The sequence below is a fragment of the Crocodylus siamensis genome, chromosome 3, assembly GCF_052110815.1.
Source record: "Crocodylus siamensis isolate JL-2025a chromosome 3, ASM5211081v1, whole genome shotgun sequence".
NCBI lineage: Eukaryota > Metazoa > Chordata > Crocodylia > Crocodylidae > Crocodylus > Crocodylus siamensis.
The window spans coordinates 38727516-39015873 of NC_143397.1; the positions used below are offsets into that span (position 1 = coordinate 38727516).

General features: G+C 43.8%; 5 protein-coding genes across 7 annotated transcripts; 2 read left to right on the plus strand and 3 right to left on the minus strand.

Moving 5' to 3' along the window:
- Nucleotides 1–3578: 3578 nt before the first annotated feature.
- On the minus strand, nucleotides 3579–41779 carry LOC149868213 (uncharacterized). Its single transcript, XM_090037633.1, has 2 exons — nucleotides 41627–41779; nucleotides 3579–4133 (listed from the first exon to the last, which is right to left on the minus strand). Exons 1-2 carry the CDS (start codon nucleotides 41777–41779, stop codon nucleotides 3579–3581), a joined length of 708 nt encoding a protein of 235 aa, XP_089893759.1.
- On the plus strand, nucleotides 40992–189509 carry ATG10 (autophagy related 10). 3 transcript variants are annotated; one of them, XM_090038195.1, is made up of 8 exons: nucleotides 40992–41095; nucleotides 44305–44430; nucleotides 53333–53452; nucleotides 128726–128852; nucleotides 149286–149383; nucleotides 187512–187609; nucleotides 187894–188013; nucleotides 188405–189509. In XM_090038195.1, exons 2-7 carry the CDS (start codon nucleotides 44305–44307, stop codon nucleotides 188003–188005), a joined length of 681 nt encoding a protein of 226 aa, XP_089894321.1. In that variant the 5' UTR covers nucleotides 40992–41095; the 3' UTR covers nucleotides 188006–188013; nucleotides 188405–189509. The 3 variants fall into 3 exon arrangements, with proteins under 3 accessions (XP_089894321.1, XP_089894323.1, XP_089894322.1); XM_090038196.1 differs by lacking the exon at nucleotides 40992–41095 and adding an exon at nucleotides 41113–41167; XM_090038197.1 differs by lacking the exon at nucleotides 187894–188013.
- Nucleotides 189510–209114: 19605 nt separating this feature from the next.
- LOC149868215 (small ribosomal subunit protein uS12-like) lies at nucleotides 209115–214228 on the minus strand. Its single transcript, XM_090038198.1, has 4 exons — nucleotides 214092–214228; nucleotides 213758–213917; nucleotides 212156–212276; nucleotides 209115–211640 (listed from the first exon to the last, which is right to left on the minus strand). The coding sequence occupies exons 1-4, from the start codon at nucleotides 214093–214095 to the stop codon at nucleotides 211494–211496; spliced, it is 432 nt and encodes a 143-aa protein (XP_089894324.1). The 5' UTR covers nucleotides 214096–214228; the 3' UTR covers nucleotides 209115–211493.
- Nucleotides 214229–218286: 4058 nt separating this feature from the next.
- Nucleotides 218287–222133, minus strand: RPS23 (ribosomal protein S23). The gene is made up of 4 exons (XM_090038201.1): nucleotides 222000–222133; nucleotides 219817–219976; nucleotides 218785–218905; nucleotides 218287–218483 (listed from the first exon to the last, which is right to left on the minus strand). The coding sequence occupies exons 1-4, from the start codon at nucleotides 222001–222003 to the stop codon at nucleotides 218337–218339; spliced, it is 432 nt and encodes a 143-aa protein (XP_089894327.1). The 5' UTR covers nucleotides 222004–222133; the 3' UTR covers nucleotides 218287–218336.
- Nucleotides 222134–234099: 11966 nt separating this feature from the next.
- On the plus strand, nucleotides 234100–256689 carry LOC149868217 (V-type proton ATPase subunit S1-like protein). The gene is made up of 7 exons (XM_090038200.1): nucleotides 234100–234879; nucleotides 246829–246869; nucleotides 247709–247770; nucleotides 250636–250877; nucleotides 253267–253317; nucleotides 254736–254979; nucleotides 256253–256689. The coding sequence occupies exons 1-7, from the start codon at nucleotides 234785–234787 to the stop codon at nucleotides 256553–256555; spliced, it is 1038 nt and encodes a 345-aa protein (XP_089894326.1). The 5' UTR covers nucleotides 234100–234784; the 3' UTR covers nucleotides 256556–256689.
- Nucleotides 256690–288358: the final 31669 nt, after the last annotated feature.

Genomic DNA, 288358 nt, shown 5'->3' on the forward strand with positions numbered 1-288358 from the left:
ACTGCCTCAACTCTAGCAGGACAGCCCAAACTGCTTCTAGATGTTGATCCCATGTTTTGGTATACACCCTGATGTCATCAATATATGTGGCTGCATATCGGTGGTGGGGCACCAGTACCAAATCCATCAACCTCTGAAAGGTTGCTGCTGCCCCGCTGAGGCCAAAGGGCATCCTACAAAACTCATACAGGCCCCACAGCATTACAAACGCAGTCTTGGCTTAGTCTTCCCGCTCTGGACTCCTGAATAACTTCTTTTTCCAACATTTTCCTTATTTCTTCCTTTACCACTGGATATCTGTAGTATGGTATGCGTCTCCATTTTTCCCTTACTAATAGCTCACAATCTTGTGGACCGTGCCCTGAGCCTTTCCAGGGACCTCACTGAACACATCTGAAAAATCTTGCACTATCTTCATCATTTGCTGCCTCTGCTCCATGGCATATAGAGACTCCCTTTCCTGCCATATCCCCTAAGGACCTCCCCAGCTCTTCCTCCTTGGGAATTGGCATAGCCAGCAGCCCCTCCGGTTCCAGCCACCACTTAAGTAGGTTAATGTGAAAAATCTGTTTCTCTCTTCTGTGTCCAGGCCACAGAACCTCATAATCCACGGGACCAACCCTCCAGATAATTTGGAAAGGGCTCTGCCAGCAGGTAAGAAACTTACTCGTAGAGCTAGGCAGTAGCACTAGAACTCTCTGCCCCACCTGCAATTCGTGTTCTCCTGTGTTCTTGTCATAGTTCTGCTTTTAGTGTCTCTGAGCCTCCTTAAGATTACCTCTGGACACCTGGTTTACCTTTTGCAGCCGCTTCTTCAGTGCCTGCACGTACTGGGATGGGGAATTTCCTCCTCCTCCTGGGTTTTCCCATCCTTCCCTCACAATGTCTAATAGGCCCCTCGGGGTATGTCTGAAAACCAATTCAGCTGTATTTCCTAATGGCCATGGGGCTAGGAGAGCTCTGCCCACTGCAGGGGCAGCAGCTGCCTGGCTTGGTGCACATCAGTTTCCCTCCCAATGTGCACAGGACCAGAAGACAGTTGCCACTGTAGCTGGCAGGACTCTCCTGGCCCTGTACACATTAGGACTGGCTCCATGCCCCTTGCCACCCCAGACTAGCACCCAAGGGAGCATGGAGTTCCCCCGGGCTGCTGCAGGGGGGAGTAGCATGGTGGACGCAAATCTCCTCCAACAGGGAGCACATGTAGACATGCTCCAGCCTAATGTGAATTAATTGCATGTGTAGATACACCCAATGTATGCTATTTAAATGCTTAGCTTCTGTACTGAAACAAAGGCCATGCACTTACCAGGAGTATGCACTTAGGTCTCAATGTGGCCATGAACAACAAAAGAAGCCTGCACAAAACTTTTTCCACCTCATTCCGGCTCATTATCTTGTTCCTCCAAATACCTTTTGACTCAACTAATGGCTTTGAAACTGACAGGATTCTGTCATTCAGGGCCTTTTTGAAAGCATTTAAATTGAAATTGATGGATCTTAGTCAGTTTAATTAAATATGAAGTTAAACAGTGTGCAGTTAGGCTTGATAGAATCATAGAAAATCAGGTTTGGAAGGGACCTCAGGAGATTATCTAGTTCAACCCCTTGTGCAAAGCAGGACTGGCCCCAACTAGATCATACCTCCCAAAGCTTTGTCTAGCCAAATCTTAAAAATCTCCAAGGATGGAGATTGCACAACCTCTCTGGGTAACCTGTTCCAGTGTTCTACTCTCCTTCTAGTGATAATGTTTTTCCTAATATCCAAACTAACTTTCTGTAGCAGGGGCCCTGCCAAGCCACCTAACCACTGGGATAGGGACAGCTGGCACATGCCACAGACAGCAGATCCCTGGCTGGGAGTGTGGCAGAACAACAAGCCTGTGCTCCTAGGGCAGGCCCCACTCTACTGCTAAACAGGCAGCTGGCATGCAGCAGATGTTCTCCAGGCCCTGCATCTAGATCATGGCAGGGAGCAGAAGCCCAGCCCCACATGGATTTGGGCTGCAGCCCCGAGAGGGAGCTGGCAACCGGACACAGAGCACCACCTGCGCATCAGAGGTGACAGCTGCAGAGGTTAATAAGTCCCTTAGGGACTCCTAGCACCTGTCAGCATGTGTCAGCCATGTAGGGGTGAGCAAGGAACCTGATTGGCCCAGGCCAACCCAGAAAACCCCACATGAGGATGCAGCAATTGCAGGACTGGGGGAATGCACAGACAGATGAAGGCACTCACCATGTTTTCCCCAGAGGCAGGAGATCAGGAGCCTGAGAACTGGAACTCCAAAGCCCCACGAACTGAGGCTGGATCATGGCACTGCACAGAGTGACCAGGTACCACTAGGGGCTAAGCCAGGGTTTGTGACACCCTGGCCCCATATTACCCCAGGAGTCTGCCAGGGACTGGGAGACCCACATGAACTGAGCCAGCACAGGGCAACCCTGTGTGACTGGAACTACCTGAAGCAAGGCAGCCAGCATGCCAATAGGGCCAGAGAAGAGCCTGTGGCTCGGCCATTTCAGTTATTATTAATTTATTTGCCTTCTATGAGTGCCATGCCCAAAGGACCTCAGAACTCAAGCAATCGAGGCTAAGACCACACCAGCTCCAGATAATCTGGTGGCTTCATTTTCCACCTACCCAGCAAGGCAGTCATGCATGGCAACTGAATACTCTTACCCAGCATCAATGAGCATCCTGAGTGGAAAGGGGTGAGGTGAAGGGGAGGAAGGAACCCCACAGAAGACCCCAGCATTGATGTATGATGATTTCAGCACACTCTTGTGCTAGGCAGATATTACCTCCCTTCAATTACACCAAATCGTGTAAGGCAAGATTTGAGAGCAGGAGAGCAAGGCATGTGCTGAGTGTACAGCACATGGGCCCCATCCCAGTGCAGTCGCTCGGCCAGCTACCTCTACAACCTCCCTTGCTGCAACTTGAAACTATTGTTCCTTATTCTGTTATCTGCCATCACTGAGGACAGTCTAGCTCCATCCTGTTAGAACCACCCTTCAGGTAGTTAAAAGCTGCTATTAAATCGTCTCTCAGTCTTCTCTTCACAGATAAAATAAGACCAGGTTCCTCCGCCTCTTCTCATAAGTCATGTTCCCCAGCCCCTTAACCATTTTGTAGCCCTCCATAACATTTTGTATCTTTCAGTGGTCTGAAAGATATGATGATGCTCTTAAGTGGTTTATTCACTTAAGTGATATAAAAATAACTAATATTTGTTACATCTAAGCAAAGGATGTACAAAATGTCCTATATCTGAGTAAATATAAGCAGACAAGGTTCTTTGGGTGAATCTGATATCTTTTATTACACTGACTTAAATAGTTGGATAACAATTTTTAAGCAAGCTTTTGGGTTCAAAAACCCTTTGTCAGGCTAAGGAAATTTCAGCAGTTGGTGTGTGCTCTTCCTGGATGGAATGAAAAATAAAGAAGCCAGAGGCTGGGCTGGCATGCATACAAGACATGCAGTCAGTGAAAATGTAGATTGAGTCAATGGGTGAGAGACAGGCTGGGTGCGGGGGGGGGGGAAGGGGATGAGTAGTGGAGAAGTACCTGGAAAGTCAGCTGTAAGGCAGGTTATAATGTGTCATAAATCCAAAGTCTAAATTTAGTCCATGATTTTTAGTGTCCAGCAGGTTGATGAAGTGGAGTTCATAGGCTTGTCTCTGGGAAGTGTTTTGTAAGTTTCCTTTGAGGATCATAACTGAGAGATTGGCGAGAGAGTGGTTTTCCTGTGAGAAATGTGCCCCCACAGGTAAATGGATATTCCTGTCTTTGATAGATTTCCGGTGTGTGTTTGTTCTGGTGTGCGGTTGTTGTCTGGTCTCTCCTGCGTACTTTCCATCTGGGCATTTGTTGCATTGGATGAGATATATTACATTTCTAGAGGTGCAGATGTAGAATGCAGGAATGCTGATGGCTCTGTTGTGGGCTGTAGTAATTGTAGGGGTGATGGAGATGTGTTGGCAGGTTTTGCATTTCTTGTCATGGCATGGTCTGGATCCATTAGGTGTGTTCTGGATCTGAGGAAGTTTGCTTCTGGTGATGAGGTTGGTGAGGTTCTCTGCTTGTTTGAAAGCTAGGATGGGTGGCTTCTTTAAGAATAGGGTCTCTTTCTAGTATGGGTTGCAATTGTTTGAGGATTTTCCATACGGGTTTGAAGGAGGGGTGATATGTCATAACCAGCGGTGTATGATTTGTGGGGGGGTTTCTTCTGTACTGCAGCAGTTGTTCATGTGGTATCCAGGTAGCTCTTTCAAAAGTGCGATTTATCTCTCTGGAGGTGTGTCTTGTATAACATGTCTGTAATTTATCATTCTGGATACTGATCATCGTGTCTAAAAAGGAGATGTTGGTGCTGGAGTATTTTAGAGAAGGTTGGATGGAGGAATGGTGATTGCTGAATTTCTGATTGAACTCAATCAGATATTGCAGGTTTTCAGTCCAAATGATGAAGATGTCATCGATATATCTTAAGTGTAGCAAGGGTTTGATGGTGCAGTTCTTAAGGAAGTCTTCTTCCAGGTGGCTCATAAAAAGGTTGGCATACTGTGGGGCCATTTTGGTGCCAAAGCTGTTCCCATTGTCTGGAGGACGTGTTGGTGATTAAAAGTGAAATTGTTGTGTGTGAGGATGAAGTGTATAAGGTCAGTAATATCTTTGGGTCTGTATTCTGAGTTGTAATCTTGTTCCTGTAGATATGTAAGGCAGGCTTGGTGTGGGATGTTGGTATATAGGTTGGTAATGTCCATGGTGGCTAGGAGAGTGTTGCTGGGAAGGTGGTCTATGTTTTTAAGTTTCCATAGGAAGTCTGTAGTGTCTTGGACAAAACTTGCTCTGTGGGTGATGAGCGGTTTTAGGATTGATTCACTGGAACCTGATATTTCCTCAGTTAGGGTCCCATGGTTGGATATGCTAGGTCCTGTTTGTGGATTTTAGGTAGCATGTAAAAAGTCCCCAGGTTAGGTAGTGCAGGGATCAAGGTCTGTAGTTTTTCTTGTAGTCCTGTTGGAAATGATTTGATGGTTGTTGAGTTTCTTGGTGAAAAGGGGAGTAGGATCTTCTTGTAGTTCTTTGTAGTAGGTGGTATCAGAGAGTTGTCTATTGGCTTCCTTTATGTAGTCTTCACAGTTTAGGATGACTAAACAAGGAAACCCTGGCAGACCCAATGATCAGTATCCAGAATGATAAATTACAGACCATGTTATACAAGAAACCCACACACCAACATACACATCTGCACAGAACCAGCAATCACCCTAAACACACCATAAAACCTGTGATATATAGCCAAGCCCTCAGATACTACCGAATTTGCACTGAACAGAACAGCTGGGATTGCCACCTCACCAATCTTAAAAAGACTTTCACCTAAGAATGACACTTCTCCAGAGAGATAGATCGCAGGTTTGAAAGAGCCACTTGGATACCACGTGAACAATTGCTGCAGTACAGAAGAACCCCCCCACAAATCGTACACCACTGGTTATGACAAGAAATGCAAAACCTGCCAACACATCTCCACCACCTGCATAATCGCTACACCCCACAACAGAGCCATCAGCCTTCCTGGATCCTACAGCTGCACCTCTAGAAATGTATTATACCTCATCCAATGCAACAAATGCCCAGATGGAAAATACATAGGATAGACCAGACAACAACTGTGCACCAGAACAAACACACACCGGAAATCTATCATAGACAGGAATACCCAATTCCCTGTGGGGGCACATTTCTCACAAGAAAAACACTCTCTCTCCAATCTCTCAGTTATGATCCTCAAAGGAAACTTGCAAAACACTTCCTAAAGATGAGCGTATGAACCTACTGGACACTAAAAATCTAGAATAAATTTAGACTTTGGATTTATGACACATTATAACCTGCCTTACAGCTGACTTTCCAGGTACTTCTCCACTATCACCCCCCTTTCTCCCCCTGCACCCAATCTGTCTCTCACCCATTGACTCCTCAATCTACATTTTCACTGACTGCCTGTATTGTATGCATACCAGCCCAGCCTCTGGCTTTTTTACTTTTCATTCCATCCAGGAAGAGCCCACATCAACTGCTGGAACTTCCTTAGCCTGATGAAGGGTTTTTGAACCCAAAAGCTTGCTTAAAAATTGTTGGTGTAATAAAAGATATCACCCAAAGAACCTTGTCTGCCTATGTTCTTAAACCAACACAGCTACAACCTACACCCCTGAGTAAATATAAGACATTTCTTTTCCCAATCAACATGGGGAGAAAAAAAATCTCCTTATCTTACATTAACTTACAAGAAAACTTAATTCAACACATTGCCTGTCATTAAATTGCTGTCAAAAGCAGCATGTGCTCAGTAATGGAAACCAAGTATGAAGTTGATTAAATGTAGCCAGCACTGAGCATGACTATAAAACACATGGCCTATATTGGGCAAATGTATTGATGGACACCTAGCAGAAAACTAGATTAGTGTAGCCCATCTGAAAAAGATACATAGTAATGTCCATTGCATATGGGTCTCCTCAGCGCTGACTGTTTTTCAAGTCATGGTGAGCCACTACATTGAAGACATTTCAACTTCCTCTTCACTCCCACACTTGGCAGGGAACAGAACTTGACCTGGAGAACAAAAGGCAACCCTCTGAGGTATGCCTTTCTTTCCCATTTCCAATCATCCCGGCTTCTTCACCAGCTTTCAACATCTGGCAAACATCAAATATCATCCCAAACTGTTTACCCAGAATCCCTTTATTGCCCCCTCTCTTGTCCTGGCACATATGATTAGTGCCATGAGATGGAGCCGGATCAGTTTTCCCTGCATGCCCAGGACTCATGACAAGAACACCCAGTTCCAGTCATAAATAGGGGGTTAATTAGGACATGGATCTTTTGTGGGTGTGGGCATGGGTGGTATCTGGAGTACACAGACATACTGAGCAACTGCTCAACTGTGGGGTCCTGATGGCTTGGAACACTGTTGACTCTTCTGAGGCCCAGCCCAGTGAGTTTTTTGGTAAATCATGAGTCTTTTGGCTTTGGACTAATATGCGTTTTGGCTAAGGTCAAGTGGGACTGGGGGCATCTGAACTCTAAGGCCTCTGGGCCTGGGGCTTCCACATAGAATGCCTTCCTGGATTTTGGGAGAACCCAAAGCCCCAAACAGACAGGCTTTGTGGGGAGGCTACTTGCCCAGTGGTAGAGCCACACAGACTTGGTAATTGAATTCAGCTCAGTCAAATGTGGGACTAATAGCTTGACTATTGGGTTTTGCCAACAGAATTCGGAATTTATTCAGCCTTGAATAAGATTAATGAAAAAAAGTTTGTACTATATATAAGTAGGTGCGTCTACATGTGTGCTTTAATGTACAGTAGCTTATTTTACTGCTCATTAAAGGGTCATGGAAAAAACAGTGAAGTTAAGCTAATGCACAGTAAAATAGGCTACTGCACATTACTTATCACTTATGTAGCTCGGGTGTACATGGGTTTGTACTTCCCTCTCCAACTGAGGGAATTATTGTCAGGGCAGTGTGCTGTAGAGGGACACAACAGCCCAGCGGCTGCCTCCGTCCCCTGTAGAGTCAGGTCCAGTCAATCAATTACCTAACTATGTACAGATTTATTATTACAACAAAACCATTGAAGGGTAATGGCATAGATTATATATATGTGTACAAATTTACAAAACAATAATCCTATAGTATATATATATATACAGATATACACACACCCAGTTATCATTTAAAATACAGATGAACAATGGAACAAACCAGACCAAAGGATATTGATTGGGCAGCCTTATAACTCTCCTCATATACAAACTATTACTTCAAATTATTTACATAAACTGTAAGGCACAGTCCACAAATATAACCAGGAGTCCTTAGACTACCTGGGTGCCCTCCAGGGCAGGGACCCACTTCCAAGGTACCACTATAGGAAAGGAGGTGGAGGAGAAAGAAAAAGGAGAGGAAGACCCCAAAGACTCCTAAGATCTCCTGCTATCACCCAGGAGTGGCCCATGTGGTGCCCCTTCGCAACCCTTGGTGGGTTCCTCCCCTGTGAGGACCCTCTCTCCAGGGTAACCTACTACTCCACAATCCCAGAGGGTTGCCTTTTGTTCTCCAGGTCAAGTTCTGTTCCCTGCCAAGTTTTCCTGTCGCCTGACTCTGCTGCCACTGTCCTGGCTTAGGGCCATATGCACCACTCTGTGTAGCGGGCGCTTTGCCTTGTGCTAGGGGTTGGAGGCCTGGACAGCCTTGTGCAGCACCAGGGCTCAGTCTGTTTCCAGACCTTCTGGGCAGTTTTGTCTGCACTGAGCTGCTACCTCATGTCATCAGCTGTAGGCCTGAGCCACCTCAAGTGGCTCCCAGGGTCTCTCACCCTCCTGCAGGGCCTGCTGCACTGACCTCCCAGCCACGTTCTGGGGGTTGAGGACCTGAGCCGCCTCAGGGGCTCCAAAGATCCTGCTCCATGCACTGGCCTGTGCACCGTGTCTCTGGCTACATGCCAGAGGTTGCAGACCCAAGCTGCCTCACGCAGCTCCCAGGGTCTGGATGCCATGCGCTGTGCTGTGCACCAAGAGCCTAACTGCTGGAGCCGTGCCATGCTCCCCACTGATAGAAGTCTTCAGGGGCTCTTCCTGGGCTACTGCTTCGCCCTGCTGAGCAGCTCTCCTCAGCTCTTCTAAAGCTTGCTCTTCTCTCTTCTCTGTTCCCGACGCATCTGCCCCTCGCGCTGGGCACGCAGCTCCTTTTATACGCTCCAGGGCTCCACCCCAGAAGTCTTCTGGACCTGACAGCTTGCAGTCTTCAGTCAGTTCCAGAGGAACTCTTCTCCCTGTCCCCTCAGGAAAGGGGCGTGATGTTATTTCTCTTGCTGCCTCCTGATTGGTGGATGGGCTCCACCAATCAAAACAGCAGGATCTCAGGCCTGGGGTTCAACCCAAGCTCGGTAGGTACAAAAGTTCTACTTAAAAATGTGTTTATAGAGGAACCGTGCTAAAACTTGTAGCAGTTTCAAAAAAGCTAAAATGCATCAATTCTGGATGAACTAAGCCTATGTTAGGTGTGGCTTAGTTTTAATCATATAGGGCCAAATTTATCTTCGGCATAACACACTGATATTAGTGGAGTTACACTGGGGATGAATTTAGCCTCGGGATTTCATTCTTATGTTAAGAAGCTGTCAGTGTTATGTGCAGGTTAGGGAGCTGACACTGATGGGCTGGGGAAGCTATAGCATGCTACTTCACAGCATTATTAAATAAATCATTCTAGATTCAATGACAGTCTGCTCTTCATCCCCTTGACTTCCCAACTACCTTTGACTCTTACTGTATTATTTACTATGTAAAAAATACTGCAAGTGAGAAAGGTAATAATGACTGAAACTGATCTCAAGAAATGGATAGGCTTGGGTAACCTCTGTACTTTTCAAGTGTAAATATTTTTGTCAAATTCAACAACAATGTATGCGCAACTTCCATTAAATAATTGCAGTTGCAACCACTTATGTCAGGGGTGAATTTGGTCAATTGGGTCTAAATAGATTTAATAGATAGAAGTAAAGAAAAAGCTTTAAAAAAATCACTAGCTTCACATAAAAGAGTTGGACTGAAACTTTCCAGTGGGTTAATTTGTTTTGAGGTTTCAGTGAAATTAATGGAATTACTCAGAGGAGTAAGAGTTTGCAGAATCAGGTCCCTGATATATCCTCTTCTGCACTGATTTCTTCCGTTGTAAAGGTTTCAGGATCAGGAAACTAATCTGGCATAGTTCATTGGCCAGAAAGATGAAAAGGCCTTCCAGAATATCTACCTGGTGCATTCAGTGATTTCTTGATTAGAAAACAGCATATGTTCAGTCATGCTGTAGGTAGAATTCCATCTGGATGAATGAACTGTTGTAATAGGGATATTTATACTTAGAAGCTAGATTGAAGAACAGTTGGACTTTTATTTAGCAGCTGGATTTGAATTTTCAATGTCTCACAAAATTTGAGGAGTGTAATTAAAATAGAAAAAATGTTATTAGCTTTGTCTAGATTAGGTTAAAAGTTGCATCATTATCATGAATTAGCTGATATGTAATAACTAACAAAGATCTGGTGAAGACATCATAGTTTGTGCTTTTAGAATATGCTAAACTGGGTAGAATAGAGACAAGGGAGGAACCTAGGCTTTCATTTGGCTACTTTAGCACATATTAAGGGCCTTGTTTACACTTGACCTTTATAAATGTTGAAATTAGTGTGTGTTAACCAACATCATTCTTCTTAAATGTTGGAATAGACAAACCAGCATTCTGGCTCAGGCAAACACCACAAGTATTGAAGCCATGTTTATACAGCACCAGCTCCCTTGGACAGGACATGTCATAAGGATGTCTGACTCCCAAAACAGGTTCTATACTCCTAACTTGCCAATGGATACTGCTCTAGAGTTGAGCAAAAGAAGAGATTCAAGGACACTTTGAAGGTCAGTCTGAAGAAATATGGCATTAACAACAGTATCTGGCAGACCTGAGTGTTCCAGTGGTGCTGTGATGTAACACAAGGCGTTGACCATTTTGAGCAAACCATGGAAGCAAATAGGTGAGAGAGGCAAGGAGAAAGAGCTTTGACACCGTGTCACCAGAATCCACTTCTTCCTTCTGGAACTGTATGCCATGTCTGCAGTTGAACATACAGATTTCCAGTTGGCATCTTCAGTCATCTCTGAACTCACTGATGCTTTCCCTATCTATTGGAAGTCTGCCATCCTGGTATCAAGAGACTGCCACCACGAGATAGGGTCCTTTGTTATCAATACAGTCAGCTGTAATCGAAGAAATAGATGTTTGCTCAGGTCTTCTGCCCTGCAGCAAGCTTTGCCTATACTCCAACATCTCTGCATCTGCATTTTGGTGTGCATACCTACCTGCACCCCATAACCTCTATAATTTATATGAATGCATGGAGGCAAGTTTAGCCTGAGTTTGCCTGTTCAGAGGAAAGATATGCTTCATACTGAGGCTAGATTGTGACCCATTTGTCTATCTGTCCACTTTGGTACATGTACATAGTACAGTGGAGAGTAACAGGGCTTGAATATAGCCTTCCAATAGCATTTCTACAATACCCCGTACCTTTATTTTCCAGCCTTTTTACCTGCTACTCATCCAGTTTCCCAGTGATCTTTCTTCACAGAAAGCAGTACCTAGTACTCAGCCCTTATTTTTCATAGAATCATAGAATGTTTAACCTCATGTTTTCCTTATGGACTGCTTTAGACTACCTAGACATAGCTAATCTTGCTCTGCTAAACTTTGGATATCCTTTTCTGGCTAGAAGAGTGTTCAAAGAATTGTAAATATATGGAGGGAATATTCCTGGGAGCATAATTTTAGCTGGAATATCAAGAAGCATACCATACTACTCAGGAGACTAGCGTAGCTGGAGATTCAGGAGAGCAGATTCCAATGCCGGCGGTGGAACAAGTACCTTACATAGCAAATACCTCAAACAATATCCCTGCCCAAAGGTCCAGTTATGAGCCCACTATGTACGCCTGCTGTGTGAAGCTCAGCAAGGAGTTCAGTGGGGTCTGGTGCCTCCCATGATCCCATTCTGATCTTGAAGACCTGATCTACAGAAAGCAAAGATTTCTTGAGAAAGAATCTCAAGATTCTTGAGATTTTTTATAGTACCCTTGATTGATTATGTGGCTGGGTGACCACATGAAGTGTGATTAACTTGTTGTCACGAATAATTTGTTAATCACACATTAAATGTAATGTATAGATGGGGCCACAGTCACCAAGCATGTGTGTTCTTCTTTCTTTGTCTGTTTAATAGGGCACCTGAGTGAAAAAGGGGTGGGTTTTGGGGTTTTTTTTGCAAAATTGCTATCACCTATTCAGTATAAACTAATAAACTGGGAATATAAACTGATAAAGCTGCTGATGGTAAACACTGCAGAACTTTGGTCCTAATATTTTAGACGGTTGTTTACACTGGTAGCCAGCCTGTTAGGGAAAAGACTTCTCATCTAGGTTTTAAATTAAGCTTTAAAAGAGTGCTTATCTTAGCTCATCTGCAGATGGACTATTCAGCAAGAACCAGAGTTCAAGGCTGAAGGGCAAAGATTGAGATGACCCCAGATTTCTATACTCTATTGCCTGGCTAAAATATCAAAATGCTTAGTACGTAAAGTAAAAAAAAATGTTTTTTAAAAGTGTTCCTAATAGGTCTTACCCTAATTAATATTCATATACCTATTTTTATTCCATATCTAAGCTATGTCTTGTCTAAACTTAGCCTTGTCTAACCACTAAATGCACTTTAAGCAATGTGGAGAAAGACCTTTAACTTAGGTTTTTTTCCATGCCATTTTTCTTGATTTTTCTAAAATAGCTCATGCCTTGTGATGTCCTCTGGCCTGATCATTTCCTTTGTCTCTTTCTTTCCCAAATTTTAGTTCAGTATATGAAAACAAATGCTATACCATATCATATAATATCCAGCCACTCACCACCCCACCTGTGGGCGCCGCACAAGCTGATGTGCCCTGGGCCCCGCACACCCCTAGGGATGGCTCTGCTGGAGTTTACTGCTCTCAGATACTGCGTCTACACATGTTCCTGGGATTGTAGCACATAGGGCTGAGTCAAAGCAGTCCTGGCTGGCAGGGGGTCCCAGAGTATTTGCCTGCCATCCTGGGATTGCTCTGACCCAGTTTTTTTTTTTTTAATTTAATTTGTATCCATGGCCAAATTAGCCAAAACTAATGCCAATCCTAGTGTCCAGAACCGTAAGTGGCTGTACTACTGGCAAACATCCTCCACCCACACCTGGGGCTTCAGATTTTCCAAAACCTTTGGCAGACATCCTACTTGCAGGCGCAAGCCCAGAGGCTTGGGGGCCAAATGCCCCCTTTTTTTGCTTGCTCGTGGAACAAGCAAGGGAGGAGATTCCCATTTCCGTAAACTGGGGTTAAAGCTGCTGCACCTCAGCTGAACCATGCCAGAAGGACAATTTCCCCAGGTAGCACTTCAGGAACACTGCCTTTTTGGAGATAGATATATGGTATTTCCCCTGCCAGGTTAAGCAGCCACTATGCTTGTCCTGAGCCTTCAAGACTGCTCTAACCCAGTTCAACATGGTGCAGAGGGGCTGGCCAGGGCACGAGGGTGCTTCAGTGAGGGGCTACCCAGCGGGCAGCCCTGTACTGAAGCACCCTCATGCCCCAGCTAGCTACCTCAGTGTGTACATGTGCAGTGCTGTGGAGTAAAATACTCCACAGCAGGATAGTACTCATATTTACAGGTTTATTAGTTTACTCCAACATAATAGCCCTTCACGTGTAGATGCCAAGATGTTTACTATGGGAGCTAATTAGTGTACTCCGCAGTAAAGTTTCATGTAGACATGCCCACAGACTCCCAAAAGCTTATGAAATTCCCTCTTGCTCCAGTTTTTCCACTGTGCTATCACATGCTTCAAACTGTAGGATTTTGCAGTCTTAGGTGTTGTTAGGTAATGGATAACTCCAGAACTGGGGTGGAGATAGGGAATATTTTTGCACTTGACAGCACCACACAACATATACTAGATTAGGTGCTGGGGAAATGGTTGAGTCATGTTGTAGGCATTCTGGTCCAGGTGAAGAAAGGATTTTTTGGGGTGATTATTTTTTTATTGGACCAAGTGCATGGTGGTGATAAAGTGAGACAAGCTTTCGTATGTAAGGCATCTATAATGAAAAATGCATTATATTCAAAAGCTTGTCTCACTTTATCCCCACCATGCAATTAGTCCAATAAATTATAAAAATCCCCAAAAATCCATGCTGGAGAAAGGGAGACAAGAAGGACCTAGCCAGCAACAAACACAGGCCTACAAAGGATGGAGGACAGGATTCACTTCCAAGGAGGAATATTCTGCACTGGTCCACTTGTGCAAGGAGCAAACCAGGAAAGCCAAGGCTGCAACTGAACTCCAACTAGCTTCGAGCATTGTGGACAATAACAAGTCCTTTTTCACATATGTGGGGAGCCAGAGGAAAAGCAATAGCAACATTGGACCCCTGCTGAACCAGATGGGGCAACTGACAACTGATGCCCAGGAAAAAGCCAACCTATTAAATTGCGTCAGTCATCCATCAGTCCCATGGGACCTCCATGGCCACCGTGGGACAGAGAGGTCCGGGTGAGGGAGATCCCCTGCCCTCCATTAATGGTGACCTCATGAAGGAACACCTTGAGAAGCTGGATACCTTCAAGTCAGCCAGCCCTGATAATCTACACTCCAGGGTACTCAAGGAGCTAGCGAGCATCATAGCCCAGCCCCTGGCACAGATCTTTGAGATCTCCTCGTGCTCTGGTGTAGTGCCCGAAGACTGGAAGAAGGCCAATGTGGTGCCTGTCTTCAAGAAAGGGAGAAAAGTGGATCCGGCTAACTATAATCATCAGCCTGACCTCTATTCTGGGGAAGGTCTTAGAAAAGTTTATTAAAGAGGCTATCCTTAATGGACTGGCAGATGCCAACATCCTGAGGGATAGCCAGCACAGGTTTGTTGTGGGTACGTCTTGCTTGACCAATCTCATTTCCTTCTATGACCAGGCGACCTATCACCTGGACAAGGGAGAAGAGATTGATGTCATATATCTTGACTTCAAAAAAGCCTTCGATCTGGTATCCCATGATCACCTCTTGGTGAAACCGGCCAATTGTGGCCTTGGGACCACGATCCACTGACTGGAGAACTGGCTCCGTGGTCGCACCCAGAGAGTGGTAATTGACAGAAGTCAATCGTCATGGTGCTCTGTGACCAGTGAGGTCCCCCTAGGTTCTGTCCTTGGACCCATATTTTTCAACATCTTCAATAATGATGTGGACACTGGAGTCAGAAGCGGACTGCCCAAGTTTGCTGATGACACCAAACTTTGGGGCAAAGCATCCACACCAGAAGACAGGAGGGCGATCCAGGCTGACCTGGACAGGCTCAGCAAATGGGCGGATGAGAACCTGATGGTGTTTAACACTGAAAAATGAAACGTTCTCCACCTTGGGAGGAAAAACCTGCAGCATCCTTATAGGCTTAACAGTGGCTAGCACTACAGAAGAAAGAGACTTGGGGGTCATCATTGACCACAAGATGAACATGAGCCTGCAATGTGATGCTGCGGCTAGTAAAGTGACCAAAACGCTGGCTTGCATCCATAGATGCTTCTCAAGCAAATCCTGGAATGTCATTCTCCCCTTGTACTCAGCCTTGGTGAGGCCGCAGCTGGAGTACTGAGTCCAGTTTTGGGCTCCACAATTCAAAAAGGATGTGGAGAAGCTTGAGAGAGTCCAGAGAAGAGCCACGCGCATTATCAGGGGTCAGGAAAACAGACCTTACAACGACAGGCTGAGAGCCATGGGGCTCTTTAGCCTGGAAAAGTGCAGGCTCAGGGGTGATCTGATGGCCACCTAAAAGTTTATCAGGGGTGCCCACCAGTACCGGGGGGAATGTTTGTTCACCAGAGCGCACCAGGGGATGACAAAGTCGAATGGTTATAAACTCCTGCAAGACCGCTTCAGGCTGGACATAAGGAAGAATTTCTTTACTGTCCGAGCCCCCAAGGTCTGGAATAGTCTGCCATCGAAGGTGGTTCAAGCGCCTACATTGAACACCTTCAAAAGAAAACTGGATGCTTATCTTGCTGGGAACTTATGACCCCAGCTGACTTCCTGCCCTTTGAGCAGGGGGCTGGACTCTATCTTCCAAGGTCCCTTCCAGCCCTAATGTCTATGAAAATCTATGAAAACAATAATGTTACTAAAGCAGTTCTCTTCTCTCATTGTACCATAGTTTAGTTATTTTCAGGTTACTTGTTTGCACAGCATTACACTTTAAAATGTACACTTTGCAACTGGTAACAGGAAGCTGGATCCCTGTTATTACTTATACTTTCCCTTGAGATGCTTACTTGTTCAATAAATTCATTTTTTTTGTAGAACACTGGCTGTTGCCAAAGTATTCAGAGATAAATATCCATGTTCATACATAAAGGTATTACTGAAGTAACAAAAAAAGAAACCAAAATACAAGTCACTCAGAAACTAAAGTCACATGCAAATCCATGATATAAATTCCTTAAACACAGATTTTAACTAAAATTGATTACAATAGGCAAAACTGGAACCATATATCCTAGGGACAGACAATAAAAAAGCCTGAGCCTGAATAGATTCAATCTGCAAATTAATCTACGTGCCTAGGTTGAACTGGTTTGCAACCACACAGACATTCCCTCTGAACTGAAGAAATGCAGGCACATGCCTGCAGTGCCTCAGGCTGGAAGCCAGGGGGTGCTAGAGCAGCGTTCCCTTCCCTTTTACAGTGCTGAGCTGAGGGTGTGGTGAGACCCCGACAATATGCTGTGATTAGGGAGGGGTGTAAAACCCAACCCTGACCTGCACCATCTCAGACTTTTCCCCTGCTCGCTGCTCAAGGGTTGGGAGTGTTGCCAGACCCCAGCCCCTGGCTAGCACTCTGAGGCAAAGGGTGTGTGTGCAGTGCAAGCATCTGTTGATGATACTGAGTTTTTCAATCTCCTTCTCCCTGCTTCTTCATACTGTATGCAAATCTCACAGGGCTGCAAACCAGCAGGGGCTGAGAAAACCACAGTGTTTATCCGCCCATCAACAAAACAAAAGTTATTCTCATTAGTTCACCCTCTTCTTAAACAGCTTTTTCCAAGGAAAGAAGGGAGGGATATTATCAGCTGACCTGTTGATTAGCTCCAAAAAGCCCTAAGCAGTCACTGTTCTGTATGCCTGTTCCAGTGAAATTGGAGACACACACACACACAGACTCCTCTCAGCATTAGCTAGCATACCACATGCCTAGGGTCTGTGGGGCTGGGGTCCATGCTGTGGGAGATGGGAAGAAGGGAGGTGGGAAATCCTTGCTTGAACAACAAGCAGCAAGGGAAGCCAGGCAGATCCTGCTGTGCCTCCAGTCTCCCCCAGAGCTCTGGCTAGGGAGCAGAGGGGTGGGCCAGCCTGTTCCCTGGAGCAGAGAGCCCAGTCCAGCCCAGCCCAGCCCAGGGCTGCAAAGCATCTGGGATGCTGGGGGACTCTGGTTTAACTTAAACCAGGAAGGGGTGTAGGACAGACATTGCATAAACCTGTATGACCCAAATCAGTTAAGTCTGATATTGCATTCAACCAGGTTTATCTTAAACCAGTTTCAGTTATTTTGAAACTGGTTTATATGCACTGAACTTATGTTTGATTACAGGTTTAAACCAGTTTATGATCACTTAAACAGGTTTATGTGTACTACCTGTCCCTAGCCATAGAAATCAAGATAAAATCCTGCAGGGACCCATGGAGGAAGAATAAAATACATGACACCACACACACAAGTCTTTCAGGTAAACATAATCATAAGAAAGAATACCTGAATAATCAATTGCTCACAAACATTACACCGTGTGGCCTGGATATGGTGTATATCACAACCCTTATATCCCTTCCCTGCCTTGAACTCATGCCAGTATTGATAAATGCACTTCCTTTTTGCATGAATCAGTCCAACAAGCTATGAGCATACTGAGTTCATGTCCTAAGCGTCACAGTTGGTATACAGGATACAGCAGGCTGCTATCGTGTACACAGAATTTGCACTTCTTCATCTCAATGGTTTTGATGGCATCACCATCTTGTCTTTGGCCTGCCAACCCAAAATTCTACCACCATCTTGCAATGACTAAGCATGTAATTTAATCTTCTTTTCCTAAGACTTGTGTGACCAAAAGACATTTTATGAGCCATGGTAGAAGACAGCAAGTGAGATTTCTCTAAAAATATAGTAGGCATTGACCCTGTGGCAGTACTTTTGGTGCCTGCCACTTTAAGAGCCAGAGCAGGCATCAGGGCAGCTGCAGGTGTGTACCAGGGTAATGAGGAAGTCACATGACTGCAGGAGAGCCATGGGATTGGAGGACAGGGCTGAGCAGCCTCCATTTTAAATCCAGGCCCTGGCCGCTGGAAGAACAGCACCTGGCTGAGTGGCTGCTTGGAACACCTAGGAAGTAAGGGCAAGAACTATGGGGATGGCAGGATGCTCCTGGTCCTATGTATGACTGTATATTACACCCTGCTGGGGAAGGATGGCCTGGTGGGACTGCCCATGGCGGGGTAGTTCCCCAGAAATGCCAGGCCAGTTGCCTCCCCAGTGAAAGGTGGGTAGGGGTGTCTTATAACCTCAGCTCCCACAACAGAGTGGGAAGTAGAGCAGGCAGTGGGGCCAGGCATGCCTAGGGAGAGGCACCTGAGCCTATGGGGTGTAAGAACCTGAGACCCCAGCATCGGAGTGGAGTGTTGGCTCCAGTGAGGGGGCAGAGGAAGAGAATGGGCTGTGAGGGAGACCTGAAGGTTATGCAGTAGTAGGTGCAGAGTAGGGTTGTAAGGGGCCACCTGATGGACTGCGCTAAAGTAGTTTAGTGAGTGGGCCCCAGTGAGGTGAGTAAATTGTTGCCCCAGCAAATGGGTGCAGAAGAAGGTGGACCCACTGAGGCAGAGCTGGGCCTCAGTGGATGGCGTGCAGTGCATGTCTAAGGATACTTGGGGCAAGCAGAGCCAAAAGCCAGTGTGAGGCATTGTGCAATATGGATGCCATCTATGAGGCATGGGACACAGTATAGGGTAGGTCAGAGCTGTGTACAATGCCCTAGGCATCAGGGCATTTAATGGGCAGCCTCCTGTATTCAAAATCCAGTTTATTACATCAAGTTGTGGCAGGAGAGACAGGGCAGACTGCACTAGACAGGTGGGCGGGCTGATGTCGAGATCCAGCCCCAAGATGGACCTCTGTCACAGACCTCCTATTGATTATTCAGAGCACAGAAGTATTACTCGTCCGCATTACTTTGACATCATGCACTTTTCCTGTACACTCCATGTTGGCATCAACTTTCATGATTTACCCTTGTGGGTCTACCTTCTCATGATCCCCCAGGTGAGTCATCCTAGTAGGTAGAGCTGGGCTGAGAGGAGAGGGTTGAAGGGATAAGGCTCAGTAGCCACAAGGCCAAGCCAGGGTCAGGAGCCAGGAATCAGAAACTTTGTTAGCAAGTCTAAAGGGAAGCCTATAGGGCAAAATTCAAAAGTAAGCCAAACAGGGTCAGGAATCAGGAAGCAGATCTGCAGGGAGAATCCAGAGGCCAAAATACAGGAGCAAACTGAAGTCTGGGTCAGGAATCAGGGAAGTCAGAGATGAGATCTGCAGGGAGATTACAGAAGCTAAAATCTAGGAGCAAGCTGAAGGCAGGGTCAGGAACCAAAGAAATCAGAAATATTGCTGGAGCAGGAGCGTCTCAGAAACTGAAGACTAGTGTGTTCTATAGCAAGACTTGAGTGCAAGAGCAGGGGTGGGCAAAATACAGGTTGCAGCCCAAATTTGGCTGATTGAGGGACTTTGTCTGGCCCATAGTGGGTCCCTTGGTCCTGCCTGGCCCAGGTGCTATTCAGCCCATAGCAGCAGGGAGGAGCCACAGGGCAGCCCCAGTGCAGGCTCTGGGCAGCAGCAGTGAGGGGGAGCTGGCTGTGCTTGCCACCAGGTCCAGCTTTTCCCCATGCTCAGCAGCAGCTTCTGCCTTGCTGCCACTGCTGCTTATGGCTGCAGCAGGCAGGTCTGGAGCAGACACTGAAGGGACCCTGATCCTGCATGCAGGCCAGGGCTGAGGCCATGGGGCTGGGTCCCAGCCCATGGCTGGAAAGAAGCTGCTTCTGGGCACCAGGAAAATGTGTGGCCACCTTTCCCTTGCTACTGCTGGGGCCTTCTTGCTGCAGCCACCTGGAGCCAACACTAGGACTACCCTACAGCTCCTTCCTGCCAGGCATGGGGGCCTGGGGCAGCCCCAAGGCAATGCTGGTGGCGGTGGTGTTGGGGAGGAGCCACAGGGCAGCTCTGTGGGAGCTCCAGGCAGCCACCGTGAGAAGGCCCTGGCAGCAGTTAGGGGGACCACTGCTAGGTCCTGCTTTTTCCCAGAGCCCAGCAGTAGCTTCTGCCCAGCCAGTACCACTGCCTCCACATCTGGGCTACCGACAAAGGAGCCAGGCAGCAGCTCCAACCCCTCCTTGGGGTAGAAGGGCAGCCAAGAGGCAGTGCTAGTAGTGGCGGTGGTCCCAGCTGAGATGCCCCTGCTGAAGCTGTTGCATGCCCCTGTCCACACCAGCTCCCTGCCTACCTGTGGCCCCATCCCACATAGGGATGTTTGGTGATTTGGTGCGGGGGAGTGTGGGGGGGGAGAGGGTGCTGACCCAGCCCACAACAGTTCCCCAGAACTCCCTATGTGACCCATGGGGCCAAAAATTGCCCACCCCTGTGCTAGAGGAATTCCTTAAATGCAGCTTCAGAACAGAGGGAAGGGACTTGGAGTTAACTGAGCCAGAGCATTTAACAAGGGCTGCAGGGCAGGAGCCTGCCTGAGCCTTATATAGGCTATAACTGACCCAGGATGCAGTAGAGGAGCCTTACATACCTATTCCCTGCAAAACCAGTGGCTACTAATCTTCTGGTTGATGCACTGTTTGCTTTTTTAGGAGAGCAAGCACTGGGTAGAAATATGCTATGAAAGGTTTTGTGCATCTTGGAACCCTATTTGTTGAAAGCCAGCTATTATTTCAGGACTATTCCTTCCCCCTCACTACCACTGAGAAACCCTTGTCACCAGCTGGAACCCCACATTGAACTGGTAAGCCTCTATCTTAGTAAGATCTGCATCTTAGCAGTCTGGAATCATAAACTTCCCAAAGGTGATTGCAACACACTTCTGTACCAGCAGGGCTCCTTCAGTTGTGCACTGGAAAATTTGCGGTAAGCTTCATATACCCTGTAAAAATCTATTTCTTTATATTGAAGTTCTGGAATCACTGCTGGTCATCACAGGTCTGCAAGATGATATGATCCAAATATGTTCTGCTAGTTCTGCTTTTCCAGAACTGCTAGAGTGTGCAGGGGGATGCAGTAATTTTAGCACTCATCACACTGACCAAGTCTGGCATGAGAACATCACTCTCATCTTCCAAAGTACACATCATTCCATGTTTCAGAAAGGTCCATTAAGTGTGTCTCACAGCATCCATCCCACACCATATACTAGTGATTCTCAGCCAGGAACCTGGGGGGCCTTGAGATCATTTCAGGGTGCCACACTGTGTTAGCATTGTTAGGTGTGCAAACATAATTTACAAGATAAACCCAGATATTTCAAATAGCAGTTCATAGCATTAAAAAACATTCTGACCTGTTGTGGTCTTTCTGAGTGCTCTGCAATAGAAGAACTGTGCCATTATTTTTCTGTAGTGAAAAATGAATGAAAACTGAGAGCTGGCATTTTCCAAGGGATGCCTTGAGAACCGCTGACATAAATGGTTGCCCCAGATCAAGAGAAGTTGATACAGTATAACCTCAATAATTCAACTTTCAAAATTCTGGAATTCTGAAAAATCCATCACTTTTTAAAAATGTATTATATTATTGCATTAAAAATATCTTCCCAATAATTCAGAAATTTCTCTGGAAGTTTGGTGCTCTCTGACTGCCAGTCACATGTTCACATCTGTAGCAGTTGCATGTGCTTTTCAGTATTATAATACAGTACTGTAGGTACTTTTGTTAAATTTTACCATGAAATGGCTTCAAAGAGATCAGCCAACACCACCTTGTGTAGTGCTATGAAGCATAAACATAAAACTCTCACAATTGGGGGAAAAAAAAAAGTCGACTTACTAAGAAACCTTGAAAAAGGCACTTCAGTGAAGAGGCTATGTGAAGCATATGACATAGGCAGTTCCACTGTGTATGACTTGAAGAAAAAGAAAAACAAATTATTGAATTTTTATGCAGACAGTGACATGCCTAAAGCTATGACTAGCTGTAAAACATTACATATGGCATGGGTAAATGATGTTGATCAGGTATTATTTGAGTAGTTTTGGCAACAAAGAAGTGAAAAGGTGTACCTATTTCAGGCCCCAATGCTGATACACCAAGCAAAAGCATTTCATGATGACTTGAAAATTACTAAAGCCTGTAATTATTCTCAAGGTTGGCTCCACTGATTCAAGCTGGCTCCATCGATTCAAGCTTCGTCACAGTATATGAAAATGAATCAGGGCTATTTTGGCGGTGTCTTCCTCGTAACACACTTGCAGCTGGAGATGAATGAAGATATGGCAAGTGGGCTGAAGGAGTCGATGGAGAGGCTGACGGTGCTTGGATGTGCACCACGCACTAATGGTGATTAGTGAAAGTGCATGCCCTTGTGCTTTTAAGGGAGCAAAGCAATTTCCCGTAAATTACCATGCAAATAAACATGCATGGATAACTTTGCAGATAACATTAGATTGGTCTGAGAATCACTTTGCACCAGAGGCGCGTGTGCATTGCAAGTCTAAGGGGCTAGTTGATAAGTGCAAAATAATTCTGATATTAGACAACTGCACTGCACACCCTGATGCTTCACTCTTGGTGTCAGACAATGTACGTGCTATTTTTTTACCCCTAAACTGTACTTCTATAATACAGCTGATGGACCAGGGAATTTTATGATCACTAAAATGTAATTACAGAAAACAATTTATGCAGAAATTGCTTGCTGCCAGCAATAGAGGTGAAGGTGTCGATGCATTTAAAAAGGAATTCAACCTTAAGGATGCTATTTGGATTCTAGCACATGTGTGGACTGACATAATAGCTGCAACACTGAAAAATGCTTGGCATAACTTCTGGCCTGCAAGTATATTTGAGGATGATGATGATGAACTGCCACTAGACTTTCAGGGTTTTCATATTAGTGGTCAAAAGAAAGTGGTTTCTGAACTTATGGAATTTGCTAAGGGAATGACAGGGACTGTTATTGCAGAAAGATTGGAAGAAGATGAAAAGTAGATGGAAATCAACCACGATGCACCTGTTGTACATCAGCTAACTGATAGCAAAATAGCTGAAATGATTTTGAAACCTGAGCATGAGAAAGATAGTGAAAGTGATGATGATCATGAGATAATAAAAGAGAAAGCTTCCATAAGACTGCTGTATACAATTGCTAACAGATACGAGTTCTGCTTTAGAACAATGATCGTGTGTTGATTTCCAAGAGATGATGTGTTTCTATAGAGTGCTAGATAAACTTATAAAGGAAAAGCCTAGATGTATGAAGCAAGCTAGTTTGCAGGATATGTTTAGTAATAGTTCTCAGAAAAATATACACAAAGCTTCCACCAATGAAAATCATGAGCCATCCACCTCCACCACACAAGATGCTCTTCAAGATTTGCAAGGTAGGTGATTTTATCACCTCTGGGGGGAGTTTATTCCACAGTCTAGATACCCTGACTATGAAGTTTTTCCTAGAGTTGAGCCTAAAGTGGTCTTCCAGGAGTTTGTGGCCATTACTCCTGGTTTTCCCCAAGGATGCCTTGGTGAACAGTTGTTCACTGAGCTCTTGATGTATTCCCCTGATGTAACAGTAAGCTGCTACCAAGTCCCCTCTTAGCCTTCTCTTTTTGAGGCTGAAGAGGCCCAAGTGCCACAGCCTCTCCTCATATGGTCTGCCTTGCAAGTCTCTGATCATATGCGTGGCTCTTCTCTGAACTCTCTCAAGTTTTTCCATGTCCTTGTTGAAGTGCGGTGCCCAGAACTGGCAGACAAGGTTCTTTGGGTGAATCTGATATCTTTTATTAGACCAACTAAAATAGTAGGAAAACAATTATTAAGCAAGCTTTTGGGTTCAAAAACCCTTCATCAGGCTAAGGAAGTTTCAGCAGTTGGTGTGTGCTCTTCCTGGATGGAATGAAAAGTAAAGAAGCCAGAGGCTGGGCTGGTATGCATACAAGACAGGTAGTCAGAGAAAACGTAGACTGAGGAGTCAATGGGTGAGAGACAGGCTGGAGAGGGGTGGGGGAAAGAAAGAGAAGGGGGAAGAATAGTGGAGAGATACCTGGGGAGTCAGATGTCAGGCAGGTTATAATGTGTCATAAATCAAATGTCTATATTTAGTCCATGATTTTTAGTATCCAGGCAGTGGATGAAGTGGAGTTCATAGGCTCGTCTCTGGGAAGTGTTTTGCAAGTTTCCTTTGAAGATCAGGACTGAGATTGGAGAGAGTGGTTTTCTTGTGAGAAATGTGTCCCCACAGGGAATTGGGTATTCCTGTCTTTGATAGATTTCCGGTGTGTGTTCATTCTGGTGCGCAGTTGTTGTCTGGTCTCTCCTATGTATTTTCCATCTGGGCATTTCATGCATTGGATGAGATATATTACATTTCTGGAGGTGCAGCTGTAGGATCCAGGAATGCTGATGGCTCTCTTGTGGGGTGTAATAATTGTGGGGGTGGTGGAGATGTGTTGGCAGGTTTTGCATTTCTTGTCATGGCATGGTCTGGATCCATTCAGTGTGTTCTGGGCTTGAGGAAGTTTGCTTCTGGTGATGAGGTTAGCAAGGTTCAGTACTTGTTTGAAGGCTAGGATGGATGGCTCTGGGAAGATCTTTTTAAGAATAGGGTCTTGTTTTAGTATGGGTTGCAATTGTTTGGGGATTTTCCGTACAGGTTCAAGGGAGGGGTGATATGTCATAACCAGCGGTGTGCAATTTGTGGGGGGGTTTTTTTCGTACTGCAGTTCTTCACATGGTATCCGGATGGCTCTTTCAAACGTGCGATCTCTCTCTCTGGAGGAGTGTCCTTGTTGGGTGAAAGCCTTTTTAAGATTGGTGAGGTGGCAATCCCGGGTGTTCTTTTCAGTGCAAATTTGGTGGTATCTGAGGGTTTGGCTGCATATCACAGTTTTTTGGTGCGTTTAGGGTGATTGCTGGTTCTGTCCAGATATGCGTGTTGGTCTGTGGGTTTCTTGTATAACGTGGTCTGTAATTTATCATTCTGGATACTGATCATTGTGTCTATAAAGGAGATGTTGGTGCTGGAGTATTCTAGAGGAAGTCGGATGGAAGGATGACGATTGTTGAATTTCTGGTGGAACTCAATCAGAGATTGTAGGTTTTCAGTCCAAATGATGAAGATGTCATTGATATACTTAAGTATAACAAGGGTTTGATGGTGCAGTTCTTGAGGAAGTCTTCTTCCAGGTGGCTCATAAAAAGGTTGGCATACTGCGGGGCCATTTTGGTGCCCATAGCTGTTCCCATTGTCTGGAGGAAGTGTTGATTATTAGAAGTAAAATTGTTGTGTGTGAGGATGAAGTGTATAAGGTCAGTAATATCTTTGGGTTTGTATTCTGAGTTGTAATCTTGTTCCTGTAGATATGTAAGGCAGGCTTGGATGCCATCTTTGTGTGGGATGTAGGTATATAGGCTGGTAATATCCATTGTGGCTAGGAGGGTGTTGCTGGGGAGGTGGTTTATGTTTTTAAGTTTCTGTAAAAAGTCTGTAGTGTCTTATACAAAACTTGCTCTGTGGGTGATGAGCCGTTTTAGGACTGATTCAACAAAACCTGATATTTCCTCAGTTAGGGTCCCATGATTGGATATGATAGGTCTGCTAGGGTTCTCTTGTTTGTGGATTTTAGGGAGCATGTAAAAAGTCCCTGGGTTAGGTAGTTGGGGGATCAAGGGCCAAATTTTTTTTGTAGTCTTGCTGGAAATGATTTGATGGTATTGTTGAGTTTCTTGGTGAAAAGGGGAGCAGGATCTTCTTGTAGTTCTGTGTAGTAGGTGGTGTCACAGAGTTGTCTGTTGGCTTCCTTTATGTAGTCTTCATGGTTTAGGATGACTATGGCTCCTCCTTTATCTGCTGGTTTTATTACTATTTGGTGATTAGATCTTAGAGATTCTATGGCCTTTTTCTCTGGTACAGAGAGGTTGTTATGGTGGCGTGTGTTGCTGATTATTTCATTGTTCATTCTTTTCCTGAAGGAGTCAATGTAGAGGTTGAGGTTAGGGTTTTATCCACTGAGGTGTCCAATCTAAATTTTTGGGGGATTTTTAGCATTGATCTTTTCCTGAATGTTGTCAGAGGATGAGTTGTTGTTGGGAGTGGGTACAGTTTGGTCATGGAAATATTCCTTGAGATGGAGGCATTGGAAGAATTCTTCTCAATCTACCCTTTCACTGACTACCTGTCTTGTATGCATACCAGCCCAGCCTCTGGCTTCTTTACTTTTCATTCCATCCAGGAACACCGACTGCAGAAACGTCCTAAGCCTGATGAAGGGTTTTTGAACCCGAAAGCTTGCTTAATAATTGTTTTCCAACTATTTTAGTTGGTCTAATAAAAGATATCAGCTTCACGCAAAGAACCTTGTCTGCCTATGTGCTTAAACCAACACGGCTACAACCTACACCCCTGTGCCCAGAATTGGACACAGTACTCCAGCTGCTGTCTCACCAGTGCTGAGTACAGTGGGAGAGTCACTTTCTTGGTTTTACATGACATGCATCGGTAGATGCATGCCAGAGTATTGTTTGCTCTGCTGGCTACAGCATTGCACTGAGGGCTCATGTTCATGCAATGGTCGACTATTACCCATAGGTCCCTTTTGGTTGTGGTCCTAGTCAAATTGGCGCCACCAAGCCTGTAAGTATGTTCGGGATTGTTTGCTCCCAGATGGAACACTTTACACGTCTCAGTGTTGAACTTCATCTGGTTCCAATTCACCCAGCTCTCCAGCTTGTCCAGGTCCGCCTGAATCTGCAGCCTATCTTCAGGTGTGACCATGCTCCCCCATAACTTGGTGTCATCTTTGAACTTGCCAGTGAGTTCTTCACTCCCACATCTAAATGATTGATAAAGATGTTGAAAAGCACTGCTCCAAGGCCGGACCCCTGAGGGATGCCATCGGCCACTTCTCGTCAGGATGACACAGGTCCATTCATAAGAAGTCTCTGGGTCTTACCTCATAGCCAGTTACCTACCTTCTTAACTGTTGAGCAGTTAAGCCCACGATCTTCCAATTTTCCTGTGAGGATATCATGGAATACTAGATTAAAGGCCTTTTGGAAATTTAGTATATAATGTCAACCTCCTCTCCCTTGTTGAGGTGATGAGATACCTGGTCGTAGAAGGAGATGAGATTAGTAAGACAAGACCTGCCTGCAATGAAACCATGCTGGCTGTCATGCAGAATCTACCCTCTGCAAGCATATTGCACATAGACTCCTTGATGAGTTTTTCCAGGATTTTCCCTGGGATAGAAGTTAGGCTAATTGGTCTATAGTTGCCCAGGTCCCACAATGACTTTGGTCAGCTCATTCAGTTCTTTTGGGTGGAGTTCATTCAGTCCTTCTGACTTATGTGTCTGGCTTTCTAGCTGGTCATGCACCATCTCAGTGTCAACAGTAGGAACACGGTCATTCCCACTGTGTCCCTGTAAGCCTTATCTAGCATGTTTTTCCCCTTTGTCCAGTGAAATACTGGAAGCAAAGTGGGCATTCAGGAGTTCAGTTTTTTCCTGAGTGTCAGTTACCAGCTGTCCTGAGGTGTTAAGCAGTCACTTTCATTTGTTTTCCTTCTGCTCCCTACATACCTAAAGGACTTATACTGCTCTGTTGGAAAGAGGAAGTAGTACTGCAAGATTTCAAAGATGGTCAGTTTGTACAGTTATACAAAAACAAAGGGGATAGAAGCTGTTGTGACAACTGTAGAGGTATCTCTCTGTTGAACATCACTGGAAAAATAGTTGGTCACATCATGCTCCCTAGATTGCAATCTCTACATGAAAGAGTCTATTTTGAAACTCAGTGTGGTTTATACTCCACCACTGATGTGACACTAATTTGACAAAGGCCTTCGATGCAGTCAACAGACAGGGCTTTTTGTACTGTTTTGAAGAAACTATGCTGTCCCATGAAACTATTAAACATAATTTGTTCATTACATCAAGGTCTGAAGGCAACTGTAGTGTGTGAAAACAAAGAACCAAACCCTTTTGACATCAACAATGGGATGAAAAGGGATGTGTTTTAGCCCCCATGCTTTTAACATCTAGTTTTCATTCCTTCTTTCTTCATGCGTTCAAGGACATTAATGATGGCATTTATTTTCAAACCAGACTAAATAGAGGCTTGTTCATCATCACAAGGTTTAGAGTAAAAACCAAGATGAAAGAACTGGTTCTGAGAGATTTCCTGTTTGTGGAGGACATGCCATTGATTGCCTACAGAGGATCTTCCCTGCAAAATCTCTTGGGTGATTTTCTGAGTCATACAAGAGCTTTGGGATGGCAATTAGTCTCAAGACTGTAATCATGTACCAAGGGGTAGAAAAAAGAATACCTGATGGATACACTGGAGGATAAATCTTTTGGTGTTGCTGACACTTTCTGCTACTTGGGTTCTATGACCAGAAGGAATCTTGGCCGTTAGACTGAACTGACTAACAGAATCAGAAAAGCAGCTAAGAATTTTGGGCTATTACAGAAACATTCATTGGATAACAGCAAACTATTAACTAAGGTGACAATGCAAACATACAAATCTTGTGTACTGTCATCCATGCTTTATGGTTCAGAAAATGTGGGCTACATAAGCTAACTGAACAGCCTCCACATGAGATGTCTGTATAAGATCCTGAAATTAAATTGGGAAGACAGAATACCAAAACAGAGGTACTGGAGCATACAGGACTGACACACTTACGAAACCACCATCAAGAAGAAAAGACTGTGGTGGATTGGCCATGTCAGGAGAATGGGAGCAGACCATATCCTCAATAATATTTTTATAGCGAGACTGGAGATGACTCTAGAAGGCAGGGTTGCCCTTTAGGGCAGTACCAACATGTATAAAATCATATGAAGTTATTTAATATCAATGTAGAAAGTTGGAAGGATTGCACAGAATTTTGTCTGATTTGGAGGGAATATCTGGCACTGGATGGAGCTCAACATGAAGCAGCTTTGATCCAGAGGTTGGAAGCAAAGCAATAAATAAGAAAGCAGTATGTTATAAACTTGGGCTCCAACTTAGACAACATATGGATCTGTGAAACTTATACCAAGCTGTGTTGCTCTTGAATTGGGCTTATTAGCCACAAGTAGATTAATCTGGCCTCTGACTAGACTTCTTACATGTACACCATGATTCAGAGGATTGATGGTTATCTACTCACCTAGTGGACTGGTTGTGGCTATAGGGGTGATTATGGAAACCACAGTGGGATGACAATGGGTGTGCACCAAGGCTTGGCATCCTGCTGGGGCTGGGAAGCCCAGGGACCATAATCCATGAGGGACAAAACCAGGTCAAGGACCTGGAATGTGAGATGGCTGGAGCTCATAAGCTGGGCCTGGGTGCGGTGGCCTTGGGCTGAGGAAGTCCAGTAGAAAAAGGGGGCAGAAATCTGGCAAAGCCAAAACCCTAAAAGGTGCTTGAAGGTCAAAGTAAGCCAGGCTATGTATTGAGGCAAGATGCCTCCAGAGAATGAGAGCTGATAATATCTGTGAAGCATGGTTGTGACTATGGGGACAGATGGATGTCATGGGTTATTGCCCCTAAGGCTTAGCTCCTCCCACGCTGGCTGTGTCTACATGAGATGACTGTGCAGTAGCCTGATACTACTGTGCAATAACGTTGTATGGCAACTGTGATGCTGTCGAGCCTGCTACAGTTGATTTCTGGTCAATCATTTTTTATTCACAAATGTATGTAGTTTGGTTGTAGAAATCTATCTGAAAACATTTTGGCCACTGAAGGTATGGCAAGTCAGTGGCACCACGTGTTGACAGTCAGGAGTTCTATTTTTTTTTCTTGACCACAGGTTTTTTAATTGGATAATTTACTCATACTTTTTTTTTTCCACATGGAGAGAGTAGAAGGTTCTATGCTGCTTTTGTTCACCTTTTTTTTTGCAGCTGATCTATGAGCAATTACAGCTTGATTAGGTAAGGGAAAAAATTTTGCTTTATAGTATGATGGCTAACAACAATGTTCAGGAAGAAATTGTTTAAGTTTGCACAGTTTTGTTCATTATTAAGTGTTTTCACCTTACCATGAAGCAGGAAGTATAGACTCAGATGAAAAGGATAACTGGCCTGCTTCAGCATCATGTTGTATGTAGTCAGTTTCATTCTTGACTTTTATATCCATAGTCTGTTGAGAAAAATCTCTAAACATCTCATTGTATGTTGCCCACTATCACCCTATCAATTTTTGGATAAAAAAATTACTAGGATTTGTGAATGAAATGAATGAGGGGGTTCCCAGCTATGGAAACTTGCTTCTTGCTGGTGTAGGGGGAGCCTGGGATCATATGCTATCATCATATGTGTTCATGGCTCTAGAAAAATACAAATATAGGGTGAATCCTCCCCTTGGGAAGTCAGTGGGAATTGTCCACACACTGGTACCAGGATTTGCACATAATTCTTACCCCAAATTACTTTTAATGCATATTAACTTAAATATGGAAAAATATGTAAAATAAGAAAGAAAACTGAAGGATATGAACAAAGTCTGAAACTTGAAAGAAAACATTATTACATTTTAAAATGCAGAACAAAGAAAGGTAGATGGTACCAGAGCATACATTGTCTGTGGAGAAATTACTTAAAAAAAATCAGAAAGCAAGAGTTGCTTTATTGTATCAGTGATCTATGTAGCCCATTTCAACACTAGTTATTAGAAGATGAAATAAACCTTGACTGGGTAGTCGTGGAATGAAATACCCATAAGAAATACTTTTTCCTAATCTCTTGGGTTCACTTCCTCTTGAATCTACTCTTTGAATTATTGAATACCCAAGGGCAAACATATGGTGGTACGTAAACAATGTAATATATGTACAGACTAGAGAAACAGAAACCTTGGTTCCCTGTCCTGACATTCATTCACCCTATAGCCTTTGGAACGCCACTTACTTTCACAATCCATAGCAGTGAGGACCAAGATATGGCCTGTGGAGCCATGTCATCTGGTCTGGAGAGTTCCTCACAAGTTCAGAAACTTAACAGTGGGGGAACAGCAACAACATTAATTGAGCACCACTGATCTATACATGGAGATAACAACACTTTAATTCATAAAAGCATTACAAGAATAAAGATTGCAGAGGTAAAGATAGAAAAGATAAAGACTGCAGCTCTTTTATCAATATTTGAAACTCTACCCTGGAATAACAACAGCTTTACCAATGGATGAATTCCAACTATGAAGTTTACTAATGCAAAGTAGCAGTAGTGTAAACATTATTTTTCCTTTGTTATATGACATTGGTGCAAACTCTTATCCTAAAAGAAATCAGTGGAGATATTTCAATTAAGCAACAAATCATGACAGGGTTTACAACACTGATTTCAGCTAGGACAGAATGTGGTCTTCGATTTCACTGCTGCTAAGGTTCACTACAGAAAGTCCTTCCTTTTTAATTTCAGATAAGGTACATTGACTTCAGTGAGTGTGTAAATTCCACAAATGAAGGAAGTTTTCTATAGCCCAAATGGTAGGCTGGTTTTAAGTGTGCCAGCTGACAGCCCCATGAGACTTACATAAGGGCATTCTGGTCTGGTTACAGCACTTATTTGAATTTGGCTTCTATAATTGCTCCTCTTTTTGTAACTTCACATACTGTCAGCTCTGGGCCCTGGAACTTAAGGAGTCACCTTTCCATCTTACCCTGCACTGCCTCTAGGTTCATGCCTGCCATGACTTTATGGTAACTGAGAATTCTTGAATTACAGACGTGCCTGTACAGAGTCTTTCCTTCTTTAAAGCTTCAGTGTGGCATCCACAAGTCTCTATCAATCTCCCTGTTACAACTATGGTCTGGGTTCAGGTTTCTGCCTTCAGGATCCAGCCCTTTCAATAGCAAAGGGAATTTTTACATGTGCTCCAGGGATGGGTGTTTTAATTACAGTGGCTCTCAGAGACACTTTAATTAAAGCGCCTGCAGTGTCTTGTGTATCAGCATCCCTGCACTTCAGAATGGGGTGGAGGTGCTTTAACTAAAGCTTGTTGAATGAGCCACCATTTTGAAGTGCAGGGTTGCTGATACATAAGATGTAGAGGCTGCTGGAGCACACTAATTAGATTAATTGAGTCTGCTCTGATGCACTGTAATTACAGTACATGGGAGCAGCCTCCATACACTTCTACAGTCACCAAAAGACACTATTCACAAATTTAACAACACAGGACATCAAATCAAACACAGGTGACTACCTCCTATATTTTGTTCTAACCCCTACCAGTTCATCATACTGGCTGAAAGGGAGCCCTATCCCTTTAACAGTCTTTCTCGCTATGTCTTGCTGTTTCTGTCTTGTGGGGTCTCCCCTATGCTGTGCTCACAGTGCTCTTACTGCACAGCAATGCCTCAGGGTCTACCTCAAGGATGGGCAAAATATGGCCTGTTGGCCAGATCCAGCCCACCAAGGGAATTCGTCCCTCAGTCCCACCCGGCCCAGGCATGGGGGATGGCTCAGGCTGTGGTACATGTGGCCAGTCCTGCTGCCCTTGGATGCACAGAGGGGCTAGGGCAGTGTGGTGGCCAGATTTGCTTCCCAGTAGCTCCAGTGGCAGCAACTCCTTCTGGCTGCCACTGCTGCAGCTGTCAGATCCATCCCCACTGCCCAGACACCCTAGCCCGTTTGCCTTATACCCACCACTGGATGTAAAACCCATGTGGGTATGGCATACGGCTGGGGTGGGGCTGCGGGCAGGCAGGGAGCAGCGTCTGAGAACAGGATGGGTGGATGGGGCTTTCATCATGGGGTGGGATTGAGGGGTGGTGACAGTGCAGGTCTGGGGCCTGGGGCAGAGCCATAATCTGCCCGCACATCCCTGCGATAGGCGCTAGTTCCACAGGAAGGGTGTACGGGGAGTGGGTCACAGCTCTGCCTCAGGCCCTGCCCCTCGCTGTCACCGTTCCAAGATCCCATCCATCCTGCTCCCTGACAGCTCCCCACCTGCCCACAGCCCCATCCCATCTGCCTGGCTATGTGCCCTGCCTGCATGAGTCCTGGCCAGTCTCCATGGAGACCCTGGGATTGTGGGGTGGGGAAAGTGTGGAGTCAGGATCCAGGGCAGAGCCTCAATGCACTCCCCACATACCCCTGCCTGTGGTACTGGTGCCCATCACAGGGGCATGCAGGGAGCAGATTGTAGCTCTGCCCTTGCCCCATGCTGTCATGGCTTTGCAAACCCAGGCCCCACTCGGCCCTGCCCGCCCATGAGTCCTGTTTCTGGATGCCAGGATGCTGCTCCCCACCTGCTCATAGTCCTATCCTGGCTGCCTGGCTGAGTGTGAAACAAAGCCACTTAGGGAGTTTTGGTGAGTTGTCGGGGCGGGGGGAGGGTGCTGACCTGGTCCATGGCAGCTCACCAAAAGTCCCTTAGTGGCCTTCAACCCTAAATAATTGCCCACCCCAGGTCTACTTGATGTGACCATGTCCTTTGACCAGTCACTGCTCTTTTCTCCCATATGGTGTGTTGTCCCTGTTGGCAAGGCCAGTCTTCTTAGGGTTTCAGGAACCTGGAATACATGGAGCTGCCTTGCCCCACGCCAATCTCCCAGGCTTCTTCCCTGAGCCAGTCAGCTCATACTCTCTCCCTTTACTGCTTCTGACTTCCCTTCTTAAATCTCAGCTGGCTGCCTTCTCTCTCCTACCAACTCCCGCTCCCACCAGAAGTGCTTCTCTTAATTAGCAACAGCCTGCTCCAACCTTCTCTGAAGTCTCCTGAAGAAGCCAATGCCCCCTCTCTCTTCTATCTCCTCTCTGCCTACTTTCCCTTTTTCCACAAAACAAAGCATTTCATTTTTTTACCTCAAACCATGGTGTTGTTTTAATCAACTTTGGGGAGAGGACCTCTCTGTTGTCCCGAGTCAGGTGTTCCCCAAAAGCATGCTTAAACCCCTCTTCTCTGGTTTGTTCTAGTTGGAAGTCTCCCTCTTCCAGGACTGTGCTCATGTCCATCTTCTCCAAGGGTGTCTCTGCCATGGGAGGTTCCAGGGTTTCTCTGATTAATATTCTTAGCTCATATTCCAATTGCTTGTGTTTTCAGCCAAAACTGAGCTTGAACTGAATGGGAGAACACAGGATATTTTGGCAAAAATCTAGTTCATCACATACTAATGAGGAGCTGGCTTAGTGGTGCTAGTTAGTATTTCACAACTGGTGCTAGTGCTGGTCTTACTCCATGTGTTTACTCAGGACACCTTTTGCTTCTGACATTCACAGAAATTTAGGTCTGGCAGGGACCTTGTGAGATCATCAGGTCCAGCCCCCCTGCTCTAAGCAGGAGAGACTGCTGAAGTCAAATAACCCCAGCAAGGTGTGTGTCCAGTGCCTTTCTGAAGATCTCCAGGATAGGTACCTGCATCACCACCACTGGGAGTCTATTCCAGAGTCTGGTCACACAAACCATGACGTTTTTCCTTGTATCCAGTCTGAAACCTTTTTCTAGGAGTTTATGACTGTTGCTTCTGGTTTTCCCCTGGGGCACTTTGGTGAATAATTGTTCACCTAGCTCCTGGTGTTCTCCCATGATATATTTTTAAGTTGCCACCAAATCCCCCTGCAGTCATCTCTTTTCTAGGGTGAATAGTCCCATATGTCATCCTTTCCTCGTATGGCTTGCTCTTCAGGCCTCTAATGATATGAGTGGCTCCTCTCTGGACTCTCTCAAGCTTTTCCACATCCTTCTTGAAGGGTGATGCCCAGCACTGGACGCAGTACTCCAGCTGTGGCCTCAGCAATGCTGAGCAGAATGGAAGAATAACTTCCTTAGTTTTGCTTGAGATGCATTGGTTGATGCATGCCAGTGTAGTTTGTTCTTCCAACTGGAGCATCACACTGGTGTCTCATATTTATTTTATAGTCAATTATGACCCCCAGGTCTCTTTCGGACATGGTGCTAGCTAGCGTAGCATCACCTAGCCTGTAAATGTGTTGTGGATTTTTCCACCCCAGATAGAACACTTTACACTTCTCAGTGTTGAAATGCATCTGGTTCTGGTCCGCCCATCTAACTAATCTCTCTAGGTCCATCTGAATCGTCAGCCTACCCTGATGCGTGGTCGCACTTCCCCAGAGCTTAGTGTCATCAGCGAACTTTGCCAGTGTTCTTTTCACCCCTACATTCAGATGAAGATGTTGTAAAGCAGTGGTTCAGGTATTGAACCCTGGGGGACTCCGCTGGCTATCTTCCACCAGGTCAACACAGATCCGTCTATTAGTACTCTCTGGGTCCAGTCCTGCAGCCAGTTTCCCATCCGTGTGACTGTTGAATTGTTGAGCCCATAGTCCCCTAGTTTCACCTTGAGAGCCTCATGGGACACCAAGTCAAAGGCCTTCCTAAAGTGCAAGTAAATGACGTCGACCTCATCTCCCTTATCCAGGTGGTGAGTAACCTGGTTGTAGAAGGAGATGGGGTTAGTCAGACATAACCTACCTGCAACAAAACTGTGGTGGCTGTTCAGAATTTTACCTTCTGCTAGCTTATCGCATGTGCACTTGAGAAATTTTTGGAGGATTTTTCCTGGGATTGTGGTCAGGCTGATGGGCCTGTAGTTCCCTGGGTCCTCTCGCCTCCCTTTCTTGAAGATGCTTTACCCTGGGTCACCCTTTGTATTACTTCTTAAAACTGGGGATGGTCACATCCTAAAATCATTGGGTATGTGAGTCTTTGAGCAACATAAGCTAAAATAATCATGTGACCATGGCTCCTTACTTTTAGGGTGATCCACACCCGAACATATGGAAATGTTTCCCCATTTAAACACATGAGGTTGTGTCTGTCTATTATCTTTAGGCCTGTTCCCCATAGTAGATGTGTTTCCACCACTGTCTGGGTAAATTCAGAGGCTACTACTGTTCTAGCCTTCTGCCCTTCCATCTCAATTTGATGATGGGCCTGACACTATTCTGCTTATGCTGGGTACATTTTCCCCTTTTTAGTTCCATGTAACTGCAGTACATTTTCTCTTCTTCTGAGTCTAATCCCCCTTCCCTTTACTGTAGCATAGTGCTTTCCCAGATGTGTGGTCTTTCCTCTTCTTGTTCTGGGCAGGAATGGGCATAGGCAGCCACACTGATAGCATCTATTCAAACTCCTCTTCGGGGTCCAGTCCTTTTTCTTAGCTTCCTCTATATTTTTGGGTGCCTGGGCCTTGCTTCTTTTTTCCCATTGCTACCTTTGTTTCTTAGCTAGGTCCCTAACCTCCTCAAAAGCCTCAACCTGCCACTTCCACTGTTGAGGGGCTGTGTTGGGATACCCAGTCCCATGCGTCTCGTTCCAGGTGCCGTATGAATTGCTCAAGTATGATTTCCTCTTTCGTGTTTTTCTGCGGACTCCAGATAGTATTACCTGTCCCCTCTGACAAGCCTAGAACATTGCTTTTCCCTTGCAGTCCTGAAACTTCTGTCTGTGGTACTCCAGCGATATGTCAAAGTAGTGTAAGACTGCCTCCTTTACCTTCTGATATTGCATGGCTTTTTTTTTGGAGTGCCCAGTATTTGTCACTCTCCTATCAACAGGGGGCCCAGTTGGGCAGCCCAGGTTGCCTTCTGTCATCCAGCTGTCTTAGCTGACCTCTCTAGAATCTCTAAGAATGTTTCTAAATCATCTTCTTTAGTCACTTTGGGAGGCACAAATCCTTGCAGGCTGGCTTTTACCTTCCTTCCCCCATCCGACTGTTGTTCGGTGGATACCGAATATTTTTCAAACATCATCTATTGTCATGTGAACAAGAGTCCCTGTTGTTCTGCCAGCTTCTGCTGAGTCTGTACCAATTATGCTACCAAGTTCTGTACTTGCTGGTTGGCCTCTTGTTGCTGGGTTGGCAATTTAAAAAACTTTTCCAAGTCCATTTTCTTTTTTGTCATCCCTAGGGTTCTTTTCTGGGTCTTTCGTTTGCTGTGATTTTCACAGTTGACCTCACTGATTCCTGGCACCACTGTAATTGCTCCCCTTTTTGTTACTTCTCATAATGTAGTATCTGGGCCCTGAAACTTAAGAGGAATCACCTTTTTGTCCACCCCGAATCCTGCACTGCCTTGAGGTTCACACCTGCCACGACTTGATGGCAATTGAGAATTCTTGAATTAGAGACGTGCCTGTACAGGGTCTTTCCACCTTTAAAGCTTCAGCGTGACACCCACAAGTCAGTTTCTGTGTTATAACTGTGCTGTGGGTTCAGGCTTCTGCCTTCAGGATCCAGCCTTTTCAGTCCCAAAGTCACTATTCACAAATTTAATAACCCAGGACGTCAACTGAAACACAGGCAACTGCCCCCCATATTTTGTCCTACCCCCACCCAGGGTTCAACAGTTAGTCAAACAGGCTAAAAGGGAGTCCCATCTCTTTAATAGTTTTTTTCATTCTGCCTTGCTATCTTCCCTGCTGCTCACAGAGCTCTCACTGCACAGCAGCACCCATCGGTGATGCGTAGGGGGGCATGTGCCCCCCCTGAGATTGGCTCTCACTGGCCAGGAAGTGGGGGCACTGTGAGAAGTGCTGGCTGGTGCCCCCTTGAGATTGGTGCTGGCTGGGGAGTGGGGGTGCTAAGTGAAGCACCGGTGGCACTTCTGGTTTTTGCTGCTGGCACTTCCGAGGTTGGTGATCGGCCACTGGAGACCCCCTATTCCCCAGCTGGTGATCTGCTGCTGGTGCCTGCCCAGACTCAGGAGGCACCAGTCACCCATGGCAATGCCTCAGGGTCTACCTGATGCAACTGCACCAGCCTGTCGCTGCTCTCTTCTCCCATGTGGTAGGTCATCCCCATTGGCAAGGCCAGGGCCAGTCCTCCTGGGGTTTTAGAAACCTGGAATACACAGAACCACCTTGTCCCATGCTTCCTACCTGAGCCAGGTGGCTTGTATCCTCTCCCTTTGCAGCTTTTGGCTTCCCTTTTGAAAGCTCAGCCACCTGCCTTCTATCTCCTAATCATGCCTCACCCCCAGGAGTGCTTCTTTTCTTAATTAGCAGCCTCCCCCCTCCACCCCCATACTTCTCTGAAGTCTTTTAAAGGGAGCTGCCACCTTCTTTCTCTGGCAGTTATCTACTCCCTCTATTCCTCCTTTCTTCTTCCTTCTCTGCCTGTTAACAGGGTTCAAGTTCCCTGTTACAGCTTCCCTGGAAATATTCCATTGTTGTATACAGCTCTTTTGAAATGCTGAAGCAGTTATTGAAGCAGTTACTGGCAATGGTAAATTGTCATTCATTTTCTTTAGCAACAGTTCTTAGCATAAGAAACCAAAAGTAACTAAAAACCCAAAGTGGCTAAAATAGCACTGGAAACCACTGTGAATTGCTCAGGGTTTGAATCATGTTAAAAGCAATTTGTGAAACTGAGTTTGTTAATGTTGATTCCATCAATTCTAAAACTGTAACATTATTGTATTGGAGAGCTTTACTGTGATACAGTTGCTTAGATTTACTAGATGGATTAGTATGTTCATGGAGGACATTTTTCTTTAGCTTGAATAATGAAACTCAGAGATGGAAGAGACCTCCTTAGATCATTCTGTTCATCTCTGTTGATGCAGGATTGTTCTTTGAAAGATTTGTCCAGTCTAATCTTAAAAGTCCTAACCAATGGAGCTTCCATTAATAATATATTTCACCGTCAGGAAATATCTGTATACAAAGGATAACACAAACCTAGGTAATGTGCTATTATTTATTTATTTTTTATTTCAGTGGCAGCTAAGTGCTCTAATTTAGATCAGTGCCCCATTTTGACAGGCACTGTAAAAATCTAGATACAGCTCTTCTTTGGAGAGTTTACAATCTATATGCAACGGGTGGAGGGAGGAACAGAGGCTTATAAGGGTAAAGTGCCAGTTTCAGAATTATCTTTAATAGGTCCTGGTACAGGGCCTATCTACAGAACCATATTGCATTTCATGTAGCATTTCCAAATATTGTTAGCCTGTTGTGTTAACGTTTTTTGTAAATTGTGACACATTACAGAGACCTCATTTTCATATATGACATAGGTGGTTAGGTAGGCTCACCATGAGTACAGAAGTAAGTCCGGAAGGAGGTTACAAAATAAATTGTGTAATACTTTTAGTGCTAATTATATAGCTTTGTGCATGTTCAGCACTGTACACAGCAGAAATGCTAACCAACTGATTCTCATACCAACTCTGTCAGGCAGTTACATTGTATTATCTTAGTTTTACAGACTGGGATACAGTGAAGCTGAAGCCTATATTTGCAAAAATGGTCTCAAATGTTGAATTCCCCAATATTAGAGGTTCTTGATCTTCAGAGGTGCTGCACATGAAGTCACCACCGTCTAGATATAAGAATGTTCCATTTTGTTTCTGGACTATGACTGCCAAAATTAAGGTTTGATGCTATGTTCACTGAAGTAATTGGTAAAACTTCTACTGCCTTAATGATGCCAGCCACTTTTTAAAGAAGGTATTTTTAGGTCTGTGTGTCTTGCCTAAGACAACCCAGCAAGACAGCGGCAGAGTTAGGATTAGAATTTAAGAGTTCTGGCTTTCAGGTTGGTGCTCACTCCACTTCACTATGTTATTTTTTAAAACAAAGTCATTTCTTCTTAGCAAAAATGGCTTTCGTAATATATTGCAGAAACTAGGAGCTTAATTTAAAGATCAGTTAATGTTGCTGAGTGATAACATTGTATTTATTTATCAATTTTTCAGAACCCAAGCACTTAAAAGCAAAGAAATCAATAATTAGGGACATTGTAAGCAAATAATTTTTACCATGAATAAAATATTGCATACTTTATTACAACCTAGCCTTAACTCTGACCTAGTAAGTAAACTCCCTTTTGAAAAGAAACAAATATTACATTTGGTCAACGTAATGATGTATTCAGAGCACATCTAGCAGGACACGTAGCCTTACTCGTTCTCCCAAAATAATAACTTTACTTTAATAAAACTTTATTTCTATAGAACTAATGGAGAAACTTCTGCAGAATCTTTCGTTTTTAGAAATACCTGGGAAATTTTATATTTGAATCTAAAGCAGTATATGTGAAGAGCTAGGCTGGCAAAAATTGAAGTTTAGAAAACAGAATCTTAAGAACAATGAAGTATTGCTGGTTGAATGCTTAAGGTCAAGACTATTTAACAGAATAGTTTTGCCTTGGTCAGGTTTCCACACCCAGGAAATTACAACCAAATCAGAAACAGCGCATTTGGAAAACTTTATAATATAACTAACTAGAGCAGAGCTTTATTTGCATATTTTAGACCTACAATGAGCAAAAGACTTTCCAGCGCTTATGAAACAACTCCTCACTCTGCATACTTAACTGTAATGGTCATAAAACTCCTTGAAATGATATTAGCCTAGGATACATTGATATATCTGACATTTTATATTCTTCTTAAACCTAATAAAATGTTGTATACACTACTTGTGTGGCTTAACCACCTTAGACAAGACCCTACTGTAAAGAAACATTTGGTTTTAATAGGCTTGTAGTTTCTAAAATGATTTTTCAAGGACCAAAGGGCCTGAAGCACACAGCAAAAAACCCCAGCTAAATCATTTCAAAATAGGCAATGCATCCAAGCAACAAGTCAGAGTTCTGCATTTATATTAAATGTGCTCCTTTAATACTCTCACCAGCCTGAAAATAACACTGACAGTTGGATCAAAAGACTACATCAGTCAATGGAAAGAGCACCCTGTGCTTTAGGGGACTCTGGCTCAGCCTTGCAGGGCTCTTTTCAGGACAGTGGGCTACCAAAAGAACAGATTTTATATATAGGCAGGTGCCCTTTTTGTGCTTCGGATGCTCTTCACCCTGACAGGAAACAAAAGATATCCTGAAAGATACAGAAATGATGAATGGCTCTTGGTATGATCACCTAACGAGGCCCTGCTACCACCGTCGCTGACTCCCCAGGGAAGGGTCCTGCCATGAGCGGGTGACTATCGAGGGAGGCCGGAGGCGATGCCACCACCCTCTCACTTGTCCCACTTCCAGCCGCAGCAGCGCGCTTGCTTGTCCGGATCCCAGCGGCGCATGCGCACGCGCCCCGCCCCGGTAGCGCTGGGGAGAACTGCCACTGCGGGCGCATGCGGACTGAGACAGCCGGCCGGGAAGGGGGTGGGGAGCAGGGTGGGGCCACAGCGTGTCACCAGTGGAGACTGACTGGAGGTGAGGGCAGAGGCAGGAAGGCGGCATGCGCTGCGTGAGGAAGAGCAATGGCTCTGCTGCGTCCTGGACCGGGTGGGCGGGGCGCGGGGCTGAGAGGCTGGTCCGGGAGACGCGGCTCCTGCTGCTGCGAGCACCCCGGGAGGCACCGGGGCCCCAGTCCGCCCCTCCCCCACGCGCTGCCCTGCCTGGGGGCGCGCTCAGCCCGCGGAAATAACGTCTTCTCCCTCCGCCTCTGCCGCGGGGGAGGGGAGCCTCCTGATCTGACTGAGGCTGTGTCTGCGGGGCCCGTGGGAGAGCCCCCACTCTCCCCCCGTTGGCATTTCCTGTGGCACCGCCCACCCCTGCCTCCCAAGCACACGTGTCCTGTGTCCTGGCCACCTGATTCTCAGCCCCCAAGCTGCCAGGTGCTGCTGGGTGGGCAGACGTGTGTCACAGGCCATAGACGACATAAGTGGGGCACAGGGGGCACATACCCCCCCCAGGATTGGTCACTGCTGCTGGCATCTGGGCAGTTGCCACTTGCCACCCCACCTTGCTGCCGACACCCGCTGCAGCCGCCTGGGTCTCTGCTTCATCCACCCTTGCCATCAATAGCACTACAGCCGCCTGCAGACGGTCCCCGCTTGCCTGTGCTGCTGACACTGCCTGCGGGTGGTCATTGTACCCCCCAGCTTCAGGGGGCATGTGTCGTTCATGTCACAGGCTACCCCCAGGGATGGAGTTAGGAAGCCATAAGGACCACCCCCAGCCTGCCCTGCTCTTGACTGCTGCCATCTTGCTGAGGGCTTCACAACAGGAGACTTACTCTGTTATTTTTCTCTTGTCAAAAAACAAGTGAAAATCCAGAACTGGCATTTTCCAAGGGACCCGGGGTGTCTCCAATCCTGGTGCAGGGGGAGGGGAGTGGGTGGTGACAGGCTCCAGGGGTCCAATCCCAGTACAGGGGGCAGGGAGCAAGTGGTGCAGGTTCTGTGGCTTGTAGGGCTCTGGCCCATAGGGCCCAAAGCTTGAGCACTGCCAGTGGTAGTATGTGTGATGCCTCCTTGGTTGCACTGGTGCCCATTTCTGCTCTCAAGTGGTGCCACAGAGGTCAGGGCAGGAGGGAGAGCCTCAGGTTGCTTGTTGTGGAGAGAGAAGGAGATTAAGGGAGGCTATAAAGCAAGGGTGGGTTAACTGGAGAGGTGGCAGCTTTAGGAGCTCAAGCTTTGCCATAATGTAGAGAAATAGTTCAGTACTTCCTTTGTATCCATACACACTCATCCATACACACTCATACTCTGCATCTGAATGTGCTTTGGGCCAGTTATTTTAGCTTGGTTGGTTTTAAATAAATAGAGAAGGGCTTGCTGTTACATTGCCAGTAGCTTTGTTATATCTTTACATCTGCAAATTTACTAAAATATATAGTTCTATTTAAAACGTATGTGAGAACTATAGAATATTTTTCTGTGCACAGTATGTACTTACTGCCACTTTGCAGTTGATCATCTGGACTGGGAAATTTGGGAATCGGTGGCCTGTTTATAGCATCTGTTCTTTCTCTCTTCACTATCCCCACATCCAAATAATATGTAGTCTAATAGAGGTTTGGTTCTGAGAAGGGAAGAATTAGTGATTTAGGATTGGATCCTGCAAAATGACAAGAGCTTTCTATGAGAAACTGTAGCCCTCTGTTCCCATTTCTTGTACAGACCCAAAATACTAAATGATTATTAAATATTTGTATGATGTCTATAGAAAGCATTAAAACAGGTGGCCACATTTCTAGCAGAACCTTTTTGTATCTTAGAGTGACTGTAAAGTGGGAGGTCTTCTCAGCTATCTTTTGTGTCTTTCCCCTAACACTCCTATTAGAGAGTTTTGGGAAATGGAGTGTGATTGAAGCATATTGTGTTCTGGCAGTACTGGGCTGGTGGATCCTGGCTGTATAGCTTTCTTTCACGGTTTGCATTAACCCTGTGATACTTCAGTTCTTTATAATTTTGTTCAAACATGCCTTATAGAAGTGATTCTCAACTAGGGTACAGTGGTACCTGGGCTGTCTTGAGAGCATTTCAGGGGTGCTGCAGGATGCTATTTAATGTTACTGCAGTTAGTTGTGCAAGCTTAATTCACAGGATTAAACCCAGACATTTCAAATGGAAATCCATAGGGTCAAAACCAGTCTAGCCTGTTTTGGTCTTTCCAAGTTCTTTGTAACAGAAAAATTGCTCTTGTGGGCATGTCTACACAAGACGTCTACTGAGGAGCTGCCCAATTAGCTCCTCAGTAAACGTTTCAGTGTCTACATGTGCAGCCCTATTACGCCTCAGGAAACTATAAACTCTACCACAGGTTAGTACTTTTAAATACAAATACAGTCCTGCAGTGTAGTTTTTTAGTGCGCAGCAACTCACGTGTAGATGATCCAGCAGTCTGGGGCATGATGGTGGTTCAGCTTGGGGGCTGCCTGTTGGGGATCCCTGAAGTGGATCACCCTTGTGTGCCAGCCTACCCCTATGCAACACATTGTGCTGGATCAGAGCAGCCCCAGGCTGACATGCCCCCTGTCCACCCCTCTTTTCCTCCCCCCCTGCCATGCGCTGGAGTTTATTGCTTCAAATTAATTGCACATGTATCTACCCGTTTTCCTGCACTCAAAAAATGAGTGCAAGCTCAGAGCTGACATTTTCTGAGGGGTACTTTGAGCCTAACAAGAGATGTTTTGAGCCTAAGAAGGTTGAGAACCATTTCCTACAGCAAAATCCTATTGGCATCATAGTAGTTTTAAAACTGATTTCAGTGAAATTAAATTTTGACCTTTCTGGCCTTGTCCTACAAAATGGAGTGCAACTTGGTGCAAATGAGAGTTCTGGGCATTTATTTACCTTATTTCCTGGGAAGTGCTTAGCATTTTGTAAGATTAGACCCTATTTGTATGGGGAGAAGCCCCTTCTTTAATAATTTATTGAATTTACATGGATTTATACAATTTAGTCTCACTGGAACCACTTTCATTTGTATTTGCAAGGTTGGGGTCATATTTGAAAACATAGTCCCTTCCCTAAAGAGCTTACACCTAAAGAATAAATATTTGTTATAGTTTAAGACTTTTTTCAGCATCATTGTAACACTGGTAATTTTACTCTTTGAGTTGTGCATATACCTCAAATAAATTATTTTTAGTGTTCATTTCATTTTCCAGTATTAACCTTTAGTTCTCCCTGCAGATGTCCCGTAACTTGGGTGCTGAAGATAACTTTTTTTTGGATGAAAATAGATTCAAGCAGTATTGTGAAGAATTTGTTAAACATTCGGAGGAAATAGGGGATGCTTGGGAGTGGAGAACTATACAGGTATGGGCAATAAAATGAAAAGTTCTTGTTGCGGAATTTTCTGTCAAATCCTACAGGATTGTAAATCATTATTCTTATTAATTATAGTTGTATTACAGTGTACTCTATAAGCATACCACGTAATTTGCTTAACTGCGTAATACATTGCCAGTTCCAATTCGTTGCCTATTGCTTACATTGTAATAAACTCCATTTATCACATGTTGGTTAAATGCTAGCCTCACTAAATGTTTTGTGCCTTAATTATACTCTGGTTAACTGCACAGTAACTGTAACCATGTCTACTAACTGCTTCATAACTAAGTACTCATTGATTTATTTTAAGGCTGTTAGTTAATTGCAGTTAACGTACGCAATTAACGCAAAACAAATTAACACATTACATTTTGTAATGATTATTAATTGCACACATCCATTTTGACTGGGGTGGGCAAAATACGGCCCGTCCTGTACCTTCTCCAGACTTGGCCTGATGGAGCGGACCAACTCTGGACTAGCCGGAACCCATGCACAGAGCCCCAACCCAGGCCCACCCTGCACCTGCCCTGGACTGTATACCCATGCTGAGCAGTAGAAGCAGCAGTGGCAACTGGGCAGAAGCTGCTGCTTAACAGGAGGGAAAAGTAGCTTCTTCTCCTCGCAGCTGCCAAGCCCTTGCTGCAGTTGCCCAGAGCCCATACCCAGGCTGCCCTGCAGCTCCTTTCTGCTGCTATCACTTCCACCTCTGGGCCCACGTGGTGGGGCAGTGGTGGTAGTGCAGAGGAGCGATATGACAGCCTGGGTGTGGACTGCAGCAAGAAGGGCTGGGCAACAGTGAGGGGAGAGGGGGTGCTCATTCCCTACAGCAGCAGCTTCTGTCACTACTCAGCATGGGCAGGTGTGTATGGAGCAGGTGCAGAGTGGGCTGGGGTCAGGGCTCTTCACACGGGTTCTGGCTGGTCTGCTGTGGCTGGCACAAGTCCAGAGCGGGTATGGCGCGGTCTGAGGTTGGGACTGGGGCTGTGTGCTGTTGGTAGTGGCAGAGTAGGAGCCCCAGAGCATGTGGGTTCTGGGCTGTTGCAGGGTGGGGTGCGGGGCTGCTGACTTTTGTTTAACTGTACGAGCAAGATTGCGATTAACTGCAATTATTTTTTAACAGAGTAAAGAGGAAGTAGCTGCCAAAGGGCTGCTACTAGAAGCCCTGAAAATGACAGAGACTCATCAGTAGCATGGCTGCTATCTTCCCTCATTTTCAATAATAGCAGCCCCAAAATTGACTAGCTCCCTTTCTCTTTTAATAAAAGCCCTGAAACCATTAGAATCCTTGAACATGAGAGAGGCTAGTCAGTTTTTGGATGCCTAATACCTTACATTTTCTCCTTGGCTGAAAACTTGCTCCTGGCACACCTTAATTTATTTTAAGATGGTATTCAAATAAACTGTTCAGCTTTATTTTGCCTTTTGTTTTTCCCCCTTCTAAATGTCTTTGCATCACCACAGCACATATAGCCCCAGATTTTCTTGTGTGATTTGATATTTTTTTTGCATACTACTGGGTACACCTAAATTTGGAGTAATCATAATTGGGCATAGGCAGCAAACATACTCCTAACGTATTCTCTTCTAAGCTTCTCTGTATCTTGGCTTCCCTGTTGACTCTCTGGGGATGATAGCAGCAAGCACAAGGTAGACCATCCCTCAGGCTGATCTAATGTACGGTGTTGAACCTGGCTGGCTAAGGACAGGAAAGTGCAAGAGGGCTGGGAGAATCTAGGCCAATGAGTTTGGTTCAGGGATTCATAGATTATAAATCTATTGTAATTGTCTAGTCTGACCTTCTGTATAAGGATAGGACAAAAGTTGTTTCTGAATGTATTTCTGTTTGAACTAGAACAGGGCTGTCCAACTTCTGGGTGTCAAGGGTCCACATGGCCTGCAGGACACAGACACCAAGGTCTGTGCAGCACGGGCCACACACAGCAGGGGGAGCCCTTCTGCAGTCCCCTTCCGCTGTGCAGACAGTTCAGCCCTCCTTTCATCACCCACACAGCTCCTTTCCCTGCTGCATGGGCTGCCTGGATCTTCTCTCAGCTGTGTGGACAGTCCGGACAGCCTGGCTTTTCTCCTTGGCCACGTATGCAGCCTAGGCAGCCTGGAACCCCGTCTGGGGACCTTCCACTGCACTGCTCTGCCCCTCGGACTGGGGTGGCAATCAGAAGCTGGAGGAGGGTTGGGAGCCTGGAGACCCTGGCAGCTGTAGCAGCAGGAGCAATGCAAGGAGCAGTGACCAGGCAGGAGCCTGGGGGTGGCATGTTAACCACTCAGAGGTAGCATGTTGTCTTTTAGAGAAACATCCATTCTTGACTTAAAAGTGCCATGAAGGAGAGAACCCATCACAACTCCTGGTAAATTGTGCTAACAGCTAACTTCAGTGTTAAAAAACTTCACATTACTTCTAGTTTGACTTGTCCTAACTTTCAGCTGTTGGACTTGGTTAAATCTTCATCTGATAGACTGAAGACCCTTTTACTATCAAATTTCTTCTCCTGATATGAGTACTTGCAGACTGCCATCAAATCACCTCATACCACTCTTATCATTAAGCTGAACAGATTGAGATACTTAACTATTGGGGATTTTTTCAATCTTTAAATCATTTTCATTGCTTTTTGTTGAACATTTTCTAATTTATGAACACTTTTCTTGAAGTATGTACCCCAGAACTATACCACATAATCCCACAGAAGTCGCACCAGTGTCAAATACAGAGATAATTTAATCTCCCAGTTGCTACTTACTGTTCCTCTGTTTAAATAATGAAGAACAGCATTAAGCCTTCTGACTAGAGGGTCAGATTGGGAGCTTGTCTTCAGCTGATTATCTACAGATCTTTTCAGAGTTTCTGCTCTACAGAATATAGTTCCCCATTCTATCAGCATGACTTACATCCTTTATTCCTAGATGTGTTATTACATTTTTGTTTTAAAATGCATATGGTTTTCTGTGCACAGTTTACTAAGCAATCCAGATCACTATGTATTAGGGATATTTCTTCTTCATCTTTTACTCCTCTAAGCTTTTTAGTCTTTTATTCTAGGCCTTTTAATTAGCATGGGATTAAGACCTGTTCTGCAAGACCCTCACATTTAAAATCACCAGTTTTTCATCCATTTAATATATGTCATATTATTTTTACGTTGTTCTAGTTTCTTAAAGTTTCTTGTGGTAACTAGTCAGTTTTTTACCGAGGTGTAAGAGTATTAGAACAGTATTGCTACCATTATCAACCAAACATGTAATCTCAAAAAATACCGAGTTAATTTGACAAGCTCTATTATCCATGATCCTGTGTTGATTGGCATTAATTATATTTCCTTCCTTTAACTGTCTATGAACCTCAGTTCTGTGTCACCCATTCCATTATTTTACTTAGGATCAGTGTCAGGCTAGCATGCATATAGTTACTCAAGTCATCCCATTTACCTTTTTAAAATGTTGGTACAATATCAGCTTTCTTTAGGTCTTCTGTAACTTCTACAGCATTCAAAGACTTACTGAAAAAGCAACATTATCAATCTTAGTAGTTCCTTGGTGAGCTCTTTTAAAACTCTTGGATGCCAGTTTCATAGATTTTATAGATTTCTTAGACATTAGAGCTGGAAGGCACCTTGGAAGATCATTGGGTCCAGCCCCCTGCCCAAAGGGCAGGAAGTCAGCTAGGGTCAAAGGATCCCAGCAAGATAGGCATCCAAATGTTTCGTAAAAGTGCCCAGAGTAGGTGCTTGCACCACCTCTGGGGGAGTCTATTTCAGGCCTTGGTGGCTCGGACAGTAAAGAAGTTTTTCCTTATGTCCAGCCTAAAACGGTCTTGCAGGAGTTTGTGACTGTTAGACCTTGTCATCCCTTGCGGTGCTCTGGTGAGCAGGCGTTCCCCCAGATTCTGATGCACACCCCTTATGTACTTACAGGCTGCCACCAAGTCACCCCTGAGCCTGCGCTTCTCCAGGCTGAAGTGTCCAATGGCTTGCAGCCTCTTTTCATAAGGCCTCTTCTCTTGCCCTTTGATCGTGCAGTATTCCAATCTTCAGGTACTTTGCCTGAGTGCCATGAGTTCTCGAATATCCTTGCTTGTGGCCATGCTATGATGTCTGCCAGTTCCTTTAGTACTTCTGGGTGCAGTCTGTCCAGACAAGCTGATTTATGGGTATCCAGCCTCTCGAGGTGCTCCCTCACAAGATCTGTACCAATGGTGGGCATATATGTACTCTCACCCTGGTCATCCTGCATCATGTTAGGTAGGGTGGTCCCTTTGCGCTGGTGAAAAACCAACACAAAGTAATCATTAAGCAGATTGGCTTTTTCCTGGATGTTGGTTGTCAGCTGTTCCGTTTGGTTTAGCAGACTTGTTTTTTTTAAAATGTCCCAAGTTTCATAGCTGCTGTTTAACGTTTTCCTTAATTACTGTTGAAGTAGAAAATTATATATAATGGTGAATTTCTATAGTACTTGGCCAATATCTCGATACAGAAAGGAAATGTATTTTGAACTCTTCTCCCTTTTCTATTTTAGACATTTTTTGCCATTTCTACCAGCAATGAATCAACTGTACTGGTAGGATTCCTTTTGTGCATAATGCACATAAAAGATCCTTCTAACTGATTTTAGGTCTACTGGCCATATATTTCTTCCATATATTTCCTTTCCTTATCAGTTGTTCTACAATTCCTAGTTTCTATTATATCTTCATTACTGTCATCTTACCTTTTCTTCCATATGCTGTATATTTTTATTTTTATATGGCTGCTTGCTTAAATCATCCTTATAACATTTTATAATACAAGAAAGCTCATAGGTAAATATATGTCAGCACTCATGCTCTAAATGGCAGTCAATTAGAATTTGCATTTCTTTCAATACACATTAGGCAAGGCTCCAGTGGAAAGGAAGATCATGGCCTCAAACACAAAATACCTCATTTTTTAAAAACATACTCAGGGTTTTAAAACAGTGAAAATATTAGCAAATGCATTACAATGTGCCCTTTCATATAGACAGCTATTTGAAACCTTAGACTTCAGTCCAGGGCTATATTTATAAACGGTTTATTCAGAAAAGAAAGATGCTCTGAGCTTCTATCAGGAATTCAATACTTGGGTCAAAGTTTGAACTTTCTGTGAAATAGGAAGCTTTGCTGGAAATAGCAAAATGAGACAGATTTTTGTTCTCACATAAAAAATGGTGCGATCTCTTTTAATGGGACAAGTTAGTGATTCTGATTCTAGAGCGTGATAAAAACCTGATCACTGAGAGGAACTTTTTATACCATATAATGTGGGAAAGAAATTTCCCCTTGAAAGAGATGAGTGTCTCGAAGTAGAATGGTTAGGAGAACGTTGGGTTTTTTTTAATGCCTAGCTTTTGAAAAGATTGGTATACTCTTGATTTTCCGGATGTAGTTTACTTAGAGCTCATTCCTCCATTTCATCGATTCCATACTCAAAGAAATTGTTCTATGCATGTCAGTGAGGCTTCACAAGTAAGTCAGAACTGTAAAACTATGCTCTTTTAAAATCAGTAGAAAATAAATGACAAAACATCTACATTTTATGTCAAATAGGCTGCCATGTCATAAATTCTTCTGGTTCTAACAAAATATTTTATTTATACGTGTAGAAAGAAACTCCCTATTGTTTTATTTTTATAATCCTGTCTTTTAAAAGGAAAGCTGTATTTAAGCCAGAAGTAAATCACTTATACACCTGCTGGTTGGAGCTGAATTGCAGAGTAATACTATATGTCACACACATTAGGTGTGATCTACCAAAGCCAGCCCTGCATTTGTGTTCATTTAATTTTTTCATATGCAGTTAAGTTACTGCAGTCTAAATAACCATGTCAGAGTCTACAGTCATTGTATCTATTTACGATATGCTGCTTGTGGTATGAAATAAGGTGAGTTGGTATGAAATAAGGTGAGTTGAGTAGGAGGCATATGGATTATTCCATTTTAAAGAGAGGCGTCCTTTCAGAATGATTGATTAACTGTTTATGCACAAATTATAAAAAATATACTGGTATAAAGTTGAAGTACCAGAACGACACTGAGACAGAGAAGATGCTTATTTTTCTTGGATATTCTACCCCTGGTGTTGTCAAGAGGCAACCCCCCCCCCCACTGGTGTAAAATACAAAGGTTACTAGATCAATGTATCTCTGGCTGTCTCAACGTCTTCCATGTAATTTGAACACTGGAGGCTGCAAGCATTCAGAGCTTGAGTTTCTTCACTTAGGAAAATTGGTATCTACCAGGTACCTACTCCTGCTCCCTCAAAGGCAATAGTGTCCCCAGAACAATTCACACCTATGATAGCAGGTGATGTTTTTTCTACTGCTCTGCCAGAGAAGTAGAAAGCCCTTGAAACTCTACAAACAGGATTTTCTTCAGAGAGCCTCTAACTAAGTGGACTTCTTGCCTATTACAGGCAGGCCTGATTTCTTAATTACTGCTCCTACTTTTGGGTTTGCACTTTAAAGTACTTCATAACTGAGGGTTTAACTGATCCTGCTACTAGGGACATCCGGCATGGTTTTGAGAGCTTATACTCTCAGTGAGTTTGGCCCACTGAGATTTAGTGAGATAAGAGACCTCTCTATAGATCTCTCTCTCTCTCACACGTGTGTGTGTGTGTGTGTGTGTGTGTGTGTGTGTGTGTGTGTGTGTGTGTGTGTGTGTGTAGCATGGCTGGAAGAGAAGTTGAGAGCAAGGTAATTTCTCATAAAGTGATTTGTGCTTATATGTATTTTTGTCAGTAAACTTTTAACTGGTGTTATCTTATTTCAGGTATGAAACTTGATAAGAACAAAGTACACAAATAGCTCATAACAGATGCTGTTGTTATATATAATCTAATTTTATTGAAAAGACTGAACTAATGTGTCAGAATGGAACACCCATTGATTTAAAGATCAGAATAAATGGAATAAACCATGTCAGAAATGATAGATTAACCAAAGAGTTAAATTATAGTTAAATTTGCAGCCTTGTCAAGCAATTTAATGCTACATTAATGAGTTTTGTACAGAGACTATTTTGAATAGAATCCTTTTACATCAGATGTTGCACATATGCTTTCTGTGTTTGTTTGTCTAAAATAAAACATAATAAAACAGCTAATAAAACCCCAATTTATTTGTTTCCTTCAAGAAATAAGTCTTCAGCATGCAGCTCTTGTTCATTGTTTTCCATGTAGCTCTGTTGCCTTTCTGCATATTTACATTCTCAAAAATACAATATTAAATTTTGTTTCCATCCCTTATTTGTAACTGAGAAAACCTTAACAATGTTGCCATATGTTTACTCTTAGCTCAGGGTGTGAAGAGGCTCACAAAAAGTGTCTCCCCATTCCTGTGCAAGGACCTTTTGCAATAGCAGACCACATGGAATGGGGAGGACTGTGATAAACAGTGTGGAGAATATGGAGAGGAAGGGTGCGTGCCCCTGTCTGTCTTCTCTCACACTAACCCTTAGATCGAGCTCAGAATTAAAGAATGCAGTAGAGGAATGCTCTCAACATCCAGTGGATGCATTCTGGGAGGAGATGCTTGTCTGGGTCACAGTCTTCTTTCCAGTGCCCCTTATGGGGCAGCTTTGAAGTATTTTCTGTACGAGGCAGTGGCATAAAAGCCCATGTACTGAAAATACTTAAGCTATGCTTTTGTTTAAAAAAAGGTATGCTTTTTTTTTAAATAAAAAAAGAATATGAAACTAGTTTTGATCATTTAGTTAGCAAACAAGTGACGTGTTTAATGTATATTTGATCTCTTTTATCCAGTACTGAACTCCTATGTGTGAGTTTATGAAACCTAGGAAGGAAAATGAGACCAAGTTAACTCCATAGGTTTGCCATGATTTGGGAAATTTGCCCTAGTCTAGCTACATTGACATTGGTATGTAGGTCCAAACCACTGCTACAGATACATGACAAAAGACTTATTTTGGTGTGGGTGACTAGCAAATTACTAGGATAAGTTGAACCTGTGAATGAATGATGTCTCATAGCATGTCTACTTGGTGGGCTTGCATGAAATCAGAGTATCAACATTGTGCAGAAACCTCCAGATGGTGTCAGCTAACAATCCTATTTAAGCTAGTGGCGACTCCTGTTCTGTTGTCACTGTTTTTCTATGGGTTATCTTCATACCATGAAACTGCCCTTTTCCTAGTTGTACTCTTTTACATATGGAAAGATTGGCATCAGATGTAGATTGAATTGGTTTCCAAGGGCTTTATTGCAAAATGGGCTTCAATCTTTCTTCTCTGCTTTTTCATCCTTACCAAGACAAGTGGAAGAGTCTTTTGATCTGTAAGTTGCCTTAAGAAGATTAATAGGTTATGTCATTATCAGCAATCTAATTCTGATTATATTTTCATCCAATACATTTAATTCCACCTACCATGTATATTAGTTCATAAAAAACTGAATTGTACAAAGCTCATACATGAAATTTTACTGTTATGATTCTGCTTCTGGAAAAAAAGTTGTATTTCGGATATTAAACATTATTCCTGCCATGTAATTCTTCCATTTGTGTCCTATTGCTTATTTCTGCCCCCTGTACATTGTACCTGTGGATTTGGCATTTTATCTCCCTCCAGACCTCAGCATAATGTCTTCCAAGAACTTCCTTTTGGTAGCCAAGTATCTACCACTGATTAAATAAGTCAGTTCATCAATAGCAGCTGTATCCCATATTATTTTCATTAAGGAGGTGTTTGACTTCCTCTAAAGCAGGGCACTTGGCACCCATCACAAGTAGGTTCTAAACTTGTGACTTAATATTTTATGCCATAGAATGATGATGGCATTTAGAAATGTATTTTAATTGGTTACAAAAATATTTTTCTTTTGTTTTCTGAGCACAGGACTTTCCCGATGGTTATATGAGTAAAACACACTTCCAAATAAAAAACAGAAACATCCCACCAGATCTCAGACAGCATGTTAATGAGATTGAGGAACAAATATCATTTACACATTTTGAGGTAAGAATAGCTTTCTGTATTTATAGCCTTTAATTTGTGTATATAAAATAGATTCTGAGCAAAAACATCTTTTAAAGTGTATTCTACAACACAAAGAAAACCTGTTTTGTTACCTTGCATACTAGTATGTCCTGAAAGATTTTGGGTGTTGAATGTATCAGTGGGTTTGAACAATTTTTCATATAATCCCTATCCCACTCTTTCTTGTGTACATCTTTATTGGCAATGGAAACTGGGGAGCAACTGGGAAAGAAAATGATAGACTACAAAGCTTTATAAAATATATGTATATTCTTATCATGGAAGGATGGTATTTATTTGAACCATACTCTAACAACATTCAAATAATACTGATTTTTGTAAAAAAAGGACTGAACATCAATATTTAACTCAGAGGTAAATATTACTCAAGGCAAAATCTGGAGTCAATATTTACCTTGAGGCACAATATATCTTGAAATTTACTGAAAAAATAAGTTAGTACATGAATTGTTATATTCATACTACATACTTACCTGAGGGATATCTAGAAATCATCTACTATGGGTTTGATTCATAATTATATGGTGCTGAGATTTGTGTAAACTAACTTTTATTAAGTTGAATTAGAGTTGGAGGTCTTGAGGGGAAAAGAACCCACTTTTCTTTCTTTTGTTAGGAAGTAAGGTTATATCACTCTTCTGTATTATCGACCAGTCAGTAGGAAACAATAGAAAGTTTTTGCCTTGTTGTGTGCCTGATTATGTACATGAGGAAAATCTTGATTTATGATTGGCTTAAAATAATCAGTGTTGAACTAGCAAAAATAACTTTTTCCTTTAAGAGTGTCAGTTTCTTCACAGTTTCTTCACTAGTATGTTTATCTTTACCAAGTACTCTCAATATCAAGATATCCAGTCTGAGATGAGTGTTTTTATATTCTATAGTTTAAACCAGTTTAATGAATTTTGTTTCCATTTCTGTAATATTTAAACTTGACATAAATTGGATTCTACAAAATTGTCAGTACCATCACATAATGTGTGTTTGATAGGTAACAGCCACCAGAATATTAAGAGTGATATTTAAATTACAACCAAAATGCTTTAAATTTACCTTTTGGCAAATTTTAATATTTTTGAAAAGTGATGGCTCACAGCATGTGCCATGAATGGTGGTTTTCTCTCACAACTCTGATGGCCTACTTTAATCCCATCAGATCTTATGTACTGAATCGTTGTTTAATAGAAACTGACAGTTTAGCCAAATATTGGTACTTTTGATTATACTGTATCGAGTTTCCTTTTCTCATGGAAAAGATGTTTTGAATCAGCATATTTCTAAATGATTTAATCCACCTCAAAACAATGCTACAGAAAGTCACAAGACAAGAAGAGCTGTACAAAGTTTTAAAGTTTCTAATATCCGAGAATATTGATGTATTACTTCAGGATCCCAGAATGTACTATTTAATATGTTTTAAGAGGTTTTTGCCTGTCTTATTATCTGTCATCAAACATACCTCATTAGTAACAGCACTTCTTAAATTTAAAAAAAATGGTCAAGAGTGTAAAACATTCTTAGGTAGACCCCATTTAGTTTGATTGGTTTAGGCTGATACAGTAAGAGTTGCAAAATAAGGTGATTGTTGACTTGGGATCCAGTAAACAGGCTACAGGGGAGATGCTCAGCTAAGGAATAGGTACGCTGCTTGAATCCTGTAAGAGCCATTGGGGAACTTGCCAGTTAAGTATAAAGGTGTCAGTTATTACAAGGCATGCAAATAATATTTTGATAAGCATTGGGAAGGAGTCTTTTATCTTGGTAGCATCAAAGACATAGAGGAGTTCAGGAAAAAAGGATCTAGATGCTGAAACCTAGGACATTAGGAGGAACACTTAAGTCCAAGGCCTCCATTGCATTTGAGTTCCATGGAGCAAGAAGTCCAACTGCATGGAAGATGTTGCTGAATTTTAATTTTTCTTATCAAGCATTAGATAGTGTTCTGACTAAGAGAGACTCTAGATCAAGTGGAAGCTCTTAGAATTAAAAGGGAACCAGGCTGCTATTTATTTATTTTTTGCTTTGTATTCTGCCCTTCCCAACAAAAGTTCCAGGGGGCTTGGATTAAGAGGATAGAATCATTTATGAAACAGGAAAAGGAACAAGAGAGGAGAGGAGAATGAACAGGAAAACAAAGCAATTTAAAAAATGAGTATCAACATAAAGCAGAACCCCTATAAGCAATATCCCAGCTTAGCTTTGTTTGCTGAATGCCCGAATAGGATGGTTTTATGGCACTTGTAAAAGATGTCCAGGCTCAGGCTCTGGTGGGCCTCAAGAGGCGGGGAGTTACAGAGCTGGGAATTATTTAAACTAGAATATGGTGGAGTGAGGGAGCCAATTAAGTGTTGAGAAACACTGTAATTGAATAGAGACACTTCCTATTAACAATTGATATGGTATAGGGTTAAGTAAAAAATAGCACTTTCCAAGTGAAAAAGGCAGGAGAAGAGCAAATCAGCTTAAGTAAACTAGTCCAGCCCTTTGAGGGGGGTGCTTTTAATTTTATGCTTAGAATATGGAAATCACCGATTGCTCCTGTTACAAAAGATTTTGATACGTCTTGACTACTTCCAGTATTTTCATTTTATCATCCCTAAGGTTAACTGTTGTGACCAAAATAATTGCTAAAATCATTGTGTTATTATGACAAAAATGAAAGAAGTCAGCGTGAAAGATAAGTCATGACCATATTTTTTAAAAATATAAAGTTTTAGCAGTATATTAAAATACGATATTCAAAGAGGAAAATTGATAGATTTTCAAATGGGTTTTATTTTGATAGTGTTTGATTTATAATTCATAAATCATAGGAAATCTATTACACCATATTACAGCCAAATGTTCTACAGAAGAACAGTTGTACGATAGGACTTAAGAAGGCAGCCTGGGATTGAGTTCTATGTGGTTTATGATTAAAATGTTATATTTACAACCATCAGGACTGGAAACATTTTCTTTGTATATTCAGAAAGTTAAAGATGCTCCACGAAGAACCATTGAGAAGTCGTGGCTTTTTTGTTTAAAGTACAGAATCCATGAAAATGTAGAATCCATGACAAATCATGAGAGTCTGATCATTGTATAGTCATAGCTATTGCTATTCAGATTTGGAACCAGCATTTCATTGCTACTATTACAGCAGTATTCTCATGATGTGAGATTTTTATGCTAATACCATTTTTATTCCTAAACGCACTCCATCATTTTTTTTTTCTCCTCCTGGGCAATAACTGTTCTCTACATACGAGTCTGCTCTACTTGGCTTCTTGTGTCCTTTATGTATGTGTTGCCAAACTAGAAAGCCCTTGAAACTCTACAACTAGATCATCCCAGCCAAGGCTTTGTCTAGCTGAGTCTTAAAAACCCCCAAGGATGGAGATTCTGCAACCTCTCTGGGGTTGCATCAACACAAGACGCTGATTGCCCAATAGCCCGTGGCTACTGCTCAGTACCACTGCTTGGCAGAAAGTGTGACATGATGCTTCTGCACAGTAGACTCAGGGTACTGCGTAGTCAGTGTCACAAAAAGCCATTCCTCAGTGCTACTGTGCAGTAACTCCAGTTACTGCACATTCATTTAGTACTTGTTTATATGAGTACTAAATAACTACATAGTAACGGTTGTGCTGTTAGTGTCTCATGTAGACGTGGTCTGGGTAACCTGTTCCAGTGTTTTACGACTCTCCTACTGAGAAAACTTTACCTAATATCTAATCTACACTTCCTTTTCTGCAACTTAAGACCATTGCTCCTTATTCTGTTATCTGTCACCACTGAGAAAAGTCTAGCTCCATCCTCTCTGAAATTGCCCTTCAGGTAGTTGAAGGCTGCCATTAAACGAGCCTTTTCTTCTGCAGACTAAATAAGCCCAGTTCCCTCAGCCTTTCCTCATAAGCAGAGATCCTGGTTTTCTCTGATAAAAAAAAATCCCCAATTTTCAGATTAAAAAAGTAACCCAAAATCCACATTTTCCCTGATTAAAATGAAACACTACTAATATATAGATATATTTGTATTGATATTAAAATAACTATATAGATATTAGTGGATTTTGGGTTATGTTTTTAAATCTGAAAATTGGGGATTTTTTTCATCAGAGAAAAACAGGATCTCTGCTTGTAAGTCACGTGCCCCAGCCCGCTAACCATTTCTGTTATCCTCTGCTGGGTTATCCAATTTGTCCACATTCTTTCTGTAGTGGGGGTCCCCAAAACTGGACACAGTACTCCAGATGTGGCCTCACCAGTGCTGAGTAAAGTGAGAGAATCACTTCCCTCAATCTCCTGGCAGCACTCGTACTAAGACAGCCCAATATGCCATTAGCCTTCTTTGCAACAAGACATACTTTTGGCTCATATTCAGCTTGTTGTCCACTGTAACCCCCAGGTTTTTTCTGGTTGCTGAAGAAGTAAGTGTAGTTGTGCCACTAAGTTACAGTGTCCATAATATAATTCAGTTAGATATTCTCATAGGAGAGTTCATACTAGGGTATGGTATTGTGATGCTGAACTTCATGAATTTCAAAGAAAAAAACAAAAAAAATGGAGGTAATTAATTAGAAACAGCCTGAAGGGAAGAGTTGGGAAATTAAAGTCCATAGAATCAGCAAGGAAGCTGCTTAAGAACACCTTATTAGAGAACGATGAGCTATGAATAGCCTGGAACAACAATAACAAACAGCATAAAAGGCAAAGAAGAAACCTTGTATGGTTACATGCCAGGGTACATGAGTATAAGCGGGCCACAAAGATATGAATAAATGGCTCTGGAGGCTAAGAGGACAGAACTTAAGTTTTGGCAGACAAGATGGAAATGAAAAGGAAATTTGAAAATTGTTAAAGATGGAAAGAAATAGAATAAAGCTGATTATTACATGAGTGTAATTTGCATTTAGGTCACTGAACCAAAAAAAATTAAAAGCACTTCAGAAATGAGATAGTATTGAATGAATCAGTTAGTGTTCTACAGTACAGCAAAATGCTGTAGAAGATACTGAGATTGCAAAGAAGCTAAATTATTTAATTTTTGTTTGTTTTTAGTTTGCTCTAATATGATATAGTATAACACTGTTATACATAAACAAGTATAAAATGCATGACTAGAAATCACTTAAAATACTGAAACAGTTACCAATTACTAACATTAGCAACAACAAATTTGTCAATTTTATATGAGTCTTCAAGCAAATAGATCAAATTAATTGATGAATTATTTTAGGTTGACCCTTGGATGTTACCAGTCTCAGTCCTTTACCAGTACCTGGCTGCATTTGAGGACCGAATAGGGTGAACTATTTAAAACTGGATCCAAACAAGGCAGAGGTGATGGTTTTGGTGAGCTGTAGAGGGCTGCACACAAAATATTTCAAGATACAGTTTTAACAAATTATAGATAAAAACAAATCATATACTAAAAATCAAACATCTACTATAAAGTATTTTAATTTTATTTTAAAAATACTTTTATCCTGCTTTGTTTTTTGAGAAGTGTATATAGATGCTTGCATAATAGCTCAAAATAAAGTCTTACTCTTGTATATGGTGTGTGTGGAGGGGGGCAGGGAGGGGGGATTGTGCACACGGGTATACACAGGGGGAGCTGCCTGCGTGCTAAGTCCCGGGTGACAGCTGGGGGTAGGGGAAAGGAGGTTGGGGTGTGTGCAACAGAGTTGGCCCATGCAGTGCAGTGCAGTGTGTTCTGGTCTATGGCTGTCCCTGTGGTGTCACCTGCTTCTGGGTGGGTAGAGTGGGTGGAAGGTGGCTGGACGTGGAGCCCTATACATTGGGGGAAGAACCACCCAGCTGCAGCTTCCCTCATGCCTGGAGTGGTGCAGCAGAGGCAAGAGGAGGAGGAGCGGCTGGAGGTGGGGAGAGCTGAGTAGTATCTGGGTGGCTACAGCAGCAGCAGGAGTAGTCCCACTGGGAAGCTGTGCATGCTAGCTGGTGCCAGGGCAGTGCCATCAGTAGGCATGGGGTGGGTGTGGGCAGGAGTGTAGGGTGGGGCTTGGCCCCATGCAGACCATACTTTGTCCACCACTGGTCTGGAACCTGCTGCTGGTGCAGAAGAGAGTGGCTTGCCTTCTGATGGCATGGGTCGTCAGGTGCATAGAACTCCAGTGTTCCAGAATCTACACTGCCTCCCAATAGCTTTCCTGCTGCAATTCAAGGAGTTGGTTTTGTCCTATAAGGCCCTAAATGGTCTGATCCCTAGTTGCCTAATTGACCACCTCTTTCCTTATACCCATTGCCATCCCTTAGGTCAGCCAGGAGCAACCTCCTGCAAGTACCGTGTCAAGTCTGCTTGATGAAAATGCTTGGGAGGTTGTTCTCAGCAGTTTCTCCTCAGCTCTGGAACTCTCTCCCTTCTGAGGCCTGCCAGAGCCAAACCCTGGACATCTGGAAGTGCTGAAGATCTTCTTATTCGGGCAGGTGTTTAGCAAACAAAGTTACGCTGAGATAGCATTTAAGGAGGTTTCTGTTTTATGTGGATATTCTAGTTCCCTTGTAAGTTGTTTTGTTCTCTTGTTGCTCTCCTGTTTTGCAGTTATTTTGCCCTCTTATTGTAAGATTCCTTGCACCTTTGTTAGGAAGGGTGGCATATAAATAAAATAGCAATAAATAAATAAATACAATATTGGAGGTGAAAGCAGGGAGTATGAAATGGAAATGGGAAGTAATTTTACTAGAGTATGTGGCTTTAGTTGGGGAGACCTCTGCTGGGAAAAAACAAACAAACAAAAAAACACATTCACTTTTGATATCCACACTTTAAAAACAAGTTGCCAAACTAGAAAAGGCTCAGAAAGAGTTACAAAAATGTTTTAGGTTTAACAAAAACCCATTTTACAGTGAAAGAGTGAAGAAGCTCAGTCTATTTTGTTAATCTATTAAGGGAATGGTAAGTGGTTGATCATAGTTTAATACTGAGAGAGGCATTCTTATGGTCATGAACCCTTTAATTTTTCAGAGGAAGGCAAAATATGGTCCAGATCCTGGAAGCAGAAGATAGATGGATTCAGACTAGAATTAAGACACACGTTTTCTTCAGTGATGTTGATTAACCACTGGAAAAAAATTTACCTGGGGGTGTGATGGATTCTCTTTCATTTGAAGTCTTTAAGACTAGTTGACCTAAATGTATGCCTTTCTTCAGCCAGCATTTGTAGCCTTGTTCATGATTTTTTTGGCAAAATTCTGTAGCCTCTGTAATGTAGAAAGTAACCTTAGAAAAGTGATTTTCAACTAGGGTGCTTAGGCACCCTATAGTGCCATGAGAACTTTTGAAGGGTGCTGCAAAGTGTGAGGAGTTAAGTGTAGGGTCAAGCTCACTTCTGCCTGTCTACTGTCTTACCCCCTCTGCCTGGCTGTTTGGCAAGGAGATAAGCACTGTAATAAATACATGAGGTTTTTGAAATGAGGTACTACTTAATTCACAAAAGTTGTGGAGGGGTGCCTCAACAAGGTGTGCTTCAAGTCAAGTGAGGTGTGCTTTGCATCTAAAAAGGTTGAAAACCGCTTGTCTAGATTATGGTAGTCTGTTCTGATACTACATCTGTGACTCTTGGCCTCTGCATTAGTTTCTTGATACCAGGTGAAGTCAGTAAGATGTACCACATGCTATCACATTGAAAAAGCAGGTGCATCATGGTTTGATTTATGATTTCCTTTGAAACCCTCTGGATGAATCCCAGTCTAGACAGCATATATTATTAATCTGTTATGGTGTGGGGATTCTTGTATTCCTAATGTTACAGTAAAATGACCAAAAAGATGAATAGGTAATGAAGAGCAGTAGAAAAATACATGAGTTTGGTTAATACTCTTCAGGTCATGGACATTGTCTCTGAGCTGCCATGTCATGCGCTTATTAGAGTCAATAAGAGCCCTGCCAATAAGAGACTGGGAGGGCGTAGGATTTTACTCATTTATGTGGTCATAAAACCTTGCCTCCTTGTTTAATCATTTATAATTCTGATTCTACATTTGTCAGTTTGAAAATGACACATTCCTATGTATGTAGCCAAGTTTAGGACTCAGTATTTAGATGTTGTGATTAAAGAAATTCTATCTTTTTATCCTACCTTTTCTAGTTACAATGATGGAATGAATTTTCTATCACAGCTGAAACCATTCAAATACTGCAAAATCATATTTTGCTTATGGTGTTGTAGATCAGAGCAGTCCTATGAATTTGAATGCTGGCCTTCATTAGAGGTTTCCTTATTTGCCATCAATTTAATTCAGCCCACACTTTTTGAAGGTTAAGGCAGAATTATTACTGTTATCTATTCTTATGTAAAGTGGTTATAACATGATAAACTCTGGACAAAACTCAAAATGTAGACAGTCCTCTCTCAAAGGGCTCACATTCTAAAGGACAAATAAAGTGAATCTAGATTTTCCTCTATAAATTCTTTGTTTATTTAAGTAGTCCAGAGGAAGCAGTAACTTAGAATAATAATACTTTGTGTGTGGTGTGTGTCCCAGTTCTAATGCGTATTGCTGAAAATGTGAGTCAGTGTGGAACCATTTCTAAGCTACAGTCATTGCTACTTTATGAAGGAATGGGCATGTTGGGAATGCTGAAGCATTATGAATACCTGGTTTTGCCTTCAGAAAATGGAGTATGAAGCTTTACAACTAGGCTGGTTAAAGTTATGTACTTATTTTGGCATGGGCCCCCATGTGTGCTGGCAGAATTCCTGTTACAATTAATGGGAATTTTGCCCGTTTGAGAATGTGGGATTGAGTCTCATATCACTCCCATAATTCAGAATGTCATGATCCTACAGTTGAGCCATGCCATTTCATATATAACAAAGAATAAAAAAATCCTGTTCTAAGGAATTAATCACTTTTTCTCCAAACAAAACCATTATTTTTGGAATAAAAGCAACTCTCTTTTTTGCAAAGTAAATAAAATGATAAAAATGTAAACATTTGCAAAACCGCAGTATTTGTTGGATGATAACAAACATGAAGGACGAACTAAACAAGTGGCACTAACTTATTTTCATTGTTTTAATTTTGCTTAATGGAATCCAGCATGGGTCAGCATCTAAAAAGAATATTAATTTAAAGAAAAACATCCAGGTATTTTATATTGACCAAAGACTCAGTGGTGGATTTACTATATGCCCAGAGTAAGAGGTAGTACAACTTCCAAAAGCAACCCATGGAGACAATCTCCCTCCCAGTTTCCTTGTTGCTATAGAGAAGAACTATGGTATATGCGTATTCAGGCCAGAGTATGTTCCTCAGAACAGCTATGCTGACTGGCATGTTAGTGGGAGGAAGAGGTCTGACTGGCCAATTCTTGTTCCATTCAGTCTCCTTGTACTCACCCACACATGGAGGACTCTGGTTGCACAGAGCCATCTTTTCCTTCAGCACAAGGCAGTCCTTTCTGCCTCTACAGCATTGAATTAGCTGGGTTGCTATCTGAAAGTTCATGCTCAAACTATATTGAAATGTATAAGCACAAAAGTAAAAGCCAAATTGAGGATGGAATCCTACATAAAATAAAATATTAAGAAAAAAATAGGATATTTTTCTTGTTGTATTTCTTAAAATTCTAAGACTGCAGAGGCTTAAATTTGTGTTACTTTGTGCCATGCTTAGCTCATGTAGAAGCCTGTGATTCTGTTAGTAATTGATAATCTAATCTGATGATTGTTAATCTGACAATTGTCTCATCTGATGTGAAGGGTAACAAGAACAGTTTCTACAAGTATGTCAGTAGCAAGAGGAGAATCGGGGAAATGGTGGGTCCTTTACTAAATGGGGGAAGCAATCTTGTGACACAGGATGCAGAAAAGGCTAAGGTGCTCAATGGCTTCTTCGTCTCAGTCTTTACAGGTAAGGTCAGCTCCCAGACTACTGCACCTGGCAGCACAGGTTGTGGGGAGTTGGTGATCAGCCAACAGTGATGAAAGAACAGATTAGGGACTATTTAGAAAAGCTGGACACACGCAAGTCCACGGGCCTGAACAGGATCCACCTTAGGGTGCTGACGTAATTAGCTGGTGAGATTGCAGAGCCATTGACCATCATCTTTGAAAACTCATGGTGATTAGGAGAGGTCCCAGATGATTGGAAAAGGGCAAATGTATTACGCATATTTAAGAACTACAGACCAGTCAGCCTCACTTCAGTCTTTGGAAAAATCATGGAGCAGATTCTCAAGGAATCCATTTCTAAGCACTTGGAGGAGAAGAAGGTGATCAGGAACAGTCATCATGGATTCACCAAGGATAAGTCATGGTTGACCAACCTGATTGCCTACTGTGATGAGATGACTGGCTCTGTGGATGTGGGGAGACCAGCGGATGTGGTATACTTTAATTTTAGCAAAGCTTTTGATATGGTCTGTGTCACAGGCCGGCTAGGCGCTGTGAGTGTATCAGCCATGAGGCTGCTGGGTTTGGGATTGAGGAGGCAAGTCGGGACTGAAGTAAAGGCAAATTTATTTATAGTTTAGCATACAACAGTTAACAGAAAGGTTAATGCGACAAACAAGATAGTACAGTAATATAGAGCTAATAGTGAATGATAACAACAGATAGAATGACAAAGAGTTCCCACATGGGGTTGGCAGCTTGTCAGCAGTCCCTCTATGCCAGGTGTGCGCCAAGTTGTTCCAGCGAAGTCAGGCATCCCTGATCAACACTCGTCCCTGATCAACACTCTCCAAGGGGTCACTGGGAAGGTCCCTTGGTCAGGATCCAGTCCTCACTCACACTGGGAGTCCGTGTTCCAGGCTTGGTACAGCGATGGTTCTTCCGTCCCGTCCTTCATGCTGATCACCTGACATATGTGCTTCTTTATATCTTCTCTTATGCTAATCTGTTGGTTTTAGAGCCACTCACAATCTTGCCCTATAGCTGTTACCCTATGGGATCAAAAGGTGTTAGAAATTATTGTGAAAGGTTACTGCCCGAACTCAGGTTCACCCAGTAAACAAATTACACCATATTACTTTGACGATGAAATTAGCATTACTTGCCTAAGCTCAACTCCTTAGTGTTTTATTCCTGGATTCCTTGGAATGTGCTGATTATATTAGGTGGTCAGATCTTGTTATGGCTTGACCTTTAAAAAAACCTGTTAGATCAGCTGACCTTGTAGCTCTGCTTATTTCTGGGTCTCACTGGTCCCATGATCAATGCAAACAGTTAGATTCAGTATTTTGGTTAAATTGTGACAGACAATTTCCACTTGCAGGTTGCAAACTTACAAGCTTTGCATTAGCTAATGTTAACTGCTTACCAGATGCTTCCAAGAACATATATTTTTTGATTTAACCCCTCTGGTTCTAGCTACCACAGGTCTCCCATAACTTTCGCTCAGGCAAGCTAAGGAAGTATGGGCTGGATGAATGGACTGATAGAAAACTGGCTGAAGCATTGGGCTCAGAGGGTGGTAATCAATGGCGTGATGTCTAGTTTGGAGCCAGTATGAAGTGGAGTACCCTAGGGGTCGGTCCTGGGGCTGGTTTTGTTCAATGTCTTCATCAGTGACTTGGAAGGTGGCATAGAGTGCAGCCTCAGCAAGTCTGCTGGGGGAAGTAGTAGATAAGGTGGAGAGTAGGGCTAGGATTCAGAGTGACCTAGACAGATTGGAGGATTGGGCCAAAAGAAGTTTCATGAGGTTCTACAAGAACAAGTACAAAGTCCTGCACTTAGGACAGAACAATCCCATGCATCAGTACAGGTTGAGGGCTGACTGGCTAGGCAGCAGCTCTGCAGAAAAGGACCTGGGGGTTACAGTAGGCAGTAAGCTGAATATGAGCCACCAGTGTGCCCTTGCTGCAAAGAAGGCTAACGGCATGCTAAGCTGTATTGCTAGCAGGTCAAGGAAAGTGATTATTCCCCTCTATTTGGCATTGGTGAGGCCACATCTGGAATACTGTGTTCAGTTTTTGGTCCCCCTTTACAGAAAGATTGCGGACAAATTGGAGAGAGTCCAGTGGAAGGCAACAAAAATGGTGAGGGGACTGGAGGACATGACTTATGAGGAAAGACTGAGGGAACTTGTTTTTTTTAGTCTAGAGAAGAGGAGATGGAGGGGATTTAATAGCAGCCTTTAACAACTGCCTGAAGGGTGATTCCACAGAGGATGGAGCTAGACTGTTCTCAGTGTTGGCAGATGCCAGAACAAGGAACAATGGTCTCAATTTACAGCAAGCAAAGTTTAGATTAGAAATTAGGAAAAATTTTCTCACTAGAAGGATACTAAAACACGGGAACAGGTTACCCAGAGAGGTGGTGGTGGTATCTCCATCCTTGGAAGTTTTAAGACCTGGCTAGCTGAAGCTTTGGTTGAGGTGATCTAGTTGGGGCTGGTCCTGCTTTGAGCAGGGGGTTGGATTAGATGATCTCCTGAGGCCCCTTCCAACCCTCATTTTCTATGATTCTATGATTCCTGGTAGTTCATAGAAGAACATTTCTAGTGTGGCTTTGTTGGCCAGTACTGCTATGAACTGTTTTGACAAAAGAATGACATTGTCTTAGAAATGTAAAGGCTAGAAGAAACTTCAGTATAATCATTATGTGCTTTCCTTGAGCTGGAAAAACATATTTAAAAAAATGAAATTTCTATAGCAGAGACCATTCACATCCCAAATGGACCCAGCCTCTGGATTCTTAAGTGTGTCTTTTTTGGTGAAATATCCTTTGAAGATCTATACACATGGGATGTTTCTTTTCCACCCTCAAACTCTCTATACCAGAACAGTGTCACTTTGGTATCCATGGCAAGTCTGATTAGCAGCAGTCACATTTAGTTGTCGGCAGCTTTGATGACATGCTACTGGCATGATTGTCATTGTGGGTGGTGGCGCTCTGATCTTGGTTTTCCTCTATCTTTAAGCATTCTTTGATTTTTCTTCAGTTTTACCCAGTAGAATATACTTAATAAGTTTTCACAAACCTTAGAAAGAATATCAAAGCAAATATATAAACTAGTTATGAAGCTTTGGGAGAACTGAAGAAGAACACTGTATGACCTCCAAAAGTGATCTCCCTATAGTTAGGATGTTAGCATAGAGTGAATTCAACTTTTTATCTGCTATCATAGCATTCATAGCTGTCACTTTAATATTAACAAATAAATTCTACATCAAACAAATGAAAAAAATGTTCTAATTCAGATTTTGTAACTGAGTATGACAGTTCAGTTAGAGTAATAGTGTTAAGATGAGGCATAATCCCAGCAGCATATCTCCCTTGACTTCCATCATAACAAAATTAATCTTTTCTATGAAGCAAGCATCATTAAGGTAGTGGTGAATGAAGACAATTTTCCCAGTACCTGAGATCAGAAAATCTAGTAATGCCCATGATTGGAGTCTCCCTAATTTGGCATAATGATCCTGTATTCGAGATACAAAAAAGAGAGGTTGTAACTTGATGTCTGTTTGCACTATTTTTTGCCATCAAGGTTGTTTACTGTATGAAATCAGTACTTTTAAGTTCTTAAAAAATGGGTGTTTGATGCTAATTGTGAACCCATTTGGCTGACATCAAACTGAGACAGACATGCCTGACAAGTTAACGTGAGATTTTAACATTGTTTTCTATTTTTAATTCTTCATGCTACTTCTTTTTCTTTAGGAACTTTCATAGTTTCATAGTTTCATAGTAGCTAGAGTCGGAAGGGACCTAGGTAGATCATCTAGTCCGACCCCCTGCCTTGGCAGGAAAGAGCACCGGGGTCAGATGACCCCGGCAAGGTGCTCATCTAACTTCCTTTTAAAAATCCCCAGGCTAGGAGCCTGCACCACTTCCCCTGGAAGTTGGTTCCAGGCCCTAGCCGCCCTGACTGTGAAGTAGTAGCGCCTCCTAATATCTAATCTAAACTTACCCTCCGCCAGCTTGTGACCGTTATTCCTGGTCACTCCTGGGAGCGCACGGGGGAACAGGGACTCCCCCAATACCTGCTGATCCCCCCTGACCAGTTTGTAGCAGGCCACAAGGTCCCCCCTTAACCTTCTCTTGTGGAGGCTAAACAGGTTCAGGTCCCGTAGCCTCTCCTCATAAGGCCTGCCCTGCTGACCCCTGATCATACGAGTGGCCCTCCTCTGAACTCTTTCCATATCGTCCACGTCCCTCTTGAAGTGTGGCGCCCAGAACTGGACGCAGTACTCCAGCTGCGGCCTGACCAGTGCCGCATAGAGGGGGAGGATCACCTCCCTGGACCTGCTCGAGATGCATCTGTGGATGCATGACAGGGTACGGTTGGCCTTCTTGACTGCCTCCCCACACTGCCGGCCCATGTTCATCGTGGAGTCAATGACGACTCCAAGATCCTTTTCCGTCTCCGTGCTGGCAAGAGGGGAGTTCCCCAACCTGTAAGTGTGGTGCCGGTTCTTCCTCCCCATGTGCAACACCTTGCACTTATCAGTGTTAAACCCCATCCTATTCTCATCCGCCCACCGTTGCAACCTGTCAAGGTCAGCTTGTAGCCTATTGCACCCTTCTAGTGCACCCACATCCCCCCACATCTTAGTGTCATCAGCAAACTTGAACAGGGTGCTTTCTACCCCCTCATCCAAGTCACTGATGAAGATGTTGAACAGTGCGGGCCTGAGGACCGAGCCCTGCGGAACCCCACTGCCCACGTCCTTCCAGGTCGAGAAGAACCCATCCACTACCACCCTCTGGGTGCGGCCCTCCAGCCAGCTGGCGACCCATTTGACTGTGTGGGCATCGACACCACAGTCTCCCAGCTTTTTGATGAGGACAGGGTGAGAGACAGTGTCGAAAGCCTTCCGGAAGTCCAGAAAGACTACATCCACAGCAACCCCTGCGTCTAATGATTTGGTGACCTGATCGTAAAAGGCCACCAGGTTGGTCTGACAAGACCTGCCACTGATGAACCCATGTTGGTTGCCCCTGAGCATGCATTCCCCCGCAAGGCCCTCCTGGATGTGTGCCAGGATAATTTTTTCAAAGAGCTTACCCGGGATTGAGGTAAGACTAACTGGCCTGTAATTTCCCGGGTCCTCTTTTTTTCCCTTTTTGAAGATAGGGACCACATTGGCCCTCTTCCAGTCCTCCGGCACCTCGCCAGAGCACCACGAGTGCTCATAGAGCCGCGCCAGGGGTCCCGCAATGACCTCGGCCAGTTCCTGTAGAACCCTAGGGTGAAGATCGTCCGGACCAGCAGACTTGAACACGTCCAGCCTCTCCAGAAGTACCCTAACTAACTCCTCGCTAACCCCTGGCACAGGCGTGTCTCTCCCGGGGCCCGAGGGGGGCCCAGCAGGGAGGTGGCTGAACTGGTCCCTACTTAGGAAGACAGAGGCAAAGAAATCATTAAATATGTTAGCTTTGTCATCTGGCGTGATGACTAAGTTGCCCATCGTGTCCTGCAGGGGCCCCACATTACCCGGGACCCTCTTTTTACCCCCTATGTATTTGAAGATGGACTTCTTATTGTCCTTAATCCGGGAAGCTAGTCCTATCTCCATCTCTGCCTTGGCCCTCCTGACTGCCCCCCTACATCCTCGGGCGACTGTAACATAGTCCTTCTTGGTGATGACCCCATCTCTCCATTGGGTATATTCCTCCCTTTTAGCAAGGAGACATTCCCGGATGCTCTTAGTGAGCCATGGGGGTTTATGTGCCCTCCTGCTCCCTTTGACCCTTGTTGGGATTACCTCCCTTTGGGCATGGAGGATCGTCTCCTTAAGGAGCAACCACTCACCTTCGACATCTGATTCCCTTCCCCTCTGGGTCCTCAGTGCTTCCCCAACGATCCTCCTTAGCTTGTTGAAGTCAGCCCTCCTAAAGTCTAGGGCTGTTGCCTTGCTGCAGCCCTTTGCCACCTTACGCTGGATGGTGAATTCCAGCAAGCGATGATCACTGTCTCCCAGGTGGCCCATCACCCGCAGCCCCCTCACCAGGTCATCACCCGTGGCCAGCACCAGGTCCAACAAGGCGTCTCCCCTGGTGGGACTGTGCACCTCCTGGGTTAGATGGAGGTCCTGCACTCTGGCTAAGAACCGACGTGAGCGATCAGACTTGGCTGACTGCTCCTCCCAGCAGATGTCTGGGAAGTTCAGGTCCCCCATGATGACCACATCCTTAGCCCTCACTGCCTCTGTGAGCTGACCTAAGAATTCTTGGTCGAGCTCTTCTCCCTGGTTGGGAGGTCTATAGTAGACTCCCACCGTTAAGTCTCTCTCCCCTGGACTGCCTTTTACTCTAACCCAGAGCACCTCAGAGTGCCCCCCCTCTACCCCCTTGCTAATTAACGAGGAAGTATATTCCTCCTTGATGTAGAGTGCTACTCCTCCACCTTTCCTTCCTATCCTGTCCCTCCTGTATAGCCTATAGCCCTTTGAAGCAGGCTGCTGCCTCAGGGCCTTTTGAGTCAGGCTTTTGTCCCTTCCTGGGGCATCTCTCAGCTAGTCTCAGTAGTATGTTGTCTTTAAACTCACTGACCTTTGCTGTCTGGAGCACCTCCCAGCCTACCCCAGTCATATGCAGTCTTTCATCACACAAAGTAAGCAAACAAAAACTGTGCTGGGCCTTTGGATGGGTTTGCTGTGGCATTAGTCTTCCTTTCTCCGGTTTGTCCTGCTCATAGCCCAGAGGTCTCCTACTTCTGGTGCTTCTCTTCCACCTCTCCCACTGGTTTTGCCTGCTGGGATTTTTGTTTCTCAGTGAGCCACACCCTCATTTACCTTCCCACAGCTGTAGCTCTTCAGTCTAACTAGGGTGCCTCCCCATAAGGGGACAGGCAACTGTTACAGACTTATTTTTCAAGAAAAAAATAGAACTATGATTTCTATCTCATTTCTGTATTAATGAATAAATATATATATAAAAATATATATATATTTTAAAGAATGGATTAATTTACTCTAAAATTGCATGTAATGACATAAAAACAGTCTTAGAGGTATGTCAGAAAAAGGTATGAAGACATCAATCTGAATGACTTTCATTCGAAAGCCTGTCTAACTCTATCCCAACTATGCAGTTGTTTGATAAAAGATATTACCCTGAGAAATCCTTGCCTCTTGCCTAATTCCTGGACCATCACAGCTATAGCATCACTCTAACTACCATAAATCTGACACCCAATAAATCCAGTTTGTTTGTTGTTTTTTTCCTTTCGGTTTAATTGGAGATGTGTCATTTATGCAATACTCAGATGTTCAGACTTAGATTTTTAAATTGGCACACAAAATCCTTTAAATGTAGACAAAAAGTGGTGATTCCAAGATTTGCATTTTTACCGATGGCGGAAAAAAATTGAGAGATTAGAATCTGTATTTAAATTTCCAATTTAAAAATATTTGTGTAGCGGGCTCTTCAAAAGCATGATCTGAAATCAGACATTTCTTGTCTGTTGGCAGTCAACATCCACTTATTAATTTTAAAAAAAGAAGATAAAAACTCAGTGATTTGTGTCTCCAGTATAGTTTCAGTTTTTTAATGAAAAGCGAAAGTCAAACTAGCTGCTGCAGATGAAAGAGGTGCTGACACTTCCTATGTTAAGTGCTGTGGCACCAGAGTCCCATTGTGTTGTTTCAAATATTACAACTGAGGTATTTTGTAGCATGTTACCAATGTTATGTTTCATAAGCCCTGATATACTAGGGAAAAATATGAGAGTGCAAGCAGTAGAATGCAATATAATTGGAGCTTTGGAATTTACACTCTGACCTTTGCATGTTGGTAAAACTCTAAAATATATGTAGGGTATGTGGTATATAATAAAACGATTTTTCATCTTGTATGAGGCAGATTGCTGCTGCTAAGCAGCCTCAAAAAAAATCTATGTTTGATTAAAACATTGTCCAGCTACTGCACCACACAGTTACCCAGCTAAACCTCCAGAATTGGATTGTTCAGGATTTGAAAGAGGCTGCACACTGAGGAAGCTGAGCAGCGTTTTTATTGAATACAGCTCTTAAATGGGGACACGCACATGGCTAAAAGCTCAATAAAATACATAAAAGAGCAATATCTGTTACTCTGAATTTTACTCTAACACTTTGCTTTATTTCTAAATTGTATAGGCTTGCATACTAAGGCTAAAATGCTTATTTCTTTTGAATTCTCACCACTGTATGTTCTCATTACTTTCTAGACTTTCATCATTGCTTTAGGTTATTACTAATAGCTTTGGTATTAGCAGCAAGCTTCAACAACATACTTTAGAATTCAGGAATACATGTGAAAATGATATTGGTGGCAATCTCTCAGAACTGATTAATGTTAATTTCACTGAGATTTAGACAGTATAAAGGGAGTGCCCTCTTAACACACAAATTAAAACTGACAGCAATGTCAAATATGATAAGAATGTGATTCATGTTAAAATATCATCTGTGTTTCTAAAAACAATTATGTGATATGTGCTTAGAGTGATCTGCCCTCTTTAAATAATGATCAAGAATTTTCTAAACTCTGTGGAACAATAGAAATAATTGGAAACAAATGATATAAGACTAAATTGTGGCTGGATTAGCAAAGGGCACCAGAGGTGTAAATGAGGTACTTGCATCATGATTGGCTGCCTGAGAATAGAAGCTGGCTGTGTAGAATGTGCTGCTTTTTCACATACACATAGATGGCATTTTGGCAGGCGATGGCAAGTAGGTGTGGAATAGGACTCTGCTCCTAACACTCCGGTTGGAAGATCTGCCGTGTACCAAGGATGCATTACATTGTTTACTCCGTTCCTGAAGCAGCAGAGGAACCCCGATGGGGATTGTAATACTAGTCACAAAGTTGCTCTGGGGATGCTCAAAGGGTAGCACAACAAGGCATTGCCCCTAACTCAGGGCAGATCATTATCTTATTGACCAGACCTATTTGTCAGATGTTTATATATCATGAGCTCACAACCCAGAAACACGATACTGTAGTATTTGCAAATACTGTTGTTCTCCTTGTGGTAAAACAGCATAAACTAATCAGAGTTAACATTTTATTGTTTATGGTGAGCCTCACAGTGCCTGTTTTTTCTCAGCCTTGCATATGCCTGCCTTTGACTGTCTTGAAAAAAGTTGTAGTAATGTAATATTTCCTTGTACCAATAATGTTATTTTTGTAAATTTCCTTGTTCTGTGGAACAGCACTATAAGAACCATTTTTAAGTCAGCATATTTGGTTTGTTCGCCTTTGATGTACAGGTAATGTTTGATTGAAGTTGAATATGTGGACCATTTTGTTAGCAACTTTTCTTTGATAAGTAGGCAAGATGGCCAAATCTTCACCCTTAGTTCTTTGTTAGGTTCAAATATGTAAAGATGATGATTTCATAGTCACGTTTGTAACCCAAAAAGGGTTACAAAACTTACTCTATATTACCTCTGAAAAATAATTTTAATTTAATATACACTGCCTTTTGCTCTTGCCCCATTATTTGTAGAAACACTAATTTAAATTGAATATGCAGAATTGTAAGAAGTAAAAAGACTGCAATGAAAGTTTAAACAAATATGCTGCCTAACTATAGAATGCTCCAAAGCTAGAACAAACTCTTGCAATCCCAGTTTTCTCTTAGTCTTCTCACTTTCAAGATCCCCAAATCATTGTTACTGTTCTTTTAGCTGAGGAAGGCTAGCTGTGCCTCCTTTTAGAGTTCATCATTGTTGCTCCTGAACTGTTGGGAAGAATCACTGCAAAGGCACTTGAAGCAATCCTTTGTCCTGTCTGCTACAGAGCTTTCTTATCTACTCAGACTTACTCTTTCCTACCAGCCTAGTAGGTAGGAGGGAGATGGAGGCTTGAACTCCTTTTCCTTATGTTAAATCTTTCTGTACTACTACTTTGCTCAGTTGGCATCACTAATTTCTAAAAATAAAAAATCATCCACTGCTGCTTTTATTTTAATGGTTACTACCATAGCTTTTAAACTGTTTTCAAGAGGTCAGAATATGAGGTCTCTCTCAGATGCACTGTCCAGCTTACTGCATAGCGTTTGCATGAAGTTTTGAAGTCTAATCTTTTCTAAATGTATCTAATTAGTGCTAGTGTTAAGTGAATGTTGGGGATGAGTACTGACAGGAAAAGAGTTGGCAACTTGTACTGACAGGAAAATATGCTCTACAGATACAACATATATTGGAATCAATAATTCCTGTAATTTACACTGCCTTGTATTCACGATCAATTGGGAGGAGATATTTCTTTGTTTCAGAAGAGGAATGTCTTGTCATGTGTACTCGCTCTGAATGTTCTAGCTATGGCAATCATAGGTCTGTATTCGTGGACTGGTATTGAATTTCATACTAACAGCAGAATGTTAAAATTCAGTAATCATCTAAGTGGGAACAACTGCACTGACTTCAAGATTGCGACTCCAGTTTAAACGAAGGATCAATTTGACATATGGTATGTGACATACAACTGTTCCTAGATGTATGAAACAATACGATACTAAATATACCAGGTCTCTCTTACTTGACTTCATCTTGTTGCTCTTGTGTGATTTTCCTGCTCTGGTTTACCTGGGGCTTGCTCAAATATGCCTTTGACAATGTAAATGTTCACTGTTTAAGTAGACTATGCATGAGGTACTAAATGTGAATTCCAGGTTAAGGCAGCACTGATTAAATGGTCATGCATGTTTGGGGAGAGAAAAATACAGTTTAGCATAAACTGAAATATGTAATGGAAGGTATCTCATATTGCTCAGTGAACAGATTCCCAATGATGATCTACAGTGGTCGCAAAGAGAACACGTCATTTTAATTGAATTCAAACAGCATTTACTATCCTGGTCTGAATTTTAGGGAATTAATTCATGCCATATGCTGGATAAGTTTTAAGTTGTTAGTCAAAAGAAGCCCATAAAACATAAAGACCCTCTCTGGGACAGGGGAAATGTACATTTCTTTGGGATCAGTGATAAACCAAGATACAGAAAACAGGCGGCCTTTAGTATAGGAGAGAGAGAGACAGCTGTAGGCTACGAAGGGAAAAGGACTTTTCTGTTATGCTGCAAGTAACATGTCCACACTTTATAGCAAAATCTATGACTTTTGTAGTATGATTAAATACATTTATTTCCATTTATATTTTAGACTTTTTCTGCATTTGGTAACTTGTCAATAAAATTTGTTTCTGAGGCAACTGAACCTGGTACACAAACTGACGGGGATGCAAAACACCTTCAAAGGAAAGCACATTAAAAAGCTTAGAAATCACCAGAAAGCTTTAAAAGCTCTGTTGGCTGTTGCACAATGGGATGCAGGAATTGCAATAATGTTCTTCTTCCATCTGGTGCCTGCAAACTTGCTGTTTTCAGAGGCATTCATTACTCTAAGCAAACTGTTCGCTTATTCATTCATGTGTAGCTACGCCTTATTCTTCAGGAAAATCTTCAGTTGAAACAATTTTTTAAATTCTGTTTCAGTTGAAACAAGCTGTTTTTCAGTCCACCATTGCTCAGCATCAAATATTTGAATTAATATTGGGATAAAAAGTCAGTCTAAATCCAGTTTTAGAACAATGGCATGTCTTGTCTGTGTATATTTGGATTGTGGTGTGAAGGTGTCATCCTAGGAGTCAGGCTCTCTACTGAAATTATGCAAAAGAAAATCTTGCAGTAGCAGGTCTATCTAAGGCTAAAACTTTTTGTCAGAAGGGAATTACCTCATCTTCCATTTGCTTCACCCTGTGTCCTTGGCATTCCTGTTGTCAGTTTTCACCTTACCTTACAGTGAAAATCAGCAAAGGCTAAGTTAATTTGGAGTGGAAGTTGTGGTTAGAATAGTGCCTAAAGCAAAACAGTAAAAGGAGGTAGTATGGAGAATGCTGTGAAGTAGGGAGGGAGCTTTGCATTTGGAGCAGTAAGATTTGCCTCTTAGCTAGAAATAGATGTTGCTGAATGAAGTGAATCAGCTGTACTGTGATGTGTCATGGCATGGCCCAGCCAATCCGCTTTATTGGGCAAAACACAGGCCATCCCTTATCTTGCTTCTTGATACTGAACAAAGGGCAATGTGTTCTCCCAGGGCTTGAGGAGACCAGTCCTGTGTGCCATGGGAATTCCTGGCCTGGATAGGGCCCTGCAAGCCCTAAGAGAATACCTGCCTGGGTTTTCCTGCTTACCCAGACCTGCTCCTAGAGATGCCAGGAGCAAGTCTGGGTGAACAGGGAAAGGCCTTCTTTTCTTGCTCACCTAGACCTGCCCCTGGAGATCCCAGGAGTGAATCTGGGTGGGTGGGACTCTCTGGGGGTGGGTCTGGGAAAACAGGGAAAGTGAGGCTTTTCCTGCTCACCCAGACTCGCTCCTTGGATTTCCTGGGGTGGGCCTGGCTGAGTTGGAAAAGTGAGGCTTTCCTTGCTCTCCTGGACCCACTCTTGGGATCTCTAGGGGTAGTGTCACGGGGGCACTGGGGTGCCCCGTGCCTTGAAGGAAATAAAGAGAGCTGCCAATCACCAGGGCAGCTCAGGTGCCCGTTGCTAGGGCAACCAGGCAGGTCATGTGACCTGAAGGGGGCAGGGCTGGGCCTTTATAAACAGCCCAGGCCAGAGCCTAGAGAGCAGTTCCCTCCAGACACCCGCAGGAGCAGGAGAACAGGAGCAGGAGCAGGAGCAGGAGCAGGAGCAGGAGCAGGAGCAGGAGCAGGAGCAGGAGCAGGAGCAGGAGCAGGAGCAGGAGCAGGAGCAGGAGCAGGAGCAGGAGCTGAGCAGGCTGAGTGGATGGTTGCTGCCTGACCACGCTGACTGGCTGCAATGATGCAGGGGTAGAGAGGATCTTGAGGGAGGTATGGTTGAGAGCCAGCATGGCACGGGATTTGTATGATAAGCTGGGGACTTATGTTATGTTGTAGCCGGCTGGCTAATAGTGTGGTTTAGTTACCATTATACCGGAGGACCGGGTGAGGCTGTAGGGGTGTGAGGAGGCGTCACGGGAGCTCCCCAATAATCTGGGGGTTCCTGGTGCCCAGCGGGGCACAGTGAGCAGTGCCAGTGGGGCACAGCTGTTTGCGCCAGTGAGGCGCGGTGTGTGGGGACAGAGACCCCAACCCTGAGGGCGGTGTTGGCCCCCTCGGGCAGACGATCCAGAAGAAGGGCAGGGAGCCAGGCACAGCTACGCACCACCTGAGCCCCAAGGCGCGTGAGACACGGCAGAGGCCCCATACAGGGGGCGCTGGCGGTGAAACCAGCTCGGGGGCGCCAGCCCCAGGTGGGGCGAGTTAGGGAGAAGCCCCAGTTGGGCAAGCGACCCAGACGGTGGTCTAGGGGGCCAGGCACGGCTGCAGCCACCTGAGCCCCAACCGGGTGCAGGACCTGGAAAGGGTCCCGGAGGGCTCCACACCTGTTGGAGATGCTAAAGAGGTGCCAGAGAAGGGCGCTGGCACGTGACAAGCACAGGGGCCCCAGGTAGGGCGCTAAAGGGTAAGGACTTGATAACGTCTGGGAATAGCTGCGAGGCTTGGGGCATGCTGAAGGGGAGGTAGGAGGCACGCATCGCCCATAAGGCGGGGTGCACTCGGGCATCCCAGTCTGAACGGGGCATAGAGCAGAGCGGTGTCCAAGGTGAGACAAGGCAGCCTCCCATACTGAACTTAGAACATCAAAGACGTGGCGGGTGAGTAGAGGGTGCTGAATCACCTAATTGGACACGGCAGGGGGAGCTAGGGAGCTTCATGGCCGCACCCAGCCCCCACTCCATGACAGTAGGTGTCCTCACCTATAATTGGGGTCTCACACGCGTAGGTTTCGTCTGCCATGACTTGATGTTAACGGAATTGGTTCAGATGTCTTCAGCATGTAGTCCAATTACGAGTCTCCCCGGCATCTCACGAGGTCCCGAGTTTCTGAGGGCTCCGCCTCCCCTACACCCGGGTGGTGACCAACCGGTTGGTCCGGCCACGTATCCTCAGTTCCATTCAGATAATCCACAAAAGAAATGTAAATCAAAACAAACACCACAACCAAGAAGGTTCCCTTGATCCGTGTAGCTGCTCCATCTGTCTGCAGCCGCCTTCCCACTCAAACTTGCCCTCCGAGGGGTCAAGCACCCCTTTGTTGGCTCTCGGAGAGCCCCCTTGTAGGGCTTGACAAGATTCCTTTTTAACAGCTTAAGTTCACTGTTGAACTGCGCCCCTATTACAGGGACTATGGTACCCAAAGTCAGAAGTGCCCTTCTATTAGGGTTTTTACGGTACCCTTCTCCTGCCGGGCTCAGCCAGCTCCCGGCCAGTAGACAGTTCTACTCCCCGCTGGGGCCAGTAAACTGGGTTCCAAAGCCCCGCTGGGGTTTTGCTCTCGGCCAGAGGCTCCTACCAGCGTTCCCTGCTGTCTGCTCCGGCGTGCTCCACCTCCTCCTCCTTCTCTTTCCGGTTTTGCATTGCTGCCGCTTTCCAGTCCCGGCCTCTCATTTATACCGGCGGGGGAAATGTCGGCCCCTCCTTTCCCAACCCACCTGGGTAAAGGGAATTTCTGCCAGGCTCCTTGGGGCTGCGGACCTGGGGCCGCTGACCCTCCGCTTAGCCCAGGAGCCTTGGAGCCTGCTGGCTCCTTCTCTGTCTCTCACACTAGGTCAGAAAAATGACCTTAGATCTAGAAGAGAGAATCTGATGGATCAAGAGAGAGTGAACATGTTTTTGGCGAAGTTCAGCTTCTGATGAAAATAGAAGCAATGAAAGCCTTGAGTATTGTTTGGCACTTCTCATAAAGAGGAGGGCTCAAGGACGAAGTTTACACATCTCTTTGGGCCAGTGAATTCCTTCTCTGAAAAAAATTGTGACTGGGAAGAAGTAGATCAAATTAACTTAATTCTTTCACTAGAAGAGTGATAATACATACCTTGAGTTTACTTTTCTGAACTAAGTAACAGGTTCATGCCTACTATACAATTATAGTACACTTTGATGTGGAATATGACTTTAACGTTGGTTGTTATAGCTGGTGTTCATTGAACCTAAAAAAAAAGCTTGACATTTCTATAAAATAGAATCAGTAGTGCTCCTTGGCTAGCTGTTGTTGTATCTGAAAAATAGGCTGTTGGTTAACAGACACTCTTTATATAGTAACAGCTACTAATTAGGAGCAACATAACACCAGGACACTGATATGTAGCTACTAACAAATATTGCTTGTTTTAATCTCTTAACACAGAATGCAGTTAAACATCTACCTCCCTGACTGACTGTACTATATTGAATAGGCTTAAGGACTCATATGCCCAAATGTGGGTCTTTCACAGTATCTCTAAAGTAACTCCGTTCATATGTTGGCAGCCTTTGATAGGTCATTCATACCAACATAGGTTTGCTTTTGTGAGAAACAACAAACTCTGATTTTCTTGTTTTAGTGAAGAAACTAACTCCTTTAATTCTCATAAACTATAATACAGCCATTAGCTGGCATACTGAATTGTATATGCTATCATAAAAAATGGCAGAAATTCTCAACATTATTTTATTAAAGCGTTAAGGATCAAACGTAATCATATTTGATTAATAAGAAAGTGTTTTGATGAAACACATTTTAATGTAATCAAATTTATAATCAATATAGTCATATAATCATAATGCCAAGGGGTCTGAATAAAGGTTTCATGGGCAGCCTTCATTTTGGTATTTCTAAATTCCCGACTGCTTAACTTTACAACCCTACCTTCACTTTAGTGTGCTTTTTGCAAATAAGTCTGTGTGGATATTATATTCTTATGGCACAGGTACGGGCTTATTTTTAGTTACTCATACCCCACAATGTACGAGCTTTTTATTGGTTTATACATGTGGTATGGCAGAAATTGGTTTATGTTATATATGTTAGACATCCTGTTCTTTAGATTTCAGTGTAGGACATTAGAGATCAGGTTTTTTTTTACGAACCTCATCAGTGTTCTTTTAAATATAGTTGCATTTACCAGTGGCATCTTATCCCTCAAAAATAAACAAACAGGCTAAAAACTAAGAAGAAAAATAATCAGTATTTCTAGTAAAGCAAGGGAGACTGATTTAGATGAAGCACATTTAGTCTTATAGATAACAAGAGATGTTTAAAAAAAGCTAGCTATAGATCTGATGGACTGGAAATGCTGCAAAGGAGCTTTGAAATTACACAGTCTGCATAAAGTACAGTACTTATACACTAAATGCCATTATAAAAACATCTTTAAAATGCACTGTATGCTTGTAGCTCAGGATTTTAAAACTTCAAAATCTTGGCCACTTTTTATGCTTTATTATTATGAAAGGCTAATAACCTGAACATTTTCACTTTTAAACCTATTGTATTATAAGATTTCAGAAGAATGTCATAGACTTGAAAAATCTGTTTTTTGGGTTTTTTTTCTTTTGTTTAGAGAGCAAAGAACAGGCTAAGTTCTCGTATGGTAAGTGTCAGCAGCAAGGAAATGCGTTTTGTAATATAAGACCAGATCCATATAGCCAATAAGTATCAGAGAACTGCAGTTGCCTTGCTCAGTAACCATTATTATTAAGTTTTTTATTTCCTTTAAGTATTATCCATATGGATCCTCACTTTTGGGATGTTCACAAGAGGTGGGAAGGGTCTGAAGTATAACAGTTAAGAGTGACTACAGGATTGTCATCCTACTATAGGTGTTTGGGCCAATACATCATTACATTTAGGTTTCAGAATAAATATGTGGATTTGCAAAAGTGGTGAGCATTATGGCTAAGTACAGAAGGTCAAAAAGCCGGAGGCTGAATCAGTTCAATCTTCGCAGGTTAGTCTAAGCCATAGATTGAACTGATAACCAAGAACTTCTGACTACTGAAATGCAGCCGCATGCCTCCAGTGGTTCAGGCCACAAGCTGGGGGGATTCTAGAGTATGCCTCCTTGCTTGGCTGGAGCAGACAGCTTGGGCAAAAGCTAGCCAACCCACCCTGTGAGGTGGGGGTTTGCAGGGGAGGTTTAAAGTATCCTGGGGTGCTGAGGGACTGTGAATTAACCTGAATCTGGAGGGGATCTGGGACAGAATTTCTATAAAGCATTTTAACCTAAATCAGTTAAGTCTGATCCTACATCCATCCGGGTTCATCTTAAACTGGTTTCAGCCATTTTAAAAGTGGTTTATGTGCATTGAACTGGTTTCTTATTGCTTATACTGGTTTATGTGTAACTTCTGTCCCTAGCTTATTTGGTGCCTTTAGGAGTAACTAATGGATGTGCAGGGCACTTAGTTGTGTACCTAAATATAAACCAAATAGCCAAAATTTTAATGAATAATTTTAAGAATCTTTGTATAGCTCTAGAAACCAAGTTGAAGAAATAACGCTGTATTTCTTGTTACCACATAAAACTAAAAAGCAGCACAAGAGAATAAGTAACTTTTAAAACGGTACACTAAGTATGGAATAGGTTTAAATATCTCGCCTGTAGAGTCTTTGTGGTCCAGTTGTCCTATAACATCAGTGTTATGGCTGGTTTAAGACATGGGTAAACAGTCAAAGAGCTATTAACCAATATATTTTTAAATCTTTGCCTTCTGGAGTTCAGAAATGTGGGTGAGATAGCCATCACTACAATACAAGAAATACCCTTATTCTCCTATGACTATTAATATTTTTTTCTAACAATTGTACACACAGTTTTATTATGGTTTCGTTGACTGATTTCAAAAGAGGTTTTGTCTTGTGAATTTACATGCATATAATAGAAACAAGAATTTAGACAGCACAAAGCTATGAACATTTTACATGTTGGGGCTTGACTACTGACTAAATAATTAGTAAGACGGGTTTAGTGAATCTCTTGCTCAGGCATATGCAGATCTTCCATTCAGATGGGTGGAATGATGCTTTTTTAAAGGTTTGTTGATTATTATTCTAAAATGTGTAATGTTGTAATGATAATATGTACAGCATATGTTGAGAGGGCCTCACAGATGCCTGTGAGGACATATGTTTTTTGATCATAAGTAGTTAAGTCTATTTTCTATTTAGGTGATTCAGGAAAGGGAAAAATAGACAGTAGAAGAAAGCAGGTGTTTATTTGGGTGTAGCTTGGAAAGCCTTCTATTGGTTTTGTTGCATCAAGTTCAAGCTCCTTGTTACCTTCAATCTATCATCAGTGTTGGTCTTGACTGCCTGCTTGCCATTTCTCCTGCTAACGTTTCCATGTTTTTCTATATCTTCCCTTTAATATATGGAATTTCCTCCCTGAATTAATTCTAATGACCACCTCTTTCAACTCTGTTTCAACTTCCTGTTTCTCTGTGACACTTGTAAGAAATCTGTCAATTGAGAAAGAATTGAATATAATAGGATTTTCATATGTTTATTTTAAAAATCTCAAATGGGTATACTGGTTGCACCCCTTTCACTTATAATTTGTATGTTACTTCTTGTCTTAGGTCAGGTGTTGGCAATTTACAGCCCATGGACTGGATCTAGCCTGTGGAACTCTGCTTCAGCAGCATTTGGCAGCAAGGGGCTCTGCCTGCACTGCACTGCAGAATAGTACTGGGAGTAGTTGGGCAGCACAGGCTCCAGCAGAGGAAAACTTGGCTTGTTCTGTGCTTCCCCTGGGTGGGAGGGAGAAATGGCAAAGGTAGCTGACTTGGACCCAAGCTGGATCACTCTGTCCCCTTTCTAGAAAACTTTTCCAACCCTTGTCTTAGATTAGTTTTCAACCTTTTTTTCATTTGTGGACCCCTAGAAAGTTTCTTATGGACATGTGGATCCCTTTGGAAATGTTAAGTGGAGTGACCCCTTTGAATTCTAAGTGTGAGTATGCAAATATTTTTGATTGATCATAGTCATATTTTGAGAACCCCTTGGACATAGTCTGTAGATCCTAAGGGATCTGCAAACCACAGGTTGTAAACTGCTGCCTTGGATTATAAACCCCTGGCATATGTTCATTTAATGGTATGATAGGATCTGATCCCCAATCCTAAAATCATGCTTTCCGCTGTGCCACACATGTGTGGCAGGAGGCATGATTTTGGGATTGGGGATCAGATCCCAATAGTGCCTTTATTGCTTGCCAGGGCAGGAGGAGCCTGGACAAACTGAAGCTGACAAATTGAAAGCCAGGTGCTTGCATGTGGGGCTGACAGATGATTGCTGGCCCTGCTGGATAGTTCTGGACCAACCCCAGACAGTGCTAAGTCTGGTTCACATAGGGTTGTGAGTGCAGACAGCTGACTGTCAGCCCTGGTTTGGACAGATCTAGGTTCAAGGCTGGACACTGGAACTGGCCTTTGCTACCCTGTGTGGGGGGTATAGCTGCCCTTTTTGATTTTTGACCCAGCTGGGGTGGAGGGGTAGAGAAGTTGAAGGGCTTCCCCTGCTGCAGACTTTAAATCCTATACTGGGAAGCTTGAAGGCTCTCCTCACCCAGGATCCTCTGCTCCTTCACATCAGGCAGCTCTGCCAGCACTGCCTGGAGCAGAGTTTAAAGTCCGGAGCGTGGTAACCCCTTTGTCTTCCCTACTCCTTCGGCCTCTGGCTGGGCCAACAGTCAACTGATTGCCGGTCTTGAGGCCCTTCCAGGCCCTGTACAGTCTGGGCCCTAGGACTGGCAATCAGCTGTGTGTGTATCCCTGGCCACACATTACATTTAAAGCACCATACAAATGAGCCATAAATGTGTTCTGCATTGTATGTGGAACATTTGTATGGCTTGTTCCCCATTTATGGTGTCTTAAACTGGGTGTACATGTAGCAACTTTCCTATGCTGCAATTTAACACGTTAATCATGGCATAAATATAACATGTAAAGGGGCCTGTGTATAAATTCTGATTCTGTTAGTCTATAATGTGCTTCTTTACCCAGCCTTCTCCCTGACTTCAGACTAACACAGCTAAGTGCTTCTGTCTATATATTGATTTACTACAGTAGGGATATGATTCTGACTAGGGCCTTGGAAGAGTATGGTAGTGTAAATATTAAATAATAATTGAGAAAATAGGTTGCCTACCAGAATAAAGATTATTAAACATATACTATTTTGATAGGGATAATGACCACATTTCAGCTATGATGCTCAACAAGGAAGGGTCCACAGTCATTCTGCATTGTCAGTGCTAGATAAGAAATTACAGGTTTCTGAAGAATTGCGGTATGAATAGAGATGAAGGAGACCAAATACCTTCTAAAGCAGAATACACCTGATAGTACTCCTTTTACTGTTACATATGAGAAAAATCTTAATGAAAGCATTTGTTTTCCTGCATAGGTATTTAGAACACACTTTTCATATGTTTTAAGTCTTCTTTTTGCTTGTCTTCATAATTATAAGGATACGTTACTGAGTGAAAATTACTAGCCATGGCAGGTTTCAAAACAAGTGGGTCTTCAGTTTTAGGTCTGGCTTTCATTGTAGTCATTAGAAAGGCGTGCTTTGACTTCACGTGTAGCTGATCTGTCCTTACCTGAGTTCTTTCTTAATAATAGCACACTTGGTTGTAGGTTCTGTAAAAATGTTGTGTTTTAAAGTGAAATTAGAGAATGGGTGTGTAAGGGTGTAAGGATTCTTCTGCTCCTTGTTTTCCAAATCCTATTGTTAGTCTAAATTTCTTGTATATAGAGCTTCCTAAGCATCTAGAATAGTCTTGATATCAGTTGGTACAGAGGTTTTTTTTTCTTTTGTCATCAGTAATCAAAGGGCTATATTTGGACATTTCAGTACATTCCCGAGTCCCTTTACAAGTCCCAGTTTTTCACTTGATATGGTGATTTCATGCATTTCTTATGCCATTAGATGAAGAGAAATGGTTGCAGGGTAAAGAGGGCACTCTGTTGCCACAGTTTATTCACAGAATTCACAGAATTTTAATGTATGCCCATTTCTAGAAACAACTCTGACAACACACTTTAATTTGCTGGTTCAGTTTCCTAATTCTGAAAGGTGCTCAGATACCATTGTGATGGACACATTCATAAAAGCCAATAGAATAGAAAATCAGTTAGGAGAAGGGGATTGTGATTGGTTTCTTTCAGTTTAATGTACTTGATTATCCTCTTGTCTTATGGCTAGCTTCATTTGAAAATCCTGTTGAAATCCCATGTGCTTAATTTCCTGGAAGCTGTCTATAGAGTTTCTTACTTAGCTAATAGACTTTTAGAGCCTGCTCTGTGGTATTATTTTAAACCAAATCCCTTGAGAAGAAACTTCCACCTGTTGGTTTTCAAAAGGAGTGAATTATATCATAGATCCCTTGAGTTTCTGTAATTCCATTGGTAAGAGGGACAGCAGCCTGCACTGTTGTTAACAGCTGATTATGCTATAGATATTCAGGTGAATAGAATCTTATTTTTTCAAGTACGGGAAACTGAAAATATTGGAATGGCTGGCTGTTTACTAGGTTGAGTGCAGTCCTTCAATAAAGAATAACGTTTTTAAAGACGTACATAATATGCCATTTAGAACACTGTAATCAGTTTTCTATAGTGACTGAAGCATATTTAAAAAATGTGTAGAACCTAGTGCAGCATGAGTACTGCAGGACAGTGCTTAAGCACATAAAATGAAAATCAACTGCTTTTAACTTTAAAATACTAATACTAATAATGAAGAATTGAGCATTTTCATTATTTACATTTCTTTATTACAATATTAAAGAACTGAGCTAGCTAGTAGTATGTAGATATATCTACAAAAAGTGATGGGTGAGCAAAGGCAAGTGTGATGAGTGGGAAGGCGCAGGTTAGAGCATGGCATCTCTACTGATCCTTGGCTGGACATGCTACCTAGTTGTAGACTAATTTTAGAGGGCTCTGAGAAGGCTTTAAATTATACTGACAATCACCCAGTGATAGGATCAGAGGAATGGGGATGTGGCTGAGAGCCATCATTTCTTCCTCTTTTGGGTCCTGCTCTGAATACAGCTCTAGCAAACTTAGAAAGTACCTTTTCTATCACCCAATGTTAAATTAATTGGGTTGTTGGCAATTGCTTCTCAACTAAAACATTTTTATTCAATATTTCAGGAGAGCAGTAACTCCTGAAAAGACAAGGGAGACCTCCAGTAAGTTAAAATCTTAACCAGTAACTGTTGATTCCAGTAATGGATTTCCAGTGTTTGGCAGTGGAAAAAGCCTTTTTGTAAGTAACTTTTCCCTCTAGATGAATATTTTTTATTAGTTGTACAAACACAAATACTGTATGATGCAAGAGAGAGAGGCATTAGACAAGTAGGCTGCATCCAGACAAGCAAGGGTGTATGCTTGCAGCAGCACAAATAGCAGCAGAAATTTGTATTACTACTTTGTGCCACAGTGTGTGCTTCTGCACGTGCTCTTTGTTGGGGGCTGTGCCCAGCTTCTGGCCAGTCTCCATGTTCTGCAGGGGGCAGGTGAAGGGAGGGAGGAAGCAGCTGGCTGGGGCAGAGGGTGCCTCAGTGCAGGGCTAGCTGGCAGGCAGCCCGCATGCTGAGGTACCCTGTGTCCCAGCCAGCTGGGGAACAGCACATGGAGAAGGAGGAGCCTAAGCCTAGAGCTGCCTGCTCTGCAGTCTCCACATGCTGTGGAGCCCCCACAATGAGGCACACTGAGACAGGGGAGCAGCTAGCCCAGGGCTGCCTGCTCCCCTATCTCAAGGCACCCTGTGTTCCTCAGCATGGAGTCTTCATGTTTGTCCCAGTGCACTCTATTGTTGCATGCTTTGTGCTGCTTTTCTTCCAGGTTGGGTTTTTTTTTTTTTTTTTTTGCTACTGGGAAATCCTGGTGGCAAATTTTGTCCCCACAGTACAAATTAGCAGCGCTGTGCATGGTTTAACATGCAATATGTGTGGCTTGTGGTGCTACCAAAAGTTTTGTGGTGTCACAGAGCACACATGCCTGTATGTCTGGATGTGCCCATAGTGTCTTTTGAGTTAAAAAGAGGATGTAACTTACAATTAAGTTGTGTGTTCAGGCTCCTCTCCCCACCCCCCGTGTGTGTGTGTTTATATAGTGTCTAATACAGTGGGATCCTAGTCCATGACAAGGGCTCTTGAACAAGATAATAATACAAATAACAACAATAACATGGTTTTGAATGACAACTATTAAACCAGTTAATAACAACATAGTAAAAACAGAGTCTGTCACCCTTTCTGTACTTTAACAGTACTTTACTTTTAGCCAAAATAATACCTCTATTTATGTTCAATAGTAGCTTACTCAATGGCTTGTCTTGCAGCAAAATTACAAGGAAGTAAAGTAATCCCCTCCTTGATGGTGATGAGTTTCAGACGAAATGGTAATCCTCCCTTTTTTCTTTTTCTCTGATGCATATTATTTCTATGGAGTATTTTTTGAGTATTTTTTTGGTTATGGGTAATAAATAATAACCATAACCACAATGATTTGGAAGAAGGCAGAAAACCTCTCCAAAGATAAGTTAGGAAATAGTACCATAATGGAATTAGAAATCACTTCTGGAGGATTCACTGTTTTTTTTAGCTTACAGTAATGGGAAATTTCTCTCATGCATAGTGGTAGTTTTTAAGGTAGCATTGTAAAATTCTATTCATTGTAAATACTTTTCTTGGTGGGTGAATAAAATATTTGTTTTCATTATTAATCCTTACTCTTTTATTTATTTGCTTATTATTCTGAGTCATGGTTGGGCACATTCATGGATGTGGCAGCTATATTATTTCTTTACCAAGTAGTTATTAAATCAGTGGGAGGTAATCCTATTTTAGATTTGGTTTCGTCCATGTTGACATGGTAAAATAGTTGGTCATAAGTGATTATGAGTTGATTCAATCTGAATTAAATGCAAAAATAAGTAATGTAGGTCTTTTAAGATTTTCAATTTCAAAAGGCAAATTTTAATGATTATGGGAGCAAGTTAATGAAGTCTCTGGGACTTAGGAACTTATCTGCAATTTGTATGTCAAGCAAGGGGCAGGGGAAAAAACCCTTACAGGGAGGATTCCCAACTTAAATGGATGAATAACTGCCTCCAGAATGGATATTAGCAATAAACAGAGGGCCTCTGTGGAATAGAAAAAGGATGGATCAGCAGAGAGAGCAATATTTTAAAGATCAGAAAGTAGAGAGAAAAAGTGAGAATTCCCAAAGTCAAACTGTTTCAGACCTTGAAAGGATATTAAATAGCAAAACGTTATTCAGCTGCATAAATAAAAAGAGAATAAGAAATGGGACAGCTATGCGGTGAGATTGGAGTAGAGATTAAAGATAAAGTAAGGCCCAAAATCTAAATGGATGCTTCATCTGAGTCTTCAGTAAGCGTGATGATGTTGATGGGTAAAAAGCAGGATGGCTAGTGGGAATGGGGGTGAGCTGGAACAAAACTCTGCTTTGTACTCTAAAGTCAGAGGTAGAGGGGATCGAGATAATCTGCGTTCCAGGATTTTAAGGGAGGAAACCTTGCACCTGTGTCTAGTAACAAGGTTTCTTAATAAATCTATTAAGTTTGAGTGGTACTGAATGAATGGAGAATAGCAAATGTATTCCTTTATTTAAGAAGTAAGGTTGTGGGGGCAGTGATCCAGGTAAATATGAGTCTGTTATTTTGTCCTTTCCAGTATGCACAAATTTAGAAAAAAAATTCAAAGGAAAAATAGTGAAAGACTGAAAACAGAAAGTAGAATAAAATTCAGCTTGGCGTCACGTAACATATACTGGGCTAGCCTAGAGAGAGAGAGTCTGGGAAACTAGGCAATCTTTAGCAAGAAGTGCTGCTCCCTTGTTTTGCTGTACATGTCTGTTTAAAGGATGTTGCACATTGCATCCTTTATTTCAGAGGTTGAATTAAAGACTTTGATAACACTCATTGTTTAGGCCTGACTTTACTCCTGCGCTCCAATTATTATTATAATTTATACTGCAATAGTTCCTACAGGCCTCAACCAAGTCAACATCCCTAAGTACCATGAAACATTGGCAGTCCTTTTCTCAAAATATGTACCAAATTATTAAATCCACTTTTTTACCCCCTCTAGTATACCATGCTATATTCTGGCTTTCAGCTTTACAACAGCACTTCTTATTTAAAACTAAAAATGATTGGTACACAAGAACAGTATTATGAGGTGAAGCATGTATGCTATTAAAAGATTTGTATTACCTGCCTTCTACTACCTGAAGGTGTAGTTATTTTGAAAAAGAACAACTTTTTTTTAACAAACATTTTTAGATATTAGTGCTTGAAAATGTGACCTACTGCTATGCGTATGAAATACATGAATTTGAAAATTAACATACCCCTTAATGTCTCTTGCCAAGGCTGCCACCCCATGCATCCACATAAACATTATTCAAAATTAATATTTTACTTTTATGTTGGAAAAATGAGCTGGTAGATTGTGAAGGATTTAAGGTGCATAAGATAAAATGAAGACTGAATAAAGACTATCTACAAATGTACTGAATTTCATTATCCTTTTTAAAACCAGAGCAGTCTCAATATTATTTTTTAGCTTTCAGCATTATTTCCTTTTCATTAGTCATGTTCCTTAGCACCCTTTACCATATGGCTAGTGAATCTAGAACTGTGTAGTCATTTGTCCTCACCAACCCTCTGTCTTCAGTACCCCTATTCTCAGGGTCTCTCTGATGAACAAACCTGTGGGGCACACAAGGATGATGGACATCTTCCACAAGCTCTTAGAAGCCTGTATGGATGTGCTTGTTCACTACATTAAATATTACCTACAGTCAAAAACAGGGGTGCACATGTATTCTTTGTTTTAGTAGAAATTTCTGTCACAAAGAAATCATAATCTTGATTATAGAATTATGGTTTTTTACTGGAAAAAATCTAATATTAATGTGCTCTTTTAGTTTAATTTTGTCTGAGTGACTCAGACAGTTCCCACTTGTGATTGGCAATCAATAGCAGTAATATGAACACTAAGTCATGTTTCTTCATCAAAATGACAAGCTTTAGTGAAGACGGTCTAATTGTTTGCTTTTCTGCACAGATATAGACATGATTGCAGTACTTTTTCCTAAAGATGTGAGTTTATGAGGGCTGTAAGGCTGCTTAAAATACCCAAGAGACTAGAAACTTATATAAGAAGGGCAAGTGTAAATATAAAATGCTGGACATTACAACAAGTCAGAATAAACATTTGGAGCAGTAGCTAACAAAAGACATTTTAAAATAACCTTTACAAACTTGAAGCAGCAAGGAGTGGTTTAATGTATTGTTTCTCAGGCTTGTTACATGGAAACAGAATAGAGTACAATGTATATATGTACATTCTCTTTTCCAGGAAGGGAAGTAGAGGTTTTAGAGAGATACATGTAGAATAAATACCATAACTGGTAATTGTCAGCAGATTCTACATCTTAAAATTTAAAACCAAATTATAATCTGTAATATGTTTTTAACTTCCCAGGGGGGAATATACATTTTCCTGTTTTCTTGGGTTTTACACTCAGTAGGCAGATAATAGTGTTTCCTTTTATCCTCAGCTGGCAGTAGCATATATTTTACATCTAGCCTGTGTGCCTTTCTTTCTGTTCCAGAGTAGCATGCAAAGGTTTGTTAAGATGTACACGTGTGTTAGGCAGACAAGGTTCTTTTGGTAAATGTGATATCTTTTATGAGACCAACTAAATAGTTGGAAAAATTGTTCTTTTGCAAGCTTTTGGGCATAAATACCCTTCTTCAGGCATAGGGAAAGTCTGATGTTGTTTTGTGTTCTCCTGGTTGGAATAGAAACCAATATGCAATATATATTTTACATATTGGCTAATACCACATTTACCCAAAGAACCTTGTCTGCCTATGTCCTTAGATCAACATGGCTACAGCCAACACCCCTGAAACATTGCAGAGTCCTTGGCATCATTATTGACTCCAAGATGAACATGAACCACCATTGCCAGACCGCAAGGCCAGCCATACCTTGTTGTGCATCCAAAGATGCATCTCAAGCTGGTCAAGAGTGATGATACTCCCCCTCTCTGTGACTTTGGTCAGGCTGCAGTTGGAGCTCTGCATCCAATACTGGGTGCTGCACTTCAAAAGGGATGTGGCCAGCCTGGAGAGGGTTCAGAGGAGGACCACCCGCTTGGTGAGGGGCACCAGGACAGGCCCTATGAGGAGAGACTGAGGGACCTGAACCTGTTCAGCCTCAGCAAGAGGAGGCTGAGTGGGGACCTGGTGGCTGCCTACAAACTCATCAGGTGAGATCAACAGCAAATAGCAAGAGCCCTTTTCTCCCCAGCACCACCTGGGGTGATGAGGAACAATGGTAATAAGCTGATGGAGAATAGGTTTAGGTTAGAGATCAGAAGGCAATTTTTTACAGTTAGGGTGGCCAAAATTTGGAACCAGCTTCCCAGGGAAGTGGTCCTCACCCCTACCTCGGGCAAATTCGAGAAGAGGTTGGATGATCTGGGGTCTTGTGAACCCAGCATTCATTCCTGCCTGTTGCAGGGGGTCAGGTTAGGTGATCTGTTCAGGTCCCTTCTGACCCTAGTTACTATGAAACATGTGTCTTAGGAGCATCTGTGGATCCCTTAATGCCAGTGTGCTTTAGGAGCAAGTTATTTTGTAGGCATTTCTAAGGGGATGAGGGCTACAGAACTAACAAAAATTTGGTCTAGAAATTAGAAGGAGGCTTCTGACCATCAAAAGTTGAATTTCTGAAAGATCCTTGTAGTAGGATTGATGGGGGAAGAAACCTTAATGTGTTCAAGATGTAACTAGGTAAGTTTGTGAAAGGGATTAGATGATATGGTTGTACTCAAATTCATACCTAGGAGGGTATTTTTTGGCAGTGTGAATAAGCAAATCCAAATCAAATGATTAAGTGTGTGGGTTTAAGTCTTCTAAAACTTGGGCCCAAGGCAACTCAAGTTTGGCAAATTAGGTTTTCTCCTCTGTTTTTCCTTTCCCTCATTTATGAAACTGGGTCCTAGTTCCTATATTCCTAATAACTTAAGGAGGTTTGAATTTTCAGATATGTTGAAGATTGGACTGGATGACCTTGTTAGGTCCTTCCCACCCCTACTTTCCTATGATCCTATACTGAGTAGGCATTGTTTTAAAATATTGCATAGTCCTTTGGAAGATCTAGACATAAAGTCTGAAATTTAATCTGCAAAACTAAGGTGGCACAAACACTTATTTTAATTTCCTTCCTTTTCTGCTCAAAAGTTTTAGTTCATTTCTTGTGAAAGAATTCCATGAGTTACCCTATTTTTCTACAGTGTAATAGTAATTCAGTCCATCCAGTTCAAATAGATCTGCATAATGCTATGTTGTGCCATAGTTAAGGTTGCTATAATACAATCACCATCAACACAATATATAAAAAATGAGGAAATAGACAGTTATGTTAGTCACATGCACAGTAAGCAGTTAACCTCAACTTTTTGAAAGCAGTCTTTTCTCTGGCTCTTTTTTATACATACACACCATCTACCACATTCATAAATAGACACACCTTATAAAATACCTTGAAGGAAAATTTGGGCTTGTATCATTTTTGGTTCTTTTAGTGTATAAAGAAGCCCCAAAGGGGCTTTCTACAAAAATTAGAATAAGAAATGGCTTTTTCTGTTTCCTTTTTACATTAGACATCCAAATGTCTAATTTATCAGAATATTTTAGCACCTATTTAACCTTGTTATTTTTCATAATTTTAAAAAGTTTGTGAATGTATCAGTAAATTACAGTTGTAAAAACTCACAAACATCTTGCAGCTCTAGCTGGTTCTCTAATATCAAGAAGCAAGATCAAATTCTACAGCCAGCATAATAGGATGGGTCAGAGGTGGGAAGGTATAATTCCTGATAATTATTCCTAAACAATTCTGTATCCTTGGGATTTTCACTCTTCAAGTATTTTCAGCTTCTTTTTTCCTTCATTGTTGAAGACTATGCTTTATTTTGGCTAAGTGTCACCCAGCTTTCAAGAGCACATTGCCTGATAGTTTATGTAACCATTTTACAGTCCTTTTTAAATTTTAAAATTAGATATCTAATACACAGAATAATTGTTTTTCTTATAGTGATTTGATTTACTTTTTTCAAAGCATAAATTCAACTGTGGTTCCAGTTGTGAAGTCTCTAAGATCTATTTTAAGGTCTTTTGAGACTTAGTTATGTAAATACAGTACCGTGATTAAAGATGGTTCAGGCCGTTTGATAAACCGTTAAGCATGGTTAGTAGTGATTTCAGTTTTAAATTTAAACAATTATGAAAAGGACTTTCTAAGGACATTGATATTTTACCACTGAATGATCACAGCTTGATAGTGTTTGATCTTCATTCTGCTATGTTTGGTTTTGAAAACAGTAATGTGTCTTTAAAGGCTATTTTACTAACATTCATTGGTTTAAATGTCACTGAGGTCTGTAAGTGCTTTATTTACTGAAACTTCAGAATCATTATTAAAGTTTCTTTATTAAATAACAAATTGAGTAATTGGACGGTTGGGTGTTATTTTGAATTTGTGGAGATATACTGCAGTCTACAGACTCGGCACAAAACGGTGAGTTAGAGGAATTAGATTATAATTCCTGCTCTGCCATGATTTTCTGTGTAGACTTGACAAAGTAAATTCACCACTCCATGTCAGTTTTCACAGACCAGTTTGAGTTTGCAAGGCTAGAACTTAATGAAGTAAAACCACCTCTTTCTGTCTAAAATAAATCTGAAAAAGCATAACAGCTTCTGTGACATTTTGCATAGAACACTTTCCTCATACTGTTCCACAAAATTGCTTAAGAAGGGAACCTCTGCAGTGGACTAATAATGCCTACCTGTTTTTCCTCTTGTTTACTATCTGCCTATTCCTGGATAAAACAGTTTATATCATATTGTTCCAATTATAAGTCACCAAAGATGAAGAAAGGTTGATCTATAATTAGTGCTATTTAGGAGTCTTTCTTTCCTTTTCCAGTTTTTTGTACATGTGTTGAATGAACATGGTGAAAGTCTTAAACTTGAGAGGACTGCTAGTGTAAATAAGGACTTCTTGGGAGGATGAGTCTTTCAGGATCAAGCGCTGTATGATAACTATATTACATACAATCTTTCTAAAGTTTAACTTAAGGTAAACTATAAACTGCATTTTATAGTAATAGTGGAGATTAGCCAAATGTTTGTTTTGAAACAAGAAGGCACATACTTCATGTAACTCAGCTGAGTCCAATGGAGTTACATAGGGGATATATTTGGCCCTGTCTTCTTTTATTGTCATCTGATTTCCAACTTTAAGATTTTCCCTGGAAGTGGGAAGGAAACATTAGGTTTGTGTAATGAAACACAATGCATGTTATGAGGAATTCTCACTGAATGTTTTTGAGTAGTGAGATCACATATATCATTATGGACTTCTTTCCTCAGGTTATTTGGCTTGAGTAGTAACAACATTTTCTATTTGAGCACTAAGATATACTGTAAGTAGTTGCACATTTCCCATGTTTCTAAGCGTTTGGAGGACACTGTCATAGACAGTAATAATAACAATAACTGATAGTAAGCTTATATTTGTACAGTATTAGAGGGCTGGTTTAAGAGTCACTATTCAGGGAATTTAGTTTGAAATATAACTTCCTGTTGGACCTTGAATTTCAGGGGTCTCTAATGAGAGATTTTTCCTTTCCAGATGTGTTGCACTTGCTGAGACCAATAGTATATGTAAGAATAGCTGTTTGTACTTGAGGGGAAAAATAAGGGGTTATTTTTTTAATTCCAGTGAACTATATCAGTTTTTTAAAAGCTTTTTGGAGGAACAAGATGAGAAACCAATATTTTGCTGTTTTAAAGCACCTCAAAAATAGGCTATGACTTCACTAAAAGAATATGACTAGTATACTATAATAGCAGAACACCCCTATTATACTATATTGTCAAAACTGCACTTTGTACCAGTGTATTAAAACTATCCTCACTACCAACCATCCTCACAACAAGCTATATTAGTTAAAGTATAATTTTTTCTGATACAAATGCAACTATAGTAGGTCATCTTCTATCCCATCTAGGTCCAGCGGAGATCACTAATTCATGCTCCTGACTGACAGAGCAATGTGGGATGTCGTCTGTAGATGTAGCCATAGGCATAGTTCTCAGCTGTGCTTTAACTATAGACTTTCTGAACTTTTGCTGCTTGAAGTTAGACCTTTGGATTTTATTTTAATGTTGTTATGTGCAGTCAGATGTTTTCAAAAGACAAAATAAAAATTTGGCATAAAAGCAGGCTTGTACATGATGGTTTTGTTTTTATAGTCAATTAGGTAAATGAATGTTTTGGCATACGGAGCATGCTTTCAGTATGTTCGGTTACTTCACGTAGTTAAAATCCTTATAAATTGACTTGAAAAGTACCTTCCATTAATGGTAGATAGACTAACTTCACCATGAAATAAGCAGGCTACTTTTTTATTTCATGTTTTAACTGCAGTCAGATTCATAAACCATACAGTGCAGCTTCAGCAAATGTTGCTGCACCTGCTGCAATGGCAGAAGTAGAGCTGGTTGGAAATTGTCCACTGGAAAGACGTTTTGTTGAAGGAGGGAGTAGAACTTACTGTGGCTTCTGAGATACTGGCAGGGAAGGGACTTTAGCTATAATATGCAAGTTAGAAGGGCTGGGCTATTGATGGAAGATATTGTCAGTATTGTCTAATGAGAGAAGTGAATTTTTACTCTCATTAAAGATGTTATTGTAAAATCTTGGTTCAGGAAACTTTTTTTCTGCTGGTAATTTGGTAAGTATGATTCTACATGTAAGCTCACTTTTCTGGAAAGGTTGATCAAAGTTCATGTCAGGACATACTGATGGCATTGGAAATCTCAACTTTTAAGTATGGCAGCTTGAGCTGAACATGTAATGATAAAATCCAGGAATGATAACCATCCTGGAGGTGTGTCCCTCCTTGGGCTTTGATCTGTCAGCCTTTGATACTGTTAACCTTTCTGTTACCAGCTGTGGGGGGAGGAGGGGGAATAATGGAATAACTTGAGTAGATGCATACTTTTCTTGGTGACATCTACTAGAGATGGGCAGTTGGGATCTCATGTGGGGAGAAAGTTCCATTCTGCCACCTCCTGTTTTTAATATACATATAAAACCATTAAGAGGACTGGTGAGGAGACAAGGTCTATATATTACCTTTACTGTATGCTGATGCTTTATGCTTTTTCCCTCGCATCCCATTCTGTGGCATTGAGAATAGGTTGGAGCTTGGGTAAGGGCCAGCTATTTGAGGTTCACACCAGTTTATGACTGAAGTAATGTTAGTCTGAAGAAATCAGTTGGAAAAAAAATGGTGAGGATTATAGTGTGGTATCTGAATTAGGGAAGAAGCCATCCATTTTGAAACACATTTAGTATAGTAGGCAACTGTCAATCCTCTGGATCATAGTGTCCATGTAAGATGTCTAGTCAGATGCCTGATGAATCCATTTGTGGCTGATAAGCCCCAATCAAGAGCAACACAGGAGATCTGTGCGAAAAGCTGTATTTCGATTCAGTTTAAGATTCGGCCGTTTTGGAAGACAGCGATTCATTTCAGTGTTTTGGATCACTGTCCTGTTTCGTTTCGGCTGAATCTGTTTCGAACAGGCTGCAAGGGAAGTTTCACACAATCCTACCCAGCCGGGGACTTAGGGCCCCAGCCTGCGGGGAGCAGGATGGGGCTGTGGGTGCCTCCAGGGGAAGGGGGTGGGCACTGCTTTCTGTGCAGGTGTGGAGACCCCCATACAGATCTCTGATCCCTGTCACACCAGGTTGCGGGGCATGGAAGCAGCGCAGAGTGGCAAGCAAGGCTGCTGGATCCTACCACATGACTTGGCTCTGCAGGGCACAGAGATCTGCATCAGGGGTCTCCTCGTCGCTGCTGCCTGCCCTGTGCTGCCCCAGCAGTGAGGAGACCCCAGTGCAGGTCTCTGCTCCCTGTGGAGCCAGGTTGTGTGGCAGGGACCAGCACTGCCCTGCTGTACGACCTGGCTCTGCAGGGAGCAGAGATCTGTGCCAGGGTCTCCTCGCTGCCACTACCCTCCCCATGCAGCCCCATGTTGCCAGGGCAGCACGGGGCGGGCAGTGGCGGTGTTGAGGAGACCCCCCCCCCCCATGCAGATCTTTGTTCCCTGTGGAGCTGAGTCGCGTGGCAAGGCAGCAGCATACAGCTGTTTCCCTGCAAGCCCAGCTCCGAAACTCCAAAAATTTCCAAAAAGTTTCCAAAATATTTTGGACGTCTCGTTTTGTTTTGGAGATCATTTTGGAGATGTTTCTGAGGCTTCCATTTTGATTCGAATTTGGTGTTTTGGGCACTTAAGTGGCCCCAAACACCTCTGAAACGAAACAGTTGCCACCATTTTGCACAGCCCTACAACACAGCTTGTTACAAGTTTCACAGATCCAGTTGTCTGCTTGTTACAAGTTTCACAAATCACAGTTGTCTGAGCTGGAGTCCAAGTTAACAGCATGCTGCTTTCTTCTTTCTCACTTTGCTTCTAACCTCTAGATCAAAGCTGTTTCATGTGGAGCTGCACCCAGTGTCAAATGTTCCCTGCAGATAGGATGGGATTCTGCACACTCCTCCTAGCTTTCTCGTTGATGTTCAATGACTTCATATCATTTTTGCATAAATCATGGTACTACCATAAAGGGCAACCCTGCTTTCTAGAGCCATCTCCAATCTTGCTATAAAAAATATTCTTGTGGATATGGTCTCCTCCCATTCTCCTGACATGGCTGATCCATTGCAACCTCGTATTTTTGAGAGAGGTTTCTAAGTGTGTCAGTCTTGCGCGCTTCAGTACCTCTGTGTTTGGTATTTTGTCTTCCCACTTTAATTTCAGGATCTTATGCAGACATCTCGTGGAGGCTGTTCAGTCTCGTCATGTGCCTAGCATATGTAGTACACACTTCTGAACCATAAAGCAGGGATGACAGCACAAAAGGCTCGTAGATTTGCGTCCCTTAGCTCGGGGCGGGTAAAATGCGGCCCACAGGCCAGATGCAGCCCATCGGGTCATTCTATTCAGCCTGTGGGGCCCCTAAAAATTTAGAAAATTTATATTTATCTGCCCCTGGCTGCCTGTTATGAGGCCCTTGATGGCTTGCCAAAACTTAATAAGTGGCCCTCCGCCTGAAGTAATTGCCCACCCCTGCCTCAGCTGATAGTTTGCTGCTATTCCATGCACATTTGTGTAATATCCTGAAATACTTAGCTGCTTTTCTGATTCTGTTAGTTCTCTCTGAAGGTCAAGATTCGATTCCTATTGGCTGTAGAACCAAAGTAAGAGAAAACTGTCAATGACACCAAAAATGTTGTCCTCCAGGGTGACATCAATCCCTTGGTACATGAACACAGTTTTCTTGAGACTACTTGCCATCCTGAAGCTCTTGAATGACTCAGAAAATCTGCCCAAGAGATTTTGCAGGGAAGAGTCACTGTGGGCAACGTAAGGCTGCGTCATTTACAAACAGGAAATCTCTTAGAACCAGTTCTTTCACCTTGGTTTACACTCTAAACCTCATGATATTGAACAAGCCTCCATCTAGTCTGGTTTGATGATAAATGCCATCACTGCTGTCCTTGAATGCATGAAGAAGCAGGAATGAAAAGTTGATGTTAAAAAGCTTGGGGGCTAAGATACTCCTGCTTCACCCTGTTGTTGATGTCAGAGGCATTTGAGTTGTTGTTTTTATATGCTACAGTTACTTTCATAATGAGTAAATGATGATCAGGAGTTTGTGGAGACAACCCAGTTTCTTCAGAACAGTAAAACGGCCCTGTCTGTTGACTGTATTGAGAAGAGATTGATGAAGGCTATTGACAATTGTATCCATTTTAGTTTAGTGTAGATGTTATAGTAAATCCTAAACTGCTATTGGATTAAATAGAAATTAAACTCAGAATTATTGGTGGTGGGGGGTTGTTTTTTTATTTTTGTTTGGTTTTTTTGTTTTATTCTGTACATAGCTAGCCTTTTTATGATGTGGAAAACTATCCTCTGTGTCTCCTCAGGATTAGATTTCTACAAAGCTCACTGGAAACTCAAATTAATGCAGAATGATCACTTCATATTGAAAGGATGTAAAAGTAGTGCTTTCTGTTCGCTGCTGGCTGCTACTTAGTTTTCAGGTAGAATTTAAGATGTTGTTAACTTATAAAGTCCTCAGGTGGTTGGAACTGATTATTTGAGAACCTTTCTCTCAGATATTACTGCAAGGGTCAATGGAGATGCTAGATTAGGAGTTATGTTAGTTTAAACAGGGAAAGTCTCCCAGCAGGTCATTTTTTTTTGAAAAGTTCTCAACTGGAATTATTTACTAGAGCCCAGATCTATACAACTTCTATGCAGCTGCAAAATATTCCTTTTTATTTACCCTGTCTTGAGTAATGTGATTTTCAGAGTTGTGTAGAAAAGATGTCATAGGGGAAGTCTCTTTTGTATCTGCCACATTTTACAGAGGTCTGTATTAGAAATAACTCAATGAGTTAAGTATTTTTAATTCTGTGATGACCACCTTTTTCAGGAATTGTATGCATTAAGATGGAGGGCATTGATCCGTTTGAAAGCTGTGTTAAAGGAAACCATGGTTTTTTTCTAAAGAGCAGCAGAAGGGCTTGCCCTTTCTGCATACATACTGCCTTGCCATTGTACCTCAGTCCTGATTGATGATGGAGAGAATTTCCTTTGAGTAGGGAACTTGAGATCCTCTGAATGTTGGTGGTCTTAGTATCTGATGTAGCCTCCCTCTCCTGGCTCTGTGCAGACACTAGGTGCTTTCTGGATTCCTCACCCTTCTACCTGCTGCTTCTGCTGCCTCCTCTTCATGGCTCAGGGGCTTTGCATAATATTTTCCTTTATTTGCACAAAGTCCTCTAAGGCTTGCAGGTGGAACTCATTGCAACTGTGTGCATGTGATATCAAGCAGTCTTTGCTGTTGGTTTGTTGTAGTTAATGGTACTCTAAAACAGGGGTTTTCAACCTTTTTGGGGTGGGATGGGGTGGGGTGGGAAAGGGAGGGTGGCATACGGCTGGATGCGGAGTGGCAGCAGCTGCTACGTGTAAGCTTTCCCCACCCACAGAATTCGACTAGGTGGGTGGTACCTGTGTGGCAGAGCAGGATAGTGCATGGCAGCACTCTGTCCCTGCCTGTCCACCCATATCTCCTGGGACTTTCTCAAGTTCCCCTGGGGGTACGTGTACTCCCACTTGATACCCCCTACTCTAAAAAATAGATGTTGGAGGATTGGAGAGGTGCTGGAGGAGCCAGCATCCATACTAAAGCAAAATAATATTTTGTATTTGTATTATGTACCCTGGGGTATATTATGGAGGTTGTAGTGGTGAGGTGTTTCTGAAGTGAGGAATACAAGGTATACACTGTTTGGTGCTTTAATGTTTCATTTCCTTGCTGTGATAATTTTATGGGAAGTATGTTACTTGTACAGCACAGTTATTAAACTGAAACAACTTAAATTATTAGTGTATTAATGATAGGTGGAGTCAGCAGCATTGCCTGTTGTTAGGGGTCCTCAGCACTTCTCATTATAGCACCTTGTTTTCAATTGCTTATAGTAATTCTGGTACTGGCTGAACACAGAGAAACTGGAACAGGGAACTAGGAAATGGATGAAGGAGAGGACTGGAATTGAATGAGAAGCCAGGAGTAGAAAACTGGAAGCAAGTAAAGAGAGGTAAAGAAAAACAAATTGCATGAGGAGCTGGGAAGAGGAGAAGCCAGGACCAGGCAAGCAAAGAGAAAGGGCAGGGGTGAAAATCCAGAGGAATGGAGCCTTGGAACAGGAGTCAGGGAGGAAAAGTGTACTGGGGCAGAATAGCATGGGGAAATGGGCAAAAATGTATGCCCACTAGGATGCAAACCCTACTTAAAGCCTGGAATGGGACCCAGTACTCCTCCGTTTTGTTATTCTTCTGCTCTTATGAGCAGATACCTGCAAAATTCACTGACAAAATGTGTATCTCTTCACCATATAGTGCTGGTTCATATCAAAGAGGAAAAGGCACTGTTACTATGATTAAAAGCCAGATAGCATCAACTCTGCTGAGGAACCATGTGGGTGTCAGTTTGGTGCCCCACCATAGAATTTTTGTTCCTTGAGTGTTTTTTTTTTTTAAGATCTAGGAAATTCCACAGATCTAAAAGAACACAAATATGTTGTAAAGTTGAACATTTGAATGCTAGGAATGCCAGCACTGTTTTTCTGTGCAATTATAATGCAACCTCCTTGTGTTTATGCCTTTTGATAAATTATCTAATTACAGAACCACATAATTTTTTTTCCAAGGGAATCTTGCCTCATTTTAGAGTTCCAGATGGAACTGTTTTGGGGTTAAATCGAGGTTACATAGTGAAAGATACTGCTTTCTTCATGAACCCTATGTATCTTGTTGCAGAAGTTTGAAGTTGTGGAGTGAATGAGGGAGGGAACTCCAGAGGAGAGGACAATTTCATACTAATGTAGCTGAAATTTGCACGGGACAATTAGATCCTATTCCTACTTTTGTAGACATTTTTGTAGTAAGTTCTTTAAACAAAAACCTACACAGGTGGTCACTAACTCTGTATTCCTTATAGTCTCAATGCCATCTTAAGGTTTTGGGGTCTGATTTGCAGAAATACAAAGCATGCTCAGATGTGACTGACATCAGCTAAAGCTGTATTTGAACATATACAGCAGCAGTATATGATAAGTATGTTGAAAAAAATCCTAGTCGTACCTCAACTTTCCATCTCAAAACTGAGAATAATACTGCCCCATTGCCTTGTAGAGATGTTGTGAAGCTAGATTAATGTTTATGAAGAACTTGGATATTACTGCAATTTATGCCACTGGAAAGCTGTAGGAATAGGTTTTGAATAATATTCACTAAGTAGGAACGTGAAATGGATGGACCCCCTGGATGATCAAGTCCAGTCTCCTGTGGGTCACCGTGGCATGTAATCCTTTTCATAAATATATCAACTCCATTTTAAAACTGTTCCAGCACCAGACTGATTTTACGTTAAAAACTTCTTCTGATTTCCAGCTCATATTTTCACAGCCAATCAATACTCATTTGTTTTTGGACCAATATTTTTTTAACTTAAATAGCTTCCCCCCCTCCATAATGTTCACCCTCCTGAAGTATGTATGGGAAATATCAGCTCTCCTTCTCAGTCTCTGTATTGCTATGTTAAGTAGGACAGCCTTTCCAGGGTATGTGTATTGCCTTTTTGTATCAGATTAAAAAATGAATAGTGGAGCTGTGCTAGGGACAGAGAGCATAAGCTGCCTAATTTCTAGGGTTGGTGTATGCAGATAGAAGATAGTGGGCAGGGCTGTGCTTCTTAACAGGGCTGTCAACAGTGTTGCAGACGTGCTATAGGCATACCAGTAGTTTGGATATGAAAAGGCTCCCGATTCCCGTGGTCATCCTATGAGCCTTTTTTTTCATACCTGTTTCAGTTTGGATTTGTCTTTTTGAACATGGTTGACCAGAATTTTACACAGTGTTCCCAGTGAGATCTCACCAGTGCCTTCTATAATGGCATTAATATTTCCTTATTTCACCAGGAAATATCTCATGTAGTAGATCCAGGAGTGGAGTGGCAGTGTGTGGTAATATGTGAGTAGTGAGCTATTTGGGCTCATTGGCTTGGCAACACAGCTGTTGCTGGAGTTGCTGCCTTGGCATGGTTCTGGAACCCATGGGGTGAATGCTTCCACTTCTTTCCCTAACCCTTTGCCCACCCCTGGCAGCAGAGAAAAGATTGTGGGGGGAGAGAGGGAGCAGAAAGGGGCCGCTGCAGCATTCGTTCCTTGAGTTCTGGAGCCACACCAAAGTGGTGATTCTGGCAGGAGCTGCACCAATGTGCCACATAAGTGAGGAGGGGGCTGAATTTACCCCTCTGCACCTCCACCCCAGATTCATCCCTGCCTGGTACTTCTTAAGATCTCATTTGCTTTATTTTTGGCTTTGGTGGTAAGAGTGTCCCTGTGACAGATTAATACTCCTGGGTGTTTTTCCTTCCCAGTTGCTTTCAAGGGAGAGCTCCCAGTTCATAGCAAGCATTCTTTTTGTTAATACTTAAGTGTATAAGCTTGAACCTGATACTATTTCATTTCCTCCCACATCTATTAGTCCAGTCCTCAGTGTCATACAATTTGTCATCTCTGCACTGTCAACTGTGTCTTCCATCTGTCATCAGCACATTTCATAATTCTTTTCCTTCTTTTTGTGCTAAGATCATTAATGAAAATATTAAATATGATTGGAAAAGGGTGATTCTTGGGGTACGCTGTAAGTAACTTGCTCCAGCTTGATGGTTCTCTTGTTTTAACAACCCATTAATATCTCACTTTATGCCAGGTCTTTACAGTTCCTGTCCCAATCCCCATCTTTCCCAGTTTAAATAATAATTTTCCATGTGACACTGAGTCCAGATAGATTATACCTCCTGCATATCTTTGGTGTAGTAAATCATTTATCTCATCAAAGAAATACAGCATGCTGTGCCTTTACTAAACCTTTGTAACATTTTATCCCATTTTTCATTTACCTCCACATCTTTAGTTATTCTTTCCTTCAAAATTTGTTCCAAAGCTACGCATACGATAGAGATCAGATTAATGGACCTGTAGTTGCATTGATAACTTGTTTCTCTTTCTTAAATGCGGAAACTACATTTGCTATTCTACATTTATATGGTATTATCCCATCTTGATAGACTTATTTAAAATCCTTGCTTTTAGACCTGAACTAAATTACCAAAAGTTTGACCCTAGATGAAGCAGGGTTGGAGCAGTTTTGCCACACTTGTATCACTATAGGTTCATGAAGATGTGAGAGTTAAAAAGTGTAACTGTTTCTTTTTTGAAGCTTTTATGTATGTATGTTTGTCCCTAATCATATAAATAATTTATAAGTCATGCTTTTACTTTCTTTCTCCAAGGATAGGAAGAATTCGCAGGAAGATCACTTGAACCTTAATTTCTCTGAACATTTTGCTCAACCTGGAGTAGTTGTCCTTAGTTCATTCCAGTGGGAAATGGCAATGTCATTTGTCCCAATGTGGATGGTACATACATGTATAGGCAGGCACTGATTTGCCATAGATGACCAAGCCAGAATTTATGTTACATTACACTGCAGAGATTTACACATTCAAAGAATATATAACAGGGGAACTACTGAAATTGCAATTCACAATATCCAGCATTGTCTGCAAAAGTGAAATCTGCAAAAATTGCTAAAAAAAAGAAAAGAAATCTTACTGAAAAGAAAATGTGTGCTCCCCAGAGTGAGCCAGTAGTCCTCAGCGTGCTATGGCAGCCCACTGGGAGGACAGGGGAACTGGTGGGGGGCTTCCTGCTTAAAGGGCTGGCATGATGGCTGCTGCCCCCCACCACTCAGCCCTCATTGGCTGCCTGTCATGTGGCCCTACCCCACTCCACCAGTCAGTGGCAAGGGACGGGGCTACACGATGGACAGCCCTTGGAGCCAGTCCACGGTGAGGGGCCAGGCAATATGACAGGCTTCCCTCACCCAATCAATGGTGAGGGGCAGGTCCATCAGGGCCCCTCAGCCAATCAGAGGCATGAGGGTCCCACCACATGCCGCCCATGATAGCTGTTGGGCCCCATGTTCAGCCCGTGAAATTGGTGGGCAGCTGCCTTGAATTCGGTAGGTCTACATTTGTAACCAGTTAGTAAGACCCAAATCCTTCTACATGTAGTATGTGGGTAGATTATTGTATTTAGTTCCAGTCTCATTGAAGTCAGATGGGCTCTGAATGGGTGTTGAGATCCACTTGCACTTTGTCTTGCAGGCTAAAAACCTAAATAATACACGTTTTAAATATTCCATATACACCAAAATTATACCTTGTTTGACAGCTAAGTTACATGTTCCTGTTTCCGGGGTTTTAGGCAGAAAAGTTACATTTTGTCTTTACCCCTGCAACAGTAGTATTGACAACCTTAGTAATAATGTTTTACTTGATGAATAGAGTAATCTAGGGATTGTTTGAAATGTCTGTTATTAAACTTGCACTGTTTTTGTTCCACCAAATTCTTTGATTAGTAAATGACTTGTAATGTATGGAAAATATAGAAGACAGAGAAAGACTGTTGATAGATAGTTCCAGATTGATCCCTTTATGTAACCAGGAGTAATTTAAATGGCAAATATGTTGCATTTTCTGTAGGACCCCACTTTCAGTACATGTAGTACAAGAAAAGGTTCTTTCAGCAAATGTTTAAGAAAATACTTTCCAAAAGATCTGTACAAGATTAGAATAACTGAGTGTTCTTCTCTTTGGCTTCCTGTTTTGGAATGAAATGCCTTTGGGATACTTAGAATTTCTCACTTTAGAAAAACAAGAGTAGTTTAACCAATTAACTATGTCATTCTTTAGATAGAATTCCAGTGACTTGGAAAAAGAAAGGAATATATAAAATAGTTTCAGGCACCTTAATTAACCAGAGAAGATAATTAATTCCTATAGGTCACCATTTAGATTTTGAAGGAAGTTATGTAAAATGTAACCAAATATACTACAGGCTAGATTCTGGCTGGTATGCAATGACCAGTTTTTTGGGGCTTGTGCCCCAAGATTCCAATCTTCTGAGATTGAATGAATCAACTTCCATAAAAGTCAAAGGAAATTGGGAGGACTTGGCACCTCACAGATTGTGCTGTCTAAACACAAGAGCTTTGTGCAAACATGAGAGTTGCTGATAGGTCATGGCTTGCGAACTGATGTGAGTGGTGTAGAATTGCTACTATTTCATGCCATCTCCTGTACTCCCAGAGACCTATTGCTTGTTTATGTTTTCAGCAGGAAGAATACTTCTAAGAACTGTTCTAGGTGTTCTTTGCACTTACTCTGTTTCTATGTTGGCCTTCAAATCCACAGTAAAGGTCTTTATATTCATTGAATGCTAGAAATTATTTAAGGTCACTGTCAAGAACTGTTAAAAAACAACAACAACAACAAACAAACACAGACTGAAGTAGTGCTTCTCAACCTTTTTAGGCTCAAGGAACCCTTGTAAAATGCCAACTCTTAGCTATCACTTGTTCTTTTGAGTATGGAAAAATAATAGAATAGTTCTGTTACAAAGATTTCAGAAAGCCTACAGCAGAGCAAAATATTTTTTACACTGTGGATTCCTATTTGAAATCTCTGGGTTTATCTTGTGAGTCATGTGTAGGTGATTGAACACTGAACAGTGCTAATATTGTGCTGCACCTTATGATTCCCATAAAGGATCTTGTGGCACTCTAGGGTGCTGCAACAGCCTGGTAGAGAATCACTATATTAAAGCCATAAGGGACCATTTAGATCATCTGGTTTTACCTTATGGCATAGCTGAGGCCATAAAATTTCATCCAGAGTTCCAATATCCAATCTAGAGCTTCCTCTTAAAGTAAAATACATATTTTTAGAGATTTTATTTTTTAAACTTAGTTTTATATACCATCTTCTAAGAGTCCAGGAAATCATTCTTCTTTTGAAATGACCTCTTTGTGAAATATGTTTTATTCATTTGCATTGCTAATGGCTTTTGAAATCACCAAAAAGAAAATAAAAATGGTTTACATCATTGAACACCAAAATTGATAACAGTTCAGGTCCAAAACTAAGTATTAATTGCCTGCTACTACAGAACCAGTTGAAGAAGGAGCTAACATTGCATTTGAATAGATTATAATTAGAGTGAAATGTACAATATTTTGGCTTTTTAAATTTGCTCAGACTTCAAATGTTTAATTTTTTTGGCTATTCAAAATTAATTTCCATATGAATACTAGTAAAGTGTTGCACTGAGAAGTTTTCAGTTTTATAGACCCCCCCCCAATTATTTAATGCTTTATAAGTAGGGCTGTATGACTAGCCGATTTTTGGTTTAGCAGCCAACCTAGGAAAAAAATGAGTTGTTTATGTATTATGAAATGAAAAGTTTTATATTCAGGTACTTAAAAAGTAAAATGAAGGACTACAGTCACAAAACTACTAGAGAAGGAGATGATAGTTGGTAGGGCTGTGTGAAACTTTGGTCGCTGATTTGATTCCAAGCCCTCCTAATTGATTTGGAAAGATTCGATGGTTTGGACATAGACGCAGCTTTAAATGTTTTTTCTACCTACCTCAATGTAGCAGGTGGCTTGTGAACACTGAGATGGTGGGGCAGATAGAGGGTTCCATGTGACAGGGAGGAGGGAGGTCCCTAACGTGCTCAGCAGCAGACCTGGAAGTGGGCCAGGAGAACTTCCAGTCCATTTCCAGGTCCGTCAGGGAGTGTGCTGGGGGCTCGGCTACTGGTGCCTCCTGGGTCTGAGCAAGCACCCGTATGAGTTTGGGGGGGCATTGGCCCCACCCCCTGTGCTCCTGTAGGACACTCCATCTGCCCCAGCATCGCAGCATTCATGAGCCGCGCCTGGTACCTCGAGGTATGTAGAAAAAACATTTAAAGCTGTGTCTATGGCCAAAAATCGCTGATGCTCTGAATCAACAACGAATCTTCAGATTCGGGTTCCGCTGAATCGAATTGGGGACAGTGATTCGGATCAACGAATTGAATCACTGTCCCCAATATCCCTAATAGTTGGTGGAGATGCTTTTGTTCCCTTTTTGCCAAATAGCTCTGGTTTTGATCACTTATAGATATGGGGCCACTTGGTTTAATTCTCTTTTCTGCCTGAAGGGATTTGAATCTACATCTTCTGTCTCCCAGGACATTACCCAAACCACATTACTAGTTTGTAGGGTATTCTGAAATAAGTCTTCTTCAGACTTTCCTGTTTGAAGCTGTTCTACTTTGTATAAAGACCTAAATGGTCATTGAGGGCCAGAGCAAGAGGGAAAAAGAATGATTCTGTAACCTGGTGGCTGAGGCCACATACAGACATTCAGTTTCTCCTGGAAGAGTTAGTGCTTTCCTAGTGTACAGATGTTCATGATTTTTTTCCTAGAGCAAAAGTGGCTGCTCCAGGAACAACCAGGGTTAAATCACTCACAGAAGAGTTTCTCTTGGGTGAGAACAAATCTTTGTAGACCTTTTCTTCTGAGAGAAGTCACAGCACAGTCCCCCAGCATCCCAGGATACTTTTCTCCCTCCTTCTCTCCTGCCACTTGCTGGACTCTACTACTTCAGCCAAGCAGGGAGCAGAATACATCCCCTTCATAATCCTTACATTATGCTGCAGGAAGACACAGGCTGATTGAGCAGACTGGGTTAGTCAGTCAAGGCTGTCCGGTACACCGCTGCCATTCTATCTCCAGAGATATGCACATAGCTGTCCCCCTCCCCACCCCCAAGTTGTACAACACTGCAGGCTCTCTAAATCATTAAGGGCTAAGCATTAAAATATCTGCTCATGCGTCTCAAGTTGAGTTTTCTTAACAGAAAAACAAACCTGAAATAATTCTCCAAGATCATTTGAACTTGCGTATTCAGCTCTCGTAGGGATACCAGTTAACCATTTCATCCAGAGGGTCGTTAATCCTCTGTGACCCACAGGTAGTCAGGTTCGGGGCATTAAAGTTAACTTCCCAGAGCATTAATCTACTGCCTGACCCCACTCAGAGCAGCTATACACTACAACACAGGTAGGTTGAGCAATACAAGCTGTATTACACAACAAAACCTGCATAACAAGTATCCAACACAATATTTTCATAAACACCTGAGCCGCAACACAATAAAATACACCTGATAGATCAATAACCTGATGCACATCCCACACCCAGTGTCCTTGGTTACACAACCAATCAACTACACATTACAGTGAGCTTCGGTCACTACACAGTTAGCTGCTATGCAACTTCAGACAACCCAGAAATAACAGATGGCAGGCAAGAACTGCTGAGTAGGTCCAGGGTGGAGAAACCTTCTGACAGTCCCTGAAGATTTTTAGCTTTTCCCTGCATAAGTACTCAGCACCTCAAATAGGGAAAGGGTGATGCTTTACCCAACTGCAGCTTCCCAATGACCAGGTCACAGCAAGGAACCTGCACTCAGTAAACTCCCACTCCTCGAGAGCCCGGGGTCAGAACTGTCCAGACAGAGTGAGAGCAAGGCTGAGCCCAAGCCCCTGCTGGCTGCTCCAGACAGGATTAATAGCCTTCTAATCACACCACCTGTCACTCATCCAATGGTCTAATCATCATCCTTTTCACAGTACCCAATCAAATTCAAGTCTGGGCAATATTTAAAAGGACCAGGCAATTCAAACTATTTCAACTCAATACAAGCAACATCATAATTGCCATATTAAATAACATATCTACATTGATAAACAGTTGCATTACCATTATACCCTGTGCATGCCCAGACCTTAAAAGTTGGTCGTGACTTCATCAAGGTTGAGAGTTCAAACAAAACTTCTTACCTCTAGTCATATGGCGCATGCATGGACTTTCACTGTTCTATGCTGTGGTTTGCAATCTTCACTCCAAGATTCATACAAAGTGGAGCAATGTCAAGAAGAGCAATTGAGAGCACCCTGTCCCACAATGCCAAGTAGCCTGCTGGTTGGGCCTGGAAGATGTGTATTCAGATCTCGTTAGGCAAGTAAAGGAACTGAACCTTGGTTTCCCATAATCTTGGTGAGTGCTTTTAAACAAAAAGCTATTGAATAGAAAAGGTGATTCTGGTGAGTTCATTTTTCTCAGAAGAAGAAAAAAATGCTGAGCTCTGGTTGGAAAACATACCGAGAGCTTTATGGATGTGCATATGTTATTCAAATGGCTTTAGATATAGTGAATATACTTTTAAGTCCCTCCACCTGAAACCATAAGGAAGTCACAAATTTAGAAAATTTAGATACTTAATGATTTAGAGACTGTTTTGATTTGGAATATCCATGGTAACACTGTTCCTAGTTCTCCCTAGGTATATTGTACTCTTGGTATCCCCTCTGATTTTCTTGACGTCGTTCTGTGTAGTGGTATTGGTAGACCACTGTTGTTTCTGATAATATTACATTTAGATAGTGTTGTCCATCATTACAGCTGCTTTAAGTCATACACACTTGTTGGACTCCTTAAACTTGTAATCTCTTTTCAAGTTTTCCTTTTTCATAAGAAAGAAAATTCTTCAAAAGAGCAATTCAGAATACATTTTGACTGGGAATTTTATAAAGTCTAAGTGTTTTTACATTTGATCTTGATTCATCAAAAAGTAAATCCCAGTCTTGAAGTGAATACAGCTGTACCTTATATTAACTGGATATTAACAAGATGGTATTGTTTTTAGCCTAAATGATTCAAGGATGTAAGACAAGGAACATTTCTGAGGTAAGGGAATATTATTTATTGGACACACTTTATAGTTGGAAGACAGAAAATAAGTTTTGGGCCTTCAAGCGTCAAGTCTGGGAAAGACGTAATCATGGAAGGAGTTAAATACAAGCTTGTTATAACAACCTTTCAGTTATGATACATACCTACCTACCTACCTGCCCTAACTATAGTATTATAGATGCATTATTATTATTACAGTTTAACAGTATTTTTAATTGTCAGAATATATTGCAGTTTCTTTCTTTAATTTTGTGACTATGAGCCAGATTGTCAAACTGCAGTTGCTTTTTTAAAAAGCTTGATTGCAGTTAAATTTGCATTGAGTTTATATGTAGCTGATTTATAAGATTATTAATAGTGCAACATAAAACAGCTTTTTGTGGTTGATCTTTTTTTGAGAGTATTTTAATAAAACTGCGTCATTCAGTATTTTCTTTACATTGTATTTTTCATGCTGTATGCCTGTTGTGCTCAGTATGATCTGATAGTATTTAGTTTGTTAATACATAGTAGCTATTTAAAGATTAAATGAAAAGCTTTTGACCTGATGAAATCTGAGTTCATTGTTGGCATTTCTTCTGCAACACTTGATGACCTAACAGAGAATAAAGAGAGATGCATAGTATCGAATGTTAGTAATGCAACAGAGTTTGTTTGCCCTGCAAGAATTGAACTCTAATAGTACAACCCTATCTGATGGCTTATTAACAACAAACAAACAAAACAACAGACACACACAACATAAATGTTGCTGTTAACTTCAGTGGAAATAGCATTGGAGCTTTAGTAAGATAGATATTTAATTAAATTTTTGTACATATTTAGATATCTGTTTGTATGTTTCCATTGGTAAATCTAATGGTATAGGACATGGAACCATACAGTATAGCTTAGTAACTTCATTGGCTGTAGTGATCCCTCATGATCGAGGTCAAGTAAAGCACCCACGGGGTCAAGTGAAGTGTTGTAAATGAGTCTATGGATGGCTAAGAAGGCTGATTCGAAGAGCCGCTTAGTAACTTACTGGAAGAAGAAAATAGGAAAAAAAATTATAGACTTCAATTTACTAATAAATTTCAGTCTAGAAAGAAATGAAACAATTATACCTTGTCTTTTCCTTCCCCAGAGAATGTATTGCCAGACTGTGATTCCTAAGTGGGTTTATGGCTTCCAAAATAGCTTATAGAAGCATATGATGGAATCATTGGTTGTGATGTGTCAGTTAAGGTTCAGCTCTATTTTGTGTTTAAGATTCTGATTCAATCACTTTATTATGTATTAAAATATAGCTCATCCTTCCTAAGCTTAGAACACAGAACTCAGTATAGAATGAATTATTCAGAATTCTAACCTCATTACTTTGAGTTAAAATTAAAAGTGTAGCCCTTTAAGAAATTAAGTACCTGTGTCTGTCTTTTCTTTGTCCCAAATGATCTTAATAAGAGAATATGAACTATCCATACAGTTACAATTATTTGAAGGATTGTGTACGTGGTTCATTTGAGTAAAGTAACCTGCAATTAACAATCCGTGGTTAACAATCGTTATGTCTAATTTTAGTGATTATATAGGCTCAGGTCAACAGCTCAGCTAACTTAAAAATGGAGCCATAGTGAAGGGGTAAATCAGTCCTCACCATTCTTATATAGCTAATTTGTATGCAACAATTCTGTTAGTTATAATGACTCAGTGGTATGAAGGGTCTGTTGCGATATCCTTGGTAGTTTGACTGGCTCAACTGTCACTGCTTTTTAAAGATTTAATTGTTGCATAGTAGCTTGGGCATCAGTAGCTGAAGAGCTCCATATGGCACTGCTGCCACTAAGGATTGGAGGAACAGTGCTGTGAGGACTGGATACAAGAGCAGAGCGGCAGCCTTCATAGCACAGAAATGTTAGTGTTGGGCTCTTCCTGCTTCCTCTTCACTTAGCATCAGTTTCTTTTAATTGTAACCTTAACTCTGAATTTCCTGGTTTAGTTTTGAAATAATTACACCATTCTTATAATACTTCTTTGCCTTAAATAATTGATATTGTACTCTCACGCTTAACTTAGTTTTTTGTGTGGAATTTAATGAGGATTTGAGTTGGTCTTCTATAAAATGAAGGATTTTAAGGGTCAGCCTTACTCCCATTGAATTCATTGGGAGATTTCCCCACTGAATTCAGTGGGATGAGAACTGTGTCACTGATTAAATTTGTGATCATAATCCTTGCTTTAAGATGTAATTGACCTAAACTACAATGTAGCTTTCACACGTTCTTTCAATAGAGAGCAAAGTGTTTGTGCTTATAAAAGCAAAATAAACCCCGAACAGATGGGCTTAATTAAGGGCCCAATCCTGTGAGCGTTTAATAGCTGGACCCAACTTGGCAAATTATGATAAAAATATAAGGCAGCAACAGGAAAATAATTAGTCTCTGGGAACTGTTACTTCCGTTTTTGCTTGGGTATCACACTTTGGAAATATTTAGTATATATCAGTTTGCTATCTGATGTATCTTTGTTCATGAGAAAAATTCAGTGATATTCTTGTATGTTTTGTATTATTTTATTTTAATTAAATCACTACTGGAACTAACTGCACTAAAGTGTACATTTATACATATGGGTATTTTTATGAACCTTGAGTAATTGTGTACATCTTTACTTTTAAATGTACAATTAGTCCTCAGATGTGAATAGATCTTTAGATGTTTAAATACTGTTGATGACTAGCACATTTGGTATATACCCTTTACAAAAAGATGAACACAACTTCAAAATATTAGTTGATTAATTGTCTTTCTAAAATGGGAAGGTTTACATACCTAGCACACTAGGGGTTTGATCTACAAGAAGGCATGTGGTACTTACATATCTCCTGTGTAGCACTTCTGCACCTGTAGGATTGGATCAAGTAGGTGTACGATTTGGCCAGAGGAGGTGGCCGGGCCCCTGTTTTATCTAAGTGGTTAGAATACTCAGTGCTTCAATTCCCTCCTCTGCATTAGGTAGGGTTATCATACATCCAGGTTTTCCTGGACATGCCTTCTTTTTGGATCCTCCCATCTCTGGGTGTTTTGTTTTTTTTTTTAAATCAGAAAATGTCTGGGATTTTGCTCTGCCTCTGCTTTCTCATACTTTCTGGCTTGCCTCAGTAAGGAACTGCTTGGGGCTGGGGAAGACAGTGGAAGCAGGAACATAATGTGCCTTTGTGTGTACCCTGGCAGTTGCAGGCAAATAGGTGTGAGTCTGTGTGTATTTCTGGGTTGACATGTAAGGGGGGTGGGTGCCTGTGGTTATCTGTGGACAGCGGGGAGCTGTGTGGGCAGCAGGGCTTGGTGGGGAAGGGGACTGTAGGTCAAGAGTGAGGGGCACCGGCAGGGCTGGAGGGGCAGGGGCTGCAGGTTGGGAAAGAGGCATTGGTGATACATAGTGGCTGCACGTGAGTGCACATGCACCCCCTGAGACTGGAGGTGCACCGCCCACAAAAAGCACTGCCAGTGCTAGGTAGCAGGTGGCTCGTCAGCGCTGCAATGCTGGGGCGCATCGAGCACTCCACAGAAGTGCAGGGAGGATCCCCAGCACACTCAGCAGCAGACCCAGAAGTGGATCAGAAGCACTTCCAGTCCACTTCTGGGTCCCCTGGAGAGCGCGCTGGGGGACAGCCCTGTGGCCCCCCCCCCCGGCTCAGTGACTGATGCCTCCTGGGTCTGGCAGAGCACCTGGGGTCCCCCTGTGGCCGGTTCACCGCTGAACGCACGGGGGGCCCTCCCGCACTCCTGTGAGATACTCCATCCTCCTCAGCATCACAATGTTTACTACCCACACTGGTACCTTGAGGTATGTAGAAAAAACATTTAAAGTTGGGTCCATGTCCAAGTCACTGATTCTCTGAATCAGCATCAAATCTTAAGATTCAGCTGAATCACATTAGGGACAGTGATCCAACCGATGAATTGAATCACTGTCCTCGATTTGGGCCAAATCTGAATTGAATAGGGCCTACTTTGCACACCCCTTGCAGTTGCTGTTCGCTACCTCCCTCCTCCACCCCCCTCCCAGTGACTGCCAACACCACCGCTGGCATCTGCAGGCAGTCTCCAATCACTGCTGACCACCGCTGACACAGCTGGTGGTGTCTGCGGGTGGCTGCTGACCACTGGTTGGCACTCACCATTCCCCCTCCCTCCCCACTGACGCCTCTGCGGCCACCTGCGGGAGCCTTCCCACTTGGCCCACTGCCATGGCTGCCTGTGGGTGCTCTCCATTTGCCACCCCCATGTCCCTGCTGCTGACACCAGCACCTCCTGTGGGTGGTTGCTGTGCCCCTCCAGCCTCTGGGAGCATGCTTTGTTCATGGAGTGAAGGATACAGCAGGGTGGGAGGGCTGTGGATCAGGAGTGAGGGGCAGCAGCAGGGCTGGGGGGGGCTGTATCTTGGGAGTGAGGGGCAAGGGCAGGGCATGGGCATACCTTTTCTTCCCGCCCCCCCCCCCCCATGGATGTCCTGTTTTTTGAAACTGGAAATATGGTAACCCTACCTTAAGGGATTTAAAACCTGCATTTCCCACCTTCTGTGACAGTATTTGAATTATCAGGCTATTCTGGAATGGTGGTGGTACGAGGGGGGAAGGGGGTGGTCTTTCAGTCTCAGAACCTGTAACAGGTTGCCCTCCCCAGTGGCATTTTCTCTTATTTGCTATCCGCAGCCTATGAGGGGCACCCTTGAAGTCCCTTAATGTTTCTCTTCTATCTTTTGTCTCGTATCCCGCTTTTACTCATCTGCCATGTCCTGATGTTCTTACAAACAGGAGCCTATTATACTTCTGTGTTGGGGTTCTCAGCCACCATGGGCCTTGCCCCCTGTCTTTCTCTAGCTAGGCCTACCAGTCTAAACCTACCAGATAGGGTTTGACTCTGAGGTTCTAGCTCTATAATCCTCTTGGGAATCATGGCCCTCCTTTTGCTTCCACTATGAAACCCAGGCTCTCTGGCCCAGAGGCCTGTCCACTGGGCATGGAACCAGCATGCCACAAGTTTGAGGCTGGGCAGTGGCCCTGGGTTCCCACTGCCCAAGGTCACCTTTTCTTTTAGCTCGGGCTACTAGCCAAGGTTCCCCCACTGGGGCCAGCTTAAAAGTCCTGCACCTAGCTCTGAGATGTTGGCCCTATGCAGCTGCACAAACTAGTGCACTAAGCCCCTTGGCCTTTTGTGACTGCACCCAAGGTGCTAATGAGGTTTCCTCCTCCCCTATAGCCAAAACCACCGGTTATCTAACAGTAAGTCTATGGGCTGTAACCACAAATAATAAATAAACATAGAATTAAAGAAGGCCAAGTGCCAGCTTACACTTTTCCATGGCTCTGTGCTTCTGCTTCCCACTGTCTGTTACACTCCTTCTTGTGGGGCTACCGGCACTTCTCTGAGTTTTCAGGATTTCCCCTCTTACAGTAGCCAGCCAGGCAGCAAAGCCTCTCTGTGGTACTCTTAAGCACAACCTTCTTCCCTTTCAGCTGCTCCTTCTCACTGCTGCCAAGCCCAAGGTTTTTATAGTTCTGGCCTGCCTCCTTCCGGTCACCTGACTAGACAGCCAGGCTCAGCTTTTAACCCCTCCCCTGCCAGCATGCTATGAATGGAAAGTTCTAGTCTTAAAGGGACTTGCCTGTTGGTAACAGGGCTAGGGTTCCCTGTTACAGACCCTCATGTTAATATTGTTCCACTCTGCATGAAATAATTAAATACTCGTTGGGCTGGCTTGAGTGAATAAGCGTGACTGTGTCCTAGCGGGTGAGACACTCACCTGGCAGAAGGGATATCAAGGTTCCAGTCCCTGCTACAATGAAGGATTAAATATTTTATGTAGACTGTTCATTGGAGCAAGGCAGTGACCTCCAGTCCCATGGCCAATAATACTGAACAAGTAATGTGCTGTTTGCAACTTTTTATTTAGCTGTTTCAGTCAGCCTCTAGGTTAACTTTTTAATTTCCTGTGGTTGTGATCAATGTCAGGAGGTCATGCAGACAACATATAGCCATGAGCCTTGCACTGGAGACTACTGATTTAGTCCAGCACAAAAGAACCTATAGTCCATGTAGTCCAGTATCCTGTCTCTGAGAGTGACAAGTAGTAGATGCTTTAGAAAAGTATATGAACAGGACTTATGTAGAGTAATTTGTTCCCTGTTATACCCTTTCTGGCATCAACAATTATAGGTTTAGGGATGGCAAATAATATCTCCCTGGTTGTTCTTTTTAATACTTCCCAAAGGAGTGTCTGCCATGAATTTCTCCAGTCTCTTTTTATGTTCTCATATACTCAGTTTCTCCTGGAAAAGTTGCTCCTCTTAAAGGAGAACCTATAAGTATACAGATATTCAGGCTTTTTCCCCTAGAGTAAACATTGCCACTCTGAGATAAAAAAAAACCTGGGAACAACCATGGTTAAATCACTCCCAGGAGACTATCTCCAGGGAGAGTGAATGTCTGTATATACTGTGGCTTATCTGAAGAAGAGAAAATGGTTCTTCAGCCCACTGCTTCCCCACCCCCCGGTGGGAAACAGCATGTTGTCAGCTGGACTCTGCTGCTCCAGCGGGGAGCAGAACCCTCCCCTTTCACAATCCCCACATTGAGGTATGGGGAAAACACAGGCTGACCATAGACAGTCTAGGTTAGCCAATCAGGGTTCCCCTTTGCACTACTGCCATCTGTTGCCAAGAAGACTAAGGGAGTTTACAGAGCATTTTGAGATGTACACACAGGACTCCTCTGGCTGTACAGTGTCCCCTCACTGGAAGCTCTGCACTCTCCAGTGCCTCAGCATTCAAAAGTCTGTACATGTGGCTCTGGGTAAATTTATTTACTTGGAGAACAAACCTGGAAAAATTCTTCTGGATTATTTTAATGTGTATACACATTCACTATCTGCCTCTACAACTGCCAATGGCAACAAATTCTACAAATTAACATGGTGTGCAAAAAATACTTTTTCCTGATAATTTCAGTTAGTGCCCTCTAGTTCTCCTGTTCTGGGACATGATGAATGACAGTTCCCTATTCACTTTATCTACATTCTTCATGAAGTTATAGGCTTCCATCATATCCTTCCTCAGCCTTCTCTTTTCCAGACTTTTGCATGTTCTCTTTGTCCTTCTCACTCTCTTGTACACACACATATACATGTACATGTACGCATACACACACATACATCCCCCCCACAAATAAATATTTAACTATTTCACCATGATAGCGACAGGCTGAACTTGAGAGAACTCCATCTTAAAATCCCTAATGTCTTAGTGACAAGGTCTCTCACATTTGAGTGCTCTAACTGCAGAGCTATTGCCTAAAAGATCAGTGTGGCTGCACTGTCAAGTCCCGTTCCTCTTCCTATGAGCAGAGGAGGACTGATGTAGATACTTAACTCCAGAAGAGGATTCATATCTGTGAAAATCAACTGGAGATAAGCACATCCCTGCAGTCTAGAGTAAGATATTTAAGTCTTTGGTGGAATTGGTAGGGTGAAGACACACCTTTTCATCATTTCCTACTAACTAGTTAAGGGAGCTTCCCACTCCCCACCCAGCATGCTGGCTTTTATAGATCCCGTTCTTAGGTAAATTGCTACCTTCATGCACTACAGAGAGAGTCCAGTTGCCTTGTAGTTGTGGATTCCACAAGCCAGCAAGGCCCCTGGAAGTCAGGCATTGTAACACTTTGTGTTTTGACACCAAGTTCAGCCCGAAGTGGAGTTTTGAATTTTTATTTCAGTTTGGAGGGGGCAACAACGCAAGAAGAATAAAGGGTGATTTTGAAAGAAATCACTACTTTCAGATGAGCAGCAACTTCACAACTGTTCATTTCTCATGATACATTGCTTCTTTCACTTGAATACATTTTGCTTTTCACTTGTGATAAGAGTTTTAAAACAACCAAAAGACAAATCTAATTTCCAACCATTAGAAATAATTGTTATTGCATGAGAAACTTCTGTATCTAAGTGTGGTATTTGGGGGCATAGAGTTCTTTGATTTTGTTTTTTAGGCATGCTATGAATTAAAAAAGTTGTGTCCTCTACTCCATTTTTTTTTTGGTGGCGGGGGGGACAGATGGTCATGAATCATTCTAATAATACGTATATTTTTAACAATAGTAAGAGTAGCAGCATAAGGTCAAAGGATATTCCTCTGGGAGCTGAAATATGTGAAGACTTCACAACCTCAGGGATTATATTTAATCACTTTGGAATTGTTTCTCCAACAGCTTAGAAACTTTGCAGGGAACATGTTGAGTTCAAAATGGCTCATCCATTTGTAGGCGTGTCCTTGAACACCATTTTCTTTGAGTTGTCACTAGAAATTAGTGACAACACTTATTTGGTTAAAACCCAAATTCTTACTTATGTTTTATGCTCTATAGGTGCTGTACCAGCCTAATGGGGGAGGGAGATCCCCTGCCCTCCATAAATGCTAACCTCGTGAAGGAATATCTTGAGAAGCTGGATACCTTCAAGTCAGCCAGCCCTGGGAATCTACACACCAGGGTACTCAAGGAGCTGGCGAGCGTCATAGCCTGCCCCTGGCACGGATCTTTAAAAACTTGCTGACGCTCTGGTGTAGTGCCTGAAGACTGGAAGAAGGCCAATGTGATGCCTATCTTCAAGAGAGGGAGGAAAGTGGATCCGGCTAACTACAGGCCCATTAGCCTGACTTCTATCCTGGGGAAGATCTTAGACAAGTTTATTAATGAGGCCATCCTTAATGGACTGGCCAAGGCCAACACTAAGGGATAGCCAGCACGAGTTTGTTGTGGGTAGGTCTTGCTTGACCAATCTCATTTCCTTCTGTGGACAAGGGAGATGAGATTGATGTCATATATCTTGACTTCAGAAAAGCCTTTGATCTGGTATCCCATGATCACCTCTTGGTGAAACTAGCCAACTGTGGCCTTGGGTCCACCATGATCCACTGGCTGGGAAACTGGCTCCGTGGTTGGACTCAGAGGGTTGTAATTGATGGCAGTCACTCATCATGGTGTCCTGTGACCAGTGGGGTCCCTCAAGGCTCTGTCCTGGGATCCATACTGTTCAACATCTTTATTAATGATGTGGACATTGGAGTCAGGAGCAGACTGGCCAAGTTCACCAGTGACACCAAACTTCGGAGCAAAGCATCCACACCAGGTGAAAGGCGGGTGATCCAGGCTGACCTGGACAGCCTCAGCAAATGGACGGACGAAAACCTGATGGTGTTTAACACCTAAAAATGCAAGGTTCTCCACCTTGGGAAGAAAAACCTGCAGCATCCTTATAGGCTCGGCAGTGCTACGCTGGCTAGCACTACAGAAGAAAGAGACTGTGGGGTCATCATTGACCACGAGATGAACATGAGCCTGCAATGCGATGCTGTGGCCAGTAAAGCAACCAAACTGCTGGCTTGCATCCATAGATGCTTCTCAAGTAAATCCTGGGACGTCATTCTCCCCTTGTACTCGGCCTTGGTGAGGCTGCAGCTGGAGTACGGAGTCCAGTTTTGGGCTCCACAATTCAAAAAGGATGTGGAGAAGCTTGAGAGAGTCAAGAGAAGAGCCACGTGTATGATCAGAGGTCAGGAAAACAGACCTTACGACGACAGGCTGAGAGCCATGGGGCTTTTTAGCCTGGAAAAGCGCAGGCTCGGGTGATCTGATGGCCACCTATAAGTTTATCAGGGGTGACCACCAGGATCTGGGGGAACGTTTGTTCACCAGAGCGCCCCAAGGGATGACGAGGTCGAATGGTCATAAACTCCTGCAAGACCGTTTCAGGCTGGCATAAGGAAGAATTTCTTTACTGTCCGAGCCCCCAAGGTCTGGAACAAGCTGTCATCGGAGGTGGTTCAAGCACCTACTCTGAACACCTTCAAGAGTAAATTGGATGCTTATCTTGCTGGGATCCTATGACCCCAGCTGACTTCCTGCCCTTTGGGCAGGGGGCTGGACTCGATCTTCCAAGGTCCCTTCCAGCCCTAATGTCTATGAAATCTATGGAATGGATTTTGAAGATATCTAAAAGTAGCGCAGAATCGAGATATCTGATAGCTGTGCGTACACAGAATAGATCTCTCTGGGCTCTGTTGACTGACTGCATGGTAAAGCATCACTGTCTACACATGCTGATGCTTACTCCACAGTCAAATAGTTAACTGCAGGGTTGATGCAGGTGGCAGATTAACTTCACAGTAGTGACTGCACAGTAACTCTCGTGTAGATAACACCCCCCAGAAGCAACTTTGCATCGTGACAGTTCCTTTACTTCCAATACTAACATAGTATTAGAGAAAGCAAGAGCCGCAAATGTAGAGAAGCATTAAAAGTTTCAAAAATTGTTCATAGGCTTCTGATTTAAATGAATGAAACAATTAAAAAATTAGGAGCAAACATATTCTGGATATTGGAAGTTTATATGGATCACCTCTTCTGCTTCCTGCCTTCAAGACCAGCCCTGCAGTGCTTGTGCAGTTCAGTTTCCCAGGAGGCTAATCCACATCAGGAGGGCATGGCAATCAAGGCATCAAAGGGCAGATGACAGACCTGGGAATTGGGATAAAGGAAACAGTGACTTGATCACAAAGAGAAATGCATCTGCTCTTGGTTAAACCATTTATTTTCCTCCCTCTCTCTTTTCATTCTTCAGTAGAGAAATTAGGGTTTGATTCTGTATTTCAAAGTGAGTTTTGGTTTCAAGCAAGGAATGTAGACTCAGGCTCTGTCTTTTTGTATGTGTATGTGGGAAATGTGTGCTGTCAACAGATAAAGATCCCCATTTTATCATGTAATTCTTGTCTCCTTTCCAGTTCACACTGCCTGTTAACTTCCTAACCCTCCCCTTTCCACTCGGTCCCTCTCTCCCAGCATGACCTGCCTTTAACCCATACCTTCCTGCTACTGTCTGGTTTCTTAGATCCAGTTCTTATTAAATACTGTCAAAAGCAACTTACCTCTGATCCCACTATCAGCTTAATTTGCTACCTAGGGTTTTAACTTGCTTCTTGGCTCAGAAGAGATAAAAATAGTAAGTTTTGCTACAGTGTAACTGCGTTTATTTAGCTTTCAGAATGACATGCAATATCATTTTTTATCCATTGATGTAAATAATTCATCATTTTAGAAGAAACAGAGCAAATGTATTTTGTGAGGGAAGAACTGAAATGTTGGGGAAAACTTTTGATCAGTTAAAATTAGTGAGGATGTGTTTATAAAGGAACAGATATCATTAATTAGGCTGTAGCTGCTTATCTTTTTTATTATACATATATTGCTGTGGTATAGTGCTTTAAAACATCTGCTCAATAGTCCGTTATGATAGCACAAGAATGCTTTTACGTGAGAGTAATAAAGTAACAGATGCTTCCTGATGACAACTTCCCAATTTGTTTAGGAAACAGTCAGTCAGTCCTGGATTCACAGTTTTAACTTGAAGTGTGGCAAATTATTATGGCAAATTATTATAGAGAGGCAAGAATTGGGAAACCAAATGATTGCAAGCAGCTTTTCTAGGGATTGCAACTTAGTCAAAATTTCAATTTATGAACATTTTAATAAGATTAGCATTTTTTCTGCTATACAGATGAATCTGTTAGTCCTGGTGGTTATTTAAATAAAATCTATCAATTCAATAAGAGGCGTAGTTCTCTTGTTTCTTTTATGTTTATATATGCATGTCCTTTTTTTTGGACTCATTGTGCCAGGTACGTCCTATTCTTGCTGAAGAGGAAATGATTTATTTTGAGTTTTGGCTACTGAACACTATGATACAGTGATTTCCAAACCAATGTTCTCCGAGACTGGGGTGAGAGGTCCATCTCTTTCTTTTCAAGTAGAAGTTTGATTGTACCAGTGCACATGGATCCTTGAGAAATTTTGAAGGTTGACAGTGGTCCCTTGCTCCAAAGTATTTGGAGACCTCTGTCATAACGGGGGGTATGTGTGTGTGGAGATTATGCAAAAATAACTGGGTTTCATTTTAACGTATTAGTTAAGCCTTTTTAAACTTATAGCCATCTATTTAAAAAACAAACAAGCAGACGATATACCTGTCTTCTGTCATACCAACATATTCTGTCAGTGGACTGTATTCAGCTACAGACAGGGTAATGGATACTCCAAAATGTATCTTCAGGTGACTTAACTAATTTTATTTTAGAAGATAAATTCAGTAAAGGTTCATTTTATCAGTTAAAAAGACACTGTTAACCAGAGGCATAACTGGGCAGCAGAGGTATATGTCACGGGATGGAGTTCCTAAGGCCCCTCAACTGTGCCACTTTGGCCCCATGGGCACCCTCTATTCTTGCCCGCCATGTCTTGATGTAATGGTAATGAGTGCTTTTAAGCCTACTTGAGCATGGTCCTGTTGGATTTCCCTCAATCCCGTGGGTCCCGGACCCCTTGTGGGTCCTGTTCAAAATCGATGTCCCAGGGACACCCCAGCCTTATGGGCTATGTGCGTGGCTCCAACTGCCCTTTTGCCAAGCCTTGCAGATGGCATTGACATTGCCCCATCTAGGCCTTGCTGTGATTTGGCCCCCTTGTCCTCTCTGGGCTCTCCGCAGTCCTGTCTCTGTGCCTTACTGGCACCTGGGCTCTCCGCAGCCGTCTTTGTACCCCTCATGCTGCGGCCTCTCTGATGCTGGGGTCTGTGCCCCCAAATACCGCACCCTCTCTGGCACTGGGTCCCCATGCTGTAGCAGGCCCCCAGTGAGGCCTCCTCCTTCCCCAAATAGCCTCACCCAAACCACCGTTGTTGTAAATATCAAACAAACATAAACCCCTGGGCTGTAACATAATACAAAAGACCAGGGTATGCTCTGCCCTTTTAAAAGAATTGAACTTTGTCCCTGGCACTAAGTGTCTAGTAAGCAAGAGTACCTATGCAGCCCCATTAGCCCTGGGTGCAGCATATCAGGCAGTTGGTGTGTCACTGGGCACTTCCTCTGTGGAGGCTCCTTCCCCTCTGGCTGCTAGCAGGGAACCGCCTTCCCTAGTTCCAGCCTGGGGTTTATATGGGCCCAGGGCCCCGCCGCGTCTGGTCAGCTGACCATGTGCAGGTGCAGGCTAATTTGCTGTCTGGCTTGTTGCCCTGGTAACTTGCACCTGGGCTTCTGTCTTTCTCTTTGGGCTCTCTGCCCAGGCAATTTCTGCTCTTCTAGGAGCAGAGCACCTTAGTGCCTTGTGACAGTATATACAATAGGATTTGCATGCTGGGGTGTTGGAATGGAGGCACAGTGTCTCAAGGCTCTAGTTGCACAGAGTGGGAGCAGACACTTGTGAGGAGAGGTGTTGCTGCCAAGAGCCAGGTTTGCTCTCTTCTAGGCTGGTAGCCACAACAGCTTTACATGCCCAGGAACGATGCAGAGCCACAGACATCTGCTTTGTGGGACCCACTCAGAGGTTTGGAGTGGAGAGCCTTCCTGCTCTCCCTGCTGGGAGCCTCTGATTCCCTCATGTCCAGGGGCTGGCCAGAGTTGCTGGGCACCAAGTTTTGACAGTCAGCTGACTGTCAGCCCCTGTACTGCACTGGGGTCTGAAACTGGTAGTGGTGTCGTTTTGAGGCTAACAATCAGCTGATTGTTGGCCCTGGGGCCAGATCCTACAGTCAGCCAATTCTGAGCCTGAGACCTCACAGGAATCGGAGGTGATCATCAGCTAATTGTTGGCTTGGGCTGGGCTCTTATCTTTCTACTTCCCAGGTTCTCTCTGCACTGGCAAGTAAAAAGGCTTGATTAGGATATGATTCTTGATCCAAAAAATTGTGCCTCATGGCTGCATCTACACGTGCAATTAATGCGATGCAATAAACTCTGGCGCTTATTGCACCAGAGTTTATTGCTGTAGAGGGGCTGGCTGGGGCATGAGGGTGCTCTAGTGTGGGACTTGCCAGCAAGCAGCCCCCACACTGAAGCACTGTTGTGCCCCAGCCAGCCAGGTTAGTGTCTACATGTGTGTTGCTGCTCGCATGCACATATGGTATGGTAGAAGACATGATTGTTGGGATTGGGGATCAGTTCCTGTTGCACCTTTAAGTGAATGTATGACAGGGGCCTTATTCAGGGCTGTCCTTAGAGAAGGGCGAACCAGGGTAACCGCCCCAGGCCCCATGCTTTGGTGGGCCCTGCAGAGCTGAGTGAAGTGGCTGTGGCCCCTCCTAGTGCTGGTGACTCTACACTGGCTGCATCTGCTCGCCACTGTCCTTCCACTGCCACCAGTGGCTTCTTCTTCATGTCCGGGCCCTGCCCCCTGCTAGGGTCATCTCTAGCTTTAGTTACTACTGCTGTCAATACTTTTAGGCTCCAACATTTACTTTCTTGTTGTAAATCCTTGCTTCATCCTTAGAGAAGCTATAAAATTCAAGGTTATACGTCGGCCCTGTATCTTATGTAACACGTCCTGCCACTGCTATTTACCCAAATGAAAAGGGATTAGAAATGGCTCTAAGAAGGATTCAAGTATTTATGCATGTATACAAGTCACAAATATAATGCTTCCACTTGTCACTAGAAATGTAGCAGGCAAAGAGAGATCTGAATATCAGACATCATATTTTTAATAACTACAAAAGTTTCATACTCTAGACTGTAGTCCATCTTCTTATAGAAGAATGACGATTTCTGTCTTCCAATTCTCCCTTAGATTTGCATTCAGCTGAATGCTTGATCTTAGACATAGGCCAAACTATCATTTACAGGAAATAAACAGGACAATACAAAGTGAAAATGATCGTGAATGGAAACCATCAACCTTCATTTCTAAAAACTAGGCTTTCCACAAGGCTGTTTACACAACCTGCCATTCCCAGTCCACTGACTGGCACCCAACATTATATAGTTCTTTGGGGACACCTCTGATAGATGAAACAGCTTTTCTCTGGAGGCAGTAGGATCTTTGAGGAGGTGTTTCACAATCTAATCTTCCAGTAACACAGAGCATTCCCAAGGGAGGTTTTTCATCATCCATTTTCTCCCTCTCAAGGAGCCAAGTAATCAGAAAGAGTTTTTGATACCTTCACTCTCCTTTTTTCCTAATCCTGTTCAATTCTAGAAAATCAAGGTTTCTCTGTGGAGGTTTCTCACAGTCCTAACTCCCTTCCAGCCGTACAAGCAGAATGTTTAATGAAAAAGTTACTCATGGCCTAACCCACCATGTCTGAGATGGGAGAATCTTTTTAAAACTTGTTCACACTGAGGAAATGCAGTTTTGTGATAAAGATGTTACTTCTTTCCTCAGATGTTTGGGGTAAGAGAGAGTGTGATTTTTCTTTGTAGACCAGTTTAAAAATAATCAAAAATGAGATGTTAATGTGAACGTTACAGTTGAAGGCAAAGTAGACAGTCAAAAAGCCTGAGGCTGAATTGATTCAGTTTTTGCAGGTTAATTTAAGCTGCAGGGATTAAACTGAAACAGAAGTGAACAGATATTTACCTTTTATTCAGAAAATACAGCCACATGCCTGCAGTGGCTCAGGCCAGAAGCTGGGGGGCACTAGAGTACAGCTGTCTGGCACATAGCCAGCATGGGCTGTGAGTTTGCTTCCTCTTCTTGCTGCTCCTGAGGTCTCTAGAATTTGCAGTCCAAAGTTACAGCTGCAGGAATCTGCAGGAGTGCTCATCATTTCCGGTTCCAGGTGCCTTTTGGGATTTGTAGTCCACAATCACAGCCAGCAGTAAGTTTGAGTGGGGGAGGGGTGTTTAACCTCATCCCTGGCCCCAGACGACAGCCAGGGTTTGCCTGAGGAAACAGTCCCCCGCTGCAGGCTGGGCTGCATCCCAAGGTGGGCTTGACTCCCCCCCCGCCCTCCCCCCTCTTGTCAGACAGCCCTCACTGCTCCAACAGGAGCAGCCCAGGGGTACAAAATGTGCTGGGATGCTGGGGGACTGTGATTTAACTTGAACCAGAAAGGGGTGTGGGACAGAAGTTTCATAAACTGGTTTGACCCAAATTAGTTTAGTCTGATACTACATTCAACCACGTTTATCTTAAACCAGTTTCAGCCATTTTGAAATTGGTTTGTGTGCACTGAGCTTATGTTCTGTTAAATGTTAAACCAGTTTCTGATCACCTAAACCAGTTTATGTACAACTTGTGTCCCTAGCCAAAGTGACTTTTGTATATACATATAGAGAGAAAGCAAAAGAGTACATGCATTGGACTGTTTTGGTGATAGCAATATTAACATTTGTATAGGCCTTGAAATAGCCTTGCCATTGCATAAGGAAGACAGCAAAAGAAAATACTTAACTGTAAATACTTCACTGCGTAGAGCTGTGTTAGCTTGAAGTCAGGCAGAAGATGAGGCAGGGTGGTACACTAAAGACTGATTGATTCAGAGAGGCATGAGTTTTTGTAGGCAACAGCCTTCTTCATTAGATATTAGTAGGCTGTTGCCTACAAAGGTTCATGCCTCTCTCAAGTAGTTAGGCTAAGGTCGTGTCCAGACATGAAGGCACATGTGGTTTGTGGCGCTGTAAACTGCATGTGGGGAATGTTAAAATGTGTCCCATGCTGCAGATTTGCTACTAGGAAAGACTCTTCAAGGAACATCTCCCTCCAGGGAGACTCTTCAAGGAACATCTCCACTCCTGTAGTTATGCCAGGGCTCCTCCAACACACTGGGAGCTGGGAGCAGCTGGGCAAGGGCACTTTGTCCAAAGCAAGACAATTTGTCCCTCACCAAAGCGCATGTGGAGGGCCGTGTGATGCAGCAAAAAGTAGTGGCGCAAATTTGTGCCACTACAATTTTTGCTGCTGCTAGTGCATGTCTCTACACATCTGATTGTGATCTAAGGTGCCACCATGCCCTGCCCTCTCTAAGATATTTCTCTGTACATATTTCACAGTAGAATAATGGCTAAACAGTAGGCCATAAACCTATAATAAAAAAAAAGAATTCCAAGCATTAACGTCACACAAAGGATGATTCTGTTATGCGGGGAGATTGGCTCAAGTTCTGGAGTTGGGATCTGTATTCCCTTCTGACTGTGAAGGTCCCTAAAGTTTGAAGACGGTTGAATCCCTTTCTACTTGTCATTTTCCATTTTTCCCATCATATTCTGCCAGGAACTTTTAGTGTTCATCACTTTTCTGCATTCATCAAAGTGCTGTCCCAGAAACATCTGGTTTAAAGATCTGCCAGTTTACTGTATAAATGTAACACCACTCTTTCTTCCTCAATTTTGTTTTAAATAAAATATTGGCTCCTCCGATCACATCTAACTAGAGAGGCTGAGATGTGGGAAGGCGGGGATACTTTACTTTCTTTCATGTGAATTGAGCACAGAATGCAGATATGTACCTGGTCTGTGAAGTCAGATACAGTAATCATTATTGTCCTTTCTGGCAAGTTGTTTGTAAAATCCCCTTAAAGGAGACTTTAAAAGCAACGTCAATACAGAATGGAATTCCCCTTAATGTTCTGTATCAGTGCTTTAGGTGCCTGTTGTTTGATAAGCTGAAATCAAGGTTTATGCAGCTGGACAGTATTTCCAAACTACTTCTGTTCTTTGAGCATCTTTAATTTTTTAATTGGATGCCCCAAATTGTGTTATCTATTTTTCCAACAACCTTGGTATGTAGATTTCCATTTACACCCTTGTTTCTCAACAATATCTGGTTGTCTAAAATGCCAAATATGGATGCAACGCTGTTCATGTCTGCTGTTATAGTTTATCGGTTCTTGTATCCCCTAATGGATTGATTTGTGGGCAAGGAGTAAGGTGAGTTAAAGACCACAGGTACAAATATGAAAACTGTCTTATGTTTTAAAGCAGCATGAGATTTGAGCTATACTGATATTTCATTTTTCCTTCTCAGTCTTTCCTGCTGCACCCCCAAAGCTCATTTGCTTTTAGGAATACAATTGCTCAATTGTGTATGGAGATTTAGGGTTTGGAAGGCTGATCAAGTTCATATATCTTTTGTGTGTATCTTCTTGGAAAAATTGTTCTAATGTATTTAATTAGTTCACTTAATAGGGTTGAAAACTTAATGGCTTCATTTGCAGAGGTGATGGACATATGCAGTTGCTATGTAAGATTGAATTTCTAATTGGGAGCTTTTGGAAGTATTGCTCAGGATAGGGACAGACATTCAAAAAGCCTGAGATAGAATCAATTCAATCTTTGCAGGTTAGTGAAACCTAGCTAGACTAAATCACTTTGTAACTGCACAGACATCCTAGACATGTAGGCACATGCCTGCAGTGGCTCAGGCTAGAAGCCGGGGACTGCTAGAGTAGCCTTCCCTTCACTTCCCTTCCCTTCCAGAATGCTGAGCAGTTTGACCCAAATCAGTTATGTCTGATACTACATTCAACTAGGCTTATCTCAAACTGGTTTCAGCCATTTTCAGATTGGTTTATGTACACTGAACATCTGTTCTGTTACAGGTATAAACCAGTTTCTGATCACTTAAGCCAGTGTATGTGTAATGTCTGCCCCTAGCCTCAATCTTCTGGTTGGGTTCCACACCTTCTGTTTCAGTTTTACAATACAATAATTTATTTCAGTTCTACAGTAAGAGGATGCAGAATTTGTCTCAACTTCAGAAATTTTATCAACAAACATAACCTCCTGTAAAATAGCTGTCATTCAAAATGGAACTGGGAATTCCTGTGTGCAATGAATCAGCTTTGGCAAGTGAAATAGATATTTCTGGGGATATGTGATGGCCTCATGTTTGATTGATTTTTTTTGATAGTAAAAGGTAATAAAGAGAATAGCTGCTTTAGCCAGCTTATTGCCAGAATACTCTGTCACATGATTTTCCAGAGGTACTATTTTGTCTTTGTGTTTCTCTCTCAAAAGCAGTCTGTATTTAGAAAGGCCCTGATTCAGCATACAACTCACAGTTTTAATGTCAACCTTACCAGGATTAGGGCCTTATGTTTTTTAATTTCTAGTTTTACCATTTCCGTAGACCTCAAGTAAGAGTTTAGTAAGGGATAACCCTTTTATCCCTATATTTATTAATTAGTTGCTATCATGGTAGTCCCATAGTTCCCTCTCAATGCAATCACATGATTTAATGAAGCACCATGTTTATGTTTGTTTTTTCAGGAAACCATGGATGATTCTCAAGTAGCTGGAGTCTGTGCAGCAACAGAAGTGATTCGCTATGAGTATCATATCTTGTATTCCAGCAGCTACCAAGTACCTGTTTTATACTTTAGGGCATGCTTTCTAGGTAAGATTTGTTATATGTAAGACAAATAACAGAAGAAGCATATGCTGGGGTGAAATGGAATCATACTGACATAGATTTTGTATTGAACATGGGAAGAGAATAGTGATTGTGCATAATAAGAAAATAAGAGATGGGGCTACTCACTAGTTAATTATCTGATACAAATAGATACTGTACATCAGGACCTTGGAGTAGATGATATCATCTCAGCCTGAGGAAGGTTGATCTTTGGCTCCTGGCATCATGCCCATGGTTGACTAAACCTGCTGGAGATTTTTCTTTTCCTTCTCTTTAAAATGAATACAAAGAACTTAAAGCTACAGAGCCAAATTCAGCTGTGGAATAAATAGACACAACTCTGACATCAATAGAGTTGTGCCTGCTTTCTCCAGACTTTCACAGTGTTTAGGTCAGCTTTTACATTTAAAAGAGTATGCTGTCTTCCCATCTATTTAAAATATTCCTTAAAAAATAAACATTAACTTGTTTTAGCCATTTTAAACTGTGCTTTAAAACTGGTTCTTCCAGGATTTTTTTTACCTTTATCTTGTCACCCACTGTCCAGCTGTTAACGATACTGTGTTTTCACTCACTGTCCTGTCAGGAAGGTAGAACACATTATCTGTCTCTTTGGCCACTGTTAGTTGTGCTTATTTAATCTGCAAACATAGTAGTATAACCAGACTGCAGTACTGTCCATGCTCCTTCACTCTCTGTCCAAAAGATTATGCATCCAGGGTGTGGGGGTTGGAATTCTCCAGCCATTTCTAAACTTGATTTTCTCCATGGCAGCATCACCAGCTTTTGTGTTTTGATGATCTCCTAACTTTATCTAGATAAAGGCATCTGAATGTTGCCAGTGATATCTTTTTCTTTTTAATTAAAAAGTAACTTAAGCTGTGTTGAATGTATTTGGTAGATTCAATCACTCATTGCCTTATATTGTTTAATGGTTTCTAATTTTGCAGTGTTAGCAGTTTAACGAGCACTTTAGATTTAAAATTGAAGAATAAATTCTCAGACTTCCTAGTGAAAAAAAATTAGTCTGAGGTGCAGTTTCAAGTATTTGGCAATGGTAAGTTGTCGAATTGGGGTATTGAGAATTGGGGACACATCTCTGTGTCTGTTACCACTAACAGATCACTAATTCACACACCACCATGTTGCAAATTTATTCCTAGGATTATTACAAGGATTTACAAATGTGCAATATTCTGATATTAAACTTGTTGTGCAGATGACAGAAGGATATAGAAACTTTAGCTGCTTCAAAATAACAGAGTAGGAGACAGATGAATTTATTTGTGATGCTGAAAAATATCATCTTCCTGGGTTTAGTTGAATTAGCAGTTTACCTTCGCTATGCAGGAGGGTGGTATGATGCTGCAGGTAGAGGAAATAGGACACTATTTCTACAGTACTGTACTTTCATATAATTAGTATTCACCATAAGCAGTTAATCACCAGAGAAGAGCTCCCAGAGACAAAACAAGTTGTTTAGCTTGTCAGCATCAGGGAACGGGAGGTGTTGAAACATGACTCCTTATAGCTGAAAGTGGATCTCACAGAAGCTAGTGGATGATCTAATGCACAATCTTGGTATGATGTGCCAACAGCTCCCCTTGCAGTACACAACTATAATTGTTCCTACAAGTATAATTATGTTTTAAAAACACTTCTTGGGAGCTTTTCACAATGAAAATAAGGTGGTGGTCCGGGGAGGGTAATGTTGTGCATATGTGTATGTGGATTATGAAGTCCTGCGAGTCTCTCTGTATCACTGTTAACATGTGTCTCTTTTTGGTCCATTTAAAGATGCACTGATACAAATACTGATAACCAATAGTCTTTGCAAGAGAATATTTGATTAGTATCACAGCTTGTATTTTCATACTGTGTAGCACAGTTTCTAGATATTGCAAATCCTTCTGTTTCTTCAGATCATTTACTCACTGCCCATTTAGAGCTGTCTAAAGACCCTAACGTGATATTTTGGGGAATATACGAATCACTGTAAACAGAGACACCCTTTCACTTTAAACTGCTGCGACAAGTTTACTTTTTACTTTGCATAGACCTCATGTGGAGACATGTGGAGATGATTCCAGGCAGTGTCCTGATATTTTCGCCCTTTCGTTATGATGCTACTGTTTTTCCTTTGATAACTCCTTGCCTTTTGTCTCCAAACAGTCACTATTGTTTACCCCATCCCTTTGCAAAGTTGCATGGGAGACCAACATCAGGTTCACTGAATAAATAACTATTACTGTGTATAGATAGGTGATGGGAACAATTCTTTCCCATTTGCTCTCTCTCTTGCTTTCTCCAAGGTCCTTCAGGATCAGGGCTAGAGGAATCTCAAATCTGGAAACAGGCTTTTTTATCTCAGCATACTTTCATAAACATTTTAAGTTGAAAAAATCTTGAGTGTAACACTGATCTTGATGAACCCAAAATCTTGGCATTTGAAAAAAATGTCAAACTCCTCCAGCGTAAAAAAAACATTCTTAGAAAATGATTCTGATTCCACAGAGTTCTTCCCTGATCTTTCATGTCTCTCCATTTTGTTATAACATATCTCAAATGGCCTATGTTATCACAGTTGTCTGGTGTAGGTGGACTGAAACCTGTCAGTGTTACACCTTATGCTACCCAGAATATGTTGCAAGGAATAAATATAAGCTATAACCCTTCCAGAATCTGGACCACATTGCTCACACAACTCTACCCTGCCTTACAGCAGGGGACTGGGCAGGAATCCCAAACTCTGATTGCTCACTGGCAGTGTGTTATGTGGCCACTGGAACTCCAGGCCAGTCTATGAAACAATAATTTCTCTGTTCAACTTGACTGTTAAATAGTTTTTCATATTTTGTGATATTCGTGTGCTCTTCTTCATGCTACACATTATAACAGTGCCTGGTACCAGCCTGTCCAACACTTGCAGTCCACAAATAGAGTATTCAAAAACACTTGTTTAGAACAGTTAAATCTTTAGTATCCCATTGTACAAGATTCCAGTTTGGACAGACTTACTCTGTTGACTTCACAACCCAAAGATATTCTTCTCCAGGAACTGCTTCAGGATCGTCAAATTGGATGTCAGCCTTGAGAGTTGTTGTTCAGCTTTACTCAGATCTTCAAGTGTGATTGAGCTGAAACATGAAAAACAGTTCTTTCAGAGGAACTAAATTTGGCCTGTATCTTCTATTCCAACTTTATTCCAACCCTGAATCAGTCTATTGGTCTCCTGGAATTCTTTGTGAAACTCTGCTCTGCTTTGTGAAACAAGGAGTTTGAGTCCAGATTTAGGAAGACATTTAAATTTATTGTAGTCTTTGGAAATTAGTATTACAGCATAAGCCTAGTTCTGTGGTGTAGCAGGGAGGGCAAGGACTGCAGCTAGAAAGAATGACTAAATATGATGCCTAATGCCACTCTGAGAAAGATGTCTTTAAGAGCATAAGGGAACCTATAGAGAGATACTATCCCTCTGAGATACTAAGTGGCTTCTGATTCTTCTCAGGCAAATGATCCTGATAAGAGAAGCAAACATTCCCAAATGGAAAGTAGTAGGAACCCAGAGAAACAGACTTCCCATCATCTCAGAGTCAACCTTCTACTTGTTTGTCTTTTGTAATTGAGACTTTTATTTTCTTTCTAGCTGCTGAGGCTACAAAAAAGGAGTCTTCTAGAAATATGTGAGCTGTTGTAGATGTAGACAGTTGACAGATAGTGTCACCAGTTAGTTTTCTTATTTGACGCTGGTATCCTCCAGATAGGCTAGGTTCTCTCCAGTAGGGTTTTGTTAATCAGGTGAGTATTTTCTCCTTTCCTTAACTTTCAAGATGTCTCCAAGAGACATGTATCCCCGGAGTAGTTGCCTGCAGCTCCCAGGAACCCACACCATATATCCAAACAGTTCTTGAAACTACTTATAATGAGCTGACAGCAACACAGATACACAGTGGGTATAGAAATCACTCACGGAGTGCCCTGATCCTCAGGAAAAGAATGGTTCAGATCACCCACCACTTCTTCTTCCCGACACCCAGGGGAGAAATCATTAATGTTGGCTCTGAAGCTGCAGAAGGAGGAACATAAACGTGTGCTGGTGAAAGGTAGCAGAGACTGCATTTTCACCCTCTTAGTGAAGGCAGAAGGAGCAAGGAAGAGCAGGTTTTTTTAGCTAATACCTTAGACTTTGTATCACAAAAATGTGGGTACCTGTAGTAAGGCCATACTGATCAAAGGTTAAAAGGTGAAAGCCTAGAAGTTAGTCAAAGTTCCTTACAACTTTAAAGTGAGGGCTTTCTGTTTTAGCCTTAAACTGTACTGAAAGTAGCACTGAATGTGACCCAAAGAGCTTGTAGAATTGTTGCTCTGAAAGAGGTGCTTCAGTCTTGCTCTGTGAATCAAAGACAAGTGGACCACTATTTCCCCCTGGAGAAGAGTGGTCACAATTATGGGACAAATACAGCATCAGGTTCCTATATCAGGTTGTACTATGGGAAGGGCCCAGAAGAGCCCCCACACTCAGCCACAAGAGACTTGAGACCTCTAAATTCTCTGTACATTTTCTAGAACAGCATTTCTCAACCTGTGGGTCACAACCCAAAAAAAGGTTTGCAGGAATATGTCAAAAGGGTTGTGAACAAATTTTAAAAACAGATTCTCCTTTAAAGGAGACTGTGGCTTTTCCCTTGCAGGCTGGCAGAGCTCACCCCTAACCTCCTCGCCCCATGCCCCAAACACGAGCAGACTGGGACCTGGGGGTGGGGAGCAGCAGGTTGGGAGTGAGGGGCACTGGGTTGGGATTGGTCACTGATGTTTACGAATGGGTACTGGTACAAAATATTTTGAGAACCACTGCTTTAGAATCATGAAGGTGCCTTCTTTCTCTTTATCAGGTAGTACTGTTTCTCTGCGAACCAGAGATCCCAATGCTTGCTTGCTTCTTCCTTTTTTTTCATCTCATTTTCCTCTTCCAGTGTAAAGGAGCAGAACTGTCACCTCCACGACAAGTTTGCTTCAATGAGGCCAAAAAAATGGATTTGGGGACTTCCATAAACTGCCTTACATTCAGGCCAGATGAGACACAGCATTGATGGAGTTTCTCTGCTGGCTAATTTTTGCTAAAGAGCAAACTTCCTTAGATTTCATAGATTTCATAGACAGGGCTGGAAGGGACCTTGGAAGATCATGGAGTCCAGCCCCCTGCCCCAGGGGCAGGAAGTCAGCTGGGGTTATAGGATCCCAGCAAGATAAACATCTAAATTTTTCTTGAAGGCATTCAAAGTAGCTGCTTGAACCACCAATGATGGCAGGCTATTCTAGACCTTGGGGGCTTGGATGGTAAAGAAGTTCTTCCTTATGTCCAGCCTGAAATGGTCTTGCAGTAGTTTATGACTGTTCGACCTTGTCATCCCTTGTGGCGCTCTGGTGAACAAATGTTCCCCCAGATCCTGGTGAACACCCCTTATAAACTTACAGGTGGCCATCAGATCGCCCCTGAGCCTGTGCTTTTCCAGCCTGAAGAGTCCCATAGTTCTCAGCCTCTTATTGTAAGTTCTGTTCTCCTGACCTCTGATCATGTGCATGGCTCTTCTTTGGACTCTCTCAAGCTTCTCCACATCATTTTTGAATTGAGGAGCCCAAAACTGGATGCAGTGCACCAGCTGCGGCCTCACCAAGGCCGAGTACAAAGGGAGAATGATGTCTTGGGATTTGCCTGAGAAGCATCTATGGAGGCAAGCCAGAGTTTGGCTCGCTTCACTGGCCACAGCATCACATTGAAGGCTCATGTTCATCCTGTGGTCAGTCATGTCCCCCAAGTCCCTTTCATTCATAGTGCTAGCCAGCATAGCACTGCCGAGCCTATAAGGATGCTGCAGGTTTTTCTTCCCAAGGTGGAGAACCTTACATTTTTTGGTGTTACACACCATCAGGTTCTCATCCACCCATTTCCTGAGCCTGTCAAGGTCAGCCTGGATCACCCTCCTATCCTCAGGTGTGGATGCTTTACCCCAAAGTTCGGTATCATTGGCAAACCTGGCCAGTCTGTTTCTGACTCCACATCATTAATGAAGATGTTGAGCGATACAGGTCCAAGGACAGAGCCTTGAGGGACCCCACTGGTCACAGGGCACCATGACAATTGACTTCCATCAACCACCACCCTCTGGGTCTGACCAGAGAGCCAATTCCCCAGCCAGCGGATTGTGGTGGAACCAAGGTCACAGTTGGCCAGTTTTGCCAAGAGGTGATTATGGGATACCAGATCAAAGGCTTTTTTAAAGTCAGGATATATGACATCAATCTCCTCTCCCTTGTCCAGGTGATAGGTCACCTGGTTGTAAAAGGAAATAAGATTGGTCAAGCAAGAGCTACCTGTAACAAACTTGTGCTGGTTATCCCTCAGGATGTAGCCATCGGCCAGTCTGTTAAGAATGGCCTCTTTGATAATCTTTTCTAAGACCTTCCCTGGGTAGAGGTCAGGCTGATGGACCTGTAGTTTGCTGGATCCACTTTCCTCCCTTTCTTGAAGATAGGCACCACATTGGCCGTCTTCCAATCTTCAGGCACTTCACCAGAGAGCCAGGAGTTTTCAAAGATCCATGCCAGGGGCTGAGTTATGATGCCAGCCAACTCCTTGAGTACCCTTGGGTGTAGATTGTCGGGGCTGGCTGACTTGAAGGTGTCCAGTCTCTCAAGGTGTTCCGTCATGAGGTCAGCTTTGATGGAGGGTAAGAAATCTCCCTCACCCGGGCCTCCCTGTCCTGTGATGGGCAAAGTATCACATGGGACAGGTGAAAGACAGACACAAAGTTCCCATTTAGTAAGTTGACTTTTTCCTGGGCGTTGGTTGTCAGTTGTCCCATCTGGTTTAGTAGGGGTCCAATGTTGCCTTTGGTTTTCCTCTGGCTCCCCATATATCTAAAAAGGACTTTTTATTATCCTTGATACTTGTAGCCAGTTGGAGTTCCATCGCAGCCTTGGCTATCCTGGTTCACTCCCTGCAGGTCTGTATCAGTGCAGAATATTCCTCCTTGGAGATGGATCCCTTCCTCCATCCTTTGTAGGTCTTTCTTTTAGCTGCAGGTCTGCTGTTCCCTAGAGAGCCAACAGGACTGCTGTGCCCTTTTGCTGCCTTTCCTCCGAGACAGAATAGACTTAGCTTGTGCATCTAGGATTGCTCCCTTGAGGAGCAAGCACTCTTCCTGAACTCCCCTCCCCATGAGGTTGTGGTCCTTTAGGGCCTCACTGACAAGCCTCCTGAGCTTGTCAAAGTCAGCTTTCCTGAAGTCGAGGACTTCTGTTTTGCTGACTGACTTGCCAGCTTTATGGCAGATGGTGAAGGTGATCAGCTCATGGTCACTGTCACCTAGCTTCCCTTTGATTGTTAGGTTTCTGATTAGGTCGTCCCTGGTTGCCAGTATCAGATCAAGCAGCACTTTACTTCTCATTGGCCCATAGACTTCTTGTGTCAGATAGAGGTCATCCACGCACGAGAGGAAGCTTTGCAACCTCTTGGATTTAGCTGAGCGCTCTTCCCACGAGATGTCTGGGTAGTTGAAGTCTCCCATGACAACCCTGGACCGGGAGCGTGTGGCCTCAGCCAATTCCCTGGCGAACTTCTGGTCAAGTTCTTGATTCTGGGTGGGAGGTCTGTAGTAGACTCCCACCATTGTGTCCCCTGTGTCATGTTCCCCACAGATTTTAACCCAGAAGCTCTCCAGTCGTCCACTTTGGGTGCCAATGTTGACTTTCAGGGACACGTAACTCTCCTTGACATGGAGAGCTACACCTCCACCCCTTTTGTCCACTCGATCTCTCCTGTACAGGGTATACCCATCTATACCCAGCCACCAGGTCTCCGTTATCCCTATAACATCGTAATTATCTGTGTTAAGCAGGAGGACAAATTCCTCCAAATTATTTCCAAAGCTACTGGCATTCATGTACAAGCATGGAAGTGTCCCCTTGGAGGCCCTTGCCTTGCCTACAGGTTGTTCCAGGGCTGGAGCAGTGGTGGGCTCCCTTAAGTGCCTTGGCCTGCTGGCTTTGCAAGGGTTGCCTAGCAGGCCAGCAGAGAGCTGTAGGAGCCCAGTCCCACATTTATGCCACTTGCTCTGAAACACGCCTTTCATGGCAGGGGCTGGGATGGTGCAAGCTGCTAAGGTGCTGAAGCCCAGAGGTTACAAGTTTGAGACCATAGCTGAAGCACTCCCAATGTAGCCACATCAGATTCCAGTAAATCGCAAATTTTGCTAAATACCTTGTCACAAGGACACAAAAAAGGAAAGGAAAGGCCTTTGGCAGTGAGACAGTCCTTGGACTGACCTGCTCTTGTCTAGAGGACAATGAGGCTAATTTTGTCAGGACTAAAGCAGCTCCCCAGTGCACAGTCTGAATCCCAGACTGGCAGCAGCCTTTTTGAGTGCTAGTGAAGGTTTGAGCATTGATGCAGTTCTGAAATCAACCAGGCCTTTAGCCAGGGTGGTTCTGTCTTCAGTTCCACTCATCAGTGGTAGTAGGGCATGGTGCCTTTCTAATCTTGGGAATTATTGGAGCTAAAATATTAGTAGAACCTGCTTTTAACTTGGGGCAGAACTGAATCTCTGTTTTTAAAGATCTGTATTGTAAGGCAAACTTCATGCTGGTTAGGGTTCCATGTATAGATGAGGCATGCTGAATGAACTTCCCTTATGCAGCATGCATATTACCTCCAAGAAGATGGGCTGCCTGCTTTAGTTTTGAGAGCAAAATAACAACCAGAATTATAATTGGAAGTCCAATAAATTATTAAAACCCTTTATTAAACTTCAAGAAAACAATATGAAACTTGCAAAAACTGTTAGGCTCTAGTATTAGAGCTAAGGTTTTCACACCTGCAGCTGTTCTCTAGAAAGGAAGGGACTGAAGCATTTGGGACTGCACAACCTCTGTTTAGTCTTGGTACCATGAGAAGGCTGTCATACTTTCTAGATGCTGATGATTCTGAATGGCATAGGGCACATGACAGAATCTGAGATGTGGAAAAGCTTTTTTTCAAAGAGGCTGTTTTCCTTCCATTTCACACAGGGGTTAAACAAGGAATATCTAAGGCTCTGACTCAAAGGGGTCTGTTGTAAGGAAAGATTTGTGTTGACTGCTGTGGCTTTTGTGTTTATATTCATATACAGAAGCAGGTGAATTGATTTATCAGAGACCAAATACTGTAAGTTAGTGGCAAAGACTGGAACACTATTCAGGAATCTGTGGCTCCCACTTCTTTCCTCATTCTTCTTTCACACTACACTAAAAAATGCCTGTTTTCTGGTCAGGCATTTCCCAAGGCACTTTTTACTGTTTCTGTGAATGTCAGGGCTGTTGTTTTTCAACATTCAGAGTCTCCAATATTCTGAATATATTAGTTAGTGCTTGTTTAGCAGTTACTCTTGTGTATTCTGAGCTCTAAGTAAAAAACTATGAGTCTCTCAAAATGTTGAGTTGATGAGCTGTAGCCTGGCATTTGGTTTTAATGACACCTAAATTTTGACAAAGCACAGTAGGAACTAAATCCAATGCAATTAAAACAGAGGGAGGATGATACAGTAAAATATGTTTTGTCTTGGAAGAAAGGGAGCCTGAGTTCTGTTTGTAGTCACCTCAGTAGCTTTTCTTTACTTTATCAGACAGTTTCTTTCCCACTGAAGGCAGGGACCAGGGCTGGGTCCCTCTCCTCTAGGACAGGGTCTGAGTTGCCCTTCGTTCTTTTTATTTTCTCTTCCACATCCTATATTATTTTTCCTTCTAGCTGTTCAGTCGTCTGGCTTCAAGAGTAGGGCTGCAGAATACTTGAGCTATGCCAAGCCCATGACCTGGTTGTTAGAGCACTTTAACTGAAACCAAAAACTTTTTTTACCTACACCCATATATATGTGTAATTAGGACTGACTACATAGTTTTATTTTAGCAGCTAAAACTCAACAGCTAGACAGAGACTTAAGTCACATGTTTAACTAGAGTCCAGAGTGAGTGGGGGGTTTGCTTGAAACTCCCCCTCATATCCTGTTACTATAAGCTTGCTGAGAGGGAAGAGGTTGCAGGGAAAAGAGAACCTGAACCCTTCAGATCAAGGAACAGCAAACAGGGGAGCTATGGAGGAGTTTGCTAGGGAAGGTCTGCTTGGAAAGAGGCACAAAGTGAGAGGCAGCAGAGATTAGAAGACCCAGAGGCATGACTGGAGGATGTCACAGTACCAGAGCCACTGCCACTTTCATTTCTTTCTCTGCCTCCAGCTGTGAGGCAGTGGCCTTCAGGGAGAAGGCAAGAGAGCTACAGGAGGAGTTAGCAAGGCTCCAAAGCATCCTCTGCCATGAGGACTTCATTGATTACATGCTGGAGGAAAAATCTAGGTCTTTGGAGGAAGGGCTGCCAGAGGAGGTGCTAGAAAAGGAAAAGGACATGGACTCCTAGGAAGGTGGAAGCTTATAGATTCATAGACATTAGGGGTTGGAAGGGACCGTGCGAGATCGAATCCAGACCCCTGCCTTAGGCAGGAAGTCTGCTGGGGTCAAATGATCCCAGCAAGATAATCATCCAAATGCTTTTTGAAAGAGTCCAGAGTAGGTGCTTGCACAACTTCTGTGGGGAGCCTGTTTCAGACCCTGGACACTCGGATTGTAAAGAAGTTTTTCCGTATGTGAACAGCTCTTCTCCCAAATCCTGGTGCACCACCCTTATATATTTATAGGCTTCCACCAACTTCCCCCTGAGCCTTCTCTTCTCCAGGCTGAAGAGTCCCATGTCCCTTAGCCTCTCCTCATAAGGCTTGCTCTCTTGACCTTTGATCATGCGAGTGACTTTCCTTTGGACTGTCTTGAGCTTGGCCATGTCTTGTTTGAAATGGGGCGCCCAGAACTGGAAGCAGCTGCAGCCTCACTAAGACTGAGTAAAGTGACAGGATGACCTCTCTGATTTTGCTTGAAATGCATTGGTGGATGCATGCCAGGTATTGGTTTGCTTTGCCGGCTACAGCATCGCATTGGTGGCTCATACTCATTTTGTGGTCAGTCAGGACCTCCAAGTCTCTTTCAGTCATAGTGCTAGCACCGCTGAGCCTATAAGTATAATGCTGGTTTTTCCTCCCAAGGTGGAGCACCCTGCACTTCCCTGTGTTGAATGCCATCACGTTTTGGTCCGCCCACCTTGTGAGCATGTCCAGGTCGGCCTGTATCCCCTGCCTATCCTCCAGTGTGACCACCTTTCCCCACAGTTTAGTGTTGTCCATGGACTTTACCAATCCACATCTGATGCCTGAAGCTTGTATCTTCTGGCAGCAAGAAGTTGTGATCCTCACATACAGTGGTTTGTCACATACAGTGGTTTGCCTGAAGAACGGATATGGAGTGCTAGCAACAGAGGATGAGTGCATTCCATTGGCGGAAGAGGCCAGGCCAGGAATCTCCAAAGTGGGGAAGATCGAGACCACTGCCACAAAGAGGAAGCTATGGGTGGTGGTGGTTGGAGACCCACTTCTGGGGGGGTGGAGGGATCCATCTGATGGCCTGACCTGTTGTCCTGGGAGGTCTGCTGCTTGCCTGGAGCCCGGATCTGAGATGTCACAGAAGGATTACTGAGACTCATCTGACACTCCGACTACTACCCCATGCTGCTCATCCATGTGGCCACCAATAATACTGTCAGGAGTGACCCTGAGCAGATCAAGCGTAACTACAGGGCTCTGGGTGCAAGGCTAAATGGGACAGGGGCACAGGTAGTTTTATTCTCAATCCTTCCAGTCAAGGAGAAGGACCTTGGCAGTAGCAGATGCATCCTGCGGATCGATGCATGGCTGCACAGGTGATGTTGCCAGCATGGATTTGGCTTCTTTGACCATCAAATGTTGTTCCAAGAATGATTGCTAAGAAGAGACAGGATCCACTTGATGAAGAGAGGGAAGAGCATCTTTGAAGACAGGCTTGCTAACCTGATGAGGAGGGCTTTAGAGTAGGTTTGCTGGGGGATGGAAAAACAAAGCCCTGAGGTAAGTGGGAAAGTGGGGGACCTGGAAGAAGCAGAAACAGGAGGGGGAAGCAGGGGAGGCCTCATTCTTCCTGAAAAAGTAGGGCAATCGTCTAGTCATCTCCAGTGTTTGTAGATGAATGCATGGAGCCTGGGAGACAAGCAGAAGGAATTGGAAGTCCTCACACAGTCAAGGAACCATGATGTGATCGGAATAACAGAGACTTGGTGGGATATCTTGATTGACTGGAGCACTGTCATGAATGGCTACAAACTGTTCAGGAAGGACAGGCAGGGGAGAAGAGGAGGGATTGTGTTATATGTGTAAAAGCTGTATGCTTGTTCAGAGCTCCAGTATGAAATTGGAGATAGGTCTGTTGAAAATCTTTGGGTTAAGGTTAGAGAGCAACAAGCATGATGATGGGCGTGTGCTATAGACTGCCGGGAAGATGAGGTAGATGAGGCTTTCTTCAGACAACAAGTGAAAGTTTCCAGATCACAGGCCTTGGTTTTCATGGGGCACTTCAATCAACCTGACATCTGCTGAGAGGGCAATACAGCATTGTACAGGCAATCCAGGAAGTTTTTTGGAGAGCGTTAGAGACAACTTCCTGGTGCAAGTGTTGGAGAGACCAACTAGAGGCCATGTTCTTCTTTACCTACTGCTCATAAACAGGGGCCATTTTGTCTGAAAAGTACAATTATGAATTAGTGGGGGATGTAGAAGTGGATGGCAAGTTGGGCAGCATTAACCACGAGATTATTGAGTTCAGGATCCTGGCAAAAGGAAGAAAGGAGAACAGTAGAGTATGGACTGTGGGTTTCAGAAAAGCAGACATTGACTCCCTCAGGGAACTGATGGAAAGGATCCCCTGGGAAGCCAGTCTGAGGGGGAAAGGAGTCAGAAGAGCTGGTTGTATTTTAAAGAAACCTTACTGAGGGTGCAAGAACAATCATCTCTATGTGCAGGAAATGCATAACTATGCATATAGAATCCAGATTGTGCAGAAGTGCCTCAAATTATAGCTATTTGACTATGTAAATGCCTTAGGTACAAAGGTAGACAAGTCACCTTAGGTACATAAAGGTGAAATAGGATCTAGCCCTAAATTTTGAATGGCATGGAACAAAAATATTAAAGTATGGCATCTATTTCAGTCTGTGATTATTTATAGATTATTTATAGATTTCAAAGCTGATTTATAAATCATTTATATATAATCATAAGCTTTCACTTATGGTCAATGTACCCTGCTCTAGGCAGAAATAGGGATAGGATGCAGATGTACATAAAATTTGACATTTTTAGCATAGGTCAGTCATTTTTGGGCAACCCTGAGCGCTGGTAATGGGCTCTTGACCTTTCTTCTTGCTGCCTTCTTTCTGGCTGTGCTGTCCCTGGTCAGCTCTGTTAGGAGAAGCAAAGAGACAAAAGGCTACATTGTTCAGTAGGTGTCACAGTAGCCACTTGTTACTGGCAACAACAATTATAGATTGGTCATTCAGGCAGTTGAAATTTTGGGCTTCAGGAATGTGCAATAAGGCTACTAAATTCTTGTGTGTTGACAGCCCCAAGGACCAGGGAATTTGGAGTGCTCACAGATAGACATACATTTTATGCAAAACTGGGCGTGTCTACAGGAGACTTAATGCACAATAAACTAATTCTACTGCACATTAGCATGTTGTGGCAAAAGCCATGCTAATACACAAATGCACAGTAAAAGGAGTCTTCTGCGCATTAAGTGTCATGAAAATGTTGTTTGCTGTGCATTTAATTTGTGTCTCATTAGAGGTACTAAACTTAATGCACAGTAACAATGGTGCATTAATGCATGTGTAGATGTGCCCACTGGGTGCTTATCATTTAGTTAAGGACATTTAGTTAAGGCACATAAAATCACCCTGTTTGCTTGCTACACAAAACTCTGAACAACTGACCGAGTTCATACAGTTTCCCAATACAAAATACTCCACCAACCAAATGTGTCTTTGGAATAGATTTCTGCTACCTGCCAACATTGGCTCTGACATTGAAAAAGGAGGAAAGACCTATAAAGACCATAATCTCTCCCCTTTTTTCCCAAAATGTTTTCTACCAGAGCAATCCTTCCATCAGTTATCTATTTCTGTACATTTATGAGGGAAGAATGCCAGGCTTTCAGACTATCAGTTCATGAAAGAAGGTAGGAAGGAATCCATTCTTCAGTGACATAGTTAATCATGCTGTAAGTTACATTCTTAACTGTTCCTTCTGGCTGATAGATCAATTGAGGTGAATTTTCTGGGGCTTTCAGTATACCACTGACACTTGGCCCTTCATCTTATCTTCTAGCAACCAAGGCTGGTAATTTAGGTAGGAGTTTGCAGGAAAACAAAATCTAGGAGTAGCTATGCCATTTTTATCAATACCAGGATTAAAACTACTTTAAAATGGAGTTACATTTAAACATAATAAATGTTACAGGGATTGGTGTCGTTGTTATTGGACAACACAGAACATCCAGAATGAAAGTTAAATCCAAATATTTTAGGTTACAGGAGCGCATAGTTTGAGTTCCCAAACAACCTTTACTTTGCCCTATAGTGATACCATGTAAAAGTCATATATTCATTGTTAAGATACTTTAGTTCTTATAGTTCAAGAATAAATTAAATGCATTTGTAAGGGCTAATCATATTTTTCATGGTATTGCTGTAACTGCTTTCCCATGCTTTAGTAATCTCCTTCTCTTACCCATTTTTGTACTTTCCTCCCTCAAGTTTTTTGTGCACATGCAGCCCCCAAATTCCTTCTGTTTTTTGGACCATCCTACATTCCCTTGCTCTCATATCCCTTTCCAATTCGTCTGGCAGCCTTGCATCTCTTCCAACACCCCATACTCAGAGACAGTTTTTCTCTCCTGCCTCTCTCTCTTTGCACATGCACACAGTCTTTAGCTTTCTTAGACCGGCATTCTGTCCTGCCCGTTGAATAAATATGTTCAGTGGGTAAAACGTTGTGTCACAGGGCGGGGACCCAGGAGCGACTGTGATCTCTCCTGGTGCCCCCTACTGTGCCAAGTTGGCGATTAAGCACCCTCGTTCTTGCCCACCACGTCTTTGATGGTATATGTATTCTAAGGGAGGCTGCCTTCTTGTCCCCCTGGACACGGTGCTCTTATTTATCCTGGTCCCTGTTCTGTGAAGAGTGATTTTGGTGCACCCAGCCCTATTGGCTGTGCGTGGCTCCTCCCACCCTTTATACCACACCCCAAGCCTCTCAGATGTACCGGACGTTGTTGAGTCAGTTTCTATAGCCCGCGCCCTTGCGGACGTCCTCTGGGCTTCTCTCTGTATGCTCACCCTCTCTGGGCTTCTCCCCGAGCTCGTGCCCTCTCCGGGGCTTCTCCCCGAGCTCGCGCCCTCTCCAGGGCTCTTATTCCTGCATGTCCTCACTGGGCTTCTAGTCTCGTGCGCCCCCTATTTGCTTATGCACCTTCACTGGCACTCCCTAGCTTCTCCCACGGCTGCTGCCTGCCCTGGGCCTTCTCCCTGCGGTCTGTGTACAATCGCTCTCCCTGGGGCTTTTCCCACACAACACTGCCCCACTGGGCCTTGCTTGCGCTCATGCCTGCACTGGGGCCTGTCTCCACGCTCACGCCGCCCACACTGGGGCCTTGCCTCGCGGCTCTCGCAATTGAGGCTCAGGTGGCCGTAGCCGTGCCTGGCCTCCAGATCCCCTTCTCAGGTCGTACGCCCCATTGGGGCTTCCCACAATTGGGCTCAGGCGGCCTCGGCCTTACCTGGCCCCTAGACCCCTTTTCTGGGTCTTGTGCCCCACTGGGGCTTCCCACTATTGGACTCAGGCGGCCTCGGCCTTACCTGGCCCTCAATCCACTGAATCCCCTTCTCAGGGTTGGGGTCAGTGTACCCCCTAACTGCAGTGCCCTCTCTGGCACCAGACTGCTGTGCCCTCTCTGGCACCAGGAGACCCCATGCTACCATGGAGCTCCTATGAGGCCTCCTCCAACCCCTTATAGCCTTACCAGGCCCTCCGGTGTAACAACAAACAAAACCATAGGCTGCTCGGCCCCAGCTCAAACTCAAGCCTCCTGGCCAAAACATAAACCCTAAGCCCTCTGGCTAATCATCATTTCCATCCCTGCCAGGGGCTCCTCTGCCTGGTATCCTTGCCCACAAGCTGCTCAGGCCATCAGGCTCCTCATCTTGGCCTGCTCCCACAGAGCTCCATCTTCTGCAACTGCCAGAGTGGAACTGCCTATGGCCTCAGCCTGGGCTGTTTATATAAGCCGGGCCCTGCCCCCTTCTGGTCAGCTGACCAACTGCGGTTGCCCCAGTCAGCACCTGTCCTTCCCTCTAGGGGCAGGCACTTCAGTGCACTGCGACATGTTGATACAAATATTTAGAGTTAGTGATCACTTTGTCCATCATCCATCATCACTGGAAATTTCTTTTTTAGCGTAGGCTAAAATAAAAATGTTCTGTTGCAGAGGATTTAATGAAGATCTACCTTGTTTCAAAATATGTACCACTACCTACCTAGTATTCTCAATGAGACTGATGCCCTCAGAGCACCTTTAGTTTGTACAGCTCCTGTCAAAATGGTCACCAATTTCAATTGTTCCCAAATACAATTCAAGCTTCAGGGAAGATACTGAACTTCTATTTTGTGAAGAGATAGAGAGCAGTACTATTAGTGGTAGAAAAAATTAAGGCAGTGGCCCGGTCTGCCAAGAATAGGCTCCAGCATCAATCCAGCAACAGGAAATTTGAAAAACAGCAATTCTTTATGAAATTCTCTGAAGTAGAACATTTATTTTTAGTTTCTAAAGAAGGAGAAGCTTTCAGTTATGTAGAGTAATGGGAAAATATAACCAACAATCCTTTAAAAACAAAATCCAAAACAAAAAATTCCCTAACCCTCCTCTACAAATATAGTTTGCACTTAAGATTTCAGTGAGTTTGCTATACCAGAAGTTTTGTTTTTTGTTATTGGGATAATCTGGGCAAAAAAAGTCTGACATCACGTGCTAAATTAGAATCAGAGTAATCCATTCAGCGGTTTTTTTATCACAATTTTGTTATCAGAACAAAGATTATCTTAGAAAGTATACAATGAAATCTTTAACGAGAAAATATTTTTTGTAGAATTTTCATTTAGATCTTCCATTTTGTCTGAAAAGTACAGACAATTTTAATTATCCTTGTAGCATAGTATTATTTGCTACAAATAATAGGAAGAGGACTTGAGAGCATGAAATAATACTTCTAAGACTTGTTTCTAAATTATGTATCATAAATTAATTGTTGTTAACCTTTCGTTCCACATTTGCCACAATCTAAAGATCTGTCATCCCAATAGAGAGGGCATGCAGGTCTGCCAAGCCATGTCTTCTTCTTGAGGAAGGTAAAATACAATTATTTAGTACTCCTTTAGTACCTCAAATGCTTAATTTGCCACACATTTTGATGCTACTGGTATGTGTTGCTTATAGACAGCCAGAACTTGGTGCTGTTTTATAAATTTTTGCAAAAAATTAGATAAAACATGGACTGTATGTAGGCAGCTGGTTTTTAATGTGTATCTAAACATGACATTCAAATGTTAATTAGATGAATAAATCTTGTTCATTTTACAGACATGAAAATGTCATTGGAATAAAACTATTTATCACAGGATAATGCTCTTCTGACACCTGATAAATGCCAAGATGGAAACTACTTATTGAAAGTGTATCAAAATATTCTATTGCTGTTTGTCAAAAACAAATATCAAAGCCAAATTGACATGCTTATATTCAGAGTGGTTGACACCCAACTCATGGTATAATTCTAGAAAATAGTATGTTAACACAACTTACAAAGAAGAAAATTCTGTAGATTGATGTCTTCAAGAATATTAAAGGGCACAAAACTTTTATCTTCAGAATTTTTTCCTCAGAGTTTTTTCCCCATTCTTTTACAATATGATATGTGTTTTTGTAAAGTAACTGATGATGGAAAAAATAGACTATGTACAGGCATTCATTTCTCTCTGAAGACAATTCTTGTAGTAGAAAAATAGTCTAGGAGCTGGACTGTACAGAAGTTTCTCTAGCCCGGAGCGGGTAATTATTCAGTTGGCGGGCTGCTTAATGAGTTTTGGTGAGCTGTTGAGGACTGTAAGGGTAGCTGCGCTCCTTGACATGTGGCATGCCCCCCTGGTCACCATCTTGGGACCAGAAGTCCCACCCCTGACCCCTGACTTTTGCCACTAGCCATCCATTCACTTGCCCTGGAAGTACTCCTTTTGGGAGATGGGGGTGCCATCTTGAATCTGGAAGAAAACCAAATCATATACTAAAACAAACATCTACTATAACTTATTTTAATTTTATTTTTTTAAATTGTCCTGATTTATGTGTGTTTGTATAGTATATCTAGAGGTGATTGCATAATAGCTCAAAATACTTGTGTATATTGTGTGTAGGAGGGAATAAGAGGGGTGAATGTGGAAAGTGTGGGGGAGGCTGGGGTGGATGTGGAGGGGGATGGGTGTGTGGGGTATGTGGTTGGAGTGGAGGTGTGGGGAAGGGTGTTTGTGGGTATGGTTGAGGGTGGGAGTGTGTGTGGGAGCTGTGGGACAATTTAGGTGTGTTTGGGGGCATGGTGGGGTGTGTGGGAGGGTGTTAGTGTGTGTGTGGGTATGGTGGGGTGGGTATGGGGGGTGTGGGCAGCTGTGGGTGTGTGTTGGGGGTATGGTGGGGTGGGGGAGGTGTAGGATGGTGCAGGTGTGTGTTTGTGTGTACAGGGGGTCCTTAGAGTATCCAGAGTGTATGAGTTCCTGGAGCTGCCCGTGGCACCAAGGAGTAGCCCCATAGCACGCAGCTCCTCATGCTCCCACCCCAGTCCCTGGCCGCATTTGGTGTCAGCATGCAGGGCCAGCACCACCCAGCACCATAGTGTGCAGCTCTTGTGCTCCTGCAGCGTGCGGGACCAAGCCTGCCTGGCCCCACAGCACACAGCTTCCTGTGCTCTTGCCCTCTTTCCCCCAGAGGGAGTCCCTGGCGCTGGCCTGAATTCCCAAGCTTGCAGGCAGGGAGGCTGGGATCAGCCAACTGGGTGGCCAGCAAAAGCCTGTGCCAGACAGAGGCTTTTTGTCTCTGGTGCCCCATGGCTCGGAGCTGGTGGGGGAAGGAAGAGCAATCAAGCCAGGCTGGTGCAGGGAGGGATGGAGTTGCTTAGGAACCAGAGCCACTCCTCCTGCCTGGAGGCACTGGCTTGCGGAGGGGCAGGGTTTACAGAGGGGCCCTGTGGGCTGGATGGAATTGCTGGCCAGCCGTGTGACCATATTTTGTCTACCCTTGCTCTAGCCCCATGGTTGGAGAGTTTCACAGGCAAACTCCCCTATCTCTGCCCTTCAGGGAGCCCATTAATTGGCATCAGGGATTGAAAAGCCAGTGTGCCTAGAAGCTGGCTTGTTATCTGGCTCTTGGCTGTGCTGATTTCCCTTTGCCTCCCCCTGTGAAAGCTGTGATTTAAAAACCAGAGGGCTGGGAAGTCCAGCTTGGTAAAGTCTCCATATGCCTGGCTCTCAGCCCTGCCAGCTTTCCCTTGCCGCCCATACTGCCCAGATGACGTGGAGCACAATGTGGTGAGGCAGGCTGCTGTGCCAATGGGAAGGCTCAGGAGCCTTGCTGGCGTGGAAAAATGCCCCTGCCTCAATCTGCACTGGAATTTCAGACTGAGAAGCAGGTGGGGAACAGTTGACGGCTGCTTCTTTCCTCCCCTCCTGGTCTATGGGTTGTGGGGAGTAGCTTCCTCACAGCCTTCTCCAGACTGGTGACCATGAGCTTGGGAAGGCATGGGACTCTTTCCCTTGCCTCCACTCTTCCTAGGCACTATGAGGAGTTAAGCTAGGTGAAAGCATGCAGACATTCAGTCTCCCAGAAAAAAACTCTCCTGAAAGTGATTTAACTCTGGTTGTTTCCATGTTTTTTTTCTCTTGGAGTAGCCATTTTTGCTCTGAAAGAAAAAGCTAGAATGACTGCACACTTTGGGTTTCTACCAGGATAATGGCTATTCTCTAGGTGGAAACTGGATGTTTGTACATGGCCATAATTTTTCACTTGGATACCTATTTTTTAAGAAGCTTTAGCTTTACAAAATTCATTTAGCATTGCAGCATTTCTGTAGCTAGAAAGAAAGTTGTTATGTCCCTTTTACAGAAAGAGAGGCTGAGCAGTAGAGTTTAAGACAATTTTATGTGTACATACATGTCAATATTTGAGCTATTCTATTTGGGGGTTACTGGCACAGAATTTTGATCAGTTATATTTTTTATATTGTTCTGTCTTCACTTCCAAATGATCATTATTTTTTAGGTTGACAAGCTGCATTTTATATATTTAACACAAAACCCAAATATGTGGATTTTTACAGATGGAAGACCTTTAACTTTGGATGAAATATGGGAAGGTGTTCATGAGTGCTACCGTGCTCGTTTACTGGAGGGTCCCTGGGACACCATTACACAACAGGTTAGATGCTACTAGTCTTTCACGGTATAGAATCCATTTACCATGAGAATAGGTTGCATTAGACATACCTATTAAAATAAAATTTGTGTATTGTGGAATGATTCACAGATTGGTCACTAATTAAATTATTGAGAAGCCTGAAGTGTAACTTTCAATTTTAAATAGAATTGTAATAATCTTTAAAATTGGAAGGGAGAAAATTGCCTTGTCAATCAAATAATCTGTTATTGGTGACTAATGTGTTTAAAATTAGCAGATAATGAACTCAGTTACTTAAAAGAAAAAGCAGCTGAGTACTTGTAACTGTTTTACTATCTTCTGCCAGAGATAATCAAACCACCTATATTTACAATGGCTTTAATGTCCCTAGGATCATTCAAATAAAATTATGATTTGTTCACAATAATTTAATTATTACCCTCTGGAAAATGATGTAATTTGTGCATGGATAGGATGAGCCTTGTGGTTAAGGCTCTGAGGCCAACTCAGGCAACCTGGGTTCAGTTTCTGGCTATTCTGCAGGCCACTTTTGCAACCTGGGATAGCGTTTTGTGATTTGTCTATGTCTAAGGAGGGTAATAATGTCTCTCTTCTGTTCTCTTCTCCTTTGTCTGGTCTCCCAGCTTAATGTTAGCTCTTCAGGGCAGAGACTAGCACCTCTTGCAGAATAAGGCCCTGATGTCAGTGGAGACTGTCACCATATGAATAACAGATAACAATGTTGAATTGCAGGTAACAGGATCATAAACTGTAAACATTAATGAAAACATGAGCAGCATTCATGTTTGCAAGTTTGCAAACCGTTGTTGTTGTGTTTATTAAAATAACTCCTTGAGAGCCTGCCTGATGCCAGGTGTTTGTTATTTGTTGTGCACTTCTGGGCTCTTCCTAGGCATTCCCAGAATCCCCCTGTCACTGCATAATCACAGGTGAAGCATAAATTAATTTACCAATAAATTGTGGTAGCAAATAACCAGCCTTCTCCACAAGAGGGAATCATAGTTCAGGTTGTAAATGTATGTCTATATAGTAACTACTTCTACATAGGAAGAGAGAAAGGTGCAATTAGTCCTGTCTTCACTTTATGCCCAACTGATGGAGTCAGGATCTGTTGTGATACTTGCATTGCCACCTCAGAGGGACTGGGCGCTTGCACTGCTTTTGACATTTTAGAGACCCCTCTGGGATAAGGATGGAGCAAGCCATAGTCTCTGTGCTTTCCAAAAGAGCTGCCCTGTTTTGTGGGTAGAATGCCTGGGACAACCTGTACAAATGTGTAACAGAAGACTCCTCAGTGTGCACTTCAGAGTAGTAATCTTCTTTGGGGTGTTACCAGATTTGCCCATCACTTTGGGGTGTGCTCATTAGGGATATGTTTCTAGGGTCTTGGTAATTCTATCAATGTGCTGCTTGTGTTACTTGTGTTTCTATACAGAGCTGTCTATCTCCCTTCTTCAAGTCTTCATCCCCAATGGAGCTATCTTGGAGGACTCAGTTTCAATGGGGCTGGATTCCTCCAGTCACCAAGTCAGTCATACACACACAAACACACAGAATAACATGACTTGCCTTACCCTGCCGGGTTGATCAGGGTGACAGGTTGACACCCTCATATGCCAAGAATCAGTTCATCAAAGCAACAGTAAACTGCAGTCAGACACAAGCACACATTTAAACAGAATACCTCTGAATCTGGCTGGGTGTCCAGATGACACACTCATGGGCCAGCATTCAGTTCATTAGGGCACGTTTGAGTCAAACTGGGTCAATCAGCCTGTACAAGCTGATCCCCTTATGTGTTTCAAACTCAGCATGTCCCGTTCTTTAGCCTCTTGGTGAGCAGACCCCACAGTATTTTGGGGCTTCACAGGGATCTTTAGCTTAGGTAAAAGAAGCATTGCTGCCGAGCAAGCAGGGAAGAAGAAGTAGAGAAGGAAAATATACCCAGTTACTATCAGTTTGACTATAAAAGTTATTTATTGCTAAGTATATGAAATATATACTGGCACTAGTAGTAATAGACATGCAAAGGAAAAGCAAACACAGACAATTACAGTATTACCCTGGTTTCACTAAGTATTTGGGGAAACTTAGCTCATGCTTAAGTAATACAGTTCAGGTTCTGAAATTTATGCCTAGAGAGAAAAGAGAAAAAAGAGAGAGAGCTGGGATATCACCAGTCCAAGGCACTCAGTTTGCAAAGCTGACAGGTTAAAGTTCTCAGCATGACCGTTGAAGGGAGACAGTCTGTTCTCCTAGCGTCCCAAGAACAACAGCGGGTGATGTGCGAGATACTTCTTCTCTTGAAGCACACACACACTTTGCTGCTTTTTTTTTTTTTACAGATTTTTATACCCTTAGTTCAGCTTCTTTCAAGCATTCTCAATAGTGTAAATCATTGTCTTTTCTCTTGACAGGGGGTTATCTGGTTTGGAACATCTGAAGAAACTGATAATCAGGAAAAACATAAGGTTAGGGAGTAACCAGACACGTAGGAGCCAGCTTGAAATTACTGTGGATAGCAGATATACTGATGGGATATCTCCTGGTTTCTTCAGAAACAATAGATAGCTTGCAGCATCAGGGTTTTGGATTTTTACTTGTGAACAAGCCTCAGCTTAGCATGGCTCTTCCAGTCTTTTAACAGACTTAAGGCAATTATTGGAGTGTTCATAACTTTTGCGGGGGGAGGGCTTCCACCAGTCATCCCGGAAAAAGTATGACAACACTTGTGGTCAGGGCTCCAACAAGCTGGACTCTGTGGTGAACACTTTACCATGGTTCAAATGTTGCCCATACCTCCTCTGACTCAGTCTCTTGCCTCAGCATTCCCTAACCCAGCAACTGAGTTTTAGCCAATTAAGTTTAAATAGGCCTCCCATAGTGGGCCAGGGACTGTACGGCCCGAGATGCCTATTAAACTTTACTTCTGCTTAGAGGTGTGTGTGTATATGTGGGGGGGGGGGGGAGGAAGTACTTTGTAAATCCAGGTTAGAACTGGTCTGATAAATGCTGAGCTGGATGTGTGTAAATGTAGCTTGATTAGCATCTGGAGCACAGATTCCCCATCATGCAGTGCTCCCCTGCTTCTCTGATCCCAGAATTCACTGCAGTCTCTGATTCAGGCTTTCTGTTCTCCATCTTCCCTGTAAATGAATGGTCATCTGGTTCCATCTCAGATGCAAATGAGACCTAGGGCAGTTGTTTCACTCTTGTCACCCTTATCTGGAGGGTTTTAGGTGCGTCTCCCACTGCATCTTAATCAGTTTTTGTTTAGGTAGAGGGGGGGAGTCTTGATGAGTCAGACAGTCTGTGTCCTGTGTCAGAGTTCCCCAAGAACATGGAGCTGAGAGGTAACAGGTGCTGGACCTCTAGACTTTCTCTACAGTGAACTGTGGTTTAAAGCCACAATCAAACGTTTGTAGAAAGCCCCAGTGTGGTTCTTTCTTTGTAGAGGACTATATGCATCTATAAAAATAGTTTTCAATACCAATGTTCATGAGACTAAAGCAAGTGTCACTGACAGATGGCATGGACAATGTGTAAAATTAGGGTGTGGAAACTAAAAAATGAGTCACACCCAGTTATACAAAGATGATTTTTACCTGTTCAGGAGCAGTGAAATAAAAACTCTTCTTAAGCTTCATAACTGGAAGCTGGATACAAGCTACACATACAGATCCTTGTGATAACAAGTTTTGTGGCTGAGAAAGTGTGCTGTGCACTGAAGCTACAATTTCTGTGGCCTCCCTCCAGAAACCACGCAGGAGATCTGAAAAATTTGAATTTAGGAAAAAAACACTTTGTAAGACAGTTGTAGCAGCAAAATATTAATTGAACATAGCACTGAGGTGACATCCCATTAAATGGGGAAGTTTTCAGAATGAGGTAAGCAGTCCTCCATGAATAATATGGATTATATCTCTCAGACTGATGGCATAAGAGAATGCAGACATTAGCGTAATCTAGGGATTGCTGGTAAGTAGGGCTTACCATTTATATCAGAATTAATCAGTGGAATTATCTTTTTTAAAAAATGCATACTTCATCAATTTTCTGTGTAGTCTCTTCTCCCTAAGGTCCAAGTTCACCACTGGTTTAGGACTACAGAATTCCATTGCCTTTAGTAAAGTTGCACTTCTTCACAGCAGTAGCAAATATGCTGTAAAGGTCCTAACTAGTTTAGCTGGGAGAATAAAGTATTGATGCTGCTAATACCCCACTCCCATGCATGAGTAACAGCCTGTGAAAGGAAGTGATTTTTAAAAATCTGTAGTGTGTTTGTTAGATTAAACCAGAAAGAAGCTGAGTGATGAAGGTTTGGTTACATATGGCTCTTCAGTCTATGTGAACACTGATCAATAAAGAGGCAAAGGGAAGGAGGAATGTGTGAGGGAGGGGGTACATTTTTGGAGCTGGCTCAGCTGGGAGGTAAGGACCCAGTTCAGTTAGTGGTGCCAGCACTATCATGAATTGTAAGTGCCAGCAACCACTGGTGTAACAAACACATTTCCCCTTGTAAACTGAGAGATGTTTGCCAGACCAAACATAAAACAGCAGTAAAAAATAAGACTATTCCCAAAGGTGTTACAGAATGTAATAAATATATTCTAAGTAATTGCCTACCAGTCTCAGACCAAAACAGGCTAGGACTACAGTTAGATCAGTGATTTTGAGTTGGATCAGTGATTTGAGTTGAAATGCACCTTTTTCTGTTCCTCTTCTGATTACCTGGGCTTATTTGACCATGTGGAATAAGCTTAACTGGTCACAGAGATCTCTTAGTGAGTCTCAGACTCAGTCTCTCCATACAAATGGGCAGCAATTGGAGAAAGTTCCTAGATCCTGTGATAACCAAAATCGAGCAATATGCAATATGCATATGCAGTATGCATATTGCTCTATTCTTGTTATCAGAAATAGCATTGTGGATCAGCTGTTTGCTCAAATTTTGTTTATGGTTTTGAACGACTTGTAAGATTTTATATTTATCTATCTATCTAAAATCCCTGGCTTGAATTCAGAAAGTGCTGTAGATCAGCTTTTTGCTCAAATTTGATTCATGATGGTAAGATGAACTTAGTAGTTTCACAGTAGTAGTAGTAGTAGCAGCAGTAGTTGGTAGGGTAGGAAGGGACCTGAGCAGATCATCAAGTCCAACCCCCTGGCATGGGCAGGAAAGAATGCTAGAGTCTAATGACCCCGGCTAGGTGTCTATCTAGCCTCCTTTTGAAGACCCTCAGGGTTGGAGCGAGCAACACTTCCTTTGGAAGTTGGTTCCGGATCCTAGCCGCCCTGACTGTGAAGTAGTGCCTCCTGATATCTAGCCTGAATCTATTCTCAGTCAACTTACGGTTGTTGTTCCTTGTTACTCCCAGTAGTGCTCAGAGGAACAGGGGTTTTTCCATTGCTTGCTGGTCTCTCTTGGCCAGTTTATAGACAGCCACCAGATCCCCTCTCAGCCGTCTCTTGTGGAGGCTGAATAGGTTCAGGTCCCATAGCCTCCCCTCGTAGGGCCTGCCTTGCTGCCCCCGATCATGCAAGTGGCACTCCTCTGAACCCTCTCGATGTTGTCCACATCCCTCCTGAAGTGCGGCAGCCAGAGCTGGATGCAGTACTCCAACTGCGGCCTGAGCAATGTTGCATAGAAGGGAAGGATCACCTCCTTGGACCTGCTCGTGATGCATGGATGCATGGCAAGGTTCAGTTAGCCTTCCTGACTGCATCCCCACATTGTTGGCCCATATTCATCTTAGAGTCAATAATGACTCCAAGATCCTTTTCTGCCTCTTTGCTGATGAGAAGGGAGTTCCCCAGCCTGTAGGTATACTGCTGGTTCTTCCTCCCCAGGTACATCACCTTGCACTTGTCAGTATTGAAACCCATCTTGTTCTCATCTGCCCACCCCTGTAACTTGGCCAGATCTGATTGCAGACTGCCCCTCTCCTCTAGTATGCCCACTTCTCCCCACATCTTAGTGTCGTCCACAAATTTGAACAAGATGCTTTCCACCCCCTTGTCCAAGTCGCTGATAAAGAGGTTGAACAGTGCAGGCCCGAGAATAAAGTCTTACAAGTGGTTCAAACTCATGAACAACATTTGAGCAAACAGCTGATCCATAGTGCTGTTTGAATTCAAGCCAAGGCTGCTTTTGTTCACTTTTCCACTTTGGATTTAGCTATTGCTACCAGCTGGTAGGAGAAACAGGCTTCTGTGGCTGGGAGCCCCATGTTCGCCATGTGAGGGGCTCCCAGCTGCAGGAGTCTTCTTGCCCTGGGGGTGTGGGGAAACCCCTGGGGCCGGAGGTTCCCTTCAGGGGCTATCCACCTGCCATGGGAATGCGGGAAACCCCTAGAACTGGAGGATCACTGCAGAATGATCCATTCACTTCCTTAGGAATTATTTTCATACATTTTTATATACTAGTCTGTTTTTATTATGATAGGCAGAAGTCAACTGGTTACCTTTTCATAAATGAAATAGCTTGATAAATTGCATATTTTAATAATGATAATTGATAAACGAGAATGGTTTAATTGTACTTCCTCTGGTAATAGTCTTAAAATGTTCAAGGGAAGTTCCAGTGGTTGACTTTCTTCTGAACTAAATCTCCCTTGAGTCTTCAGTTATCCCTTTTCTACATCCTCTGGTAACTTGCTATAACTGTTTTAAATAATACAAATCAATTATAACACACAGCTGTTTAACAAAACTAAATGTTGGTACAGGTCTCTGTGGGTATTTCCTGATGGCTCATAATGACATCAATTTAGCACACCTGGTAAGATCCGTGTGCGTTGGAAGTAGCTTAATTCTGCAATGACAAGAAAATTAAGTAGTATTTATGGATTACTGTTGCTTTTTCAGAACTGTTGCCAGCTCCCGTTTGGCTTCTTTTACAAAGGAGTCACAAATGGAGGTGCAGACATCTCATGACTATATTCTAAATTGTTTATTGTTGAGTGTTTTCACAGGTATTTTATGTCTGTTATTTCCCCTCCAGATCTTGTATTTCAAAAAAATATTCCTATATCCTTTTTAGGGTAATGTTTACTAGAAATGTGCTTTTTACAGGAAGCTCTCTTTCGTAATCTCTGTTGCAACCTGTTTTGAGCTGCAAGCATACCAAGCTCCACTTCATTTGTTTTCAGCTGAATTCTCTCTCACACTTTAAATCACAGCAGACTACCAGGCCTGTATCCTAGTGCATTAGCATCCTGCATAACTTTAGAACATCATCTGTTGGAATCCTTGACCTTCCAGTCTTAATTCCATCACAGAGAAATATCCTTTTGCCCTTCATTTTTTTTCTTACATTATCACTTTTTAAAATGAATTAAGTCAGTTTTGTCCCTACTTTGAGGTACAATGGGGATAACTATTAATCCCATTTTTATTTGCCATGCAGTAGTAGTAGTTTATAGCTTTTGCCAAAATAGTACAACAAAATAAACAATAAAAAATTATTTAAAAAAGTAAATAGCATTTATATAAATCATATTTTTACTAAAAATGTACAATAAGTTTTTCTGTTCTACCGGTTTACACAAAATTAAAGCAGAACATGATGTATAACAATATAAAAGAAAAAGTAAAATGAAATAGCACACAATAAAACAAAACAAGAAAATTGTATTTGATTTTAGCCCTTATTCTTTGTTCAAGTAGCACAAACACGCCTAAGGTATATAGGACAGGCTCCAAAGTGTTAGAAAGAAGCCAGATTGGTTTTTCTTCATTAGCCCAATTGTGACTGTCGGGCCTCAAACACTTGATCCCATGCATCCCTGGCTTGAGCGCTGGGTGGTGTATGCCTTGTAAATTTCTGCAAATCACTGAGTAGGTGTTCCTTCCTCAGGTAGTCTTCTCCTATCTTTCCTGCCACAACTTTGAATGTTCCTCAGTGGGAGGGTTAGCTACCTGGGGATCTTCTGCGGTGCACGGTCTACCCAACGGTCACCCACGGGGCTCTGTCACCCCTACACCCCATCCTCACGCCACCTCGATGGATTGCTTGATCTTCGTGACCATGTACCTCTTCTTACATCCTGGAGGAGCCCCTTTGAATTCCTTCCCATCCGGGATGTCAGCCCCGAGGCCAGTTTCCTTACTCTGTCTCAGTGGTCTAGACTCGGGGCCTCACTCCTGGAATCTGCACTCACCTCGGGTGTACTCTCGCCCTAAGGCCTTAATCCTATGGAAAAGCGCAGCCTCAGGGGTGATCTGATGGCCACCTATAAGTTTATCAGGGGTGATCACCAGGATCTGGGGGAACGTTTGTTCACTAGAGCGCCCCAAGGGATGACGAGGTCGAACCGTCGTAAACTACTGTGAGACCGTTTCAGGCTGGACATAAGGAAGAATTTCTTTACTGTCCGAGCCCCCAAGGTCTGGAACAGCCTGCCAGCGGAGGTGGTTCAAGCACCTACAAAAGTAAATTGGATGCTTATCTTGCTGGGATCCTATGACCCCAGCTGACTTCCTGCCCTTTGGGTGGGGGGCTGGACTCGATGATCTTCCGAGGTCCCTTCCAGCCCTAATGTCTATGAAATCTATGGGAAGCTCTACTGGCCTTCCCCTATCTATTCTGCTTCAAAGAGCCGTTCCTGACTCTCAACCCCTCCACCGGGGAAACAGAAAAGAAAAACATGAAAGAAAAACACACCACGACATGTCCACTATCACTAGGATTTAGGGCAACTTCCTCCCTTGGTCCCTTGCACCAGGGCACTGCATACTGAGTTCCCTATGGTCTAGCTAAACACCGACCTCCGTTCGGGGTCATGTACTCATGGCTTTCTACTCAAGTCGTCCCTTCCCCTTCTTTCCACTTCCTCGGCGAGCCTGGTGTTGCCCTTCTCTCCTTTCTGGGGCCTCCCAATCCGGCTGTCTCGCCTTTCCGTGGCCCTTGTTGCCTCTGTCGGGAACCTCTCGGCAGGGAGAGTTCCTCCTCCTCCCCATTCTTCCCACTACTCCCACCTGTAGCAATGCCTGTTTTCGCTCGCACTTCGCTGTCTCTCCCGGTGCTGCTGCTCTCGCAAGTCACAGCTGGTGATGTCATCGGCCAGCCCCAGATGAATAAAGACATGACTAATGAGTAGCATGAGTTTCTCCCCCTGTTCCCACGGCATCGCAGCTTCAGCTGAAGGTAAGGAGTTTTTCCTTTTTTAGCTTCTATGTTTATTTTTTTCTCTTTTCCCTGTCCCGCCTGTCTCCTGTAACTTTCTTTTCTTATTTGGGGTCCTTCCCTCCAGTCTCTCCCGGGACACCAATATTTAATATTTTCCATGTATAGAGAGAACTATTTCCCTCTTATTTCTTCAAAGGACATGTAAAACCACAAATAATGATTTAAGTCATCAATCTGATTCTTCCTGCAGAGTGTACTCTGAATATGGAGTAGGCCTGTATGAATAGGGAAGTATTCGATTTGGATCCGGATTTGGCCGATGGCCAGTGTTTCAATTTGGAGATTTGGATCACTGTTCCGAATCAATTCTGCTGGAAGGTTTGGGGTCGATTTGGAGATTTAGCCATAGAGTATAATGAGGAATCAATGAAATACCTATATTTTTGCCATTTTCTGGAAGATTTGGATGAAACTTTCAGGGATGGTAGCCCCTGCTGAGGGCATAAAGCCTGCCAAGTTTCAAGGAGATAGGCGCAGGGGTTTCTGCACCTCAAGCTGGTGACAAGCAAAACTCTTGACATGGGTGACACTGTGCGTGTTAAGGCACAGGGGGATGAAAATTGCAGGCATGCTAGCCCCTACTGAAGCCAAGAAGCCTGACAGATTTTAAGGAGATAGGTGCAGGAGATTCTGGGTTCTGGGGCCCTGCACCTCAGGCTGTTCACGGGCAAAACTCATGACATGGGTGATAGTGTGACTGTGTCTGTGTTAGGGCACAGGGGAGTGAAAACAGCAGTCTGCTAGGCCTGCTGTGGCCATGAAGCCTGCCAGCTTTCAAGGAGATAGGTGCAGGGGGGTTCTGGGTTCTAGGGCCCTGCACCTCAGGCTGCTGACAGGCAAAACTCATGACATGGGTGGGTGATAGTGTGTGTTTGTTAAGGTGCACCCTCACTAGTGCTGTGGCCTCTACACAACACAGTTGTATGGCCCAATGAGGTCTCCTCCTCCCCTACAGCCTCAGTCCGGTCCACCACTTTAAATAACGACAGGTAAGATAATGTGGTGTTTTTTAGTAGGCCAACTGAATAGTTAGAGAAATATATCTTAGCGAGCTTTTGTGTTGAAAAACTCTTTGTCAGGCTAAGCACCTGTATTTGGTGTGTGTGTCTGCTGGTCGTAGATGGAAAGAATAGTAAGGAAGCCAGAGGCTGGCCTGGCAGATAATGCAGGCAAGAAAGCCAGTCAGTTAAAATGGAAGTGGAGGTATCAGGGGGTGAGGGATAGGCTGGGGTGGTGGGGAAGGGGGATGTTCCAGTATAGGTAAAAGTGCAGAAGTACCTGGGGAGTCAGATGTCTGGCAGGTTGTAGTGTGTCAGAATTCCACTGTATTGAGTCCATGAGTTTCAGTACTTAAGGCCTATGAGGCTGATGAAGTGAAAGTCATAGGCCTGGCTTTGAAAAGTGGTTTGTAAATTCAAACAAGCACCTAACCTCATCACCAGAACTAAAGCCAACTTCCTACAGCGCAAAACCTGCCAACAGTCTTCAGTACCCTCACAAACTGCACACCAGAATCTATCAAAGACAATAATACCCAACTACCTGTGGGATCACATTCCTCACAAAAAACCACTCTGTCTCCAGTCTCTCAGGCCTAATCCTGAGAACAATTTACAAACCACTTTTCACAGCTGGACCTCTGAACTGCATTTCATCAGCCTCCTAAGTACAGAAACTCATGGACTCAATATAGTGGAATTCTGACACACTGCAACCTGCCAGACATCTGACTCCTCAGGTACCTTTGCACTTCTACCTGTGCTACATCCCACTTCCCCCTCCCACCCCAGCCTGTCCCTAACCCCCTGATGCCTCCATTCCATTTTCACAGACTGGCTTTCTTGCCTGCATTGCATGCCAGCCTCTGGCTTCTTTACCATTTGTTCTATCCAGGAATAGCACACCAACTGCAGGTGCTTACTCAGCCTACTAAAGGGTTTTTCAACCCAAAAGCTGGCATCCCAGGCAGCTAAGCTGAGTTCACTTGGAGTCTCACAACTCCACTGCAACCAGCAAGCCTCAGGCCTGTCAAAGATGTGACAGGTCTGGGCTTTCCCCAGCCAGGACTGTGTGCATGTGTGTTGTAGCTGGAGATTATGGTGTTTCCTACCCGTCTTTCACCAGGGGATTCTCGGTCCTGGCATTGACAGGGCTGCCATGCCACCGGCAGTCCTGCCAGGCCTCCCTGACCCTGGCAGGGTGCAGTTTTAATGGTCATGCCCAGGACCTGGGGCCTCCACCTCCCCCCATAGCCCCAATCCCATACCACTATAAGTTCATCCTGGCATGGGAACTTAGCAGGGATATGTTCTTCCCCTGCTGGTTGGTCATGCAGTGAGTGCCCCCTCCAGCTCTGAGAGCGGGACAATAACACTAACTGGTGTAAAAACAATAGAATGGAATGGTGTAGTTGGAGTAAGGAGGGTGACACTCAGTCCGTCTGTAGGTGGAGTTTGGGGAACCCCAGCAGTGGGAAGTTCACCTTCAAGAACACCAGCTGCTCCACCAAACCAGGATCCAAGGAGGTGCAGTGGGGTGTCACAACATCTCCAGCAATGCTGAACACCCTCTTGCTTGGAACACTGGTTGGTGGACAGAACAGGTGTTGCCGGGCAGCTGTGCCCAGATCCTGCCATACCTGGCTACAGCTTGCCCAGTAGGCCAAGGGTTTGCAATCCAGTGGCTCCACGTCCTCAGTGAGTTAGGTAGCCACTGAAGCCTTGGCGCTACTTGCCTAAGGCTGAGGTCTGGTGCATTTGAACCTTAGCATTGCAGCCATGCCCTTGGCCCACATTGGTAGCGACTGGCATGGAGGAGACTGGCTGGTGCTGGTGCTGGGAGTGCTGGAATGGGAGAGTGGATCCCCCACTTCCACATTTCCTCTACTTTGCCCTTCTGCCTCCCTGACTGTTGACCAGCACCTGCATCTGGTGATTGAGGGTTTTTGTGCTGCCAATGCACATGCTTCCCTTCACCCTCTGGTCGCACATGCCTGCCAGGATGTGGACTGCAAGGGGTCCATCCATCTTCTGATGTTGTGCACACAGGGTGTACAGTGTAAATTAAAAACAAGCTGGAATCTTATTGGGGATAAGGCACAATGCCGCATTTGTTAGAACATAAAACATGCAACATAAAAAGAATAAAGAATGGTAAGGTTATTTGCTTCACTCATTCCCATGCATATGCATTAATTCATCCAGAAGTGACAAGGGCACACACAGAAAGAAGTTAGATAGTCCTGCAAAGGTTAAGGTATTACCAAGTTTTAAAGTTGCTCAAGGTCAATCTGGTGGCCAGCCACGCTGACCAAGAGAGTTGGAGTCAGGTCTTGTTGGACGTACCCAAAACTCCTTCTTGCAGGTGGAAGAGACCCGAAGCCTTGTCTTTGAGTTCATTCTTTACAGTGATAGCAGTCCATAAAAGCCAGTGGATTCTGCTGAGTCAGACATGAAGGCCATCCTCCTTGTCCTTTTGGCAGGCTGGGATTGTTAGGTCATGATCTTCTGGCTTTGTGGTCTGCAATCTTCAGGGTGGCCATCACTTGCAGTCTTCAGCCATCAGGATGAAGCATGATTTAGTGTTTGGTAATCCTTAACTTGATGTCCGCTGTAGCCCTTAACTGTTAAACCACAGAAGGCTATTTTCACCTGCTACAAGAGGACTGTCTTCCTCCATGCTGTCACATACATCCATCATGCATTTTTTCGTTACCACTTTCCACATACACTAGGCATATCCACATACACCAGACATACCACAAACCCTTACACAAGCGTTTTCCTTATACTAAATTTAAATTCTAAATTCATGAGACCAATAGATCAAATATGTCTAAAATCATGAGACCAATATGTCAAATACATTTATGCTAAGCAATAAGAAATTTAAAATAGGTGGTTGATTCCAAGCACTAATAATGACTGATCAAATTATAGTAAATATTAAATCATAACAAGATTAACTTTGTCTTAATCTTTTCCTTATATAAAAAGAGAAATAAAATAAACAGTCAAAGCAGTTATAGTCACTGCAATACTACATTGATGCCCTCCTTCAGCCACCTCACCAGTGCCTGCACATCTGGTGACACCAGCTTGCCCCAGCCAGGACCATTTATCCCCTGGAACTTCCCCATTTGGTTCTCAAGTTCCCTCACTATGGGCATCACCTGGCTAATGAGGGCATCAGCAGTGTTGAGGGTCTCGGTGGCCTCAAGAAAGGGCATGAGGACCACCAAGATCTGGGAGATGGTATCCCACTCAGCTCTGTTAAGGGGACTGCTGATCTCTATCTCCCCAAGCAAGGCCATCTCAGGAATGGCCTTCTGTTGCTCCACCAACTTTTCCAGCATCTGGTACGTAAAGTTCCACTGAGTCTCTACATCCTGCATGATTTTGTGCTGCGTGATGCTCATTTCTCCCTGTTTTTCCCACAGCATCTTGGCCTGCTTGATGCTGCAGTGGAAGTAGCCCACCACCTTCCTACATTTTGAAATCAGCTGGGTGGTAGTGATGGCGCCATCACCAGCAGCCCTGTCCCCGTCCATGGCATCCCCGAGTATACAGTGCAGCTTGTATACCACACAGCGGATGCCAACAAAGTTGGCATCATGGATGGCCTTGAGCATACAGGCTCCATTGTCCTTGACCATGAACCTACAGGTGAACTTGCCTTGCCCAGCGAGCCACCCCTGTACCATGTGATTCATGGCCACCATGATCTCCCTCACCATGTGGGACTTATTCAGCACCTCGGCTTGGAGGGGAGCCCACCAATGGCCTAACTGATCACACCAGTGCCCTGTGAGGGAGAGGTACGTGTGATTGCCACACCGGCTACTCCAGATGTTGGAGGTGAAGTGCAAGGCTACCTGTGGCCCTGCCTTATGAAGCTCCTCCCTCAAGTACTCCCTGCATGTCTCAGACAGGGAGGGCACCACTGTCCTCCTAAGGGTGGTGCATGCGGGGACTTGGTAAGTTGGGGCCATGAGCACCATGAGCTGCCTGAACCCTGGCTGCTCAACTAAGGAGAACGGCTGGCTATTCAGAGCAAGCATTTCCCCAGTGCTCTGGGTGATCTCGCTCGCCTTGGGAACCCCCCACCCTCTGTCTGCAGTTTTCCCCCACTGCTCCAGGGTGGCCTGCCTCTGCTTCGGGGGGACAGGGGCTTTGGAGCAAGCGGGAGACTTCCGTTTGGGCATACTCCCACTGGTGCCAAGCTGAGCAGGAGGGGCAAAGGGGTGCTGCCTCCTGAGAGGGAGCAGCATCACTGTGGTGGTGAAGTGTTTCACCTTTTTGCCCCAGTTGATCTGCCTTCTGCAGTGCTGGCAGGTAGTTGGAGTACTGTGTCCAGTTCTGAGTGCTGCACTTCAGGAGGGATGTTGCCAGCATCGAGAGGGTCCAGAGAAGGGCCACTCATATGGTCGGGGGGCAGCAGGGCAGGGTATTGGACCTGAACCTGTTCATCCTTCACAAGAAAAGGCTGAGAGGAGATCTGGTGACCATCTGTAAACTGACCAAGGGGGACCAGCAGGCAATGGGAGAGTCCCTGTTCCCCTGAGCACTACTGGGAGTAACAAGGAATAACAGCCATAGGTTGACTGAGAGTAGATTCAGGCTAGATATCAGGAGGCACTACTTCACAGTCAGGGCGGCTAGGATCTGGAACCAACTTCCAAAGGAAGTGTTGCTCACTCCTACCCTGGGGGTCTTCAAAAAGAGGCTAGATAATCACCTAGCCGGGGTCGTTGGACCCCAGCGTTCTTTCCTGCCCATGCCAGGCGGTCAGTCTTGATGATATGCTCAGGTCCCTTCCAACCCTACCAGCTATGAAACTATAGCAGACCTGGGATCATCTGCCACCTCAAAATGATCTCACACTACACTACTCCCCTGCTTCTGGGTTGGGGGTGGTGATCCTGCCTTAAACCCCTCCTCAGCAAGGTAAGGCACAGCAGCAGGAGGAGCTGACTCAGCTGAGCCAGTTGCCTGAGCCTCCACAGCCTCAACCTTGTCTTAGATGCTTTCCAGAGACGAAGACCTGGGTCTAGGGCAACTTTGAGGGCTGTGGAGCACAAAGTCAGATTCCTCCTCGATCCTCATAATTGCTTTAGTCAGGGCACTCAGGTCCCTTGGTTCCAGCTCCAGCTCCTCCTCTCGCAGTGGGAGACTCACGCTAGGAGAAGAAATTGCAGTGGAGAAGACGGTTATTCTGCTGCTGGTACCTATTTCTGGAGTTAGAGGAGATGGTGCAGGTCCAGGAACGTCAGGTACTGCTCCCATCTCCTGGCTTCCTCTGGCACCAGAATCCTTATGACCGCTAGGGAAGAGGATGCGTCTGTTTGTGGGTGGGAGGGGGAACTTACAGCTCTAGCTCTCCCCCTACCCCCTCTAGCCCCTCTCCCTCCCCTGCCAGAAGACCTTTCGAGCATGCTTCATATTAACCTTTCTTGTGCTGGAAAATATGTGTGTGTGTCTGACTTCTTCTGTGTTGTGTGTTATGTTTTCTCTATGTTGTGTGTAGTGGACTCTGGTATGATGATGATTATTGATTATTAATTTAAATCTGAATCTGTATCTGACTTCTTCTTCTGTGTTGTCTGTAGTCTGTATGTAAACTAACTATAAAATATTAATAACTACTAACTATATATAATCTCTTTTTCTTCAATGAATATCTGACTTCTTCTATGGTGTGTGTGAGTGTGTGTAATATGTGCTTCCCTGCATGGTGATGGATCACACTGCGAACGAAAACACTGAGTTTTCTTTTTAAAAAGTATTGGGGGAAAAAAGCAATGAATATAAATTGAAAGAAATTAATTGGATAAGGATAAGTAAAGTAGAGGGATTCTAAGCTAAGCTAAGCTACATCCTATCCAATCCTTTCTAAGAACAAAAAGGAGCAGGCGACTGACTAAGGTAGTCCAGTACCTTTCACACGTTGTTACTCACTCAAGCAGAAACAGCTCACAAAAGGCACAGAACACCTACAGACAGAGGCTTTTACACTGTTTCTATGTCCCTCCCCCAGACACTGTGATTGGAAGGGGACTCAGGGAGAGATCACACTCACTGGCCAGGTAGAGGTATCAGTCCTTCCCCTCCTGCTCCCTCTCCCCTTTCTAAGTTTCTGTTTCCCCTGAAACACCACCTCTGAATCGGTTCGGAAAGTTTTAAACTTTTAGCAATTCAATGCAGATTTGGAGAGTTGGCCTCTGAATTGGGCTGAATCTTCTCCAAATCAAATCATGAACCAAAGCTTTGCACAGCCCTAATATGGAGTCCTACACCACCTACCCATGATAACTGCAGATCTCATTGAAGTGAATCTCAGTCTACTATTGGCCTCTCACAGTTTGTAGTGTTGTACCAAAGACAGACAGGTTTCTGAACCAGAGGTATTGAACATCTTTTTAGATGTTTGGAATTGATAGAGTTTACAAATATTGGAGAGAAGCTGTAAATATAGCAAGAATAATATTAATGGAAAGGGTCCTGGAGAGTTTAGAAATAAAGGTAGAAAATAACACATTAGAATCAGCCTGAAAATCTGAAAGCTAATGTATGTGGGAGAAATAATCTAAAAATGTATTTTCAATGGAGGGAGAAGCCTAGAAAACAGCAATGATGAAATAGAACATAACAGTGATAGATGGCAGCAAAAGAGATACCTACATAGAGGCATGGAGGTAACAATTTCTGTTTTATGTTTCTTACATGTCCACACCAGAGATATTGTAATAAATTTTTGGTACAACAGTACCAGAAGGAAACTAAGAAAATACCGCTTGGGAAACTTGTTGTATGGAAGGAAGGTTGAGGGGTAGAAAAGAAGAAGTGCGAATGCAGGAAAAGGCAGTAGAAACAGAGAAAGGATGATTAAGGAAGAATTGAAATAAAGGACAGAAAACTTATTCATTGTAAAGCTGAACCTATTTTACTACTGTGTGATGCATAATTCAATAATCAGGCATCTAATAAGCAATGCAACCTAGATGTTTAATAACTGTAAAAATCATGTCCTACCTTTTATCTTTTTGGAAATTTCCCACTGCCCTAAGTGAGAGATCTGAGGATAGCATGTAATTTAAATAGTTATTTTTTTTTATATATTGATGAGAAGGTTAGGAATTTGGCATAGAGTTAATGGTTTGGGGAGATAATGTGATATGATATACTTGTATACTCACTTGAGCTGCATTAATCTTCTCTTTATTGTTAAAATTCATAGTTGAAATTGAGCATTTATTTATCTGCAGTGGTTTTGGACTGTAGCTCTTTCACGTTACAGCTCTATTGAAACATTAACTTATTGGTGTACCTGAAACTCCTAAAGACCTATGGCCGAACTTTTCAAATTTGGATGCCAAACATTAGGCACCTGAATAAGAGTTTCTAAGTCATTTTTAGATGTGCCAAGGACCTGAGGTTCCCAGCTTCAGATTCTAACTTTAGATGTAACTTTAGTGTCCAGACTTTTGAAAACTTTACCTTTAATTATGAAGACTTTGGAGTCTAATGACTCATTTACCACAATGTTAAGGACTGGCAGGTGGCTGGTCTACCCTTCCATGTACCTTAAATATGCATATAATAATAAAGTTTTATTATATGGGCATTGAGATGGTGTATGCCCAGTGCTAGAAATCTAGGCATCTAACTGAATTTACTGGTGTCAATATAGGTGCTTAAGGTGTACACTTCAGGGCTTAGGAAACAGTTGAAGAAGGACTAAGGGATCTAAATATTGGACATAGCCACCTGAAGTCATATCTGGGTCCCTGAACCCCTTTGTGGTTCTGGCACTGTGCGTGATGTTTCCCACCTTTAAACGAACAGGTAAAAATGTTGGCTGGATAAGCAAGCTGATTACAACCCATAGCGAGTATATCATCAAGAAGAGTTAGGATTTTTTCTTTTAGGAGTGTGATGTTCTTATAAACCCCAACCTTCCACAGAGAAAACAAAGTCATAAGCAGGAAAATATAGATGTCCTAAGGTTTAAACAATGTTTAGTGATGATGGAATGTAAAAAATCAAACATCCAAGGATAGAAATCATATTACCTTATTACAAGAGACTCAGCAGTTGAAAAACTACTCTATAAACCTGGAATGGAAAGCCTGATGATTTGAAGGTCCCACAGAAATAGTTTAAAAATCTTATGAGTGGTTCATGAATGTGGAGACAATGAAAGATCACAAAGCTTATAGAACACATAGGAGGGATGTCGACAGTATGGAGAGGGTCCAGAGGAGGGCCACTCGTATGATCAGGGGACAACAGGGCAGGCCCTATGAGGAGAGGCTACGAGACCTGAACCTGTTCAGCCTCCACAAGAGAAGGCTGAGGGGGGATCTTGTGGCCTGTTATAAACTGGTCAGGGGGGGATCAGCAGGCATTGGGGAGTCACTGTACCCCTGAGCACCGCCAGGAGTGACCAGGAATAACGGTCACAAGCTGGCAGAGGGTAGGTTTAGGTTAGATATCAGGAGGCGCTACTTCACAGTCAGGGCGGCTAGGGTCTGGAACCAGCTTCCAAGAGAAGTGGTGCAGGCTCCTACCCTGGGGGTGTTTAAGAGGAGGTTAGATGAACATCTTGCTGGGGTCATTTGACCCCAGTATTCTTTCCTGCCATGGCAGGGGGTCGGACTAGATGATCTGCTCAGGTCCCTTCTGACCCTAGAAACTATGAAACATACTTTTTCTTCTTTATTCAAAAAAGATCAACAGACATTTTTGCTATTATTTCTACCATCAAAACATTCAGTAGAACAGTTTTGTCTTAGGCATCTCTTCTCAGCCATGAATAAAAGAGCAAGACAGTAGTTTGGGTATATATCAAATGCTCTGATTTTGTTCTTGTCCACATGCTCCAGAATCTAATTTGCACCTTTGTTTTTACTACAGTTCTGACAGTTAGGACACTTCAGTATCTGCTGGCATTTCAAGCAGGTCCGATCAGTTTAACTCTATAATGACTATTCCATTACTTTTTCACAGAGTTTCTGCCAACATAAAATTTCATTTCCAAAAGTTTGTAAATCATGTTGGGATCCATAAGGCTGAAAAGTGCCCTGTAACTTTATTCATTTTTATTCTTCTGCCACCCTCTGTTCTGGTAAAACTGTTTTTTTGTGGGCATCTCTTCACAGTATGACAGAAAAGATAAACCTAATAGTTTAGTTCAGTGGTGTTCAGCCTCCAGCCTGTGGGCCACATGTGGCCCACAGAACAATGTCATCTGGCCCACAGGTCCAGAAATTTGGTAATGGGGGAACAAGGGCAATTAACACTGCCACTACAAGTTTCCCTCGCTTTATGCGGGCTCTGTATGTGCAAATTTGCTGTTATGCAATGACCCTTTTTATACCAAAAATTCATTATATGCAAGGTAAATTCACTCTTATGCAATCAGTGTGGTGGAAGCCTGCAGTCAGCTGCTTTGTGCAGTGCATTGTGGGAGTGACATACACCAAAATATAGTCTCCCGGGTGGATCTGTGCTCCTCGCTTATTGTCTGCAACGTGTGTTTCTGTAGTTGCCACCCCCATTATGATAGTGCCCTGTGCTTGTGTATACTGTTTGGTGTTGGCAAGTAGAAATGGGTCCTGGGGTCACTACAGTCGAGGTCTTGGAACATATTCCTATTTGTTACATCGTAAAGTGAGTTCCCTTTATGCAAATTAGAGTTATGCGCCATTTTCCAGGAACGCACGTACTGCATAAAACAAGGGAAACCTTTGCTCTTCTGCCAAATTTATAAGCTCTGTGGCTAGATAACTAGCCTTGTGTGCTAGATTGGGTTGGTATTCAGGGCTGGAGATGTGGGCTCAGTATAGCATATGCAGGGCTGGGGTGAGGCACTGAGCCTGACTTGGTGCATGGAGCTAAGGCAGTGGGAGTGAGCCTGATTTAGCGTGTGGGGTTGGGGCCCAATCCAGTGCATGGGGCCGAGGCCATGTGCTGGATCATGTCCATGTGCCCACCCTGTGTTGGATTGGGCCCATGGTCTGACCTAATGCACTGGATCCAGCCTGTGGACCAACCCCACAACACTCCTCTGACCTATAGCTCAGAAAAATTGAGCAACACTGGTGTGGCTTATGAATAGGGATCTCTTAAGAAATACTGTCCTTCAAAATGTGTATTTTTGCCATTTGTGAAATTCTATAATAAATTCTTAACTATGGGACATCATTGTCATCCATGATATGATGTATAAAATTTGATCCTCCAGAACACTGTCTCTCTTACCTTAAAGTTGAACTTTCAAATCACACTTAAGATGAAGATATTGCCGTCAATACTAGTGCTTAATTAGTGTAATTCTAGTGAATATTTAAGTTTGCTCTGTGTTCTGATTAGAATGCTCTAGCATTGCTGCAGTGTCATATGTATCAGCCCCTGTGGGTTTAAAAATGACCGCTGGGGCTCTTTAAGCTTGTTGAATGAGCTTTAGTTCAAGTGTCCTATGGCCATTTTTAAGTGCATGGGAGCTTAATACACATGATACTATAACATTTTAGTTAGAGTGACTCTCTGGGAACTGCTTTGATTAGATCACCCCCAAGCACATGTATGAGGTCATAAGAAAATGTGCATTAGCCTGTCTTAATGCACATTAACTAAATAGCATGATTTTTAGTGATGCTTTAATGTGCCTTAGAATAGACTAATGCTTGTTGAAGTGCATATGTAGTTGTAGCCACTGTTACTTAACCAAAAGAGCATTCCAATCAGCTTTGCCTCTCAGGAGAATGGTATCAGCTTACCCATTGACTACTATAGGATTTTTATTAGTCCTTAAATGTGTTTGTTGTGCATTATCAGTTGACATATTTTATTGATAATTGATTTTATTTAATCAAAGTAGTGCTTTAAAAATGTAAAAGTAAATATAGGATTGGGAAAAAGAATAAATTATTTTAGATGGAAGTAGAGGGTGGGATTTTCAGAGTGCTCAGTGTTGATCTGATTCAGCTCCCACTAACCATTTTCCTGTGAATTTATTTTGCCCAACTGAGCAGTAGAAGACAAAAGGGCTGTGTTCAGACAAGTGCGGACATGCAATATGTGGCGCCACAGAACAGTCTGCGGTGTCACACACTACACATGGTGGGGGGCAGGGCTTGACCCCAGGAGATCCTGGGGTAAAAAAAAAAAAAAAAGAACCTATGGCAAATAAAAATGGGGCAGTGCATGTGGCAGCAACGTACGCAGCCCAAAACTGGAGCGCTGCAGCTTCAGCTCCCCAAGGCTCCCAGAACCCCAGGTAAGGCTGCTGGGGCCAGCACAGTTGCTAGCCCCAGCCTCCCCTACTCCACCTGGGGTAACCTGCTGCCAGTGTGCATGGCATGGGCATTCCCCAGGGACAAGTAACAGTAGCACAAGGTGTACTGCTGCTACTTGTCCCTGGAGAAACAAATGGCCACGCTCATCTGGTTTTCTTTTGAATAGATGCTTTCTGAGCAGGAACTTGATTCTTTGTTTGAATAGAATCATAGAAAACTAGGGTTGGAAGGGACCTCAGGAGATAGTCTAGTCCAACCCCCTGCTCAGAGCAGGGCCATGCCTACCTATATCATCCCAGCCAAAGCTTTATCTAGTCAGGTCTTAAAAACCTCCAAGAATGGAGATTTCACAACCTCTCTGGGTAATCCGTTTCACTGCTTTACTACCCTCCTGGTGAAAAAGTTCTTCCTAATATCTAACCTGAACTTCCCTTGCTGCAACTTGAGACCATTGCTCCTTGTTCTGTCATTTGCCACCACTGAGGACAGTTTAGCTTCATACTCTTTGGAACCACCGTTCAGATAGTTGAAGGCTGTGATTAAATCCCCCCCTGTCTTTTGTTCTCTGAACTAAGTAAGGCCAGTTCCCTCAGCCTCTCCTCGTAAGTCATGTGCCCCAGCCCCTTAGTCACTTTTGTTGCCCTCTGCTAGACTCTCTAGTTTCTCCACATCCTTTCTGTAGTGAAACTTTACGCAGTACTCCAGATTTGGCCTCACCAGTGTTGAATAGAGGGGAATAGCCACTTTTCCCTGATATGCTGGCAATGTTCCTACTTTGGCAACTGCACTTGTATTGTTGGTGCAATACCAAATTCTGATCTTATTTGACACCTTTGGAGGCTGTAACAATTCATTTGAAATAACATTAGGAAACTCAAGTAGTATTTTGATTTTTCTACACAGTCACTTCAGATGGGTTGTATTTGTGCCCAGGGCTGAGGGCAGTCATTTGGTAGGTGACTGTGGTAATATTCCTGTGGTATGCCCACTCTGTTACAGAAGTAACAATTATGCAAGCCTGTTTCTTAAATAACAGCACAGAACTGGGCTATTTTTACACTAAACCAGAGTGTGCTCTTTTTCAATATGTAGTTAAGAATCTGAAAGACATGTTCTTTATAGTGCTACAGTAATTCTGTCCATTACATCACTTAATTTATAACAGTGTTAACACAAAAATCAATAAACGTTATTTCTAAAATGTCAGGGATGTTAATGGTATGATTTTTTTAAAAAAGAAAAGATTTTAAACTCTTTTTGAACAGAACACACTGATGTAATGTTGTAGAGGCACATCTTGCTGAAACTGTGGTAGGGAAGATTTAAATCGTTATGGCTCAGTCATCTTGAAAAATGTGTATAGGTAGCTATTCTTAGACATACAAATCTTTCTTGCCATATTGTGGGATTTTGCTAAGTGTGGGAGACTATGTACAGTATATCTTAACAGAAGGTTGCTAAAAATCGCCTTTTAAATTACTTTGAATCATATCTTAACAGTTGGTATAAGTCCCCTAATAATATTTTTGGTAAATTACTGGAAGAGCCACTTACTGAGAGAAGGGATGCATCAGTCTTACCAACAGAGAATGGCAAGTCATTACAGAGAACAGAGCTCAAAAAGGGGCAGCTCAGATTAATATTTAGTTCAGGCTAAAATTTTCTGTGACATTGATCTTAAATGGTTTTCTCTACTCCATATAATCAGTTTATAAAATCATTAAACCTAGTAAGTATTTTTAATTTTTAAAATAATGTCTAATACAAGATGTTTTACTACACTTCAGTTCAATAATGCCTTTTTCCCCAACTGATAATGATAATTTATGGGCATGGATCTTCCTTACAAGGAAGTTGATGGGCACAGTGCCATTGACTTCAGTAGAAGCAGGATCAGGCTCCCATTCACTGAAATAATGTACAAATATTCAGCAATATAATAAACATACACTTGATCAAGATATTTCCTACCCACCAGGACAAGGAGAGTGTGGGAGTTTGTTGAGTTTGGCACATATTCAGAATGCAGGTACAAGTCATAACTAGATTGTTATTTGACTTGATCAGTACTCTATGATGGAGTTTTAATAGAGCTTTGCACACAAATATATAATTAACTGAATGAGTTACAACCTAATTATATTGGCTCTATTGATTCCTTTCTTCTAGTATGGGAAAATTGCTTTTGAATCCCTAGATAAAACTTAAGATTTCTCCTAACAAAGCTCCTCAGATCACAGACCTTACTTTCTTACATAAAATTTTCATGCATACTCACAAGAGTGTCTGGAACAGGAAGTATTCAAAGGATCTAGAAGCACTGTATCTACAGGTAGTTCTTCTGGTTAAATAGAAGTTTGTTCTAAAGATATCTGCAAGGAGTGTTTTCTCATCTTTTCATCCATGGAGAAAGCTTATCTAGGGATAGCATTTGCTCCATGGTTAGGACTTCAAAGAAACTAGACAAGCAGAAGTTTTCTAGGAGGGGTTCTAATCCAATATATTCCTTCCTGGAGATGGTTCTGCTTACTTTTGGGGTAATAAAGTGGTTGTCTTTACTGATCTCCTTTTCTTCTTCAAGCAGAGTTCATGTTGCAGACAGCTTGTGCTGCCAAGTCCATTGCCCAGACAGACCTATGGGAGCTTCAGTTCAGGATATGCATGAAACTTAGTAACATCTTCACTGTATATTTTCCTAAAAATACTTGAAAGAATTTGATAACACAATTTGAAATAAGTGAGGATACATGTAGATCTGCATTCTCAACTGGTGGGTGGCAACCTCAGAGAGGCATTGAAAACATTAAAAACCTAAAGCATGGAAATTCTCGATCCTCTGCACACTAAGAGCTTGACAGAGCATACTTGACCTGAAGAGTTATAAAGCACACACACAAATATCTAACAGTAGTATAACTGAGGGGGTTGACCAGGGCAGCAGAACTGTCCTCTGCCTTTGTGAGGAAGAGGGTGCAAAAGCATCCATTACTGCCACGGTGGTTGCTTGTGCCACTACAGTCAGCACAGCAGGAGCTGGCACTAACCCAGGCACCATTTATATGCCTGAGCAGGGAGCTGCACTGCTACAGCTCTGTATGTATGGCTTAGCAGTGTTAATACATTTCAATTCTCATTTTATCATAAATGTAAAAAAGACATTTCTTTCTTTTACTTCAAATAAGGAGTTGCAAAACTGAGAAAGCCGAGTTTATAGAAAGTGTATTGTTGTCTGCATTCTAATATATTGCAGTTGTATTCCAGTTTCTGTCTATTGAAGTATCATTGTAGCTATCTTTCCACAGAGGTTTATAGGTTAGGACATTTTCTGTATTAGTTCTCAAAAGAATTGTCCCCTATTAGTGATTTTCTCTTCAGAAAAAAAGATTTAAACTGATGGACCAAAGTCCTTCCAACTGATGGATTTGTATTTGAATGTTTCTATAACTTACTGTAACAAGTGTGTGTCCAGGGCTGGTTTAAACATAGGCCCACCCACTTGTCTCTGGGCAAACCACCTGCTTTCCTTTCCTGCCACAGCTTGATGATAATGATTGATAGATCTTAGCAAGGCGAGAGGCTGCCCATTTACTTGCCCCAATGCCAAGGGCTGATGTACGCAGCTCTGATCACCCCTGTACCATGTCCTATTCCTCACAGATGGCATCCATGCTCTTCCAGTGTCCCACACTGGGACCTGAGCTCCAAAGTCTCACATGGGACTCGCTTCCCATTGCAGCTCATAGTCCCAGTACCTTCACACTGGGCTTTCCTTCTGGTGTTCATCACTCAGGGTTCCCAGCCCCAACCCATTCAGGGGTCCAAACCCCATCTCAATTCTGCTCCAGACCCCTAACATCGTTGGGCTCCAAGCCTCTAACACCTTTGGGCTCCAAGCTCTATTTCACTTCCCTACATTGAGACTTATCCCCTGGCCTATATTGGGCTCACAATCCCTTATCCCCTTGCTCCAGGAGCTTCACTCATAGCTCCCTGAAGGCTCAGGGCCCCGCCCGCCTGGAGCCTCACTCCCAGCTTCCTTAGTGCAGCCTCAGATCTCACCGTGAGTCTGGGCACCATCTCTGGCCCCTTACCTAGCCAGGACCCTGCCTCAGAACTCACAGTGAGTCTGGGCCCTTGCTTTGTTCTTTTGGGTATGCTCCCCTAGCCTTTCCCCTCCACAGGGTCACCCACAAGGCAACAGGGGCTGAGGCTTTCTGGCACCCCATTCTCACCATTCACTGGAACGGTCCCAGGTGTGGCATTTCCTAGAGACTGCCCTGTCACTGGCAGTCCCACCACACCATCCAGCCCCAGCAGGGTGTAGTTTTAGGTCATGCCCCAAGACCAGGAGCCTCCAGCCATCCCCTTAGCTCCTACCCTTACCTCCTGTCACAAACAGCAACTCCAGCTGGGTGGTATTCTCACGGTCACCAGCAGCAGACTGCTGGCTTTGCTGTTCAGGGCCTTGCTCTTATAAGGAACAGCTGGCCCTGTTCCCAGTCAGGCACTGGTGCCTAATTGGGTATTGCAACCAGCTGCAGAGTATTGAAACCATCTGCTTGCCGCTGCCCACACCCTTGTAAGTAACAGAGCACACCTTGTGCTCCATTACACTTACCTATTTTACTTAATTTTAGAAATGTCCAGTAAAAGGCTTTGGAGAGCATTACTTCTTGTTTTGATCGTATAAAGAGAGCTACCAGGAATAATACCAACAATGATGTTTTCCTGTGTAGGAACATAGGAAATACCATAACACATTAGATCAATGCTACAGCAAGTGGTTTTTCTAGAAGTGGCCAATACATGAAGTTAGAGAAGAAGAAAGGCAGTACAGCCCATTAATGGTCAAAGCCAGTCAAATATTGGTATATAGATAGAGAAGATATGGGTAAAGTTGCTTTTTGGCTTAAATGCCAAAAAAAAAGTTTCAGTCACATATCTGTTGATACTTCAAGAGCTGTTTGTATTTGAAAAGGTAAATTAACTGATTATTGCAAAAAAGATTTTATTTTAATTCACCTTTTATTTACTGGATCATGACAGGCATTAGTTCTGTCTTACTCTGGCATGTCAAATGGTTTTGTTTCCTTCTTAAGATGCTGCAAGAGTTGGATAGGAATACATGTTATCTGCTTTTGCTGGTTATAACAATTCCAGTACAGAAATCTTGTGAACTCTATATCAATTTTTCACGATTGCTTTGTTCAACATTAGTTTTACACAACTTCAAGTTTTTCCAGGATTATAAAATTAACCTTTTTGGAAAAATTTTAAGATCCTGACAGGAGAAATTCTAAAGCCAGTGCCCTTAACTCCTAATCAGAGTAGTAAATCTGGTTCAAATCCTATCTCTTCCAAACTTCCACAGCTCATTGAATCTTCCAGTTTTGCACTCTAGATGATTTTTTTCAACTATGGAACAGATTTTAAATAGTAATTAATTAAGACTACATGCAGGATTACTAAAATGTTGACAACTAAATTAATTTTATTTTGGCAAGCATGGAAAAATGAGTCATCTGTTTATTTACTTCAAAGAATGACTGAGATGCCAATTGTAACAATATAATTATGAGCCTGCCATTTCCCACTATAAACCATTATTTTAAAAACTTCTACAAACAAGCTACAACTTCAGAGAAGTGTTTCATGTCTATAATACAATAAATAATTTAGTTTTGTAAACATAATTTTGAAGTGGCACCATCTATTGCTGTGAGTTTACTGGATTTTAAAGTTAGCAATTTTGCTCTGGTGCAGTTTTTTGGGTAGAAAATCCAGAGTAAAATCAATATGCTACACAAAAGGGAGATGCCAGGTCTGTAAGTATTGTTTATTCCTATTAATTAATGTTGTAGCAGCATTTGTTGTATTTCAGTAACAAATAGAGGGCACAACTGGGGATCAAGACATAGTGTTAGATACTGTGCCTTTGTACATACATAAAAAGATAGTTATGGCCCAAGGAATTTTATAAATGTTCTAGCATGATACAGACTGTCTTTTGGAGGAAATGTAAAACAGGTCTTGACCCTACATATCCATTAAGGTCTCTGTGTCCATACCTCCTTGTATCTCTCAAAACTATTTAAGTTTGCTATATTGCATGTTGCTGTAGTATACAGGTACTGCAGAGGTAAATTAGATCTGCATAATAGCAAGTTGCACAGAAGACCTTGTGACATTACCTTCTATCTTCTCACTTTCCCTATTGCAGAAATAACTGTGTGACCCCCGGGTTGTGATTCCCCTTTCTCGGGTAGTTCTAGTCCTGCAGGTAGATGTCACTATCCTCTTGGGACTGCTTCGGTATCGAAGCAGCTGTCTTTCGCCCAAGTCCCCGATCTTGTTCTCGCCTGCCATGACTTGATGTTCTTCAGTGTCAAGGTCGGTTCGTTGTATACTCCATGGCGGTCACATCCCGGGGCTCTGCCACCCCTGCACCCCGGTCTCACACCACCTCTAGTGCATTCTTCTTCTGTGGGTCCAATTTCTCAGCGGTGGGGTGATATTCCCTCTCTACTTGGCCCGTCCCTGTCGGGGTGTTTGCCGACCAGCTTGACCCACATTCCCTCTTTCCTTCTCCCTGTTTGACCCTGTACGAGGTTGCAGCACAGGTTTGGACTCATCTAAAGCAGCCTCAACCCTATTTCTATGAAGATGCCCCTCAGCTATCCCAGCTAAGGTATCCGCCATCTGGAAAACAAAACCATAAACAAACTTAAAGACCAGCTCTTCAGCCCCTCTAAAGGCTGAGGATCCTATCTGGACCTCCCCGGTCCTCCTGGGCAGTCCCTGGCCTCTAATCTCCCTAGTGCCCCTACAGATTCCTGGCACGGTGGCTCGGCGGCGATCCCTGCCCCGGCTACACCCTCTCAGGGCTCTCCCGGGTCTTCTCTCCCTTTGTGTGGCAGTCTCTGCACCGCCACCCCAGCACTCCACCTGTGGGTCACACTGTCTTCAGGTTCGTATCCCATTGGGCCCTCCGTGGCTGTGCTTCCTGCTCCTCTTCTGTCAGGAGCAGCCTCCAGCCACGCTGTCTGCCTCTGCTCCTTCGGAGCCCTGCTGTCGGCCGATGCCACTGCTTTTCTCCGTGGTGGAGCTGGTAGCTGCCCCTCCCTGGGGCTCTCCGCCCCTCTTGCCAGCGGAGCTGTTAATTGCTCTGTCCTGGGGCTATCTGCCCCTTCTGCGGCCGCAGCTGCTGCTTTTAACTTCCCCAGCTGGCGTCCTTCCCTGACGTCACTGGCTGGACGCACCTGTATAAACAAGCGGCTGACGCGCCGCGCCGGTCCTCTCGGCGGCGTCGCGTGTTCCTCCTCGGATTCTGCAGGTAAGTCCAGTTTACTAGTTGTCTCCCCAGGACAAGCTGCTTGGGGAGTATCTGTGCTTTTTTTATTTCAGCTGAGGTGATAGGGTCTTTCAATATGATCAAAAGATGGGGTAGCTTCTTAGATCAGTGTCTTTTAGATGTGTCATCCATGGCTTTTAATAGGAACAATTTTACTGCTGGCCATCATGCTTAGTCTTTGACATTGTAGGTCAAACTGGACGTGTCTTGCAAGTCAGAGCATAAATAAGCTGTGGAGTTTAGTGCTCCACAGTTTATTGCTCTCGGGTGCACCATTTGAACATGCGCCCAGGAGCAATTAACTCCGGAGCAATAAGCTCCATAGTTTATTCATGTGCAGCATGTTGAGCTGGGGCGGAGCAGTCCTAGGTATCCGCCTGCTAGCCCAGGGCTGCTCCCCCACTGGCTCAGTGTGCTGTGGAGGGGCTGGCTGGGGCACAAGGTGCTTCAGTGTGGGGCTAGCCAACAGGCAGCCTCTGCACTGAAGCACCCTCATGCCCAAGCCAGCCCTGTCAGCATCTACACATGCACTGCTGCAGAGTAAATTAATTTACTGCAGCCTAATAGGGGTGTATGTGTAGTCACCAAGATGTTTATTGCATGGCCAGTTAGTCAACTGTGCAGTAAACATCTCATGTAGACGTGCCCACTGTGTGTTATATGAGAACTGCCTTCATAGCTTGTGGATGGAGATTTCATGGTTTGATGTAGCTGGATTCTAACTTTTTTGATGGCTTTGATTCTGTTACACTTGTGTTGTACAGTATCATTGGCTTCAATGCTGTCTTTGGTTACACCAAGGTAACCAGTTTTTGGTGGAATTGTAGAGGCTTAATGAATTGCTTCTGCAACTGAACTTCCACTTAAAATTCTAATGGATTTGATCTAATTGATGGACGAAGAGGGAATACTATCTTACTTTGTTTTGCCTGGGTTGGCTGATAAGAGTTAGTAGTACTAGAAATATTAGTAAAAACTTGCATGTCACTAAAGTGAGATGATATGACTGAGCATATTTAGGAAACAAATCGATTAAGAAGAGGCCACTGTAACACAGTTTCTCTTCAGAATAGGACCTGCCTTTAAACCAAACTTTTTGTGGTGCCTTCTACTCCCTTACAAAGGAATTCAGAAATGGGACGTTTGCTCCTTCACTGTAATTTTCTTTCCTTGTGATATGATTTTTCATCTTCCAAAGTTCTCCTAGTTTCTGAGTATGTAAGAGGATGAGGATGCAGACAATGAAGACTGCAGCAGTTGTGCTTCACTAGTCATTCCATAGCATTTGTTACAGACAAGTATATGTAACCCTACTATGCTGTTGGTCGATCTTCAGAGAACATGAGTGGTAAGACTCCTGCTGTGGCTTTTGAACACTAAGTTTCAGAGACCATTGTTCAGTTATATCACAAAGATGTTTGCACTTCTTTTATAAGTAAAGAATGGGGCAATTTGGATCTGTATCCCGCAGTTGTAGTATTTTATGTTCAGTAAGTTTTTTTGGAAGCTTTCTTGGCATATATAGCCACAGTGGCAAGCAAACTTCTTCCAACACCAGTTCCTCCCTTCTTCAAGCACTTTATTATTATCCCTGTCTGGCCAATACCAGTCATATTACTAAAACATTATTTTTATAAAATTGCTGATTTAATAGAAGTGTTGCAACCTCCATCAGTACAACAAAAGAATATAATACAATTAGTATTATAATAGCTTTATTACTGTGATCTATAACTTCTATCAGGATGACAGAAGTCCTTCTGTAATTGCAATTTTATAAAAATGCTGTTTCTGCAACACAGTGATTCCACAGTAATGAAGTTTCTGTTGTAGTAATTCCATTATTGGGGAAATATTTTCTGTAGTAGAAGTGCAGAGAGTGATTTTGACTTTGGAACATGTTTTCTTCATGCAACTGTTGCTGCAGTCCTATTGCCTCCTCAAGCAGTGGAACTGGTTATAGTAAATACATGTGTATGCTGATTTGCCTTTGGTGCTTCATGCTGTATTTTAATGTTTGATGCTTCCCTGCAATTTCATTAAAAGAAAAAGTCACTTCTCTTTTAGGTCCTGCCCAGAACAGCACTTAAGCACAAGTCTACATTTAAGCATACAAGCAGACCCCATTGGCTTCAAGTTCACCCTAATTAAACAGTATCTTGGATCTGGACTGTAAAAATAATACAAGAATAAATATCCTCTTTAAATGATTTTTTAAATGGAAAATGTTCTGTTTTCACAGTAGGAATAAAGCCTTTGCTTGTTAATATAGTTACTGATAAATTTAACCTACACTAGAGATTGGCTCATTACACAGACTAATATTAAAATATAAAAATAAAATGAAGAAACAAAAAAAGATGATGTTGACAGTGAATTTGGTAACACAAAATATTTGTGTTTAGGATAAGCTTCAGGTGAAGGGGTTATACAAAAAATGGGCATAGATTTCATCAGGTAAGTGTTGTTTAAAACCAATGGCATAATAAAATCATAATGGTTTAGAGATGATGAACTGAGGAAGGCATGTATCCTAATTTAATAAGAATTGAAGAGGAATGATTAAAATTGAAAATATGTTCAGGCACATGTCGTGCCTGCCGCAGCATTGAATACTGGTGTCCTTGATGAAAATTTTGACATCCCTCCATGAATGATTTTTATCAAAGCAACATCGTGCAAACTGGATGAGAGCAGAGGCAGTTTGGGACACGAATCCCTTGCACTATCATATAAATGGAGAAGCCATAAATGCTATGATGAATGCTCTAAGGCAGTTTAATGTAGCACTGGAGAAAATAGAAGCCATTACTAATGGAGGAGCTCCAGTTATGACAGAGAAAATAAATAGTGCTGTTATAGGAGACATACCAAAAACAAAATATCTGCTGGCTGGGGAAGACAGGAGCAAGACACGTTACCAACTATCTACGCTTAATTACCCATTACCTAAAATGATGTTGATTTTTAATTTAAATTTGACATGGATAATATTTCCTATATTATTTTAGGCTGCATCTCAATATGTGCTGCCAGATAAAAGTGATAGAACCCAACCTGATGAATTTTTGGTGTTTAATTAAAGTTGTACTTTGGAAATGCCAAGACACCCTTTTCCAGTATTGAGATCCATCTCTAGCATTTCATGATACTGTAGACTGTTACACTACAGAAAACAGAAAAAGAGCAAAGTTGTGGTTTTTTATATTTATCTATTTCTGACCTTGTAATGGTCATAAGTAACAATGATGCCAGTTAGATAAAGGATGGTGGATCAAGCCCTAAAACCTTGTGCTGGCCACCCTTCACTGAATACCACTGTTGCACAGACAGAAGAAAAAAGATGGTTCTCTAATTTTGTGGTTTTTCAACCCCTCATGTACCTGGTGTTTTCCACTTCATTTTGCCATAAATAAAATGTTGCATTCAGTTTTATACTATCAAACAAAACCACTCTCTGTCTACATCTTTTGCCTGTCAGCCTTCTATGTGTTGTTCCATGCTAGAAGTTGAGGTAATATCTCCATAAGTTGGTGTAGCACATGCTTTAAAATCTTTCTTTACATCACCTAATAGAGAGGTCTTGCCACAGAAGATAAATTAAGCAACAGTTTGAGTTTGAAAATTCATAGGAGCTGCTATTGCTTGTGAAAATTACATTTCCTGTAAAAGTTGGTCAAGACTCTTCAAGATATTATATGATGAAGCCCAGCTTATAGCACTAAACAGATTGTATTATGAGTCTGTATAGGATTACATACAGGAAAATAATGCAGTAGATTTCAGATAAACCATCTCACTGCCTGGCATTCCATTACTGTCCAGAAGAGTTGTGTGCAACCCATAAATGCAAGGTTCCTTTCTGTACAACTTCAGCTAGTAATTGTGGTAATCAACTTGTAACTCCTGCACATTACTCTGAAAATTTATTACAACATGAGAATTACATTGCAAAAAAGATTAATCTCTGGCTAAAAATAAGTAGATTTTTATTATTTTAAATTGGGTTTTTTCTCGAAATTGCAGAATGACTTAGGTTTTTCATGTGGCTGACAAACAGATCTGACTAGCTAAAGTACAGGATTGCTGCCATGAGACATAGCTTAGGATCGGTTTCATGCCACATGGTATATCACCATTCCATTACATGGCTGCATTATAGCTGTAATATAGATGTATATGAAGTGCATGCAATACAGGCTTCCATACTCTTACCAAATATACTTCTTGTAAAGCTCAGGAAGGATTTTGGATACATTGTATCAGAGACTGAAATCCCCCTCCCCTTAATCCACAGAATGGGCAGCAGTAGGCAGGTTTCCTATGCCAACATGCTTCAGTGCTGACCTAAAGAGACCACCTCAAGGGGCCCGGGGTTAATTCATTCTCTGTGGCTGATTCAGTTCTTGGCTTCTCTGCTATGACTACTAACAAGGGCACTAATTAATGCCAGTTTTAATTATGTAAAACCTGACAATTTCATATAAGCTATTGTATAATTACGGCTTTCAGCTACTACTAACCTGGGCCAGGTTTGAATTGACCTGGCAATAAAGGGCTCTATATTCCATTATCAATTCCTAAGCTACTAGCTTGATAACTCTTAGATTTTTACTGGCAACTGTCCACTACTTCCGTCTCAAAGCTGCAGCTTCAGTGATTTAACCTTGAATTTTCACTCAGCATGATAATGGCTGGCTAATGCATGAGTGGGGATGCGACTATCGATATAACTTAGAATTCAGGCTTTGACCAGGCTTCTAGCTTCAATATGGCACTTTGACTTCTCTCCCTTACTGACCCATCAGTACCTTCTGTTCCTTGACATACTTTGGCTAACCATCTCTTCTGCTTTTCTTTGCCTTTGGCTTTCCCACAAGATATACAGTTCCCACTTTATGGTGTATATATATCCCTGATTTTTCAGCTTTGAAAAATTCTGAGTTACAGAACAGTAGATTGCCTGTTACTTAGAGGTAGGTGCAAACATGCACATGAGCAAATATATTTAAATTTTCCTCGTTAGACAAAACTCTTTGCTTGACATGATCCTCAGCCGCTCTTGTTTGTAGAGGATCTCTTTGAAGTCAGCAGCAGTAATGAACACCAGTTTCCTGCATTAGAGCTGAACAAATAATTCAAACTTACTAGCTTGTGAAGACAAGCTTCGAAATGTGAACACTGTTGTTGTGCATGTGTAGACAGGCAGCTGTAGTGCACCTGCCCTACTCACAGCTTTGCAAAGCAACAGCAGCATGAAATAAATTTCTTCTAGTCTCATTTTTACCATTCAGAATTTTTGAGGTGCGCTGAAGTTTTCAAACAAGCATGTGTTCATGGTGCTGCCTCTGCCTCAGAAAGCGGCAAAGACAGGCTGTGGAGCTATTAAAAAAGAGAACACTGGAATGAGAGGAGGAGGGATTGAGTAAGTAGCTAAGGCTACATTAACCTCCCCTTAAACCCCAGGTAGATCAGGAGAAAGAAAAACTGCTTCTACACCAGTGGCTCCCAACCTTCTGGTTTCACATGAGTGACATGTGAAGCAGGTAGGATCCTACGTGGGTTCAGCACTTGGGGTCAGTACTTGGGTGTGATCCAGCATGCTGGCCTTACTCCACATGTCTGGATCCAGCCATGTGCTGGTGCTGTCTGGCACACAGACCCATGTTATCAGGGCTGCCCACAGGTTCAGAAATGTGGCAGCAGGAGAGGCAATTAATGCTGCCACTGCTTCCTTGCTGCCAAATTTCCAAACCCTTGGAGAGCCCTGCAGGCCAGATGACATGGCTCTGTGGATTGGATCCAGCCCACACACTAGGATGAGGGTTGAGCAACACCTCTCTTCTACACCATTGCACAGGTAGAAGAGACTGGCTTCACATTTATCACACACCTAAGAGCAACAAACAGTCTGATGTGAAAGATAGAGGGACCAAGGTTACTACCCTGGTAGAAATGCTGCCTGAGTAGTGGTGGGCTGGATTCACCCTTCTCTTGGTCAGTTTTTCTTTGAAGAAAGTTGCAACAAAAGGAGTCGCTAGACGGGCGAGATGTAGACTAGTGAGTTAATAAGCTGTTACCAAAAAAAGCTTGACTTTGAATTCCTGTGTCAGGCAGAAATTTGTTTTGTCCATCTCAGGCTTCAAGGACCAGGTCAAATATTGAACCACAAAATACTGAGGAGTAAATCTGTATGAATATCCAGCTTGTGCAATTGCTTTTGTGTTCAATGTGTTGAGCAAAAAGAATAAAAAAGGATGCATCATTGTTAATATTGGGAACAAATGTGTTATTTCTTTATACTGTTCGTTCACCACCTTTTAAGGCTGCTGGTGCTAATTACTTGTTTACTGTACTTTTTTTAATTACTAGTTAACTGAACCTAGTTATTTTTCTTTGTTTACCATTGCCCTGAAATCTCACTTTTCTAGAAATATTTAGAAATGTAGGATTCATTTAGATTAGTAGCTGACTGGAAGAGATATTTACTGTAATTCAGGTGCTTTTTTTGCTCACTGTAGAGTGGCATCAGTTCACTCTTGTGGACAGCAGATGGTAGCATTCTTGCATGAATTAACAGTTTGCACTGGAAATGTAAAACAAAGGAGTCTGAAATATTTTGATGGTTTTAAGCTTCTAAGTGTGATGTTAACAACAATGCTGGCTAGCCTCACCCATACATTTTTAGCACCAGAACAAAGTGTCCTGCATCTCTGAGAGACCTCAAATATTATTCTAGCATTTTAAAAGCAGTAGGCCCAATCCTGCTCTCAGTGAAGGCAATGAAAAAATAGGGCTACAATTTTGCCCTTTTTTATGCTGGGGATGCATGAGTTTTTATTACATGTCAAAGACTGAGTTACGGGCATTTTCTAGTGAGTGTAGGCAAACAGCCAGATCTTTCAATAAAATACAGCCACAGGACTTCCGGAATCTGGCCCAGGTACATTGCATCTAAGACGGCATACAGTCAGCGAGCAGCTTTTGGCTTCTGAGTGTTGCTTCCTAGAAATGCATGGGAAGCATTTCCAGGGAGAAAGCCTGAGGCCAGGATGTCTCTGTTAAATCCTCAGGTGCAATTTCAGTCTACTAGGACTATTAGTAAACTCATGCAACGGGGTGGATTGATCCCACACAAAACAGAACCAGGACTGGGAGAATGTATGCTGCCTTTATATGCAGGCACACATCCCTGCTTCCTCATCCTCCTGACTCGTCTTGCATGTGCCTTAGCTGAGCATTTTACTACACGTTGTCTAAAACTAAATGTAGATTTTTTGGAAAGCATGAAGTGTACTGATATTTTATTTTACTAGTTTCATTCTCCAACTGTTCTTTATTGTGCCATATTAAAGAATTATACTTCTTGCAGAGCATGGAAATGAAGTGAGGTCTGTTTATTCTGATACAGCAGTACTTAACAGTGACCTGAGCAAGCTTCTCAAATGTGCAAAACATGTACTAGTCCACTGTGCTGATCTTTGGGCATAATTGATATGAGAATGCATGAGATCATTGTTAAGGCTTTGCATCGAAGTGCAGCCTAATTAAGTTGGGACATGTATTGCTTTTGAATATCTGGGCATGAAAGTGGAAAATTTATGAAGTATTGTACTGTGTCTTTAGCAGTGTTCTTGGCGATATAAAGGTGGAAGGGAATGTACCAGTTTTTTCCTTCACTATACTCCCCTGTTTTTAATGCCTTGGGTATGAAGTGTGTCCATCTGCAATCTTATTTGTCACTGAAGGTAGTTTTTGTTTGTTGGGGTGATGTTATTTAAGCCATGCTCTTTGTGGAAACCTTCAACCCTCTGCATTTTCTTAACTGCCAGGTTCGGCAGCCATGGGGTGGGGCAGGAATGGGGCATGGCGCCTGGAGCAGGTAGTTGGCAGGGCAGCCCAGGGGGGGCCTCGGCAGGCAGGGTCCTGGCATGACCTCTGCGGGACAAGGCGGTGGGAGCCGGTGTCTGTCAGGTCCCACACTCCAGGCTTACAGCACTGAGGCCACCGGGGCTGCATGCGCAGGTGGTCGGGCACCACGATAAGTGGGGCTGTGCAGGTGGGCGGGCGAGGGGCTGCGGTGCAGCGGCTGCCTTGCTCCGGCCTCCCTTGGGCAGTGCCGGCTCGTGGGCTGCGCTGCTTGGGGGTGGCCTGGGTGGGGGAGTGGAGATTGTCGTTCCCTGTGGCCGGGCTGGGCACTGCTCTCCTGCCACAGTGGCTGCCTGCACCCTCCCAGGGGTTGTTTGCTTTCACCACAGGGAAGTGCAGAGGAGCAGAGTGACCCGTGTTCCCCTGAGGCCTTCCCCTGCCAGGAGCCACCCTGGGCAGACCAGGCCTGAGACTCTGCCAGGCTGGGAACTGGCTTCGCTCCCGCAGTGTCGCCATCCCCAGTCTCAGGCATTGGCTGGGTGGCGTTCCTGGTGTCGGCAAGGCCTGGGGAAGCAGTGGCATAGGCGGCCCCTTGGCCTGCTTGAGAGCACTGGCTACATCGGTTTGGCCACATATTTTAACTCAGCTGTCAAATATCCTCTGGGGTTGCCTTCAAATGGTGGTCGTAGTAGGCAGAAGGGGGGCCCCAGCTGTTGGGATGGCTGGTCCAGGACATAATTTGCTGCAGTTTGTCACTAGCTGAGCACACGTGGGGGTTTATGCCAGCTTTGCCTTATTTCAGGCTTGTCCAACATATGGCCCGTGGAGTGATAAAATATGAATATAGCTCGCTGGCCCACTGGTGATAAAAAGTTCATGATCCGGCCCCACATTCAAAAAGGTTGGACATCCCTGAGCTAGAGGAAGCTGAAGCAGAACTCAGGCTTCTAAGATGGCACCAGCTAAAGCTGCCTTTGCTTCCCAGCTTTTTCTTGTTGAGCCCCAAAGAACAGGGACAGAGGTTATTAAGGAGCTTCTCAGTGGAAGCTCCTTGGTTCATGCATTACATTGCACCAAAAAAACATTACAGGGCAACTGTGCCTACTTGTTTTCAGCTGGCAACTCCCTCTGCTGCTGTTAAAGTAAAAGCCTTCACATCATAATTAAAACAATAGGATAGCCTAGTTAATATACTTATTTCTCTTTCAGAATAAGAAACTCCATGTGCAATAATTGATTGTTTAAATGTGAGTTAATTACTAGCACAGATGATAAAGTAGTCAAATTCATTCCTTTTGTAACTACACAGAAGTGAGTGGAGTTACACCAGCACTGAGTTGACCCCAGTTGTTTTTGGAATACTACATTGCATTTTTTCTGACAACTGTTGTTTTAAAAAACTACTTCCTGCTTCTTTCAGGAGCACCCATTACTTGGTCAGCCATTCTTTGTTCTTCATCCCTGTCGAACGAATGAATTCATGGCTTCTGTATTGGCTCTCTCACAAAAAGAAAACAGGTGAGGAACACCAGCAAAATGTTTAAGTCTGTAGCTCTTTACTATATATAGAGCAAATCAACCATGTACAGTTGCAAGGTCAGGCCAACAATTGAGAACCTGTCTGCTTCTGTTCTGTATGTATGTAGAAAAAGCTTTGTATTTTAACTTAAAAGCTGTAGATTAAAAAGTGCAAAAGTAATTTAATTGTTAAGAAAGCACACAGGTGTAGGATGACTTGCAGGCATACATCTGAGCTTCAGGGAAACTTCTTGTAATGCATGCATGCTTTTTTTGTCTGTTAGGTATATGAACTACATTTCTTCATGGCTGAGCATTGTAGGTCCAGTTGTGGGTCTAAACTTACCCCTGAGTTATGCAAAACTAGGGTCTGAGCAGGAGACGAATGTTGATTAAATCAAAAGGTAAGAGAGAGTATGTTTTTGGTTACATGCAAAATCAGATATTTAGTGTTTCAATCTTCATTCTGTTGTCTTTCCTTTAGATAAGCTTAGGATCTTTCTTCTGACAGTTTGCACACGGATCTGCCGTGTTACCATTTTGCTTTGTATGCCAAGCCTGAGCTGAGGTCTGGGTGGCATTCTGCCAATGCCCTTCCTGCTCATCAGGAAAGATCCCCAGAGAATGGGGTGTGCTGCCTCAGCACTACCCAGCAATACAATAACCGAACTTTTTATGTTTGTCCCTCCAGCACACGTTTAATGGTGTGCTCTAAGTGCACTTATGCTGCAGTGGTTTTTAATTTGTCCTCTCTTTTTTCTTATTTTATGTTCTTTTTCGGCATCTCCTCTTCAGGCCCTGGAACTGAAGCACAAGTCATGGTGAGCAGTAAAGCCTTGCCTACAGCCGAGCTCCAGCACAAGTCACACAAATCATTCACGGCCTGTGTGTACAGCTTAGAAAGACTTGCTGTTTGGGGCTCTGTCCTCTGGCAGCAACAAGCCTAATGACAGCTGGAGATCTAAGAGTTGCTTGCAATTATGACAGCAACATTCAAGCTCCACCAAGAGAGGCTACATTCCTTGTGACAGCTGTGGAATCCTGAGGAATCACTTATTTCCTTACCTTAGATGTTCCCATCCTTTTTTTTCACCTGAGCTTGGTAAGGGCAAGAAAGATTCCTGATGTGAGATTGAAATGTAAAGTTTGATTCTGTTGGAAGAAGCCAGAAAGTATTATTGTGTATTTGTACAAATCTGTACACACATTAGTTCAGACATGTACAGGAAAATGCAAATACTGTGAGGGTGTTGAAATAATTTCAGGATTCTTGTGTAACCTGGGGTCAGCAAGGGCTACTTAGATGCCAAATACATGGATGGTCAGACACCCCGCTACAGGAAGGGGAACACTGTGTGTGTGTATATTGCCTCATGGGATGAGCATGACTGGTGACTAGATCGTCTGTATTGACTAAGCATATAGAATTCTAGAGTTCAGGGTACCTTATGCAATTGTTTGTGAACATGTGGCTTTTTGCCTCTTCATTGCCTTTGAAGAGAGAAGTGTCTTTCCTGAGGGAGGTTACTGTTGTAGTAAATTAACATTCTTAGTAGTGCAATAGCTGTTCACAAACAAAAGCCCTGTGCTGCAGTCCATGCTCTAGCAAATCTGCTGCAGACAGCACGGGAGTATTGAGGGAGTCAGAATCATGTAATGGGGCAATCAGTAAAAACCAGCCTAGAAATAATGTTAGTGCAAACATCACTTTTCATTTCTTCCCAGTCATGTTTTGTTCCTAATGTCCAATGTGTATTTTGTACTGTTGCTGAGCAGACAAGGCAGTTACAGATTTCACATTATCTTCTCTGTGCAACTGACACCTGCCTATGGGTCAAATATTAAAATAAGTTGAATGGCATTGGAAATGTAAAAATTTAAAAAATAAATCTGTATTTTCAGAAGATTCAATTGGCTGGATTTTTTTGTGAATTATGGCATGATCTCTTCCTTAAAATGTAATTGGGAAGTTACATTGTTTTGCCCGGCCATTTGGAATCAATAATGAACAACACTGGGATGCATTTGGCTGCTGTCCCTGGCCAGCTTCTAATAATTTACATATTTTTTTCCCTGTATGATATATTAATGTCCTTTATTCATTTATGATGACAGCAGTCAGATCACCCTAGTTTAGTACATTTGGTAATCTCTGTTTTTGTCATAATCACATCTGTATCCTATTTCCTATATTGAAGAGTTGTTTCTCTTCATACATGAGGGGAAACAAATGACAGTAAGCTAATACAATTTAAAAGCTGTGTTCAGAGGGCCAAACACCCAGACCTATTCCATGAACTTTAGCGGCTACACTGGCACAAAGGGAGCTCAAGCAATCAGTTAGCGATTCCTAGCTCGTCAGTGTAGCCAGCTTTGCATTACAGTGTTCTTTGGCAATAAAAGACAGTGCAATGAGCCTTTGGGGTTATTTTTCCAGGTTTATTAGAGCAGGGTTTTGACCGCTGTGTTTATACCAAGGGTTTAATTAGTTCATTGGTTTTCAACCTTTTTAGACTTAAGGCACCTCTTGAAACATGCCAGCTCATAGCTTTTACTCAGGTTTTGACAATGGAAAAACAGAAGAGCAGTTCTTTTGTTGCAAATACCTCAAAAAATACACCAAATCAAAGTGTTTTTGAGATTACAGATTACTATTTGAAATCTCTAGGTTTATCTCTTGAATCACATGCAGGTGTTTGTATACTTGACAGTGCTGCTGCTATTGAGTGGCATTCCATGGCTCCCTTAAAAGGATGTTGTGACACCTGGTTGAGAATTACTGAATTTAGTTCCTACTCTCCTCAGGATTGGGAAGTGAGGCAAAAATTACAACAGAATTCCTTATGCCCACAGAGCAGGTGCACTGAATGATGCACCTGCATCTGCATATTTGAGGATCTAGTTTATGGACATGTTTCTGTAGCATTACAGATGTTACCAGGAAAATGTGCAGACCAAACAAGTCATCTTCCCTCTTTGCCACTCCTTAACAAATTCCATTTTAAGGCATGGGGATGGTAAAGTCTGCTCCTATATTCACGTGCAATAAGTAGAGGGTAACTTTTACAGCAGAAGCTTGTATATCTTTCCTGTGCTGAACATAAAGGATTTGTTGATACAGAACAAAAACACCTGGGAGCACTTTCAAGTGTTATTTGCTGTACTACTTTGATTAACCCTTTAAAAACACCAGTGATGAGATGCTACTGTATAAAATGTATATGGTTAATGCTTAGAGACTTATGCTTCTTGTCTTCACTTGGAACAAAATCTTTGCCATAGCTGACTTGTTGATAATGGCACTTCTTTTAATCATAGCTTTTCTGCACTATTGGCAAGAGATTTGTCTTGTTTATTGCAAGCCTATAAAATATCACTGTCCTCTCTTTTTTTTGCCCATGTAGCATTGTGTATTAGACAAAATAACTAATGGAATAAGATTATAGACAAAAAATATCAGCTGTAGCATGTATTAATTCATATGAAGCCATCTTAACCCAGTGTCAAAGAATGCTTCAACTTAAAGAGACAAACCCCTCATTGCCTTTCTGTTCATTCAGCATTCTTTATATTAGTGGGTCTCAGCCTTTTTAGATGCAAGGCACCCGTGGATAGACTCAAGGCACCCCATGGAAAATGTCAGCTCTTATCATTCACTCAGTTTTTGAATACAGAAAGAAAATATAGAGCAATTCTTCTGTTGCGAAGAACTCAGAAAAACAGCAACAGGTCAGAGTGTTTTTAACACTGCCGATTCCTATTTGAAATCTGTGCATGTATTGTGTGAATTGTGGTTAGATGTGCAGACATATGTCACCCTTGAAGGGACCTCAAGGAACCCTAGCCCTGACAGTCTGGTTGAGAATCACCTCTATAAGGCATTTTTTTTCTCTCTGACTTATTCAAGAAATGAGTTTGGCATGTCAACTAACAAATCACTCGTCCCGTTTCTTCTGCAGCAGTCCTCAATGTGTGCTGTTTATTTCAGTTGTTATTATAGGCAAGATCCAGGGTGATTTAGCCCAAGTTTAGCACATTGCTTCTGACTGCAGATCTCTTGCAGAGGTGACCCTTGGCATATACCATGTAAGTAGCTCTAAGGTTTGTTTATCAGTGCTTTCCTCCCTGTCCTGGGGAGCCAAAGAATAAACGGGACTTACCGGCAGAAATGGATGACAAGCATGCGACGCCGACGGAAAGACCCACGCGGCGCGTCAGCTGCCTTTTTGTACGGGTATGCCCAGCCGGTGACGTCAGTGAGAGCCAGCAGCTGGCAAAGTTAAAGGCAGCAGCTGTGGCTGCGGAAGGGGCGGTTGGCCCCACGGGAGAGTGGATACCGGCTCCACCAGCAGGAGGGGCGGATAGCCCCTGGGGAGAACAGCCACCAGCTCTGCCAGCGAGAGAGGCGGCGACCGAGACGACTGAGGGAGGTGGAAGAGGTGCCGAAGGGGCAAAGATGAACAGTGTGGTGGGAGGCTGCTCAGGATGAGGAAGGAGCAGGAAGCGTGGCCACGGAGGGCACACCGAAGCACAAGAGGGATGGCAGCATGGGCCACAGGGGAAGTGTTGGAGCAACGCTACATAGGCTCAGCCTCACAAAGGGGGAGAAACCCTTGGAGAACCCCAAGAGGGTGCCGCCGGGCAGGTGTCGCTGCCACGTCCCAGTGCAGTGAGCTGAGGGAGGCACCAGGAAGGCTGGGGTCAAGCACAGCTCGAAAGGACTGATGAGGTCTAGATAGAAGGCTCAGCAGAGCGAGGGCTGAGTAGGGTGATTTAAGTTGTTTTGGTGCAGGGGATATCCCCGGTTGGGGAGGGAGAGCTGAGGTGGCATCCCTATAGAAGGAGAGGTCTAGGGTATTTTGGTGAGGCCAGAATCTCGTCCAGGGTCAAACAGGGAGAAGGCCAGAGGGACCGTGGGCCAAGCTTAGTGATGAGCACCACAACAGGGGTAGGCCAGGTGGGGAATAGTACTTTACGACTGAAGACCTGGACCCGTAAAAGAAGAACGCACTAAAGGTGGCGTGAGGCCAGGGTACAGGGGTGGCAGAGCCCCGTGATATGACCACTGAGGGATCCTGGGCCACGGAGTGTACCATGAACTGACCTTGACACTGAAAAACATCAAGTCATGGCGGGCGAGAACAAGGCCAGGGCCTGGGGCAAGAGGGAACTGCTTCAAACCCAAAGTGATCCCAAGAGGGGAGTGTCATCTACCTGCAGAATTCAAACCACCCAAGGGCGGGGAATTGAAACCCGGCGGTCACACTCACCCTTTGGCATTCTCTACCAATAGCTCACCCTGTACCCACCTTGAAGTTAAACCATTCTCAGTTCTTACATTCTCTCTTGTGTTGTTCATGCTGATAAACTCCTTTTAAATCCCTTCCCAGTAATAACATGTATTTTGACCTTGCTCCGAGTATTACATTATGTTTTCTACAGTAAGGATTATCATAACATTTAAGATAAATCAGAAAGTTTTAGCAGTTGGAAGTGTGGGATACACAGAGGAATGATTCGGCGAATTCCATCATACTGTTCTTCACAATGTCCAAATAACAGCAATAAACAACCAAAGTTTTAGAGCAGTCAGATCATTAGTTTAAAAGATCTTCTGAATTTTGTCTAAGACAATGAGGGGCTAATCGTTTTGGCAGCTGGGTCAAATTAGCCCTGCACCTTCCTTAAGTGCCACTCTGATCCCCTTCTCTTGCCCTATCTGCCAGGTTGCTTCCTGTCCCCTCTCTGACCTGCCATGTATGCCAGGCTGCGTGTTCCACTTGTGGCATCTGTACCTCAGGTTGGTCACCTCTTGTCTTAAGATGTTAATAATAATACTTATGACATTTTTTTAGTAAAAGTCACGGAATCACAAATCTGGTTTGGCTTTTGGATACACTGAACATGTAGTATTTGTCCACAGAAATTTTATCTTGCTTCAAAATGAGATTGACTACAGCACTATTTATCATTTTGTTAACAAGCACATTGTTCATTCTTGATTCTAGGACACCTTGGGTTTTGGCACTGTAGTGTTTGCAGAACTGCTACAGAAATGCTTTCAATTAAAAAACCTTTTGGAAATACTCAGGAGGTTGCTTGCCATCTCTAGGAAGAAATATTGAAAATCCTTTTTCTGGGGACTCCTCTGTAAAGAATTCTACTTGCCCTTGGCTACAAGAATGAGAGCATACAGCAATCCCCAAGGGCCCAATTGCAAGTGTACCTTTGGTTTCCTCTGTAACACTGTTTGGCCTCCATAAGCAGAACATTTCCTTTTGAATTTAGGTAGCAAGGTGTGGTAAAATGTGGGTTAGACAGATAGAAAACTGAAAATAGAGGAAATTGGGCCCAATTACAATATGCACCTCTTTTATGTCCAGCCACAATCAGGTCAGAACTCATCTCCAACCTGGTCTGCAAGAAGGTTGGGTTTCATTCTTTTTAAAACAAATATTAGTTGAGCCACACTGGGTTTCCATTTGCACAACAGTAACTACACTTAGCTAATTTTTCATTGACCACAAGATGAACATGAGCCTGCAATGCAATGCTGCGGCTAATAAAGCGACCAAAACGCTGGCTTGCATCCATAGATGCTTCTCGAGCAAATCCCGGGACGTCATTCTCCCCTTGTACTCGGCCTTGGTGAGACCACAGCCGGAGTACTGCGTCCAGTTTTGGGCTCCACAATTCAAAAAGGATGTGGAGAAGCTTGAGAGAGTCCAGAGGAGAGCCACGCGCATGATCAGAGGTCAGGAAAACAGATCTTACGATGACAGGCTGAGAGCCATGGGACTCTTTCGCCTGGAAAAGCGCAGGCTCAGGGGTGATCTGATGGCCACCTATAAGTTTATCAGGGGTGACCACTAGGATCTGGGGGAACGTTTGTTCACCAGAGTGCCCCAAGGGATGACGAGGTCGAATGGTCACAAACTCCTGCAAGACCGCTTCAGGCTGGACATAAGGAAGAATTTCTTTACTGTCCAAGCCCCCAAGGTCTGGAACAGTCTGCCATCGGAGGTGGTTCAAGCACCTACATTGAACACCTTCAAGAGTAAATTGGATGTTTATCTTGCTGAGATCCTATGACCCCAGCTGACTTCCTGCCCTTTGGGCAGGGGGCTGGACTCGATGATCTCCCGAGGTCCCTTCCAGCCCTGATGTCTATGAAATCTATGAAATTTATGCTGTGGGAAATGAGAACTGAATATGGTCAAGGAACTCAAATTCATCCCTCTGATAATTCATTTCAGTTGATTTTTTTTCCAGGCATAGTAGCTTTTTGCTATTTCTCACCATTATGATTTAATGAGTTCTTACACACCTACATTTTAGTACATATTCCATAACAATTCAGCCTTAGCTTAAAGATATCAAATGATTTCTCTTGCAGTTTAACTGCAAATGCAGCACAATCTTAACTCTGGGATTAGTACCAGCTCCTCTATAACTGTATTCTAAAAATATACTATAAAGTAATGAAATTGTATTTAAAAATCATTCTTGAAGAATAAAAACAGGCATAATAAGTGCTTGCCAACTGGAAGCAAAACATGTTTCCAGAAGCTTTTAATTGCAACATGGTTACTTAGGGGCTGCAGTGACTTAACTCTCTTAAATTTAAAAGGCCAGCCTGAGAAAGGAAGGCTGGGAAAATATTCTAAAAGGGGACAATCCTGTACTGGGTAGAATTAGTTAGTAGGGGTCAAGAAGGTGCTGGCCTGATCACTATTATGTCCTATTATTTATTAGACTCCTACTAATCTCTTTCAAAAAACCCACAAAGAAACTTTTATGCAGCTATATAAGGAATTGACATAACGGTGACTTACTATAGGTGATTTTTGCAGGAAAACCATCCACTGTTATGTACAATAAGAGGATGATGTTTTAAATAGAATCTTCTATTGAACACCCATCTCTATTGTCAAGTCTGTTGGAACACAATGTACCTTCCTACAGCACCAAGGGAAGCATATTAGGTGATAGCTCTGTCAGTACAGTGATCTGTATTTTGTACAAGTCAGAGGGGGATAGGATCTTGAGGAGAGTATGCAGTTTGTTCTCTGAAGGTCTGCTGGCAGAAGGAAACCATAACCCACAAACCCCATCAACAGAGGCTTATGGTGACCAAAGCTAATTCAGTGCATCATTTCTGTAGGTACCCTCTTTCCTAGTCATTGTTGAGGTTCAAGGACTCCGGGCACCAGGAAGGGAAGTGGCAGGAATGGGAGGTGGCTGCAGCTGAGCAGGAGTGCAGACCGTGTGGCCAGGACTGGCTGCAGCTTGGAGTCTGTGCCTAGGGGATGGCTGGAGCATGGAGCTCAGGAGGGCAAGGTGTGGGTGAGAGGGTATGGCCACCAAGAGCCTCAGCGCTGTTGATGCCCTCCTTAGCCAGGTGATCCCTGCAGTGAAGGAGCTTGAGAATGAAATGGAGAAGTTCCAGGTGATCAATATTCCTGGTTTGGGCAAGCCGCTTTCACCAAAGGTGCAGGCACTGGTGAAGCAGCTGAAGAAGGGCATCAAAAATGGCTGGATCCATTGCAGTCCAGTACGGTCCATGTGCTGGCAGGCATTGTGAACCTTGATCACTGGACAGAGGTTCTGGTCAACAGAGTCAGGGAAGCAGAAGGGCAGAGGCAGGGGGACATGGAAGAGGGGGATCCACTTTACCATGCTAGCACTATCACCACAAGCCAATCTTCTCTACCACAGCCACTTCCAATGTGGGCCAAGGGCATAGCTTCAATGTTGGGGTCCAGAGGCACCAGACCCCACCATCAGTCAGGTATTTTGGAGGCCTCTGTGGCTACCTATCTCACCGAGGACATGGAGCTGCTTCACTGTGATCTCTTGGCCTATTGGGCAACCCACAGCCAGGTGTGACAGGATCTAGCCACAGTTGCTGGGGAACACCTGTCCTGTCCACTGACCAGTGTTCCAAGCGAGAGGGTGTTCAGCATTGCCAGTGATGTTGTGACACCCCACTGCACCTCCTTGGATCCTGGTTTGATGGAGCAGCTGGTGTTCCTGTAGGTGAACCTCCTACTGCTGGGGTTCCCCCAAGCTCCATGTACAGATGGACTGAGTGCCACCCTCCTCATTCTGTACCTATTTGCTTTTTTAATTTGTTTTCAGAACCTTGAGATACGCTTTCACAGAAACCCCTGTACCACTCTGCCTAAAACCTGGCAGGCCTCATGCCTGCATGAGGGGCTACCATCCCTGCTTCATTCATCCCGCTCTGCCTTAATACAGACAAGCGATACAAGGTTTGCTTTCAACAGTTTGAGGTGCATTTTCACAGAAACCCTTGCACCTATCTCCGTGAAACTTCCTCAGAAGTTGCTACCATCCCTGCTGTTTTCATCCAAATCTTCAAAAAATGACAAAGTTATAGGTATTTTAGTGATTCCCCATTATAGTCTATGGCCAAATCTCCAAATTGGCACCAATTCTCTGAATCTGAATAAGCCAAATCGAATCGGCACATTTTTTATAACAAGGAATGGTGAGATGACAGGATTTAGGTGCCAATTCTAGGCTGAGAGCCTTGCTCCATTTGGCGTTCACAGCTGTCTGCTGCAGGAAAAGGTTCAATGTCACATCTGTCTGGTTTTGAAAAACTAAAGAGCAGGAAAAGCAGGAAGTGCCACAGCTCTTATACCTTTGCATGCTCAGCAGCCAAGTAGTATAGGAATGTGCTCCAGATGTTAGAGACCCAGGTTCAGGTTCTTTCTATGCCCTGGTTGAAGCAGGAATTTGAACCTATATCCCTCAAAGTGAGGCTGTAGTTTATTCCCGGGTGGGTTGAAGCTTTTCCAATTTATATTAAATGTTCAGTAGAACAGAGAATGGTCCCTGGGTCTCCCAGGTACGCACAATTAAGATACAGAATTGTTTTCTATATGGTCCAGTAAATACTTAAGTATTTTGAACAAAGAATGTGAACCAGCTTTTAACAGGGGAAAGACACCTGCTTCAGTTCACGGAGTTGTTGTCATGGGTGTGTATCTGGTGAGGTATATGGACTCCCCCAACTGCCCCTTCTGTGAGCAGGAGATGACCCTGGTGCATGTCTACCAGGAGTATGCTAGGCTGTAACCCTTTCACTGCCTGCTGCAGAACTGCCTGCTGAGGCTCTGGCTGCACTACTCCCTGCCGCTATTCGTTTATGCACTCTTCATCCATGGCCCCACCAAGTCCCAGGACCTCCTGGTCAACCTCCTCCTGGCCTTAGCCAAGCTGGCAATATATCTAACCAGGAAAGAGGCTCTCGCCAGGAGGACCTGAGCCCATTTTCCTGTCCCTCATCCATTCATGTCTCTGGGCAGAGTTTCATTGAACAGTGTCCATTGGCTCCCTGGACTTTTTTGTGGGCCAGCAGGTAGCTCCAGTACACTCTGCTTAGTGTCCCCCTTTGGTGCACTTGTTTTGAACTAGACCTTCACTGTTCTGGCTTTTTGTTGTCCCAAGTAATCACTGATTTACCCCTCACCCCCAACTTCAAGGGGGACTTATAGCTCTACCTATTGGGCTTCAGCCCATATTCTGGAACAAATCATCAAAAAGCTGGCTTCAGAATACTTTATAGCCCAGCAGTTAGCATGCTGTCCTGAGGTGAAAGATTTGGGTTCAAACCTTTCTTTCAAGTCAGGCAAAGGAAAGATTTGGACATGAACACTTCCTTATTCTACTGGAATGCTCTAGCATATTCTGAGGTGAGGCTTTCTTGGTTTCTCTGGTTGCAGCAGCTCCATTTTGTACAAAATATACAAACATACTTTAGTAAGTGGCAGAACTTTTATTTTTCTGTATTTTGTAGTAGGTCTTATCCAGTAGATGTGGTCTGAATGCCTCCTGGCTCAGGCTCTGTAGGCAAGACAGGCAGGAGAACATCTACTTGGTGAACCCCATCATGAGAATGTGGATGTTTCTTCACAAGTCCAGGGAAGAAATGTAGGTATTGAGAGGATTTTACTAGGAGAATCCCTCACTATCTAGGGAATTTAAACTACTACAGGATTAGGCAGTAGTTGAGCAGGGGTTTGAAGTCTAGATTTTGGACTATGGTTTCTAAATAGCAGTCATGCACCCAAGTTTCATTGTTGACTGTATGGTTAGGAGTATATCTACATCATATAGGCCCTTTACAAGCTGGAAATGGTAAGTGTTAATGATCCATAAAAGGCAGTAAATTCTTACGTAAAAGAAGCAGCATGTTCAAGTACTCTCCAGCCTATTGGTTACTAAAGCATGTTAAGCAACGTCCACTAGCAACAATTTTTTTTAAAGAAGCAAGACCAGATAACATGTCTTAAGAGAATTGGCCAAGACCTGTGGCCTACTGATGTTAATTTATAATACATTTTAGAATATTGGGTAAATTCCAGAAGACAAGAAGTGTGTTCATGTCATGTAAGTACTGAAAAAGGCAACTGAGAGGACCCAGGTAATTACAGGCTTATTAGCACTGTATCCATCTCATGCAAAATAATGGAAAATCTAGCATAGATATCAAACAATAAGGAATTCATGGATGGGTGTTCTTAGTGGCATTCCAGAAGGTTTGGATGACAAAAATTGGGAAAAAAATGGTAAATATCAAGGGCAGGATAGTGGTACAGAGCAAAGTTGGCATATGGGCCCATTCATACAAAAGGCATTTTATGCTACCAAATGCAACGAAAGATGCTTAGGAACATCAAATGGAAGGAATACTTATGAATGTGATTTTTACCTTTGCATGCAACATTAGTAAAACTAATGCCAGGACACTGTACTTACTACTGGGCTCCACAGTCTAAAAGGATGTTAAAGCACAGAAAAGACTGCAGGGGAGAAATGAAAATAACAAGAGCTGAAGAAAATGCTGTATAGGTTTAATACCTAAATTGCTCTGTTTAGTTTAAGGAAAGATTGATTCTGGTATACAAACACCTATGCCAAGGAGAATATGTCATGTACTGAAGACTCTTTAGTTGAGAGCTGCATTGGAATAAACTAATGAAGAGGTGGGGTCTCCCTCTGTTGATATCTTCAGATGACTCTGGATTCCTTTCTGGAAAGCAGACATAGGGCTCAAGGCAGGAATAACTGATTAAAATTTTAGAGTCTTCGGGTCGAACAAGATGATCTGACGTCCTTTCTGACCTTATATTATTGGATCATTTTTTCTACACAAGATACCTATTGTCAGGTTTTTGAGGGCCAAAGACCCACACCTTGCTCCATGAGGGCTGATGGTTCTTGGCGTCTGAAAAAGACAATATTCTCAAAATCTGAGTATCCTAAGACCAGTTGTTCCTTACAATTTAGAGGTAAGCCTGTAGGAACTGGAACCTCTGGTTCCCACCATAGCCCTTTATGTAAAGCTAAAGACTCACCATTCTGTTCAACACTTCTGTTGAGCATTTTCCACCCCAAAGAGCCTATTTTTTCAAAATGAGATATAAAAGACAAGTACTAATGCTTGGAGGGGAGTGTTCCTCCAATTTTATTTTTCCAACCCGCTCCCCTCTTGCAAAGGGGGCAGCCAAGCAAACAAAATAGCTTCCAAAAATCTTCAGTTTTTTTAGTTTGACTGGCAGTAACAGATTTCTTCATTCTTGTTCCTATGGGAACAGCTTGGCTGAGAGAGCTCTAAGGGTACAATTCCAGCTGCCCTAGACTCTTTGGAATTGTAAAAGGAGCCTGATCATTAAGTATGCTAAGCAATCATTTACCAATTCTGAAATTGAGGGTATGCGACTAATAGGCTGCCAAGTGCTTTTAATATTTGGCAGTGCCTTTATTTTTAGAGCTAATGGAATTTTAATCCATATTTCAAATACCTTACCTGCACTTGGGCTTCAAAACAGAGCCGAAAACAAAGGATGCCCTTGGCAGACATCCAGTTTAAGCTGCCATGAGATTTAAGATGCAACTGCAACTATTGCACCTCCTGTGACAACACAGATACATGTTTTTAGGATTGGATTGGGGATTAGATCCCTATTGCACCCTACTGATCAGTGGAGGGGATCGGGCTCCTCCTGCACCAGCAAGTACCTTGTCATGCGTCCACAGATGCATCTCAAGCAGGTCCAAGAAGGTGATCCTCCCCCTCTATGCGACACTGGTCAGGCCACAGTTGGAGTACTGTGTCCAGTTCTGGGCGCCGCACTTCAGGAGGGATGTGGACAACATGGAGAGGGTCCAGAGGAGGGCCACTCACATGATAAGGGGGCAGCAGGGCAGGCCCTACAAGGAGAAGCTAAGGGACCTGAACTTTTTCAGCCTCCACAAGAGAAGGCTGAGGGGGGATCTAGTGGCCTGTTACCAACTAGTCAGAGCGGACCAGCAGGCATTGAGGGAGTCCCTGTTCCCCCGAACACTACCAGGAGTGACTAGAAATAGCGGTCACAAGCTGGCAGAGGGTAGATTCAGGCTAGACGTCAGGAGGCAGTACTTCCTAGAATCATAGAATCAGTGAGTCGGAAGGGACCTAGACAGATCATCTAGTCTGACCCCCTGCCATGGGCAGGAAGGAGCACTGGGGGTGGGAGGGGTCATAAGACCCCAGCCAGGTGCCTATCCAGTCTCCTTTTGAAGACTTCCCGGGAAGGTGAGAGCACCACCTCTCTGGGAAGCCTGTTCCAGGCTCTGGCCACCCTTACAGTGAAGTAGTTCTTCCTAATATCTAACCTAAACCTATCCACCCTCAGCTTGTGGCCATTGTTCCTAGTGATTCCAAGGGGGACCTTGGTGAACAGACTTTCCCTGAGTCCCTGCTGCTGGCCCCTGGTAAAGTTGTAGGCAGCCACAAGATCCCCCCTCAGTCTCCACTTGCAGAGACCGAAGAGATTCAGGTCCCTCAGCCTCTTCTCATAGGGCTGGCCATGGAGGCCCCCAGCCACATGAGTGGCCCTCCTCTGGACCCTCTCCAGGTTCTCCATGTCCCTCTTGAAGTGCGGCACCCAGAACTGGACACAGTACTCCAGCTGTGGCCTGACCAGCACCGCATAGAGGGGGAACACGACCTCTCTGGACCTGTTAGTGATGCCCCTGTTGATGCATGACAGGGTGCTGTTGGCTCTGCCTATTGCTTCATCGCATTGGCGACTCATATTCATCCTGGAGTCAATCATGATTCCAAGATCCCTCTCTGCCTCTGTGCTGCCAAGAGGGTCAGCCCCTAACCTGTAACCATAATGCTGGTTCCCTCTCCCCAGGTGCAGCACTCTGCACTTGTCCTTGTTGAACCGCATCCTGTTCAGGTCCGTCCACTTCTCTAACCGATCCAGGTCTGCCTGGATGTGGTCCCTGCCTGCCGGTTTATTCACTTTACCCCACAGCTTGGTGTCATCAGCGAACTTGAACAGGGTGCTCTCCACACCCTCGTCCAGGTCGCTAATGAAGATGTTAAACAGCACCGGCCCTAGGACTGAGCCCTGGGACTGACTCCGCTGCCCACACCCTCCCAGGTTGACATCGACCTGTCCACCACCACCCTCTGGGTATGCCCCTGAAGCCAGTTTGCCACCTATGTGACTGCATTCGTCAATGCCACAGTCCCTCAGCTTGCCCACCAGAATTGGGTGGGACACTGTGTCGAAGGCCTTCTGGAAGTCCAAGAAGATGACATCGACTTCCTCCTTCACATCTAAGCTCTTTGTTACCTAGTCATAGAAAGAGACTTCATGGTCAGGGCGGCTGGGATCTGGAACCAACTTCCAAGAGAAGTGGTGCTGGCTCCTATCTTGGAGGTCTTTTAAGAGGAGGCTAGATGAACGCCTTGCTGGGGTCATTTGACCCCAGTACTCTTTCCCGCCCATGGCAGGGCGTCAGACTTGATGATCTGCTCAGGTCCCTTCCAACTCTACCAACTATGAAACTATAAATTAAAATCCAGCTGCTGACAATCAGCTGATTCAGTTAGGGCAGATCTGAAACCAGCACCAGCCATGTCCCTATCCCCAGCTGACAACCCCACCTGAGGTTTTAACTCTGTCCCATGTACAGGGACCTGGAGGTTGGACCCTGTCCACATGGCTGATTGAAAACCCTGGTTCTGCCCAGCTGTACAGCACACAGGGACTCTGGGATCAGGCTATAACAGCTCAATCCCAGGGTCCCCATGAGCTGGGACTGAGTTAAGACCATCTATGCTATCCAGTAGGGTGGTAACATGTGTTTTTAAAGGTTCCACTGCACAGGAACCCTGGGATTGGGCTCCCAGGACAGCTGTGTCCTGGGCCCTTGGGATGCCCCATGCTGGAACCTGACAGTCAGCTGTGTCAGGGGTCACAGCAATATAGACCGTGAAAACAATCCTTCTGTCAGACACTTTGGATTGCACTAAAGGGAAGGGCCTTAAAAAGTAACTCTGATACACAAAGCACTGGGCTATTCTGAATAGTAGTCTCTCAAAGCATTTTACAAAGATGGCTATTTTTTTAAACAGGGAAGCTGAAGTAAATTGCTACTGATATGTAAATAGCATAAATACCAGCTTTATATTAGGTAAATAACATGAAAATAAACTTTTGCCTATTGCCTTAATCTTATGTATTTTTTTTGAGTTTTGCATTTCCTTAAAAACTTCACATCGTTCTGTAGCTTGGCTTAAGTGCTCAACCTTTGTATGCTGGAATGGGTGAGAGTGTGTCTGTGAAAAAGGAAAACATCAGCTGGCGACTGGCTGAAGAATGCAAACAGATAACAAGAAGAATCTGCCCCAGAACAGAGAGAGAACAACCTCAATTGACCTTCAAGGAAGAACACAGTGATAGCACAGTAAAAGCCCAGGGGATTGGGTGAATTGACAAGGCTATAAAAGATGGGGCAAGACATATCGATTCTGGGTCTTGTTCTGCATGGCATCCTGGAATATCAGTTTGTCTGACAAGATGGACTAGCAGGAGCCCAGCTCCCACTCATGATCAACTTGGCTGGCCACTAAGTTGATCCAAGCACTGATAACACTGACAGCATACACCAGTGTAAAACAGAATTTGCGGTATGAACGTGATGTATATGTGTATTAAGTGCTTAATCAATAAGTGCAGCACTTTGCCTTATCCCCTTCATAAGATTTGAGCAATTGGCAATTTGTGTAACATTTAACTGGTGGAAAATGTGTGTGTGTGGGCGGGGAGGGGAATATAGAGCAAGCTCCATGTTTAGCATCTCCACTTCTACCACTAATCCTTGGCTGTAGACGTACCTGAGGGTTAGAAGGCGAAATTTAGGTGTCGTGTGGTTGATGACCATGGATTTTAAGATGTATTGGGTGACTTAAGGCATGTGGACTTTAAAGTGTGGCAACAAAGGTGGTATCTAAGTAAAAGGTTGTAAGAAGTATAAAAATTATTAATGAACATTTAAAGAAACAGGTTAAGCAGTTGAAAAATCCTAATTGTCGTATGTCTGTTAAAGCTTTGCAGATGACTGGTATACAAAAGACAAAAGCAAGAACTCAAGGGTCCCCGTCCCCTGGGAAGGGTCCCTGAGGCTGCCATGAACAGGGGGCATATGACCAGCCCGTCTCATGCATCCCACTGGAGTGGGGCTGTGGGCCTTGGAATCCCACTTCCAAACTGGTGACACCTAAGAAAAAGCCTCAAAAGTAAAGAATGCATCCTGGCCAGATGTACCTTGACTCCAGATATAACATTATCTGATTGTTTGTATTGTTGCTTTTTGTTATCGCTCTGTATCAATACACTCACCTATTATCAACTGGCAGGTGTTGTGGTCAGTCTAAAGGTTGTGCTTGCCTAGAACAAAGTTATAAGGGCTGATTCCTAAAATTCAGCCCAACAATTGGCCACTCCGCCAGGACACAAGTTACTGACTGATCAGGAAATGTGTTAGTACAAAGTGACCCTTTCCAGAGGGGTTAGCTAAAATTTGTAGCAAGGTAGAGCTGTATGGTAATTGTAACTAGGGTTGTAAGTTTTGTGTAGTAAATATTGTTTGTTACTGCTGACTAGGAAACTTTGTCTGCCTAGGTCAGGTAAAGTAGTGGACATGGTTACATGCTATTGTCTGCTTGGGATTAAGTAAAAGCCTCCTGTTGTGTTTGCAATAGGAAGCTAGAGAGCAGAGAATGTCATCTCTCTGTTGGAAAGGCTGTATGAATGAACAAGGTTCTTTGTCTCTAGGGTCCTCAGGAATAGTTACAGTCTTTTGTGAATGGTTACAGGAGCAGTTATGTGTTTGCTCTGAAGTCTGTAAGGTATAGGCTACAGGTGCAGGTTATGGCAAGGCAAAGTGTCATCCAGGCAGTGCAGCTTCAGAAAACTCAGACAGTTGAGAGGCATGTTACTGGTTACAGATACTTTGGGATCCTGTGTGCACTGGAGAATAGAGGTAGTAGAGGGCATAAAAAGAGACAGGGTATGTTACTGAACATTTGCTCAGGCAGCAGCAAAAAAATTGTAATTGGAAGGTGGGGGGGGGGGAACTTGGTCCCCCCTCCCCGCCCGCCTCTCTAGAGACAGTAAAGAGCCTAAAAGAGATTGTTATAGGATTATATCATCTTGTTTTAGGAAACATCAGGGTACAGCTATGTAAACAGAGAACAGTATCCAGAAGTTACTTTGGGCAGAGAGTGAGCTTATCAGAGGCATGTTTTGTTTTTTCTCTAGGGATGCATGGTTTGGGGGTTCCTTCTGAAGGTAGGATGAGCTTTTCCGAGATAATTGTGTAGAGTGTAATTTGTCTCATAGTCTTTCAGGGGAAGCTTTCTTGGTCCTAGAACAAAGCTTGCTGGATTGTGTTTGTGTTGTTAAAACTGACAAGTTGTGAGGAGAGAGACAAAGATTGTTTTTAGTTTGTAGAAAGCAAGGCCAGTACAAACCATGAAACTGAAAGAAAGACCAAGATTTGCTGAATGCATTGGTTTGCAAAGTGCAAGCCAAAAAAAGGCCACTGATCAAGTGGATTGTAAAGCCTGTAGACCAGAAAGGATATGGTTAAGATTTGGAAGGCAAAAGAAAAGCTAGAAGTTAGGTAAAACTTAGAGGAACTGTGGGGATTCCAGAGAAAGCTGCTAGAGAAAAATCTGCTGGAAGAAGTATTGCTATCAGAGTGGAAAGAAAATTGCTAAACCAAGAGACCTGCTTAAAGGTTTTTTTTTTTATTCTTTAAGGGGGGTTGAGAACAGACTCACAAAGCACAGAAAAAAAATTAAGAGTGGGTGCTAAAGAGCAAAGCCCAGCCAAAATTTGTAAAAGCATGAAAGGCCAGAGACTCAGTCTAAAAGGTGTGAGGCAGTTAGTGACTTGAAGCCCAGGAAGGGTTAAATCAGGAGAAAACAGAACTAAATGTGTTGAGGCTCTGAGGGGAGTAGAGGAGAATGCAAAAATGGAATTTTAAAAATGACTGCTTTAGAGCAGAAACTTTTTTTCCAAGGTTGCTATATTTCTAACTTAATCTCAAAAAGTGTCTGAGGTTAAGTAAAATACTTTGTTGCTGGTCTTGTAAGATGTCAGTAGCAAAGAAAATTAACCTCTACGCTAGAAACTGTGTGGAATTTTGTAACAAAAGTAAAGCCTAAGAAGCCTAATAAGCAAGCAGCTTTGCAAAGACTATTAAGTTGTTGGTGCAAAACAAAGAACGTGAGCAAGGTGGTATATTTGCTGTGTGTGTGTATTGCAAGGCACTAAAAATTGCTGGAAGTGTGTGTCTGCAGTCTCATTGGTAAAGGGGTGAGAAATGTCTTTGTTACCTCCCCTCACTCTTCAGAAATAAAATCAGCATAAATTTTTTTAGAGAGAAAGGTGTTAACAGCTTGTTAAGGCAAAAAAGATGGTTCTGAAAACTTAGTGTCAACTATTAAGGCTCTTGCTGTAATTGATAAAATTAATCAAGACAAGTAAATGAAGGCATTTCTTAAGGTGCAGGCAGAAAAAATTAAATGTGGCAGGATACAGACGCGTTTTAAATTAAAAAAAAAAAAAAAAAATCAACCCCCCCAAAGGCAGTGTAAATATTCACTAGAGGCTGAAATAAATTATCTAGTATAAGCTATAATAGATAGTTAAGTTATGAAATGATAGTATAAATGTTTAATATGTACATTTCCCCAATTTTGGTCTGTTTGAGGGCAAGCAAGAAAACCTGAAAACTGAAAATAAACTTCAAAGCTTTAAATGCAGCAACAACTGTTAATATTGAATATGGCTAATATAGTATTTTGGTTATTTCCTTGGCACAAAAGTGCTGGTATACTTTGAAACTGATATTCATGGGAACAATAGTATTGTTTTATCCAAATAACTATAAAATGTTATAAATGTCCCAACAATAAAAATATGGAAAAAGCTTTTAAAATAAAAGTTCTGAGAAAAAAAATTGTCCCTCTAAAAGAAAAAAAATATTAAACAGCAATTTGGTTATATTGTAACATGAGTATTGGCATTCCTTAATCTCACGTTTGAAACAAATTTTTGTAAAGGTCCCAATTCCAATTGCCAAAATGGTGCAGTGAACCATTGAAAACAGTAAAATAAATGTAGATGATCCTTGTCATTCAATATGTATATAAAAAATTCCAAAAATTGCAGTAACGCGTGCATTGCCACTGCATGTCAGCATTGTAAATATAAATAATATTTTACTGCAAGTTTTCCTTGGCAGGTTTGTGCATTTTCTTTAGCAAAAACTATAGTGAATAATTCAATCTAGTAGCAAAGGTGACTAAAAACTACGAGCCCTCATTACCATCAACAGTGTCTTCTTCATCTAAGCCATGACAAAAATGAAAGCAAAAATTGTGTTGGCTGTCTGTTTTGTATTTATCCTATTATCTGTTTTTGGTTTGTTCGTATTAAGTTGTCAAAAGTTTAAATGCATATAAATATCATAAAATATAATAAAATAATTGGTAATACCTCCCCTAAAAATTAAAATTGTCTGTGGATCCCAGACTAGACTATTTCTGTTCAGCTTGGACAGGAAAGTTGCTCTAATATTTAAAACAAAGAACAAACATCCATATGAAAGTTTCAAGTTATAAAGTTTACTTATTTAGCAAAATGGCATTTAAAAAGTTAATGTGTGTGTTTAGTAAACAACCTAATAACATGTTTTTAAGGCTATTTGTATTTCAATACAAATACTATTTATAACACCAACATACCAGGACGTGTGTAAAAAACTGCATTAACCCATTGTTTTACAGGAAAAGTAAAAGTTGATGAACCTGGAACATTTGTATAAAAAGTAAAGGAAACTCTTTATTAATTAAAAAAGATACAAAATGAACAAATATATAAAAGGATATAAAACCCTGAATAGCTAATTATGTCCTGTGTGCAAGAAAAGAGGCCCCACCTTCTTGGTCCTAATCACTATTTCATCAAAGGAGGGGAAGCCTGTGAAGTAGGTTACAAATAAATTTCATTAATGAATTATCTTTAATTCTAGACTGTTTGTGAACTATATAACACCTTATCAAATTTTATTTAAACAGCCCATAAAGTTGGTAACGTGAATCAGTTTAATGATGTGAGAGATGCCACTAACTACAATGTGTATAAATGGTTGGCACAATTAAAAAAAGAACAAGGTAACCCTTCAAATACAAATAAAAATATCCATTCAACAAACACAGGGGAAAAATACAGAAAAAAAACTGGCAACCCATTCTTATGAAAAAATAATCATCAAGTTATAAGGCATAACTGAAAAAAAACCTTTAAATTCCAAGTGAATTGAACCAGTGTCTATCATTAACCATCTAAGTTCAGTGGTATATGAAATACAATTGGGGAAAAAAAAAAAAAAATCAAAATGGGTGCATGTATTTCAGTTAAAGTTATTCAGTGGTGTATGAAATGTAATGCATTACATTTATTTAGAAGCCACAGGATGCTCAATAACACCGATGAACTAAAAACACTGGCTGCTAAACACCGATAAAGAAAAACCAGTGTTAATTTGTATCTGTTCTTCTATTTTTAACATATTTGTGTGTGTCATAAATCAAATGTAACCAATTATTTAACAGACATATATAAAAGCTACACATAATGCTGAAAACTGCATGGCAGAAACTCTAAATTTTCTAACTTAGCCCTGCTTATGGCTTTGTTAAAAATTATCAGCATATTCTTATGTTTTTGTTTCTTTTATTTTAAGCATTTTAAAATTGTGCAAGTGTCTTAAAGGAAATCATCCCTGAAATGGAAATAATTTAACTGATTTCCATTTTTCTTTAGGAATCAATTGAACTACCTTAAATTTTTGGTTACAATAAAATCACAAATTAGTTATCTTACTATTACAACACAAGAACAAGCTCAACTATGTATTATAATTATTTTACATCAAGGGTCAAAAATTTTAAAAATATCAAAACGAGCTAAACAAATAATAATACACCATTAGTACAATATTTTCAAGGAATGGTCACCATCATGAGCAGCCGTCCCAAATGTTATGTTGCATCCTATTACCATCATCTTTATATAAACTAAAATAGTGCTAGTGGTAATGTTTTATATGTGATGTAAAAAAAAAAAAAATGCATTTTTAATTAAAATCATATGCCTTAATTCTTTCACAATATATAGCCTTGCGGAAATTATAAAGTAATCCATTCAAAACTAAATGTTCTAAAGAATCAAAAAAGGAATGTTATGTAAATGGCATAAATACCAGCTTTATATTAGTAAATAACATGAAGATAAACTTTTGCTTATTGCCTTAACCTTATGCATTTTCTTGAGTTCTGCATTGCCTTAAGAAACTCCATTTTGTATTGCTCTGTAGCTTGACACAAGTGCTCGACCTTTGTATACTGTATGCGTGAGAGAATGGGCGAGAGAGAGTCTGTGAAAAAGGAAAACATCAGCTGGCAACTGGCTGATGAACACAAACAGATAAAAAGCCAAAACGAGAAGAATCCGCCCCAGAACAGCGAGAGAACATCAATCAACCATCAAGGAAGAAGAGAGCAATAACACAGCAAAAGCCGAGAGGACTAGGCAAATTGACAAGGCTATAAAAGATGGGGCGAGACGCATTGATTTTGGGTCTTATTTTACATGTCATCCTGAAGCATTGGTTCTTCTGACAAGATGGATCGGCAGGAGCCCAGCTTCCACCTGCAATCAAGTTGGCTGGCCACTAAGTTGAGCTGAGCACCGATAAAACTGGTAACATATACCAATGTAGAGCAGAAATTGGGGTATGAATGTGTGTGTGTGTGTGGGGGGGGCATGTATTAAGCACTTAATAATGCAGTACTTTACCGTATCCCCTTCATACAGTCTTGCTCGTGATTTCACCAGTTGGTGATTTGTGTAACACTACCTTTCTAACAAACTGCATTCATTGTCCACAAAAGGGACCATACATTCCCCTTTAGCTTATTAGATGCATCATACTCAGCATTTACAAGTACTAGTTACAGACCTGGATCCCACAGGGTTACACACTACATACAGGAACAAAAGATGGTTCCTGTCCAGAGATTTCACAGTTGAAAACAAGATAATAGATGAATACTGGGAGGGGAGCATGAGCTAACATTTCCCTGCACAAAGGGTAGTGGTTGCTTTTCGTTTGCACTATAGGAAGCGTCACTAGGTGTAAGGATGCATTTCAATCATAGAAATATAGGCTTGAATGGACTTTAAGACGTCTAGGCCATCTCTTTCCACAGGACCAGGTACCTAATACCATTCCTGTCAAATACTTGTTTAACCTGTTCCTTAAAAGCCCCAGGGATAGATGCCTCCCTGACTAGCCAGCTGCAGTATTTCACAGCTCAGCTGCTTTGCTATCCAACATGAATTTTTGATGCAAACTAAGTTAATTTCTTTTGGTCTTTCTCCCAGTGAACTGAGGCATTTATTACTACCTCTTTAGAACACTTTGTTTGGAAGTTTTGACTTCCCCAATTCACCCCCTTTAAGCTTCTGCAAACTAAATTCAATTCCTTCTACCTGTCTTCACAGATAATGCTTTCTAAACCTTATTTTTGTTGCTCTCCTTTGGACTCTCTTCAGTTTGTCTAAAAGCATACCCAGGTACTCCAGGTGAGGCCTCACCTACACCAAGTAGAACAGAGCAGTACCATGAAGCTCCACACAGCACCAGAAGCAAGTGGTATGATCCCAGCCCAGGATTTTGAGTTGAAGGATAAATTTCCTCCCCATACCTAGTAAGACTCACTGCATAAAATGTGAGTAGAGCCAGAAACTCCTCTAACTACAGGGATTCCTTATGTGCCAACATTTAGAGATGGGGCACAGGCACTGCTCCATCCCAGACACCACATGTAACACTCCAGGCTTTGGGCTGGAGAAATCTCCACAGAACAGCTAGCAATGAGGAATAGCATGAATTAGATTTTTATAGTTCAATACATATTCTTATTGGTGCTTCTCTTTAGGGATGTCAAAACCTTTTTTAACAGAAAAAAAGTTTTTTTTTTCCAACAAGACCTTTTTTTAAAACAGCACTCGTGTTCTCCTCTACAGGCACCTGCACTACAATAGGACACTGGCAATGCTTAAAAAAAAATTATGATTTTAAATTTGATGCTTTTTCCAGTTATATCAATTTTCAACTAAAACCATGCAGCGCTTATACTGTCCGTATGCTAAGAATCTCATTTGAGGAAGCTATTTTTAGAAAAATCTTGCAAGCCTCTAGCTAGGGATCACAAATACTGGTTAAATTAAAAAACACGAACACCTTTATCCTGATCAAAAGTACAGTATCTCCTATGAGAAAAAGGTTAGCTGTAAAGAGGAAGTTTCAGGGGTTGGGATACAGTATTATTTAATTAAATTACAGTAAAATAACTAACAAACTTAAGGAAAACACAAGTTTCCCCCCCAAATTAAAATGTTTATTGACATTCTTGGCAGAGAGTAACAGTTTATGATCTTGGTCTCTCCTTCTTGCCTTTGTACAAGGCTAGCAGGGAAACGTTGGCTACTTTGACAACCTTGAAGCGGACTCCTGGAATATCACCAACAGCGTGACCTTTTCGACCAAAGCCAGCAACCAGAACCTCATCGTTTTCCTATAACATAACACACACACGCTGCCATTACACAACAATGAATATCAGATTTGTACATACGCCTAAAAATCTACCTTATTTTCAACTGCCTGAGAATTCAGAGTTTTCAAAATTGGATGTTTCAAACCTTCCCAAGAAAGAGGTAGTAGCAGGGGCAGAGAAAACAGGTGTGTACTTATCAGATGCAAAACTTTTACTGTGGAACTCTGGTCCCTTCCATACTTTGGCTGGAACAGATTTTATTATTTAGGATGTTCCCTTGCTTTGTAACAGAAGACCTGAGTCAAGTCAGCTGTCTAAGAAAAAGTGCAAATGCACAACTAATGTTTATTTTATGCCCATCTCCATGATATTAGAACTTCTACATAGCATAAAAACTTGCTTGGTTTGGAATGCAACACATCCTGGCTTGGTCACCCTCTTGTTCAACTGATACATATTTGGGAAAAGTTTTTGCCTTTCACTTTATTAGTAATTTTGCCACATGCAATTAACTTTTGTGTTTTGGTTTTTACCTCAATGAAGTTCAAGCAACCATCATTAGGAACAAATGCTGTTATTTTCTTGCCATTTTTGATCAGCTGGACTCTGACACATTTCCTGATGGCAGAATTAGGCTGCTTAGCCTCTACACCGCTAGATAAGGGGAAGAAAAAAAGGGCATCAGTAATATTTGACTCTACTACATGAGGGTGTCTTTTGGAAAACAAAGAACCACTTCAGTAAAATATGATTTGCTTTGAATGTTATGGGGAGAGTGCAAATGGTATGTGTTTCTCAAGAACAAGAATCTATCACAGCCCAGAGTTTAATGGACAATTATTGAGATAAAAGTGTGTTTAAGTATTTGGAACCAAACAGGAATAGTGAAGGGTGTTTGTGCCTGAAAGCTTGCAATTAAAGAGTATTTTTTTTCCAAAAATCTACTTGGCTTAATGAAAGACCAACTAATAAATATCACCTCTAGCATGAGTTCTGATTCCAAATGACTCCATCCACTTATTGTATTTCTATCACAGATGCATCTCCCTCTTAGAAACAAAGGCTAATATAACAAAATTACAAATTAGAGGCAAAATAATGACATGGGAGGTCAGGACAGCTACTAGGATGGACCCTAGATACAGGCTATGCTACATCCCTTTTCAAACCAGAATGAGATCTTTGTATTTGACCCTTTCTTTGGCAAGCAAGGAGGAAGCTTTCAGAGGGAAGGTGTTAATACAGCCAAAGCAGACCTGAAATGCTGGAGGCCGCAAATGAAAGAGGAACCGTGGAAACTACCTTGGTCATACTCTGTTCAGTCTCCCTTTTAGCTTCTGCTCTCTGCCCCGGTGTAACAGGCCTATTTGATGTGCCACAGAAAGGTCACATGACTAGGCCCATCTTGGGGAACTATAAGCCTACTTTAAGAACTAAACACGAGGGACAACAAAAAAGGAAACAGGAATGGGAGTGAGGTCACAGGTTAATAACTAGGGCATTGTAAGGGAACACTGAACAGAGTACACTGGCCAGTGCCCACTGCCCCCTGAAGTTGAGGGGGCCTGTGAACGCTGACCAGTGAAGCTTTGTCCGGATATGTGAATGGAGGTGCCCATGTGGCAAGATGAACCTGGGGTCTGGCCCAGCAAGCAGCAATTCTTGTATCAAGCACATGTGCCAAAAAACAAAAGCCCAAGCCCAAGAAGGGCTCTCCATCTACACAAAGCTTGATGTGCACATCAATTTATACAATGATCCAATCATATGTGACAATGGTGACTGCTTCTCAGGCATGACAAAGCAGATCCAGCACAAAACCACTGCAGCTTTTGATACAGAAAGAGGTATCATCAGGGCAGTCCCATGGCAGCAGCTGAAGGGCCAGCGCCATAGGGACACTGCCCTCTCCCCAGCCTTGCTTCTAAATCACAGTGGCACCCACTGGCATCATGGGAACTACAGCAAGTCAGCACCACTGGCTGTCTTCACCAGCAGCGCCAAGCTGTGTCGCGCCACTCCCCAGACACGAGGTTGACAGGGACGTGTGACAGCACAGGCCACGCGCATCACCCCAACCCCCAGGACAGCCACGTGAAGGGAGGGGAACCTCCCTCCCTCCCCCCCACGCTTACACCTTCTCGAGGACGATGCCCTTGGCGTGGGATGCGCCCCCGAAGGGGTTGGCCTTCAGCGCGGTGCCCAGGTGCGCCTTCTTGTACTGCTTGTCATGCCACTTCTGGTCGCGCCGGTGGTTGCGGAGCTTGCGGGCCGTGCGCAGCCCCCGGCACTTGCCTACGACACGGAGCGGACGCTAAGGGGGCGCCCGGCTCCGCCCGCGCCCCCAAGTCCGCCGAGAACGGAGCCATCCCCGGGCGGGAGGGGAGCACCGCGGGGTCGGGCCTGTCCCGAGCGAGTCGCGTGCCGAGGCCCCAGCCAAGAAGCTGCCGCCCCCACCCCAGCGCTCACCCATCCTACCGCGTCCCGAGCTGAAGCCGGAAAGAGAAAGAAGCCCACAATGCACCGCGACTCCACCTGCACGCGGCGAGGCCCCGCCACGGGCTGCCAGACGCACGCCTGATCAGAAACACCTGTGGAGGCGAGCGGGGCGGAGTAGGGTTGGGCGATTCGCGGCAGGCTCGTTGTGGGACGGTGGAAAAACTGCGGACAGGCCTCCACGCGCCGCGGGGCCCGGCGTCCCCGCCCTGGCACGGCCGGAGGGCCGCCTTGTGCCCCGCTGCTGGGCCTGGGCCTACCACGGGCGGCGGCAGCGCCCCGGGAGCCCGCGCTTCGTCTGCTGCCCGTGTCCCACCCGCAGGGCTTGTTCCGCTGACAAGGGGTGCTGCGGCGGACGCACAGCGGGTGTTTTTTTTAACTTGATTTAATAGAGGCGAATCCCTAGTTTTCGGAAGCTTTTCCGTTCAATCTAGATGGCCCAGGCACTGCCGTGTAGGAGCCCTTCAACCAAGGTTTCAGGAAGGAGGAGCATGGTTTGGTGCTAGGGAAACAGGTCCTTACACCTGAGGGTCTGTATCTGGAACCGCCGCGTTCCACCTTATGGAATTTAAATGGAGTTTCAAATACGGACCTTCTGAACCATACGTGCCGGCAGAGGGCTATTTAACTCAGTTTCTCCTTCCCTTTGGGTCTTTACCCAAAGCTGAACAGAAAATGGAAATAGCCAATCAACAGGGAAACTGACTCACCAAAACTGAGCAGAGAAGCAGCTGTTCTCAGAAAAGTTTGGACCAAAAGTTTGTGATCTTTTTTGCAGCACACTTGGAATAGTGCTCACTGGCCCCATCTACACGTGCAATTAATGCGAGCAAATATATTCCAGCTCAATTTGAGTCAGAGTAAACTTATCCTGATGTCACCATCTACATGTGTTTAAGCATATTAATCTACTGTGCTGCTGGATACCACTTGTATCTGATGAGACAATTCGGCAGCGCAACTCAGGGCACAGTAAACTAATTGCCCTGCACGTGTAGACAGTGATGTTTTACTGTGCAGCAAATTAGCCTGCTACACAGTAAAGCATCTCCTATAGATGCACCTACCTACCTACTGTTTAAGAACTTCATAGTTTCATAGTAGCTTGGGGTCAGAAGGGACCTGAACACATCATCTAGTCTGACCCCCCACCACTGGCAGGAGCACACGCTGGGATCACACGACATCAGAAAGGTGTTTGTCCAACCTCTTTCTGAATTTACCCAAGGTAGGTGTGAGGACCACTTCCCTAGGAAGTTGGTTCCAGATCCTAGCCACCTTAACAGTGAAATAATGCCTCCTAATCTCCAACCTGAACCTATTTTCCAGGCAGCTTCTGGACACTGGTCCTTGTCACCCCAGGTGCTGCTGAGGGGAATAGGACCCTTCCTATTTGCTGCTGATCTCCCCTAATGAGTTTGTAGGCATCCACCAAATCCCCCCTCAGCCTCTTGCTGAGGCTGAACAGGTTCAGGTCCTTCAGCATTTCCTCATAGGGCCTGCCCTGTTCCCCTCCAACCAACCGAGTGGCCCTCCTCTAAACCCTCTCAAGGCAGGCCACACCCTGCTTAAAATGCGGTGCCCAGTACTGGACGCAGTACTCCAATTGTGGCCTGACCAATGTCGCATAGAGGGGGAGTATCACCTCTCTGGACCCAGCTTGAGATGCATCTTTGGATGCACGACAAGGTGCAGTTGGCTTTGCTGGCTGCGGTCTGGCAACGGCGGCTCATGTTCATCTTGGAGTCAGTGATGATGCCAAGATTCCTTTCCGCCTCTGTGCTCACAAGGAGGGGGAGCTCCCCAGCTTGTATGTATGCTGTGGATTCCTTCTCCTCTGGTGCAGCACCCTGCATTTATCTACATTGACCCCCATCCTGTTACTATCCGCTCACTTCTGTAGTCTGTCTAAATCTAATTGCAACCTCTCTCCCTTCAAGCTTGCCTACCTTTCCCCATATCTTGGTGTCACTGGCGAATTCGGACATGTTTACCACCCCCTCACCAAGTCGCTGATGAAGATGTTGAACAGTGTAGGCCCAAGGACCGAGCCCTGGGGGACCCCACTATTCACATTGCGCCAGGTCGAGTACGACCCATCCACCACCACTCTGGGTGCTCCCCATCAGCCAATTTTTGACCCATCCAACTGTGTAAGCATCAGTACCACAGTTGCTCAATTTATTAATGAGAATGGGGTGAGAGAGAGTGTCAAAGGCCTTTTTAAAGTCCAGAAAGACTACATTCAAAGTGACACCATCATCCAGGGATTTAGTTACCCGGTCATAAAAGGCCACCAGGTTGGTCTGGCAGGACCTGCCTTTGATGAACCCATGTTGATTTCCCCTGGGCATGATCTCCCCTGCTGGCCCCTCACAGATGTGCTCCTGGATAATTTTTTCATGGATTTTCCCCAAGACTGATGTGAGGTTTATGGGCTTATAGTTTCCTGGGTCCTCCTTTCTTATAAATGGGGACCACATTAGCTAGCTTCCAATCTCCAGGCACCTGGCCCGTGAACCACAATCGCTTGTACAGCTGGGCCAAGGGCATAGCAATGACCCCCACCAGCTCTCTCAACACCTGTGGGTGGAGGGCATCAGGGCCCACAGATTTAAAAGCATCCAGCCCTTCCAGAAGTTGCTCAACTACATCTGCACAGACCAGAGGCCTGGCAGTGCTATCCCAAAGAGTGCCCTACCTGTGGTGGGAGAGCTGTCCTGGTCCCTGTCCAAGAAAACAGAGGCAAAGAACTTGTTAAAAATTTTGGTTCTCTCATCTAGCATAGCCACAAAAGATTACCATGCGAGTCTAGCAGGGACCCTACATTACCCGGTGCCCTCTTCTTACTGCCATTATTTTTGAAGGACTTTTTGTTGCCCTTAATCCTGGTCGCTAGTCTGAGCTCCCCCCCCGCCTTGGCCTTCCTAATAGCCCTCCTATACTCACAGTCCATTCTCGAATGCCTTGGCTGAGCATGGGGGTTTCAGAGCACTCTTACCCCACTTCTTTCTCTCGGGGACTGTCACACTCTGAGCTTGGAGGATCATCCCTTTAAGGTATGACCATCCCTCATAGACTCCCATATCCTGTACCACTTGGGCCCTCAGTGCCTCCCCCATTAATCTCCTAAATTCGTTGAAGTTGGCCCTTCTGAAGTCAGGGGCTTTAGTCTTGGTATAAGCCCTCAGCACCCTGCATTGGATGGTGAATTCCAGCAGGTGATGATCACTGTCACCCAGGTAGTCAAGGACCTGCAGTTCCCTCACCAGGTCATTCCCCAGTGGCCAAGGCCAGGTCCAGCAAGGCATCTCCCCTAGATAAGGTGGAGGTCCTCTATTTCAGCTAGGAACCGATGTGAACAGTCAGACCTGGCTGACTGCTCCTCCCAGCAGATGTCTGGTTAGTTTAGGTGCCCCATAACAATGAAATCCCTACACCTAACTGCCTCCATAAACTACTGAGAAATTCTGGTCCACCCTTTGGCAGAGTGGTCTATAGTAGACACCCAACGTAAGATCCCTTTCGCCTTGCCCCCCTTTAAGTTTGACCCACAGTGCCTCGGCCTGACCTTCCTCTGCCACAAAGCTAATTCTAGACTATGTCAGTTGCTCTTTGACATAGAGGATGACGACCCCTCCCCGCCTTTCCTCCCAGTCCTGTCCCTTCTATATAGTGTGTATCCCCGAGTGCCCAGTTGTGGGTAGGATCCCACCAGGTTTCTGTGAGCCCAAGTCTGGATTCATCCCTGCTATCACAAGGCAAAGTTCCTCCTGCTTTCCCCCCATACTATGTGCATTAGTGTAGAGTCATGTGAGGCCTCCTGAGAGTGCACATACCTTCCCCCAGCTCCCAGGACCACTGTGCCCATTGTTGCTTACCTGGGTTTCTCTTTCTCTTGTTGCCTTGCTAGGTAGCAAAACATCCCTTCATGAAAGTCTCTCAGTATTTAATAATCAGAATCTGATCCCCATTCCTTAAAATCCTCAAAACAGAGTTATCCTTGAGAAATTATATCTTGTATGAAAAGGTAAAAATCTAGAAAAACCTTGTAGTTTAAGTTTGCTTAAACACTTTAGAAGGGCATCATCATCAGAACACACAGCCACATCATTTCCTCAGAAACATGCAAAAATAAATAAATAAATAAATAAAATCACACAATGGCATCTATCAAATGAAAATGTTTATTGTTAACCTAGATAGAACAGCAGGAATCTAGGATCTTGGTCTCTCCTTCTTGCCTTTGTACAAGGCTAGCAGGGAAACGTTGGCTACTTTGACAACTTTGAAGCGAACTCCAGGAATGTCACCAACAGCGTGACCCTTTCGACCAAAGCCAGCAACCAGAACCTCATCGTTTTCCTACAATTAGAAAGAGCCAGTAGAACATTACAAACAATTGAAAAACAGGTTTTACTTAAATGATAAGAATACTCAGGAAAGAAAACATGCATTGGTCAAAGAAATCTTTCACATGTAATGTACTCAGGTTTTAATTAAGAAGCTTGAAGCTTAAAAACTTCCAACTAGTTATGAACACTAAGAAAGAGTTAAGAAAATAATTAGTCATTTTTTGCAAACGCCTGATTCCATGGACATAGTGTCAACAACCTAACCTCGCTATGGAGCTCTATACCAGCTTCTAGTATTAGAGGTCACTCACCTCAATAAAGTTCAAGCAACCATCATTAGGAACAAATGCTGTTATTTTCTTGCCATTCTTGATCAGCTGGACTCTGACACATTTCCTGATGGCAGAATTGGGCTGTTTAGCCTCCACACCTCTAAATGAAAATGAAAGAGGGATTGTTTTAAATTAAGTCATCTATGGTAACAGAAGGGTGTCAGTCAGCAGTTGGATAAGAAATAATTCTCCAAACTCCAATAATTCTCCAAACTAGTGCAGTTTCCACTAGAGGCAAATGAGAAAAAGCTTGTTGAATAAGCTCAATGGAACTGTAACAGGCATGAGCTAGCTTTGTAGAGAAACACTTAAACTAGAAACATTAACATACCCCATGTGCTATTTTAAAAAGTTTTGTTTTCTTATTTTGAATACTTCTTGCAAGACCTAATTTCTGTTCTAGTGCCTTAAGAAACTGAATGCCTGTCTCCATTTGCAACAACTCCTTTAAAATTCATGCAACTTACTGCTAAAGCTTTCCTTTAACAGGTCATTTTCCCATTAGCCCAAGATGCTTACATGCTTTCTGAAAAGCAGATATCCACATAAGAGTGGTATCTCTTTGCAATAATAAATTCAGAACAGGTACACATTTGCTCACGCTCTCTGTGACCAGGAGATTAAGTAGTAGTAACAGCAGCAGGATTAATTCATATTGGTTGAAAATAAAAGTGGTTAAAAAGTAGTAAAAAAAAAATCACTAAACCCTAAATATGAACACAGTGTCCCCACCAACCTTTCAATTCCATATGTACAGCACCACTAGGATTGTACCATTTGGATACTGATACTAATGATAAGGCTGCACTTGTCACAAAGGAGTAGGACGATGCAGAAAAAGTCAGATTCTCTGCTTCGGATTGTCCAAAACTATCTGCTCCTAATGCACAAGAGTCCCAGACTGCATCAACTTGGAGACACTGCGGCTGCGTGAATTGGCCTAGCAGTGCAGAAATTTAACTGAAGTGAGCCTGAAGTCCTGATCATCACTCCCCACAGCTCAACACTTACACTTTCTCAAGGACAATGCCCTTGGCATGGGATGCACCCCCAAAGGGGTTGGCCTTCAGTGCCGTGCCCAAATGCGCCTTCTTGTACTGCTTGTCATGCCACTTCTGGTCACGGCGGTGGCTGCGGAGTTTCCGGGCTGTGCGCAGTCCCCGACACTTGCCTACAAAACATGGCAGTGCATTAGGTAGTCCAGCCCCAGCAACACAAAATAAGAATTACAGCCTATCATGATCCCGCTTCCAACTTTTGATGACTACACCCCCTATCTCCTAAGACCCACTCTGTACTTGGCTCCAGGTACTAAACTGAATTGCCGACCCCCAACACAGTGATACCACCATCCCTGGCAAGTCAGGTGCCAGAAACAGTTCCCCACTGACACCCTCAACCCAGTGGGACATGGGGCTGCTCATGTCTGCACATACAGGGCAGGAGCTGAGAGGGGAAGGACCCACAATACAATGCAGCACCCACACAGCACACTCAGGATCCTGTGTGGGGTGGCTATACTCCGACTGATCAGAACTGTCCCTCAGCACAGGTAAAGAGCAGGTGATCACGCAGAAGCCACATCAGTGCCAGTGCTGCTGAAAGGGGGAGAAGGAAGTAACTGGTACAACCAGGCATACTAATGGTTCCCCTGTTGGCTGAACTACAAGTCCCACTATGCATCATTTGGCCCTCCAGGCTCCCTTGGTCATGCCCCCTTGGATCTTTGTTACATAGTCAACATTTGCTTGCAGTTAACAGAATGCATTTCATTATGCATCATTTAAAACATGTTAATACCACAGTTATTGACAGTTCAAAATATAATAAATGTTGGCAATCACATGCATCATAAAAATGGTGAGTTTACTTGAATCTTATCCCCAATAGTATCACAGTGGTCATGCTGGCAAAACACAGCCCTTATTACAATAATAAACAGGCAGTAAGATCTTTACAGTTAGATCTTCTAAGACAGATGAGAACACCCAGATTTCAGTGGCAGTTCCTAAATGATCCAATCCTCTAGTATGGCAACACCATAAAGACTTGCAGGAACAGCACTTGTATAGCACTGCTCTGGCATTTGTCTGGTTAAAAAAAAAAATCCAAACTTGTTGCTCAAAAAAACAAAAACAAAAAACAAAAAAACAAACCAAACTTGTTGCTTCAAAAAAAAAAAAATCTGCTAATTGTGGCTCTAAAGATGCCATGCCACTATTTTTGTCAACAGTGTGAAAAGGCAGTTAGGCCTGAAAATAGGAGGGAAATAAAGAAGCACAACTCAAAGTGTATAAATTAAAATAACACACTGCTCAGTGGAGAGGAAAAAAGCTAGCTGGAAACTTCTGGACTGTCCTGCTATGCTGAAGCAGTCTTGATCGGGACCAGCGCTTACAGGCCAAAGGATGATGCCAAACACTGGCTCAATTCACTGGTGCTCCTGGTAACTTGCATCGCTTACTGGTAAACCTGCTTCCCTTCTGACCAACACCAGTCAGAAAAGCCTCAGTCCCCATAACCCAATTTGACCCTACACGGAGAAGGGAACTAGCATAGAATGAGTGACAGCACCCTTGTGGAGGGCGAACCCGGAGGCCTGGGCCCTGGCTGGTGACACAGGCCTGTCTCATCCCTCAGGGTAGGGGCACCCGGTTTTGGCCCTGGCAGAAACATGCTTCTTCATGCAGCGCCAGCTCGCATGCAGGAAGACCAGGCAGCCAAGGGGGGCCGGCAGTGACGAAGTGACAAAAGTCTGTTCGCTTTTATTCCGAGAGACACGGGCAGCTGGAGGGCAGCCGGCGCCGGGCTCGGGCCGCGACAAGGGACTGCTAAGACCCACCCACCCCCGCAGCTCAGAGCACGTAGGAGGACGGGGCGCCATCCCAACCGGGCGGAACCAATCGCTTCCGCAGCGGGGGGACAACACGGAACCATCGACCGTGTCGGACAGGCGGCAGCCGGTACAACCGCCCCGAGGAGCGGAGGGGGGGGGGGGGGGGGAGTGTCATGGCGACGCCGCCGGGCTCGGGCCTGCGCCGGACGAAGCACGAGGCCGCAGCCGCGCCCAGAACACAAGGAACGGGACCGCGCCCCGGCCGCCTTCGCGCCGAGGAGTCCCACCACCATCCCCCGGAGTGAAGGGGAAGCCTCCTCCCCCGCCCAGCGCGACTCGACCCGGCCCCAGCGCTCACCCATCGTGCCGCGTCCCGAGCTAGAGCCGGAAAGAGAGAGAGGCCCACAATGCACCACGACTCCTCCAGCACGCGGCGAGGCCCCGTCACAGGGGCTTTTCGCTGCGCGCCTGATCAGAAATCCCCATCGCGGGCCCCGCCTTGAGGGCGGACTGGCGAACACGGGGCGGAGAGACCACACCAGAAGGTTTCGTGGTGCGGAGGGGGCTGTGGGACTCACGCCGCCTTTGCCCGAGTCCGGCGTCTACCCAGCTCACCACAAGCCCGTGGCGCTGCCATGGTAACGGGCGCAAAGCCCCCGTGAGGGTGGTGCGCTACCAGCGTTCTGCGCTGCGCCCGCTCGGGGTTGTGCAGGGGGCGTGTTGTGTGACGTCATGCCTTGCCGCGGGGTGTCTGTGCTCCGGGTGGCGGCCGGGCTCGGGGGGAGGAAGAAACTCCATGAACGTGGCTCTTTCTGCCCAACAACCTTCATGCGACTGTGCTTCCTAAATCCCTCCGCTACAGTGATCCCCGAGGAGGGCTTCCTCGGCTGCCGTGGTCGGACATGGGGCATGGGGGAGGGGTGTGGCATCACGTAGAAACAACGTGTATTTTTCTCCAGTTAAAGAGACACTGAAGGCTTCCTACTAGCAGTGGCCTAGGGCTGTATTAGTTTAAGACTGAAGCGAAGACAACTAGAAGTTCCTTGGAGCCAGTTAAAAACAAGGGGCAGGGCTGTGACATAAGGGCATCAGGACAGCAGAAGGGCAGAGGAAGGGCTGGCTTGATTGGTGGTGCATCCTTCTGCCATTGGCAGCAGTCCCCTCAAGGATGCACTCTACCTTGGCTCACTGATGGATCTTGAGGTGATTTAAGAGTCCAAACCTGGAGTCACAGACCGATCTGGTCTTTCTGCAGTGGGGTAGGCCAGGATCTCTACTTTCCTTCCTCCACTTTTCTCTGCTTCAGGGGTGAAATGCTTTACCTTCAAACTAGCAGCCGGTTGGCTGAGGCTGTGGCATGGTTGGAGCTGGTCAGCAACCAGCTCCCCCCAAGTTTTGAGTCAACATTTGTTTTCCTGGGGTATGTGTTGAGTGTGTCCTGGTAGTGTTTTCTCTGGCCGCCATGAGATTTCAGGCTGTTTTTAAGCTGGGGGTAGAACACTTGTTTTGGGAGTTGAAAATCAGGCATCCACATACAGTATCCAGTCCAACAAAGTTGGTGCTTGAGGATCACAACTTAATGCTGGTAACACTGGCTTCAGCAAGGATGCTGGCATTTGTGCAGTGATCTTTTAATTTGACATGAAGGGTTTTTGGGAGGCATCACTGGTAATTTCTCTCCAGGTTCTTCATATGACAATGGTAGGTCACCCACATTTCACAACTGTAGAAGCAAACGAGGATGAACACTGCATTGCAGGCCTGGGTGTCTTTCTGGAGATTGTCATGAGTAAAAACATGCTGAAACAATTTCCCAAGGGAGGCACTTGCACACCAGATCCTGTGCTGGATCGCCTCATCAATGTTCGCTCTCTGAGAGAGTTGGCTACCAAGGTAGGGGAAGTGTTCGACTACCTCCAGGGTCTTTCCTTCTATGGTAATTTCTGGTGTAAGGATGGTGTATTCATTGGCAAATTGAAGGTCAAGGACAGCTGTTTTGAGTACTTTGGTCTTTGATTGAATATGTCCCAGATAGAAGAGTCCTGTACCTGTTTGGTATTCAGTGTTGATTCCAAAAGGAAGGTGGTCCTTAATGAGAACCAAGATGACTGTTAGAAAAATAGAGAACAGAGCTGGGGCCATGACACATCCTTACTTGACCCCAGTGGACAAATGAAGCTGTCTCCCATCCACTACATAGAACAGGTTGCAGTCATCTGATCTTCGTGTACTTTTCCGGACATACAAATCTGGCCGGTAATTTCCACAAGACTTTGTGATGGATGAAATCAGAAACCTTATTGAGGTCAGTGAAGGCCATGTACAAGTCTGGATGTTGTTCCCAACACTTTTCTTGAACCTGGCAGGCAACAAAGATCATGTCACTTGCCCCACAGGATGGTCTGACACCACACGGAGATTCTGGCAAGATTTCTTCTATAAGAGGTAGAAGACAGTTCAGGAGGATGTGTGCAAGGATTTTCCCTACTGTGAAAAGGATGGCAATATCTCAGTAGTTCCCACACACAGACTTACCTCCTTTCTTGAAAATAGTTATGATGTTGACATTCCTCAGGCTCCCAAGAGTCTCTTTTGTTGTTCCAAATGAATAGAATAAATTTGTGGACTCTTGGTTCCAGTTCCTTGTCACCAGCCTTGCACATTTCAGCAGGTATGCCATGTCCAGTGGCCTTGTTCTTGGTTTCCTTGATGGTGGAACATCAAGACCATTAAAAAGAAAAGAGGATCATTAACACCTGTGAAATAGAGTGTTTAGAAGGGATCAGGAATGAGCCCTGAGATCAACTGAGTTCCTCAGCACTGCCTGGCTATAAATGCTGCTGACACTGCCAGATAGTTGGTTTTATATTTTAGGTGGACCAGAAATCAAAACAGGATACAAGCGCCCCATCCCCGAACCTGTTCCTCCCTGATCCATCCCTGTCTTCTGAACAAATAAGGTTTAGAAATCTAACCATGCCAGAGACTGCTGTTTTGCATCAGTGGTCAGATGGAAAAGTTTAATTTCCCACCTGCAGTCTGAGACTCCTGAGGTGGTCTGGTTAGCTAGGTGAACTTGACCAACAGTTTAACCAGAAGCATTAAAATAACCTACATGTTCTGTCTTCAAAAAGATTTCCATTTTCTGATTTTGACTGCGTCTTGCAAGACCTGATATCTGTCCTAGTGCTTTAGCAAACTATGTCATTTTTCAAAGTACTGCCGCTCATAGTAACATAAATTACTTATTGGTAAATCTGCTTCCCCTAATAGCCAAAAATACAAGGATTAGTAAAACATAGTAAGAAGGCCTTGGTTCCTGTAACCTAATTTGACACCAAATTGAAGAGATGGCAGGAAGAATGAAAAACCTCTTTTTTGTGGGTAAATCTGGAGGATGTAACCCTGTTTTCTGTAATCAAAAGCCTGGATTTTTAAGTAATGATAACACTTAGTGTTTTGATAGAAATGTGCTGCTACATGCAACACCACTTCAAAGCTTTCAAAGTACAGAAAATAAATTGAAAAAAGACTGCCTCTGACCATTATTAACAAAGAAGTAATAAGTGACAAAATTATTTATTTATTGTTATTACAACAAAGAAAAGCAGTGGAATGGTGGCTGAGCCACAATTAGAATAACTAGAAAGGGGTAGCTGCTAAGACTCCCCAATAACTTAGAAAACCTGGGAGGATTGGATGTTACCCAGCAGAACCGAGTGAGTAGAACCAAAGGACTTGTGCTGAGTATAAAAATAGGCAGTACTGGAACGTGCTTATTTTGAAATGAAGGAACATATAGCTTAATACAAGGCAAGATGATGTTGGAATATGTTTATTTAAAAAGCAGGCACATGGGTAATCCATATTTAGTTTTGCATGCATGGCCTATGTATAACTGAACTACATGATAAGAAATTAAAATGGGTAAATGCCTGATTTGGGTAAGAACATTGGAATTAGCATATCCTTGTGTTGTTCTCCACTGTTAGTAGTTTTTAATCGTTATCTGTAAGTGATTTAATGTTCAGACATAGCAACTGAGAGCTGTTTTGGTAACAAGCTCACAACTTCTTCTTCATACTTATGGACAAGATATTGTCCTGGCCACAACTTGCCCATTTCCCTTTTGAGAATACAGTTTTTCCAGTGACACGTTTCCCCTTTTCAAAATGTTTGTGGATGTTTTTTTGTGACATTTTGGGCAGCTGGTTTATTGCATGTATCAACATGAGACCTCTTTCACACATCTCTTGGTAAAAAATAGTAGCATAAGAAGTGAAGGTATATATGCATGCTGTTCACCAGCTTATCATCTGCATTGGCTCCTCTGTTCCAACTCAGATTGGCATTACCTTCAGTTCTATGGCTAGAAATAGAGATCACCAAATGAAGTGGATCAGCTGTGCCAGTATGGGTCCCAGTACAGCCAATCTCCTTATTGGTAGACCTGTGTGAAGCAACTAGTCCCTAGTTCAAAACACTATCCCGAATAGATTCAGCTGCTGCCAAATCGGCCAAATCTCTGAGTTGGATAGGCCCCATCCCCCACCTGCTCTCCTAGCCCCATCAATGGCTGCACTGCTGGGCCCCAGCTTCCTGCTTTAAAAATAAAAATAAAAATCCCTGAACTCACCAGCTCCTGCCAGGTGTGTGTGTGTGGGGGGGGAGGGGCTCTGAAATGAGCACCCTGCCCTCTCTCCCAGCACTCCACCTCACCCCCATGGCTGCCCTGCCTGGCCCCAGCTCCCAGCTCTTTAAAAAAAAAAAAAGGAAAAAAAAAAGCTCCAAACTTACTAGCTCCTGCTAGATGTGGGGGCAATCCCCACTGCCCTGCACTGCATGGGGGCTCTGCCATGAGCCCCCAGAAGCCCGGAGGCCACTGCAGGAGCCAGTTAGTGTGGGGCTTTTTTTTTAAGACCCAGGAGCCAGGCCCAGGAGGGGCAGCCATGGGATAGGGGGGGAGGGGAGGGGAGGACTGGAAAAGTGGGAGGAGGTCGGGCGGGGAGCACTCAGAGGGGCTGGGGGAGCAGGCAGGGAATGGGGCCTTGTGGGGTTCCCCCATGGTCCCCTCCCCCCTCCTCCAGCCCTGCCCTGCCCTGCCCTGCCCTGCCCTGCCCTGGCCCCTGCTTACCAGCACAAAGTCCAGGTCCAGCTCCCTGCAGCAGCAAGTAGGGAATGCCTTAATTTCTGAAGCTCTGAATCTTTTCTGAATTGATTCGGAGAGCTTGAAATTGATTCAGACCTTCTTATTGGTCTCCTGATCAGATTCCTGATTTGGAAATTCAGTTACCAAATTGGGCCACATCGCCTCTGAATCAGATCAGCACCTGAAGCTTTGCACAGCCCTACTTATTGGGCAAAACACACATCACCCATTGTTCCTCCTGTTGATCTTGTGGGACAGCAGCTGATGCTCTCACAGGGCTTCCCCAGAGCACATCTCTGTAATAGGGGAAAGATGGGGAGGCACTCCCAGGGCTTGAGGGGCCTGATCCCATGCAGGATTAGGCCCCCACAGATCCCCAGAGCACCTGCCTGGGGCAACTGGGAAGTGCAGGCAGCTATAGGCTGCCAGGCTGTTCTACCACAAAGCAAATAGATGTACATGACTAAATAGTGGCAGCTTTTTCAGGGCCACATGTTTGGCCATTTGTGGTACAACAAGGGGCATGGATGTCAGTTTGCTTTACCTTTGTGCTGCTATAAAAGTTTTTATGTTGCAGCACAAAGGTGGTGTATGTTCACACCTGAAGAGTCTGAGGGAGCAGTAGGTGGAAATACGGGAAGTGCCTTTACAGTTGAGGTTCCTTTGGGAAACTTAAAACTGTCTGAAGCTTTTTTCTGATTATGTATTAGGAATTGTCTCCTTACTGTAGAACAGTATTGCTTAACCATCAGCTTACAGGGTTTTGTTGTCTGGCCCATGGGGCTCCAGAGCCACACCAATTAGCACTGCCACTGCTGGCTTGGGGCCAACTTCTTGGACCTGTAGGGAGCCCCAGGGTCTGGGTGATGTTGTCCCATGTGCCAGATCACAATGATATTGAGTCAGGCTGGTGCACAGGGTTGGACTATGGACAGAGCCAGCACACAGGTTTATGCTGATGCTTTGGATTACACCCGTGTGTTAATGCCACACACCAAATCTGTTCTGGATCAGCCCTGTGGATTGACCATATGTGTGGGATCCAGCCTGCAGACCGGTCCCATACCACTCATCCATAGTGCATGGCTAGAGAGTTGGGTACCGCCACTCTAGAGCCCTGGCAATACCCTTGTACACAGGCTTTAAACAAGGAGTAGGAGGTCAGTCTGTGTTTGGACTGCAGAGATTTTGGGGAAGGTTAGAAAGGCAGCTGCTAATGTGCAGTGGGAAGAAGCCAGCTGAGGGAATGAGGCTGAGATTTGGAGACATGGAAGATTGAGCAGCCATAGGATACCAGCCTGTTTCCTGGAAGTTAAGGAATGGAGGCTATGGTTAGACTGGTTGGTCAAAAGGACAATTTTTCTTGAATTTATATAATTTTTTACTACTATATATTGGGATTGGTTTCCTATGTGCTCTTACATGGCATTTCAGGAGTATGTGCCATTTTAGGGTGTCAAGCTTATTTTATGTACCAAAACCAGACCACTCCAACACATCTCTAAGTGTAAATAATAATAATAATAATAATAATAATAATAATAATGTAATGATTTGATAGTAATCCCAGGTGTGCTGTTGGGTATAGAAACAGGTGTGCCTTAACTGCGTTCAACCCATGGGCCATTAGATTTGGGTGTACTGTCACCGGTGTTGGATGTAGCGTCTTATTTTACAACGTGCTCAGCTCACAGTGACCTAGTCCCTTATGTGTCATTGAAGATAACTGTCAATTCTTGCTACTGTCTGCCTGAAGAAATGGTAGAGAGAGAAATTATCCATATTTAACATTATGCCTGTAGTATTATTCCTAGCATGTGCATTCAGGCTGTCTATGATCATTGCAGCATCAGGCAGAGCAGCTGTTGTCTCTAGATCTCCATCAACATTTATGTAATCTTCCTGTTTGACACAGGACTTGCTGGACTGCAGCGACATGTTTTTGGAAAGTCTGGAAAACTCAGGTAAGCGGAGGTAGCTGCCATGAAAAGAGGCAGTTTGTTCTCTGTTGGTTTCTGTCTTCATGGCCCCACTTCTGTAAGTCCTCATATTTAAGACAGGTGTTGTCTACTTCTGAACTAACTGTTTTGAAGGTTGATGGGAGAAAATGGAGAATTAGCAGAGTAAAATCTCCCATAGCCCCTTCTTGCATGCATGTTTTTATATTAGGAATTTGTTAAGTACCTCAAAAGACAAATGGTTGCTGGGTCATCAAGGCTAGGCGCAGACATTCAAAAAGCCTGATGCAAATTCAATGTAAGTTATGTGGTTTTCTGTAAATGGTGTAATTTAGTTCAGTAGTGAACAGAACACACATTCGCCCGTTGGTGTGTGGGTGGCAGAGGGAGGAGGAGGGGAAGGGAATCTTAGATTGTGTTCTGCCATTTTTAAACTAGTCTTTGTGTGCCAAACTTATGTTCTGTTATGGACGTGGATCAGTTTCCGACCACTTATACCAGTAAAAGTACAATGTTTGTACCTGGCCCATGTGCATGAAGTTTTTTTATGATCTGAAAAGTAACCAGTAGCTAAAAGCAGCCTGTGCAGAAGCTGGGCGGTTGTCAGCAATAAGAAAACCCTTTGCTTTCCTCAACTATGTGTCTAGTTTCAAAATACTTTAGTCCATCCATCTTGAAATATATGGTCAGTGTTAAGTTTGTGTAGTAGACAGTATTTTCTGAGGTGGGATTTGTCAATGACTTGCCTATCCTGTGCATTAAGCTCACTGCATGACAGCATTATGAGCAATATGATTTGAAAATGTACCATTTGCCTTTTATTTGTAATAATTTTGTAACTGCTGGTGGAACCGGTAACATTTGGCCAAAGCAGTGCAGGCCAACATTTCCAGCAGGTGTGCAACAAATTAGACATATTTCCCCCCTGAGTGCCACTCCAATTCCCTTCCCTGCCTGATCTGCTACCCTGTTTTATGCCTTGCCCAGTCTGATACTCTGTTTTCTACTTCCTGTCTTGTGCTCACAGTCCGACTGGTTGCTCTGCTTTCTACTGTGTCCTCCACTGCTGCCTTTCCTCTCTCCGGTCTGCTTTGTACCACACACAGAGGCTGCCTGTGCCATTTGTGGCAGGTGTTCTGCAGGTTGATTACTCCTGCTTTAAGTTAAGTTAAAGAAGAGATTTATGATTATCTATGTGATATTGAATGGGGTATGCACATAATGATGTTATCCTTATACGCTGGAGACTGGGGATAAAACTGGTTTCAGGAGGGGATAAAAGAGTGTTTTTTGGTGTGTGTGTTAGATGGAAAAACTGTATTCCCTTTAAGCTGGAGAGTGGATTAGATACCAGGGCTGCACGTTAGGTTATGGATGTGACTGGAATGCTGGGAATCAAGTGAAGTGCAGACATGATGTGCATCACACAAAGACCCTAACCTGTATGATTCTCTGATATCCAGCACACTGCTGTCAGTAAGCTGAGGGTTCTTGATATCCAAAAATATTTTTTTCACATTTATAGGGTAGAAAAATCAGAATTTCCTTCACCTTGGAATTTCCTATGCTTAAGGACTTTGTTTTTCCCCCAGATGTGAAAGGCACAGTATAATTATTTTTTCAACTACTAAGTGGTAGGGAAATAATAGCATAATAGTAAAACTCTGTTCTCAGTCTCAGATGGTATTCACAAATCTGAAATAGCTGGGTATTTCCACAGCACTGAAAGAGTTAACAGTGTTGACATATGCAGTGTTATGATTGGACTTCATCATTAACACCTCATTGTTATGCACAGGGAGAATTCACAACTCCCAGACAGTTTTTCAGCTGTCTGCCTGCAGTCTCATTAAGTGAGACTGCTGGATCTTGTTGAAGAGGTTTTCTTCACAAATGCAGGAGTGTGCTAAAAAGGACCCTCAGGCAGTTCCAAGGAGCTCCTTCTCAAAACCTCTCTACCAAACTGAAGTCAAGGTTAGAATGACTCCTCTGCTTGCAGTGGAATTCACCTCTTTCTAGATATTGTTTATTCAGCTCTGTTACAGATGGTATAGTCCTGATGTTCATAAAAAGACCGTTTCTGCAAACTGTATCAGATGTGGGATATTTATCAGGATTTTCCCTGGGGATGAGGAAATACCCTGAACCTTTTCAAGATGCTTCAGATAGCACCCCTGGATCACAGCTGCACTGCATGCATGTTAAATGGGGAGTAAACACATGGCCCTTACTCTTTCCCTCTACAGATACATGAGCTGTTGTGGTAAAGGTTTACGATGTGGTATGGAGGCCATTTCCATGCTAAAAAATTGGCAGCACCCACCTATGAAAATAGAAAGATGATAAGTTTAACTGTTAAATAAATAAGCTTATGTTCTGTAGATGCTATATGGCTAACAAGGTAACTTCATGGTTTAGCCATTACTGAGCAAGTTTAGCTCTAGTCCATCTGTTGTTGAACTCTCTCAGGAAAATGCTTTATATTGTGGTCTGTATTATACTAGGCTGCAGTTAAGCATTTTTCTTTCTCACCCATTTTGAAGTCACTTGTTGACGAACAGTTAGAAAATAGCAGTATACGTACGTGACACCAATACAAACCGTATTGATGTCACGTATACTGCTATTTTCTAACTGTTCGTCAACAAGTGACTAATCTGTCTCTCCTTTGCAAGAACATTTCATATAGACCACAAAACGACACCAGTACAAACTGTATTGGTGTCGTTTTGTGGTCTATATGAAATGTTCTTGCAAAGGAGAGACAGATTAGGATGTGGACTCATGACAGCTCTTTAACAACTTTACTGATTCAGTGCTGAAATGCATGTATGACTCCTTGTTCCCTGCATGTGATTTAAAACTACAGTTTGGCTCCATATTTCTTTGCACTGCAGTATTTACTTGCTAATTGGGGTGACAAATATCTCTTGTAGTGCTTCAAAGAAAACATGACTTTGTTTTTGTTTGGGTATGCATTTCAGTTACCTCTGTATTTCCACACCCTTTTTTTCCCCACTAAGGTTTCCCCATCAGATGGCTCTAGGTTTCCTCTTAAATAGGTGGTAGTAGTGCTACTGAGTTCAAGCTGGTGAAGGATTTTAAGATTAGTGGATACTCTCTGCATTGCTCAAAGAAAAAATAATTAAAGGTAGTAAATCCTCGAGCTTAATAGTTATAGATACTAAAGCCCCTGGGTTAATCTTGTATCTCAAATGCAACAGACTGGAGGTCTTAATCACTGAAGTAGGGTTTACTTTTGTGATCACATCAGCAGGTATCTGACAACCTGATAACTGATACAGGGACAGTATGTACATACAGCACATTGGAGTCTCCTCTGGGGAAGCTTGTGATTGCACTCTGTCTGGGAAGCAAGTGGGGAATGGACACAAAAGTCACTTTCTCGGTTGAATTGCAGCTTCACTTTTGGAACATGGAGATCAGGAAAAGAAGAGACCTAACCCCATTCCTGGGGTATCAGCCCCTGGCTATTCAAGTGAAGAACGGAAAGATACAGAGGGCAAAACAAAAGGGATTGTGGAATTTTCTCAATTGTCAACAGTAGCAGTGACTTCCTTAGGGGGGTGGTGGAGAGGAAGGAGGTGAAATCTAATTGGGAAAGTAGAGATACAGTGTAGGGTCAACCCAGAGAAGGACAGGAAAGCAAAAGGAAACAGGGAAAATGTCCCAGGGAGATGTGATGGGGTCGAGAGGGAAAAGAAAATAGCAGGGACTCCGAGTTCGGAAAGAGATGAAGAGATGGAGAATTGGAGAGAAACATTTGGACTGAGACATTTGGATAGGGAAGACAGCAGAGGAAAATGGGAGCAAGAGGGAAGAAACAGCACAGAGTAGGAAAGAGCAACAGGGATAGAGAGGGAAGTACAATAAGAAAGCTGAAGATGTAGACCATGATTTGAGAGTTTCCATACATGAGTTGAAAGTTTCCATACAAGAGTAAGACTCGACAGAATAAGAGGCTTAGAGAGAAGCTGTTCTATATGCATTGCCGTCTCCTGGGTTCTGATGCCATAGATGGAGATAGGGCTCATCCATAAATTGCAAAGGAGGCCTGAGATGTAAAGCCTGTAACAAGCTGATTGCCAAGTGACCACTTGCTTTGCTTGTTCTGGATCATCCTGATATAAGATGACAAGGTTTGGCCTCTGTGGTAAAACCTAGGAGCCCCTAATACCATTGGCAAGCCACATGAACTCAAGAGATCTTAGTCTGACAATGCAGAGGACAGGGCAACCAAACTGACTGGCGTGTTTGCAGGTTTTTGCCTTAAGTGTCTAAATTTATTGTAGAAATCTAGTTGGATAGCAAGTTGGTTACCCCATGCAAAAAAATAAATACATAGACGGGTTTGTTTTTGAGTATCTGGTATGACTGTTCTGTGGGTATGAGCAGACATTCATGCATCCCTGTGCAATTTACACTGGGTTTGTATCCTGATGTAAACCAGACTGGGATGAGGAACAGACAGATGTGGAGCTCTTCCAGGTAGAAGGTATAGTACTTTGTCATCGGTTGGTGAAGAGCAGTCGTAGCCTGTCTACATTTCTTAAATAACTACCCTAGGATGGAAACAGACAGAGAAAGAATAAACTGGTGCAACTTACCATATTTACTCAAATCTAAGATGTGTGTTCCCCCCCCACCATCAGCACAGAGGAGAAAAAAGGCCCTCATCTTAGATTTGCATACAAAGCAGAGGGGGAGGGGCAGGTGACTAGAGCAGTTCTGACCCTGGCCTTGTGCCCAGGTCAGGCCTGAGAGCCACAGCCAGGATCATCTCGTGGGGGAAGGGTGAATTGGGGTGACCACCCAAGGCCCTGCACTTTGGGGGGCCCCGCAGTCAGTGCTGTATAGGCCCTGCCACTGCCACCATGCACTGCTGCTACTGAGACCTGCCAGCTCTGCCTCCACTGCCAAGCACTGCTGGCTCTGGCCACTTGCCACGCCTTTGCCCCCGCAACCCCTCTGGGCCCCACACAGGCTGATATGCCTTTGGCCCTGCTCACCCTCAGGTGGCCAGCAAGGGTTGTGCTTCCACATGCCATGTTCTGGGAGGGAATGGAGCCCGAGCAGCATCTGATAGTATGGGGAGAGGGGATCTGGGGTTGGGAGGGGTACTGGTAGGGGAGGAGCAGGAAGACTGCAAGGGGAAGAAGTTGGGAGGGAAAAGAGCAAGGGGGCCAACTAGCCTCCCCAGCCACCTGACTCCCTCAGCCACTACTTTCCCTGCTGTAGTGGGGGGAGGAGAGGGGGCAGACCCTCCAATAACTAGATTCTATACCTGGAAAATTATAACAATTGTATACATTTTCCATATGTAGAATCTAATTCTTGGGGGGTTGTCTTAAATTCAGGCTTGACTTAGATTTGTGTAAATACCATATATCAGTAGAGTTTTAGCTCTAGGAATTTTCATTGTCCACTACAGTCTTATATCAGTATATTATTGCTTACACCAGTGTAAACATTTTGTCTGTCCAAACCCTGTATCTTGCTGTCCCTGTGTATACAATGGGAATAATACTTTCCTGTCTCTCAGGGGTGTTGTGAGCCTTATTTCATTAAAATGTGTGATATTCTTTCTTGGGTGATATAGAAAGCAAAGGCACTATTTGGCATTATGTTTTTCACCACACCTTGATGAAAGGGGTCAACTACACTAGTAAGTAACCTTTAACAGATCTCTGCTCTGAGCTTAGAGATTTAAAAGTATTATTTCTTTTCTTAAAAGGTAGCTTACTTACTAGCACATTTCCAATGACTTTTAGTCCTAGTTAGCATAAATAACAAAACATGCAAGAGAGAGTTGGCTGAAGTCAGTATAAATCTAAAATATGAAGCCTTTTAAAAATATATATGTATAGTACATGCTGAGTGATGCAGTAGCAAATATTGCTTCCTATTGGCTGAATGTGCCATCCATCACATGGCCTGTCAGACTACAGGCTCAGGTCTCTTTGCTAGAGCAGATGAGCAGATGTGCTTGGTGTGGAGGGACTGCTTCATTTCTCAATGGAAACAAACATCACATTTAGCTTCTTACTTCTCTTTTCATGTATAATATTTTCAGTATCTGTGGATGAAATGTTTGTAGGAATGGATGGAAGGTCAGTAATTTGATACATTTTAAAAGAGTAGATCAGTGTACTTGAATGCATGCTTTAAATGTTGTAGTTTTAGTATTTGTGCTGCATGCAAATAGATTTGGTCACAGTTCAGAAGGTCATGACAGGATTATTCTTTTCAGTTTTCAAATGTGTATGATTCACATAGAAATGAATATTTCTAAGACACAAAGTATAACCTCTTTCAAATGATTTTATCTGTAAGACTAACATGATCTAAAAAAGCATATTACTTAGTGATCTGTCTCGTGCTTGATTACATTTTAATGCTTTTCTCACTTTCTCATTCCCTATGTGTTGAAACAGAATTATAAATAAAATAGCAGGAGAGTGTGAAACCTACTCCAAGAAACACAAAAGTGTTAAAATATTCTACTTCTATACAGTGAATATTATTGAAACCTAGTTTCACTATTGCAGAAAGTATTAAAGTGATTACATTGTTTCTGGGTATTTATTTCTTATTGCCTTTTAATGCACCTGTCTCTGTACACAACATAAAGGGAAAGCAGGAAAGATCTTAGGAAAGAGAGGGTGATTTCTAAAGTCAAGCTTTATAAAAGTGAAAATAGCTAAATTGAATTATTTGCATCATAAAGACACTAATAAAATGTGGATCAGATATGGTGATGATGATCACAGCTGTACATTTAGGGCAAGAGAGACATGGTGCTTTGCTTAAGCTTGTATTAAAAGATCTGTGAACCAGTTACTGATAAATACTACAATATGTTTTCAATCAGGTAGTTTATTTGCTGATCTCATCTGGCAGGTTCCAAGTCAATTAGTGTCTCCTTAGCAGTTTCACTTTTCTGTGATCACTAGAATATTTTGACTGAAAGAAACTAATTGAGCTTTCACACAAACTTCATAATAGTGATGATTAATGAATCAAGGCACCAAAGTGAGCAGTAGTTTTTCTTTTGACTTTAGGGAAGCAGGATGAGTTCCTTTCCAGGGTAAAAGTGGCCTTAGTTTCCTTTTTAAATTAAAAAGAAAGTTCCACTGTTTGTTACTTTTAAGGTCTGGTCTGGCTCTAAAATCTTTGGTGAGGCACAGTCTATTAAAGTCAGTGGGAGTTAGGCCTAAATTGGTACTACAGAAACAGGCCCTGAATGTCAGTAATTTATAAGAGCTATTTTAATCTGAAAAACATGTCTCATTACCTGTTCAAGGCACAGCATAATTAGAATGGCACAATTTGCTTCCTCTTTAAAGTATCATATTTTAGATGTGTTTAGATGACATCTAAAGACAGCTTCAAGATTTTTTTCATTAGAAAGATTCCATGAACTCTGATTTTTTTCTGATTCAGATCTTATTTAACACTGAGCTTATACCACTGTAACTGCATTAACTTCAGCGAAGCTACTTGTGATTGGTGTCAGTAAGTGTAGAATCAGATACGCAATTGCTGTATCATCCACTAACAAACTACTTTTTCTTTTATGTATAACTGTGTTTGATTTACCCATGACTCGGATGCAGTTTTCTAGTAAAATAACTTCCAGTGCAAGTTATTAAAACTACTGCATAGTGGGTGCATCTACATGAGATGCTAACTGCAGTTGCCTGATTAGCTCTACAGTGAAGTCTCAGTGTCTACACATGTGGCTCTGTTAGACCTCAGTAAACTAATAGTGATTAATCCTTCCAGTGCCTTGCATGAAGGCTAAATTAATTTCATTTGGGCTTCTGAATTACTTAGAGTGGTAAATTCAACGTATAACATGGACATACACCATTAATTAAGACCTGGAGTGGCTGTTTTCAAATCTGGTATTCTAAAGAAAAGGCCAAAACTTTTTAAGACACACAATATATATTACCCAGAAGCTGAGGCTTATTGTTTCAAATGGATAAAAATGTGGCCATATATTTAGAAGTTCAGGTAATGTAGTATTATATTTTTAAAAAGAAAACTGTTATAAATGAGTGGCACTTCCAGCCACTCCTTACTGAATTTTTTTTTAGTTTCTAGGCTCACACAGTCCTGTCAGCCCATAGTAGAGTTTTGTCAGGAACAGGGGTAGTTAGGCTCTGAATCTTAAATTTATGGTTTCACTACAAAGAATATTGTTATATGATTTTGAATTTACTTGTATTTTCACTTCCACTGGAAATCTGCCCCATGATATTATGAGGCTGACTTCCTTGCACAATTGTATTTGAATTCTTCAGATTGCCTTTTGAATTCAAATGCTGCCTACCTGACAGTGGTAGAGTTTTGGAGAGCCACACATACTCTGCTCAGGTCAACATTCATAAAGTGCCCATTCAAAACTCTGACTGTGTCTCTGGATTATAGGTTTACAGTAAACAGCAAAAGTGCTCCTACCCCATATGTTTACAGTCCAAGCAGATTCTACCACTGATTTAATCCTGTATATAAAAATCACCTTTTCTTGACTCTGTTCCCTCCCTAGATGTCTATGGAAAATAGATGAACTTTAAAAAGTTCAGAAACTGGAAAGTATGTTGAAAGCAGCTGTCTTTTTACATCAGGGTGACTGCAGCACAGCTATAGTCATTAAAAGCAAGTGTTGCACAACAATGTACAGTAAGGGAAGGGGGCAGAGGTAGCAAAGGCCCAAACCATTCAAGGCACAAAAAGCAAAAGCAAACCATGACTCTAGCTAGTACCAGTTACCAGCACAGGCATTGCTTTGTCTCCATATGAAACTGCTGGAGAATATTCGGACCCAGTTTTTGATTGTGAATGGTCTCTTCAGACTATGTATGTTATGACAGCCTTGCCAAAACTGAGCTTCAGCTACCCCTTATGAAAGCCCCAATCTTTCAGAAGTCTCAGCATATGCACAGAACAGGAGGAGAGACGCAGCAGAATCCTGTGTGACAAATGCATCTCTTGGGTGAATGAGTAATTCTGTATAATCACCCTTTGGACCTTCCTGTAGAAGAAGGAGCGCTACACTACTTCCAGATACTTCTGTGGACTCTTGCCAGGGGCTTACACACGTCAGCAACACCTCATAGTTAACTGTATCACAGGCAGCTGGCAGATCTAATGAAATCAGCATAAGCTTGTGCTTGTTCATATCTAGGAGGAGTTCATCAACCATCAGTACGCTAGTGCCATCAGTACACTATCCCATGCAGACTGACTAAGGTCAAGGCAAACTGGGGACTGCAGGCATTACCATATTTGCTTCATCACTATTTTTGTCAAATAGGTTTCTCATTAAAAGGAGAGGGATAGGCCATGAACAGATGTTCATTTCTAGCACTAAGAATTTATCTGAAATTCTCACAGGTAGAAAAATAGCCCAGGAGCTGGAGTGTACATGTATTCCAGGCCCCTGGCTGGAGAACTGTGCAGGCGAGCTGTCCAGCTAGGAGGCACTAATGAGGTGCTCCCTGGCCCCGCCTGCCTGGGATGGGAGCAAGCTGTCAATTGGCTTCCCTTTTAAATCACCTTGGCATTTAATGCCATGGGATCAGGAACCAGGATCAGAAGAGCCTGCCTGCCTTGGATTCTGGCCCTGCTGGCTTTTGAAATCACTACCCCTGCTTCCCAGCTGGGTAGCATGGGCAGCAAGGGGAAGTTGGCAAGAGTGGAACTGGGTTTGGGGAGGCTCTCTTCCAGCCGAGTTCCCAACCCTGTCATCACTGTCCCCCACACTCACCTGGCAGTCCCTGAGTTTGGGCGAGAGGTGCAGAACAGCAGGAGAAAGCCCCTGCATCTTCCCCAAACTTGGGACTGGGAAGGCAAGAAGCAGGCAACTTTGCCCCATTGCTCTCTTCCTTTCTCAGATTAGACTGGGAGTGGTGGGGAAGCACACATCGTTCATTCTTGCAAGGAATATCCTCCAGGGCAATACCTGGAACATTATTCTCCTGGAGGGGGAATGTTTCCCTGAGAGAAACAGAAGCACTTGTAATTTCTATTGGGAAAGTGGTATTTCTCCCACTAGAAATGTAATGTCTGTATGTGACTATACTGTACTGGAAGCTAAGATGGGACAACTAAGCAGCAAATAAAGAAGAAACTGTGCACTGTGATGCTATGGCTGTGAATCCTCTGTGGAGGTGTCTACACGCTACATTAATGTGCATTCGCATGCCTACACATTTTCTAATATGACTTAGCTATTTGCACATAAATTTGATACCTGCTTTAGGTATCAAAGTTAGGTGTGAATAGCCTAAAATTGCCGTTTTTAAGGTGCATTAAGGGTGCATATGTGTAGACATGTGCCCTTAATGTGTCTTAAATTAGGCTAATGAGCATTAAATGCACATGTGTAGCCATGCTCTGTTAGTATGTGGCATACAATATGTCACGATATGCACTAAAACTGCCTTTACTGCTATGTCTGCCCCCTGCCTTCTGCGTTTGCTAGGAGACTCATGGTGCTGATGGGTTTTGTCTTACGGAGCCTGCCTGAGCTGCTTTCCCGAGTTACTCATGAGGGTCTGAATATTTCATTGGCTCTGCATGTTCATTTATTTTTGGGTGTTTTCCTGCAGAGATAAGAATCATGCCATTTCTACACGAGGAATGTAGTTGCAATTTCCTGTGTTTTTCAGGAAACTTGAAGGAGTCAAATTGCACTTGTCATAAGCTTTCAACCTGAAATCATCAGCTGTGAGGAGTCTGGCTGATAGTCCCTTTTTAGCTGGGGGTCATAACATAAGAATGGTCTTTATCTGATTTGTCCGTATCCAGCCTGTCCTCTTAAATGGAAGGATTTTATATATGTTAGTCTTCCTCAGAGGAACAAATACCTACCATCCCTGGCCATCATTTAAAATTGTTTGGGATGGAACAATTCAATTTAGGGAGATGTTGAAATTTTACGTGACCATCATAAAAACCTCAACTAGGTAACTGAGTGAACTGAATTTTGCAAGTTGGTCCTGAAGGCTGCTTGTACACACCAGGGAGGTTTAATTCTCCCTAAATTGAAGCAGTGGGTTTTTAAAAACACCGCTTCAATTTAGGGAGAACTAAACCAAAGTAAACCCCTGTGGTGTGTACACAAGGGTCGGGCCCGATTCTTACTTGCCTATCCGGCAGTGTGGTGGGGAGGGGAGTGTGGGGTGAGCTGCTAGTGGGCTGAGCGGTCCCTGAGCTGTGGAGGGGCTGGTGCTTCTCTATGCAACAGTGGTTGCACCTCCAGGCAGCTCCCACTCGCAGGCACCTAGCCTGGGTGGTCTGGGGGGGGGGTACTGCAGCCACGGAGGGAAGCACCAGCCCCCCACCTGCAGCCGTGAAGGGAAGCATTGGGCCCCTGCGCAGCTCAGGCAGGCTCTGGGAAGAAAAAAAAGAAAAAAAGATCAGGCTCACTGCTTTTTTTTTTTTTTTTTCCTTTTTTTTCTTCAGTGGAGTCTGCCCGCACAAGCTGCCCACATGGCCCCTGAGTTGCACAGGGCCCGGTGCTTCCCTCTGTGGCTGTTGCTCTTTGTTAGGTAGCAAGCTGAAACACCTTGGATGTGTTTTATTTTGCTGTGTCCCCAAGCGCAATACGCCACTGACAGTATAAAGCGCAGCGCCTTTAAAGCGCAATACACTGCCAACAGTGTAAACAGCAATGATGTTAAAGTGGTGCAAAAGGGCATTTAAGCCACTTTAAAGGCCAATTTTGTGACATGTATAAAGGCCTGAAGTGTTTTTCTCACCTGAGATTTAAGTCTGAGAGTCTCAAGCCATTGAAGATTGTATAAACTTCCAAATTGAAATTTCATAGAAATTGGGGCTAGAAGGGACCTAAAGATCATCAAGTCCAGCCCCCTGCCCAGGAAAGTCAGCTCGGGTCAAAGGATCCCAGGAAGATAAGTATCCAAACGTTTCTTGAATGAGTCCAGAGTAGGTGCCTGCACCACTTCTGGAGGGAGTCTATTCCAGGCCTTGGGGGCTCAGACAGTAAAGAAATTTTTCCTTATACAGCCTAAAACGGTTTTGGAGGAGTTTATGACTGTTAGTCCTTGTTATCCCTTGGGGTGCTCTGGTGAGCAGGCATTCCCCCAGATCCTGATGCACACCCGTTATGAACTTATAGGCAGTCACCAGGTCCCCCCTGAGCCTGTGCTTTTCCAGGCTGAAGAGTCCCATGGCTCTCAGCCTCTCTTCATAAGGCCTCTCTTACACAGTAGTGCGTTGTGAACTTTTAATGTTATATTCAGTAAAGTTATCGTATTATAAATAGTTATTACTTGAAGTAAATATTGGTAATCAGTAATCACAGTTACTTTGGCCTGCCACAAGATACAATGTCTTGCAGTAGATGCTAGTAAAGAAAAATAATTAGGTCAAATCCCGAAGCTTGCCTTCCTATCGCTTAAACAACTGTAGTAGGAGGTTTGTCTGAGCAATGACTGACTAAAAAGAAAGGAAAGAGGTGAGGGTATGGCCCATTGCAGTTATTTAGAAAAGTTGAAGTATGCTTTGTTTATACTGCTTTTGGTGTAAGGCCAGATTTTGATCAGCCATTTTATACATGCAAAAAACATGCCAGTCCTTGTTCAGCTCTTCAGGAGTGTGCTACAGTAACAGTCCTTGTACTCTCTGTGTTCTGGAAAGTAGGTCAGAGATTGGCTGTTTCTATTTCTTCCCTGTGGAGCAACATGCAAAAATAACGAGTTGGGTAGAACTGTGCGTACTGCATTACTGTCAAGGGATCTGACCAAACTTTTGTTAATTCTCTATAGGAACAGGAATAATTTTATCCACTGCTGAAGTACAGTCACCTCTGATGTGCAGTGTGTATTGCTTACGAGACATTGAAACATTAACCTACAGTTTAGAACAGGAAGTGAAGAATAAGGGGCCAAATCCTGCTGACATCTGAAAGTGTGTAACATTGCACTGGTGTGCCTGAGAGTAGATGTTGGTTAACTGTGTCTCATTAAGGCGATCAGGTGGATTTAAGTAGGAAAGCGGGTAATTACACCTGTGAGGGTCAGTCTTTTGTGGCAGGAGCGACCCAAATTAGCCCTGTACCTTGCTCAAGTGCCACTCCAGTCCCCTTCTACCCCATCTGCTGTTCCGCTTTCTGCTCCCTGCCCCTGCCACATTCCCCCCACACGAGCTGTTAGGTTGGCCATCCCTTATCTACATTGAGCTGTTTCAGAATTTAGGACCTGTTAAGGCTCTCTCAGCTCTAGTTACAGTCACAGTCTTAGAGTAGTGGAAGCCTAGCTGGCTTTTGTACTTCTTGTTTATTCCAGTTCCTCCGGAGGATGGCTGAGGTAGTGTTGCCTCAGCAGTTGAGGCAAAGAGCACATTGTGCAGTGGTTTGTTTCAAAGCTGCTCATTAGTCCTTGCCGTCACGACCAAAGTGACAGGCTGAAATACAAGGGCATCTTTACATGCGCTCTGGGGTGGCAGGGTAGGGAGGGTGCTCTCAGGAGCTGCTTTAATTAAAGTACCCACACCATCTTGTGCATTCTTGGGTATTCAGCATCCCATGCTTCAGAATAGCAGTGGGGGCGCTTTAGCTAAAGCTCATTCAACAAACTTTAATTAAAGCACCCCCACTGCTATTTTGAAGCATGGGGATGCTGAATAAATGTGCTGCTGAGGCTGCTGGACAGTGCTAGTTAGTATGTTCCAGCAGACTCTATTAGAACGTGTCATTGAAGGTGTCGAGCACATGATAGGTGCCCCAAGAGTCCACTCCAGTTTGATCAATTTTGCCTTCTGGGTTTGGGAGGCTTGGCAGGGAACACAATGGGTCTATTCCTGGCAGCATGGAGCATAGATTTCATAGACATTAGGGCTGGAAGGGACCTCGGGAGATCATTGAGTCCAGCCCCCTGCCCAAAGGGCAGGAAGTCAGCTGGGGTCATAGGATCCCAGCAAGATAAGCATCCAATTTACTCTTGAAGGTGTTCAATGTAGGTGCTTGAACCACCTCCGCTGGCAGACTGTTCCAGACCCTGGGGGCTCGGACAGTAAAGAAATTCTTCCTTATGTCCAGCCTGAAAAAGTCTTGCAGGAGTTTGTGACCATTCGACCTCATCATCCCTTGGGGTGCTCTGGTGAACAAACGTTCCCCCAAATCCTGGAGGTCACCCCTGATAAACTTATAGGAGGCTATCAGATCACCCCTGAGCCTACGCTTTTCCAGGCTAAAGAGTCCCATGGCTCTCAGCCTATCATCGTAAGATCTGTTTTCCTGACCTCTGATCATGCGCGTGGCTCTCCTCTGGACTCTCTCAAGCTTTTCCACATCCTTTTTGAATTGTGGAGCCCAAAACTGGACACAGTATTCCAGCTGCGGCCTCACCAAGGCCGAGTACAAGGGGAGAATGATGTCCCGGGATTTGCTCGAGAAGCATCTATGGATGCAAGCCAGCGTTTTGGTCGCTTTTCTAGCCGCAGCATCGCATTGGAGGCTCATGTTCATCTTGTGGTCAATGATGACCCCCAAGTCTCTTTCTTCTGTAGTGCTATCCAACATAGCACTGCCGAGCCTATAAGGAAGCTGCAGGTTTTTCCTCCCAAGGTGGAGAACCTTGCATTTTTCAGTGTTAAACACCATCAGGTTCTCATCTGCCCATTTGCTGAGCTTGTCCAGGTCAGCCTGGATCACCCATCTATCTTCTGGCGTGGATGCTTTGCCCCAAAGTTTGGTGTCATGGGCGAACTTGGCCAGTCCACTCCTGACTCCAATGTCCACATCATTAATGAAGATGTTGAACAAGATGGTCCAAGGACAGAGCCTTGAGGGACCCTACTGGTCACAGGGCACCACGATGAGTGACTGCCATCAATTACAACCCTCTGGGTCCAACCACGGAGCCAGTTTCCCAGCCAGCGGATCGTGGTGGAGCCAAGGCCACAACTGGCCAGTTTGGCCAAGAGGTGATCATGGGATACCAGATCAAATGCTTTTTTGAAGTCAAGATATATGACATCAATCTCTTCTCCCTTGTCCAGGTGATGGGTTATCTGGTCATAGAAGGAAATGAGATTGGTCAAACAAGACCTACCCGCAACAAACCCGTGCTGGCTATCCCTTAGAATGTTAGCCTGGGCCAGTCCCTCAAGGATGGCCTCCTTAATAAACTTTTCTAAGATCTTCCCCAGGATAGAAGTCAGGTTAATGGGCCTGTAGTTAGCTGGATCCACTCTCCTCCCTTTCTTGAAGATCGGCACCACATTGGCCTTCTTCCAGTCTTCGGGCACTACACCAGAGCGCCAGGAGTGTTCAAAGATCCGTGCCAGGGGCTGAAAACAGACATGCTCATTAGGCAGAGACAGATATAAAGAGAGGGCCTCCTGCCCTCCAGAATCAAAAGGCATTGAGGATGAATAGGTTTGCCAAAGTTAGTGGCAAAACTTACACTGATTCATTGGAGTCAGAAATTCATTGGAATAAGAATTTGTTTCCTGAATGATTGAGTGATGCTCTGGTCTGCTTGAACTGTAGTTGGCACAGGAGCAAGACAAGGCAGTGCTACTGCAAGAGTCCTTTATGCTTCTCCAAACCTGGAAGTGGTTCACATTAGAATGAATAATATATTCTTCTAACTAATACCTGGTTGGCTTTGGCTCCAGGAGACTGTTCTGGCAGCCAGGGCTCAAGGATATCATAGACTTTCATTGGAAGCTAAGGGGTGCTGTAGACCAACTACTGCCATGGATCCTCCTTATATTATAACATTGATTCTCAACCTTTTTTGACTCAAAGCACCCTCAGAAAATACCAGCTTAGCTTTCACTTGTTTTTTGACTACAGAAGAACAATAGAGTGGTTATCTTGCTGCAAATACCTGTTTAACACTATGAATTCATATTTTAAAATCTACCAAGATAACTTGGTGTAGATGTTTGTAAACCTAACAGTACTAGTATTTTCCGGTATCCGGTGGCAACTTAAAAGGATCTGATGGCATCCTGAGGTGCCACATCTGTCTTTGGAAATCCCTTGCAGTCGAGGGTGATTGTCTCCCATGATTGTCTTACTGTGGGTGTAAAGATGTTTGTCAAGGTGGATCCAGGATCAACAGGCTTTGCTGCAATTCAGGCACATGTTTCCTTGTGGGGTGGATGGCTCTGGATTCTTGGTTATATCCATGACATGCTGTTTCTGCTCCTCCCCCTTTTTTGTCTCCTGTTGTCATCGTAAGGTTTCAAAGTACTGACATTCTTGTAGCAGACTCTTCCTCCATTTGGGGTAGTCCTGGGTGATAGTTTCCCACGAGTTGATGTTAATGTTATATTTTTTCAAGTTGGCCTTGAGGACATCGTTGAAGCACTTTCTCTGCTCTCCTCTTGAGCAGATGTCTCAACTGAGCTGGAAGAATAAAACTTGTTTTAGGAATCTGGAGTCTGAAAACCAGATGACAAGGCCAGCCCAGTGAAGTTGATTTTGGATGATCATTGCCTCGATGCTTGTGGTGTTTGCTTGTCAGAGGATGCTAATGTTGGTGCATGTGTCTTTTCATTGGATTAGAAGGATCGTCTGCAGGTAGTGTTGATAGTACTTCTCCAGCAACTTCTGTCACCTGTATGTTGTCCATGTCTCAGCTCCATACAGTAAGGTGGGGATCACAACTGCTTGATAAACTATGAGCTTGCTTTCAGATCTGATGTTGAAGTCTTCGAACGCCCATTTTCTCAGGTGTCTGAAGGCTGCAGTTGCACAGTTGAGGTGATGTTAGATTTCTTCATTGTTGTCAGCCTTCTGGGAGAAATGGCTTCTGAGGTATGGAAAATACTCAGTGTTTTCCAGAGTTTCACAATGCATCTGAATTACTGGAGCTGGGGACTGCTCATTAAGAGCTTGTTGATGGAGGACTTTGTCTTCCATCACCTGAGCTATGCTAGGAGCTGACAACTGCTGGACCGATTACCAACCATGCTCTCAGTTATGTCATTCAAACTGGCTCCCAAGCAATGGCTGCAACAGTTGCAATGCTGATGGAAGATCAACATTGAAGGACTCAATGACCCAGTCAAGTGAGACCTCTTCCACCTCAATGAAAAGCTGGCAAAATCCAGTCAACAACAATGAGAGAATGTTGGCACTGCTTGGGGTGCCTTCAAGTCCACCATCATCAGTGCCTGTGAAGAGACGCTTGGATTCTCTACCAGGAAACTTCAAGACTGGCTTGATGAGAATGACCAGGAGATCCAAGCGTTGATGGCCCACAAGCATAAGACCTTTTGTGCTTGGCAGAATGACATCAACACCAAGCAAAATAAATTGAATCACCAACAAGTCAAGGGAACGATCCAAAGGAGGACCCATGGTATGAAGAACACATAGTGAGAAGACAAAGTGAAGGAGATGCAACATCTCGCTGACATCCATGAAATGCATGGTTTTTTTCAATGCCACCAAAGATATTTATGGTCTGAGAACTCGGGGACCGAGCCCCTTGAAACCTAAGAATGGAGGAGGCAGTATAGCTATGCCTTATTGTAGCTGTATAGTAGGGAAGGGCAGGTTTCCTGCACTAGGCTAGGGGTAGGTATTTTAGAGTTTGTTCTAAACATGCTGAGGCTGATCTTCAACTGTGGCTAGGGAATGCATAGTGCCCTCCTTGTGCTCCTCTGCTTCTGGGCTGAAACTGTATCGGACTCCTTTAGTGATCTAGAACAGGATGAAGGTTTTTCTAAATTAAGGTAGTTGCCAGCATTTTCTCAGGGCTAAAACAACAACTTTTGGATGGAAAAGATGGCGGGGAGGTCTTGACTTTTAACACTGTTTTCTGCCAGAAGGGTCAGGGCATAGCATGGGAACCTGCTGTACCTCACTAAATCCTCTAATATTGTGTTGATTGTCATATGCCTGGATACACTGCCTTTAGGGCTGTTTGACATGTCACTATGACATAATCCAACCAAAGATCAGAGATATGTTTTTAACTACAAGTAAATAGCAGTTGAATGGGATGTTACGAAGAACCCTCCACACTGAAGTTGTTTCAAATAAATGTTTTTCTTCTCTCTTCTAGTACACATGCATTTTCTGATGAAGAGCTTCCCCAAAGAAATGGTAAGACTTTTCAGTGCACTGGAATGTACTAATGTTATCTCTGTTGACACCATCGTTTTAGTCTTGATTTCCACATACAGTTTCTATTGACATCAGTGAAACTTCTGCTAGAGAATGGATGTGTTATAAATCTTTTATAGTGAAACCCTCTTTAAAGAGTACCATTTTAAAGGATTTTCCTTGTTAAAAGAGAAAGTTATGGATTATATAAGGGCACTGGATGGAATTTGATATACATGAAATAAAATGAACTGTTAGAGTGTTTTGTATCCACTGAAAACATGTGGGACTAAATCTTCAAAGAATAGTGCAAGGGGAGTATTCACAAGGTTGTGTTGTCCCTACAAAGGCTTGGATTTGTGCAAACTAATCCAGTAATTGCTCACTCACCCACAGTACAAATGCACATTGATTAAACACAGACATTAATATATGCATTGTGCATGCAGTCTTTTGTATGGTCATACAGTACATGCTGCTTTGAAAATGTGGTCCGCTGTGAGAAGCCTCTTATGAATAGATATGGGATGAATTAATACATCTGTAGTAGTAAATCCTGAAGTTCCTTGCACCAAATAAGGGATTAATCTCTGAATCACAAAAACTCAACATGCACCAGAAGTAAAATATATTGGAAAAGTGATTTGTTGAAAACAAATGTTTGTTCAGTGTATGCCTGCTCTCTGAACTAAATGGAAATAGCTTTCACAAAACAAGGGAACTCTCTTAAATGTGTGTTGCCTTTTGTGCCCTTTTCCTTGTAATGGAACATGCAGGGTCATACATTTCTAGATCGAACATTTTTCCATTTATTCTCATGACTTTCTCTTTTTCTCCAGAGCAACAGTTCGATGGTGGTGTGAAGCCAAAACTTAACATAAATCAAGTAGCAATTACTCAGGTATGGAGGTGTCAAGATATTGGATTGCACAGTCTTTTTGGACATATTTAGATGTTTTTTTGTTGATTGTTTTTTTTCATGGACCAACCATCAAAGTTATCTGAATTCTTATAGTAAGGCTGATTGTCCACACTGGCAGCCAGTATTTCTCCTGATGACTTGATTCTGGTAGGCCCTGGCCAATTCCTAGGAGTGCTGAGTGACTTCAGCTTAGATGAAGGTCAGTGAGAGTTGAGGGCTTTGAGTACCTTTCTAGATGTGCAGAGCACCTTGCAGCTTCAGATCCATAGGACCAAATCTTGTCATCCTTTCTCAGATGTAGCACCATCTGGCTGCAATGCTGATTTTCCTGAACACAGGATCCAAGTTTTGTTCATATGACTTGTACAGAAGACCTAACTAGTCTGCTAAATTCAGTGGGAAGTGTGAGGGCGCCGTCAGAAGTGACATTTTGGCACGTGATCAGTCCCCTGAAAGTGCACTACAGCCATGCCCTGATAGAAGTGCACAGCTGTAGAGCGCTTAAAAAGTGTCCAATCACATGACAAATGAACCCCCATTACATGAGGGTTCAAATGAAGCTGCTCCAAAGCAAAGTACCTTCATTAGCTTCTTTCAGTGTCTTCCTGGGAGCAGAGCTGGGCTCATGCAGCTCAGCCCAGTCCTGCCCCCAGAGCTGATTTCAGGATGGGAGAGGGTCTAGGGAGGGGAGGAAGTTTGGCCTGGGGTTTGCCCAGCTTGCGCTGGAGCAGAGAGGGCAGGTAGATTGGTTACCTGCCCCCACTCCCCACTCTTGCCTACAGGCTAGGCAAACTGCAGACGGAGCTCCTTTTACTTCCTTCTCTCCCTCCCATCCTGAAGACAGCACCAGAGCTGGGGGTGCTAGGAGAGAGAGGCTACAGACATGCAGCTGGCACCAAAGTGGAAGTTGATCCCCCACCCCTCTGGACCCAACAGAGAACATCTGTTGGGTCGGAGGTCACTATAACTCATGGTGCTTCCTGTGAAGTATCATGAGTTACAGTGGGGAGCTGCACATCTGTCAGTGCCCTGACTGTTGAACTGACCCCAAAGATACAGAAAGGTTTGCATTTTCATAAACAGGCAGAAGTTGTGATTTAATCCTTAAGTGATTTAATCCACTTTGTCACTACTGCTAAGGTTCCTAACAGTTGTTTGTAAATGATTCACATGGTAACAGAGAAGACAAATTTTTCTTTTCCTTTACATATAATCCTTGTAATCTTATCATTACATTTATTGCTGCTTGTGGTTGGAAACTCTCTGACAATTCTTTCTCAATGCCACAAAAAATCTACTCATCTTAAATCCTAAGGCAGTCTTTGTATGCTATATAAAGATCAAGTATCATATGGGCTTTTAGGATTTAGATAGGAGAGCTGATATGCCAAGTACAAAAGCAAAATAAAAATCTCTTGAAGCTAAGACAATTTTGTGGCATAACTATGGCTATGCAATTGTCTTGTAAAATGCTGTTTATGACTGTGATTCAGTACTTTTGTTTGTGATCTCCTGGGTTAAGCTCTGTTCTCCTTTACATATGTGAAACTACATAGACACTGCAGTTACATTGGCTTATTCAGGAGATGTCAGGCTTGCAAACTAAAAGATCTCATTGGCTGCATCCAGACAAGCAGGGGTACACAGTTTGTGGTGCCACAAACTGCACATGGTCAATGTTAAAATGTGTGCTGTGCTGCAGATTTGCAGTGCAGTGGCAGAACGTGCTACTGGGATTTCCTGGTAGCAGAAAAACCCGTGAATACAAGAGCAATGCAAAGCACGCAAAACAAGTGTGCACCAGCACACAGAGGCAGGGCCGACCAGAGCAATGCTCTGGCTGCCAGTCAGGCCTCTGTTGCCTCTGCTAATCTAGCATGCCACCATGTAAGACTGCTGGGGCCAGCACAGGTGCTGGCCCCAGGCTCCAGTTCTCTCTGGCTGAAGAGCTGGGAGGAACTGGGCAAGGGCAGTTTGCCTGCTGTGGGACAATTTGTACTGCAAAAAAGTGCACATGCAGGGACATGCTTTGAGGTAATATGTGCTGCTGCAAGTATACACCCCTGCATGTCTGCCCCTGCATGCTTTGTTTGACTGTGGAATTAGGCCAGTATATTTCTATTTCCTATAAAAGCACATCCAAAAACATGGAGAAAAAATCCAACGCGTTTTAAACACACAGATCTGACCTTGCTGTTGTGTTTAACCATCTAACCAACTTTCATTATTTAAAAACAATATTGGGCCAAATTCTGCTTGCAGTTTTACACCCATGTTATCATTCACTTTGCCAGGTGAACTGAATAATTGTTGCATAGCCTTTCAGCCTGTAGGTCCAAATCCTTGGGCTAAGCTAAGTCTCCTTCACGGTGCTTGAGAAGACTGGAAAGAACTAAGAACTGTCTCCTAACAGTGCAGCTAAAGATGCTCCTGTTGAAGGGAAATCTCCTGTCTGTGTATGGCTGCTATTGCAAATCTTGCTTAACTGTTTTGTGAAGGGGGTGTTGTGTGTGGGGCTGGAGATGGAAGGGACTATGGTGGGAAGACAGTGTGTCTCAGTGATCCTGGATCAGGTGAACAGGCTGTAAGAGGCATTTCTAGCTGTTATTAGGTACATTAGCTGTCTGGCTATTCTTGGTTAACCTGGAGGCCTAGATGGTCCCCTGCCATACCCAGGATTGCAGAAGCTGGAAAGGTTGCCCCGAGACATCTTTGCCTCTCCAGTTCATCAGCTGGAATCTGGATGTACTGGGTGCTTTCCCAGTACTAAAATTATATATTCCATTATGTGGTGAAACAGTATTGTAATAACATTTTTTTCATGATTATCTCTGTATGGTTTAGATTGTCAACTACAACTTGAGCAGAAGAGGACAATCAGAAAGAGAATCTTGGGGGACTTTCACTCACAGTCACCACAGCCCTGTAAATGTCACAATTAATGGAATTCCCTGCATTCTTTTCTGGGCCAAAAGGATAATGATTAAATTTAAAAACCACACTCAGCTGGACCTGACTGAGAAGACATTTGGCATTCATGCGACAGTAGATGTTGGGGATTCTAACTGCAGTGAAGACAGTGCAACGTAAGATGGCATCCTACTTGCAGTGATCTCACGGATTTGCAGGGATGCTGGTAGTCAGTTGCTTAGGGCACAACCCTAGGAGGTTTGAAGCTCCAAGACCCCAAGCATTTTAAGCGCTTCTCTTTTACACTGAGGGAAGAACTATTTTTTTTCTTCTGTTTAACTCTACTGGCCAATACGTGTTGAGGTAGTCATAGCTCTACTTACTCTCCACTTTCCCCAGGTGTTTTTTGACATATGGCTGCAAAGCTTTCGGTCTAAGAATTTTTTTCTTATTGATGATATGCAAAATTTACAAACAAACAAAAACAATTACTGGCATATTTATTACATAATTAAGTAATATTATCACACACACCCACACACACACTCCATTGAGGGGTCTGCTCTTCCTCCCCACTTCCCCGGAGGATACATACTGCAGGGAGACCTTGAGGAGGAGGCTGGTGTGAAAGGAGCCCAGGAATCCTGTAAGCTGGCTCTGTGTGCTCCCAGTACACAAAGCCTCTGACTCATCTGCACCCCCAGTTGCCCTGAAGCTGCTGTGACATGTGTGGAGCCATGTCTTTCTGGGGTGCTGGCTGCAGCTGCCTGCTGCAAGGGGAGCCCGTGCCTGAGCCTAGCTCCGGGCAGAGCCCTGAGGGAGGTGCCCAGGCTTGGGGTACTCTGTGGGGAGCCTGCTTCCTGCTTTGGGGGTGCCCCCATCCTACAGAGCAGGGGGCTGGGACACCCATGCAGACCTCAGCAGTGCCCTGACCTTTCTGCAGTGGCTTGGGCTTCAGCATCTGTCCTCTATCCCCAGAGCATTGCTGCCTCCCAGGCCATGTTGGCAGGCTCTTTGTGTCTGCCCCCTGGAGCACTCACTCCACCCCGTAGCCAGCTCTGCCACCCTAGGGGACACTTAGGGGATGCACACTCGACAAGGTGAACAGGAGGGAGGGGGAAACATGAGTAGAGGATAGGAATACCCCAAGCCTCTGTTTGGACATGCTTCCTACCAGCCAGGCCTGCCCTTGCCTTCCCCCTCCCGACTGAGAGCAAACAATGAGGAATCTCATCTCCCACACAATCAATACCCAATATCTGTGCTTTTCAAAGACCCTAGTGGGGAGCAGGGTTGCCATGTGCTCATATAAGTAAGGTGCTACTTAACAGGACAGAGGAATTGCCAACTAATAACAGAAAGGGGGCAAAGCAGTATTGGGGATGTGATACTATACAGCAACAGCAATAATAATCCGTAATTTATGTAACTGAATTATCACTTCATGATTCCCATTTTAGTTGGGAAACTGAGGCACACAGGGTACAGTGAAGTCCTCAAACAAATCAGTGGGAGAACTGGAAACAACTCTTGCTTTCTCAGTGTTCCATCCACTGCACCAACACAGCGGAAATTGTTCAGGTTTCAATAAGTGCCAGGTTACTATAGCAAAAGCCATCTATGCAACTGAGACACTATATCTGAACTAAAAGCTTGTCTCATGCTTAGTCAGAATTTGAATAGTCAATCTGTATTTTGAAAGATAAATTGAAATGAGGAAAAACTAATGTTAGTTTTAATAAAAATGCATTGAAAAATAATCTTCTGCCATTAGACAGCTAGTAGTTTAATAAACACATGCAAATCAGGCAGACTGCTATGTGATCCACACCTTCCCTTCTAACCCTTGGTAGGACTTTTACCACTCTATTCTATTATATTAATAGAAACCTATCCATTGTTTTTAGATAAACCTTTAGGTTGCTTCACACTGCCTAACCAGCATAGTTCACTTGAACCCAGAACCAAAGACCAGGGCCCACAGGTGTCTGACTTAAATTACTGTATTACATACATACATAGTTATTCCTGTGTTTTATATGCTCTGAGTCCTGGCTCAGGCATCATATTTAATGTGAAGTTTGCCTCTGTCCTCCATTTGATATGTATAGTTGTAACTTAAGCAAATGAAGGTTTGAAACCAGCATTCTTGCTTAGTGGATCTAATTTCAGACAAGCAAATTGTAAGTGATTTTTGAAGAGCAAAACTTTCAGGTTTTTAGCCAAAATGAAATTGTCTAGTTGTGCTTTTAATTTCTCTCAGACTTAAGGCCTGAAGTTACATAGGTGTGTCCCTCCCTGCGGTAACCTCCAGTTGTTTATGTAGGTGGGACATGCACTATGTAGAACTTTTAAGCATGTGAAGTATTTCCTTTTTGAAGTCCAAGCTTCATTCAAATCAACCGCAAAACTGTCCTTGACTTGAATGGAATTGTGATTTCACTCTTTAACATTGACTCTTAGGGGATCTGAATTGAAATATTCTGCTCTCTAATAATGTTTTGATCATTTGATATGTATATTAGCCCTATTTCTAATTTGACATTGGTTTTTTTTTTGACTCAGGCTTTCACTCAAGTTTGGTGACATTGACAATCTGAAAGATCTTGTTATTAGGTAGGTATACAAGATAAGATTTAAAAATTTATTAGATTAGCAAATCCTGGTATCTTGAATGCATGGTTTTTAATTATTTTGGAAAATATTCTGCATAAGCAAGAATTATGACTCAGACTTGTTAATTATATAGGAAAACATATCAAAGATGGTTCATTAGGGTCCACATATGTCATCTGAATTTTTTCCTTCACTTTTATATTGTTTCATTTTCGGAAAAGATCAGGCCATTTTTTAAAGTAGAACATTTCCTTTTTTCCTTAAATTGATGGTAGTGTACTCTCAGACATAAGACTGAGGCTTCCTTGTCAATCTGGGAAGTAGATGCTGTCTGCCAAATAACAGGTGTATGTGACCTGTGTTTAAGCAAGATGTGCCCAGGCATGAGCTGAGTATCCATATGATAGGAGACTGTAAACTTCATTCTTGCACACCACATTTTCTCCTGACTGCTTGCCTTGCTCACTTACTGTGCCTTGTCTAAAATTTAGGCCATATATTCCTTAGGGTATGGAATATTTCTTTGTATCCTCTATGAAGCATCTGGCACATTCTGGGAAACTATAAAATAATATGTAGCAAAATGTGTGGAGAAGTAAATATTACCTACCAATGTATAATACAAAATAAGATTCTACTACACATGTAAATCATTGGTATTTTATCTTTTAAGAGTCTTATGAATATAGAAAACTTAACAAGTAAAACACTTTGTAAATTTACAGTCTAAAGAACAGATGTCCTTCCAGGTCAATGGGATTCATTTTATTGACTTCTGTGGGCTCTCAGAGGAGATTGTGTGAGGTGTTAAGAGTCTCTCAGATCCTTGTAGGACTGAGTCCTAACGAAGGCAAGATCTACACTGGTGCATGAATCTTAATGTATCCTTAAGCTGCCACCTGAAAAAATTCTCACATCCAAGATGTGAATAAATTGGAAAATATCACAATACCACTAGAACACATTTCTATTACATATATTTTTTTCAAGCAGTGTAATTTTTTCTATCCAAACCAGCTTTTTGAAACAATTTCCCTCCTACCAGTCAACTGCCTAGGAAGCCTGTAATTTGTAACAGGAGGAGGCAAGTTGATTGGATGGTATTTCTCTAATGCTGCTCATAAAGAGACAATCAGAAATGTGCAGTACCTTTGTGACCACCTTACTGTGCCTGGAACCATTCATGTGAGAGAACCAATCACCATCAGCTGCAGAAATCAGGAGTCTAGTATTATCTTTCAGACTCACTTTCCCATACAGCGACAGAAAGAGCCAGATACTCACCTGGTATAAATAGGCATGGTTCTATTAACTTGAGCAAGTCCTATAAGGCTCTTTTATAGGTGGGATTCAACAAGGCATGTTTTCACTTTTGAAAGTCTTTTTAATTCTCTCTTTTTCTACAATATTATTTTCAGATTCTTATTGACAAGCAGTTATTACAAGCTGTCTGTTCAGAACTGGTTTAGTTTACATAGAGTACAGATTCTTTACAATCATTCTGTACAAGCAACGTTTAATGCAACCCAAATATATGCTCCAGCAAGTTATTCCTATCATTGTGAACATGTGAGTAGCTTGCAGAGGTATGATGCACTCCTGATGCCCAGCTCTGCAAATGATGTATCCAGGCTTTGGGAAGTCACTTTTATCGATTTCCAGGTAATAAGACAATGTTAACACAGAATTTTATGAGTAATTTAATAGAACTTCATTGACTAGGCAACTCTGTTCAGTGATGCCAGGAAGAGTTAATGACCTGCTTCAAGCAGCTTAGAAGATCTCCTGGGATCATGGAGTAACCTTTGAACAGAAAAGATCGAAATGATCAAACTTAACTGCTTGTTAAATGAGAGGAGATGCAGAATGGTTTTTTTATGTAATTTTTTTTGGAAGGGGCGGTCATCTATCACAGGGGTGCCCCATTTTGCTCTACTTCTCTGGCTGGCTATGGTTCAACAGTTCTTGAGACACTTTGGCTGGGGCCAGTATCTCAGGAACTCAAAACTGGCACCAGTAGATGCTTCAGCCCTTGCACAGATCTGTGTTCTGCTCTTCCAGCTAACAAGAATTCAGGTACTCCAGAGTTCAGAATTTTCGGTCAGTTTTAGATGTTATCCAGGAGAATTTTTATAATGGTTATTGATCCTGCAGTTGCATCTCCTCAATAGAAAAAGAGACAGAAGTGAAGCCTCATGAAGGAACAGCCATTTCAGCCAAGACTGAGCAGCAAATGGGCACTGGAGGGAAATAGGGGATACTGGGAGGGTAATGAATAGCTGAGAAGAGAGAGAGAAGAAATATAGCTCCTTCATTTTCTAACTCACAGGGAGATGGTCTTAAAAACAGCAGTCTGAGATAGTCCCATCTGTCTTCCCCATACACAACTGTATAGTTTTACCCTATGTTAGAGTTGAAGTAACTCTCCCTCATTTATACCAATGGGTGGAATTTTCACTATAGGGGCAAAACTCAGACCACATGTGAATGAGTAGAACTCACATATTTCAAAGGAATTGTATCCATTTATATCAGATCTGAAGCTAGCACTGTAAAATTAAGTATTTAAGGCAGGCAACAGGAAGCGTTTCCTTGTTTCCTTAATAGCTGTGTCCACATTAGTAAGAATTTCTGGAGAGAATTTTTTTACTCTTACCAAATCTGGGAATGCTTTGTAAAACCGTATTACCAAGCATACAGTTAAATGTGATTTGACTGTCAAGTTACCACAGGAGATTTTGTGAACAAGACTAGAATAGAACAGAGGCCAGAATAAATTCTGTGAATCAAATCCAGCCAGCCCTGCAAAATACAATTTTTCTATATGAAAACTTTGGCTTAATATCCATACTAGCAGGAGAAGCAAAATTTATGAAGTGGTCTGTAAGTAAAACAGCAGCTATTTTTAATATAAGCCCTTTTATTCTTTCTACAGATTCAAGGCTTTAATATTGAAGAAGGACATTTTGCTTATGCCAAGGATTGTGCATCCTTTTTCTCACCAGCAATTCTTATGGGGTTGGTTATGTCATTAATTCTGCTTCTGGTCCTGGCTTATGCTCTCCATATGTTGATCCACTTAAAGTCTCTTGACAGGCACTATGAATGCAAAGCCTCTCCTGCCTATTTTGGACAAATGAAAGACAGTGACATGGCAGATGAAAAAGAACCACTGAGAAACAATGGAAATGAATCCTATGAACTTAGAAACCAAGAGTTCTGTAAAATCTATATTTAGCAGTGTTTGACTGCCTCCTTCAAGCGGTCACTCTCTTTCTGTATTTTTTTCTGTCTTGCTTAGCTTGTGCATTAGCTAAACATTTCCATCAAATGACTTAATTCAATCATTATATATACGTTATGTATCAGATTACTTGTTTAGTCATTCATTGGTCTTTATTTCTTGATCGTCAGTCAATACCTTGGAAAGCAGTATGATAGAAAAGATTCCTACTGGGATTAGGGGAATTAGTGTGGTGAGGGTCTGCTCTGATATTACACAAACAAAGCCCACATCTTCCAAGATAGTTTACAAACCCCTGAAAGGAGGAATTTCAAATAAAGGTTTAGATGTTATATATACAGTAAAAAGATCTCATAACTCCTCCCTTCTAAAGGCAAGATTTTTCCCTTTTCTATATTCTCCATTGGTCTAGATCAGGGGTTGACAACATTTTTGGGCTCAATGCCAAAAACACCTACAACCTTGACTTGTAAGATGTTGGCATGCCAGGGGTGGACAGCAAGGGAGCTGTGAGGGGCCTGATCCTTACTGTGGCTGAGCAGCCCTGGTCCTCTCTCACTGTCTGCCCGGAGGTGTGCGTGCACATACTGCCAACAACGAGTTGGGTCAGGGTTCTGCAGAGCCTGCTACAGCTGCTTGCAGCCTCCCCATTGCCTGTTGTGAGCAGCCTGGACTCTGTGGTGGTGGGAGGGGCCTGCCCAGAGCCTAGGATGGCTGTGGCAGTCATCTGGGAGGCTTCAAGTGGCTGCACTGGGGTCTGTGGAGCCCCAGACTCACTTGTTGCTGGTGGCAGGTGCACGTGCACCTCTGGATGGTGAGGAAAGGGTTGGGTCTGCACTGCCACAACAAGGATTGAGCCCCTGGTTACTTCCCTGCCATCCACTCCAAGGCACACATGCCAAACAAAATACCTTTGTGTGCCATGCTCTGGCATGTGTGCTAGGGGTTGATGACCAATGGTCTAAACTAATAATACTCAACATTTTAGACCAATGGGTTGGGTACTTACAACCTGGATGCACTGTGGGAATCCACTACGCTCCAGCTGAGAAAGTGGGGAGGGAGATGGCCTGCTGCTGGGTATGCAGCTGGACTGGGTTCTTGGTAGCTAGTGCCAAATGTAGGTGTGGGAATGGGTTCCTGGCCAGGTCCCAGAATCTACCTCTAGATCCCTTCTGTTACCTACAGCCTTCAGCTCCAGCATTGTCATGGGTGGAGACAAGACATTGGGCAGAGCCTACAGTATTCCTGGCCCCTTCCCTCTGCTATGGACAGTGGAGCCATTACTGATGATCTCCTTTAGCACAGACCTACTCCAGGCAGTGGTGGTGATGGTTCTGAGGTCATAGGGATGGAAGCTCAGCCCCTCTGTGCAGAGCAGAGCTGCAGCCAGTGCAAGAATCAGGAAGCTGGTGGCCATGGCCCTGGGAAGTAAGGCACAGGCTATGTTTGCTTGGCCCCTAGGTAAATCTCTCTCTGAGCCCTACTGCTGTACCAAGGCTATGTAAGGAACACCTGCCTCATAACAACATCCAGTACTCTTCTTGGGCAGGGCACTTCATGCTGCTTGGGGGTTACTGGGACTAGGCAGCCCAGAGCATCAAGTCCTGGTCCCTGATTTACTGCAAATGACTGTCAATGCTGTGCATGCTGGGTGCCCGTGTCCAGGGCTAGGCAGCTCAGTGGGGCTGTTGTGGCCCCTAATCCTCTCTTTCCATGCTGTGTAATAACCTTTCAGCACTGACCCCACTGCCCAACCCTTATCCCTGTGGGCACAGGGCTGAGCTCCTGCTCTGGGATAGCACTGATTTACCCCATGCAACAGGTCAGCTCCAGTCATTTCGGGAGCAGGATTTGGCCTGCAAGCCATAGGTTGAGCAGCACTGGTCTAGACAGTGTAGACAGTCCTAGAGCTAGAAAAAATCAATGTCCTGACAAGACAGTTCTATTTTTTTTCTTACAGCAATATAAATGCAGAGAAAGGTAGACATGTTAATCTGAAGTAGGCAGAAGGCAGGGCAGGGTGGTGCCTTTAAAAATAACTCACTCAGAAGGGCATGAGCTTTTATAAGCGACAGTTTACTTCATCAGGTGCTATGACAAAGTATTTTCCACCTAACTATAAAGATGTGCCATCATTAGAAGTCTATTGATTCTCAGCTTACATTTCTCTTTCCCTTATTTCATTAATTTTTATTAGTCATATTGCCACTTTATACCATCCTAAAAATCCTTAGTCTCAGACTACTGTGCTGTCAGCATCACAAAAAAGCTGTCTGGTGGTGCTACTGAGCAGCAACTCCCCAAAACTATCCCTTCATTGTGCAGACTTGTACTTGTTTAGCACAAATACTAAATGACTGCGCAGTAACGACTGTGCATTCAATGTCTTGTGTAGATGTGGCCAGTCTGGCTTTGCAAATCAGTTCCTTACAAATCACTCAGTCATCTAGGGTATTGTGCAGAAAATTCAGGTGCATTAGGGTATGCGCCTACATGTGCACCTGCATCAGGACCAAACTGAGCCCAACAGGCACAGCCTAGTCCAGGGCTGCTGTTGCCCTGCCCTGCCCCCATGAAGCAGCCAGGAGGGAGCCCCAGGCTCCCCAGGGTGCCAGCCCCAAGCTGGCAGGGGGCTCAGGGGTCAGACCTGGGCTCCAAGGTAGGGGGAGCTGCCATGGCTCAGGGGGAAGCTCCCTCTTAGCTGTGTGGAGATTGGGCCAGCCCTGAGCTCTGGGGGCAGCTTCCTTCCAGCCACATAGAGATTAATCTAATGCGCAATAAATCGTCTTGTGCAGATGTGCTGGGTTAGACTGAACAATTTGGCAAAGTTAAAAAGCCCATTGTGAAAAATAAGTTCTCCAGATTGTGAAGCTAAAAGACTAATGCTCCTCTGTGCTGGAGCTCTGTTTTTTCTGTGCTGGTGCTGTTTTTGCAGCTTCTTGATTCTCAGTCACTCCACTGTGGTATAAACTAAAGCATTGGGCGGAGGGGCAGTTTCAGTGTACACTGCTGACATAAGGAACCTCAGGAATCTGCCAGCACAAAGCAAGGATAACAGAGCTTCATCCTGCTGTGTCTTTCACCTCCCTTCCCTCTGCTCTCTTCCTTAGATCTATCCCCATCCTTACCATGTCCAAAATCTACCTCCCGCCCTCCAACCCCCTGCCTTTCTCTTTTTTCCCCTACACTTACACAGTGAAGTTCCAGTTCTAAATACACCTTGTACCATATAAGTAGTGTGAAGTGAAGTTGGCAGACTGGAGAATCTTCTCAGGCAGAAATGCAGATAAGCAACATTGACAGGCAAAGTTACAGGCAAGCTAAAATTCACAAGATAGAAGTAATAGGGATTAAAGCAGGTGAAAAAAAATCCCTCCCCTTTTACTTATCTTTTCTAACTCATGGCATTTGGTCTTATATAATAAGATAAAGAAGGCAAGCTGGCAGCATCTGAGTGTATACGAGAGCCCTGGTAGTAGTTCTGCTCTTTTTTTTCCCTGTTGGGACTCTGAGCTGGAGCCAGATGTGATAAAGTTTGATGATTCACTGCTGCTACATGCTTCCTCCAGGGCACTAGCAAGAGTAGAAAAGCCACTTTAGACAAGAGAGTTAGAAAGCTGGAGAGGGACATGAAAGATGCTTTTTAGACTGTGAGGCTAGATCTAAGAAAGATCTAAAGAAGCACAAAGGAAAGAGAAACTCAGCAGCAGTACAACAGTTGCTTATTACTCTGTGGGTAGAGAAAAAGGTAGATAAGGCTGATGAAAAAAATGTGGATTTACACAATCCAGACTGACTGGCAGAATCTGAGCATTTTGAGTGTGTTATATAAACAACTGTTATCAAAGGCACATTTTAGAGCAACAAATGCATTTCATGGTTCTGCTTCTGAAGCAAAAACCCTCAGTCAAAATAAACGTGTTTCTTAAAAACAGGCTGAATTGGCTCAAAAAGTATGAAACATAGGCCCATTAACAACATATAATCTCTTGTCCAGCATCTGCTTAATATTAGGTTTTTTCCTCATGAAAATACAACATCCATTAAAATAAGAACATATTATTGTAAACCAAAGCCTTGTAATATTTTTCAAGTTTAATCTATAGACCATTATTTTGTATATATATTACTTACCTTTGGCAGACCAAAGGTTCAGATTTAGGATCCCATTCAGCTGCCTTTGAGCTAATGAAAAGACTCTCAATTGACTTCAGTGAACGTAAGATAAAGGTCATAATACATTCAGATGCTATGCTTAAGATCATAATGTTAACACTAAATTAAATGAGTAAAAAATGATTTCCGTCATACATTTCAACTGATTTAGTTCAATTCTTACACAAACAGATTCCTATTCTAGAAATCACCAGCTATGCAGGAGGCTAAATGAGTTCAGGTAATGTGTCAGATATTAAAAGTTAAGGAAAAATGATCACTTATTGTCAGTATAATTTGATGTGAATGCATAAGGAATGACCAAAGTTGAGCTTATCAGGGCAAAAATACATGGCTATAGGCCCAGTAATTAGCCAATAGTGCCATGTAATAGGGCTTCCTTTTATTCCCTATTACAAGACAGACAGGGAAGGGTCCTTTAAGAAGAATGACAAGGAGCAATACATATCCTCTGCCAGCAGAATGGGGTCAGAGGAGGGGCAAGCTGAAGTGCTCTGGGTCAAGGTACAAGGGGGCTGTGGGGAGAGGGATTTAAAGGTGGGGGTCTACTACAGACCCCCCAACCAAGGGGAGGAGCTGCATCGGGAATTTTTGGGCCAGCTTGCAAAGGCGCTTAAGGCAAGGGATGTAGTTGTCATGGGTGATTTAAATTACCCGGACATCTGCTGAGAAGAACAGTCAGCCAGGTCGGACCATTCCACTTAATTCAGGAGGTGCACAGTCCCACCAGAGGAAATGCCCTGTTGGACCTGGTCCTGGCCACAGGCGACGACCTGGTAAGGGGCCTCCAGGTCCTTGACCACCTGGGTGATCGCAGTCATCGCTTGCTGGAATTCACCATCCAGCACAGGGTGTCAAGGGCCTGCAGCAAGGCGGTAGCCCTAGACTTCAAGAGGGTCAACTTCAACAAGTTGAGGAAATTAGTGGGAGAGGCACTGGGGTTCTCAAGGGCAGGGGAACTCAGTGCCCAAGATGAGTGGTCGTTCCTTAAGGAAATGATACTCAAGGCCCAATGGGTGACCATCCCAACAAGAAGCAAGGGGGGCAAGAGTGCCCAAAAGCCCCCCTGGCTCACCAAGGGTGTCCAGGAATACCTGATTGCCAAAAAGGCAGGGTACACCTGGTGGAAGGAGGTGCTATCTCCAAAGAGGAGTATACCTCCTCTGCTCAGGCCTGTAGGGGGGCTGTCAGGAAAGCTAAGACGGGCATAGAGCTAGGACTTGCGTCCAAAATCAAAGATAATAAGTCCTTTTTCAAATATATAGGGAGAATGAAGAAAGCATTGGTAAATGTGGGGCCCCTGCAAGACACTCTGGGCAATCTGGTGATTGTGCCAGAGGAGAAAGCAGACCTCTTTTACCAATTCTTCACCTCCATTTTCTTGTGCAGGGACTGGGACTTCCCCACCGTGATGCAAGACGGGCTCGAGGGGAACGCCTCCAGACCTCAGGTTGGGGAGGACTGGATTAGAGAGCTTCTGAAGGGGATGGATGTGTTCAGATCAGCGGGTCCAGATGCTCTTCACCCCGGGGTGTTGACGAAGCTAGCAAGGGTTATTGCAGGGCCGTTGGCACAGCTTTACGAGACCTTTGGTGCTCGGGCCAGGTGCCAGATGATTCGAACATAGCAACGTGGTCCCCATCTTTAAAAAAGGGAGGAGGGAGAACCCAGGCAACTATAGGTCTGTCAGTCTTACCTCAATCCTAGGGAAACTCTTTGAGAAGATCATCATGGAGCTCATCTGCAATGGGCTGGCTTCAGGGATGATGCTCAAGGGCAACCAGCACGGTTTCATTAGGGGCAGGTCATGTCAGACAAACCTGATTGCCTTTTACGATCAGGTCACAAAAGCATTGGATGCAGGTGTTGCCGTGGATGTAGTCTTTCTGGATTTCAGCAAGGCCTTTGACACTGTCTCCCACCCCATCCTCATTAAAAAACCAGGCGACTGTGGCATTGATGCCTACACAGTCAGCTGGATTGCAGATTGGCTGAAGGGTCATACTCAGAGGGTGGTGGTGGACAGGTCATATTCGACCTGGGGGAAAGTGGGCAGCGGAGTCCCCCAGGGCTCAGTCCTTGGCCCCGCGCTGTTCAATTTCTTTATCAGCGATTTGGACGATGGGGTGAAAAGCAACCTGTTTAAATTCGCTGATGATACCAAAATTTGGGATGAGGTGAGCACGTTAGTAGGGAGGGAAAGACTGCAGCAAGACCTGGATAGGTTGCAGGGGTGGGTTAACAAAAACAGGATACGTTTCAATACTGACAAGTGCAGGGTGCTGCACTTGGGCAGTAGTAACCAGCAGCACACTTATAAGATGGGAAACTCCTTTCTTGAGAGCACGGAGGCAGAAAGGGATCTTGGAGTCATTATTGACTCCAAGATGAACATGGGCCGACAATGCAAGGTCATGGTTAGCAGGACCTTGTCGTGCATCCACAGGTGCACCTCAGGTAGGGCCAAGGAGGTGATCCTCCCTCTCTACACGACACTGGTCAGGCCACAGCTGGAGTACTGTGTCCAGTTCTGGGCATCCCACTTCAGGAAGGATGTGGACAACATGGAGAGGGTCCAGAGGAGAGCCACCTGCATGATCCGGGGACAGCAGGGCAGACCCTACAATGAGAGACTGCAGGACCTGAACCTGTTCAGCCTTCACAAGAGAAGGTTGAGGGGGGACCTGGTGACCGTCTATAAATTCACTAGGGGGGACCAAAAGGGTTTGGGAGAGACCTTGTCTCCCCTAGTGCCCCCTGGCATAACAAGGAATAATGGCCACAAGTTGTTGGAGAGTAGATTTAGATTAGACATCTGTAAGAACTACTTCACAGTTAGGGCAGCTAGGATCTGGAACCAACTTCCAAGGGAAGTGGTAATGGCTCCTACCCTGGGGGTCTTTAAGAAGAGGCTTGATGCCTACCTGGCTGGAGTTATTTGAGCCCAGTTTTTCTCCTGCCCAGGCAGGGGGTCGGACTTGAAGATCTACAAGGTCTCTTCTGACCCTACTTCTATGATTCTATGAATGCGAACAACCTGAGGCCCTGCACCTACAGGGATAAGGGAAAGTCCAAAGCTTATTGAAGGAAGAGAGAATGGCTGAAAGAGACCAACACAGGCAAGTTATCAACGTATGTGTTCTCTCTTAGTCAGTTTCATTCTTCATATACAAGCATGCTGTGCGGGTGTTGTCTGTGCTGTGACAGGTCATACAGTGAGTTTCCTTGGTCATCTCAATGCTACACAAAGAACTGACCACAAGGCTCGGTTTGGTAGTCAAAGCTCAGCCAGGTTTATTACCTCCAAAGAACCTACTAACATGGCTGTTCACATGGTTACAAAATATTAGCCCTAGATGCTGGCGGTAAGGCACAGAAGCAACTCACAATAGCTTACATTCCCTAGGCCTAGTTCATGTCAAATACTTCCATACCTTGTTCTCTGAGGGTGAAATTACAATCAGACCATGTTAAAAGCAGTTAAAACTTGAATGATCACACATTAAGGCTTGCTAACAAGTGCTAAGTGTCCTCTAGGTGCCTTAAAGTTATGTCATTTTGGGTGAGGATTATTTTTGAGCTGTGCTACCTAGCTCAAATGAACTGCTGGGTGTTCACCTGAGATAAAGCCATTAATCTGTGGTCCTCCAGTATCCCAGGAGGCACTGCTTCCAGGTAGGCTAGCTATCATCCAGGACTTGTATGGCACTGGACTGACAGGTGGGGACAGGGGGATGGAGTGAGTGGGGAGAGAGGGCTGAGGGGAGGGGGGCATGGGGAAAGCGTGAGGGGAGCAGGATTGAGGGTGGAAGAGGGAAAGAGTGGGGGGAACAGGGAGCAAGCAGGTAGGGAGCTGCCAGACTGCTTTCTCCGTCCCCCAAACTGTTCTCTCTACCCCAAGATTGCTTCCCTGCCACCCCAATTACCTTATCAGTCCCTCCACCCCCAGATCAGTGCCCTGCTCCCCTGATCATCCTGAGAACCACAGATGTACCGGTGGGGGTGCTCCCTGCCTCTGGGATCCCTGCAGATCATGCTAAGCCCTGAAACTGAAGGGGGGGTGGGGAAGGGAGAGCAGTGAGGAGAGGGGATGAGAAGCTGCAGGTCCTAGTGGGTGCAAAGGGTGGCCGAGACTGCAGACAAATGATATTACCTCACTATCCCTCCTACCCCTTCATTTCCTCCTAACCTGCAGCCTTTGCAGTAGCAGGGAAAATCCTGCACTGCCTCTGTCTGGCCACAGGAGGCAGGCAGCATAGTGCCACACCACTTTATTTGGAATGGTGGGAGGGGCAAAGGGGGTAGACACAATGGTGTTCCCCGCAGTCTACTGTGGTTGCATACCCTTTCTACCACTTTACCGCCCCACCCCCCCATGGCACAGGTGCTCAGTGAACTCTCTGTGCCACTGCTTCCAAAAGCCACTCTGCTCACCCAGTTTTTGCTTGCATGCAGTAGTGAATCTCACTCCTGGGAGTCCCACATTGATGCTCCTAAGCTTTGCATAGACAGGGGTCTTGAGTGTGCTTGTGGGGGTGATGGAGATGCCCTTGAAATGATTTCACCAGTACATTTCTAGGCTTGGTAGGTATAAGCAGGAGCAGGTGAGTGGGAAGTCTTGACAGGGACATGCCCATGTATATCTGACAACCTTCATTCTGGCCTCTTTTAATTTTCATAACACCAAATATAATACCATAGTTAAAAACATTAGCCAATTTTTTATATATGGAATATTTATTCAAGTAAAATTTCATGTATTTACATTTTGAATCTGAAACTGGATGGGGCTGTGATGGGGTGGAGAATGCCTATCTGGGAGATCAGATTTTTTGGGTGATATCTTTTACTGGACTAAATGCATGGTTGGGATGACTTAGAACACATGTGCGCACATGCAGGCATGTGCACTTGCAGCAGCTCAAATAGGAGCAGCACAAATTTGAGCCGGGGATTTTTGCCTCAGCACATGTGCCTGGAAAGGCACTTTGGGGTGGGGCAACTTGTGCCACTAGGGGCAAAATAACCCTGCCCATCTCCTCCTAGATCTGCAGCCAGGGGGAGGCCCAGCAGTATAAAAACCTGCCCTGTGCTGGCCCCAGCAGTATAAAAAGCTGCCCTGGCAAGCAGCTCAGGGCTACCTGCCCTCAGCTTTTGGGGCCCAGCCAATTGGTATCTGGGGACACTACCCCTTGTACCAGCTGACTGCTGAAGCAGCCCTAACTAAGAGTTCCCTCCCTATGCTCTCTTCCCACTGCAGCAGTCTAGCAGTGGGGGCTGCTGCCTGGCTATGACCTGCTGCCACCTGTGACAGTATGTGGCCTTAAAACTGCGTGCCTACCAGACCTGGATGGGGACTGCACAGCCACAGCAGAGGCCAGCTGCCAGTGGGCTGTGGCTACACAGTGGTCCTTTGTGCAGCACTACTGCCACGTGTGCTACTGCCCTGCCATCTGGGCACCTATTGCCCAGAAGATTTTCTCAGTGTGGTGGCCTGCTTTGAACTGTCAAAGCATGTCCTCCCCAAGTGGCCAGAAGGTTAGTCTCATCCAGCTGGATCCCAAGTACCAGCCCTGAGCAGACTCTTCTGCCTGGGTCTTGCCACCTGCCTCACTAGCAGGAATTCTGGTGTTCCCTATTTAAAAACTGCAAAATCTCTGATAAAAAAATCCCAAATTCACTCTTTAAAATACCCCCAAATCCATGTTCTTCTATAATTAAAACAAAAGACCACTAGACCACTAATATATGTGTGTGTGTGTGTGTGTGTGTGTGTGTGTGTATAGAGAGACAGATCAGTTGGGCAAAGTTGTATTGATATATTTACAATGTTAAAGCAATTTGGAAGGCTACCTGTGTCTCTATCATCATAATAAAACAAATTCTAAATATCTATATGTTTTGATGTTCGCTTTTGGTTTTCTTATCATAGAATAATTAGAACTCCCCCTGACCCCTTCACTAACTAGGATGTGGAGACAGCTGCCTCTGCAGTGACAACTCCTGCCAGCAGGCTTCATCCAGTCTGGAAGCTGGGCATGATGGGTGTATGATGGGGAGGATGTGGGATTTGCAGGAGGGGGTGGGAAGAGGTGTGGGGGGATGTAGGTGGGTATGAAGGGATGTGGGGGGTATATGGGTAGGTGTGGAGGGATTGTGGGGGGGCTGCTCAGAGGGGTGGGTCTCCTGCCCCCACAGGGCACAGCCCCCGCCAGCACATGGACTGCCTCCCTCTGCAGGCCCCCAGCCCTGACCCCTCCACAGGGCCCCAACCCACCCCCACTCTTTTCCCCCGTGTTTTTGTTCTTGGTTTTTGTTTTTGATACCTGAATATCCAGGTATCAAATTTTGAGCCTGTGCTGCAAACATGCAGCACAGGGAACATTTTTTCATTTGTAGTGTGCCTCTTGCAGCATCTCAAACTGGTTTGGGATGCTGCAAGAGGCACATGCACGCTCAGCTGGACGTGCCCAGAATGTTTCCAAGTGCAGTGCATTCTTCAGTTCTGAAGAAAGGAGCAGGCGTAGCAATGATTAAAAAATGTTTGGGGAATCAGCTCTACTAAAAGCCACCATTCATAATATCCATCAGATTTCATAAAAATAAAGCAGGACCATCCCTGACTATATCATCCCAGCCAAAGCTTTGTCTAGCCAGGCCTTAAAATTCCTCCAAGGATTCTGGTACCATTCTGATAGCTTGTTCCAGTGCTTTATTACCCTGCTAGTGAGAGAATTTATACTAATATCTAACCTAAACTTTCCTTGCTGCATCTTGAGACTCTTGCTCCTTGTTCTGTCATCTGCCACCACTGAGAATAGTCTAGCTTTATCCTCTTTTGAACCCTACTTCAGGTAGTTGAAGGCTGATATTAAATCCACCCTCAGTCTTCTATTCTCCAGACTAAATAAGCCCAGTCTATCCCCTCAGCCTCTCCTCATAAATCCTGTTTCCCAGCCCTCTAACTATTTCAATTGCCCTCTGCTGGACTTGCTACAATTTGTTCATATCCTTTCTTTAGTGATTAATGAATATGAAATTAATATGTCTCTGTTTCTTTCATTCTAAAAATGAGCTTAATTTGGGAGCACAAATTGTAACTGTTAAAATTGAGCCATTAGTGAAATAAAGAAATCAAAAGAAAATTACCGGTATGCATTTTAAGAAGGGATCTTTTAAATTCTTTCTAACCCCTCCCCCCACAAACTATTGAATGTGGTAATTAACCAGAAAGTGTAATTTGTTCCCTCTGACTAAATCGTGTATATTTGCAAATGAGTCATATTATTTTTATACCTAACAAAAGGATTTAAGCCCTGCAAATCTCAGTGTAGCCTTAATTAAATGGCTGCTAATGACACCTCCTTCATTCTGGCTGTATACTCACTACAATGAAAATGAAATACTTATTTTCTTTACTGTAACACTGCAATTTTACCTGCTGAGATCCCCTATGCACATCTAAAGATATTGTTGCAAGTGAGCATGATTTCAGCTAATTATTATATCCCATCTGGGGAAGTTACCTGGAACAATGATTTGATTACTGAGGATAACTTCTTAGCCTGCCCTCAGGCTAGTCCTGCCACTAGAGACCATGAAGGAGATACTGATTTAGGGTAGAAATTCAGATTGACTTCAAATTACAGCTCCTTTCTTAGCCAATCTATCTGCTGCATTCTCATTGACATCTACATATAGGTAATCCTCCTTCATCTTTCTCCAGTAATTAACCAGTTCACCTTTTTTATTTAAATTATTAATGGCCTTGATAATTTTAAAGTGATTCAGTGAAATATGGGCCCCAGTGTGTCTTCAGCCTGCAAGAAAGAAGGAGCTTGGTTGGAATCTCCACCTTTCTAGACATCTTCAGTCTGTACCGATCATTTAGGGAAGTTTTGACCACCCAAGCTGACTCCAACAAATATCTGCTATTTCAGCAAACTGGCTGGCCATGGCCCCAAATTTAGGAATTGACCCTTCACTTAGGCAGAAGTCCTGGGTCTCCAACACTTACTTATACATTTGCAAAGGACAGTTTTGCATATTCAGGAAGTTGAAGGGGAGAAAGGACTTTTGCACCCAGTAGGGTCACAAGGCAGCCCAGCTGTGGGCTCTGGGTGGCTGCAACAGGTGCACACACAGCAAGAATCGCAGCCTGGTGTGTGGATGACTGGCTGCTCAGCACAGGAGGCAAGTGCCAGTTGATTCTATGAAAGGGAAAGAGGGGGGAAGATTGAGGCCCTGCAGTGAGGGAGGGAGTTGGGGTACAAGCAGGGGCTGGGGCTGGGGTGAATGGGGCCCGGGCAGCTCATCCAGGGGTGTGTGTGTGTGTGGGGGGGGGGTCCTGCTGCTCTGCACACCCTGGGGGAGGCCCAGGGGGCACATGACCCCAGATCTGTACATGGTGTAGAGGCAGCTGCTGCTGCACGCTGCACCCATCTGCAGCTGGCTTGGGAGTAGCGCAACACCACATGCCTGGCACTGCTGAGCTGTGCTGCGTCCCCTGCCTGCCTGGCTGTGGGACACAAGTGGCATCATGCAGGTCCAGATGCAGTTGCAGCTGGGCGCAAAGCACAAACCACAGCAGCAGCCATCTATGCTCCATGCACAGATTGGGGGGCACATGCCCCCTGGGCCTCCACTGGGGTGCTTACAGTGGTAGGAGCCCCCCCAGAGCCCTAGGCAAGCTGGGCTCCGAATGGCCCAACACGTGGCCCAGCCAGGGCCTCATTCACCCCTGCCCCTGCCTGTGCCCTGCTCCCTCCCTCACTGTAGGGACATTGATCTGCCCCCTCCCCCATGTCCCTTCCTCCCTACACCCCTTTCCCTATAGACTTATCTGCCTGGCGGAGGGTGGGAGGGCACAGCATGCATGTGCTCATCCCCCCCAAATAATTTTTTCTTCCTTTACATATGGCACCCAGCCAGGACTTTTTGTGCATCTTAGTGAATGCTAGTGCACACAGAGCACTTTCCTAACACCATCAACTTAACTGTTCCAACTCTTTCCCCTTCTTCTGCCCCAGTGAGGGATGTTGGTGCTTTTACCTTTGTTTGACAGAGAAGAAAGTAGCTCTGTTTTCTCTACAAAAGAAATGGGAGAAAACACCTTGTTATCAGTACAAGGTTCTTTGGGTAAATCTGATATCTTTTATTAGACCAACTGAAATAGTTGGAAAGTTCTTCTTTGCAAGCTTTCAGGCACAAACACCCTTCATCAGTCTGAGGAAGCATCTGCATGGTATTTAGTTCACAGGACAATGCTGCCTCTGAGGCTTTGAGCTGCCACTCACAGAAGTCAGAGATCCCATTGAAAGCTCAGAGAAGAAATACACTTGAAGGCCAATGTCTGCCTTTGAGAGACCTTGTAACAGCCATAGTGCCCTCATGGCAACCTTGGTGACACTTTTGTCCTCTGTCCCTGCTAACCCCATTAAATGATTTGGGGTCCTCCCCAGCAAATGAGAGACATGCAGCTGTGCTCTCCATTCCCCCAAAAGCAACTGTGGGTTGGTTGTAGTGGTAGCCATGTGTTACCTACAATTTTTAGTGCAAGGTCTAGAGGAAACTAGTGACATTTAGTTCTTAGAAAGGGTATCGCCCTTAGTGTCTCAATCCAAGACAACTGTCACAAAGAAAAGGGCTAGGAGCTTAATTCTAAAATAAAGCAAGCTGCAATTCATATGTCCAGGAATTCTATTTGAGAAGTGGTCTATGGGCTGAGGCTCCTTTGACAGGGATAGCAACAATGCCAGTACCTTCACTCCATAGTGTCACCTCAGGAATGCCACATCTGTTTAGGAGTATGCTGACAGAGCGGGGCAGGGAACAGTGGCTGAGATCCACCCCTGTTCTAAGGACATCCCTTCACAATGATCAATATGGTGTGGATACAATTCTGTATCACTGGAAGCAGGGAGACGAAGGGCTGTGGGGCAATAAATGGGAGCCAGGATGATGAAGAGCAATCAAGAGCTGGAAAGAGGTGGAGGGGTGATAATTGGGATGGCTTTAATGGGCTCACTAGCCATCTCCACCAGCTCATAAATACAAGCTCCTCTCTCTTGTAGAGTGGTGTCAGCGGGTCCGCAAAGTACCCCCCCATCCTCGAGAATCTCGCCTGCCACGACTTGGATCTTCAACAACAAAAAAATAGGGAGGAAGTGGTTGTTATGCAAGGGAGTACCTGCAGGAAGTACCACGCTGGATCTGATAGAGTTCAGGTGCTTTTATTCCTCTGGTTTTTATTATTTACAGAGAACACCCCTTATTTGGAGGATGCAATCCGGCAGACTGGACTTGGGGACCCCCAAGCCTCCAGTCCGGTCCCAGTCCAATAATACAATAAATGGGTGCTGCGCACAGTCCCGGTCTCTGCTGTTGATTAGCAGCTATTAGCAGCTTGTTACAGCCGCCTCCTGCCTGGCCTCTGCCATTAATTATCCTATTAGCGACTTGTTGCAGCCACCACCTGTCTCTCTCTCCGGCCGAACCAGCGCACAGACTCCGCTTCTCTTTCCCAGTAAGTCTTGCCCTCTCGGTCCCCCGGCGTCTCTCTCTCCTCCCAAGCGGGTTCTAGATTCACCTGGACTTTTTAGGGGTTTGAGCAGGGGTGGTCCCTCCCGCTGCCCTTTTGGCTTGACGTTGCCTCCCTGATTCTTACTGCCAGCCGCGGCTCCCACCCGTGGCTCTGCTCCACTTCTCCCCACACTAATCTTCATTCCTATAGACTCAAGGTAAGTCACGGTGGGGTCTGTGTTCTGGGCTCTCCCTTCCCAGATCCTTCTTTCTGGAGAGTCTCTCTCTAGCAGCTCCTCCTTCTCTCTCTCTCTTTCTCTGTAGTGCCCGCAGACAATTCCTCCTTCACTGTCTCTCCCTCTTAACTAAAGAGTCCAGTCCTCATTGGTTCTTTAGGGGGTGGGCCCACCCCCACGTTATCCCACCCCCACGTTATAATCGTTTTCAGCTGCCCCCATTCTTTTAGCAACAGGGTCTTAGTCGGGGCCCTGTTACAAGTGGCATAAACAATTTCCTTGCTTTGAATGGTAGTTCAATAAGCTAAAACTCAATAGGCACTTACCTGTGAAATTACAGTATTTTTTTGTTATCAATAACTCTGTTTTTCATTCTCAACAGTTTTCTGTTACAAAAAAAAATCACAGCTCTACAGCAAACAAAACACTCTGCTTTGGTTCTGCACATATCCTTGGAAGATTTAAAATGTAAAATGAGGGGTCCACCTCTTGCTACCTGAAGATCACAGGCAGGCAGGCAGGCAGGCAGGCAGGCAGATACAGAGCTCCACTGCATCTGTGCATTGAATCATTACTAATTTTGTTTTCAGTTACAGAGTAAAAACTCACTCATCCATTTTAAAACCTGGTTGCTCAGTGAGCATCACTCTGCCCCAGTTTCCAAGAGATCATGTACAACATAGCATTTGTGCAATGAAGGAAAAATACACCCTGTGGTCATGTCCAGATTGTTTCAATTTACGTCACACAAGAACCTTGTACCACAGATGGTCATTTCTAGGGCTGATGAAGTGCTCTGGTCCTTAAAGGGGTAGACAATGGAGAAAGAAGAAATGCTGGAGAATTGGAGAATGTGGATTCAAATATGTGATGGCTATCTTTTTCCTCTAAACCCTGCACTTAAAGAGATTGATGCCACTGCCTTGTCCCACTGTTTGTCCTGTGGAGAAATATCTTTCAATTGGGCTACAAACAGACATTATATTTGTCCTGGCTAAAACTGTTTTATCTCAGGACAAAGTGCAGTCATTCAGATGCCCATGGCTATTGTCCTGTAACAAACCTTAAAAAGGTTCACAGGATAAGAAGTGCTAACAGTTTGTCCCAGACCATTGCAATGTACATCTGGATAGGATGTCCTGGGGCTGCATCACTGAATCAGTGATGAATCATTGTCCCACAGCCCTTCCTCTCATGCTGTCTCTTCTGATACAGAATATAATCCACTTGAACTGAATCCACCAAGGATGTCCTTTAGGAGCCTGGGTGGTTTCAAGTGCACTAAACCCTGATTGGAAGGGCAATGTGTATACACGCCAATCTTGAGACATTTCTGTTCTGGGGCAAAGTTTGTCTGACAAACAGAGGCACACATTGTCACGGGACAAATGCAGTATCTGGTCCCAGCCTTGGACTGCTGAGAGATGCTTTACATTCTTTTCCTTTCCTTTATGAACTCTTGCCTTTATGAAAGCTGCAAGATGACTCCTGATTTATTGTTGCTGTAGTTGCTAGAAATCTTATTTCAAGGGGATATGATCTACTAAAGCTGTCTGTACTCTGGGACAAAGCTCTGAATAAACACATTTAAAATAAAGGTTTTTCAGTTTCTTTTGTTTTTAAAGATTTACTTGTTCAATCAATATTTGTATATTTTGCTCAAAACTCTGTCAGATCTCTTATCCTCTTGTTTCTTTTGTACAGAAATAAGGGCTAAGATCTTCAGGTGGTGTAAACCTGGATAGCTGCTGTGTATTTTTGAAGCAACTTTGCTGTCTTTGCAAAGCTGCCTTTAGCTTCTTAAAAACAGAATGTCAATCTGAATTACATATAGCCAGCCACCATTTTTTTCTCTAGGCCTTGAATTTTATTGATGGGCTTAGTAGGAATGTAATGTATGTAGAGCTCTTGGGAAGCCCTGATGACTCTACCTTGATTTTTGAGGTTTTCCTTACTCTTTTCTAATAAGTGCAATGATTAGTTTACTATTTTCCCTGCTGGCTCCTGTTCTTTCCTCAGCCAAAACTAGGAGCAATTCTTATCTTTCTGCCTTTCTATTCCTTTTTGTGCTTTTTTATTAGAAAGTTCTCGGTCACATTGTAGTAACTGAGATGGGATCATTTTATCCACCTGTAATATATCACCACTTCTGCCTTGGAATTTAGAGCTAGTCAGCAGGATAAGGCAACTCAGCAGTCCATGAAGAATACTATAGTTACTGAGAACAGAAGTCCCCTTCAGGTACCAGAATGTAATTAGCTGAGTAGGAAATTGTCTAGGATGCTTAGGTTAGGACCCCAAACTGTGAAAAGTGGCACTGGATCCTAATATCTGCAATTGGTCAGATCTTTTGTTTTACATCTTATCTGAAAAAACACCACTTCCTTAATACCATGCTGAGACTTGGGTTCAATACTGGCACAGAGGGGAAAAATGCCACCTGTCAGCACCACTTTCTGCAACATCTGTGAGTTTCTTGGAAGTCTCTCTTCTGAGCAGGAACCCATCCAAATGCCTGTGAGATCTGACAAAATAACAGCCTGAGGAAATCTGTCTGCAGGCCACTAACTGCTTAAACAGCAGAGGAGATGTTATAGCAGTTCAGCTTTGCCAGCAACCATCTGGTGTCAGAATTAAAGAAGTTATTTCCAGGAGAGAATACAGGGTGATGTAGAACCCATCCATTTATTGTGGTAGTAGGCACAGATATCTGGGACAGAGTCTTAGGGTGGAAATATATCCCATGCTGCTCATAGGTTGTAGGGGCCTGTTTGGAAGGTGACCACCTTTTCAAAATGGAAAGATGGAACACTTGCCCACCTCTCCTCCCTTCCCCCTCCCCCCCACATCTGCCAGGGGCATGGCCAGAGCAGAGCTGAGCGGAGCAGGGTCAGATACAGGCTGCCTGCTGCAGGGTCAAGGCTCCCCACTCTGCTGCCTGCTCCCTGAGAACTCTGTTCTGGCCATGTGCCCCCTGCCTGCCTGGCAGCAGCCAAGGGCACAACTCCAAGCCACCACCACCACCGCTGTTGCCGGTTGAGCAAAGGGCACCTCCCCATGCTGCGTGGCTTCTGTGGGGGAGGGTAGGAGGGTGGGGAGCCCTGAGGCCACAGCGGGCAGCCTGCATCTACTGCCATGCACAAATCTGGGGGTGCACATTGCCCCCCCAGGCACCTCTGCCCCCTGGATGAGCCACCAATGGCTTTGTCCTACTCCCCGCCCAGGCCCCATGCCCCATGCCCCATGCCACACTCCCTCCCTCACTGTGGGGTCCTCACTCTGCCCTTTCCACCCCCTATGTCCCCTCACCCCCATAGACTTACCTGCAGGGAGCTGCTCTCTACACTGCCTGGCTGTATTCCCAGCCACGTGCACGTGTGTGGGCATTCACGTGCATGTGGAGTCCCCTGTGCCTCATTTCTTGGCTCCATAGTTCCCCTTACTCTCATCTCCCTCAACTCCCAGCATTCCCCTGTAAGGGGAAACCCACTGCTTTCCAAACCGGGATTTTGTATGACACTGTGAATCCAGGACAAGTGCTGTCTTGGAGTCATACAGCTCAGGGCCAGGATGTGAGGATCCCATTCCAGGACTGTCCCACCCAATTAGGGACGGGTGGTCACCCTACTTGTATACTACTGGTATTCTAAACCCATATTATTTCCTCACAAGCTGGATGACATCTAGTATTCCTCAGAGGTCTAAAGCAGGGGTGAAAGGCATCCAGCACCATGGGCTGGATGAGGGGCATAGGGTCAAGCTGGGGGCTGAACTGGACCTACAGATTGGCCTAAGGTTACCATACAACCAGGTTTTCCCATACATGCCCTCTTTTTGGGTTCTCCCATCTTGGTCTGGGCAGTTTTTAAAAATATCAACAAATGTCTGGGATTTTGCTCTGCTCAGCATTGACATTTTTGCTGGCACTTCAAGGCTTGCCCTAGCAAGGAGCTGCTTGGGCCAAGGGGGAGTGGGGTGGGGGGTGAGGGGGGAGTGTGGCAATCAGAGGCAGGGTGCACATGCATATGCCTGGCATGCAGCCAGGCAGAGTGGTGGGAGCAGCCCTGACAGCTGCATGGAGTTAAGTCTATGTTGGGGGGAGAGGGCTTAGGGACTGTCCAGGGTGTGTGTGTAGCAGGCATGTGTGGAGGGTATGTGTGTTGGGGGGGGTGGTGCCTGGCAGCACTCGGAGAAACTGTCTAGGCACTGGGGCTACAGCAAGGCAGGGAAGCCATGCGGGGGGACACACCTCCCCCTCCGGTTGGGGAAGAGGGCAGGGGAGAGGTGCAAGGGGATTCTTCAGGGGCAGCAGAGAGCTGCATGGCTGGGTTGGTGGCACCTGGGCTGGTACTTACGCTTGCAGGGGCGGGGCAGTTCGGAGACACTGCAAGGCAGGGGAAGCAGGGGGTATGGGTTGGGAGTGACAGGCACCGGCAGGGCTGGGGGTGGGCTGTAGCTTGGAAGTGAGGGGAATCAGGAGAGGCGGGGAACTGTGGGTTGGGAGCACAGGGCACAGGCAGTGACAGTGGGCTGTGGGTTGGGAGTGAGGACCAGAGGCATGGCATGTACATATCACTGCCTCTATCCCATAATTATATTATCCTCTTCCTCCCTGACAGGTGTCTTCTATTTTGAAACAGGAAATACGGCAACGCTAGATTGGTCCCACATGCTAGAGCTGCCTTAAGGGCCAGTCCTGAGCAGGCACCACTTTCAGTGTGCTCTCTAGACCAGCTCTGTGTGCTGCTTGCAGTGCATGCACTGGCTTCAGCCAGCCCTGCACACTGCATGCGCTGGCCATGGCCCTTTGCACAGGACATGGCACATAGGGCCAGTCTGGAGTGCATGTGATGTGGCATGTAGAACTGTTTTGGGGAACTGCTATATGCCACGTGTCGGCTGGTCTGGGGTGTGCTGCATGTGCTGCCTATGCTGGAAAAGCCCCATTGCTGGCTTTGGCATGCAGGGCTGGTCTGGGGGCCTGATTTGGACTGGCCCTGGATCCAGCACATAGGGCTAGTTTGGCATGGATGCTGTGTGCAGTGAGTGTCCTAGACCAGTCCACATGCTACATTCAGTGTGCACTGGCTCCAGCTCCTGTGCCCTGCAATGCAGCATGCACCAGCCAGAGCTGGCCTGGGGCATGTGCTGCACATGGTACCTGCACCAGACTGGCCTTGTGCACAGATGGGGCCAGTCTGTGGGGTTACAGGGCCGGCAGGGGCTTCATGCAGCTCACCGAGCTGAGATCCACAGGCAGCATGGCAGCATGGCATGCCGGATGACAGGCCCCCTGAGCCATATCTTTGACTCCTTTGGTATAAACCATTCAGAACTCAAACCTTCACTATGTTGAGTGGCTCTTGTGAATCCCTGAATACATCCACATTTTCAGTATTGCTAGGACATGAGGAAATTTGGCACCTTGGAAAAGGCAGCCAGGACCTGACCATGCTTGGGTCCTTATTTTACCTGGAGTGTTCCTTGCAAAAGCAGTGTTGCCAGCTCATGTGATTTAATCATAGTTGGTGTTTTTCTTAGTCTCAGCTGTCAGAATGAAGAAACAGCAGATACTATTCAGCTTCTTTTTTTAAAGCATAATTTTAATTCCCTTGGTTGCAGAGACATGGTTGAACTCATGACACGAATGTACACAGTTGGCTCAGAAATGAGAGGAGAAAATAAATGGAACCCATAATTCATCATTTCTTTTAATCGTATTTTTAAGACAATCTCTTGAGTTTGTTGGCCTGGGTAATGACTTACGAATGTCTGAGGTTGGCAGGACTGAAACAGGGAATCTCAGGAGACCTGTTGTAGATTTTTATATTCTTCCTGTTGGAAATGTTATCCAATAACATTTCTAACTGCCACATCCTTTAAATTTATTGTAAAATATGTAAAGAGAGATACCTATGTGCTCCTCTTACTCTCATCTCCCTCCAAGTGTTTGTTGCAGCTGCTTGTTGTATTGACTGAAAAGTGATTTGTTTACAATGTATAAATACCTTCATGGGACAACAACCCTGGATACTAAAGAGAGGGGAAAGCCTGAACAAGAATCAATGTCTGGAAACCAGAAAAACTAAAATTACAAATGGGGAACATGTTTTTACCAGCGAATTATTAGGCACAGAAATAAAATGTTTCAAGGCAAAAGAAGGCTCTCTTGATAGCTTCAAATCAACACTGGATAGTTTTCTGGAAGATATAACGTGCAGTTGACTAGGTTGTAGGGCTACCTGGGTGAAATTCCATGGCCTGAGATATATAGGAGGTCAAATTAGATCAAATGCATTGTTTACCAAACTTTTGATACCTGGGGTGTATTTTTTTTCCTGGATAAAAATTGGTGGCACACTTCACTCTTACACCTGAAAAGGTCTGTGTGTGTATATGTGTGTGTATATATGCATGCATGTGTGTATGCATTTTTTTTCCCAAAACATATAGTATATTCCATTCCCTTGCCAGAGGAAATCATACCAGTGCTGAGAAGTATTGTTAAAAAAAAGTAACACTAAAAAAAAAGAGTGATGCTCTGCTCTGTCCACTGTTTGTCCCTCAGGGGGCATGCCCAGCTGTTGAGGTTGTTGCAGCAGGGTCTTACATGCTGGCAACAACCCCCACGGCCCCTTCTCTCTGGAAGTGTGGGAGGAGTGGAGGGGATGAGACAGGTTGCAAAGTGAGACATTGTCAGTGTGTCTGCCCATCTGCTCACAGCAGTGTGCTGCTGGGAGCCTGGGGGCTCCAGCACAGGGGCTGTCTCGGGTAGGGAAGGGCAGGGGAAAGGCAGGGGAAGGCAGTAGTAGCAGCAGTCCCCAGAGGAGCTGCCACAGTAGCTGGGGCAGGTGCAGGGTGCTGGGCAGGGGAGGAAAGCATTTACCTCTTCACATAGGGGATCTCATGGCATGCTTCTGTCATTCTTGCCGTGCACTAATGTGCCATATCATAGCCTTTGGCTATCATTATTCTAATGGTTCCCTCTGGCCTTAAAATCAGTGAATTTTAGATTGTAAATGTTAGAGTTTTGGAGCAAATAACATCATTTATGTGCTTATATATTACCTAGCACAATGCAGCCCGCTACTGACTGGGACCTCCATGTGCTGCTATCATACAAAAAACGACAGCCCATCTCAGATGATTCATAATAAGTTATTACGTCTGTCAGTGATATTTTTATTAGTTACAATCATTATTAATCTTTGTAATACAGTGGCACCTACAGGCTTCAGTTGAAAATGGGGCCCTGTTGTGCTTGGCACTATAAGAGAAAGAAAGAATTGCTGCCCCAAAGAGCTGACAATCAACATAAACAAGACAGATGCTGGGGGTGGAAACCAGAGACAGAGAGAAGTGAGACCCAAATTCACAGTGCAGATCAGTGCCAGAGTTGAGAGTAGGCCTGTGATCTCCTGAATCCTGGGGCCTTACCCACAGATTATTAGACTTCTGTGTCCTTTTAATTGTGGCTTCCTGAACCACTCAGCTCTGGGTCCTGTTTCTCTAAGGACATGTCTATCAGGCTGGGGCAGTGAGTCCTGGCCAGGGTCACTCCAAGCGCATCCCACCCATGTTGTCATGCTTCAAACTCACTTTGGGCCATCCCTTGATGTTGCTTTCAAGACCTTGGTCTTTGCAATGCTTGGGAGTGGTTGCTGGCATTTGGCCCCACTGAAATACTCCTGTGGACAGGGTGTGTTTGGGACTGTCCCAATGGGGACATTCTTCAGCCACAGGGAAAGGCGTTCTCTTTATCTATAGTACTTTTGGGATAACCCTCCTACCCTCATGCTAAGTGATAGAGGCCCATTTAATACATATCCATTCTAAATTTGGGTTGTTAAGATCTGTGTAAAGAGGTCCTTTCAGGGGACTGAAACCTCAGCTGGAGATAGGTATCAGTTTGTAGGCTTCCAAGCAGGAAGGTTGGGAGCCAGCGGCAACTCATCATTATAGTAAATGAGGGTGGAGCCACAAAGGGGGTTAAAAGGTCCAGGAGCAAAGAGCAGAAGGAGAAGCAGAGTCTGGGTTGCCCTCAGATTTTAAGGAAAGACTGCAGGTTTTGGTATATCCATTTGTTGTTTGCATGCTTGCTTGTTTTATTTCTGTGGGGACAAGTTTGCCCCTGAAAAATAAACTGCCTGGAAGCCCAGCACATGGAGTTGACTGGCATTGAGAAGAAGCTGTGAGTGACCCACTTACAATCTGGTTGTAGTTAAAATATGGGAGAAGTCTTAAACAATAGCTATTCAGTTCACTGGCTCTTTCTGAGTCCAGGACTGACGTCTGGAGCACAGGATGGGCAAATATTAAAAGATAAAATGATTGATGTAAGTAATTATACGCAAATCAATGTTCTGGCAATGCCATTTGAGATATAACATTGATAAGTCTGCCGTCCGTATATTACATGAATTTTCTTAAGTCCTGCATTAATTTTACAGTGACAATTAAAAAGATACATAAATCAGCAAGTACAATCTTTCCTCCATATTAGAGAGATGAATGAAATACTACATAAAGGGAAATGATAATATAAACCTCCTGAAAGGCAGATTTTCCTGTAATAAAAGAGCTAGAAAAAACCTTGTACTTCTGGAAATCTGCTTAGTGAATTACATAATATTCCCATAAGAATTCATCTGGAGGTGACTGGGGAATCGTATTTATGTAGTGTCCGTGCCCATATTTATTTGTCTGCATGTCTGTTGTTAATCACTAGGAAGATGACAACTTTTAGGCAGTGTTATTAGAATCCTTTGCAAAAGAATAAACAGAGATGCTGAGGTTATTGGCATCTAATGACAGTGAAATTATGTCCCTACTGTAACATGGTATATATTTTTTGTTCATTTGAAACATGACAGCCCCCAAGCGGTCACCTTTTACAGCTGCATTTAGAATTGGAAAAGGGCTTGCAGTTAGTAATTGATTTTACAGAGCTCACATGAAGACTGTTACAGAACTCGAGCAAAACTCATTCTCTGTGTTTACTCACCTGATTAGCTAGGACACATTAAAACCTTGCAGCTGTCTCATCATAAAATACTGTTTGTTATACTACTTTAACATATGATATAACAAAATACCGTGATAAGTAGTGATGTTTTTTAATTTTATAGTTTCCACTTGTGCTTATCCAACAGCAGGTGTGTATATAAACAAGCTTGCAATTTGCAGGTGAAAATTTTAACACCTGAGTATGCCAAAAGAAACTGTACCACTTCAAATTACATGCCACACACTAATGAGCTAGAAACACAGGCTCCAGTCTTGCAAGTTGTTCCATATAGACAGATTTTTGCATCACTGCAGAGCTTTGTTGAAATAGGAGAGCTGAAGTTCCTGGGTACTGACAAAACTTATTCAAACACTGAACTTTATGCAGGTGAATATTGGGGTGCTATTGGCTTTAATGGTATCTGACTTCAGTCAAGCTACTCATGTATGCAGGACGTGTGCACAGGATCAAGACTTGAAGCTGTGACTACATTGGGCTTTTCTAAAGTATCTTTGTAATCTAAATCTCTGTAAGCTTGTACCTTTAGAAATGAAATTTTGATCACTGAACCTTGGACAGCCTGTTGACAGTCATACTTCTTTAGCTTTGTGACTGGCCTCTTCTCAAATAGCAATGCTCCTAGTGGAAGGAAGATGTACAGGCAACCCTCTCTTAATGCAGTTTTGCTTATTGCAGTTTTGCTATAGCGCTCATTTAAAATTCATACCTGGTTTCGCTTAGTAATTAGTGCATTTTGTTATAATGCTTAGCGTGGAATTTGGGGAGAAGCAGTGGTGACAGGAGCAGTGGTGTTGTCGAGTGAAGTGGTGAGTGCCAGCTGGCGAGGCCCAGGGTAGGGTAGCAAGAGCCTGGGGTCCGCTTCTGCACATGGTGCTGGAGTAGGCAGGGAAGAGTGGTGGTGAGAAGGGGTGGGCAGGGGGTCAGGCATATGGTGCCAGAGCAGCTGCTGGGTGGGGAGGAGCAGTAATGGCAGAGAGAAGGGGTGTGTGGGGGCATAAGCACAGGGCTCAGGCCAGGGCCAGGGCTGGCTGGGTGGCAGGAGCATGGGGCCTGAGGTCAGGGCCAGCAGGCGTGCTCGAGGACATATGCACAGTGTCCCCTGCTCCAGGCCACAGTGGGGCCAAGCCTGTGGAGCTCTTCTTGTTCCCAGGCTGCAGCCCGTGACCTGTTCTGCTCTGGTCATGCACTCACTCACAGGGTGCGGACACCATCCCGAGCTTTCCTGGAGCCTCACTGCCTTTTTGCTGTTAGTCTCTGGGTGGGCAGGTCTCCAACTTCGGCCCTGTGGGTGAGGTGGCTGGGGCTGCGCACAGGTGCGCTGGTGGCCAGCAGGTGTGGGCTAGCAGGGGCCATTGCGGCAGTGGAACAATGAGGAGGAGACGATGCCTTCCCTGGCAGAGCCTGCACAGTGCCTTGCCAGGAGTGGCAGGGCCAGGGCTGGCAGGTGGTGTGGAAAATGGGCTTTGCTTAGTGCTTGGTTTTTCTGACACCAATTAAGAGTGCTAAGCAGGGGTTGCCTTTACCATAAAGAGAGTATACTATACCTCTGCTCATCTAAGCCACACATGCTAACTTACCCACCACATCCCATGTGGTAGTCATGGTATTGCACCCCTTCAGAAACAGATTACCAGACTTATCTAGTATCACATAAGGAAGTGGAATTATAGCAAATGAAATACTGCTTTCAGTTCTCAGTACTAGGCATGCTGCTGCTACTTAGGTAGTTCTCTTGATTTCCACATCTGTTCATAGGGAGAGGAATGTTTTCCTTTTCCCACCTTTAGTAAAGGCATGAAAGTATTGGGGTTAATCAATACTGGTTCTTGCTTGGGTCCATTCACTGTCCCTATGGTTCAGTATCCTCCTGTTGCATAAATTAAACAATATAGATATGAAGTTTCCCTTTTCAGATAGTTAGACGTCATGAACATGACAGCCAAAATAAAAATGCAAGCAACATCACCGGATGGCTGCCTCTACAGCTGCCAGAATCTTTCTTCTATGATCAATTGTAGAACAAGGGGAACTAATTCCAGAAGGTTAATACCAGCTAAATGCTATTCTTTCCTATCTATTGTCACAGGCCGGCTAGGTGCTGTGAGTGTATCAGCCGTTAGGCTGCTAGGTTTGGGATCGAGGAGGCGAGTCGGAAGAGAAGTAAAGGCAAATTTACTTATAGCTTAGCATACAACAGTGAACAGAAAGGTTAATGCAACAAACAAATAGTACAATAATAAATTGCTAATAGGAAATAATAACAACAGATAGACAAAAATTTGGAGAGGAGGGATCCAGGCACACGTGTGCCCCACACGCACATGTGCCCCCTTACCTGACCCGGAGCAGAGGCGAACGCAGCAGCAGTGGAGCCAGCAGCGGGGGCAGCAGCAGCAGCTGAACCCCCTAAGGTAAGTGGGGAAGAGGGACCAATGCAGCTCAGCTGGATCCAGAGGGGAAGCCCCCTAGATCCCTCTTAACTGAGCCGGTAGGGAGCCGCGCAGGTGTTTGCGATGGTGTTCGTGCTGGCGGGTGAGCAGGAAAGGCCAGGAGGGAGACTCCTGCTAGGGCAGGGTGAAGGCACCGCACTAAGCCAGAAACAACCAGCAACTCCTATTATGGTGTCAACACAGAGTGCTGCCACGGCCCCTGCCCGGGGGGCGCAGCCTTCCCGGGGCTTGTCTGAGGTCTCCACCCAGACAGAGCCCACGGGGGGCTGGCATCCCCCCACCCCCTGGCCTGCGGGAGTTGCCCAGCAAGGATTGGGGGGGCATGGAGGTGCAGGTGAAGGAGCTCCAGGAGGAGGTTAGCAGGCTGAGGGGAATCAGGGAGGTGGAGGAAGAAATTGACAGCTATTTCCTTTCCCTGCAGGGTCATGCACCCAAGTAAGAAGCACCCCAGGAGGAGCCCTCCACTGCAGAGTGGCTGACAGTCACCTCCAGAACCAGGCCTGCTCATAACACAGCAGTAGCAGTTCGTCCAGTCTACCTGGAGAACAAGTATGAGGCCCTGGCAACTCTGGAGGAGAAGGAAGGAGAGCAAGAAACCGGAGAGGAGGCAACTCCACGCTCTCCATGTTCTGAGCAGGCTGAAGGAGCTAAGCAGGCCAGGAGGAGAAAGTGTTGCGTGATCACTGTAGGCGATGCCATCCTGAGAGGTACAGAGGGCCCCATCTGTCACCAGGACCCCTTGACACGCAAGGTCTACTGCCTACCTGGAACAAAGATTCAGGACGTGAAGGGGATGATCCAAGCCGTGATCCAGACCACTGATTACTTCCCCATGGTCCTAATCCATGTGGGTACTAATGATGCAGCCAGGAGAAGCCCTGATCGCCTGATGGCAGACTACCATGCTTTGGGGTGCAAGCTAAAGGAGATAGGCGCACAGGTGGTTTTCTCTTCTATCCTACCAGTGAGCGGATGTGGAAGATGGCACGCAACGTGCATTGCGGAGACCAACTGGTGGCTTTGGGAATGGTGTCTCGAGGCAGGCTTTGGCTTCCTCAACAATGACCGGCACATCACAACAAGAGATGTGCTCGAATGGGATGGGCTCCACCTTTCCCCTAAAGGTAAGCGTGTGTTCTCTAGGTTGGTGGATCTCCTCTGGCAAGCTTTAAACTAGGCTCGTTGGGGGAAGGGGAAGACGAGGGCGGAGGAAACATCGGACTGCCAGACCAAGCAACACCCACAGGTACAGCCCAGCCTAGGCCGACAAGTGAAATATATACACGGGTAAGCAACAGGGGCCAGAGTAATGCTGAAAGTAGGGGGCCAGTGCACACATACACAGGAGGCCTCAAATGCCTCTACAGTAATGCTTGTAGTATGGGAAACAAGCAGGAGGAATTTACTCTCCTGCTAGCTGACACCAACCCGGACGTAGTGGGGCTCACTGAAACATGGTGGGACCCAACGCATGACTGGGCGATGAATGTCAAGGGCTATAGGCTGTACAGGAGAGACAGGATAGGAAGAAAAGGTGGGGGCATGGCACTCTATATTAAGGAGGAATTCACATCCTCATCAATTAGCAAAGAATCAGAGGAGGGGCACTCTGAAGTGCGCTGGGTTAGAATACAAGGCATTCTAGGGGAAAGGGACTTAATGGTGAGGGTCTACTACAGACCACCCAACCAAGGGAAAGAGCTAGACCAGGAATTCTTAAGTCAGCTCACAGAGGTAGTTAAGTCAAAGGATGTGGTCATCATGGGGGACCTGAACTTTCCAGACATCTGCTGGGAAGAGCAGTCAGCCAGGTCTGACCGCTCACATAAGTTCCTAGCCAGAATGCAGGACCTCCATCTAACCCAGGAGGTGCACAGCCCCACCAGGGAAGACTCCTTGTTGGACCTGGTGCTGGACACAGGTGACAACCTGGTGAGGGGGATATGGGTGCTTGACCACCTTGGTGACAGTGATCATTGCCTGCTGGAATTCACCATCCAGTGCAAGGTGTCAAAGGCCTACAGCAAGGCAGGAGCCCTAGATTTCAGGAGGGCAGACTTCAATGAGCTAAGGAGAATAGTTGGGGAAGCACTGAGGTCCCAGAGGGGAGGGGAGCCAGGTGTCCAAGGAGAGTGGTTGCTCCTTAAGGAGAAGATCCTCCAAGCCCAAAGGGAGGTAATCCCAACATGGATCAAAGGGAGCAGGAGGGCACATAAGCCCCCATGTCTCACCAAAAGCATCCAAAAATGTTTTCTAGCTAAAAGGGAGGTGTACACCCAATGGAAGGGAGGGGCCATCACCAGGGAGGACTATACTGCAGTTGCTCGGGGATGCAGGGGGCCAGTCAGAAAGGCCAAGGCGTAGATGGAACTGGGACTAGCTGCCTGGATCAAGGACAACAAGAAGTCCTTTTTTAAATACACAGGGGGTAAAAAGAAGGTTCCGGGTAATGTGGGGCCCCTTTAGGACATGCTAGGAAATTTGGTCATCACACCAGATGAGAAAACCAACATATTTAACAATTTCTTTGCCTCCATTTTCCTAAGCAGGGACTGGAACATTCCTCCCCCCATCTGGGCCCCCCTTAGATCCCAGGGGAGGTGCAGCTAGGCCAAGGGTTAGTGAGGAACTAGTTAGGGAACTTCTGGAAGGACTAGATGTATTCAAATCAGCTGGTCTGGACAATCTCCACCCTAGAGTACTGAGGGAATTGGGTGACGTCATTGTGGGACCCCTGGCACGGCTTTATGAGCACTTGTGGTGCTCTGGTGTGGTGCCAGAGGACTGGAAGAGGGCCAATGTGGTTCCCATCTTCAAAAAGGGGAGGAAGGAGGACCCGGGAAACTATAGGCCAGTTAGTCTTACCTCGATCCTGGGCAAGCATTTTGAGAAAATTATTCTGGCGCATATCCACGAGGGGCCAGCAGGGGAGATGCTTAGGGGAAATCAACATGGGTTAATTAGCAGCAGTTCCTGTCAGACCAACCTAGTGGCCTTCTATGACCAGATCACCAAAACCTTAGATGCAGGGGTAGCAGTGGACGTAGTCTTCCTGGACTTTTGGAAGGCCTTCCACACTGTCTCTCACCACGTTCTCATTAAGAAACTGGGGGACTGTGGTGTTGACACCCACACAGTCAAATGGGTCGCCAACTGGCTGGAGGGCTGCACCCAGAGAGTGGTGGTGGATGGGTCATTTTCTACTTGGAGGGATGTGGGCAGTGGGGTTCTGCAGGGCTCAGTCCTCGGGCCCGCACTGTTCAACATCTTCATCAGTGACTTGGATGAGGGGGTAAATATCACCCTGTTCAAATTTGCTGATGACACTAAGATGTGGGGGGATGTGGGCACGCTAGAAGGGAGGAATAGGCTGCAATTGGACCTAGACAGGTTACAGGGGTGGGTGGATGAGAACAGGATGGGATTCAACACCGACAAGTGCAAAGTGATGCACTTGGGGAGGAACAACCGGCACCATACCTACAGGCTGGGGAACTCCCTTCTTGTTAGTACAGAGGCAGAAAAGGATCTTGGTGTCATCATTGACTCCAAGATGAACATGGGCCGGCAGCGTGGGGATGCAGTCAGGAAGGCCAACCAAACCTTATCATGCATTCACAGATGCATTTCAAGCAGGTCCAAGGAGGTGATCTTCCCCCTCTATGCGGCACTGGTCAGGCCGCAGCTGGAGCACTGTGTCCAGTTCTGGGCGCCACACTTCAAGAGGGATGTGGACAACATGGAGAGGGTCCAGAGGAGGGCCACTCGCATGATTAGGGGGCATCAGGGAAGACCCTACGAGGAGAGGCTATGGGACCTGAACCTGTTCATCCTCCACAAGAGAAGGCTGAGGGGGGATCTAGTGGCCTGTTACAAACTAGTCAGCAGGCACTGGGGAAGTCCCTGTTCCCCCGTGCACTACCAGAAATGACCAGGAATAATGGTCACAAGCTGGCAGAGGGTAGATTTAGGCTAGATATCAGGAGGTGCTAGTTCACTGTCAGGGTGGCTAGCATCTGGAACCAACTTCCAAGAGAAATGGTGCTGGCTCCTACCCTGGGGGTCTTTAAGAGGAGGCTAGATGTATACCTTGCTGGAGTCGTTTGACCCCAGTACTCTTTTCTGCTATGGCAGGGGGTTGGACTCGATGATCTGCTCAGGTCCCTTCTGACCCTTGGAACTATGAAACTATGAAAATGACGAAGTGCTCCCACATGGGTTTGGCAACTTATCAGCTGTCCCTCTATGCCAGGTACACAACAAGTTGTTCCAGCAAAGTCAGGCATCCCCGACCAGTGCTGTCCGAGGGGTCACCAGGAAGGTTCCTTGGTCAGGATCCAATCCTTGCTCACACTGGGAGTCTGGGATCCATGCTTGGTACAGCGATGGTCCTTCTGTCCCGTCCCTCAAACTGGTTACTTGACATACGCATTCCTTTATGCCTTATCTTATATTAATCTGTTGGCTTTAGAGCCACTCACAATCTTGCCGCATAGCTGTTACTCTATGGGATTAAAAGGTGTTAGAAATTATCATGAAAGCACAGCCCAAACTTGGGTTCACCCAATAAGCAAATTACACCACATTACTTTGAAATTAGGATTACTCTGCCCAAGATCAACCCCTTAGTTTCTTATTCCTTGGGTTCTTTGGAATGTGCTAATTATATTAGGTGGTCAGATCTTGTTACGGCTGACCTTTAAAAAACCTGTTAGATCAGCTAATCTTGTAGTTTTGCTTATTTTTGGGGCCCAGTCAGTTCCATGATCAGTACAAACAGTTAGATTCAACACTTTTGGTTAAATTGTGACAGACAAATTCCACTTGCGGGCTGCAAACTTGCAAGCTTTGCATTAGCTAATCTTAACTGCTAGACGATTGCCTGGATGTCTCCAAGAGCCTATATTTATTGCTCATGAGAGTAACCCCTCTGGTTCTGGCCATCACGATCTATAATGCATAAGAAATGCAGCCTGCATTTCTTAAACTCAAAATCTGCAAATAAAATGGGTTTATTAACATAATTTAGCTTTATGCCTCAGTATTATCCAAAAGGTTCTAGTACTGGAAAAGAAAAATCACTGCCATATTTTAGGCCATTAATATCTGGGCTTCTCTAGAACTTACTAGTCTAAGCCTTCTTTCCTGATTTCAGCTGTTTAACAGGAACTGACTCTCCCACTACAGATAACACACAACAGAGATTATTAGTACAGTTCATAACAAACTCCTAACAAATGACATTAATATAGAATCTTTGATTAAAGTGTCTAAAGTAATCTCACAAGTTTTCATATGCTCAGGGCTAGATGCTTTATGACATAATGAGCAAAGCTCCACTGAACCCATCCCTGCCACATATATGCATTCATAACTTTAAGCA

What these genes read in the sequence shown, in the direction of transcription:
- LOC149868215 (XM_090038198.1), bottom strand. An exon ending in GGCATCGTCCTCGAGAAGGT is followed by an intron (nt 212,277 to 213,757) that starts GTAAGCGTGGGG and finishes CCCCTTATCTAG; the next exon opens with CGGTGTAGAGGCTAAGCAGC. An exon ending in GTTGCTTGAACTTCATTGAG is followed by an intron (nt 211,641 to 212,155) that starts GTAAAAACCAAA and finishes GTTATGTTATAG; the next exon opens with GAAAACGATGAGGTTCTGGT.
- LOC149868213 (XM_090037633.1), bottom strand. Translation starts at nt 41,779, where the DNA reads ATGCCCCCTGAAGCTGGGGGGTACAATGACCACCCGCAGGCAGTGTCA. An exon ending in CAGCGGGTGTCGGCAGCAAG is followed by an intron (nt 4,134 to 41,626) that starts GTGGGGTGGCAA and finishes AACCCATACTAG; the next exon opens with AAAGAGACCCTATTCTTAAA.
- LOC149868217 (XM_090038200.1), top strand. Translation starts at nt 234,785, where the DNA reads ATGGAAACAAACATCACATTTAGCTTCTTACTTCTCTTTTCATGTATA. An exon ending in TTTGTAGGAATGGATGGAAG is followed by an intron (nt 234,880 to 246,828) that starts GTCAGTAATTTG and finishes TCTCTCTTCTAG; the next exon opens with TACACATGCATTTTCTGATG. An exon ending in TGCAGTGAAGACAGTGCAAC is followed by an intron (nt 250,878 to 253,266) that starts GTAAGATGGCAT and finishes TTTTTGACTCAG; the next exon opens with GCTTTCACTCAAGTTTGGTG.
- ATG10 (XM_090038195.1), top strand. Translation starts at nt 44,305, where the DNA reads ATGTCCCGTAACTTGGGTGCTGAAGATAACTTTTTTTTGGATGAAAAT. An exon ending in TATCATTTACACATTTTGAG is followed by an intron (nt 53,453 to 128,725) that starts GTAAGAATAGCT and finishes TTGTTTTTTCAG; the next exon opens with GAAACCATGGATGATTCTCA. An exon ending in GGGACACCATTACACAACAG is followed by an intron (nt 149,384 to 187,511) that starts GTTAGATGCTAC and finishes TGCTTCTTTCAG; the next exon opens with GAGCACCCATTACTTGGTCA.
- RPS23 (XM_090038201.1), bottom strand. An exon ending in GGCATTGTCCTTGAGAAAGT is followed by an intron (nt 218,906 to 219,816) that starts GTAAGTGTTGAG and finishes ATTTTCATTTAG; the next exon opens with AGGTGTGGAGGCTAAACAGC. An exon ending in GTTGCTTGAACTTTATTGAG is followed by an intron (nt 218,484 to 218,784) that starts GTGAGTGACCTC and finishes TTCTAATTGTAG; the next exon opens with GAAAACGATGAGGTTCTGGT.